Genomic DNA, 244,353 nt, shown 5'->3' with positions numbered 1-244,353 from the left:
TTTTAAATCTCAAACTGTGCACAACGCCTACGCAACATTTCAAATTCTGACATTGCTCTGCATATGGGCACAGCTGTTCAACAACTCGGATCCTTTCTGAAAAAAAAATGAAATCATAAAACATTTATTGTTTTGACCGTAACAAAATGGTGGGTAACAGTAGGCCTACACTAATACAGCTTCATGTAGTCGTTACAAGCAGGGACGGAAAATTGATTTACACTCAACATTAAAACCATCGGTATTCGTCAAGAAAGCTCCTTTGACAGCGTATCTGCGTTTTGAATCTGAAAGATAATGTCGCACGTAGAAGATTCCGTGGAATGAACTAGAAGAAAACTACCATCTCGCATTGTACATATAACCATAAAACTACCATCTTGCATTGTACGTAAAACCATAAACATAAACACCATGTTAGTCTCAAAATGACCAATGTATTGTGCTACTCAGACGTTAAATTCTTATTCCTTTCTATTGCGCACATTTCATTTACAATTCTGCTTTCCTATTTATAGATCCGTCAATCTTTTTCTTACCCTTTAAAGTATTATTATTTAGGCCAACTGATTATCCACTGGCAATTCCAAGCAAAATGCTGAATCGGCGCAGTTCAGCAATTAACAGCTAGATGATATGATTGTTCACAGCAGAAGCCAAACTGAAGATATGATTCTAAAAACTGACGTGTCTCATTTTTATATCAAACTTGCGTTATACACGTTCATACCATGGATACACGTAGTTACAAATAATATACACAAATCATATATTTGTTTACAAACATCGTCAGACGTCACTTATTGTGTTAATCCACACTAATCCGACCTCTTAATCAACTTAATCCGTGCTAACTGTAAGAACATTATCTAAAACTTGTTATCCAATCTCAATCTGAACAAAACCGCTTTCTTACACTTACTGTAATTATTATACTGTTATTTAGTATTTTTCGACAATATTTATAATTATTTTTTTGATTAATAAAAACTATTTTCTTTAAAATATGGGAGTTTATAGATTTTGAAGCCAGAAACGTAGTAAGGTTTGATTTAAAATTGGATTCTGAATAAATTTTTTACTAAGTTTAAGATTATGAACTTAATTAAATGAAAATTAACTGCATAACAAGACACAGACAAAACAAATGATACGAGATGAAAGCATATACCAACACCCAGAGAAGAATTTAAAATAAATCATACATGAAAGTATTAACAGAAACCATCTCTAGTGAGATGACAAGAAACAAAAAAAGATTTTCTTCATTGAAAAATAAACAAAAAACACCGTAAAAACAGCGCCACATTTTATTTAGTCATTGGAATTCGACGATCAGAATTAATTTCATTTTACCAAAAACTTATCAAATTTATTTTATGTGCCATGTTCGAATCAAGGCTGCGTGGGACCAGAGGAACCTGTGATATTTTCACTTATAAGGGGTAAAAACATTAAGGATTGAAATTTTAAAAAAGGCCCTGTCCTTCCAGTGGGACAAAAACATGATGTCCAGATATGTATAGATTAGAAGTATAGTAAAATAATCCGTAACGTTTGAATTCGACGAAGAGTGGGTGAGAACGCCACTACCCGGGTAAAATTCATTTCCCTCGTATTACATATGTAACCATGGTCAGTATTCATTTTCAAAAAAGATCTTAGTCTCACAATTATATGAATATAATTTAGATACTTTTAAGCACATTGCATTATAATTTTACTGCAAAAGCAAAATGGTAAATACGCCATATTTAACGTTTTAGATTATATAAAAGATAAATTTATTTTTTAATTGAATAAGAAGACAAATAGAATCAATTGTTTGATATCCCTTTAACGTGAAATATGAATAGTCACCTTTTACAGTCGTTAATCGCGACCCTTAAATCTTTCGATAATCCCTAATTCGGGTAAGCCGATTACCAGGGGTTGTGACCTTATTAACTAATAACGCATAGTAATTCAAGGGTATATAGGCCCATGTATGGATCCATTTCTTCATTCGAGCTTCAACTCCTCAACAGTTAACATTAAGGAGCATGGGTTTTACCTGGGAGTATTTTGCCAATTATTGTGCACCTGTGTCTACAATATGTCCATGTGTGTAACCGGATGTTAAATTCAACTTTAACAAGAAATGATATGGTTTATGAATGGTAAATATAAAACTAATTGGACAAATTTGATGCTTGTTAGTTAATCGTACTGCTCTGTTACCTGAGAAATAAAATAGCCAGGGGGATGACTTTTATGGTTATCGATACCCACTACCAGGATTCGATCTGCTTTTTGGTGCATCCGAAGGACTATTACCTTTGTTCATTGCTATTTTGAATACGCTGTCCGCATATTTACAGCTAAATATGCTTATAAATAGCCAGGGCTCTATCTTTTCGGTTTATCGATACCTTTCTCGATTCGACTTACGTTTTGGAGCCTTCAAAGAACTATTTGTTAATTGCTGTTCTGTCATGCAAAAATATCATTTAGTGATTTTGATGTTGCGTAGGCATTGTGCACAGTATGTACATATAACTGTGGATTTCGCCTGAGCAGCATCAAGGTTTCTTATACATGTATCTCTTTTTTTTAAAGTTCTGGCAAAAAGACATGGTTATTTGGTTTTTGCGTAGGCATTGTGCACAGTGTGTACATAAAACTGTGCATCTAGCCTGAGCAGCATCCAGGTTTCTTAAATCTCTTTTTGAAATCAATGGTACATTTGTGATATAAATAAACTCGGTGAATTGGTTATTGCGTAGGCGCTGTGCACAGTATTTAATAGAACTGTGTATTTCACTTACTCGTCAACCAGTTGACTTTACTCGACCCTGTAACTCTGGCCTCTAGATCTAGAAGGTCCCCAGTTCTCCATTCGGCATTCCTCGGGTAATTTCTATGATTCAATTGCTGTAGTGTATGGACTGCATGTCTATTCCATCTAAGAAACTATAGATGGAGATATAAGGAATCTGTGAGTAAGGCTCGACCCTGGTTTTAGCCGCGACATTTCCATGGTATATTTCACCTTGGTTTTGAATTGTTAGTGGTGCAGGAAAGGGATTTGGCGTTGGGCAGTTATCGCCGAAATGGCGATGGGTACCAACTTTCTAAAGTTCGTTCTTTGTAGAAAGTACATTTCTCGAGCCAATGCGAAATTAAGAAGTATCACCCGAGGATTGTAATGTTGCGTAGGCGTTGTGCACAGTCATTAACAATACGAACTGTGTATTCCACTTACTCAGCATTTCGTTTTCTCTAATGCAGCATTATTTCCATATATATATAATATTCTTTACTTTAGAGGACCCAGCAGTTTAGAATATATGAAACCATTGTTTAATGTCAACGAGTCTCAAAAAACATATGTATCATACTATATTAATTAAGTTTCTTGTTTCTTTAGGGATTTATTGGGGTTTTTTTTTATTATTTGAAATAAAGTTTTTAAATTCTACACCATATAGTATTTTAATTTTTGACATTACCATGGTCAGTAAAAAGCAACTGAAAGGTACCAGTCAGTTTAGATTAAAAGAAAATGCCTCAGGGGATCGCATCGGTGCACCCGGTATTTGAACAGTACGTGGAGTGTCAGCGACCAACCTACCGCCTTCCCAAAATCAAAAGAAAACCTATCATTCTGTTTGGGATATTTTCTTCTCTGCAGGCCTTTCTTGTATAACACAAATATAAATTGAAAACAACATCACATACGGCAGACCTGTGACGTTTTTCATGATGACCTTCTTGCCAATCCACTGGATATTGGAATAATATATATTTGGTAGCAAACTTCATTTCCAGTAGATTATGAATATAATCGGGGATTAAGAAATATGTTTACTTCCAATGAAAGATGGTAACGCAGAAATAGGAGAATACAACCTACTTTTGTCCACCAACTGTGCTGATAACGATATCTGCTTTGAGGGGAATTTTGCCCGGGCAGTGGGTTTTCCACCTCAAGGGTTCTTTTACGTGATCGCCAAGAAGTACAAGCGTGGCCCTCTGGTTTTCGTCCCTTCCAAACAATGGACGCCTTTTCCTTGACATGCTCTCCACCAGGTACCACTGGCAATAAGGAAGCCAAGGTGTGAAATTCATTTCGGAATCCGTAAAACAATTTTCGGAAAATCGTTCCATGAGTAACTCACCAGCACGATTCAATGTGGTTTAACATCCTACTTTTCTAGATCAACCGGGATATTGAAGATGGACGTGATTTAACTAAATTGATTATAGTGCTTGAGCCAAATTACGAATCGTAACAAATAAACCTCATTTTAAATGTTTCAAACATATTTATTAGGAGTGGGTGGGGTGTGATCGTCGAATAGTCCTACGCGTGCGTTTTAGGTCTGTCATTGAGTCAAGTGGCGTGGTTTCGATCCCAAGCATATATGGTAGTCTGCCCAACGTCGTGAGCTTTTTCCCAGTCCTCCGGTTTATTTCCACCCTAAGATCAAGCAAATTATTGAAATAAAGGTGTACCATATGTTAGACCCGAAATGGACTGACAGGACACTATAACAAGGAACTGGGGTTTGGGTATGCGTTAACGAGTCAGTTGACGTGGTTTCGATTCCGTGCTTGTACGTGACCAGAAGTAGGGTTGTCTGTCCAATCTCGTGGGTTTTCTCCGGGTCCTCAGGTATCCTCGCACTGCTAAAGACCCCTACCACGCGATTTATTGAAATAAAACTGAACCACGTTAGTCCCGAAATGACCTAGTTTGTGTCGTGTGGACGTTAATCCTCTCTCTCTCTCTCTCTCTCTCAATGGTATATTTGTGATATAAATAAACTTGGTGAATTGGCTTTTGCGTAGGCGCTGTACACAGTATTTAATAGAACTGTGTATTTCACTTACTCGTCAACCAGTTGACTTTACTCGACCCTGTAACTCCGGAGACCTAGAAGGTCCTCAGTTCTCCATTCGGCATTCCTCGGATAATTTCTATGATTCGGTTGGTGTACTGTATAGCCATAATAGACTGCATATCTATCTAAGAAACTATAGATGAGGAATCTGTGAGTAAGGCTCGGCCCTGGTGTTGGCCGCGACATTTCCATGGTATTTTCCACCTTGGTTTTGCCATGTTAGTGGTGCAAGAAAGGGATTTGGCGTTGGGCAGTTATCACCGAGATGGCGATGGGTACCAACCTTCCCAATTTCGTTCTTTGTAGAAAGTAATTTTCTCGAGCCAATGCGAAATTAAGAAGTATCACTCGGGGATTGTAATGTTGCGTAGGCGTTGTGCACAGTCATAAACAATACAAACTGTGTATTCCACTTACTCAGCATTTCGATTTCTCTAATGCAGCATTATTTCCAGATATAAATAATCTTCTTTACTTTAGAGGACCCAGCAGTTTAGAATACATGAAACCATTGTTTAATGTCATACTATATTAATTTTCTTGTAAAAATGATTCTTTAGGGATTTATTGGTGGTTTTTTTTATTATTTGAAATAAAGTTTTTAAATTCTACACCATATAATATTTCATTTTTTGACATTACCATGGTCAGTAAAAAGCAGCTGAAAGGTACCAGTCAGCTTAGCTCTACACTAGCCTAATAGTGGAACGAGTGGATTCCCAGTTCTTGGAAATTAAATGCGGAATGAATGTTTGTTATATATTCTGAACCAGTATGGTGTGTAGTATTCCAGAAAAATTCCCCCCGTCAATCTGTTTTGGGGAAAAAAATTTGTGGCCGGTTGAAATTTTGGCCTTCGGTGATCACATAAAAAGAAGGATAATTTCGGTATGAATAGATTTTCGACATTTTCTGACGAATTATCATGGTAAAATCTCGCACACAATTCACAAAACGATCAGAGAATAATATTTGGTGATAATAAAATCAGAAATCATATGACGTCATCATTGAAATCCAAGATGGCGGCCAAAATCTCATAAGTTATCAATTTCAAGTTAAATATATCTTGTAATATATCTATCCACAGGTTTATATATCATCTGAGTACGATTAACATAGTAAAAACTCATTTACCACGGTATTAAATCCGGGAAAATAATATTCGTGACTCACCGATTAGTCCCCATCGTCATCCAGATCAACTGCTTCCACATTCGTACAGTTCTCTCCGCGGCAACCGCCACATACATCAACACATTTGAGACCATTTTTATGGCACGTGCACATATTTGTGCCGCATTGGTTCCGGATCGACTTGCATTTACACCTCAAAAAGTTGAGTACCGTGTCGGGAGCTGGTGGCAAGTCCGTTCGGACTGGCTCATAAGATCCACTGTCATTCGCCCATCCCCATTCAGTTGGATCCAATGCAGATTCGTCCAATTTTGCCCATACGACTACTTGTAAATGTATCCTTAGTGCGTGGAAGTGTGCCGCTCTATCAGTTGGGGCATACGCTCGATGTCAATCCGGTTCTTTTCAGCCATCATCCAAAGAGGGCACTACCAGCTTTACCAACGGAATCCGGTGAACTGTTCAATTTAGATATTATCTTAGCCCAACCTTGCACGCCTTTGTCGCACAAACATTTTATTATTGAATTCTTTCCTTGCCCATAACACTGCGACGTCGTGTCGCTGCCTGACCAGGCATGGGCGAAAAGAATATTATCTTTCAGCGTACACAAACACCGTGTATGCTGAACACCCGGACTTCTGTCCCTTTCGTCGTTGTTTCTCGCCTGAGATAAATATCGTGCATATTCTCACTCCAATGATGGATTAGCAGAACTTAAATGTCTGTTGAATTCGCTACTACCGTTACCGGTTCTTCATTTTTAGCGTAGTTTAGGGCCGTTGACACCATGGTGGTGTCGGCGTCACTTTCACAGCACTTTACGCAATGTAAAGAACCAGATTGACGTCGAGCGTATGCCCCCAACTGATAGAGCGGTACACTTCCACGCACTAAGGGTACATTTACAAGTAGTCGTATGGGCAAAATTGGTCGAATCTGCATTGGATCCAACCGAATGGGGATGGGCGAATGACAGTGGATCTTATGAGCCAGTCCGAACGGACTTTCCACCAGCTCCCGACTCGGTACTCAACTTTTTGAGGTGTAAATGCAAGTCGATCCGGAACCAATGCGGCACAAATATGTGCACGTGCCATAAAAATGGTCTCAAATGTGTTGATGTATGTGGCGGTTGCCGCGGAGAGAACTGCACGAATGTGGAAGCAGTTGATCTGGATGACGATGGGGACTAATCGGTGAGTCACGAATATTATTTTCCCGGATTTAATACCGTGGTAAATGAGTTTTTACTATGTTAATCGTACTCAGATGATATATAAACCTGTGGATAGACATATTACAAGATATATTTAACTTGAAATTGATAACTTATGAGATTTTGGCCGCCATCTTGGATTTCAATGATGACGTCATATGATTTCTGATTTTATTATCACCAAATATTATTCTCTGGTCGTTTTGTGAATTGTGTGCGAGATTTTACCATGATAATTCGTCAGAAAATGTCGAAAATCTATTCATACCAAAATTAACCCTCTTTTTATGTGATCACCGAAGGCCAAAATTTCAACCGGCCACAATTTTTTTTCCCCAAAACAGATTGACGGGGGGAATTTTTCTGGAATACTACACACCATACTGGTTCAGAATATATAACAAACATTCATTCCGCATTTAATTCCCAAGAAATATATACCTCTACTAGCCTACACCCAAAGATTCAAAGAAAATGCCCCAGGGGATCTCATCGGTGCACCCGGGATTTGAACAGTACGTGGAGTGTCAGCGACCAACCTACCCCTTTCCCTGTCGTTCCTCTAATTGGAACGAAAATCAAGATAAAACCTGTCTGGGATATTTTCTTCTCTGCAGTTCTTCCTTTTTAACACAAATATAAATTGAAAACAACGTCACATACGACAGACCTGTGACGTTTTTCATGATAACCTGCTTTCCAATCAACTGGATGTTGGAGTAATATTTATTTGGTAGCAAACTTCATTTCCAGTAGATTATGGATAGAATCGAGGATTAAGAAATATGTTTACTTCCAATGAAAGATGGTAACCATGAGCCATACCCAGATATGGGAATATACAACCTACTTTTCTCCACCAACTGTGCTGATAACGAAATCTTTTTTGAGAGGAATTTTGCCCGGGCAGTGGCCTTTCCACCTCAAGGGTTCTTTTACGTGATTGCCAAGAAGTACAAGTGTGCAGGTCCTCTTACGCGTGCGTTTTAGGTCTGTCATTGAGTCAAGAGGCGTGATTTCGATCCCAAGCATGGTACTCTGCCCAATGTCGTGAGCTTTTTCCCGGTCCTCCGGATTATTTCCACTGCTAAAGATGTTAAAGGCAAGCGAATTATTGAAACAAATTACACCATATATTAGACCCTAAATGGGCTGACAGGACACTCTGACAAGGAACTGGTGGTTGAGTGGCCGAATGGTTAACGCGTGTGCATTGAATCATAAGGTCTGTCATTGAGTCAGTTGGCGTGGTTTTGATTCCGTGCTTGTACGTGACCAGAAGTAAGGTCGTCTGTCCAACCTTGTGGGTTTTCTCCTCATTCCCTCTCTCTCTCTGACAAGGAACTGTGTCTAGTCGTTCGGTGGTTAGGCGGGAGGGGGGGGTGGAGGGGATGACCGAATGGTTAGTACGTGCGCGCTGTATCATAAGGTCTGTCATTGAGTCAACTGGCGTGGTTTCGATTCCCCGGGTGTACGTGACAAGGAGTAGGGTCTGTTGGTTCGTGTGGGGGGGGGGGGATAAAGCTCAACGTTATTTTACTTCGAGAATTTTACAAAATAATGTTTTATTTATAAAAGCATTAATCTTTTTATGTACACGCCAATGTGTACTTGGGACCTTGTTTTCCATTTACTCCGATGGACTATACACACACAGTTAATTGGAGGGCGTTTTGCCATGCACCACGTACTGACAAAGGGAAGCCACGCCAGAAGACTCCGATGACCTTTCTCGGCCAAAGAGGGAGAGAGGGGGGAGAGCGGTGGGGTTTAATGTCCACTCGACACAAACTGGGTCATTTCGGGACTAACATATTGTTCAATTTTTTTTCTATAATTCGCTTGCACGTAGCAGTGGGAGGACCCGGAGAAAACCCAAGAGGTTGGATTTGCGCCTAGAATTATTATAATAGCTGAGTAACGTGGTTTCTCTCCCCCTTCCCTCCCTTATTTTCGTGTCTAGTGGTCTTGTTTTGTGTCAATGTTACATTTAAAGATTCGGGAATGCGGTAGCTTCTTTCATACAGAATTCTTGAGTTTCAGGTAAAAATCGTTAATGCGTGGTATAGGGGAGATAACTACATTTAAGCTTTTTTGTGATTGAGGTAAAACTGGTACATGTCATGTGATGTAAATATTTTGTCGTTTTCTTTTTTAATAAATCAAAAACTATTATACTTTGGAAAAAGTTGGGTCCACGCTTCATATCATTAAAGATATATCATAGCATTAAAAGATTTTTAATTGTGAATATTATTCTAAAATATTTGAACCATTGGCTGCGGTACAGCACGAAAAGCATCAAAATGGCGGCTTCCTTGACGAAATTTATTATTTCTTAGAAAATACTCAAAATATTAGTAATTTTAACAAAAAATTCGCAATATTGTTTTTGTAAAATGACGCACTGGGATAAGTAACATATTTCTAGCTTGAAACAAAAAGACCCATGAAGGAAATCATGGAAAAATCAGCTCCAGAATACTTGACAGCTGACGAATTGAGGAATCGGTTGTTTCACAGTTTGAGGAACCGTGGAATGGTCAATTCCATCAAGGTAACGTACTTTAACTTATCTGAAATATGTGTAAATGAAAAGACAAATCCAAGAGGTACGTCTCTTGTTTTTAACAACATTGTTATTCATTGATCTAGGATGATAAACCACCCGCCAAACGGAGATTTCATGTTGTTGCTTGTTTACAACACGTGACCATACCAAAGCGGGGGATTTAATTATACTGTTATCACACTAATAAAAATCCCCCTGTTTATAAGCATACATGTATGTGTTATAAACATTAAACATAATATTGAACCAAATTACTTTTTTAATTCAAGCAACGTTTAAAACCCTCAACGAAACGTCGCTTTAATTAAAGATACCGGTAAATTAAAATAGTAATTGTGTTCTATATTAATATTATGATTTTGTGGTTACTATGTTCGTCCACTCTAAGAAAGCATTGAACAGACAAGATAAATGAATACTGATATTATTATTATTATTATTATGTACCTTTTCTCTTAAATTATCACATCTCCACATAACTATTTTTATCATAATTCTTAAATAGTTAAGGCCTAAAAACTCACTCCCATTCATTATCAATGGGATGACCTTGACAATTGATAGAGGAAATTTTGAAAATAAAGTACCGGTAATTGCTGCACATAGTCATGTACACAAGAAATTGTATTTATAATTAGCATATGAATGTTATTGATTTTTATGCATACAGCTGTATGTACATGTTCCATATGACTCACTAATTCTGTCACTATACAGGAAATATAAAATTATAGGCTGAAAGTCATTAACAGGTTTGCAGAAATTTACAATAAGTGAAATACATGTACACAAAGGCATCATATCTTGTCAAGCAGCACAACTAGATACTTGCAAGTACAAGTATGTGTTATATAGATCTACAGCTAGCTAGAAAAATCTTGAAATAGAAAAAAGAAAGATTTTTTTTACATTACATTATTATAAGAAACTTTATTTTGAGACCAATAAGCAAATTTGCTGAGTGATAAATAACTAAATAATTAGATTGTGGATCTTCAAAGGAACATAACTCTATCAATAATGTGTACATGTGGACCTACATTTCTGATCAGCAATATCACTGTTGGTGGACGCAGAAGTAGTATAGACAATATACATGTAATCATTGACCTGTATGAACAAAATTTATTTTTCAGTCACAGTTGAGAAATAGTTTAGTGACCGAGTTACAACAGTCGTTAAAAGGTCGTTTGAGTTTACGTGATTTAAAAATACCAGACGAAGATTCTCTCCTACATCGAGCTGCTAACAGTGTTGTTGTTGATCATCTCAGGAGTTATGGTTATGATTATACAGCCAGTGTATTTTTACCAGAAAGTGGTCTGGCCCATGATAAGGTAAGATCAATGCAGATAACTCTGTTTTTATATTACGCAATACAGTGAATCACAATTTGTCATTAAATACATGGTGCCATATTCTCTTCCTGTTTACATAGCTTGTCTTCCTTGTTTTCATGTTGAACAAAGTTTGTATCAGGACTGTAAAGACCCAGGACTGTACTGCAAAGGGGGGTTGGATGGCCGAATGGTTAGCACGTGCGCGCTGTATCATAAGGCCTGTCATTGAGTCGAATCCCCGATTGTATGTGACAAGGAGTAGGGTTGCCTGTCCAACCTCTTGGGTTTTCTCCAGGTCCTCCGGTTTCCTCCCACTGCTAAAGACCCCTACAAGCAAGCGAATTATTGAAATAAAATTAAACCATATGTTAGTCCCGAAATGAACTAGTTTGTGTCGAGTGAACGTTAAACCACATTTCTCTCTCTATGTTTTTTGATACCTTTGCCGTGACCATTTGTGCCTTGTCCACAAGTTTTTCTGTTTTGTTTCTGTTACTTTTAACCCTAAAATATTAATATTTACAATCAATCATGAAGTCTAAAAGTTGAAAAATGCAAAGGTGCTCAAATATGACTTTAACATATGCAAGTATATGTAAGCCTTGAGTATCTTTGGTTGCAGTTGAGAAATAAATTTATTTACATCTATGTGTAGATTCAAAGTTTAAAAGCAGCTTTTTCACAAGTGCTGTTGGTGCCATTTTTGTGGATATATATTGAAAATAAATGATAGATTATGTAGTCATTATGATTATATTTCATTGAAATATTTTTGAACAGGTTTTTAAAAGAGATGATTTTCTTCAACTTCTACACATTAGTCCACAATCCAAGTTACATCAACAGCTGGTAAGTTGATTTATTATTACTTGTGGTAGGTAAGCAACATTTACCATGAAATACTTAGTAACAAATAGTAACTTTTATTTTGGTTTGCATCTGAAGTTCGCTTTGGATACTAATCAAATTGTGTTTCTGATCACATTTGCTTAGTTTAAAAATCTTTTTCATAATACTTCAAAGTGTGGTGTGTATTGCTGCTCCTTCAAAACACTTAATCTGAATTTAAAAAATTCTAATCACTTTGATGAAGATCTTATCTCATACTTCAGGTAAAACAAAGTGAATTCAGACAAAACAATTTAAATCTGATATGATTTAATCAATCTTTTTTTTTTTTTTTTTTTGCAGGTGAGGTGTGATGAAAAAGAAGGCAAAGGTTTGTGTATTTTTTAGGTTTTTAATTTCCATTAGCTGTTTTCATTAACTCTCTGTAGATAGATAATGATGTAATAGGTAACTGGACAACAAAACACTGACAAAACAAATAATGCAAGCGCATAGTTCAATAAGATAATATGCTCTCAGAATATATAAGCCTACATTGTTATATAAAACAATTTATAATAATTGTATTTCAGGGTTTTTATGGAGTTTTTTAACAGAGATGTCAGCAATTCATGCCAATTCTACACAAGAATTTGGTGTACAAACAGATCTGATCAAAGTTGGTCCAATATCTAGCTTAGGTGAGTAAACAAACAGCTTTTTGAAATTCGAAATTGTGATTGTGTAGTTTGACCTCACTCTTATTTGGTTCATATACATGTACTCACACGATTTAGATACTTTTATAGACATATACTGTTTTGGCTACTTCTTAACAGTTTGGCATTTGATTTGTCTAGTTAAACATGCATTATGCAAGAGCAAAATCTGCTTATTACAAGTCTTTCTTTAGGCCTGAAATGTTATCTAAATTATCAATTAGACATTAATTAACTTATCCAGACCATAATAAACTCTCGATGTCAAGGCTAGCCTTTGATGTTGGCTGGATTAGATTCCTATATGCCGCTAACAGCCACTGATAATTAAATCAGAAAAAGTGGATAATGGAGACTATGCTGTTTATATTAATGATTTTAGTAATGATGACCGAGACTATGCAAAAATTGCACCCGCTTCTTTCTCGGCTCATAGTGGATCAATTTGACTGAAATTTTCAGCAAATTACATTTACACTATCTAGTTTTTAACTATTATAGCGAGAACTGCCATCTCTTTATCTTATCTCCCATAATGTATCTTTAAATAAACTGATACCTGATGAAACTGGGACTTCTACTTAAGTTAGATGAAGGGCTATAATTATACATCTTGTAAAAACTTTGTATAGTAATAATAAAATGATTATATATTTATTGTGTTGTATATATCTGTATTTTGTGTGAAATATTCATGTTGTATATGTCTGTGATATATTTTGATCTAGATGAGAAGCTACATGTTTTAGATGAACTGTATTCAAGTAAAAGAGATGATGTATTTAAATCTAGTGCCATGTTGACAGAAGAAAGAATTTTAAATTTTCAAAAACAAGTAGAAGAAAGATATCAAGCTCAGTTAAAACAGGAGGTAAATAGAAACAGATGTGCTGACATAGTGTGAAACAGTAAAACGATAGGACACACACACACAGCGGAACCTCTTGGAGTGGAGACTTGCATTTATTTTGATCGCTTTATTTACTCATTAACTATATAATTTAGATTACCTTGATTAATGGTTTATTAGATGTCTTGCTTACTGGGACAGTATTTTGTTTAAAACTCAAGTCATTTGCCAATAAAGCATGGGAAATGCTGTATCGATGCCATATTTGACAAGTTTAAGGAAATGATAGATTACTCCTATCAACAAAATCTATTTTGTTTTAATCATTATAATATTTATATATTGTAGATTCGACGTTTCCGTGAGAATGAGTTATCAAGGTTAAAATTGGAAGAAAGAGAAAACAGTAGAAGAGAAATGGACCAGTTGCGAAGAGATGTAAGAATACAATCCCCTTTATTTTTCGGCTCCCAAGATAATTCTAGGATTAAATGTGGATTTTGGATTCGCAAAATACTTACCAAACTGAAAAGCGAGAGAAATGGGGTTTTAGGGAGACAAAAATTATATTATTTGATTTCAATTATTAGCTTGGGAGCCAGAGTTATTAGTAGTGGAGAAGGGGGGGTTTGCTCGCCGAATGGTTAGCGTGTGTGCATTGTATCATAAGGTCTGTCATTGAGTAAACTAGTGTGTTTTCGATTCCCAGGTTGTACGTGACAAGGAGTAGGGTCGTCTGTCCAACATCGTAAGTTTTCTCTGGGTCTTCCCATTTCCTCCCACTACTAAAGACCCCTACACGCAAGCCAATTATTGAAATAAAATTGAACCATATGTTAGTCCCGAAATGACCTTTTTTGTGTTGAGTGGACTGTAAACCCCATTTCTCTCTCTCTCTCTCTCTCTCTCTCTCTCTCTCTCTCTCTCTCTCTCTCTCATTAGTAGTGGGTAGAAACTGGAGATGCCAGAGAAAACCTACAAGACTAGACAGGCAACACTACTCCAGGTGTGGGATCAAAACCACAACATTTCGATATTCAGCAAACTAACTAAGATATTAATATGAAATATTTTTTTCTGTATTATTTATGTCCTAGTTAGAGAGATTATCTATATGTGTTTGTGTGAGATAATTGTTTTATTTATATTATAGTTAGAGAGAGATTATCAGACTAAGTATGACACCCTATCAGTACGAGAGAGAAATACAACAGAAAGATTACACAGAGAACAGGAGGTAAATAACATATTACTATTATAGTTTAATTTAGTCCATTTTATGTTCCACGGTCAACCATGTAAACCAAAGACATAACTAAAAGAAGTAAATACTCTGAGGAAAGCTTTTGAACTTCATAGTCATGCAACAAGGTTCTCTTTATAGGCAAGATTTTTGGAGAAAGAAATTTCATACTTGCTGGAATAGTGTGGCTAGTCATATGGGAAAATGCAGAGTTATTGCTCCTTTTCTCAAAACTTAGACACACTTTATAATTAAATGTTTTTGAGATTTTTTTCCAAATTGCTGCATAATGGGGAATGCTATTGAGATTTCGAGTCAGCAATCAGTTATGTTGCTGGTAATCCTGTGCTATTGTTTGACAGATAAATACTTCATTCCATTATTTCTCTTTTAATCTATTTGTGATATACTATTCAAAAAAAGTAGGGGATATTTGATTTTTAAGTGTTATTAAAGTCACCTAATGAAACTGACGAAGAAACAAATGACAAAATGAAATGAAGTTCACATTCATCGATTTATTCCAAATGATCGTTAGACTAAGTAAGGCACAGACGGACCATTATAAGGGTAAAATGATACCCGGGGTCAAACAGCAAAGTTACCACAGCATCACAACCAAGTCAGTAACGGGTAAATCCTCTTCTGTTTGCCAAACAAGCATTGATCCGACGTGGCATACTCCTAATGAGACGTCTTAAGGTCATTTTGGTCCAGATTGTCCCATTCCTGTTGCAACGCAGCAGCAAGTTCTTGGACATTGGCAGGAAGTTGTTGACGTTGACGTAACCTCTGTCCAAGCATGTCCCAGACATGCTCGATGGGGGAGAGGTCGGGACTCAGTGCTGGCCAAGGTAATGTGGTGATGTTCTGTTGTTGGAGGTAACCTGTAACGATCCTGGCCCTGTGACATCTTGCGTTGTCATCCTGGAAGATGAAACGGCGGCCATGACGTCGTGCGAACGGCACAACATGGACTGCCAAGATGTTGTCCCGGTAGTACTGGCCTGTAACACGCCCTGCAACAACATGTAAAGCCGTTCTTCCAGCAACAGTGATGCCTGCCCACACCATAACAGAACCACCCCCAAATCGATCATGTCTGATGACGTTAACGTCTTGGAAGCGCTCGTTTCGACGATGCCACACCCTCCTACGTCTGTCCAAAAAATCAACAGTGAACCTTGACTCATCTGAAAACATCACATTGCTCCAGCGTCGATTAGCCTGAATGTGATGATCTCTCAAACAAGGGATCACGCGAGGACGTCGGGCGCGAAGGTGACCCCTATGCAGTTGATTCCGAATCGTCTGGCCACTCACTCTCACACCAGTGTCTGTTTGAAGACGAGCGCGGATCTGATTTGCTGTGATGACACGATTTCTCAAGGCCAAGGTACGGATAAATCGATCCTGGGCTTGAGTTGTCGCCCTTGGTCGACCTGAGCGTGGTCTGTCCTGTACAGATTGTGTATCACGGTATCTGGACCATAGCCTGCTTATGACAGACTGAGAAACATTCATCGTCCGCGCCACAACCGCCTGTGTTGTGCTGATCGGTAGCATGCCAAGGGCACGTAACCTTTCATTTTGGGTAAGCCGACGCATATCAAAATTTGTTTTCTGGTCACTAAAACAATTAAACTGATGTTTCCACCCTGGAATTCAATGCCACAATGACTGTAACATTCAAAGTCAGAGTCGTGCAAATCTTGGGTTGGACCCCCATGATGATCCCAAGCATCACCTGCATTCCATGCGGTAGCTATTGGTGCGTTTGGGCGTCACATGTAACTGGAAATGTTTCTTCTGTTAGGTTCTATAGTGACTTTTTTCGTAGTCATTTGCATATTTTAGTATTATGCCCCCAAAACCAAATATCCCCTACTTTTTTTGAATAGTATATATTGTTTTGATACACTTGACATAAATGTATTTATTTGATTGTGTTGTGGATGTATTTATCTGAATATGTTGTGAATATATTTATCTGAATGTGTTGTTGATGGTATTTATCTGAATAAGTTGTGGATATATTTATCTGAATGTGTTGTAGATATAGTTATCTGAATGTGTTGTGGATGTATTTATCTGAATTGTATAGTAGATGTGTTTATCTGAATGTTTTTATTTATGTTATATCTAGATACGAGATAAAGAGATGCATTCCACACGTCAGACATTACAAGAAGAAATCAACTGTATACATCAACGAGAGGCTGATATTAAACGGGAAGCAGAAATTAACAACAGGTTCGATATTTAGAAATTTAAGTTTTAGCGTAGGAAACAATATTAAAACTTGTGCATGAATACCTGCCACTGCTTATATAGCTAAATGAAATACTGGTTGATAACCATAAGAATCATTAAGAGCATAGGTACCATATTTATGTTTATATATTTCACAATTCAACGCTATACGTTTGTTTTCAGATTTAATTATATTTCTGTTGTTTTTTGTGTTTTCAGAGAGAAGAAATTGAATGAAGACCGAATAAAAGCTAGAGAAAGTGAATTAAGATTTCGAGAAGCTGAGGTGAAAAGAAAAGAAATAGAATTTGATCAAAGACTGGAGAATGAAATGGCTAAGTAAGTTCATTTTGTTACAGTAGAACTGAAGTTTCCCTTTTCCTGGCCCTATTTAGAACCGATGTGACATACAAATGCACGGTAATAGGCATATAGAGAATGGATCCTACAGTATTTATTAAGTGGGATTTTGTGGGTAAATCCTCATACTACGTAGAAAAGGTTAATTATGTTTATTATTCATGGAAATTATAGTAAGCTTTTCCGCTCGTGGAGGAAAGACACTTTTCTCACTCCCTCGGTGGTAATCATAATTTTGGTATATGTTTTAATTTTGTCTATTTGATAATGAAGAAAGAAAAAGACAATTACAAGATGTATTCCATAGAAAATTTTCTTTTCTTTTAGTAATCTAGGGTTTTCAGATTATCGGCTTCCAGACACAGTGTATTTAATGAAACAATATATATGTTGTAAACTGATTTGTATTTCAGGTTTAAACTAGATCAACAAGCCAAATTTATCAACAGAACTCAAAATGTGGAGGTCAGAGAGGCAAAGGTTAAAGGTGAGATAATAAATATAATTTAGGATTTTTAGAGTTTTTCTTTTAATTTCATATGGATATTGATTGATTTTTGGAACACAGTCCTTATTTTTGTTATAATGACGTCTTTGTTTTGTTAATAAAGTTTTAGAAAATTCTGATGTTATATAATGAGATTATAGAAATAGTGTACTTCAGCAAATGCTTATGGTTAAATGATTCTTTTATAGAAATAGAGATAGTTATATCAGCTAGTTCTGATTATTTTAGTATTTCAGCTAATTCTGATGTTAAAATGATTATTTTAATATAGAAATCTAGAGTTATATCAGCTAATGGTGTAATAATTATTTTATTATAGAAATCGAAAAGAGTTACGTCAGCTAATTCTGATATCTTAATTTTTTTATTATAGAAATAGAGATATTTTTTTCAGTTAATTCTGATGGTATAATGATTATTGTTTTATAGAAATCAAAAGATTTATATGCTGATAGTTTAATTATTTTATTATAGAAATAGAGTTATATGCTGATAGTAAAATGATTTTATTATAGAAATAGAGAGAGTTATATCAGAAGAGAAAGATAAACTACAGAGTTATAAAGATGATATACGTGATAAAACAAATAGAATCAATGAATTAGAGGTTAGTCATGATTAATCATGATTAAGTTAATCAAATGAAAACTACTTCTAGGCCACCTGTTAAAAGAAATTACCAATATTCAGTGACTCTAAATCACTGCTTAAAAAGGTTTTATACTGTATTCAAAATCTTTCATAATTCAAAATGGATGTGTTTTGTCCAGTATCATATAATTGTTTAATGGAACTTGATAAGGTGTACAGATATCAACTAAAATATAAATTATGTTTTATGGTACTACTCGTCGACAATTTGTTGTACATTTTTTACCTGTCTAGAAATAAGGCACCTGTCACAAACATTGTCAGGCACGAATTCAGGCATTGTCAGGAAAGATTCCTCTGATTCTCATCATTATGTCTAGCATAGATTTATCTTTTCCAATATTTTTATATTTTGTTAGATAGATCTAAATCATTATTTTCGATTATTCTTTTAACTTTTTAACTTTTTTTTTTTTTAAATTTCAGACATTTCTACAAGAGGCACGACATAAAGAAATGTCAGCCAATCGTAATAATGAATTTTTAAATTCTAAACTTAGAGATGTAAGTCTTTATAATAATTTTAAAGAAGTAACAAGTGTAAATTGTTTTGTTAAATCTATTAAGTATAACTGTTCTTTTTTTTTGTCTCCTGTACAAAATAAAATGATATAAATTTTCAATGAAATCAGCCAATATTCAAAAATAAATTAACAGATAAAAAAAAAAAATCTTCTGATTTGAAAGGTTCACAATTTCTGTAAATCTGAAAATGCCCCCCAAATTGATCAGTTTTTGATAGCACAACTTTATGACATGATTTTTTTTACATCTGGTGAAGTGGTGTTTACAGTAATCATGACCAGTAACAATTACGGCATGATAATCCGATGATATATCTTGCAAATATTATGATTAATAATTGATGGTAGAATTTTACTGCATTTTTATTAATTGATATCTTTTTGTTATGTATGTAGATGTGTGATTATTCAACATTAAAGGAACAAGTAGTGACACAGAGACATGAATTAGAAACTTTACGAACGTAAGTGTACAGCGTCATCATATCTATTTTGTTAAAACTGGGGTGGTTGGGAGAGTGAATTATATGAGCCACTGTGATCAATGTACAGTTGTACAACATTATCATACATGTATCTATTCTGTTTAAAAATCGGGTGGGTAGTTGGGTGTCGAAGGGGTTATAAGTGTGCAATATCATCATACCTGTTCTGTTCAGAATTTCCACTGTTTGGGTAAAATTTGCGTTATAGCACACAGCATGATGTATACCTGTCTTCATTAGCACGGTTGGTGCAGAATTAGAATTATTCTAGCTATTTTTTTTAATTTCAGACGATTATCAGAGGTATTAAACATGAATGAAAGAGAAAGAGGACGTAAGTATTTATTTTTATAATCATTCAATAAAACTGATTGTCTAGATCTTAATGCCGGGGGGGTTGGATGGCCGTAAGGTCTGTCATTGAGTCAACTGGCGTGGTTTCGATTCCCTGTTGTACGTGACAAGGTGTAGGGTCGCCTGTCCAATCTTGTGGGTTTTCTCTGGGTTGTCCGGTTTCCTCCCACTGCTAAAGACCCCTATGCGCAAGAGAATTATTGAAATTAAATGGAACCATGTGTTAGTCCTGAAATGACCTAGTTTGTGCCTAGTGGACGTTAAACCCCATTTCTCTCTCTCTCTCTCTCAGATCTTAATATCTCAATTCACTTTTTCTCATCTTGAAAATGATTTTTGGGAACTTTTATTTAATTTACTACTGATCAAGAAAAGAGATAAGTGCATCGTTTCTTTTATAAATATTTTGAAAGGACAAGAAGAGTTATTACGTGAAATGAGACGACCAACACCAGAGACATTGATGATGCAACGTGACATGGAACGTGCTCGAGAAAATCTTCGTCAAGAACAGGTCGTGTTTGAACAACAGAAACAACTTCTAGAAAAACGACTTAAAGATGAGGTCAGAATTATTCTTATATCCAAAATTGTGTAAAAACTATGAATTTATCGCATTTCTGACAAAATCCTTACCATGAATCACATTTCTAACTACAAACCATATCATTAATCATGTTTCTAACTAGAAACCATAATATGAGTCACATTTCTAACAACAAACCATACCATGAATCACATTTCTAACAAAAATAACAAACCATGAACCACAATTCTAAAACACAATCAAACGCATTACAAACAACAAGCCATACAATGAATCACATTTCTAACAACAAACCACACCATACCATGAATCACATTTCTAACAAACCACACCATACCATGAATAACATATTTCTAACAAACCGCACGATATCATATATCACATTTCTAACAAACTACACTTTACCATGTATCACATTTCTAACAAACCACACCATACCATGTATCACATTTCTAACAAACCACACCATACCATGTATCACATTTCTAACAAACCACACCATACCATGAATCACATTTCTTACAACATAATATAATGTGAATCACATTTCTAACAACAAACCTCACCATGAATTACATACTTCTAACTACAATAGTACAAACCACACCGTTTCTATGAGAAAACTTTGTAGTAGTTTGTGTAAAGAATTAGAATTTAATATGTTAAAACATTTCATAGTATTTAAGATAATTATTTCATAATTTATTTTAAAAAATTGTGTTTGTTTTCCATATATAGATTGATCGTAATCGAGATTTTGTTACACGTTATGAAGAACAGACGTTACAGATGAAAGAAATGAATCGTGAAGTTGTAGATCTACGTCAACATCTATCAGTTACTAATATAGGTTGGTATATATCTTCTACCATGTGTTTATATAAAATAATCTTACAGATGGTTATGGTGGGGGTGGATGGCTGAATGGTTTAACACATGTGCTGTAAATCATAAGGTCTGTCATTAGTCCCATCCCACACCCGTCATTGATCCCACCCCACTCTTGTGATTGATCCCATCCCACACCTGTCATTGATCTCATCCCACACTTGTCATTGTTCCCATCCCACACTTGTCATTGTTCCCATCCCACACTTGTCATTGATCCCATCTCACACCCGTCATTGATCCCATCCCACACTTGTCATTGATCCTATCCCACACTTGTCATTGATCCTATTCCACACTTGTCATTGAGTCCCATCTCACACATGTCATTGAGTCCTATGTAATTACATGTTATACAAAATGTAATATTTCCACTGAGAAGAACATCTCAGTATATTACAATTGCTTTATAAATGTATGTATTATTATGTCTTAGCCTGCATTGTTATATAACAAAATATGTGAATCTCGAGTTAAATAGTTAAAACATTGATTTTATAGCTCTGAATAATGAAGTTTATCGTAGACCACATTCTGAAGCAGATGGAAGGTAATATTGATTATTTATACGACATGTATTTAGTTTATATTTGTCAGATAGTGTTCAAAATACCTTAAAGCCAATCATCATACAATCCTCACATCAGTTCATAGCAGGCGTGTCAGTTTCTTCATAATACAAGATGAAACGATTTGTATTGTTTGCTGACCATTCTGGAGGATATTTTACGACTAGGGAATGAATCCGATATATGATATCTGGAATTGCAGGATGTCTTTTATAGAAATGTTTGTTTATTTCATCAAGTAAATTTAAATCTATTACAGGACGTCTCTACACAATTCTCAAAGATCAGAGAGACGTGTTGATTTTCAAACAGAGGCTGCCGACCCAGTTCTACGTACCTCTGGTCATCAAGCTAGTCTTCGTAATTCCAGTACACGACCTCGTTACGAGACTCGTGATGTTTATAATGATGTAGATTTCGATCTGGATTTAGGAGCGCTACCCACTGGTCAATACGATCCACTTGAAGAAGATTTGTCATCGGCTACATCTAATTCAGCAGACGTTGTAGCTGATGCTAAATATAGACTTAAAACACTAGAGAGGGAGGCTAAGGTAAGTAATTTAGGTAATAAAATTGTTGATTTCATTGAATTTTATGTGTTAATTTTTGATTGGATTATAATCTGTCTTTGTGTAAAACCAAAAGGAAAACCAAAGCCAGTAAAGCCAACTTATGCTTAAACTTTCAAAACAAAAGTTTAATCATTCAAATATATCTCATGGAAGTACTCGTAACATGTCCGATCAACCTAATTCGATACTGAACTGTATTTTGACCCAATCAAAGAGATTTAGCTTCTCTTAGTTTAGACAAAGCAAAGGACATGATTAGGCTGGATTTTTGTCCTGTTATTGCCCTTGTCTGAGAAGGACGTTATCATACTAACCTGGAGGTTCCGTGTTTGATCCCAGTGTTGTCTGAGAAAAGTTCATCAGCATTTTCCGGCGTGGTTCCCCCTGTCAGGGATGCAGGACAGAGGGCTTGGCACGGGACAACATATAGTCATTCGGATTGGATAAAAAACCGAGATACCATGTCACATTGACGTACACGTGAAAGAACCCTTGATAGTTGGAATTCGATATAAGAGTAGGCTGTAGCACCGCTGTCTGGGAAAAATTTCTCGCATGGCATATGCCCGTCTTCATTAGCCCAGTCGGAGCAGGACGTTAAATCCTTAAATAATAGTAGCATTGAATAATAAATACACAATGGTTACAACAATATAATGCTGACTTTACCTTTTGTTATATTTTAGAATTTAGAGAAAGCATACCAGAATTTCCACTATAACATTACAAATCCCAGTTCCGTCCCTGATCCAACTTTTTCAACCAATCAGAGAGAAGCTGAACCATCTCGTAAGTTACATAAATAAAACAGATTTATATCAACAATGGAAATATTTTTTCCTTGTTGGCGGAATTGCATAGAATGATGTTTATTGTTTAAACTACACAAAACTTTGATCATTTTGAGATAAAAAATATGGTCATTTTTATTCCTATGGTTACGTATGCAATGCTAGGTTTGGAAATTTTAATCGTACATAGTCTTCAAACTCTCATTGCTCAACAATTCTATTCCATGCACATCGATGTGTACATGGGTGGGGGGGGGGACCTTGTTATTTTGTGTATTCCAAACACCATTTTTCCATGTCAGCCCAGCAGACGTTGCCCTCGACAATTGGAATTGTTCTTGAAAAAATTATACCAGTTCTTCTTGGCCCATGCCAGGTTTTAGTACTTAATTGAATAAGGAATATTATATTTTATATATTTTCAGGGTCTCGTTCAACAGTCAGCCACGCAAGTCATGTGATATCTCCTGCCCAATCACCAATACCTCATTCCCGTCCTATGTCTTCAACGCCTCATTATCATCATACAAAAACACAACAACAACAATACAGTGATGGTATGTACTACACACAGTTTATATATCCCCACATTTAATATATGTATGTTTTGGTTTCGAATCCCCAGTTGTACGTGACAAGGAGTAGGGTCATCTGTCCAACCTCATGGGTTTTCTCCGGGTCCTCTAGTTTCCTCCCACTGCTAAAGACCCCTACACGCTAGCAAATTATTGAAATAAAATTTTAAAAAAACATATGTTAGTCCTGAAATGACCTAGTTTGTGTCGACTGGACGTTAAACCCATCTCTCTCTCTCTCTCTCTCTCTCTCTCTCTCTCTTTTTCTTGTGAACCAGACACAGAAGAACCGTATCAAAAATTTACCCAACAATCATAGGCAGTGATGTCTTGTTTATATGTCTAAAGAGAAAGATGAATGTTGCAATATTTTCAGTTCATCATATATTTGTAAATGCTGAATGGAATTAAACCTTTTTGGGGCTTAAATTCCTATTTAGAGATTCAAGTTTCACAATACTGTAGTTTGAAAGTGATCCCCAATTCCTCAAATGAAAATCACTGGCAGTTCGAGAATGCTATTTTTCAACTGCTTTATAATCAATACTTCTTTTTAAAGTAGGTAGAATATGAGGAACTGAGTTGTAAATGTTTTGTTATAGATAGTTTTGAAGAATTAAGTCGAGGGAGTAAAGAAAAAGTCAAGACTCCTGATCCGTTATTAAAGTTTAATCTTTCCGCTATGTCGGAAGATGATCATAAACGGTAAGTTGTGAAGCCCACGAAAGTCGGAATAATCAGAATGTGTTAACACTGGTCAATAGAAATAAAGTACCGGTACCTGTGAAAGACATTGTCGAGCACAAATTCAGGTTTTGTCACATACAATTCCTCCAGTGTCTGTTATTTTTTCTGGCACAGATTTAACTTTTTATCTATACTAATATTTGTGACTGTCGATTGTCTGTCTGTCTGTCTGTCTGTTCAGGGTTGGCGGCTACACTAGGGTTGTACGAGACTGAAATTTGGTGTATAGGGGTAGCTTAGACCAGGGAGTAACAAAGGACTGGTGGTGATGGCCAACCACTTCTTGTTTCTGAGTTATGCTACTTTCGGTTCATGGCTATACCTGTGCTACGCTGGGTCAACTACTAGGGTATTGATATATTTAATTAATACATGTCTGGCACAAAGTTCAAAATGTCTGGTACTATTTCAGTGATGCCTGACATTTTCACAGATAGGCCTACATACAAAATCGTTTTTACCAGGTTGCATATTTGTCTGGTGACATATTTATTCTAATTTAAAATTAAAAAAAAAACTTTGTTCCATATATATCTTTTTATATTCATATACACAAGTGTTAAGTTTAAAAAGTAATTAAATTTTTGTTATTTTCGTGAATTTTGTGTATTATATTCAGAAGATGTTTGAAATACAGGTTATCTATTTTTCAGTAATGTTGTGGAAAAACGAGATAAATCGCGCCCAATAACTATAGATGATTTAGAAGCTCGTCCAGGTTCACCAAGTTTAGTTGTAGTGGCCGGCTCCGAATCTCCCAGTGAACACAGTCGTGATAAAGATGTCACAGATCGTCTTCAGAAAGAAACACCTGCTTTCTTACCTCCCATCTCATTGGATGATGCGTGGAAAACAACCAATCAAAAAACAGGTAATACATCAGAAAATTTTTAAGTACTCAAAACAAATTCATATTTCTTTCTATATTCTTGAAATTTTGCTTTATTATACCACACAAACGAGGTAAAGGGAGATATATTGAAATGGGCTCCGTCCTTCCTTCCTGGTTTTGATTTCAAAGCATATCTCATAAACTGTTCAAGATATCTTAATGAAAATTGGTACATACATCAACCTGTTACTAATTAGAAAAGTTTGTGTTTCCATGAAACAATTTTGTCTTTAAGTTTTTGTTATAGAAGGGCATGGGTTATTGATGACTGAGTGTTCTTATTTGCTTTGGTTGGACTGTATATTGACATTGTTGGTTCATTTTAATCTCTACTTACTTTGGATGCAACATAACTCTTAGATTGACTTCTGTTATTCTATCAGATGGAGATCAGGAATTAGAGAGACAGAGAGAAGAATTAGAGAAAGAAAGATGGGAGGAAGAAAGAAGAGAAAGAGAAGAAGAGAGAAAGAAGGTGGAAAGGGAGGAATATGAGAGAGAACAAAGGGAGTTAGCAAAGCTAGAAGGAAGGGCTACGGTAAGATGAAATTCGGGGTCCTAGAAGATTTAAACTTCTTAAAATCTGTTACATACAAACACTATTTTATTACCATTTGACACAATAGTATGCTGTCCTTATGTAACTTACAGGTATCCTGGTTGTCAAGGAATCCCCAAATTGGACCATTAAAAAATTTCAAGACAGTTCTCACTTATCCAGGTTGGCATATGGAAAGCGTGTCTAGTGATTGCACAAAAAGCTAGGTCCACCCAACCCATGTAAACACTGACATGCTCGTAAAAAGAACATCTTGGTAGTCAGAATTTGAGGAAGAGTTTACATAAACACTGCTTTCCGGGCAAGGTCCGCCTACTTCCATTGCACAGGTAAAAATGGAAATGGCCATATGTTAGTCTCAAAATGAATAAAGTATTGTGACTTTAAACCCTGTTTCATTTTATACTTAATACATTGTGTATAACATTTAACATATAATAATTCTGATTATATAATTGTATATAGAGTGATGATGAGAAAGAGGAGAATACTGGGATAGAAGAAAAGAAACAAGAAGAAATAGATCCTGTCATGCAACAATACATGGCCATGGTACAACAAAACAGACAGAAAGACACAGACACACAAAAGGTCAGTTTGTATTCTATGTCTGTCTTAATTCATGATCTAACCAGACTAATGAAGAGTGACATACGCCATGCAGGCAGCTACTTTATGATCTACCTTTTCGATTTCCAACTCTTGGGGTGTCTTTAACATACTCCAGTGATATACATGGGAGAGACCTTAATTTTTCATTCATCCCAAACAGCCAGTCTTGTCTTGCCAGGCCCTCCGTCCTGCACTAATGACAATGGGAAAACAGGCTGGAAAATCCCAAGAAACTTTCCTTGACTAACACAACACCGGGATGGGACCCAGGACCTCCTGACTAGTAAGAAATGAGATGATAATGAATCTGAAATTGTGAACTGGGGCTTGTCATGAAGATAAAATAATGCAAAAGTTATCTCAATTATCCAGACTCTTAGATTTAAATATGTAAAGGGAGGTAATGAGCTTATATGTATCCAAGATGCCAGGGTAGTAAATGTGCTTTGATAATAGCTATTAGTAGTGACCACCCATTATAAATATATACATTATTATTTCAGGAAGTCAAATCACCAGCTAAAGTGACAAAAAGTGGACAGGTAATTTTTATGAATTTACTGTAACATCATAGAATTTTATTAAAATGGGTTCGTTCGTCTGTCTGTCCATCCGTCTGCTTATCCATCATACTTAATTGGACACAATAACTCTCCTTCTAAATGAGCTGGAATGATGGAGTTCGAAGATGAGCATTTTCTGCTTAGGGTAAGCAGAGATAAGTAATTTGATTGGTTGATGGCTTGAGACACGATAACTTTAGTTTTAAATAAGTGAGAGTAATGAAACTTGGTTTATAAACTTTGTGGTTAAACTGCAGATTGCTGAAAATGAATTCTCAAGATATCAAGTGTTTTTGTTCAAGACCTTAGGGCTTAATAATAATAGAGTTCTGAAATAATCTTTGTCCTAGTTACATGCATTTGTTATTATTATTATTTTATAGGATAAATCTCCCATTCCAACAGATGAAGAAATTTCTATAGCAGAAGATTTAAAAAGGTAAAAAAAATGTATTGATATCAGGCTGCAACTCACCAACAACTTATTAATTAAATTTCTTCCTCTAGTCTAATGTTTCAGTACAAAGTGAAATAATGTAGATATTCTGTTACATAGTTGTTTATAAATAAATTAATAGTCAGGAATGTACTACACACTAAAATATTTATAATTAAATTTATTACACATAAGTATATCAATTGGGATTGGGTGGTTGAGCGATGTAGCGCCTGTGCTTTAGATCTTAAGGTCATGTATTGATTCATATGATGTCATAGCATGGAATAGGTTTAACATTCAGTATAATATCTTTTGCACCAAGCAAGCTAATGAAGATGGGCATATGCCACATAGTGTGATATAATATATTATGATATAAGAGCAATTTTGCCCAGGCAGCAGTGCTACAACCTACTCTTATTTCAATTCCCAGGGGAATTTTAATACACCGCTAATGGTATAAACAGGACTTCAGGATTTTGTCTATTTTAAACTGTGATGAAAGAAAGTTGGATATGTATGAAGCAGAATTCACGGCATAATTCTGTTAATAAGTCTCAAATTCTGCTCCATACATTTGTCCCTAATTGTATTTTAATGAGATGCTTATTATTATTTATTCTGTTTCAGTGATAATAATTCTGATGATGGTTTTAGTTGGTGAGAAGAAAACGACTAGTTTTAAAATAATACTCTGTCCATCCGTCCATGTTTCCTCTTCTCCAATTATTGGATGGTAAAATGTCCATAAATTAATTATTGAGAAATAGATTTATATGTCAACTGATTATATTTACCATTGATTATTAATGGAATAGCAAGAAATTAAAATGTCCATCTTTTATGTATTAAAGAAATAGTAAGAATTTAAAATGTCCATTGTTTGTTTTGTTAAATGTACAACAAGTTTTTATAGAATAAAATATGTTATATTAATATAAAGTAAATTGATACATGAATAGCTTTTAAATTAATTTGAAGAGTTATGGCAATAAGTACATTGGGGTTTGACTTCTGATTCCCTTTTAAATAATATTGCAGACAAATTATCATGTAGCTGTTAGCTAATATCGGCCATTTTCAGACATTGGCGTAAACTCTAATCTGATTAAAACACAGATCCTGTTTGATTTCGTTTTTAATAGTTTGAAATTTGATTTGTCTTGAAACTAGTGGACTGTAGTAAAGGTCTAGTCTCTGGTTCCCAGACATGTCTTGTACATATACATATATTGCCTGGGTACTCAAGACTAGTTGTGTCCATTCGGAGTATAAACAGGTCAAATTTATTAGGAGATTGACATAAATTCATTGATAATTACTGTATATTGACAATGGATGCCATATATTTTCTATGTGTGTATATAATGTAGATATAATTATATTAGAAATACATGTAGTATTTTATGTATAAATATGTAAAAACTATAATCTATATTCTAACAACTCATGTGATATTTATAATTTAAGAAGAAAAAATAAATTTCTTTTTTATTAACATAGTTTTTATTCCAAGATACTATAGGCCTTACACTTCTATAGGTTCCATCCATGAACTGGTATAAATGTTTTATGATATCATCTTCTTCAGACCACTTTAGCCAGCAGCGCTTGTGAAAGAGTCAGGATTTTTCAGATCTAGGTTATGATAACTTGATGAACTTTAACCCCTATTCTCATGATACAGCCGTTTTATGAATCCGGTTCTTATTAACTGATTCGATTCGTTTTGCCTTTTCTGTGCTGTATTCATGTACTGTTCCTTCTATGTTCTGTCTAAATTATCAAAGAAATTATTTTCCTGAAATAAGAAAAAAAAACAAGGTCCACAGATTATTCTCAAATTTTAAGATTACTAGACCTTTGGATTCAATTTAAAAATGACTAGACCTCGATGTGATGTGAGTTTAAAAAAAAATAAAGAGTCAATTTAATGTTTTGGTTTGCCTTGTGTGGCTAGTATCTGTCAACATGTAAAAGTTTGGGGCCACATATAGAGCCCTTGTTGAGATATAACTGATTTTGTATTCCATAATCGACAGTTAAAGCAAACTTAACTCAAATTAGGAAGCAAACCTACTCCCGCTTAATATTTCAAGAGGAAAAAAATGGTTTACTCCCTCCTGAGCGTGATTTGAGCGAAGTAGGAATCATTTGCAAAGTAAAATATTATAAAAGTTGAATTTCTAACAGGAATATCAGCCCTAAGTATGATTTTAGATATTTTCCGAAAAATGCACGTCAATTACCGTTTTGTTTTACTTTGATCCTTGATTGATTCTCTTCTTTAAAGCGATAATTTCATATTTTCTGAATCATAATTATTTCTGTGTCTTTTGGTCAATAGGTTGTCAACTCACTATTATACGATTATAGGTATTATTCTCCCTCTTAAAAATCCTTTGACCCCGGAAATAATAACACAATTACCTCCCTAGTTTTCCTATTCCCCCCATGGAATAGCTATCTTCAAACGTTTGAATTTAAAGTTGAAAATGATATTTTTGCCAATTTCTCAACTGGCAATAGCGAATTATAGGATTAATAGGATTATTCTTTAACAAGGTAGGACTGTTTATAGATACCATCTATTTTAAGGCTTTATTTTAATAAATTTTAAAAATATAACTTAAAAATATGAAATTGCAGCTTTAAGCGACATTTAGCAATTGACACACGTAATAAACACAAAAACATCATATGGAACACAATTACTATTCTAATTAAAGTGACGTTTCGTTGAAGGTTCTCTAAACGTATTCAAGGTTGGTTCATTCTGTTGTACACTTTGTTTAATAGTCTCCCATATTCTGTTTACTTCCAGCACTGACAAAAATCGAATATATTTCCTTAAAGCTACAATTTCATATTTTTAAGTTATATTTTTAAAATGTATTAAAATAAAGCCTTAAAATCGATGCTATGTATATAAACAGTCCTACCTTGATAAAGAATAATCCTATTAATCCTATAATTCACTTCATCTTCAAATTCAAACGTTTGAAGATAGCTATTCCATGGTAGGGAATAGAAAAACAAGGGAGGTAATTGTGTTATTATTTCCGGTGTGAAACATTTTTGAGTGTGGAGAATGATAACTATGATCGTATAATTGTGAGTTGACAACCTATTGATCAAAAGACATAGAAATAATTATGTTACTACTTTCTTAGAAAATATGAAATTGTAACTTCAAACCATCAGATACACGAATATAATCTGTACAATGATTTTTTTTTTCTGACACTATTTATTCAATAAATATTTACATAATATAATTGTGGGATCTGAAAACAAGCGAGAGCTTCTATAAATTCATCTTCCCAACGATCTTCAATCAATTCAAAACTATACAGGAATAATCTGGCATCGATTTCATTCAGGACGAAAAACGAGGTCCTGTGTGCACGTTGGCGAGCGCGTAAAAGAGACCCTTGGAATTCAATTGTTGACAAAATTTCCCTCATAGTACATTGCATGGCGTATGCTATTTTTCATTAGCCCCTGAAACTTCATTTATGGTTAAACTCTAATTATTATTTTCAAAAAGGTACTGTTTTGCCTCATTTTCTTCAGTGTACTAACATTGAGATATCTTGTAACCACACAACCGATCTTTTCTGTGAAGCCTGTATCACTAAAGATCTGGGACCCTTAAGGTCGTTCCTTCTAATCAAACTGGTTCAGGGCTTGTAGTGTCGTTTGTTACGTGTCTTCTAGTATTCTGTTTGTTTACATCTGGTGCGGTTCTCCTACGCCCTATATTTGGGGATTGGGGGCATACAATGAAAGAGTTGATCCAGGACATCACCAAAACTCTGCACGCCACTTTATCCATCTTTGTAAAAAGTTGTTTCAGCCACCCGGGCGATTATTACTTTGAATGAGTACAGACACCATGCGAAGAAACTTCAATACAAATCAAAGCACAAACAATATAATTATCTAGTGACGATATGCATGTAATTTAAAATGACACATGGACAAGAAAGCGCCAATTCAAATTTAAAAAATAACATAAACTGTTAGTTTCTGGAATCTGCCACAAGGTATAGTTTATATAATTGGTGTAAATTTTGCTCAATTTAGATTGTAAATGTAAATATGTGCGTGACATATTCTAGAATCTAAAATTATACTAGAAGTTGAATCAATCATTATTCATTTAGCTTCTTGTAATTTGAAACCATTGAATGTTTCTATTGATGATTGCACGCGATACTTTATTCTATGTTGACATGTTGTTTTCTAGTATGTCAGTTCAATAAGGTTAAAACACAATTTATCTTGGTGCAAACTGAATTAGCCGACCCTCTCTCCTGGCAGTGCCGGATTTAGGCATAAACTAAACCAACAACACAATCGACAAGAGCTTCACAAAATTTCAAATTTGTTTGATCTTTATGATTTTGTGGCGATCCAAGGTCCTAGTTTGGATCGTAGGCAGCTCGCGTACCCTGTTGGTGGGTGAACAAACCAACGCTTGGCGAATTCTGCTTCGAAATGATAGGGAGAGCCGACATCGAAGGATCAAATAGCACAACTTTTACGATTGATCTCATACTCCATATCTGACAAGTGTTTACTACATGGTTTCTAAAACATATGTACATAAGCCCAATGGGGGGGGGGGGGGCACCTAATAATTTGTCACTAGAAGGGCAAGCACGTTTCAGCTCGTTTCGCTAACAAAGTGTTAACCCTTAGGAATTTTGTTCCAACTGACCTGCATAGAATTTGATCTAACAAAAGAGATTGATTTTTGTTCTGTACTGTAGGCTAATAGTATTTTTTGCACAATATGTTAGCACAGGTAAGCTATTGTTAACAAGATTAAATCCAACGTAAGTTTCTTTGTAATTGTTTAAATTCAATTCATAGTCAGTGCTTACACTAGAAAAAAATAGGATTTTCATGTATAAAATCCTAACAGCCAATGTATTGTTCGTTTATTCATTCAATTTTATGATTGACAATGTAAAGCCATCGATTTATATATAGTATTTAAAAACATTTGGGGATCTCATACGACCAATATATACGAAAGCGGACAAAATTACCTCCATACTGTTACATCTCACGTGTGATTCAACCACCATGAGCAATACTATGTTACTTCACATATGATTCGGTCTCCATAAGCAATACTATTAGATCTCACATGTGATACGACCGACATAAAAAATACTATTATATCTCACATGTGATTCGGCTTCCATAAACAATGAGCAATACTATGTTACTTCACATATGATTCGGTCTCCATAAGCAATACCATTAGATCTCACATGTGATACGGCTTCCATAAACAATAATCTATTATATCTCACATGTGACTCGACCTCCATATACAATAATCTATTGTATCTCCATAAACAATAATTTATTATATCTCACATTGTGGTTCGACCTCCATAAACAAAATTATTATATATCACGTGTGGTTCGACCTCCATAAACAATATTATTATATATCACGTGTGGTTCGACCTTCATAAAGAGTACTATTGTATCTCACATATTATGATTCGGCATTTATACACGACACTATATTAATATATACCACATGTGATTCGTCAGCATAAACCGAAATATATTATATCTCACATATGACTCGACATCCATCAACAATACTATTATAAAACACATGTGGTTCGACCTTCAAAAACAATACTATTATATATCACATGCGATTCGGCCTCCATAAATAATAATATTATATCTGACATGAAATTCGACCTCCATAAACAATACGAGACAGAACTCCATATTGCAAAGACTCAATCCCAATCCATTTCTCTACCGCCACAAAAGCGTACGATATTATATACAATTCAAATCATTTTTATTTATTTTTCAAAAAGATCAAGGAAGAGCAAACAATTTATTACTCAACACTTTTGTTATAGATTTACAACCGTGACCGCCACAAACAAATTATATACAGCCATTATGATCGGATATTACCGTACAAGTTAAACCATTGTAAACTTGGATTAGGGACTGAGGATTAGGGTTTGATAAAGGGAGATAATATTACAAAATCAGTGAACCAAGTTAGGATTACCCTTACTTACAATGGCTAGACCCTTTCGATTTTGGTCCAAAATATAATTTTCAATTTCAATGCATTTTATTTGGTGAATTTTTTAGGCATGGATAATTTGTCTTCGTTTAAAGATGCATTCTGTAGTAAGAGCTAAATCTGCCAATTGCAGATCTTTCTTTTGGCCTCAAATTTCAAATTTTATATAAATTATCAATTAGACATTTATTCACATGGTACGCCCATAATCAATTCCCTTGACCATCAATGGTTGTGATTTTGAACGGATTGAAATACGATCTCCATTTAATAATTTAACATAAAACTGGTTAATCAAGACTTTGCTTTTTATCCTAACAACGGTAGCAATGAAAATCGAGACTACACTATTTTTGGGTTTCCCTGGTTCCTCTGTGTCCCCGGTTTCCTCCCACAGCTAAAGACCCCTACACGCAAGTGCATGATTGAAATAAAATTGAACCATACGTTTGTCCCGAAATAAATTAGTTTGTGTCGAGTGGACGTTAACACGTCTCTCTCTCTCTCTCTCTCTCTCTCCCTCTCTCGCTCTCGCTCTCTCTCTGTAAGTGAATTAATAACACATTGAGCCAGCAGTTCAATATTTTATTTTGAGTCTAAAATAAAGAGATTTAACTGATCAATTTTTATATTTAAGTTTGGACAAATCAAATGAACAGCTTTGATTAGTTTTCTGTAAATGAGATTGTCTAATCCGTTCCTGGAAAGTATTACAGAACTGTTTAAGTGGCAATTGATCGCCAATTCCACAATGTAATATAAAATAAATCTAACAGAATTGACTCATTTGAATCATGTATGAGTTTGTGTGAAATTGTTTTATGCAGCGTCCGCTTCTCCCATGGCGATATCGCAGACAATACAATTGATGAGTGCTATATACTTACAAAAAGATCCATATTATACTCATCATGGGATATATACTTTAACCATATACACACCATGGGATATATACTTTAACCACTGGGGACACAATCCTACTGGTAGTATACGATCAATTTCTAATCAAAATCAGCAATTTCTATTTTATAATCTTTCTGGCAAATCATCAAACGAAATCAATGTTTTACGTTGGAACCACATAAATAATCTGTGCCGAGTAGGAGCAAGTGAGAAAAACATTTTAGCATGTTTAAAGTGAGAAATTGTAAGATGCCACATTTTTTTTATAACTTTTTTATTTGAGCAATATCTAATAATCTAATATTATGCAGTGTTAATGTTGCAACCGGTAGAAATGGAATATTACGATTTTTGGTACATCAATGTAGGTAATGGGGCAAATGCCACATGTCACTATGGATAAACACCTACACCAAGTTTGAACATTCTAGCTCAATTAGGAGAGTTATTGTGTCCCAAAAATTGTGACAAACAGACAGACGGTCGGACCCATTTGAATAGTCCCATGCTTTCTTCGATGATGTTGTCAAGAGAAAATTACGCGCTTTTCGTAAAGAGATGGAAAGTAGCGGGTTGACATCACACTTGTGTATGTATACGCTAGAACCCCTATGTATGCTGAAATACAGACATTTTTCGCGGGTGAGGATGGGAGGGATATCCCCTCAGATACCTCTGTGCCAGTACTTCAGGGTCTTTTTTTAAAATATCCCCTGGGTGGGAACGTCATGTCTGCCAAATTCTCCTACCGTGTATGGCACACGCCACGATGGAAATTTCCATATACGTTTATCTAAATCGTGCATAATGCATCTTTAATATGACCGAAAACAGGACTAATGTGCCTATATATATACTATTCAAAAAAAGTAGGGGATATTTGATTTTTAAGTGTTATTAAAGTCACCTAATGAAACTGACGAAGAAACAAATGACAAAATGAAATGAAGTTCACATTCATCGATTTATTCCAAATGATCGTTAGACTAAGTAAGGCACAGACTGACCATTATAAGGGTAAAATGATACCCGGGGTCAAACAGCAAAGTTACCACAGCATCACAACTAAGTCAGTAACGGGTAAATCCTCCTCTGTTTGCCAAACAAGCATTGATCCGACGTGGCATACTCCTAATGAGACGTCTAAGGTCATTTTGGTCCAGATTGTCCCATTCCTGTTGCAACGCAGCAGCAAGTTCTTGGACATTGGCAGGACGTTGTTGACGTTGACGTAACCTCTGTCCAAGCATGTCCCAGACATGCTCGATGGGGGAGAGGTCGGGACTCAGTGCTGGCCAAGGTAATGTGGTGATGTTCTGTTGTTGGGGGTAACCTGTAACGATCCTGGCCCTGTGACATCTTGCGTTGTCATCCTGGAAGATGAAACGGCGGCCATGACGTCGTGCGAACGGCACAACATGGACTGCCAAGATGTTGTCCCGGTAGTACTGGCCTGTAACACGCCCTGCAACAACATGTAAAGCCGTTCTTCCAGCAACAGTGATGCCTCCCCACACCATAACAGAACCACCCCCAAATCGATCATGTCTGATGACGTTAACGTCTTGGAAGCGCTCGTTTCGACGACGCCACACCCTCCTACGTCTGTCCAAAAAATCAACAGTGAACCTTGACTCATCTGAAAACATTATATTGCTCCAGCGTCGATTATCCCAGTGTTGACGATCCCTACACCAACGACGTTTTGCCTGAATGAGATGATCTCTCAAACAAGGGATCACGCGAGGACGTCGGGCGCGAAGGTGACCCCTATGCAGTCGATTCCGAATCGTCTGGCCACTCACTCTCACACCAGTGTCTGTTTGAAGACGAGCGCTGATCTAATTTGCTGTGATGACACGATTTCTCAAGGCCAAGGTACGGATAAATCGATCCTGGGCTTGAGTTGTCGCCCTTGGTCGACCTGAGCGTGGTCTGTCCTGTACAGATTGTGTATCACGGTATCTGGACCATAGCCTGCTTATGACAGACTGAGAAACATTCATCGTCCGCGCCACAACCGCCTGTGTTGTGCCGATCTGTAGCATGCCAAGGGCACGTAACCTTTCATTTTGGGTAAGCCGACGCATATCAAAATTTGTTTTCTGGTCACTAAAACAATTAAACTGATGTTTCCACCCTGGAATTCAATGCCACAATGACTGTAACATTCAAAGTCAGAGTCGTGCAAATCTTGGGTTGGACCCCCATGATGATCCCAAGCATCACCTGCATTCCATGCGGTAGCTATTGGTGCGTTTGGGCGTCACATGTAACTGGAAATGTTTCTTCTGTTAGGTTCTATAGTGACTTTTTTCGTAGTCATTTGCATATTTTAGTATTATGCCCCCAAAATCAAATATCCCCTACTTTTTTTGAATAGTATATATAAAACTATTAGGATCTATAGGATCTATACAAGTCTATGATATTGGATATCGATCTGCAGTAATTGATAGAGTCAGGTATCTCAGCAAGCCGGATTATAGATCTATCTATTATGTGCTAATAGAGATAGAGGAAATTAAAAATAAAATGCCACAATGAAATCAAATAAACAATGATATTAAGCAGCAATACGTCAACCAATAAATCTTTTTTAATTCTATTACTACAGCCAAAGTTGATTAAATCTTGGCTAATACTAAATCGACCAATCATGGGTAATATTAGACCATACTTGTATAATACCGTTCAACCAATCGACATAATGTTATTATTTACACGGCATATTAAAGGGACATTTAATACAGATTCTTTTCCGATATGGTTTAGAATATGTGACCCGAAATGGGGTTTGGCGTCCTACTTTTGTGCACCAACTGGGCTAATGAAGACGGTCATACTGTGTGCAATATGCTGTCAGGGACATTTTGCCCGTTCCGCCCACTCACATCGAATTTCAACTGCCAAAGTCCTACTTGCGTACACACCAACTTGTACATGGGACATCGGTTTTTCGTCCGATACGAACGACTAGATGCTCTTCCTTTGCAGGTAGGTCCACATTACGCCAAATCTGAGAGGTGGATATACTCTAAAACATAGCTTTTATTGACGTATGCAGTTTGGGGAAGGAGGTGTTTAATTGCGTTTCTTCGAATTCAGTTGTCGCGGCAGTTGTAAATGAAATTAAATAGGGTTTAACTTTCCACTTTTCTCCACGGGCATACACCATGCAGTGTTTTATGGGGAAAATTTTGTAGACTTATATATAAAACATTGTGCTATAACGGTTTAGGTAATAAAACAATTGCCACGGCTTTAAAATTAATAGCCTAACAGGGATTACCACAACCTTCAATTTGGGGGTTAGAGGTATTTGTCCTTTCATTTGCAAAATCCCTGTTATGCCTGTCATTGCCCAAATGAAAACATTTCGCAGCACTTAGTGTCTCTTTAAGTTTAATCTAAGTGAGATATATTGAACCGTAACGCCGTGTAATACCTTACGGTATTATAGGGGTTCAAAACACGCCAAGTCTTCATGGTTACCACGATTGAGTCTTTTTCCTGGAACATATCAGCAAAAAACGCAGCAAGAACCTGTGTGCTTTTTCTGGATCTTCTATATTTTGTAAAATTTTCGAGATTTAACTCCGAAAATATTCCGCGCTGTTTAGTTTTGCGGTAAACGTATTTAAAGATTATTATTAACTTCTACAAAGAAGCGGACCAGATTGGATAATTGTTTTCCGCACTTTTGAATGAGCGCTCAAAATGTTGAGATATACTGGCGAGACTGTAAAACACTGTGAATGACAACACGGCTATAAATTAATTGCTGAGGATTAGATTTCTGTTTATGACTGTGTTATTCATCGCATTCTCTGGATATGGTGCGTATGTCGCTTTAGGCCAGCTTTTGTTTTAAATTGGATTCTTTGTCAAGTTTTCCGTACAAATGGCACTAGTTAGAAAAGCAACATTTATTTTACCAGATGATGACAGACTAAGTATTTCAAGTTCTCTGTCATCAAGATCATTCACGAGTTCGTCCTACGCTAACGTACCGGCCATTTCTAGACAATTATCACGCGCATCAATAACAGAAGGCAAACTTCCAGGAACCAGTCCGAGAGGAAATAATGCTGCATTCGCCCGAAGAGCGTCCATAGCAACTTCAGGTTTCAAGAACCAGCCTAGATCATTCAACACGGTTGGTAAAAAAGTCACGAGCATTTTAAGAGCGAAAATGGCGTTCAAGCCAAAATCGAGAACAGTACAAGAAATGCCAGTTGTTGTAGAAGATATTAAGGAATTGCCCAAAAGTCCACGATTTTCGTCTTATTTGTCCCCAGAAGCACAGTTCGCCTTAATGAAAGGTTATGAAGATGTCCTCCATGATGAAATTGCCTTTTCACTTCCAGAATATCGGCCACATCTGAAGAGAACCAGAACACCACAGAACACTATTGAAATTAAAAAAGGCGGGAAAACGACAGACACGGACGTGAACTTGAAGAACTGGGATGATCGCGAAGAAGCTGATAACCCCATTGCAAATAAAAGTAGTAACATTGTTGAAGAGGAAGACATCTGGGACTTAATAGGAGACACTCGATCTGGAAGAAGGCCTAGCCTACCGACACAATCGCCCTTATTCCGGTCCAAAAAGGCACAGCGGTGCTCCTCATCTAGTGCCGTCATCTCACGTGATCGACGTCTCGTGCTAACGTACCATTTGGAAAGCGCTATGGACATATTGGACACAGTACGTCATCGGAGTGGCGCAACACCCATTTCTCCCCGTGTTCAGATGTGTAAACGTACAATAACCCCTGTTAAAGACTATAATTCCTGGACCAACGTATGGCATCAAGAATTTGACTGTAAACAACCGGAATCATTACACAAATTCACAGACATCAGACGGGCTCTATTCAAGGCTTAAAGCGTGCAGAAAATGGTATTTAGCCCAACCCCGAAAGACAATTCCAATTTATAAAAAAAAAACTAATGGAGTAAAAATTCGGATGTAACTTTTAATAGTTGTGTCGATCAATATATAATTGCAAAACTTTGAGTAAAAAAAACACCTTTAAGGCCCATTCACACGGTGCGACTTGTAGTAACTACTTGTAGTATCTACATGTAGTATCTACATGTAGATTACAAAATCGTATATAAATGAGTTGATACGACTTGGAATCTCGCGATAATCTCGTCTTGTCTTAGCATAATGGCGCCCTATTATTGCCCTACATTTGATAAATAAGAACAAAAAGAAAAAGAGTAAACCCAAATCCGTCTGGGTTAGACAGTGATACTGGGTAGACCCACTGCCGGCGCGTACAGTTCCCTATTACGTGAACTTGAAGAAAAAGGCCCTTGATGGGTGCGCTTCGCGTCCATGTTTACCAACAACAAAGGGAGAGAACTCGTGTTTGTACTAATACTCGACGTCTCTGATTGGTTAATTTCATACGATCTGTTGACTGAAATAGGGAAGTTTCTATTTCGCTCAACTCGCTTTCAACTGGTTGGGAGCTTGTAAAAGTTGGTACGACTAGGGTGTTCTCACGCTGCATCTCGGGTCAATACTACAAGTAGTTACTACAAGTCGCACCGTGAGAATGGGCCTTTAGGAACATACGAAAAGTATACCACATTCTACCTGGTCTAAGTTTAAAATGAAATTCAATTGTATTACTGATTTGGCCGCGACGATCACTATTAACCACGGCAGGACGTATCTAGATATGCTTAACCAGGCACCTACACAGTTTGCAATTTGGTGACTTATTGGCAACCACACATCGAATGTAAAACTTTTTATTTCGATGGAAAAAATATCACAGCAATTAGGACAGTTCCACAGAAAAGGCCTAGAGGTTTCCAAGAGACCTTTGCCTCAGTTTTAGCAATTGTGGTTTTAGTGTGTGGAACGGGGACTGGAACCACGTGCTTTGTCAAAGTGAACAGACCTCGGGAACCGGGGAGCGTTCTTGATCTGCATGAAATGAAACTTCGTAGTAGGCCAATATTCAGGGACGTACATAACGCTTTTGTTTGGGGGGGGGGGGTGTTTAGCCAAAATGCGACCGACTGATGCACATACCCCAGGCGCGAGTTTTCTAGGGGACATGTGCAGAGCAGATCTCGAAGCTGGGAATAGGGGGTGGTTCCAAATCTAGGGCGCCATCCACAATCCCACCCCACAATGAATGTCAACAAAATACTGGCTATAACATTAAGCGTCCCAGTAGAACATACTTGTTCGCCGATCGTTGTCTCGCCGGAAAGCAGTTTTATTTAAGTTGACATGTTTATGTCATACATGATAATTGTGCCTATAACACTGAGCAACCTGAGAAAATTTTGAAAAATTGAGTCAATATCCTAGCACTTGAGGTCATTGCTGGGGGGAAGTCTTGTGGACGAGAGGACCAGAAATGTGAGCCAATGGGACAGAATCTCGAGATCTCCCCCTGTCAATTCCGCCTGTTTTGCAAGAGTTGACATAACATTTGTATAGTCTGACGCCCCACGACCCACACACCAGTATAACTGGACAGTTCACTATAACCGTGAATATGATAGTGCCGAGACAGTATAAGAAAACAGAGGAATAGAAGAATGTTGCTACAACGGAATCGAGCGCCGCAGGCGCGAAAAATTTTCAGATATGTAACCGGGCTTTTAATTTTTCGGGACTGGGACTGAAAATTTTAGTCATTGTCATGGCAAATGGAACCAAATTCTCGCTAACGAGAGAATAAGAAATGAGACAGAATCTTGCGGCCTATCAGTCAATTTCGCCTGTTTTGTAATTGTTTGTTTACCTCATTAATTCATTTAGTCTGAGACCGACTGCGGTGAGTACATTTTTTGAGACCGACTATTTTTTTACCATGGGGGAAAAAAATTTCATAGAACAACATACTCACAACAGCATAAGAGTGATTAACATTTTTTCAAACATGACAAGCAGACATAGTTATTTTATACTATAGTTTTGTGTGACGTTTGCAATTTAGGCTCACGGATTCACGCAAATAGTATTTGGGATCTATTCTGGCATTGTTTGTTTACCTCATTAATTCATTGAGTCGCCGATGCATAATTTTGAGACCGACTGCAGTGACTGCACTTATTTTGAGACCGACTATTTTTCTCCCTGGGTGAAATTTTGTTCATACACCAACATACTCACAACAGAATAAGAGTAAAACACGACATTTTTTCAAACATGATATGTTGACAAGGTTATTATATACTAAAGTTTTGCGTGAGTAGCGTGACTTATGCAGTGAGCACTTATTTTGATACCGACTGCACTGATTTTGCGACCGACTATTTTTCTTCCTGGGGGAAATTAGTTCATAGACCAACATACTCACAACAGAATAACAGTGAAACACAGCATTTGACAAGGTTATTTTATACTAAAGTTTTGCCTGAGTAGCGTGACGTATGCAGTGTGCACTTATTTTGATACCGACTGCTCTTATTTTGCGACCGACTGCACTGATTTTGCGACCGACTATTTCCCCCCCCCCCACATTTACGCCCCTGCCAATATTAAGAATATAACATAAAATTGACTTGGTAAACGATATTTATTTTGTATGTAATGTAAGCAAAAGATATGGTTCGGGTTACACAATTACAAAATAGCGACTGTGTTTTTTTGTTCTATAAAATTGATATTTGATGTTCTGTCATACTTATCTATTTGGATAACGTGTTTTCTACAGGGTTTAATTTATAGCCAATTGCCGTACAGCGAGGAGCGTAATAACGTGTTCGCAAACAATTTGGTTTGAAGCTGACAGTTTTATATTATTGTATACACCGTATTATATATTTATGTTTAAGATCCTCGAAATGAAACGTGGAAATGAGAAGGGGGTTGGGTGGCCAAATTGTTAACTCCTGTGCGTTGCATCATACGGTCTGTCATTGACTACGTGGCGTGATTTTGAGTCCCAATGTATATGACAACTTGTCCAACTTCGTGAGTTTTCTCCAGGTCCTCCCCCTGCTAAAGTAGCCTATTTGCAAGCGAATTATTTAAGTAAACAATAAACCATATATTAGTTGCGAAATGACCTAGTTTGTGTCGAGTGGACGTTGAACCCCATTTCTCTCTCTGGAAATGAAATAAAATCGGGTTCAACGATTACTCTTCGTCGAATTCCAACAGTCATTCTTTTTTTTTTTTTTTTTTTTTTGTCTTGTCCCACTGAAACGATTAGGCGTCCTGAACACTGACACGAAGAAACTATATTGTAAACTCCAGGGGAACTTACTCTTGCTGTTACTTCGCATTTACACAGGCATGGTAGATATTGTTCGGCGTATTAAATATTGTTTCATTGATTTTATGACTATTTTTGCAAAACTGTTACATAACACACATTTTATCTATATTTAACATTTTTCCTAGGAATATGTACAAATTCCACCGCAATAATTGCGGGGGCCACGGTGGCTAAGGCGCTGGCTCGCTAGCCACGAGGTCGGATGTTCGATCCCTGCATTGGCCGAGAAATTTCATACAGAATTTCCGGCGTGGTTTCCGGTGTCCTGTTGTCAGTGATGCAGGATGGAGGGCCTGAGAAGGACAGCTGTCTAGTCGTTCGGATGGGACGAAAAACCGAGGTCCCGTGTACACATTGGCGTGCACGTAAAAAATCCCCCGACAGTTGGAATTCGATATAAGAGTAGGCCGTAGTGCCGCTGTCCGGGCAAAATTTCCCTAATAGCACGCTGTGTGGCGTATGTGCGTCTTCATTAACCCAGTTCGGAGCAGAACAGTAGGACGTCAAACCCCATTTCATTGAATGTATAGTCCAACGGTAGCCAAAGGAAATATTTTTTTAGAAATCCACCTGGCAGCGCTTACCAAAACTTCCGCAATCCCAGCTAAAACGAAATCTAAATGGTCGATAAAATTAAACATATAGTTATTGCATTGGTACTTCCAACAAACACGGTGTTTAAACAGCAAGTCATAGCATAGGTCATAGATTAGCATGGCGACCCTAACCTCGTGGTTTCCTCTGGCAAATGCCTAGCGGGCCCATGCGTTAAGATGGCCATGGCACTGTCATCGTATCTTTCAATCAATATATCCATAATACCCATAATTCTACAATCTATAAAGCGTTTATGGTGTTTCATTTATTCTTTTTTTTCCCATATTCGTACATACAAACGTCTTATAATGTTGTTTTTGTACATATTCATTATTTTTAAACTTCTTATAAGTGTTGTTTCTATATTGTATCTGAAATAAACTATTTAAATTCAAATACCGTGTCTTAATGATCTCCATTGGCTTCCAGCCCGTCAATGTATCAATTTTAAAATACTCTTATTACGTATTCTGCTCTAAATGACGATTCTTGACCTCAATACCTTAGAGACCTTATCAACATTAATAAACCTTGCAGAACTATTTCTAATTTCTATTTTAGTTTTGGATTTTATAGAATAATTGTTAACTTTGTAAATGAATTTTCAATTTTGTGGATTAGTTTTCTATTTTGTAAATTAATTTTCAATTTTGTATATTAATTTTCAATTTTGTAAATTAATTTTCAATTTTGTAAATTGATTTTCAATTTTTGTAAACTGATTTTTAATTTTGTAGATAATTTTTAATTTTGTAGATAATTTTTAATTTTGTAGATAATTTTTAATTTTGTAGATAATTTTTAAATTTTAAATCAGTCTTTAAAATTATCAATTATATTTTAAAATTATTAATTATATTTTAAAATTATCAATTATATTTCAAAATTATAAAGTATATTCTAAAATTATAAACAACTAAATTGGAAATTCAAAATATAAATTGGAAATTAATATTTAAATTAAGTTTAAAATTAGAAAAACTAAGTGTAAAATTAGAGAATTAGAAATTAGAAAAATTAAAATTAAAATTAAAAATTAAAATTAAAAATTAAAATTAAAAATTAAAAATTAAAATTAAAAATTAAAATTAAAAATTAAAATTAAAAATTAGAAAAATTAAAATTAGAAAAATTAAAATTAGAAATTAGAAAAATTAAGTTTAAAATTAAAAAACTAAGTTTAAAATTAAAAAGTGTAAAATTAGAGAATTAGAAAAATTAGAAATTAGAAAAATTAAAATTAAAAATTAGAAATTAAAAATTAGAAATTAGAAAAATTAAAATTAGAAATTAGAAAAATTAAGTTTAAAATTAAAAAAAATTAAGTTTCAAAATTAAAAAAATTAAGTTTCAAAATTAAAAAAATTAAAATTAAAAAAATTAAGTTTAAAATTAAAAATAATAAGTTTAAAATTAAAAAAATTAAGTTTAAAATTTAAAAAATTAAAATAGGAAATCCCCCCCCCCCCCTAAACACACACACAAAGAAATAGGTAGTATTTCAGCTTCCGTACAAACGCTTTTCTCATACAATTCAATTTAATTTCATTTTTTATAGAAATTTCAATTTGAATTGAAATATAATTTATTTTGTTTTTTTGAGAATTACATTTTCATTTGGCAGGCTTCGACTACAGTAACTACTTTTATGCAAGAATTCAATGCGATCACTGCTTAAAAAAAAATTGGGGAACAAATTTTCTCTACCAAATGCTCTAAAATGCAGTTGTTTTTCGAAGAAATCTGTGAATGTTGTACGATTGCCACAAGTAAATCAGAGTGCTGCAGGAGCGGTTCGTACTAGTAGTCTCCAAATCACCCCGACATCAACAAATAGCTTTGAAATAGTTTTAAATCCGAGGAGATTGATATCAAAAGTCATACCACTGATGGAGATGGAAACGATTTTGGTGTTCCAAGTAATCCCAGAATCGATTGTCCAACAAGAACTCTAGCAGTAAAGTACAAAGAGGACACAAGTCTTCAAATTCCACGCACCAATATTAGTCACCATGATTTGTTCTCGGCCGATAATTTCTACAGAGTATCAAGACAAGGCACTGCCAGAAAAGCTAAATACTAGCCTTGTTGAAAGATACATATTATGGGAGATTCGATAACGAGTTGGCAGTTCTCACTATAATAGTTAAAAACTAGATAAAGGCAATTTGCTGAAAATTTAATTCAAATTGATCCACTATGAACCGGCAACTAAGCGGTTGAAATTTCCGACTAGCCTTGATCATCATTACTAAAGTCAGTACGATAAACAGCTTAGTCTCGATTATCCATTTAATCGATAAATCGTGAAGGAAAGTTATGCAGTAAATCGACTCACAATCCACTAATGATAGCAGGCTAGCGATGCCATCTAGAGTTGATTATGGTCTGGATAGGTTAATTTATGTATTGTTTAATGGTAGAGAGCGAGACATTAAGTAATATATTGTAACAACAAGAGGACCGTCAGGTCCGAGTGTTTTTACAATATATTACGCAATGTCTCAGCTCGAGACCATTAAACATCTTAAAATACAGACACTCCGCACGTGCGTTTAAAGTGAAATACGTCACTCGAGTCTAATATTTGACTAGGTACGATTGGCAAGTTGCCCGTACGATTATTTGAAATAATGGTACGCCAACATCAAAGGGTGACGTCACATCTGTATTTTAAGTCTAATTAATAGTTTAGATAACATTTCAGGCCTAAAGAAAGACCTGCACTAGGCAGATTTAGCTCTTGCATAATGCATGTTTAACCAAACGTACACAACTTAATAGAATGATCACATGGCGAAGTAGATATGATTGACGAGGTGTCCTATACGTATCTCACGTGTCTGTCATAGTTTAGTTTAAATTACACGTACAATAATCGTATTAATCGTATTAAATTAAAAAGAAACCGGGACTGGAGCTTCTACTGCGACTGGATTACTGGAGTCGCTGAAAGACGACAGTCTCTGAAATTTAACATTAACATAAAGGAGATAAATGGCTAATATTTTGGACCTAGAAATTGACAAAAATGATTCACAACGCATATAATATAATAATGTAATGTGAATGTATATAAACTGATTTACATTTAACCGTTTCCGTTTTTACTCTCATTTCAAATCACGTTATGTTCGGCGAAATACGCCAGAAATCTTAATCGAATGGCAATCTCTAGCGTCTGGTTATTTCAGTCTACTAATAGTATTTATTGCGCATGCTCTCTTGATATGAATATGACGTCACCGTTTGACACAAATACGTCATATATGACGTCATGGTTTAACATGACTTGTGGAATATGCCAAGCCTCTTCGAGTCTCTTGTTATAGATGGCGCCGAAACGCTTTACTGTACACGAGTTGTGTACTAATGGTAAAATGTTTATTTTGTCTTAAATATTGGGTTTCAGAAGCCCATCCTTTCCCGGTAAGATCTCATCAATGATGATTTAAATTCACAAACAATTCGTATTTTCAATGTCGAAGACTTTTGGTGATATCCGCTGGATAGCTAGGCTACAGCGCATTCAGCAAGCCTCGACAGATTCTACGCATCTAATCTCGGCTGTATGACGAATTCCGCCATATTGGAACTATTTTAAAGGTCCCGGATGAAAAATGGCTGCGCCCATGGAGATTTCTGTGGAGAGTGTATTATATCAACAAACGTCAAGTTTGGCATTGGGTTTGAGGAATTACCAGGGAATTATATCAAACCAGCAGCCTTGAGACAATGTTTCTGCTCGTTTAGTTATTATATACACGCCATTTTGGGACTTTTTTGTAAGTAAAAGCGGCACGTTTTCCTGTTAAAGTAAACCGGTAGCCGCATCGCAAATGTATGGGCGTAGGTACATATCAATTACTATCATACAGCCGAGGTTAGATGTAGGGTACCGAGATTTGCCGAGTGGGCTACAGGGCGGCTGGATGACTGGAATGGCGGAGTGACTACACAATCACTGGGTGACTGGAATCGACGGATGACTGGAATCGTTGATGACTACAATCGAACGAAATTTGCTAACTATAGAAATGCAAAAATCATTAAGGTTTGTGGTGTTGTATGCCAGGGTATCAGGTTCAAAATGCGATCTAGAGTTAAAAGTAGAAAATCTAAAGTCAAAAGTAGAGAGAGTAATGGGGTTTAACGTCCACTCGACACAAACTAGGTCATTTCGCGACTAACATATGTTTTTTTTATTTCAATAATTCGCTTGCGCGTAGGGGTCTTTCGCAGTGGGGGGAAACCGGAGGAGCCCGAGAAAACCCACGAGGTTGGACAGGCGACCCTACTCCTTGTCACGTACACGGGGATTCGAAACCACGCCAGTTGACTCAATGACAGGCCTTATGATACAGCGCGCACGTGCTAACCATTCGGAAAATCAAAAGTAAAAGGGAAAACTCTTTATCTAAAAGGGTATTTTATTGGTGGAATCCTGTAACAAAATTATCAAGCTTTTCAACTTTAAACATTTCTACTATCAACTTGCGACTTTCTACGGTAACTGTCAATTTTTTACTTTCGACTTTCCAGTTCAGATTTTCTACTCATGATTTTGCATAGTCTCTATCATCCAGAAAAATATTCAACGAATATTAGTCTATGCGTTGTCAACATTTGAGAATAACAGGTCATCGGGTAGATTATCCAGTCTTTTACATATTCATAAACAAATTAATTTAAGAATGCCATTTCAAAAAATCTATTTGATTACATTGCCAGTTCAATATCCAACACTCTTATTTTTTTTTATTGTAAAATTTCTCTCTTCATGGGCCATATTTATGTTTTTTAAATTAATCCTAGATTCATGTTTGTTTCTATTAATGCAAGAATAATATGATTTATTGCGGGAGGGGGCGCAACTCTTACTTGACTTGGCCAAAGATACTGGATAATCAACCACATTAAAAACATGGGAAATGGACTATTCGTCAAATATTGACAACCGGCCCAGTTTCCCTCCGTACGTTGAAGACTAGGGGGTTCTAGGTGACCGAGACTAGTTTTTCTAACGCAGATTTCTTAAATATTATGGTAGCTGGTATTGGCCATATAATTTTCGCCCTTTTCCTAACACAACATCACGACGTGACGACAGTATTAGTGAGAGCTTGCGGCAAAATAGATTTGGGTATTATCGTGTGATTGTTGTCGTAACGTGGTTTTAGCATCGCCTTGCCGCCTTAGTTTCTTTCTGTAAGACACAGAAATACATAATTTTGCTAGCACTAGCTCATAACATAATGAATGAATGAATGAATGACCCGAGGTTTAAGTTCTACTTTTCTGCACCAGTCGTATGGAAGGGTATCGCTGACAATATTAAATGCTCTGCGACACTGTCGTTTCCAATGATTATATGTAAAAAGTACAATGTTCAAAGTCATAATACCGATAATGATAAAGTCAAAATACCTCTAAGGCAAGAGTTAAATTGTAAAACGTTAAATGTTAAGTGTTAAATGACAAATGTTTTGTTGGAAAATGCATTTTTTGACGTGTCTACATTTTATATTTCTCTCATTACATTTTACATTTGCGCTCTGCCACATCCCATTTGTCCTTCACGCTTTCTACATGGCATCTTTCGCACAGCATCAACTTCAGTTTGCAAATGAAGGATATCACGTGACTTATTAACATATACGGAAACCTGGCACACTATAAACCAGCACACTATAAGTATATTCACCGGACGTTGTTGGTGGGGTGCTCTTATCGACTTTAAAATATCTTATTAAAGTTTGCCGCCATAACTAATAGGATTGATGCCTAGATGTTTGAAAATTGGCAGATAATTGCAATGTTTCGAAGCCTATAACTTTTATTTGAAGAATTAAGCCAGCTAACTAGCGTTTGTTCTACTGCTGTATTTCGAGATTACTTGAATAATATCAAAAATAATTTATTTTTGTTTGCAAAATGTTTCATTACTTTGAAAAAACAAATAACTAATCAACATATATCTCTTTTGTGCCGGCTTTATTTATATTTATGAATTCAGCTTCCTGTATGATTACGCCTTCATTAGCCTGGCTGGTGCAGAAAAGTAGAACGTTAAACTCCAGTTCATTGATTCATGTGCGATACAATGAGAACTACCATAATGCCAGCAATATTATGTATTTTTGTGTCTTACAGAAAGATATTAAGGCGATGATAACACCACGTTACGACAACAATCCTGCGATAATATCTAAGTCTACTTTGGCGTATGCTCTCACTAATACTGTCGTTATGTCGTGTTATCGAGTTATGAAAGTGGCGAAAATTACATGGCCACTACAAGCCACCATAGTATTGACGAAAATCTACGTTAGAAAATCGTGAGTAGAAAGTCTCATGTAGCAAGCCGAAAATCAAAAGTTTACGGGAGAAAGTAAAAGGCAGAATATCAAAAGTCAAATGTTAATATAGTAGAAAGTAGAAATTCTATCCCTGAAAGTCGAAATGTGACGATTAAAAGTTGAAAAGCTTGATGTTTTTGCAGGACCAAGTTTCATAAAGTTATAGGTTTTCACCTTAAAAAATACCCTTTTAGATACCCTTTTTACTCCAGATTGAATTTTGAACCCGATACCCCGCCATAGTGTTGAGGTTGTGTTAAACATGGACATGTATACACATTAACACGGACACTAATTTCGTATCTGGGTTACCCAAACACTAACTTATACCAGAGCCCCTCGGTTTTTTCTATATTTTCAGTATCAATTTCCCTATTTAATTAAATATGTGCAATATCATTTCTAAAAACATAAAAACTGGTAAATAATAATGGCTTGATAAAAGTTATTATCTTGTTAAACATAACACTAACCCCTAGGTGTTTTTTAAAAAAATTCTAGCTCAATTCAAGTCATTACAACAGTCTTTAGGTTTAAGACTTAAAATGATTTATTACCCAAAAATGGTCAAAACGTAAGACATAGAAATGTTGACCGCAGACCTGCCATGATTTACGAGAAATTTCAAAAAAGGAAATTTCGACAGTATAATGATCAAATAGATGAAAACTTTTTATTGAATATAATACATGGAAACAACACAACAAAAATTCAACAAAGATATCAGTTACTGAAACTCACGAGACGTTTTCCCCAATTATAGTCAGCCAAAGAATTGAATGCGTTAGAACAGGAGACAAAAACGAAACGAAAGTGGAACAATTAAAAAGAACATTAGTGTAATAGTGTTATTTTTAATGGTGTTGGCGTTTTTGTTGTTGTTGTTGTTTGTTTTGTTTTTTTGTTTTTTTTGTTTTTTGGGGTTTTTGGGTTTTTTTTCTTTTTCATCAGTGTTAACACCGTTATTAAACAAGTGTAGTCACTGGTTTAAACACTAGTTAAAGTGAGAGGATTGGGGTAAGGCATAAAAAAGAACACGACCAGTTATACACCACTACAACACAACCTTAGCACAAGCGTAGGCCTACGTATTTAGTGTAACCTGAGACTTGAATTGACCCATTGTGCTATGAGGGAAATGTTGCGTGCACACCAACGCCGACCTCGGAATTTCGCCCCATCCGAACGACTAGACACTTGTAATGTCCTCCATTCTGCACCCTCTTTCCGGGAGCGAACCCAAGAATTAGAGTCTAACTCACTGAGCCACTGCGGCCCCCGCACACACTGATATTAGAAAAGTTATCTACCCTTAGAAGGGAAAAGAAAATCAGTCGCATTCTACGCAAAATGGTTCACTCAACATTAATTTATAAAACTTCCGGATAGAGAAATTGTCATTATAAGTCGCTGTATATTTAAAAGAAGTTTTAGTTGAACAACAATCAGATCTAAATATTAAGGCCACCTGGTATGTAAATAGGGTTAGGGCACATGATTAGGCTTCGTCTATGGTTAGGGTTAGCGCTAGCCCTGTTTACACATCGTGACCTTGACGAAATCTGCAGGTGGCCTTAAATTTAGACCTAACCGTTCAACCACTTTACTCTTAATTATTCAAGATCCGCCCTCCTGATTATCTGCCCATGCCATGTTATTGATTTCCGGTGTATCGGATTCTCCGCGGGAGGAGAAGAGAACGGCCGTATGATTGTAATGGCGAGTTGTTTACTATAATGTCATGTCCCAAAGTGGAATTAACAAACATAACCGTAACATGCTACCGCCACCTCGTAAGGTCAGTTAATTCTTCCGATTTTATCGCTTGTCAACATGTTTTTGTTTGTTGTTCGCCGTGACGTGATGTTGGAGCATCAACTGCAATGAATATTTTTCTCTTTTCGTGTTGAAATTTCGATTTCCATTTCTATTGCAGGTGAAGCCGTCGGTGGCTTTGAAAAATATCCACAGTGAACAAGTGTCAAAATTGCAAACGAAACATCAACAGGAATGTGATCTATTAGAAGATCTACGGTAAGTTTGTGATGTCATTTTTTCAATTGGGTTATCTTGTGATCGTATAATAAATAAAGGGGTTTGAAGGCTTTGACGAGATAAAACTGATTACACTCACACTGCTGATAAACGGTCACGCCCCCTCCGCTGTAATACCGTTAGGCCACTTCAGTAGCCTGTGACAGGATAGGGAATCTACCTACTGACGACTGTGATATATTTCATTGTCAGTTTTAATAGGTTGTTCATGGTTCACTGTTTATAGTTATAAGGTCGTCCATAGTCTTTAACTTTTATTATTTATACTACAATAAATCATCTGGTTTTTGTGGGGTTTTTTTATGAATTGGGAACTGATAGACATCTACAAATGTACATTGATTACATGCTACTTTTTTTACATTTAGTTAAAAGTCTCTGTCACTCCCCTTTTCATTAAATAGAATAGGAATGTTAAACTGTGTAGGTAAAAGGTCATCAACTGTCCATATCAGTGTTGATAGATGGTCAGTTGAAATGTGAATTGGATTGAATTATATGGTTTGTAATTCCTACTCACGGAGAATCAATTCCATAAATTACATCTAGAGTTACATGTACAGTTAAATATTCACAACAAAAACACAATGTATATACATTGTATACATGTATATATAGATATATTATACCTACCTCATTCTCTGTTAACAACGTTTTGTAACACATGTATACAGGTTGATTTGATGTATATTTGTCATCAATTTGAAAACGTGACCTGTATGTGTTACGAAATGTTTTTGTTGTAAATATTTACAAAGTGTAGGCCGATACAGTGTTTGCATTGCCCATAATGACTAAGGAGGATATGTAATACATGTAGCCGAAATATAGACATCATTATATGTACAGAATAACAAAAATATTATTATGTATTAGGCACACCCCTTCTAGAAATTAAAATATTTGGTAAAAAAGCGCGCCCAATCTAACCAAAGAACAGAGTACATTTTTTGCAATGTCATCCCTTTTTCATTAAATGCACCTAGTGATCATGGTATGCATCAAACTCTACTTTCTGTTTATGCATTATCATTATGAGGTTTGTTGCTACAGTCCAAACCTTGTAAGGCATCTGTCAGTCATGTCAGGCACAAATTTGGGCATTGTCAGGCATAAAACCTGTCTGTAATATAGTCTGGCATTGTTTTTTTTTACTGATATTATTCATACATGTCCAGCACTAAGTTAAAAATATCAGGTATGCATACTAGATCAGTCTAGGTTATTCATTTTATTGTTAATTTTTTAGATCATGTGGATGTTTTAATCTGTTTAAATCTTAGCCATCCGATGCTCAAGCGAGTGGATCATAGGCTTGTCATGTGAATAAATGTCTGAAAGACCTGCAACAGGCAGATTTAGCACTTACATGTACATAATGCATCTTTAACAAACATCTGAATAATAAAATTATTTAAGATAAAATATATATTTTTAAATAATTATGGGTGAACACAAAACACATAAAATAAAACATAACGAAAAGAATATCAACTGAAAATTTAAAAATAATGGGGTTTTCAATTTTTCCTTAATAATAATAGCTTTTGCGTAAATTAAAAGAAGACCCTTCCATATACATTGTAGATTCACTAAAAGACCTCTTGATGTATGATACAAACTGTATTATTAGTAAAATGTGATCAGAAGATAACTTCTGTGATTTCTGAATAGAGTTCTAAAAGTTCTGTGGGCAGATCAGAGCCTTCAGGATTTTTGAAGTTCGATTCTCACTTATCAGGGGTGTTACATGTACATGTACATCTAGCTACAGACTGGCAATGAAGGTGTGTCTAGTTGTTTGGATCATACTAAAAATAATGAAAAAATGTACCCCAGCCACCAGCTATGTGCTTAGTATAATACTCAGACAGGGGTCGAGTGATCAAGTTGTCTGTCATTGGGTCAATTGACGTAGTTTCATTTCCATGATTGTACATGTACGCGACTGTCCAACCTTGTGGGTTATCTTCGAGTCCTCTGATTTCCTCCCACTGCTAAAGACCCTTAGATGCAAGTGCATTATCGAAATAAAATTGAACCATATGTTAGTCCAGAAATGACCTAGTTGTGATGAGAATAATAGGTATCATTATGTACCAGTAGTTGTAGTTTTATGTACAATTATCATGTTCTCTCTCTGTAGTCAACAAAGAGATGTATATGATAAGAGACTATATGGTTTAACTGATTGATATGTCAGGGACTCCACTAGGACTTGTCAGATGTTCAATTGTTTCCTGGTATTAACAATCATCTAGAAAGAGACAGGATTTTAACTTCACTGCTTCACACCAATCTTTGTCAATTACATGTCGACCTGTGTAAAATGGTTTATCTGAAATTGACATAGGCTTGTTTCATTCTACTTCAACATGTATTTCTAAAAATACATTTTACAATGTCGAGTAGATTGACAAAATGTGAATGATACAGGAGAATAGATCTGTTTGTTCCATTGCTGTTTTCTTTTCTATATTTACAAACTATAAATATGAACATGATAAGCGTTTAGTACATCTACATGTTCGACTATGATGTACTGTTGTCAAGGCGACTGGGGTGGATCTAATTTCAGAAAAGGAATCAGAAATGGTCTAGAAATGATCATACATGTATGAATTCAATCAAATATTGAAAAAAGCAGTTATGTAATGAACAGTTCTATGGATAACAATTACTGTATTTTTATTGGAGCTACGTTTCTACAATGATTCTCTTGTCGTTTTCAAGCACAACACTGATAGAGTAGAAACATAGCTCCAATTGGTACTGTAATTGTAGATTATTGGTACAGGGTGAAATCATAAACTAAGTGACCATTATTGATAAAACTACATACAGTACATGTACATGTATGTATAGCAATACTTGCAATACATTTTTACTATACATGTATGTGCAAACAAGTATTTGTACAAATAAATACATGTATGTACTTTTTTCTAGAGTACAAATACTTGTTTGCTCATACATGTACATACATGTATTTATTTGTACTAATGTAGAAAGAAGTAATTGTACTACATGTAGAAACTACTATTTGTACTGTATGTAGAAACTACATGTACTATTTGCATTTTATGTAGAACCAGGTAATTGTACTACATGTATCTGTAGAAACAAGTAATTGTACTACATACATGTATCTGTAGAAACAAGTAATTGGACTACATGTATCTGTAGAAACAAGTAATTGTACTAGGGAAAGAAACTACTATTTGTACTGAATGTAGAAACAAGTATTTGTGTTACATGTATATTAAAAGGCAATTAATTGTGCTATATTTAAAAGTAAGTAGTTGTATTAAATGAAGAAACAAGTATTTGTACTGTCTGTAAAAACAAGTATTTTTATGTACTAAATGAAGAAACATGTATTGATTGACTAGTTCGATAAATTAAGATAAAGTTGGGAACGTCCACAAAAACAAGTGGCTTTCAATTCATTTCCTACATCTATTTTGTGATTTCTTAAAATAGATGTATGAAGACTGGACGACTGTGTTTTAGAATGTAGTTTTGATCAATAAGTCAGTCGGAGTAAACAAACACTGAGTGATTGATGTTGGAGTGAAGGAATGGGGTTTCAAGAGAATTAATGGTTTTTACTCCCAAGTTCCATTCTACGAATGGCATTGATTTCTCAGAGACTGTATTTCTAGACAGGACAGTAAGATTGGCTAGATATCTTCAGTCTATTAAAGTCTTTTATCCTTGAACTAGAAACTGTATTTTATACGATCTGAGTTAGAACAACACGGGTCGATGGTTGCGTTTTTATAAAAGAAAAATATGAAATGAAATGGTGTTTAACGTCCTACTGTTCTGCAGTGTAGTGTGAGGGAAATTTTGCCTAGACAGTGGCACTATGGCCTACTCTTATTTTGAATTCTAACTGTCAAGGGTTCTTTTACGTGCATACAAATTTGTACACAGGACCTTGGTTTTTCCTCCCATTCCAAAGACTATACATGTACATAGTCAGTTGCCATGTCCCCTGATCAGAAGAAACTACACCAGAAAATCCTGATAAACTTTCTTTGGCAACACAGGAATAGAAGACAGGACCTCCATATTAGCCAGCTGACGTCTTACTCGCTGAGCCACAATGGCTCCCTGCATTTTTATACATATAGATTTTTCTCAATTGAATTAAACTGGCTGATTGTCATTTGAGTGACTTTAAATCCTTTGCAAACAATAATATTGTGAAAGTTCAATCTTTAAAAGGAGTACATGTATTAGTACAAAATGGTTCAATTTCATTTATTATTTACAAATATATGGTGAATTTTGAAACATTTGAGTGATTTTGAATTTCTTGCAAATGAGCAAAATATTGTGTAAGGTGAATTATTAAAAGAAATGCCAGTCCAAAAATGATTCAGTTTCATTCAGTATTTACAATGATATGGTGAATTGAAAATTTTGCAACAATCAACAGTCTCTACGGATGACCACCTATAAATTTTAATAAACCTCTGTTTAATTTGATTGAAGGCAAGACACCTGTTTGCTCTTGCCAGACCTATTCTGTATGTACACAACTGATGCTAGTTTGTCCAAATGAATTGGGGTTTAACGTCCTCCTGTTCTGTTCCGACTGGGCTAATGAAGACGGGCGTACACCATACAGTGTGCTATGATGTCTGTCTAAACTAAGAATCATCACAGTTGAGACAATTGGACCTAGTAAAAGTAGTATTGGTGACAGTTGACACTAAATATTTTTCATTATTTTGCGAGGGGGTAGGGGGGATTTTCTCAGAGTCCTTTGGTCCCTTGCAACTGCATGTGAATTATTGACATAAAATTATACCATATGTTGTCCCCAAAATTATTCTGTGAAATGCAATTATAATCAAGACATTTTTTGTCAATATATTTTATTCCATGTTTGTCTGTAATTTTACGTGATATGAATATATGTGATGAAATTCTCATGTTTGTCACGTTGCCCTTTTAACACTGCTTATTACTACAGGAAATTATCTCTTCTAATATCTGCTCATTTCCTTTTCTTATCTCAATTCTCAAGAGCCCTTTTACATGTAGAATCCACTTGTATTAAAATATGTGCATGAATACTACTCAATATCCACACACCCAACAAAAAAAAAAACCCAGGTGATTACAATACAACAATACATGTACATTGCACGTGGGGGGATCACATGGCTAAGTGGGTAAGACGCTGGCTCGCTAGTCTGGAAGTCGCGTGTTCGATCCCTGCATTGGCCGAGAAAGTTCATCCCGATTTTCCAGCGTGGTTTCCTCTTGTCAGTGATGCAGGACGGAGGGCCTGGCAAGGACAGCTGTCTAGTCGTTCGGATGGGATGAAAAACCGAGGTCCCGTGTACACATTGGTGTGCACGTAAAAGATCCCTTGGCAGTTGGAATTCAATATAAGAGTAGGCTGTATCCCCGCTGCCCTGCTGCCCGGGCAAAATTTCCCTCATAGCACACTGTATGGCGTATGCCCGCCTTCATTAGCCCAGGTTAGGAGCAGAACAGTAGGATGTTAAACCCCATTTCATTTCACATTGTACGTGGGCAGATGAAAGACATCCCTGACTATACCATATTTTATGGTCAATTGTAAAACAGAACATAGCAAGTTGGTGTATTAACAATGTGGCATTAGATGTTTTAGGAAGAATTATCCTATTCTATCTGATGTGGGACAACCTCCCCCAAAATAGCTAACAATTAGTGTGATGGGACAGTGGAATCAGATGTTCCAGGAAGTTATTATAATCTGTCTGATTTTGTACAACTGCCCATAAAACATAGAAAATTAATGTGATGGGAAAGTGGTATAAGATGTTCAGGGAAAAATTATCATATTTTACCTGATGTGGGACAACCTCACCTAAAACAGAACATAGAAAATTAGTTTAATGGGAAAAAGCTAGCCAGTTTCATGCCGATCGTACTGAAATTGTCGGAACCCTGGGCTTTTTTCAAAGAGTATCATCCCCATTACGATGAGTAGCTCTTAGGGCTCACATCCTGGTCCCAAAAACCACATGCTATATCTATCATTATTATTATGAACTAAGTATTTACGTTATATAACATCAGAGTGAGTACACACCTGTAGGCTAAAGGTCATCATCTACATCTTTGTCTTATTATATATTTATTACCTGGTTATCAATCCTGGCTAATTATTTAATCATTGATGGATTAATTAACCTAATTACAGCCAACATACCTGTCTGTACCTGTATTATTTTATGAATGATTTTCTAACTCAGCTTTTTATACACCTGCATGGAAATGTGTTCGTATACTTGTTTTTGCCCCCCTCCCCTGTCTTGTGAACACTCTACAGACTACATTTGTTATCCGGTTGTTTGGAAATTTGTACATGTTGTTTACATTAGTGAGATGAAGAAGTCTATTTTTACATGTGTTAGACCGACACAGTATTTTTATCGTCCAAGAATGTCAATTGTTCGAACAGTCTGTCTCTTCTTTCCTTTAGCCAAATGTTTTCTGGGATTTTCTAGTCTGGTTTCCGCCTTGTCTGTGGAGCAGCAAGAAATTTGTTGTAAGGCCCTTGACACCATGTTGTGTGGCCTATGCCAGTATTGAAGATTCAATCAGTTCCTTGATAATAAAACAAATAAAAGCTGCATCATTATGGCCTTGGATTACGACCATCTAAAACAATTACGACCAAATTAAAAACAAATCCTTTTATTATGCCATTGTTTGCATGGATTTTAATGAAGTTAATAAAAGAAAGTGTGTTTCCATTAGTTTGTAAAATAAAGCTGTCTACCCACTTTCTGAGAACAAAAAAATAGAGAGGGAGAGTCATTTTGGGACTAACATATTGCTCAATTTTATTTCAATAAGATGGACAGGTAACCCTACTCCTTGTCATGTGCAAGCAGGTAATCAAAATCACACTACTTGACTCAATGACCTTATGATCCAACGAGTACACATTAACAATTCGTCCAATCAACCGCCCTTTCTGACACAAACTGCATTTAGATTAGTTTCTTAAATCAAAGACTCTGAAAATAAAGTGAAAATGATTCGTATTGCAGAAAATGTGTATTTCAATATATTGATTTGATTGACAGCCCATGGTGTAATATTTCACATTATTTCACAATCAATATTCCCATCGTTATTTATTAGCTGCAACAGCTGATCATAAATTCATAATACGCAGCAAATAACGTTATATGTTTTATTTAAAAACACTTTATTTGATATCCTAGAAGTCATTCAAAACCATCCCTAAAAAGGAATTTGATAGATAAAGGATTAGTTTAAAGTGGCAGTGAGTCTATGCTTCCCAAATTAATTTGTTGAATTTTATCGGTTATTTGCCATTGAGCTCCGGTATTTGCCAAATTCTCGTGAATATACCCATCGTTTGATGTTCCTTTTATTTTCACAAATGTTATTTTGGTTGCTAACCAATTTAAGAATAAGAGTTTGTTCTTCATTGAAACGATTCCTGTATAGAATCATGATACACGGAATCGATGTATTGCGATTTTTTTTTTTTTGGCATGTTTCTTTTCTCGCCACAGTAAGTAAAACTATCACTCTTAATTATCCATGTCACACATTATCCATAGGTAACCAAATACTCTTAAATTGTTTTGGGCCTTATTTCGATCCACATCAATATCGTGATATAAAACAATTTTATTTCTTTGACATCAGTAGGACTGAAAATATCAATTTTTCGTTTATCTTGTTGGGTTGTATCGTAGCACCTGAATCGTACTAGGTATCGTATCATTACTGCAGTGGTAATACCCAGGAGGCCAGAGCTAATAAAGACCTTATAGAACTAAAAATCAACTTGGGTTGGCCTTAACGTTGTGCAAAAGCTATCTGTACACCTGGTTGGTTTTGTTAAATTAATAACAATAACGCTACTTTAAAAACAGGGTGGTTTTTGTTTAGTTGTCATAATACCGTATAATTTACAGTGCAAGTCTGTGCAGTGGTACGGAGATATACACATAGGTCACATATTTCAAATAACCAAATACACAGACACAAACTTTTTTGAAAAAAAAATTATTCATGTGTGAACTGTGAACTAGGGTATATATATATATATATATATAGTGTCTATATATCTACGTAGGTAGATATTTGTGTGTTTTGATAACTGAAATGTATACAGGTTTATCAGTGAATAGTCAAATAAAATTTGAATGATATAATTTGATAAGTTTAATTTCGATGTTTAGATTTATTTATGAAATACTTGAATATTTCAAGAAGGTTGTTCATTACATGTATGTGAATTACTCTTAGTAGATGGCGTTTTAAAGCAAGAGATTTTAGAATTCACACAGATTATGTGAAAAAAGTTTGACAGTACTGTAGGGCATGATCAGAGGTTACAGTAGATTACACATATTTCCGCAAAAATTAATAAAATATGCATGCTTAAAGCTATCAGAACGAGACAATGTTAAGGTGCCCGATCAAACTGTCAAGATAGGCCATCTTTGGAAAAAAATTTCTGCATAAGATATGCATGCTTAAAACTATCGGAAGATGTTATTGTTAAGCCGGCACGTACAGACAGTAAAGATAAGCCAGCTTAGGATGAAATACTGTGAAAGATGTGAAGATAGTATTTTTAAACTGGTTTATTTACCTACTTTGCATTTAGACAACAAAGTTAAACTAGCTTAACATTATAACTTACCTGAATTGAAGCGCCAAAACATCGTTATAAGATCTGTATCGTTATCAACATGTATAAGATCAGTATGCAGGATGTGGACATCTGTAAATATATATTTAGATGTTTGTTCATTTTAATTGTTTTATGTAATCAAGATTTGACTTTAATTTACATGTAATCCCACCAACAGAATTATTACTAACTGTTGATAAAACATTTCCTGGAAATATTGTATTACATGTACTTTAATTTCCAATTCCATCATTTACATAACACAACACAATTAAATGGAATACAAGTTACTTAAAAGTTTATGTTTTGCCGTATAAAGAATAGAGAGCTCTCAGTGAAACGTTTCCAGAAATAAATCTTTTAAGTAACTTGTATTCCATATAATTGTGTCTTGTTTTATTTTCATTCAATTACTAAATGCTGCTTAAACAATTTAAACGTTTTTTATGTTACATCACAAAATTAAACCCTGAAATAATGAATCTCAACCAATAAACCACACATTTCTAGGAAATATCATGCTTTCGATTCAACTGCTTGAATACTGAAATATGTGCAAAAATTAACCCAGCTAGACGTTCATTAATGATTATTGGACCAATGCATATCATCTTTAATAATTTGGCATGTGTGGCCGAACAGTCTTAACACTTGCACTTTAGATTATAAGCTCTGCCATTGAGTCGAGTGGCAATGTTTTGATTGTGTGACAAAGAGTTGGGTTACCTGCCAAACCTCGTGAGTTTTCATTGGTTTTTCTGGTTTCCACCCACTGCTAAGGACCCTTACACAATGACGCAAAGCGAATTATTGCAACAAAAGTTTACCACATGTTATTCCCGATATGACCTAGTTTATATGGAGTGGATGTTAAACCCCATCTTTCTCTCTTTAAAAATAGTATATGACAGTAAGTGTGAGTGTTTTGTTTTGTATTTTATGCCATTTGAAGTATATATAGCCTGGGCTCCCTAGTTGCCATGATAAGATAGACATGACCTAGTTTAAACCTAACCATGTGTTAAAATGTCACAGGAATATAATATTACAGCTACTGTTGTCAATGAGTTAAGGCCCACATCTAGGCTTGTTAAAAGTAAAGATGGGTTTTGTGGTTAAGAGAAGAGAATGAGAGAAAGGGAGATGGATGGGGTTTAACATATAATATTATCAATATTCATACCTCTCGGAAAAAAATGGGAAAAGTCACTTTCTTGGAACATGTATATTTTCGGTTAAGTTGATGTCTGGTAATAATTGGATAAACTAAAGAAATTTAGGCACTTGAAGCTGTGACTTGGGACAACAAATGGAAAGTTTATAGGATGTTTGAAGTGAAAAATTAAAGATAAGAGACTGTAGACATTTTATTAGTGGTTTGGTCATTTGGTTCTGACAGGCTGATCATCTTGAAAGGCTTACAAAAAAAACCATTTCATTTTGCTGATCATAGTTGATTTTATCTTTTTTATGTTCAATGATCTAAACCCTCTCTTTGATGTTTGAACCTCTGTTTTGTCTTGGGTCAGTAAGGTTTCATATTGTTTGTAGTGATTCCCTGATAAAGTTAGGCGAACTACCAATAAATAAACGCATGTTACTCAGGAGAATTATTATTGTAGATTAATTCACTACATAGTACATAAAGCTAGGAGAGCTACATGTACCAGTGGATCAATCTGATTAAAATACAGATCTATTTCTTCTGTTGCTGCGAATATTTACCCATAGTTCCACATATAGCACAAAAAGAACTCGACGCAACAAACCATTTGATTGGCTTATGCCTTACATCACCCAGAACGCGGGTGCCAGGTTTTTTAATAACTACACGTATTTAATTGAACTGTAAAAAATGAAACAAAATAAGATCCGTGTTTTAGTCAGATTACTAGTAAATAAATAGAGAATTATGATATAGAAATTTACCGCATAGTAATAAAGTTAGGGAAACAAACTAGTAGTAAAAAAACTGACTAATCTAGAGAATTATTAGAACAGTCACAGATGTAGATATAGAAATGGACTACATTGTAGGGGAACTACTAGTAATAAAATCAGGCTATTTGAGAGAGAGAGAGAGACCCCACAAGGTTGAACAGGCGACCTTACTCCTTGGCTATTTACAAGAAAGATTTATTTTATAGTACATAATAAAAATAACTGTTTCTCAATGTTTTTTTAGATATTATACAATGCATCAACATGGCATAATAAAATATAGATAGAACAAACCATAGGAGAATAGAGCACACAGCCAGAGAAAAAACTGATTCAAGATGTAAACTTGTTTTAAGACGTAGTCCTCACCCTGAAATGACAACTGATGCAGGTGTTTAAACACTACAGATTACACAGTGGCCAGAATGCCACCGTTTGAATGACAATGACCTATTGCACTCAATCTGATTTTTGCATTGGCAAATTCCACGGTTCTTCTCAGCCCTCACTGGGATTCGACCACTGGATATTTGAGTCTTGACTACAGAGGCACCCAATTCAAATGATAAAATCAGCATTAATGTGACACCAATACAGACTAGTATAAAGCCTGCTATCTTTACACTGCCCTATGTACGTATTATGCTATAAAGATTTGTGTGATGTGACCCTTATACAGAATTGTAGGAAACCTCGCTGTCTTTCTACTACCCAGCCTGGTCGCCGTTCTGTTTGTTGTGCTGTTAAGACCTGTATGATGTGGAGGGTTTGCTTGCGGAATGATTTAACAAGTGCAATTTAGATCATAAGGTCTATCATTGAGTCAACTAGCAGGGTTTTGATTGACAAGGAATAGGGTCGTCATTCCAACCTCATGGGCTTTCTCGGGGTCCTCTGGTTTCTTCCCACAGCTAAAAATCCCTAAGCCCATACAAATTATTAGAATAGAATTGAACTGTGTTAGTCCCGAAATGACCCAGTTTGTGTTGAGTGGAGCTAAACGCAATTTCTCTCTGTCTCTCTCTCTCTCTCTCTCTCTCTTGAACTGTGAAGACATGTGTGACATGACACTAGTATGAAATATGCTGTCTTGTCATTGCCGCTTGTTGTGCCGGAAAACAACTGTGTAATGAGACCTTTAAGAAGAGACAAGTTCCGTTTTTTTGTTTTTTTTTGAAGGTGTCAATTTTCAATTACCAGTTTAAAATTTCAAATACATTCATCACTGTAGCTACATGTACACCAGATACTCTTCCAGTCTCTTCAACTGTTCACACATTTTTTTTATCTAACTGTCAAAGTGAGAGAACATCATACGTCTGTGTAAACTGTAATATAATCCAATTTCTTTAAATTCAATACTTGTCATGACATTTTAATTTGGAAAGAATAGAGGTAATCTCTTGACATGAAAAAAAAACAATTTAAAAAAGCAGACACAGTGTAGAACTGTATATGAAGGAACACGTATAATTCAATTTCATTAAATTCAATATTCTTCATGCTAAATTTGATGAAAATCCATCCAGGCAGGCATAACTGAGACAATTCAACTTGTTGTCATCAGCATCCTTTATTATCATGCTTTTGAGCCAAGTTTGGAACATAGTTGGTAAATAAAATGGGTATATTTTTTTGGTGATTAATATATGTATGTAGTTCATCTCCCCAAATAACAAAAAATGTCATATCTTATGAACAAAACTTACAGTTCTAGCTTTAAAATGTGCATTTTAGAGAACTCAACGCCCGTCCTTAATGAAACAATGAGATTCTAGTACAAAGTAAATGGAAGCTTGTTAAATGCTTTTTTAAACAAAAGTTTTATGACACGTTATAGTATGGCCATTATATAATGTGTTAAAGACTATAATAGTTAAAAAATAGATAATGTAAAGGGAATTTGCTGAAAATTTCAGTCAAATTGATCCACTGTGAAACAAGAATTTAGCGATTAAATTTTAGGCCTAGTCTTGATCATCGTTACTAAAGTCGATACAATAAAAAAAACATAGTCTTGATTATCCATTTCTTGATTTAATCCTGTATGAGCATTGAGCAGCAGATCGAATTATAATCCAGTAAATATCGCAGGCTGGCGATGACATTGAGAGTTGATTATGGTCTGGATAAGTTAATTAATGTCTAATTAATAATTTAGAAAACATTTCAGGCCTAAAGAAAGACGTGCAATTGGCAGAATTAGCTCTTGCATGATGTATGTGTTAAGTTACTTTATATTATCTACATGTATATCATTACCTCATTAGTTTTACAATGATGTAGATAAATGAGATGTCAAGATGCAAGCTTGACAAGAAAAGTGTGCTTAATCATTCACCTGTGGCTATATGAGCAGGCATGGAAAAGAACCCCTGCTATTTGGAAAAAATTCTCCACCTCATATTGCACATGAAAATTACCATACTGTATTTTAGTTAGATTCGAAATGCCTGAAGATTGGGTTGACAAGTCTTCAGAAATAAAATCCATTTCATTTCATTATATCTGTATATCCTTCATCTGCTTTATTGAGAAAATGTCAACAGTATCATTACATACAAATTATTTCCATTTCTCTTAAAGTTTCTGAGCGTGATTTGAGCGATATAGGAATCGCTGGCAAACCACAATATATTGTGAAAGTTTATACTCTAATGGGAGTATCATTTGATGCGCCTCTTTTTAATCTGATTGATATTTTGGTTTTATTTTCTTAAATAAACAATTTGAGTACTTATTAGCATAGATTAAGCTGTTGGATATTGTCCAAATGCAAATGGTGATCAGCAACTTTTGATTTGATTTCTATTGAACCATTGACTGTTTGTATTAAGAGAATTTTTATATCTCAAGTCAAAAATTGTATTTGGTAAGTAGAGGAAGTGATAAACCATCTGATATGTAATTATTGATAAATGTGATATTTTATAATGGTGGCTAGTTGCCGTGGGTTACCACCTGATGTTATGACAGATGTTATAAACACCTTTTATGTCATTAATCAGGTGTTTTAAACATCAAAAAATCTAAACTAGAAATATATTTACATCTGTTGAACTGAACATACATCTTTTTCACCTGTATCTCACATCTAGGTTTTCTCCAGATAGACCTACCATATGTCGGAAGCCATGGTGGCTCACTGAGTAAGACGTTGGTTCGCAAACCGGGAGATCCCAACTTCGATCCCTGCGTTGACTAAGAAAGTTCATCATGATTCCCCTATCTTAGCTGTGCAGTACATAGGCCCTGGCAAGGGACAATGTATCTTGGATGGGACAAATGATCAAGGACCTGTGTACACATCCGTGTGCACGTAAAGGAACACTTGACAGTTGGAATTCGATAAGAGTAGCCCATAGTGCCGCTAATCGAGCAAAATTTCCCTCCCAGTCGGTGCAGAAAAGTAGAACGTTAAACCCCATATCAATTTCATACCTGCCATGTTGTACCTACTGATCTAGTGCTTGACATTTTTAACTTTCTGCCAGATAGGTAATGCATAAATGAATGAATGAATGAATTAAATAATGTTTTATCAGCTCAATAAAACCACAGAAAATGACAAATCGGTGCCAGACAAAACAGTTTGTGCCTGAAAATTCTTGACAGGTGCCATTTTTCCAGGTTAAAATGTTACACCTGTTTTACCTGTGCTAAAAATAAATCCTTGTCCTTAAAAAGAAATACCAGTTTAAAAAAAAAAAAAAAAAAATTGTTAGCACAATCTTAGTAACTTATGTTTATTTGGTATCGTTAATTTTATGTTCAATCCCATCTTCTCTGGAACAAACTTCCTCAAAATATTAGAACCTGTTCATCATTAATATTTCTGTACCAATGGAATTCAATAAGTATGGGCGTACTATTTATACATGTATTTGAACCTGAACGAGTGTTATTTCATCACAATCAGCTTGGAATTGTGACGTCAATCAAGAATCAAAACCTGTCAATTGATGTATACAATTGTAAAAGTTGATGTAACAGGTATGCTGAGTTTCACTTCCATCATGCTTCAATTGGTGGAGTCTTAGGTTTTATCTGAAGACACATTGGCATGCACGTTAAAGATCCCTTGGCAGTTGAAATTCGATATAAGAGTAGACCATAGTACTGCTGTCTGGGCAAAATGTCCCTCATAGTACACTGTATGGCGTATGCAGAACAGTAGGCCATTAAACACCATTTCATTTCATTTCATGTTTTATCATTTAACGTCACCCCATGAACAAAAAGATTAGTCACAGTTTGAGAAGCAGTTCCTGGTGTGAAAATCTCTCTGCCTCTGTCTTCCCTCTGCCTTCCTGAAATGCTTGATTTATGTGTTACAGATGATTTTGTCATTGAATAATAACATCTGCCATTTTGATCTATAGTATACACATGACTATTATAGATTTTGAGCAAAAATATTTATTACTGTTTTTATTTAAATCTTTATATTTATACTAAATTTTTTTTTTTTTTTTTTTTTTTTCAGAACATATTGTCAGAAGCGATCTGTTTTAGAGAAAGAATATGCTCAGGTAAGTTTCCCATGTATTTAAAGGTTTTGGTTAACAGATTTAATTAACGATCAGTCTTGTTTACTAGTTTAACTCATGTAACAGAGGGCTGTTTTTTTTTGGAATCAAAGAAATATCTTTTTTTTCCCAGTATCATCTTAATACTAATATTCCTAACTAACTGATGCTACCTGGGTGTCTTATACTCACCTCCAACCATTTATATTGCATATGTGCGCACCAGCTAAATGAAAATAAGGCCATTAAAGATTTGCTAATTATTATATAATTCTCTAAATTGTCACATTTCTTAAATCCTCATGTGGAGAGCCATGGTGACTAAAGTGAGTAAGACACTGGTTCGCTAGCCCGGAGGTCGCGGGTTTGTCTGTCAGTGTAGGCAGAGAAATTTCATTGTGACCTTCCGGCGTGGTTTCCCCTTGTCAGTGGTGCAGGATGGAGGGCCTGATAAGGACAAATGTCTAGTCGTTTCGGATGGGATGAAAACCTAAGGTCCCGTGTACATATGACGTGCACGTAAAAGATCCCCTGGCAGTTGGAATTTGGTGTAAGAGTAGGCCGCAGTGTATGGTGTATGCCCATCTTCATTAACCCAGTCAGAGCAAAACAGTAGGACTTAAACCCCATTTCATTTAAATCCTCATGTGTATTGACCATTTGTCAGTGTAAAATATTATTTTCTTGGGGGCGATGCATGCTCTTTCGAAAAAACCTAAGGCTTTGTCAATTCCAGTACGAGCAACATTAAACTTGGCATGTCTGTTCCTTCTACAATTGCGCATCAATTGATAGACTTCTATTTTATGATGTGACCTTACAATGTGACCTCAAACTTCTTGCTCTGTTCCCAGTCCATTCAGGATATTTTTTGTGTCCTGTACTTATGATCTGTTTGTTTTTTCTACAATTTACTTTTCATGTCACCTTCATGGTCTGTTTGTTCTGTGATTTGTTGAACATTCATGTTGCGTTGTCTATTCTAAAAAATGGCTAGATTATTGTCAATGATAGAAGTTAATATAGAGTTAAATACAGATAGAAGTTACTATAGAGTTAAATAATCACAGAAGTTAATATAGAGTTAAATAATGACAGAAGTTAATATTGAGTTAAATAATGACAGAAGTTAATATTGAGTTAAATAATGACAGAAGTTAATATTTGGTTAAATAAAGAGAGCTAAAAAGAGAAGTAAATATAGAAATTGAATACATAGAAGTTAATATTGAGTTAAATAATGATAGAAGTTAATATTGAGTTAAATAATGAGAAACAAAAAGATAGCCGTTAATATAGAGTTCTATAAAGAGAAAATAAAGATAGCGTGAAGTCTGATTATACGTCAAGCTATCTATTTTAGAAGATATATTGATTGATGTTAGTATTAAATGATGAGCTAATGTAATGCAAACATGTCAAATTAATGGCTTAATATTCTATCTCATTTACATCTTTATAGCTTTATTGCAATCACAGTAATCAAAGTACTTGTGTATTTAAACAACCTTGATCATAACCAGGTCAATAGCTAAGGGAGATGGACAGGGGGAATATTCTCCCATCCACCACTTGGCCAGGAAATATTGTGAATTGTTTTGCCTGATGTATTACAGCCTATGCTCTGTTTACCATCATCCATGAATCTGAATATATAATGAGAGAGTTAAACAAAACTAATTCTAGTTTATGTACGTTCTGGGCGACATTTATTAACTTGAGCCACATGGAGACTGTGAACTACAAGAAGTTAAAGTTAATATCAACATATTATATATCTACACAGCTAGTTTCAATAGTTTATAAGTCTTTGAACCTTTTAGACTTAGTTTCCAAATTAAAAAAAAGACCAGCCCCTTGTCAGAAAACATTGTGTCCTAGGAAGGAGCCCCATGGAGACTGTAAACTATAAGAAGTTAAAGTTAATACATGTATTAACAGATATGATATATCTACGCAACCTAGTTTCAATAGTTTCAAGTTGAAACAAGTTGTCTCTATTGATTGGTCAATAACTGGTGGTATATTGGCTAGTATGGCCCGGAAGACAACCAATGGTTATTGATTATTGTAATTACATCAGTTTCGCGAATGAGGGGTAATTTTAATCAGGCGGTCTTCTGGTTTTATTATTCTACCGATCGGGTGTTTAGCCTGGTGCTCTGTTAAAATCAATAGTCTGTATTTACAAGGGGGTAATATTACAGACCAGTAGCAGGTTTTTTCGCTCCGGGTGGGTTGTTTCATTCTAGACAATGTTCTATTGAAAATCAAAAACGTTTGCACTTACATCAACATGTTTCATAGATATTCAGGGATATTTTACTTGATTTAAGTTTCTGACATACAGAGAATATTACTTTATTTATATTCATTGATGCTGAACAATTTCTTGTTTACATGTAGCACTTTCATATTTTTATTTTGACACTTCGTCAATGTGTTCCTATTCATGAACTACCTAGAAATTCTAATAGCTCTCATTTCATTATGAATTCATGTTAGACATTTATGATACAATTTATTATGATTTAATATTTAAAGATACATTATGGGAGATTTTTATAGAGAGTTGGCCATTCTTGCTATAACAGTTCAAAAGTAGATGATGAAAGAAGAATATATTGAAAATTTCGGTCAAATTACTTTATTTTGAACATAGTTATCATCATTGTAATATTTGACTAGAAATGGTAGCGAAATGTGTCTTCACCTTGACCGATCGTTTGATTGACAGGCGTTAACTCCACCTAAATATCTCGATTATCAAGTAAAGTTTTCAATGGCATACAGAAACGCTCTACAGCGGCCTCGCTAAGTACACTCTATCATTTAGCCTCGATCTAACTGACGTATTTTCATCAGGTTGCCCCATATTTGATTTAATCAATTAGTGAAATCCTATTTAAATCCGAGCTGTAGCCGAGCCATCCGTGGGTCTACAGAGTTGATTTTGGTCTTGTTGTTTAAATAAAGATCTAATTAATAATTTCTATAAGATCTGAAGCCTAAATTAAGACTTGCAATAATCAGATTTAGCTCTTGCATAATGTATGTTTAATGTATGGAATGTGTAAAACAGAAAGATATGTTATAAGTGCCATAAAAAAAATAGAAAAATAAGATGAACTTAATTGGGTTTAACATCTTAATTAACTCCATTTGACCTCATTTTTGGTCCCATCCTGTTGACTAGTCCCTTTTCTTACCAAGATAAAAAAAGAAATTAGTTGAATCATATTTGAATAGACTACACTATAAGTTTGTAATGTAACATTAACATGCATCAGACCTCATATTGGGTCCTATCCTAATGACTAGTCCCTTTTCTTACCAAGATGAAAAAAAAATAAAACAAAAAAAAAGTCAAAAGTTGATCACATTTAAATAGACTACACTATAAATTCATAATGTAACATTAATTAGCTGTATAAAAGTAAAAGTTTAGTTATATCTAGTTTAGTTATAGTAATATGAACTTTCAAATTAATGGCCGTGATTTTTGCTCGACTATTACATGTAATTATTATGCTAGACTGGTCTCAAATCTGTTCAGATTTTTGATGCCTCATGATACTTTATTCATTTAATCGTTCTTGTGTCTTGTTTCATAGACTCTTTCCCGAAAGAGCAGAAATCAAATTTTCGACAGAATTTCTGAATAATTGATATCTGTTACACGTCACTTAAACTGACGTGACCTGTCAATTCAAGCTAGTAAAAAGTGGCTATTTATATTAACAACGACCTGCAACTGTTTCAAGTAGGATTGTTAATGATATCACTTAATTGTGGTAGTTATTTCGGAACTAGTGAAATGCTGAAACTTGAGCATTTATCTTCAATCTCTGTGATATAATGTATATATGTGTGCTTTTGGTCCATAACAGCAATCAGTGGCGGATTAAGCTCCACCAAGGCCTGAGGCGGCAGTTGCTGGAGGGCCTATTTAGTTTTTAAATAGGGCCTATTTAAAATGGCGTGGGCCTAATTAATTTCGGTCAGGGCCTATGTTGATTCCCGTTGGGCCTAAACACACCCCCCTAACATTCATTGTCTATGCGATTGTAATCGTATCAGACAAGTCTAAAAAAATTTTTTTTTACAAAATCTTTGGGCCTGAGGCTGCAGCCTCATCAGCCTCACTGATAATCCGCTACTGACAGCAATGTGTGTGTGTGTGTTTTTGCTTAATCACTGCAATGTGTGTGCTTTTTCTCAATCACTGCAATGTGTGTGTGCTTTTGCTCAGTCACTTCAATGTATGATTTTGCTCAATCATCGAAATGTGTGTATGATTTTGCTCAATCACTGAAATGGTTTTTTTTGTGTGCTTTTGGCAAATGATGACATTGTGTGTGGGTTGTTGCAATGCTGAAATAACAGTAACATATATTCAGCAAGTCGTTTTGCCCTCATGTAGGTCTTTGATAGCAGGATTGATATTGACAGCAAATCAGCTATTTATTGCCATGATTTTTCCCTCCCAATGGCTTGGGACTCATTTGTTAACATTCAGTATCGTAATCCCCCACAGGCATGTTGGTGATAATTATGTTATGTCAAGTTCGATCATGTTCGTAACTAAATCATTAATCTGGTGCTATTGTAAACACGGAGAAACGTCAATAAATACTGGAGATAGACTGGTTTCTCTTACTTCATACATTCGATACAATCGTTTGATCATATAACAGTCAGAGTTTCCGATACCTAACGCTCATTTCCTTAATCAATTCATACTTTAGTGAGTTAATTGAGTAGATTATGCGATCTATATGATAACAGTTTCTAGACGAGACACTACAGGACATCAAAACTTTTCGTATAATCATGTTTTAGTTACTGCTAGAGGATTGAATCCTCCTAGATTTGAGATTAAGAAATGACTGTCCGATACTATTTCTAGACCCGAATTGCCCAGGCATCGAAACTTTTCGTATAATTACATGCTGCTACTTGAAGATTGAATCCATCTAGATCCAAGATTAAACTAAGAAATGGCCGTCAGATACTCTTTTCAAGTTTTTGATTAATTTTCAATTCAACATTTTATTATTATGTATTATTAAAATTTCCCCTTAATTATTTACAGCTAATAAATTGTAAGTTTATAAAAGTACATTTAAAGCCTCTTAACCTCATTTAAGGGAATGTGAAGTTGATTCTCTAAAAGGAAATGAAATGAAATGCCGTACTGTTCTGCTCCGATTGGGATAATGCCTGGACAGCGACACTACTACGGTCTACTCTTATTTCAATTTCCAACTGCCAAGGGATCTGTTAAGTGCACACCAAGGTGTACATTAGACCTCGGTTTTTCATCCCATCGGAACAACTAACAGTTCTTTTGTCAGGCCCTCCGTCCTACACGACTGATAAGGGGAAACTAAGCTGGAAAATCGTGATGAACTTTCTCTGCCAACAACGGAAGAGAAGCCACGACCTCGAGGCTAGCGCGCTAGTATCTTACTCACTTAGCCACCATGGTTCCCTTCTCCAAAAGGAATATCAGTTCAATAATGGTTCAGTTCCATTCAGTGTTTCCAAAGATATGATGAATTCAAAATTTGTCTACATTCACCTTCCTCTACAGATATACATGTATACCCTTGAAACAGCATGTGTATTGTAAAAGAAATATCTGTTAAAAATGGTTAAATGTCATTCGTTATTTACAAAGATATGATAATTAAAAAAAATTCAGCATTCGCCTTCTTAAACTATAATCTTCGCAAACATCTTTTAATCTGATTGAATCCTAACTGGGAGATTCTCCACCGTTGATATTTTGGTTAAGTTTTCATAAAGATGCATTATGTAGGATTTAGCGATGACTGTTCTTTCTATAATGATAGATAATTGAAAATGAATATATTGAAAATTACTTTAATCTGAGCCATATTGTGAAGATTTGACATGATTTAGCCTATGTAGTCTTGATTGTCAAGTACCATTTCCTACATTAATAAGCATGGTCTTGTCTATACATTATCGATTATCAAATGGTGTACATTGTAGGTGTTCTAATCCATTTAATATCTTGGCCATTCAGTGCCCTAGAGTGTTGATATGGGCTTGTTATTTACATGGAAATAAATGTCTAAATAATAATATATAAACCATTTGAAACCAGAAAAAGTAATGCATCTTTAATTATAAATGTCTGATAATCAATTTGAGTACGTTTTTCCATGGATTAGATATTGTACGAACAATGTAAACAATGCAAATGACAACCAGCACCTTTGTTTGCAATCATCTGCTGTGTTTACAATATGCATTATCAAGACAAGGTTAGTTTAAATGAAATGAAAAATAGATTCTTGCTTCTGTAAACATTTGCTACATTTATAGATAACTTATTTCTTGGATTTTTTTTACAACAATTATGTTTAAATATAATATCGCGTCACCTTTATTTTTAGCAACATGGGGAATGGTCTGTGTATCTTGACGAACCAGACGCTATAGATCTGCACTTACTATTAGTATTCGGGAGGGAGTCAGGGTGGCTAAATTAGTAAGACGCTGGCTCGCTAGCCTGGAGGTCGAGGGTTCGCTGACGGTGTTGGCAGAGAAAGTTCATCACGATTATCCGGTGTGGTTTCCCCTTGTGAGTGGTGCAGGACGAAGGGCCTTACAAGGACAGCTGTCTAGTCTTTCGGATGGGGTGAATAACCGAGATCCTGTGTACACACTTTGGTGCACGTAAAATATCCTTTTGCTGCTAGAATTCGATATAAGAGTAGGCCGTAGCGCCACTGTCTGGACAAAATTTCCTTGATAGCACACTGTATGACGTACGCCCGTCTTCATTAGGCCAGTCGAAGCAGAACAGTAAGATGTTAAACCCAATGTCATTTCAGTATTCAGGATAAACTACATGGAGGGAAAAATGCCAGGGCATTCACATGTATCTGAAAAGTCAAAGATATGTACTAATTTAATGTAAAGATAGATAACGTACTAATCACATTTAATTGTAGTCTTAAACTCAGTATGAAATCTTTATTCCAAAATATTAAAATTATGAAATATCAAGAGCTAAGTCTTTCAAATTGAGAAATTAAGAAAAAAAGACAAGACTATCTAAATTCAGATTGGGGCATATACATGTACGACCCCAAGTTAGAAAAAAGAATTTAGAAAGAGATAGTTTTGTACGTTTATCACTTTGAATTGGCAGCATTTCAAACTTGTGTGTATTCAGACTCATGCACTAGCAGTCATTAAATAGAAAACATAAACTATTACCAGGGTCGGGAAGAGAAATAATTTCTGATTTATTTCGTCATTTCATCTATTCCTGTATTTTCTCACTTTAAAAAAAAATTTGTTAATGTTATAATGTATTTTATGTTGAGAAAAAACTCATGACAGCTGGGTGATCTGGTATGAGAAATGGCTGTGTTTACGTGTACGTGCAGCTCAAGATGTTAGTTCGGTTTGTATGTTGATTACACACGGCCAGCCATAGACTAATTTGTAAATTTGGTCGCATGCCAGGGATGTTTGAATGGCTATTGTTAAATTAATACTCGAGGTGTCAGATTGTAATGTCGTACTAGAAAATAGCAACTTACATATCCCATTCAGATGGGGATATACAAGCATGGGCGATAAACGAAAGCTAAAAGATTCCCTGACAGTTGGAAATCAAAATTACTATAGGCTGTAGTACTGCTGTCAAGGCAATGTTAACCTCACACTCCTAGCACATGACATGGTGTACGCCCATCTTCATTAGCTCAGTTGCTGCAGAAAATGTTAAACCACATTTCAATTCACTGGCCAGTAATTGACTATAACTTTACATAGAGGAGACTCAACATAGATTGTGGGGTTGGGTGGTCAAGTGGTCTAATGTATACCCTTTAGATCCTAAGGTCTGTAATTGAGTGAAGTGGCATGGTTTTGATCCTAAGCTTGTTTGTGACAAGGAATAGGGTTGCCTGCCCGACCTCCTTATTTTACCTCCCACAGCTGAAGGCAACTCTATAGACGTAAGCTAATTATTGAAATAAAATAAATTTACCACATGTTCATCTCAAAATGACCTACTTTGTGTTTAGTGGATGTTAAACCCCATTCTCTATGTCTCAAATTATATTGTTTGCAAACTTTGAGTCGTACCCTTCATTATCAGCTGGGAGCCACGGTGTCTAAGTGGGTAAGACGCTCGCTCGCTAACCTAGAGGTTGTGTGTTCAATCCCTGCATTGGCCTGAGAAAGTTCGTGATTTTCCGGTGGGGCTTCCCCTTGTCATTTATGCAGGACAGCTGTCTAGTCGTTCAGATGGGATGAAAAACAGAGGACCTGTGTATACAGTGGAATGCGCGTAACAGATTCCTTGGCAGTTGGAATTCAATATAAGAAAATGCCATAGTGCCGCTGCCCGGGCAAAATTGCCCTCATAGCACACTGTATGGCGTATGCCCATATTCATTAGCCCAGTTGGAGTAGAACAGTAGCACGTTAAAACCCATTTCATTTCATTATCAACTAAAATGGTTTTAATGGAGTCCTATGATAAGGTGGTTCCAAGCTTACTTTGTGTACGATATACAAATGTATAAAATTCATTGCATTTATTTTCATGATAATCTGCAAGTCGAACCAACATAGAAGCAAAAAATTGTATTAAAGTTAGCCATTAATATTTTTTATTTATTAGATCCTACTCTCATGTTGCCTGGACTATATAACATCTAGATATTGATTATATCAACCAATGTTGAACATCAACATTAATAATGGGAAGGGGGGATACGTGTAAACTTACACATCTCTTATATGGACCAGTTGTGTTGTACAATGGTTAAATTAGCTGGTTGACATTTCTTACTAATGCTTGCTAATGGCGGGGCAGGGGTCCATTTGTCGAATACTTATTAAGATAGAATGTTTCACAACAGTTCACATTATAATATTTAAAGGCTGACTTTTCAGAAAAATCTTTTTTTTTTTACATTATTTAGAAAGGGGATTCCCCTCCCATGTGTTTGTACCTCTATTTATCTGTTTTAAAAAGAAATGTTGTCATCCATGTCCATTAGTGCTTGGTATTGTCACTGCAGTCGCAATACAATACATATTGCGATTCAGGTACTACGATACGATTCGTATCACGATTCATAACTAAGTCAATATTTTCCAAGAAAACAACAGGACAAATGAATAATTCATATTTTTAGTCCTGCCGATATCAAAGGAATAAGACTGTTTTATATCATGATATTGATAGGTATCAAAATAAGAACCAAAACAATTTGAGAGTGTTTGTGTACCTACATGTATGGATAATGTGTGACATGGATAATTAAGAGTGACAGGTACCTTACTGAAGCGACAAAAAAAAAACATAAAAGAGAAACACGATACATCAATTCAGCATCTCCTGAATCGCGATACATAGATTCAATGATGTATAGTGCCAGCACTACTGTTGATTCAATGATGTATAGTGCCAGCACTATTGTCCATCTGTCCATTTGCAATTTAAAACCTGCTAGAATTGTGGGCGGATGGGTGGTCGTGTTGGAGTCTGGAGTTTATGACTTACATCACTAGAGAGATTTTCACATTTTCACAATGCTGATTGAAGGGGTTTATTTTTGTTGAGTAGCAAGCATTTGTCCAATATATTATTGTAGCAGCCTACTCACCAAATAAAATGTTACTTTAATTTCAAAATAAGTATATATATATATGTGTGCAAAATAGGTAGTGTGATGTTGCTGTGCAGATAAAAATCTGTGACAAGCACCCATCCTGTCTCTAATCCTGAGTTCAGTAGTATAACTTGTCTATACATCAAATTTCTGTACATTTTATTCATGGAAGATTTGGTTTTAATTTCAGGGTTTATTAAAATTAACCAATCAGTTATTAAAGAGAGAATTTCCTGCTCAGCCTGATGTATCTTCTGATGATGGACGAGAACACAAGTAAGTTGATTCATGAATATTATTATTTTATTAATGTTCAAGGTCTGAAATTATTTGTTTCATTGTTGATATTGTAATAGTGTGATAATATGTCAATTGCTAAGATAATAAATGTTTCTTATGTTAACAAATTTAAGATCAACTGGCTAATAAGTCATTAACCTGTCATCACTTTTCATGCCGTCACGACGTTAATCCCATCTATTGTTTTTGTTGATATATTATATTGTTTAAGCCTTTATGTCTTGTTCATCTATGCCATGTCAGTTTTAATTACATTTACTTTAATCCTATTATCTGATTTTCCTTAAATATAACAAATTTATACATTTGTAGTCACTAGTAAGGATCCCTTACTAAGTGCAGTAACTGGCCTGTCAGTACTGTATGACAATATATGTATATTTATGTTCCAGTATATTAAAGAATCAAAGAACTATTTGATGTCTGTTATATCCAAAGATAGAATTTACTCCTCTAGAATATTTTTCAGGCTATTAAAGTTATTATTAAGTTTACTGTAATACTACTCTTGCAACCTCAGTCAAATTTGTTTAATTACATTTAGGAATGAAAAGGAATAGGGTTAGCATTTTCTCAACACACTGTCTTTTTAGAGACTAACATGCCATAAAGGAAGGGGAAAGGAGAATGTTGTTAGAGATTCAACGTACACAGTTTGCAAGGGAAATAATCATCGTATAATATATAGTGCATTTGATATTACATATAAAAGCTCTCTTGTCAGTTATAGTTTGAGAAGTAGCATGTATCTGCATTTTAACTATTATTTTTCCCAACACTTAGTATGCAATAAAATTGATCAATTTTTATCCAATTATATGTTTCGAGGACAATGCCAAGAAACTCTGTTATCTGATAGCAATATCTTCAGGTCTTCTCAGATGATGCAACATTGCTTGTCACGTTAATATTATGTTAGTCTCAGAATGACCTGAATATTGTTTTGGCCATTGTATCCTCTACTTCCTCTAAAAGTAATTTATAATATGATGAGACTGGAGTAAGTGAATACCCTCGAAGATAATTGATTAGATATAAAGATTAGATAGGTATAGATGATGAATTTTGACAGTTGTTAGTCTATGTGTAGAACTACTTATCTTGTAATCTCATTATCAGATGGGTAGATATAAAGCTATAACTTGATTAACAATATATCTAATATATAACAGAACTCTGGTATTCAATAACAGCAATTGTCTTGTCAAATTTTGAGTTGATTAGTTTCCTGGTATGAAATTTGAACTACTGGCAGTAACTAGTGGGAGAAAAACGGGAACAACACTTCTCCTGAGGATATTTTCATTGTTTGAAATTCGAAGTACATCAGTAACTACTCCCCCTAAGCACATTTTTTGAGTGTAAACTCTGAGCTGCATGTGTACATGTATATAGCTAGGGGGAGATCAACGGGAACCACTACTTCCCCGAACCACAATTTGCTAGAGTAAGATTTGATATAGTACATGTACATGTATAAATAAACTTATATTATCTACTGCTGTTAAATAAGTTAAAGTTTCATCAGCTGTTTCTAGGTTATTTTGGTACTAACACATTGAAACTATGCCGCTTGACTCAATGACAGACCTTATGATGCAATGCACATGCATTAACCATACCATTTGGCCACCTAACCCACTTTGAGAGATTAATAATGACATAATGAGTAGCAATTGTATTGCCACCACTTCATGATTTGTGTGATCAGAGTAGCCCAGTATGGTTTGCTCTACTGGAGAAAAAAATGGAGATTCGTATAATAAATTATGGTAGAATTCAGTTCAGATCATATTTACAATAGAGACAAACCAAAATATGACAATTGTCAGACCTAGAAATAATGTTTATACAGTTGTTGTATCTGACAAAATATAATAGTATCTGACAGTCACGCTCATCAACAGTAAATATAATCGCTAGGCCACTATATCACTGAGAGCGATGATATCGGTGCGGTTAATAATAATAATAATAATAATGATATTTGTATCGCGCAACTATTCAATGCACTATAGGCGCTAGAAAATTTTCTTACTTTGGAGTGTTAATGATAGTGACTAAACAACCAAATTTTCACTTTGGATTTTAAAACCGACACAGATTCACATTGTCGGATATTTTCTGGAAGTGTATTCCAAACAATTGATGCGCTGTTTCGAAAAGTTCTGGATCCTAAAGATTTCAAATTATAGGCAGGTACATCCAATAACAGTTTCCCTTCTGATCTTAATGAGCTCGCAATATTAACTTTTTTTCCTTATGCAAATTAAATTCTAGAACATTCTTTTTTTTTTGGAGTATTAGAAAAATAATGGTGTTTAAAGTGTATTTGGATAAAAAACTATTTCCTATATATTTAGTGTAAATGAGCATATGAAATGAGTAAAAGGCACTATTTTGCCCTGGTCTGTTCACGTTCTGTAAACATTGCACAGTCTATCGAGTCAGTGATCAAGGTCATGTGATGTAACGTCACACGTAGAATGTACATGAACTTTATAAAGGTCAGTCATCTTATACAGAGTTATAAAAAGAAGGAAGGCATTCACAACACCTGTATGAAACCGAATGCCTGACAGTTTGAACTTTATGCTGGACATGTATTATGAATATAATTAAAAACACTTATAAAAGACAAATATTTGCTTTATTTGTGCCTGATTTCTAGAAATTTGCAAATTGTGTATGGAGAACAACATTCTCATCCATGGTTTCCATGCAGGTTGCTATGCTTCACATAATGAATTGTGATGTAATCTGTGCAGTTGTCATGCTTGGTAAACATGGGTAAAAAAAAGTGTTGTTGTCATTATCGTAACCTGAAATGTCAAAGTGTATGCGTGTGTATCCTGATAAAAATGTTGGCAGGTATATATATACATGTATCCTGTTACAAATGCACCAGGAAATTTATCTTGTCTGGATATCAGATGAAATTTATATATCAACTACTTGGACTACAATTCCTTGTCCCAAATTTCCGATATAAATTCTGTTAATGTGTTAGTTTAGTACTGGTAACCAGATTTATACTTGATAATATTTAAATCTTTTTGCGTAGAAAATTTGTAAATTATTTATGTTTTATCGAAAGGGCACGTATTTTGCTACTCTTCATGAATTGGACATAAAAAAAATTTCTGCTTGTCCGAAAGAAATTAAAAAAACGAGTTGACTAAAAATGAGTTTTTGTTGACTTGGGCAATCAGGCAATTGTTAATTAATATCAAGCCCTTATAAAACATTTTTAATCAAATTCCAATTTCTAAATATCATCTACTCAAATCTTATATAGTTTTTATATCATATAATTCCAGCTTCAATTAAAACTTGTAAAAAGTTTATATATAAATATTGTGTATGATTCCAGCTTCAATTGAAACTTGTAAAAAGTTTATAAAAAGTTTATATATAAATATAATATGTTTCCTACTTCAGTTAAAACTTATAAAAAGTTTATATACCGTATAAAAATATTGTGTATAATTTCTACCTCAGTTGAAACTTATAAAAAGGTTACATTTATAAATAAATATTGTGTATGATTCCAGCTTCACTTGTTATATATAAATATTGTGTATGTTGTCACAGTCGTGTCATTAAATCTGATCAATATACAGTCAATACAGGTCTTTTCTTTATTTCTTATTCATATAAAACTACTATTATTTAATACTTTTAAATATTGATCTAGTCTACTCTAACAGTATTGATTTTACTATCCAGACTCAAACATGTTTATTTAAACTTCAGAAAACAGAAAACAGCTTTTATTTCAGATTATTTTGAAGGGTCTTGATCATGAAAAGATGATTTAGAAAAAATTAATTGGATTGAAAGGATGACAAACTATTCTTTAAATAAAATTCTAGAAACTGTTAATGAAATAATCTCCTGTTTTCAGAAAATGGTTCCCCTATTGTGATAGGTAAAATATTCACTCATTAATTTTGAGATCATCTTTATTTTGGAAAGGGATCATATGATTGGTGTTTGTTTTTCCTTTTATATTTATGGTGGATACATTTATTAATTTTTATACGCCCTTGTGGAGGTCATATATTGCCGTCACCTTTGATATTGCATCAGACTGTAGCCCAGAGGTCTTGCTTTTTTCTGACCTTGTCTTGAAACATATTTATGTTTTGGGGGTGAGAGTAAAATTTTAAATGTATGGACTTACATTTATACCGATTTCAGTAAATACTTATTAGAGTTATTTCCCTTGCCTATCTTACCACAGGAAAATCAATTATTAAAATATATTTATCTCAGGACATATTGAACCGATTAAACTGATATGGATTTTAGAATCTAATCAATCAGAATAAACGCATAGAAAAAAATGTTTTATGTCATTGTAAATTTCTGATAAAATCATAAAACAAAAACAAAATTACAGCACAGACGATGTAATGTAGCTGCTGTTGGCATATGTATGTTTAGTTGTCTGGCAACTCATGTTTATGAGGCTAGATCTGTACATTCATCAGTATATCATATTCATATTTCCTCTATATATTTTATTTCCTAATCTATAGACTTTCCCATGGAAGGTAAGGTGTTGGCTGTATATACATTTTAGTTCCCCATCCACCCATTATCTTTTGTTTCAGTTATTTTTTTTTTTCGTTTGTATTCTTTATTTTCCATATTTATTATTTTTGGGGTTACATACATGTACATGTACACTATTTTCTGTTTGATGTATAGGCGATACATGTACTACCGAACACATATAGCCATCTCCATTATGTTACATTTCACTGTACTTTTCTTTCCCAAATGTTCAGATTTCACTAACTATAGTGCAGTCAGTACAGACTACTGCTCCTTAGACTGCTTGAAACCGCCTAAGTCACACCTTAAAAAGTTCACTATGGTTTGATGCACTTGATGGAGGTATATGTATCGTAATGTAGATAGTGCTGTGTTCAGATGCAACCACAAAATGGAATTCTCGGCTAATCTGGTTTTGCTGCAGATAGATTTTTGGGATTTGTTTTGTTTTGTTTTTTTAAATAGAAATTGGAGTTTATTGTAGATCTTTTATAAATGTCATTTATTTTATTTACCATTTGTTTTCACTATATGTTGTATATCCTGTTGGGTATTTTTAAACAACAGAGTTTTAATAAGCCCACATTTAATGTGTATGGTCATCTAGTTTTTTGCCATTTTACATATAGCATGTTAAATGTTGTTTAATCATTGAAAGCTGATTAAAATCATCTTTCTAAGAATGAAAGTCAGCCATATTTAAAACGATTAATTTATATCACAAAACAAGTCAGTATCTGGTTGAAATGACTAAATCTCTTTGATTGGGGTAAAAAAATGAAAAAAAAGATTCAATTAAATTTGATTTGTTGATTTCTTGGAGCTAATGATGAGATAGAACTGATTTTGTCTTCAGCAGTCAACAATTTAGCTTGACCTAAATCAAAGAGGTTTAGCCCCTTTAACTAAGGATATCATGGACTCAAGAATAAAATGATCCAACTCTGTCTGATAATCTTAAAGTAGTAATATTATTATTAATCAAAGAGGTTTAGCTCCTTTAACTAAGGATATCATGGACTCAAAAATGAAATGATCTAACAGTGATTATCTACAAATTTATTGAATCTTAAATAAAATGTATGAAAACTCTGATTCATTGATTAGTTGGCTTTGTTGGCAACAATAATAACGTTTGTCATGTGATAGAATGATAGAACAATGGGCATTACTTGAGAATTTTGCAAGTATCGCAGCTAAAACTATTAGAATAAGTCTGATTTAAAGACTGATAAATGGCAACAAATTATTCAGACTTACTTAGACTTATTACTGCTTTACACGATTTATATAGATAATTATTAATATAAGACTGATATAAGTATTAATATATGTATTAAAATATTTATTCTTCAGGACAGCATGTACTGTGTGGCATAATATACTGGAAGAAACAGAGAAAATTGCAAAAGCCAGATTACAGGCAGCAGAAATGTACATGGAAAGAATTGCTGAGCCAGTTAAACCTCTTAGAGCCAGTAAAATGCAATGTATGAAAAAGGTAAAAGTGCAAAAATACATGTATGTACTACACACTGCCATACTCCTTGCCGTGTGTCATTTGATAAATCTACACTCTGCACTAGTGGTTCCAGACCCTTTTCTACTAGCTGACCCTTTGGGATATGTTTCTAATATGCATTTCCTCTAGATCTGTTCAGTCAGGAGTCACGGTGGCTTATTGGGTAAGATGCTGGCTCGCCAGCATGGAGGTCGCAGGTTTACTCCCGGTGTTGGCTGAGAAAGTTCATCAGGATTTTCTGACATAGTTTCCCCATTGTGAGGGGTGCAGGACGGAGTGCTTGACAAGGACAGCTGTCTAGTTGTTCGGATGGGACAAAAAATCAAGGTCCCGTGTACATATTAGTGTGCACATAAAAGATCTCCTAGCAGATGGAATTTGATATAAGAGTAGGCCTTAGCACCGCTGTCCAGGCAAATCTCCCTCATAGCACACTGTATGTCTTCATTAGTTCAGTCAGAGCAGAACAGTAGGACGTTAAAATTTAATTTCTGTTCTGTCAAATTTCCCATATTTGGGCCATTACTACATCGACCCATAGTAAGATGATTGCCATTTCTATTGAGGTGACTATGATATCAGCTACTGTAATTCATTACCCGAATAACAATTTCGTAGATTTCACAGACATCATTTTCCCCACCGTGACATTTGACTTGGATTATTATGCAAGTACATTTCAAAGAAATCATATAGTATGACCACTATCTTGTATGATTGATTATTTTAAATAATGGTACACCAACATCTGTATTATTATATTAATTAAATATTTCAGGTAATGCCTCAATTAACAACAATACAATCAGAGTTATCTAACACTGTACTAGAGTTGACCAAATCACAGAAAACATACAACACTGAGGAAAGTCTTGCTCACGAAGCTCGACAAAAATCATCAGACGCCGACGATAAGTAAGTAGATGTTTGGGTCGAACTAGATATTTATTTCATGTAGTTTTTTCTCAGACAATCCTCATGCTGGAGAAACGTTATTAATTTATTTTTTAGATCTTGTCAAACAATTTTCTGGGTAAATCATCACTTTTCTTGGTTCTATTTTTAGCTCATCATCTGTTCATACTGTGTACAGAAATACTTGTTGTTGTATTTCATCTAAACTTTACTATTATTGTATGCTAAGCTGATACAAGGTTATTTACAAGCAGCACCTAATTTTCATCTCCGGGGGGGGGGGGGGGGGGGGGGGGAGAGGGAGATGGGATTAAATGTCCGCTCGACACAAACTAGGGCATTTTGGGACTAACATATGGTCCAATTTTTTTTAATAATTCACTTGCGCATAGGGGTCTTTAGCATTGGGAGGAATCCAGAGGACCTGGAGAAAACCCACGAGATTGGACAGGCGACTCTACTCTTTGTCACGTACAACCGGGGAATCGAAACCACTGCTAAAGACCCCTGTGCGCAAGCAAATTATTGAAATAAAATTGAACCATGTGTAAGTCCTGAAATGACCTAGGTTGTGTCAAGTGGACTTTAAAAAAGACTTGTCCTAGATATATTTGAGTGAATTAAACTGATGAATTCTCTGTTTAACTGCCAGGAACTCTATGATACTATCAGTATACACATGTGGATTTCCGGTCTTTTTCAAACAGTAAATATTTTATATCAGTATTATTTATTGATAATTTATTTTATTTCAGGTTGAAAAGAAAATCAACAGGAATATTTAAATCTATGGCCGGTTTACAGAAAAATAGTGCTAAGGTTAGATTTATTTTACTAACACCAAACTAATATTAACAATTAGTTATAAATAGGGACCAAGTCTATGATCAAGTGTGATGGGGAGGTTGTTATAAGTAGGGACAGGTGTAGTACACAATACAGAGAATGCTTGTATTATTTAAGTTCAGCCGAACATAGCATAGTGTAGAGTAGAATCAATTAAATATATCAGCCAACTGTCATTTTAGAATTGATTGACTTTATTTCTATACTCATTTATATTAATTTTATAAATAATATATTCTTGTTTTATTTATTGTGAAATCTTTATAGTGTATCCAATTTCAATTGTTTTTTTGTTATTTTCAGTTAAAAACTCGACGGGATGGATGTGAAGTGAGGTCAACTTCTTGTCGTAATGAATATATTTTAAACATGTCTGCCGCTAACGCGCACCAAATAAGGTATTATAGTACAGATTTACCAGAACTCTTACAGGTTAGTCACAATCTTTATAAAATTGAGTGAAGGTGAACTTATCAAAATAATTTCATTACTTTTTGCAATCTAAAAAATGAAATGGGGTTTAACGTCCTACTGTAGTGCACTGACTGGGCTAATGAAGACGGGCATGCGTCATACAGTGTGCATGAGGGAAATATTGCCTGGACAGCAGTGCTACGGCCTGCTCTTATATCCAATTTCAACTGCTAAGGGTTCTTTTACGTGCATGCCAATGTGTGCACGGGACCTCAATGGAAGCATGCAATGAATGATTGATATACCATGGGTTAGTCTTGAAATGATCTAATTTAAGCCCCACCCAGGCTAATAAAGACAGGCATACTTCATACAGTGTTCTATGGCATTATGACTTATTCTTACTCCAGTTTCAAATGGTCATGGAATCCTTAACATGCTGCCAATGGTATACATGGAACCTTGATTTTCCATCCCATCCGCATGGTTAGAAACTTTTTCTTGCCAGACTCTCCATCCAGAAATACTGACAACTAGAAAACCTGCTGGAAAATCTTGAACTTTCTTGGCAAACACCGGGATTGTACCCAGAACTCCTGAATTAAAAATTTAAAATCATTTAACAATGTATGAGAATTATCACTGTATATGGTTAGTGCAGGGGGACTGCACCACACACAAACAATTACACAAGACAGACCTATGGACAAGACTAGACACAATATACAAAAATCAAAATAACAAACGCACATATCCAATCAATATAATCACACTATTTGTCTTTGATTAGGTTTTAGATGGAGAAGTTTATGAGAAAATAGAGGAATACTTTAAACTGATTGGTCAGACAGCAGCAGATATAAGCCAATCAGAAACAGACAGTTTTAAAAATGTTGTGACTCAAGCAGAAAAGGTAAATTTTTGAAAATTTGTCATTAAAGTGTATGTGATTATTATTTAACTGAAGTGACAAATAAAATGCTTGTTGTTATATTTGTATGAAATATAGAATATAAAATGCTTGTTGTTATTTTTGTAGATATGTCGACAATATAGTTTACAGTGTTTTTTATATCAACATCCGGTATTTACAGATTTAATACAATATCAATTTGAGCCATGTCACCAAGATCCTGTAAGTATTCTTTAACATTTTAACTTCATTCACTGTGTCAAAAAGTATGGACATTCGGAACTTCAAAATGAAATGAAATGGGGGTTTAAGGTCCTACTGTTTTGCTCCTACTGGGCTAATGAAGACAGGCATATGCCATACAGTGTGTTATGAGAGAAATTTTGTCCGGGCAGCGGTACTATGGCCTAATCTTATATCGAATTCCAACTGCAAAGAAATCTTACGTGCATGCCAATGTATACACAGGGCCTCAGTTTTTCGGTCAATCCGAACGACTAGACAGCTGTCTTTGTCAGGCTCTCGGTCCTGCAGTTCCAGATTAACAAGTATATTATGCTTCAAATGTGGCCTTAAATCATAAAAGTATGTTACATTTTTTTTTTGGGGGGGGGGGTATAAGCAATATTTTTATTCAGATTTGTATCTGAATAGGGATTGGGGAACAGGCATAGCCGATATTAAACCCCTGTATGTCACAGTTGAATAATACTTAAATTTTGAAATAAGTTTGCAGTGATTATAAATTATTTTTATCTATTCCTTTTGTAGATATGCAAACTAAGTGCTGATTATAATGCAGCTCCTGATTTAGATAAAGAATCCAAGAAATGGGCGACGAAAGTTGCTAAAGAAACAAAACTTATACGAGAATATAACAGATTACTGAAGGCTTATCAATGTGGTGGTTCAGTTGAACGGGTTAGTTCTATAATTATTCTTGTTCATGATTTATTGTTAAACAGTCTGGGAAGAAATAAATGAAATGGGATGTTTAATGTTCTACTCTTTTACTCCAAATGGGCTAATGAAGAGCGGCATGCGTCATACAGTGCTCTGAGGGACAAAGGGGGGGGGGGGGTGAATTAGTCTGAAAATCCTGATGACCTTTTCAGCCTAACAGGGATCGAACACAGGAACTCTAAGTTAGCAAGCCAGCCTTGTACTCACTGAGCCACTTTGACTCCTGCATCTGGGAAGAAAAAAAATGTTGATACTTCATCAAGTCACTATCAAATCATCTTTAGAGTGTGCTTGGTGAGTAAGGCACTGGCTCAATGACCAGCAGGTCGAAGGTCTTGGCTGAGAAAATTCATCAGGATGTTCCAGCCTTGTTTAAACTTGTCAGGATGATGTCGGATGGGAAGTCTTCTGGGGCCTGTTTCACGAAATTTTAACTTAAGATAAAATCAAAATTTTAGTAATTTGATTGGATAATATTAGATTGATTTTATTGCTTAGCCAATCAAAATTGAAGTTTCTACTAAAATTTGGATTTTATCTTTAGTTAAGATTTCGAGAAACAGGGCCCTGGCTAGTAAAAAAGCTTCTAGCTTTTGGGATAGTATGAAAAATCAAGGTCGATCTGTGTACTCATCATACACTTAAGAGAAGCCTTGACAGTTTGAATTGAATGAAGAATAGGCAGGAATCCTGCTGTCTGTCTGTCAAACCTTTTGGATTACCATAAATGCTCCTAGATTGTAGATTGCTGAAACTTGGTGTAGTTGTTCTTTAGATGAAGATCTTGACTGAGTTCAATGATGAACATTTTCTATGTAAACTAAGTCATGATATGCAATTTTATTGTACAGTGCATTGTAAAAAAGATAATTGTACAATTCTTTAGTGTCATCTATTTATTTGGCGATCGAGGCGGCAGACACTAGGTTTACTGTTGGCTTGTTTATTTGATTTTTACTGAAACTGATGTTACATGTAAATTCAGTCATTATTTTTTTTTTACTCGGTAGTTGACTGAACCTGGTGATGGGGGAACAACTCCAACCCAAGACCCAGAACAAAAAATGGAAGAGTTACGACAAAATATAAGAAAAGCTGAGGTATGATATATTATTTTCCACGTTTCTGCTGACACCTAGGGCTCGAATTACCAGGCGACGTGGGCGAAAAAGTCGCCTAACCCATTGATGACTTCGACCTAAAAGGCAATAGGGAGAAGTTGAAGTCGCCCTCACTTCGCCGTACATTTGTGCAAGGGCGAAGTAGGTAACAGGCATCGATATCAACGGTAAACAAAGCATTTTCTAAACAACACAACACGTGTTCGCATTGTGAGCATCGAAAGGAAAACTGAAAATTAAACAAGTTGTGAAAAGCAAAACATGTATTAATATTTTGTTTTTCGACTTTCTCTGTGTTGGCTGTGACAATGTTTAATAGTTTCAATGAAAAACATTGTATTTGATGTCAACAGGAAATACAATTCTTTAAAATAAAGCGAAGGAATCGAATCATAAATCTCCGTTACAACCTCTGGCTTCGTCCAGAAATAACAGCCAATCAAAAGCTGCGATGGCCAATATGGCGGCGGATACGATAATTTTCATGTATTTCTGTCTAGACAAAGTACTGAAGGTAAGTGAGTGGTGTGTCAAAACAATAATTTCATACATTGAATGTCGTAGGCCTACTACGTAACAACATGACTATCCTATTGTGAAAGGTGCTAAAACAATCACACAATAGACCCAGGACTAGTAATTAAATGTATTTAGGCACGAAAGGGTATAAATATTGATGTATTTGATAGAGGGGTATTACAAATCTTATTTGTATTGCTAAAGTCAAGTCTGTCTTAGTACTAGTATATGTGTAATTTATTATCACAGTAATTTTGATACCAGTAAGAGTATGATGACATACTGAAATAAATATATGTGTGCAGCTAAACGATGTTTGTTATTTATTTAGCATATTGACTGGGTAACGACTTGGTAAGATTGGTTGCAGCAATGCATGAAATATGACCTCTCCTTCAAGTCTCCCTATGTCTCCCTCATTTCTCCCTATTCTGTCCCTAGTTTGAGCCCTGCTGACACCATTCATGTGACGTTTATGCCGACACCCTTCAGTTCATGTTATGCTGATACCCTTTTAGGTCATGTTATGATAATACGGTACCCTTCAGGTCACCTTATGTGGATACTCTTCATGATCAGGTCCTGTTATGCTGATACCCTTCAGGTCACGTTACGCTGAAACTCTTCAGGTCATGTCATGCTGATACCCTTCAGATTATGCTGATACCCTTCTGGTCACGTTATGCTGATATCTTTCAGGTTATGTTATGCTGATACCCGTCTGGTCACGTTATGCTGATATCTTTCAGGTCATGTTATGCTGATACCCTTCAGGTCTTGTTTATGCTGATACCCATCCCCATTGTTGGTTTTCCTTGATTTGTGAAATTCTACTCATACATCCATTTACGAGACTGTTTTATGTTTTCAGACGTCTAAAGCAAAAGCAGAAGGTAGATTAGAGGCTTTACGTGCTGTTGGAAGTAAGATTTTATATATGTATCTGTTGATTATATTTTCAAAATACACATGTATAGGGTTTCATTTTGATTGATTAATAGCTCTGGACTGGACTCTAAACAAGACTTCTGGCCTAGACCAAGAAGAATGTTGGTATTCTTTAAGCCTCTGAGATGTTCATGTTAGCTTGTACATAAACAAACTCATGATAGTAGGAATTTAATAAAGAGTAGACTGAATCATCGCCATCGGCAAACTGTCCCGAAATAACACATTGCATGACTGGTATATAAAAGTAGGACATTAAACTCCATGTTATAGTCTTAACTGCGAGAACTTTTCCATAAAGCACTCAGATTCCCCCCACCCCCACACTGTTTCTTTCTGTCCATATTGACAATACCAAACATCAAATAGCTGGACCTCCTGTTTTAACTTTATATAATTATGACAAAGGGAGAAGATGTCTCTCCCTTTCTTCTCATGACAGCAAATTTTAACATCTTGTTTGTTTTTTTTAAGTGAACTTTGTTAATGTATTTTTTTTTTTTTTTATTACTCCTTCATATGTAAATGATTTTAGGTATATCATGTAATGTGTATGAAGTTGAATTTGAAATAAACAACCCCATTTCATTTCACTTATACACCTATATCTTTATTCATTTTTAATATTTGTTTGTTTTTTCTTGACAGTGAATATAGATGAGTATTTAAATAATGCCCAGATGGAAAGTCTGGGTACTGAAGATCTGACAATGGCCAGGGTGCCAAGTCAAATGTCTCTAAGAACAGAAAGCTCTGGCGGAGTACGTATCTACATTATAACAATAAAAATCTGTACTTGTAGACATTTGTTATTTCAAAGGAACATTCTCAAATATATTTTATATAATTAACCATAAATGTCAGTGATACTTGTCTAGAGGTTCAAATGGTCTGTTTTTATGCATTATGGCAGGAACTGATTCGTATGCTATGGTGGGAAATATTTCAATTATGAATTCTTTGAAGTATTCTAAACATTGATTTGTACTTATTAAAGTATGTAGTTAAGGAGCATGTGCACAGATTAAATTGTTTTGGGTTTTCTCTAAATACCAGCATTGGTACCATGACATTGCCCAGACATTCTTAATGTTTTGAAACATCGTTGTTTGCCTGATATATAAGTAGCAAAAGAGAAATAAGTCATCCACACATATAGAACTGAGTAGAAGTGGAAAGACTTTCGTTTACAGAAATATTATTACTATCAGTGATTTTCTGCAGGGGTAACATTGTATGAAGGGTGATGTAGAATCTTGCCTTAGTGCAGCTAAATATAGTTCCTTTTCTACTATTGTGTTTATCTCAGTTAATTCTCAATCAATGGAAGTAAAATCAATTTTAAAATTCATTGGAATTTAAGGGCAATGTGAGTTATTTCCCTTTTTAATTGGCCAGACACAGTATTTAAATTTGCTGTCTAAATAATGGTAATATTTGTTTTAATTTATAGCACAGCGCTGATGAACCAACGTATACACATTACGATGATGATGATGATTTTATAGATGACACGTTTAATACGTCTGCTGAAAATGAGACTTTCTTCATCCATAGTTCCGGTAAACAATTCCCCGTAAAATGTCGATCTCTTTATGCTTTTGAGGTAACTTTTTTTATCATAATTCCAACCAATTCTAGACCCAGTCCAATTAAAACAACAAGTTTTAAAACAGAACTCATTACCAAGTGTTCTGATAAGTACACAATATTCTGGGAGATACTGTTGAAGCAAAGCCCAGCTTAGGCATGGGCCTGAGGGGTCCAAGCCCAGAGCCCCGCGGTATAGGGGCCCTCGCGGTTCATGGCAAAAAGAGAAAAAATTCAAATTCCAGATGAAAGTTTCATGGTAATCGATCTAGCGGCGCGAGGGCGGAGACTGAGCTATCGCTCAACCTTCTCTGTGAAATTCCACTCGGTGATCAGTCTAGGCTTGTAGCGACGCGATGGGCGGAGACTTGGTGAGTCTGCAATCCCTCAACCGTTTAATTGTGTGTTACACATGCGTGCCATTCAAAAGGATGTGAAATAATCTTTTCGTCGCGTTAGGGGCCCTTCGATGCTAGTCAGGCCCAGGGTGCTCCGGTTAAGCTGGGCTTTGTGTTGAAGTAGAAACCCCTGGTATATTTCAAGAAATAAAACTTGTTAATTCTCAATTTGTTTCACAGAGGTAATGCGTAAGCGGCTTCTTATACCTCTGTATAAGGTGACTGACCTTTATAAGGGACATCTACATGTGACATCACATCACACGGCGTCAATCATTGGCTCAAGGGAGCATGCATTATTTAATTAATGTCAACTGGTCAGGGCAGAATGATGCCTTTCGCTCATTTTATATACCCATTTACACTAAATAGGAAATATTTTTATCCAGATATACTTTAAACAACTTTATTTTTTTTTTTAATGCTTCAAAAATTTTTACAAAATTAATTTGCAGAAGGAAAAAATTGCGAGCTAATTAACCCACACCGATTTCATCGCTCTCAGTGGTTGTAGCGGCCTAGCGAATATTCGCTGCTTATCGGCGTGGTTAATTCTGTGTGGAACAGGCATAAATTCTTTTATTTTAATCCCAGGCAACTATCTAAAGCTCATGTCAGTAAAAGAAGAAATGAAGACAAGAATTCCAATGTTGTACTGTGATTAGCTGATTACAGCCAAAGGATTTATTAATATTAGAGGTTTATTATTATTTTTCAGGCCACTAATTCAGATGAATTAACGATACAGGCTAACGAAGAATTAGACCTCATTGCTAATGGTGATGGTGATGGATGGGTCAAGGTCAGTAAATGGTTTGGCCTAAGTTTTAAGTTTTTTATGTAAATGGTTTAAGCAACAGAAAAGTATGATTTATTCCAGCTTGTAAATCTAAAATATAATTCTATCTGAGTTGGCATCTGCAAGAAAATTGTGCCAGATTGGATGGAACACCAAGGTCACATGTACAAAGTTGTTGTGCATGTAATAGATCCCAAAGCATACTTTTCTACATACAGACACAGACACTTAGCTAGTTGACAAACATTGTAATTCCTAAATCAATGATTTTAGTTGAAAACACTAAGTATACTTTGAGAATTTGGTTAGTATTCCTTCTGCTTCCATTTAATAAAATTGAAAAAGTTTGTTTAGTCTGTGTGTGTGACATATGTGAAACAGAGTAGAACCACACTACAAAACAGTATACCAATTTTTGGATATGGTGGCCATGTAGGGCAGAGATCTATTCTCGAAGAATGAAGTGTGCAGATTGACTTTTCTAGTTAGAACCATGATTGAAAATCTAGGACAGTCTTGTCTAGAGGCCAGAGCTATACTACTCAACTGTTACTGCCTCCATAACACGCTGGTAATTTTCTAGCTGAATGAAATAGCTTATATGTTTGCTCTATTTTCAGGCTCGAAATTTGAGAGGTAAAACAGGCTACATTCCTGAAAACTATGTAAACCTTACCGATAGTATTATAACAGATAACCAAACACCCAGTGAACCAGCTACTCCAGTTGCTATGCAACCACCAGAAATACAGTCCCCTATAGCAGCCGACATACAACATGAAACAACCTCTAGTTATTCATCCGGTGACCTTGAAATTCAGCAGACGACGGATGTAATGCCTGTTGATAATTTCCATCTACCATTACAAGAATCCTGTACGTGAAAAATATTTTATTGTTTAATTTGTATACCTCTGCCTGTGTTTAGAGCTGGACACCAGCAATGGGTAGGATTTATAATAGTGTTTTAGGAAAGGGTCATTTTGTAGCAGCATAAGGTTTTTGATCAGGCTTTCTTCTCATGATCCCAGTGCGTCATTTGTGCCTTTAGATAAGGTTTTTGCCAGGCAATACCATAACCTTACACTTTGTGATCCCTTAAGTTTTTGATTCAGTTTAATTGGCATTTATACTCTTCAGTGCCAACAGCCTAACCTTCGTGGAGTGGGGATGGAGGGCCTGAGAAGGACGTTTGCCTAGTCGTTTGGATTGGATGAAAAACCGAGGTCCTGTATAAAAGATCCCTTGGCAGTTGGAATCGGATATAGCAGTAGGCTGTAGAGCCACTGTCTGGGAAAAATTTCCCTCATAACACACTGTATGGCGTATGCCCATCTTGCTTAGCCCAGTCAGAGGAGAACATTTATTTGGGTGGCATGGTTTCAATTTCCCGCTAGTACATGACAAGGAGTAAACGGGTTGAGTGGCCGCTAAACCCCATTTCTCTCCCTCTTACGGGTAGGTTGCATGGCATTTACCCATCTTCAATGGTTAGTAAGTGTAGAAAGTAGTAAGATATTAAACCCCATTTAATTTTTATTAGTTGATGTTTACGATTTGTTTATTTCAGATTTACAAGATGTATGGGCTAGAGCTTTATATGATTATACTGGTAGTACTGCCGAGGAATTACAGTTTAACGAAGGAGCTCTGATAAAAATATTACGCAAAGATCATGGTGTTGATGATGGTTTCTGGGAAGGAGAAATAAACGGTAGAGTGGGTTTATTTCCGTCACTTGTCGTAGAAGAAATAACACAAGAAGGAATGTCTCTCGATGTAAGTTTTATTTTTAATGTATGTTATAGTATCGGTTTAATTCTGTCAAATTGATTTGCATTATAATTATTAAAACTTAACCCATGAAATTCTTTGGATTAGTTTGGATTATTAAGTGTTCCTGGAAAAAGTCCCAATTCCAGGCTAATGCAAAGACAGAAAATAAATTATTGTGTTTTCTATACTTTATTCTTTTTATAAAATTATTATAAAACATACATATAGCGCTATGTTTCAGGTACAATATAGTTTGAAAATAAAAATATCTATAAAAGCACTAAAATAGATACAAACAAAAATAAGCTAAAAAATATAGATAATGGGAAAAACTTAAATAAATTTAACAACTGAGACGCTCTTGGAATAAAAAAACTTTTAAGTTTAGATGTAAAAGTTGTCAAAGAGGTGCAACTGCAGATACTAAAAGGCAAAGAATTCCACTGCCTATTGGCAGAAAAATATTAAGGGCTATTTCATTTAAATTTATCTGGGTGGGAAGGCCACTATTTATGGACCCTTTAGGTCACAGATTGCAATAATTTCATGACACATTGATATTTTAGGATCCTTTCTCTCCTCAATTAACAAGTCCTCCTGACTTTGCCCCACCCCCACCAGTGATGGTAACATTACCAACACCCGATGAGTTACCTCCCCCTGTCTCTAATGGTGATGGTAAGTATTACATCAATTCATTAAATATATTTCATTGTCTTTGAGAATATTATACTGAATACCTGGCAATTTGTTTTCTGAAATTTAGGCCTAGGAATAAGGCAGGATTAATAATAGAATTTATAAAGATTCGTAAAAAGAAAAAAAAAATAATTGGGGTCATAAACAAAAAAAAAAGTTCAGCTCTGAATTATTTCTGTTTCTTCACTTTCGATATATGGTGGTTGGCTGGCATGTTGGATTTATTATTTCTATACGATTACAATTTTGCAATCTCTGACCCACTAGAATGCATGATGGAATAATCTTGGAAAGCATGAACAATTTTACATACAAGTTGTAGCTATTTGGTTAGAGTTAAAATAAAGTGTTGAATTGAGGCGAACTGGTGTGTTTTTTTCATCAGAGTTTGGCACAGGCTCTATCCGTAAATTTAGAAATAAACTGTTTGTCATTTTTCCTCACAGACAATCATAAAAAATAGAATCTATGTATGACCTTTAACACTATAAAAATTTAGCGGAGCCATGGTGGCTAAGTGAGTAAGACGCTGGCTCGCTAATCAGGAGGTTTCTGGTTGGATCCCAGTGTTGTCTGAGAAAATTCCTAAGTATTTTCCATTGTGGTTTCCCATTGTCAGTGCTGCAGGATGGAAGGGCCTGGCAAGGAACTGTGTCTAGTCTTTCGGATAGGATGAAAATCTGAGGTCCTGTGTACAGATAGACGTGCATGCAAAACTAACCTCATAACGCACTGCTTGGTATATGACCATCTTAATAGAGTAGAAGAGAAGGACATTAAACCACATTTAAATTTCCTATGAATTTAGTGCTATTTTGTCCAGACTGAAATTGAACTGGATTGATCATGACTACCATCTGGTAAAACAAATAACATCAACAATAGTGCTATTTTATCCAGGCTGCAATTGAACTGGAGTGATCATGACTATCATCTGGTAAAACAAACAACATCAGTAATAATCAGTTCAACATTTTAATTTCTCTCTCAAATCAAAGCAGTTCTGTCCCTTTAATTGTTTTCTATCTATGTGGATATTTGTGTTAATTTTATGTTTTGTGTGATATTAATAAACAGTCTATGCTGAAACATTATTTCAAGACTTGTGTAAGTTGTTACAACATTAGTCTTTCAGAAACAGCTGCCATTTTAAAATGGTGGTTTTCCTGTTTTCATTAGAATATTTAGAAATTTAAACAAACCACAAAAAGATGATATTTATCCTAAATTTAAATGAATTGCTTAGCCGATGTGTTTTGTATGTGTTTCTTTTGTTTTCTGTGTGTTTATCTGTTCTTTGTTAGAATTTCAAATTTTATCTTTAATGTTGAGTTTTTTTAACATTAATTAAGAGTATTTTAATTACTTAAGGGAAAACTTTATCTTAAACAATATTTTATATTTTATACATTCCTGTGCATTACAATTTTGTAAAATCCTTATTTTATTTAAACATTGATTCCTTTTTCGATTTGAATAATATTGCGGAACTTGATACAGAAAACCTGAGGTCATGTGTCTTTCATTAGAAGCACATTGGACAGTTGGTAATTGAGATAAGAATAGGCGTATGTGGACAATTACATCTCATAGCACACAGTCTTCTCAACTAAATACAAAAATGTGGGGTCCCGCTAAAGATCTTTGATTTTGGAAATTTAGCCGTACTGTTGCTGTCAAGGGAAAATTTACCCCATAGCCCACTGTATGATGTATGCCCGTCTTCATGTGCAGAATAATAAAATGATATACTCTATTTCATTTTCCTGATCTTGTAAAATATTTATCCTAATTGTTTAAAATAAAGTTTTCCGTTTAGTTCTGAAAACATAGATTAGTTGTAAACAGTGGTTATCCAAATAATCCACCATTTGACTGATCCTGTGTAGAGTGGTGTATATATGATTTATATTTCAGTGTTTTATTATTATCCTAGTAGTACCAGCCAGTGTTAACAGTAGGTTACACACATAACCCTCTTTATGTCTATCATTTCTTTTGTCTCTGTTAGTTAGTCGGTTTGCTTTGTCTGTTTTCAGGAAGTTAAATCAGAGCTCTCATTTCATCAATATTTGTCAATTTACATTCCCTAAAATTAGAATTTCAAAGAGTTTAACCTATAAATACAATTAGATATGTAGCAAAATTAACCGACTATGTTGCACTTTGTCTCATCTGAACAGTTTCAATATGGTAGCATGATTGTCAACTTTCTTTTCAGTTGCACTACACGTTTCATGTCACCGATATCTTTCACATATCCCACTAAATAAAATCTATTTCATATCACAGATATCTTAGGTTATTTTATTTATTCTCTGTTTCTCTTTAAAATATATTCCATTATTCAACTTGCTGTTCTACATGTCTTATCTCTACATGTCTTATTATCTCTACATGTTGTATCATCTCTACATGTCTAATCATCTCTACATGTTGAATCATCTCTACATGTCTTATTATCTCTACATATCTTATCATCTCTACATGTTGTATCATCTCTACATGTCTTTTTTCTATTCATTGTGACTTGAGTCCTTATCAGCTCTTTCAAGTTGTAAGTTGTTGCGAGAAATATTTCAAGTTGAGTCGCAAGTTGGGTCTTTGATGTGACTTATGTCAGACTCAAGTTCAAGTTGCAGGACTGTTTAATACATTGTCATTTTCTCTGCTACATTTCTTGACACTACATGCCATGTCACACCCATTCTTACTACAATCTCTACCTGTTCTATGTCTCACCCTTTCTGATTTGTTTCTTATGTTGTTCTGTGTTCTAAGTCTCTTCCTCTCTAATCTGTGTCTCATATTTTCACTTAATCTGTGCAATGTCTCTCCCCCTTTCATATTTTCACTGTGCAATGCCTCACCAACTCAGTATCATATCTTTGTATTTTCATTTGTATTCAATTCATGCATCGCTAACTTTTCCATTTTATAAAAAGATCTAATCTTGTTTGTTTGATAACAGAGACTAAGAGTTAATTGTTTTGTTTGTTTGTTTGTTTTATTTACTAGTAACTAATCTGTAGACTATAAATTGTGTGTTTTTGTAAACAATGAGTTTTGTGTGTATAACACCTGTATTGTGTTGTAAACCAATGTGATTTTTATATTTATTGTTTTCATATTCAGTCATTATCAATGTCTTCATAAAGATCTTCACTATATTTTCTTGTACCCATTGTTAGGTTCACCACCGTTCTGTTTGGAAGTTTATTTCTAAATGTAGAAGTTAATCTCCATCTTTTCTGTCTTATCTTACCTTAGAATCATTTTGTGGCTACAGCTTGCATATGCATACTCTAAAACATGAAATTTTTGTGTCGTGAATTTTTAAATGGATTTTACGCCAATCTAGGAAATGATTATTTCTAATAATGACAAAATGTCAGACACTAATGAACTAGTACCTGATATTTTTACTTGTATTAGAAATATTATTAAAAACATAGAAAAATGACAGATCTGTGGTGAACAGAATAGTTCATCGGGATTTTCCAGCGTGGTTTCCCCTTGTCAGTGGTGCAGAGTGGGTGGCCTGACATTGATAGCTGTCTAGTTGTTTGTAGGGGATATAAAATCAAGGTCTTGTGTACACAGTGGCGTACACGTAAATGATCCCTTGGCAGTTGGAATTCGATATATGAGTAAGCCATAGAGGCCGCTGCCCGGGCAAAATTTCCCTCATAGCACACTGCATGGCGTATGCCCGTCTTCATTCGAAGTCGGAGTAGGACGTTAAACCCCATTTCATTTCACAAGAGGATTGCATCTGATCAATCCTGAATTATAACCTGACAATGTCTATGACAGGTGGCATATTTCTAGGCTTGATCATGTCTGTGTCAGGAAATTAACAATATCAATTATTCTTTAATTCCCACAATAAGATCATGTTTTATTGTATTATTTAGACATTGTGTATGATTTGTATATATGTATTTGAGTGTGATTATTTTCACTTGATTTAAAAACTGTTTCTTTCAGTAAAATCCCCCACAATTAAACGCACGCAAGTGTTTCGTCTGGGAAGTGTAAATGCTTCATCATATGAGTCAGCCGTTTAGTATTTAGGTAGATTTAGTCGCCACTCCAAGCTACATATAGCATGCGCATGGCTTTCTATCATAGAATCCTCTTTAGTTTTTTTTTCTTAATTTCTTGTAGACTTTTTAAAAAAGATTCTTGTAGATTTTTTCAAAAACTCTGTGTAGTTTTATCTTTTTATTGGATGAAAAATTTAAAGGATTGTATAACATTTTTAGATGTTTTTATAATTTGCACATTATAATTAGTTAAGGTGAGGGTATGATTAAAAAGAAAACTTACAAATTTCTGCGAATTGTTGATAAAAATGGAGATAAAGTAACCAAAGCATGATTTTAACATGTAAGATCTCAAGGTTGATCACTTAACATGTATATATACTTACAATGATATTATACTCACAGAATAAAAGCAACTAATGAAAATTCAGATATTTTACATGATAAATTTGATAACGCTATTTCCATAAATATAACAAGCAACTGTGTCTGGCATTAAAATTGTGCCTTGCAGTTATATTAAAGGGGTGGTCCCAGATTTCACAAGGTATTCTTTGATAAAAGTGTTTTTTAAAGTATATAAATTATTTGCTAAAAGAAATAGGACAAATGGGTTGTCTGAAAATTTCAGCTCATGAGTCGTTCTGAAGTCACCACTAGATTTTCATAACATGGGTTATGTTACTCATTTAAAAATGACTTGTGCTGAATTTAAACTTGGTGAACACTGAAGCAGTATAGAGCTTTGTTGCCCATTGTTAAGAAGTTGCTTACCCAAATAGGACCTTAGGTTGTCAAATCTGAGATTTTGTTAGGCTGCTGTGGATTTTGAGGTAAAGCTGTAACTTATTTAGCTTATGTTAAATTCGGCAATCATCATGACAATCACTTTCAACTATAAATTTTGTAAGTATGTAGCCTTGGTTATTCAGGAATTTGGGACTAGTCATGATGAACATATGAAAACTGAACACACACACACACACACTTACCCCCCCCTGATTCATCTGGGACAGCTCCTTTAATTTCAATACATATCAAAATAGTCAAAGACAATAATCCTTGCATGTGATCATTTGTAGCAGAATGAAAATATTTTCACAATTTATGAAATTGAGTAAAAAATAAACTATGCTTAACTAGAAATCCAACAAATATTGACTGAATTTTTAAAAAAAAATTAATTATTCATAATATGTCATCATGAAATCTGTCGCTTTCCCCCCAATGTATTTATATTAACTTAGCTTCATCATAACATTAGTTTTCTTTCTATTAAGTGACAACTTTAACAACTTCTAGGTCTTTACTAAATCTAGGTTTTAAATTTAACCCCTTGTGCTACCTCTGAACCAGGGTTCTTAATTTTGAAATTAACTGGCCAGAATTTAGTCAAAAGAGGTCCCGGTAGGAAATAGTGTAATCTGAACAGTGTAGTGCTGAACGTGATGTTGTAGTGTTAACAATACATAAGACTTATGTCCAGAACGTTTGATGCCTCGGTTCAACAAACACCGTGTATATGCCAGGGAACATTTGGAAACTCAGTAGTCAAAGGGTTAAGGCATTAAAATATTAAGAGGGACTATTCTTCTTATTTCTGATGTATTTATCTGTTTTGATTAAATAATTTATTAAGATCCTAATTCAGTAGAATTATATATGGAGACATTAATAAGGAAAATAATCCTTTCATTCAAAATAACCATTTCATTTGAATTCTGAATGGTCATTCATTGTAAAATACAGATAACTAACCTTGTATCTCTTTTTTTAAAAAACAATATTTGATTCAGATTTGTATCTGATTAGGGGTAGAGGAACAGGCATAGCCTACATTAGACCCCTCCCATTTCCTATATTGTTTTAGCCTCTAATATAAAGCAAGGGAATGGGTCCTAGTTTTAAGAAAGACCAATTCTGTGCATTTTTCATACTTAGATAACTTTCGTCGTTTTTCTCGCTAATCAACTCTAATCTATAATCTGTTAATCATACCAGTTCATGTAATCTTACATCTATACATATACAGAATCAATGAAATTAATAAATGAAAATAAAATTGAGATTGAGATGCATCTTGTTTTTAAATTACTTAAAGGAAAGTAAAAATTAGCATTGTCAATGTGGTTAAATAATTTATTAGTATTAGAAGACGAGCATGATCTAAAAATAATATAGATTCTGCCCAGTGCATGATATTTTTATGAGCAAATTTATTTATATATTTATAAATTGAAGATTTTTGTTCTGATGAACAGATTTGTTAAAAAAAACTTTTTATTTTGTTGTTTTCTAGATACCGGTGTTCAGCAGCAGGCAGCTCCACCAGAACAGGTAATTTCTTTAAAAATTTCATAACGCTGAGGGTTAATAGTTGTGGGGTTAGTGCACTGGTCTCACAACTATGATACAGACATTTTCCAATTCTTTGTCCAAAATTAAACGGATAAAAAATTAAAAATATTAAAATTCATGGTCTGCCCCTTATTTTCGGTAAAAATGTCCAACAGGTCAAATTTGAAATAGCATCCATGGGTCCGTGAATAAGGCACTGGCTCACTAATCAGAGGTCATGGGTTTGATCCAAGTATTGATCTCGATAGTTCCTCAGTCTGGCTTCCTCTTGTTACTGCAGGTCAAGGACGGAGGGCCTGGCAGGGAAAAGTGTTGTGTCATTCGATGCGACCAAAAAAAAGGTTGGCATGCATTTAAGAGAAACCTTGACGAAGTTCTATAAAATGTAGGCAGAAACACTACTATTCAGGAAAAATGACTTTCACTACACTATTAGTAAGTGCAGGGGAACTGCACCACACAAAATTTACACAAAAACAAATACACGGACAGGACATCATACTCAGGAAAACACAAACATACACAGACAATTCAAAAAAAGTGAATGGATCCAGGGGCTAGCCGTAAGCGTTCTCTGCACTGTACAGTCCCGGGTCTGTAGTGATACAGACTTCAAATTTGAAAACAATTAGGAATACAACCTAAAGAACCCATTGTGTAATGCCAGCATGAGTCATGATCTGCTATATGCTACACGAAATACGAATGTAAGCATATGTAGTAAAATTCAACTATACAAGTAACCACATCGGTGAAATGTATAAAAAAGTAGTCTAAACTCTTAAATTCAATAAAGAAACGCTTCAGTATTTAATACATATAGGGTACATGTTCTATGGCTGTCTTCTGTAGCCACAGTTTTGCAATAAAAAAGTTTAGCCACGGTTTGTGCAAAAAAAAAAGAGTTATAGTTAAACTTTTATTAGTTTGTTCCAACAATATTTAGGTATTTGGGATTAAAAACATAGATTTAGTGGATTATATATTGTGATTTATTTTTACTGCTGCTTAGAAGGAATGATAAGAATGGTATGTATGGTAAATCTAATTAAAGTCACATGTTATTTTTATTCCATATATTCAGAAAGTCACTCCATTAACCTCTAAAGTTTAGAGGTTATTGGAGTGTCCTTTTCTACTAGAGTTTAGAGGTTAATGGAGTAACCTTCTACTAAAGTTTAGAGGTTAATAGAGTAACCTTCTACTAAAGTTTAGAGGTTAATGGAGTAACCTTCTACTAAAGTTTAGAGGTTAATGGAGTAACCTACTACTAAAATTTAGAGGTTAATAGAGTAACCTTCTACTAAAGTTTAGAGGTTAATAGAGTAATCTTCTACTAAAGTTTAGAGGTTAATAGAGTCATGTTTAAGGAAAGCATGTTCTGGGACCTAGGACTGTGATAACAGCAGAATGATACTTTCATTTGACAGACGATCAAATGACTCAATAATCCATGGCTTTTCTAAAATTTACCTAATTTTCTGTATCGCTGGTTTACTCTCTCAATCTTCTTCACTGTATCAAATCACAGAAAGGTTTTCTATATACAGCTTAAGTAAAACGTTAAAACACTGAAAGATTTTTAAACAGGTTAATAACACTGTTATTAACAGGGGAAAATCCTCTACGGAACATGTATAATATGTCGCCTGTATTGTAAGAACTGAAATAGAAACATTATGTTTCTTATTGGTCGAAACACATTTATTTACAGCTGTTGACCAATCAGACATCAGTTCTAGTTGTATTTATAGTAGTCAATATTGTTATTAAATACTAGTGGTTGACCCAGCGTAGCACGGGTAGAGCCATGAACCAGATGTAACATAACTCAGAAACCGGTACTGGTAGTCCGTTGCCACCAGGCCTATGTAAATCCTCGGTCCGAGCTATCCCTTTACACCAAATTCAGCCTCAGGACAGCCCTAGTGTAGCCATAATCCTGAACAGACAGACAGATAAACAAACGAACGACACTCACAAATATTAGTATACACAATTACTGCTGATTGTATTCTGTTGATTTTGTTGTAATTGTGTTCACGTCTTCATTAGCCCAGCAGAACGTACAGTAGGACGTTCATCCCCATTTCATTTCAATTGTGTTTGTTTTCTTTCTTTCCAGTTTTTCAAGAAAGTTCGATTTTGTGAAAATCATGTTATATCCTCCGCCTTCTATGTACAGTCGAACTATTTAATGATGGCGGATTACTACGACAGTGAAGGAGGTGAAGAGTCTCTTGTTTGACCTTAGATCCACAAGGTGTAGGGATATTATATATTTAGATTATGCATATTATGTAACGGGTATATATATATATTGATAAATGCAAATTAGTAGACGATGTACACCAATCATCATGTGTGTAAGATATAATTGAAAATAGCGAGTACCTTATTTAGTGCCTGTAGGCGTAGAGGATGATATATGTTGATTTATGCTAATGGCATACAAATGTATGCATTAATGATGTGATAGATGTATTTAGATTGACTTCATGATTCCATTTATTAAATGGCTCACATACAACATGGGACCTGCTTTCTCCTTATCTTCATATTTTAACACTTTATTTTTAAATGGAAATGTTGAAACATAATTTTTTTTAGAAAATCAGAATATGTTGAAATATCATTTTAAAATTATGAACTGTCATAATTTGATTGATTTTGAATGAAGAATTGGCTTAATGCTGCCTACTGGGCTGAAATCTTCTCCTAGCTTTGGACATGTGGACATATGTTGATCTCAGATTGTTCAATTGTATTGTGTCGTTAAACTCAGTAACTATTTGTCTGCTTAAGAAAAACAAGGGGACCCTACTCCCCATAAAATACAAGATTAAAGATATTTCTCAATACCTTAATTGTGAATAGGGTTATGTTAGTTTTGGTCTATTATAGCAGTTTACATATTGATAATGATTTGTTTTCATCGGGTCCCATGTTTGGTTTTTTTTTTTAAAAGATTTTACACAATATATAAAATATGTACAACTGTTTTATTGTTTTAAATTCTACAATCACAATGTATATATATAAAAGTTGTCATCTGTTGATTTATGTAAAAATCAAGTATTTATTTGTATATTAGAATCATATATTATATATAATGTTGATTTTTCAAGTATGTAGGAGTTTGAATTAGATTTATGTGTCATTGGTCTAACATTGGTCAAACATAAGCATTAAATAACAGTTGTATTGTTATTCCTTGTAGACTGGGGCTAGAGTATTTAATATAGATATACCATAAAAAAATTAGATGCATGTAAAGACAAGAACTTACATACAGTTCACCAATAGAATACATTTATTAGATATTTCAAACATTTATATATTTCATTATGTATGTACTTTTATTACTTGCTGGACGAGAACTGTACCTGTTTTTCGTGTAGTGTAGCATATTTTCCCTTCACATTTTATCCATCATTAAAATCTTAGATCTGAAATTAACCGAAGATACAAATCCAGAATTGATGGTTACGTACTTAAAAGAAAAGAGTTAATGTTGTGTCAGTTTGTTTCAGGGTGATTGCGTTTGGAGTTGAACACTATGGAGTGTCACATTATGAATACAAATTATCGTACAGGAGCCCAAATTTGCCGTTGTAGTCAAATAATCAGGACACAGGACTCTCGGCTACAATGTCTCGGGTTTGAATCCTGGTGTTGACTGGGAAGCTCGTTTAAGATTTTCACTTTTAGCGGTGGTGGTGGCTGACAAGTGTACCTAGTCGCAATCTAATTAAAATATAGATCTATATTTCGTTTCGTTTTTTATACTTTCGATGACCTACAGTACATGTAGATCTAACAAGTTATAGTGGGAGTTCACGTTCTATGACGTCAGGTACCAAGCAAGCGACATTTGACCCGATTACGTCTGTCATTCGATTAACCAATTAGCGACCGCCATGTATTTTTTATCTACTTTTGCTTTGTTTTGATTTCTATTGCCGCTAATGTCTACCTACAGTTCCGCGCAAAAAAGGTCAAACGCTCGATTCGACAGACCATTTGATTGGCTGACCCCTCATTTCAAGCAGAACACGAGTTAAATAACAACGCTTCCAGATCCAAGTGTAGTAAAGACAAGTAAAATCGAAATTTTGAACTATAAAAACGAAACGAAATTGGATCTGTGTTTTAATCAGATTGACCTAGTCGTTGAGAAAGTATGTAGAACCAAGATCTTTCCGTGTACATATCGGCACACACGTAAAAGAATCATTAACAGTTGGAAATAGCTTCAACCTAATTTCTGGGTCAGATTACCATATTTGATGATGAAGACATTATTCTGGAAATATCCAGCAAACAGATTGTATCAAATGTGACTATATATGTGTATAGTCATTCCATAGTTGTATAAACTCCAACAGTGATCCCCCTTTGACAAACCATTGCATATTGTCTCATAAAAAATGTGTTGACTTGTTTAGAAATACAACTTGTTGAATGTCCTATGTCTCGATTCTATTATCCATGACAAACAAAAAGATATGTTAAAATTATATCTTCAGCATAACATTTATTGAATTTAAAATGTGTTCAAATACAAAACACCAACATGTAAATAATTTGCACCGTTTTGAACACAAATCTTGCAGTGCTATATTTATTATTCATGTCCAGCTTCATATTGCATTTGAAAGATACGAGCATCTGTAAGTTTGTTGGCATTTTTTATGAAAGATCTGAACAGAACATATAGTGTGTGTCTGCACTTGTTCTAATACACTGTTTGATAAAAAAAAAATTGGACTGCAATTTACAGGGGTCTAATTCACGAAAAACTACAACTAAAATAATTTTAAGGATGCTGGCATTTCATTGGTTTTTAAAATTTGATTAGTCTATTGCTACTTTAAGCGTTGTAAATAATGTCAAAGGCATTCAATGCAGCATTTGTCTTTATTAAATCCTATGTGAATGTACCAATAGACAAGAATTAATTATATTTACTTGTGCAATGTAGGCTCTCTTGTATCAAGAAGAGGTATTGTATTATTACTATTACTATTATTAATAAATAACATATATTATGTGCTGCTTAAGAATTTACTGTAGGTATATTTAAAGGCATACAAGACTTAATGTTTTGACATGCAATGTATCTGTTAGTTTCATATTTGAAATATGTTGTACTTACAAATGGAGGGTGAATTGTCTCCCTTAGGCAGTTTTATTATCTCCCCTTTGGTCTTATTTGTGGCCCGACCTTAATAAAATCATCTTTTATTACTGAGAACACAATTATAAACTCGGATTAGGCTAATCCTGAGCTTAAACCCCTTTCTGTTATATAACACATATGCCATTGAATTATTTCCCCAGATATTTGGAACAGGAACTGAACCCAGTCGCTATTCATCTTGGGAGTCGTTCTTTGCAAAAAGCCAAAAGCTCCACCAATTCATGTACAATCGACATGATCGAAACTTGGCATGCTTGTTCATTGGACAATTGCCAGACTTTGATTTTTGATGACGTCACAATTATAAGATCGCATAGATGACATCACGCTCGGTTCCTGGTCCATAGTTTATGCTAATACTTGTTTTGTAATGAATTTTAAACTTTGCTAAAATATCTTTTCAACGAACTTGATCCTGTTAGCATATCATGTATACATGTATATATTATACTTATGCAATTTTTGATGCACTGTGCACAACTATGTTGATTTAGTACCGGTAACTATGGTAATTGTTGTATGATGTTATTATATAACTTTAGGCTATGCATTATCTGTACAGTGTTATTATATATTTGTCAGTAATTTCATGTTATTTGATGTAGTGTTGGATTGTGTCAGTGTCGTGCAGAGGTTTGGTGTTACCTGGGCCAGTTTCATGATTGTTTGCCTTCACGACTCTGGGTCAATTCCATGATTGTTTGCCTCCATGACTCTGGGCCAATTCCATAATTGTTTGCCTCCAAGACTGTGGGCCAATCCTATGATTGTTTGCCTCCAAGACTGTGGGCCAATCCCATGACTGTTTGCCTCAAAGACTTGTGTATATGGCCTAGTATACGAGAAAGGAAGACATCGTAAATATGTCAAAACAGATGAAACAAACTATTTATTCAAAAATAAGTAGTACAGCTTGTACAACAAAGTTAACAGCAATAATTTAAAAAAAAAAATTAATTTAATTTCACTGTTTAATTAGATGCCCCCTTGATATGGATGCCCTGGACAGTTGTCCTATCTGCATGTCACTGGTTGGTGATTTTCAACAACTGTAAATTATAGTATAACCACAGTTATCTTCTGTAAGTTATTTGTTTGTTGGCTTATTTGTTAAATTATACTAATAAACAAGGTTTTACACAAGCCCATTCTTAGTTACTTAAGTCTGTAAGTTTCAGTACGTCTGATTGGTGGAAGAACGTTTGTTTACAGCTTTTGACCAATCAGCATGATCAAACATATTTATGGCCTTATTTGGAGCTTTTCACATGTGACACTTTATTTATTAGTATATGTAAGTCTTAAAAGGAACTGATTATCGTATGGGGGTGGCGTTTAAGTATAACAGAGTCAACTTTCTATAATTGTGATCCATAAGGCAAATAATTCGATCCATAAAGCAGTGTTCTTTGGCTGCTTCATAAGTATCTCTAGGCATGTATATAATTTGTCAGCTGATAAAACTCGGAAGATTATTTCGGAAGTCCCAGTAATTTATTGGAATTTTGTCGAAGATAGATAGTTAACATTTAATTACCATAAATATTACTGTATTTATATATTTAAGACATTTTGCATGCCAAATACTTAGCCCAATTCCTAACCGTTAATGAAATGTTCCTAGTGTGTAAAGGTTATTACTAAGTGTTTTGTATACAAAAAGTCCAACACATAAACATAGAACCTTGACATTTATCGTAACTTAAAGTTTAACTATTAATCATCACAACCTATTACATATTCCTCAAGCAATGGTTACAGGCAGTATCAGCTCATTAACCAATAATGCTCATAACCATTGCTTCTGGAATGTATAATATCCTATTTAAACTACACTTAGCTTTGATTCCTAAAAATCCCATTTCAGCTAGTCTGTACAGAGAGGAAATCATTTAAGCTTGTGGGTTTTTTAGTTCTATTACAGCACATTAAAAATATTTATGCAAATTAGTACGGTATTTAGAATTGTTGATGGGTGTTGGAACAACATGGATAGTTTGATTAGATTGGCCACTTAGATAAATATTATAATATATGTAAATATTTATCAATGTTTGGTCATGGTAGTTAAGCATAATTTAGCAAACAACACTTTTTTTTAAATTATAAAAAAAGTTTATTATCCATAACATGCAGCAATTTCACAAATGTTTATGGAGATAGTGGTATATCAGGGAATTTTAATTATGGAAGGGAATCATGACCAAAATGTTAATTTCTATTACCTGTGTTTTCTCTAAAGACCCCTTTAGTTTGTGTCAGGTAGACGTTAAACCCCATTTCTCTCTGTCTCTGTTAATCTTTGAAGTCGAAGCATTAAGCTGCCATTCCCCATCACTATTTTTTAGCCAAATAAGATAGAAGTTTAGTTCTGGCCTCGATTTCTCTTCCATAATTTCACATAGGCTAATATTATAGATTAACTGTACATTAATTTGCTTGGGTTATTATTATAGATATATTTAAAGGAAGTTTATTTGTAATGAGTGAGTAGTATAACTCTTTTTATGTTGATGAATTGATTACCGTTGATTATTTTATTTTTACAAGTTTATCATTTATCCGTAGACAAAATACATAGATCTGAATCTATTCTGATTGTGTGTACACATTGGCATGCACACGAAAGATCCCTCAAAAGTTGGAATTCTATAAAAGAGTAGGCCGTAGCGTCACTGTGGCAAACTTTCCCTCAAAGCACAATGTATGCATATGTTCGTCTTCATTATCCCAGTCAGAGCAGAAAAGTAGGACATTAGACCCAATTTCATTTCTATTCTGATTGATGAAATAAAGTCACATGTTCATTTTGTCTATGTATAGCTAACTCATCCGGTTCACATCGGCTCAAATTCATTCTCCGGTTTGCTTTCTTAAAATCAAAGATAATTTTAAATGCTGTAAAAAGAAGTGTATCTTTCCCTCCCGTAAGATTTGGGTTTTTTGAGGGGGATGGGAAGATCTTTTGGTGATGCAAAAGTATTTAAGATATTTAATTATTCATATGTAAAGCTCAAAAACTGTTTTAATGTCATTTAATCATGTTTTAATGTCATTAAACCCAGCTCAGTCATTCTCACAATATTTAATATGTAAATTATTCCTATGGTTAAACTGGATCTGATTTGGGGTAAAAAAAGAAATGACTCAGAGGGCTAGTTCTCAAAATCCTGGATTATTAGATTTTAAATTTCTTATTACCTTGAAAATATTTGTTCTTTCATCTTCATCTCTTAACCCTTTGCATGTCCAAATTTAGCCCTATAAGACTTTCATGGTAACTAAAAACAATAAACCTGAGCATTAAAGTGTTAAAAGTACTTATAATAACAGACCCCTTGTAAATGATATGATAGGTTTCTGTATTAAACTTGTCTGCAATATCACAGATGCCTGTAACTTGGAAAATCTCTTTTAATATTTTAAGTACTGATAAAGAGTCTGTTTAAGATCAGTTAATTGCCCCTGAATTGGAGTCAGACCAGTTATTTAATAATCTCGCTCACTTATAATATAGTCACAGCTTAATATTAAAAGACATTTTCCATCTTACAGGTGTTTGTCTGCCATACGACTCTGTGTAACAGAGAACATGGCCGATGCAATCACAATCTATCTGTATTAACAGGAAGTTATTATTATTATTGTTTATTTTAATGTTGATTGATTATCGTCCGTTGATAATGTTAATGAGTTTATTTGTTGTGTATATTTTTATTTTGTTTATTTTTTGGTCTAGGATAATAAACACCATTACTACAAATATTAATCTGTCTTGTTATAAAAGGAAAGGGTCCAACGTTTCGAAAAAGATGGGGGTGGTGGAAGTGAGCCATTGCTAAATCTTATATTACCTATGATGGGTAAAAAGCGTGTACCGGTAAAGTCTTTAAAAGAACATCTTTGTGGACCAGGAACTGGTCCTTAAGCTATATTCAACAGACAATTATCCAATCAGGCCACAGTGTGTCGGCATGGGGGTTGCAAGGAGTTAAAAGCGGGGATCTGGACGAGTTATGAGCAAAGCGCCAAGTGAAGGCCAGAGCACCAGGTTAGCACAAGGGCTCTCAAAACACAAGTCTTGTAAATTATGTTTAGAAAAATAAAAGTATTATATGGAGTGTTGTCATACGAAACTAATAAGTGTATCAAGGTGTCAATCAGGGACTCTTCAGGCATCCTTAAGCTGTGATCGGGATCATTTGAATAATTTGTTGTGGGAAGAGGGTATGTTAGGCTTCTTCACGTCCACTGCCAAGTGAACTACTGTGAGTATGCACGTTAGTACGTATCAACGATAATACTGATATCATCAGTTTGAGTTGATAACAATCCAATTCCCATAGCTAATGTAGCAGCATGTTCTTGAAGCAACGAGTGTAAGTTTTACAATATCTGTAAGTTGCTAGAATACTTTGCAATTGCTGAACTTTTATCTACTTGCTCTCCCTTTACTGCAGACACGTGAACAGTAGCATCCAATCAGAAGTTTTGAAACTAACACATTCAAATCAACTATAAAGACCTCCATACAGAAACCTTTACATTGAACGAACCTTGAACTTGAACAACTCGATTATCACAGGTAGACATTTTAGCTGGAAAGCGCGAAACCAGATATTCGCGATGATCGAGGAATCTGATAGGCTCTCAAGCTGGGTGAATACTAGATAACAAACCTTAATCTCTCAACCCTCCAGTATATCTCAGCGTTTTTAGTTACGTTCTCGTAGCTAGGTGAATACCTAATCTAAATTAGTGCCGAAATATGAAGGGTATTACGTGAAGGCCTCGATAAGATGTACGGAGGTAAAGCGAGATCAAACCTTCTGTTGAAGATGAGATAGCAGTAGATGGCCAAGAAAATGAATGTAATTAGGTTTAACGTCCTATGAGGGAAATTTTTCCCGGATAGCGTCACTGTGACTTACTTATATTTCGTTGTTTTTTTTGTTTTGTTTTTTTTCTTGGGGGGGGGGGGGGCGTCCATTCCGAACGATTATACATTGTCCGTTGCAAGGCCCCCCGTCCTGCAACTCTAAGAAAGGGGAACCACGCCGGATAATGCCATCCCAAAGAACGGCATATATTGCTATATAACCCGGGTTCTGATTGAATTGTGGGTAAACCACTAGAAACATCAACGTTGATTGATTAATCAATGTCTGACGTCATAGGTCAAAAGCCATCGTGTGACCCCCGTCGCGGCCTTCCACTACTACCGGCGAGATCTTCATGTAGTGTAGGCCATCGAAAGTATAACCAACGAAACGAAATATAGATATGTATTTTAATCAGATTGAAAGGCTCTCATAACAAAACTAACAAACTTCTGACCCCGCCATAATTATTAGCCCAGTATAGGAGCAAAACAGTAGGACGTTAAATCCCATTTCATTTCATTTCGACACATTATTAATAGTGGATAATCCTCGACTCTTTCAGGCCTCTTGGCGCTAGATTATAATTTGTGTTGACTTGCCAAGACGAAAGCCTTGTTTTGGATTAGGTAGGTTGCACACACCTGAACAATTGAAATTTGTACAATTATAAAATAATATTAGTCCCCAATGTTAAATAATTTCTTTTGCACTTTGGTAGGACCAAAAACACAGTAACTTTTTATGTGGTCTGTTGACAGCGTAAATCCCCAAAATAACTGCCCATTAAAATAAATTTAATCATTATTTTAAGAACATATTTTGGGGCCACTTTGCTCGGCTTGACGGTTGAACATATCAACAAACAAATGCATCTATATCAGATTTCGACGAAATATTAAACCTTGATACATAAAATGTTATAAAACTTTACCTGCCTTCATTAGCCCAGTCGGAGCAGAACAGTAGGACGTTAAACCCCACTTCATTTATAATACTTTATAAGGTACAATCATCTGAATCATCATAATCTTTTATTTTATTACATTAGAAAATATTATGTAAAATCATTAGAAAACTTCAATGAAATGTTGTTTTGTTTTTTGTGGGGTTTTTTTCAACCTCACATTTTTTAACAATCCCATACTTAGGCTATCATTAACTGAAAATGTAGCCTTTGAGAAATAATTACAGCAAGGATTAGTTAATATACCATCAAATTTCTGCGCTGCACCTTGACAGCATACTCCTGGAATTGATTTCATGAATCCAAGTCGTTAGTCCCACTGAAATTTCAAGGGGAAATATTGTTTGATTTCGAAATGATTTGGACGGCACGTTACACCCGTTTCTGCATCATGGTTTATTCAGATCACCAGTTATACTGTAGATTGTTGCGTTACCGGCTCTACCTCCAAAACCTTACTTTTATTTTTGGTATTTTTACTACCAGTTACCTTTGCTGGGCTGTTAGCGGTGCCACGCTTTCTGGTCGTATCAATTTTGTTATCTGAGCGGGTTAAGTTAAGAACTGATCTCTGCCCACGGGCTAGGAAATGAATTATGTTCGAGCTGGCTAACAAATCTGCATCCGTATCTACTTCGGGCAATTCGTCAATATCACCAAGTTTAGTGCTGGTTGTCTCAGATTGCGTTTTAAAGGTCGACAACTCTATTTGAACTCCCTCTTCTTCGGCGCCTTCATCGATCATCTCTAAATCAAGCCTCGTCCCTGCAAATGCTTCTTTAGCTTGTTTGTCAACTTTTGAAAGTTTGCTGTTGTTCACAGGGCCCTGTTTCTGTTTTTCCTCAGTCCATTTTAATACTGAAATAGAATGAAACTCGAATGACCTGAATTTAATTAATGGGTTTAGAGACAGCAGGCATTCAAAAAAAAGGCTTTGAACAGTTATATTTGTAAACCTACTAAATGACAAAATAGTATCACGTGTTCTTGGAAGAGTAAGCATGTCCTGCTAGACCTACACCGTATGATTGGAATACCTTACTATGTTCTACTTACATTTTAATAGTGTTATTCTTTGGTCATCGGGTTTGTCATTAGTTGCTCCTGATAAAATAACATCATCATCAGGTGTATGGATGCTCTCCAGATATCGAATTTTTCGTCCTGCCTGCAAGAAAAATATGATATTATCAATTTTTATTGGCTTGTATAATAAAATCGCACATAAAAATGGAACTGGTGAGTGCATTATACTCTAAAAATCTATGAAACTATTAATGGTGATTTTCTAGGCTCGTATTTCACCATTAGTAAGGGAGACAACTTTAGCCTACTACTTACTCTATAAATAGAACCAGCTAGTAAACAGCAGGGTATGCAGGGGAGACAAGTCAGTATATTATTCCAGTCTAACACGTGATTAAAACTGGCGCCATTGGTAACACATATTCTTCCACCAACACAGATAAAATCTCGATTTAAGACGTTCAGTGCCCATTTTTCAACTGTCGGGCCATAATCAACCTATAAATATATAAAAACAGATATCGAAACCGGTTATAGTGCTGCACAGTAACGAACATTATCAGACACGCCGAGGATGTGGTTTATTGAATATATCAAAGTAGTAGTGGATTTGGTCCTTTTTCTATAATTAGATTTTATGGTTGATTGACAGATTACATACAACAAGAATTAAAATTCGAAGCATCCAAAATTATGATGAGTTGGTATAGTCGGATTATTGTATGGTCAGTGTGCAGGGACAAATTATGTGAGGTCGAACCAGACTGTAATCTACGACAATAGATACTTGAAAATAATGGTATGTGGATTCTGGCTATAAATGATAGGAAATGGTGTTTTAAGACTTGCATATGTCATCCATTGTGTTGTGAGGGATATTTTGTTCTGACAACGACGGTGCGGCCTACTCTGTCAAGGATATTTAACGTACTGTCAATTGTACACGTTTTTCATTTCATCCAAATGTTTAGACGCATCTCGGTTTGTACCACTGACTAGCAGAATTACAAATCCAAATAGTTTCCAATAGCATCATATTATCTTTCTTTACAACAAGAAAACTGACGACGCACCTCAAATGAGAACTGTTTTGATCTGTCGTCGTTACTACTACCTCGAACCTTTTTTAGTTTGTCTTTTAATAATTCTATACCACGTGATTTGTTGTTCACAAAAAGAACCATGGGAACTAGAAAAAATCAAATTAAATTATGAATATAAGAATTTTATTAAATGCCAAATGAAGAAACATACGGTAGGAGAGATATGGTTTCATACTGGTAATCTTTCTCTTCAGAAAAAAATCCCACCAAGGTAGGGTATGGTCACTTATAACAGGTGTAGGACGAGCACACAGAGCACTTGGTGCCTAATGTCCTCAAAAATGTTATCTACGGGTGATGGAATGACATTTCCCCTCAATATGCGATAGCAAGGATGTTTTAGACTTGGAACAGTGTAATATGCGTTTGCCTATTTATGTTTTCAAATTTGTATTACTACATAAGCTGAATAAACAACGTGGGGAATCCATAATGTTAAAAAGGAAATAGATATTTCCAAAGTAATAAATGATCTAGTATACAAGCATTTGTAAATTAGTGTAAACTTACTTTCTATAGAATCCGAGAAAGCTCGTCTTTCTATAAGTAAAACATACAAAAGACAGAATTGTGTCTCTAATTTCTCTAAAACATCATCTATATCTTCTACTGTATTACATGTAATTACCCTATAATTGATAAACATACATACTGGATTATATGGCTCTAGACACGGGACTTTCAGGAAACGATCACTTTTAGTCCAGGAGCTGGCAATTGTGATATTTGACCCAATCAGAAGTGGGTTAACCACTTAATTGACCACCCAGAAGGATTTATATTTTCATAAGTAATCTTCAGGGTCATTTAGACACCAGTGCCGTGGATGTACTCTAAAAGCAATTTCAGATGTAATGTGAACAGTGTCTTCTGGTGGTATCCCAAAAAAATATTACTGGAAGGCGGTGTAGGACATGAAGTTTAAGTTTGGACAGGTCAGGAAGGCAGTGCAGGTCTAAAATACGGAGGACAGGACGGCAGTCGGAGTTTGGAAGGTGTTGGAGGACAGGATGTTAACGGAAGTCTACAAGTCGATGGGAACGAGAAGGCAGTGGAGGTATGGAAGGCTTTCGAGGATTACCCCTCTTTCAACAAAACGCTCGCAACACCACTGGGAGACAGGTTTTATATAGGCTAAGACTATTCCCCAATCCCATTCAGATATAATAAATAAAATATTTTTTATCAAAAATAAAACCACTGATCGACAATAACCAGAGTGTTTCTTACCACATATTACAGAACTTATCAAGTTTACCACTGAGCTGAAGATCTGGATTGTGTGAAGGCATCATCATGGTCAGATATTTATCACCAACAACTCTATTTTCTCTACCATATAGATGGTTACACAGATCATTCGGGTATTCCTCGTACAGTTTCCACGGTGCTATATGAATAACCCGATCGTCTGTCTCCAAAGATTTTATTAACGGAAACTGTAGATCGGACGCCATTTTATTCTTTCTATCCGTTAGTTGCCCGCTTTCCAGTAGATTTGGCTTCCTTTCCTAAATTCAATTACAAAGTATGACTCGGATTGGCTATAGATATAGACCAGACACGACGCTGGGTTATTTTACTCTCTCCAAAACACCTGATAACACTTCTCAACAGGTAAAGTCACATAACTTAAACATTATTTGTTGTAGTCTACGTTTGTATTGCACAGTTAGTCCTACGATTATGATTTATCTAAGACAAAAACTATTAATCTGGCTCGATATGTAGACTTGTATATCTGATGTCCGCAAGAATATGTAGCATTTCAAAAATCCCCGAAAAACACTCTCTGTGAACTAATACACAGCACAGTCCATACTAATTTAGGTGTTCAACTAGTCATAAATCCGAAGTCTTATTGTGGTAATGTTTACCGTGTCTAAGGTACAATAGAAGCGTACTGCTTAGTGTTTACCTGAACGAGGTATTATTTCTAAATAAAAGAACAATATACAGGTAACACAGGTGTGTTTAACGTGTTCTATATGACATAATCACGCCAATCGTCATGTAGACCGTCTTTCTTTAGTTTCTGGTTGGTTGGTTTGCGTTTATTTATTGGCAGGTTTATTGTTCAATAAATACAGTAGATATACACAGTAAATATAACATGTATGTAATTATATACATTATAAATTATATCCCTCAGTAAACAGTTCAATTTGACCTCTTTAAAAGGCTGTGAGCTGAAAAGATAGCTTTTATTACCGAAACATTAAAGTTACACTTTCATATTTTCTAAGAAAGTCAAAACATAATTATTTCTATGTCTTTTGCTCAATAGGTTGTCAACTCACTATTATACGATCATTGGTTATCTTTCTCACACTTAAAAATCTTCACACCGGAAATAATAACACAATTACCTCCCTTGTTTTCCTATTCCCCACCATGGAATATATCTTCAAACGTTTGAATTTGAAGTTGGAAATGATATTTTTGCCAATTTCTCAACTGGCAATAGTGAATTGATAACGATAAGAGGATACTTGTCGAAACGTCGTGCTATTAGAATAAAACCAGTGATTGTTTCCCATAAAAATTGTTTTCTGTTAGTGAATTATAGGATTAATAGGATTATTCTTTAACAAAGTAGGACTGTTTATAGATACCATCTATTTTAGGGCTTTATTTTAATACATTTTATAAATATAACTTAAATATATGAAATTGTAACTTTAAGTCCTTTTCTTATGACTAGAGTGAAGTCGCTGGTAATTTGACAAATATTGTTAGTTAGGTATAAATTATATCTCAATCTCAATAGTCAACATTAAAGGTTCAATGTAACCTCTCTAAAAGGCTGTGAATAAATAGGTGCTGAAATAACAGCTGCTTCTAACAAAGAATCCGTTATGACATATTAGCGAGTCGCTGTTAATTTTGCAAAATTGGGCAGTTAATTGTGACAATTGACACCAAAGATTTCAGTCAAATAATGGGACGATTGATTGATCATCTCCTAGCGACCGCTTGTGACTGCTGTCTTAACCTCTTTGACCACCTCTGGGCGATATTTTTTCTAGTATTGTGACTATTGATAAGTGGTAGATTAAGGGGAGTAGTAACTGGGCTAAAGCGAGGAACTCCCCAAAATTTAGGGGGCCCTCAAATTAGTTAACAGAAAACAATACTTAAATACACCAGATGGATGCCATCTGTTAGAGCATATCGGAGTTTCTGTGTTCGCCCCCTGCGTTGGCCGAGACAGTTCATCGGATTTTCCGGTGTTCTTCTACAGTGCCAGGAAGGCCTATCAATGGACAATGTAGAGTCGTTCGAATGGGACAAAAAACAAGGTAAATTAACGTCCCTTGACCGTAGGAGTTCGAAATAAGATTAAAAACCCTACTCTGGAGGAATAACCCGTTACAGGTTTAAACAACCAGCGGCTGCCAGGCAGGATACGCCCACATTTTCGAGAGATGGATAGAGAACAAGCTAACAAGAAAGTGATTTTTCCTACAACCAAGGGCCATAATTCAGGAAATTACAATGCGATATGCGTGAATATCGACAGGAACCGAGATCTTTGGGTTATAAACTTACATTTCAAGTTTCAACAAAATCGGATAAAAATTGTGACCTCTATAGTGTCCACAACCTTGATATACCATACTTTTACGTTATTTGAGAACGAACGGCGGCCATTTTGTCTGTCAATTTTGGGCCGATTTTCACGAAATTCGAACTCATTCATCCTTAGGGTGTAACGGTGATATTATAATACGGTTTTTTTAAATCGGATAAAAATTATGACCTCTATAGGGTCCACAAGCTAAAAACGCGATTTTTCGTACAATCAGGGGCCATAATTCAGGAAGTTATGGTCCGATATGCGCGAATATCGAAAGGAATCAAGATCTTTGGGTTATATACTTACATTGCAAGTTTCAACAAAATCGGAAAAAAATTGTGACCTCTATAGTGTCCACAACCTTGATATACCATACTTTTACGTTATTTGAGAACGAACGGCGGCCATTTTGTCTGTCAATTTTGGGCCGATTTTCACGAAATTCGAACTCAGCCATCCTTAGGGTGTAACGGTGATATAATAATACGTTTTTTTTTAAATCGGATAAAAATTATGACCGCTATAGGGTCAACAAGCTAAAAACGTGATTTTTGGTACAATCAAGGGCCATAATTCAGGAAGTTACGGTCCGTTATGCGCGAATATCGAAAGGAACCGAGATCTTTGGATTATCAACTTAGATTTCAAGTTTCAACAAAATCGGATAACAATTGTGACCTCTATAGTGTCCACAACATTGATAGACCATATTTTTACGCTATTTAAGAACGAACGGCGGCCATTTTGTCTGTCAATTTCGGGCCGATTTTCACGAAATTCAAACTCAGCCATCCTTAGGGTGTAACGGTGATATACTTGAACGGTTTTTTAAATCGGATAAAAATTATGACCTCTATAGGGTCCACACGCTAAAAACACGATTTTTGGTACAATCAGGGGCCATAATTCAGGAAGTTTCGGTCCGAGATCTTTGGATTATCAACTTAGATTTCAAGTTTCAACAACATCGGATAAAAATTGTGACCTCTATAGTGTCCACAAGCTAAAAACGTGATTTTTCGTACAAACAGGGGCCATAATCCATGAAATTTCGATCCGATACATGCCAATATCGAAAGGAACCGAGATCTTTTGGAGATAAACCTATATTTCAAGTTTCGTCAAAATCGGATAAGAATTGTGACCTGTAGAGTGTCCACAAACAAATTGTGGACGAACGGACGTCCGGACGTCCGGACGGACAGGGGCGACGGCAGAAGAATAACCCCAAATTCCCCTGTATATATTCAAAGCCGCCCCGCCCGACTTTAAGACCGCAAGATTTGCCGTTATTGGTTTATAAGTTCACAAAACGTGAACTGTAGATTTTTCTACAGAAAACACTATAAAAAATTCTGTAAAATAATATAGTATTTTCCTATATAAATTTTAGAATAAATCTGTAGGAAAAATTATAGGATTTGCACTACAGAAACTGTAGAATATTTGGTGCCCGCAAAATTCTGTAGAATACTATAGAAATTGTGATAGCCCTGCCCTCCTACTCTTCTAGAATGTTCTATAGAAAACTACTGCACTTGTAACCTATAGGAATTGAGTCGACTCGTGCCATCGTTAAACAGATAACGGAGCCCAACACCACCGTTACATATATTTCGGCAAGTTAGCGACATGTTGAAGTTAACGGGGCTTCCAGCAACAGACTATCTCTCCGATAAAGGGAGATGCTAGTGGCCACTTTATATAAATGAGTATTTTGGGGAATACTAACCCTTTTTAGAAGACTGAACTTAGATCCAATTTACCCTTTACCCCACTTAAAAGGGTTAGGGTTAGTATTCTTCAAAATAATCATTTATATGAAGCGGCCATAGTGGACTCCTGAAATTCTCTTAAAGATAACAATCCGTTAAATCCATGTTAACGACTCGTTATAAGTTAACAAGGCTTTGAACAACCGGCATTAATTAGTAACTGAACTGGAAATACATAAGTCATTCTTTGGCTACTGTAAGTACGACGTTTCGACTAGAATTCTCTCTGTTCTATATCAGCAACCTAGCTCAGTAATGGTATTCCATAGAATCGTGACCTGTGTATTGTGTAGTTCCGAAGGTGTGCTACCCTGTCTAACATCGAACCGGTATGTTGACATATTCTGTACACAGAGATCCATCTACTTCATTCTTCGAGAATAGAATAGATCTCGGTCCTAAATGGCGGCCATATCCAAAAATGAGTATACTGTTTTGTAAAGATTAAATAAAACTTTTCAATTTTATTAAAATGGATGCAGAATAAATACTTAAACACATTATGCAAGAGCTAAATCTGTCTATTGCAGTAATAACTGAGCCGGACCTTAATCAACACTCGATGTCATCGTTACCCTACGATATTTAGTGGGTTTGAATACATTCTGTGACCGATAATGGATAATCGAGACTTTGTTTATTATCGTACCAACGTTAGTTATGATGACCGATGCTACCCTAAAATTAAATCGCTAATATCTCGGTTCTGAGTGAAGCAATTTGACTGAAATTTTCAGCATATTCTGTTTTTATTTTTTATTTTTTAACTATTATAACGAGAACTGTCAACTCTTACTTTAGTCTTACATGCCCATTTAACAAAATTCGATTTAGTACTTAAAATGTCGGTCAACTAGCTTAGTGTCTGTTCTCAAGTGGGGCTAACTACAGGTTAGTATGTTCTGGCCGGGTCATTTACGGTTACGAGCCGATTTGTCTTATTTGGGGATTTTATAAGCCATTCAAGACTGTGTGCTGTTTTCACTATATATTAACTGGTATATAAATTCATGGGTTATAATGTTTTTATATGTAATTATGATAATAGCCTGTATGTAAATGCCATTTATATTAGTCTATAAATAATGGGCTCTAATTACATCATTAAATGTCAACCATGTTCAATATAATCTTTTTGGGATTAAACGACTGGTCGGGCCACCTAATACAAGTTGTTAAAACATACGATTACTGTACCAGGTACATTTAAAATAATTTTGACCAAGAAATGAAATGATTTTTAACTTCGTACTTTTCTGTACCAACTAAGATACGGTCTAATTGTATTTCGAATTCCAAGTGACAAGGAATCTTTTATGTGCACACTAGACATGGGACCTCGCTTATTCGTCCCATCCAAACGACTAGACGCTGTTCTTTGAAAGACCTTCTGTCCTGCAACCAAGCCGGAAATCCCCGAAGAACTATCCCGACCAACATCGGGAACGAACCCGCGACATCCTGGTTAGCGTGCCAGTGATTTACTCACTGGGCCACCGCGGTTTTGACCAAGAAAGCAGTAAATATCTACTTTTTAACCAACGAATACAAAACTGTGGCGTGTGCGTAAAAGAACCAGATGGAATTGAATTTTGACAAAGAGCATGCGAAACTGTAAAAATCCCTCCCTGCGTAACCAGATAAAAAGTAACCGTATGTTGGTCTCAAAATGACCATAATACTGTGTTGACGAAATGTTAATTTCAAACCCATCCGAGTCATATCGCTTCTAAAATCCAGGTTCATGGAGTACATTAACTTTCTCTTTATAGAACAGTGGTGTCATTTCTCGCATTTCGATATATAAGTATATATACACGAATTCACCCTCTTCGATATTTATGCCATAAATCTTTATTATGAGTGTGTCGTTACACAGACTTGGTATGCCTCCCCTTTAAGGTGTTAATTTATTATAAATTGTGTGGGCTACATATTACAGCAATGATTGTTGTAGTGTTGTGGTTTGGATATGTATGTTTAATACTGAAAGTAATGGGACTATCGGAGGGGGAATGATTTCAGGTTAGATTGTTGTGGTCTGAATTGATCTTCTCATATTTCGTTTCTATTCTTTCTCTTAAACCTCTTCTTACTCACAAATTCTATTTTAACCTTTTTGTTTTGATATTTTGCAAAACTGTCACGCATGGTACTGTCACGCATGGTACTGTGTTAAAATGGTACCACATTGCTAAATGCGACATTTTATAGGTTTGCTATTGCAGTTGCAGTTACTTTATCCACAATAAGACTTTGTATTTTGACTACTGGTTTCAGGAACGATGGTTGCTTGATTAAAACGACATTTTAGTACCTAATTATTACACTAATGTCCTAACACCACGCCAATTTCATTTATTAATTGTATGTGCACTATCTGTACTGTCGAGTAAGAATATTTGCATATTCCATTTTTCCCCTTTTTCCGCCCATATCTTATGTTATTCCACTGTTTTACGCATTCTTATAGTTCACTTATATATTACTATTTCGGATCCTTTAGAATCTCTTTACTTATTCAATGCCAAGGTCGTGTCGATGATGCAGCCGCAACAGTACTAAGAATGTCTCCATACTAATATGACTGTACGAACTTCTGACATCTTGTGGTCTACAAAAAGTATGCATACGCATTCTCATGCATGAACGTAAGAAATAAGCTAGTTTATGAATTTACACTAATTTAGCTGCATTGGGTTTCATGGAGAAGGCCCTCAAGTTCAAACGGTTGTTCCATCTGCTCCAGACAATATGGTCTCAATCTTCAACGAACCCGGTATTACGGGGTATATCATATCAATTTCAAAATGGACCACGTTAAAATTATTATAAATTAGAATCAGGTCCGGTGGGGTTATCGGGACTTGTTTTTAGAAAAAAAATCCAAATTCTGACTGCCGGAAACACCATTTCCTACGCTCTGTAAAGAACTTGGTAGGTTCATTGTGCTTGATAGCGATAAAATGAAAGTTATCGAAGCATCGTGCTTTTAGTTTTAGAATAAAAATGCGTTCTGTTAATGTGTTTCCCAATCGCTAAATGCCACTTAATGATTATTATTTATTTTGAACATTGGTCAAATGATTGTTGATGGCGCCCCTGCTCAGTTTCCTCGTGCAATCCTCTCACGATTTCAGCACGATTTCAGAATTTCAAAGCACGGGTGTTTTATCCCAAGGCACGCCCTTTGCATGTATGCACGCTAAAATAGACTCTATCATTAACGCTAATATTTGAACTTTCATAAAATTACAATATAATATACAATTATTCCATAACTCTAATCCATATTTCAGGTTGTTAGTAAAGGAGAATGTCAGCAGCTGTAAATGTTCTGGATTTAAACGAAGTTTTACGTCGCTTTGCATGGAACAGGCTCTACACAAAATCCAATTTCGTTAAGAAACTACTTCTAGAAGAAAAGGATTATTATGTAGACGTGGACTGGAAAGGTGTTACTGTAGATCATAACATCCAGAGACTTTCTCTTAGACCTTCAAACCGGACATACGACACCCCGTTCGGTAAAATCAACGCCGGTTCTCGTTGGATTTCTCTCTTCACATGTGATTTCGAAAACCAATCTGATTCAAAGCAGTCACATAATTTTTGTGGAAAACGTGAGACAACCACGTGGGTAGGCGTTGATTTAAAAACTTGCTACACGATAGCTAAAGATGTGAACATTTCCATCAACCTTCCGAGTCAATTTTCCAAATATAGAGCTGGGCGAGACAATGGAGTCAGTGTTAGTAAGGTTAAGGGAGAAGTTTTTAAAGAAATCATAACATGGGAAGTCAACTCGCACGTGGACGTTAGGCCTGGATGGCGCGCGGTGGCAGAGTTATTGGCCATGGAAGAAAGTCACGTGATGGATTTCGAGATTACGACTAGTCTTTTTGTGCCACGTGGGAAAGTTCCGATTTGGTTTCGACGACGTTCTGATGATCGGATCAGCCACTTAGTTGAATTAGACTCTGAAGATTTTACAACTGCTTTTAGAAATAAAAATGTCGGTGGTGTTTTAGAGGATGACGAGTGTCGGTTGGTTACTATTTTAAAGGAAATGGTCATAGAGCAGACGGGAGAAGAATCAAACTTCACCTGCTTGCAGTTTACAACTACCGGCTCTTCCGCCATGGTGGCTTGGTCTGACCAGAAAGTGGACATTAGAACAGAACCTATGGATGTTATTGACGAAGAAATGTCTAGAACTGTTTAATTTATTTATTAATTATCTTCCATGAATGTTATGTAGATTTTTTTAACTGGGAAGTCGTCGACGGCTGTAAATGATTTTATATATGTAGACTATATTGACTCTTTTTTTCGTCTGACTACAAATTAATCAAGAAGATCTCTAAAACTAGTTGCATCTTCTCAGGTCTAATTTCTTTCAGAGAAAAATCATTTTATGTTTTAAATGATTCGAAGAAATGCTCATCGTTAACCGGCGAACCGAAGCAAACATATTTGCGGTATTATATACCGATCTCCACTGTTACGTGAGATCTACGGGGGGCATGGACAGGGGCATGAATATACGGAATCGGAGAAATTGAGATCCGAATGATGGAATAAGTGGACTCGGTCACAAAATGAATAGAAGTAAATATATTTCGAATTGCTATTAACTACAAATATGGAAAAAACCTTAATAAAAGTAACTATGTTTTGTATTTTTAATCTTTTTTTTTCATTAAAATTGTGTCTTGCCGACAGTTCAATTTCTCATATACTCCTATTCAAGTGCGAACAGCCTTTTGATTATGTACTTTTATAGTTTCATTTTCGTTAAAAAATATTGTTAATTATTTATAAATAGAGTCTATTATAGTTGTTTTTAAAATGGCAATAAAATTATACTTGTTTTAATAGTTTCTCCACTTTCTAGCTTTAACGGAATATGATTTTTAAAAACCAACAAGATTATCAGTGTGGTATATTCTAAAGCATGTATCTAAACCTCTGATTTAGTTTAAACTATTGAACTTGGTTAATCTGGTGAGTTTGAAATGGGACAAGGTCTATTCGAACAAATGTTTGATTTGAAACATTTTAAGTGAAAGTCTGCTCACTGCTTGTGCACTAAGTTTAGTTTAACGTTTGCCTAATGCTTATCATATACTGTGTCGACAGTGGAGCCCACAGTCGTTTATTATTTCAACATTTCCAAGGAAAACGGATTGCTATCCCAGAAAATAAACTACACATAAAATCAAATGAAATTAATTTTTAAATCATATTCAATTGGGTGTCATTTTAATGATTTAATTTCGTTGAATGTCATTTAATCACTGAATATCCATCACTACAGTAGAAACCGTGATCTCACATTAGACTGGAAATTGCCAGTTAGTAAAGTTAGCTGACTTATTTAAGGGAGACAACTGTTTAGTCACAAATAAATTAAACTTTGTAGTTTCAGATTTGTAGTTTACAAGTTGTATAATATAGTTTGAAACTGGTGACTATTCTCTGTGATATATCAATCATATTATTTATGTCAATCAGTGGCGTGATTTGTTTTGTAATAGCGTTCGTTTGTTTTGGACAGGGGGAGATAATCCTACACGTGTCTATTAAATAATTTACTCGTTTTTGGAATAGATAACATGTCTGCGAGGTTCCAGTTTAGAGTTTTGTGGTCAAGAGCAATAACTCATAATCATGTAATTGATTACACAAGGGATCAATTAATACGTTGACATGATACAATTGTGCCAAAACACCGCTTTTAAAAATCGTACCAATAACCTAAGAATTATTAAAATTTGTCTCTCGCCCATTTCCTAAAAAAACACAAAACAATGTCAAGTGCAGTGCTTACAATATTCATATACAATAAATACAGAAACAACTAATACAAAAAAACACCACAGCAAAACCATTTACAACTGCATACGAATTTAGTTTTATCATATCTTATGGTGTGGGGGTCTGTGTATAAAAATACCTTGGCATGGTCTGTTTAATAAATGATCAATGCTTCGAGGCTTCATGCGGGTGAAAAGTGTGAGGGGGTATTTTAGACAGATGAAGCCATTTGTGCCGAGGTGCTAATTTACGGTCCATTAACCAATAATTGTTTTTCGGCAGTGATCTTCTAAAGCGGTCTATTTTTGTTACCTGACCGTTCCAGATTCAAATCAACGAATGGTTAGAACCAAACCTTTTCGCCCTATACTTTTTTTTTCAAGTTCCCGTTGAATATTATAGGCTAATCCCGTAGGCATGTCTGGGTAGCCTATATAATTTGTCATTTTTCACAATCCCAAAACATTAATATACCTTTTGAATTTAACCCTATCATTGTTGTTCGCCGATTTATCATGCAGACGTATCTATAGGCTAATTGAATCTGTGATTTCTTATGCTTTTAATTCAGGTGAATAAAGCATTCTCATCGAAATGAAAGTAGGCTTCTACCCTCTGTGAATTATTGCGAGACTAAGGCTATTATGTGCGACACACCCAGTCCATTATTCATTTAAGGGTGTTACCTATTAAATCCCAATTCAATTCAGTTTATTCAACTTGAACAATAATAGTTTCATTCCTATATGTAGGTCTAATACCGGCACATACATTGAGCAAACATGTAAAACAAATACAAAGAACAGAACGGAATGGAATATATATCTATATATAGCCTAGGCCCTAATTCGGTAAGTTAAAAAAAACGTGGTAAATTCTATGATCCATGTGTGCAATGCGCCTTTCACTGCCTACTTTTCTCCGATTTTTAATTGTCAAGGGGTCTTTTAGTAACCTGCACGCCAATGTGTATCGGCCCCTATTTACATCGATCGCCCCCGTTTTTTGTACTAGAGGTATGGATAGGTAATGGTGATTGCCGAATTGAGTCACTTAAAAATTTTATTAGACCTTATTTTAGACTGAAATATATAAATTAAGGAGATTATGTCACCGCCTATGTAACTACTTTTACTTTACATTTCAAGAAACGGAAGTCAACCCAAATGCATTGTGGGCATGTTGGCAAGGAAAATATTATGGCGGACGAAATGCGTGTTTATATCGCGAGTTCTGAACTAAATGCCAATTACTTCTTGTCATTGTAAATCAAAATTGAACAAAGGGCACTGATTAAATCTTAGAACAATAATACATCGATTTGTGCTAATTATTACGAAATTGTCGGATACAAACCTGTTTGGTTTGAAAGGTAAGTTTGAAATTGTTGAAATGAAAGTGCAGGCAGTGAACTTGTGAACGCGAAGATTCTTTCACTGTTTATCGATATTGACGGTCGTGGTTGGAGTTATTTATTGTTGCCTTCATTTCAATCTTTCTGTTACGAATGTTGTATTTTGACATGCGCAAATTTTTTCTTTCATCATGAAGTGATGAGAGCCGAATCATCTGTAAATCAAATCTAAATGTGAAGAGTAGGCCTAAAAACAAAACAACAAACGCAAACCAAAATAAACTGTCAGAATAGGAATAGGTTAAAAATTAATTATATTTTGTAGACAAGTATAAAGCTCTATTGCTTGCAATTTTAAAATGAAAGTGTTCTGATCTTGCAGCCTTTAAAATATAAAGTTTTTAAATTTGGATACACGAGAAAAGATCTTGTAAAGTATACCTTTTTTTAGGACTTTCCCTTGGCTTTAAACAAAATACAAAGGAGATGCTAATTAGATATTGTGCCAATAACAGATTTGTCCACCAATATTACCGAGCGTAGTTGGTATGTGTAAGACGTAGCTCTGTTCGAGAAAAAACTGGTTCAGACAGATTTGAAATTGCTCCAAATTTGACCAAGGCAGTGAGTAATATTAATTACGGTACATAAATGTATAACTTATTGCAATCCTGTTACATGACAGGGATACATATTTCGACATTTTGCCACCTTTGAATACATTGTGTAAGCTTATAAATTACCGGTATATTAATATTAAGCATTAATTGATCATAAAAATCAGATTTCTGGTAGCTAACTATTAAATACCGGTACTTTTATGTTAAAATTGTATGATGAATAAATTTGGATAAAAGAAAATATGCTAATATTGCTAAACTTATTCAGTGGATGAAAATGAAAAACAAAAAGGAATATATTATCAAATCTACATGTGTATCTTATCTGTACAGTTTTGTTTGTGTAAGTGATTGAAATGTGTTTGTACATCTGTCAAGATTTTATTGAATTATTGTTTTAATATGAACTGATCAAATAATCATTGCTTTTGTAATCAATAGACTGCTAGCTAGCTATAGTCTTGCCTATAGGTTGTGGTGTTAGTGTCAATATACATGTATAAAACTATTAATGTTTAATAAGAAGACATGTATTGGATTTATTCCTAACATGCATAGACACCAATTAATCTAAGGCAGGTCAATAACCTTAATATAGTAGTCCTGTGTAATTTATTAATACTTTCCCAATGTTGGGGTGCTTCTATTTAAATGTTTGGACTTGCATAAATTATATAAAATCAAGTTTTATTTTAAAGAATGTTATAATTATTACTTAGTAGAAAGATTAAAAGATCATAATTAAAATGATTGGGCCTAATAAATAAATTTTATTTTATTTTTCCATCAGTCTGTGTAAGATTATGGATGACTAAATAAAAGTTAGAAATTGTTATTAAGTGCCACCTTGTGTTTTACTGATTGCATGTCTTTTCAAAGGAATAAGTTAATCAGCTTCCTAGTAAGATGAGAAACAATATTACCAGTAGATTTTATCAAGTCATATCTGTAAAGTAGAGCAGTATAAATTATTGTACGGATTAAACTAAAGCTTATAAAGCTGTGTACATTATAGAACAAAAACCAATCTAAATATACATGTACAACACACAGTACACATTCTTAACATTCTTCATTCAATACATTGGGTTTTTATATGGATTTAAATTTCATTATATAAGCTCATATATAAAAGATAAAAATGATCTGCCAATATTATATTGATCAAAGTGTTTTGTATAAATATTTAGAATTACTTTAAAACATAGATAACAAAACTAGAGTGGCTTTTTTTTAAAAGTTAAGTTGACAAGGATTCAGGAATCAACATTATCGTGATCGTGACTTGAATGTCAATTATGTTGAATATTATTGTAGTCCATAGTCCATGGTATGTGATTATGTAACAGGATGTACTGAGGTTGACTGCCTATCATCTAGACTTCACAATAATACTTGAATTCAAATAGTTTTTCAAGTCTAAATTTTTATGAATTGAATTTTTAGTATATAATATTATGTTACTCATTTACTGATTCATTGTCAGTTAAAATTAATGAAATATTTACTATATGTTTGTAAGTTACATGTATATCCCAAAATAAACAACAGATGAAGGAAATTTATTAATTTGAAAGATTAATAGTTTCAAGATCTGAAAATAGACCAAAAACAGCCAAAACATGATCATTTCTATTAAATTAAAGATGCATTATGTACATGTAAGAGCTAAATCTGCCTATTATTACAGATCTTTATTTTGGCTTCGAAGGTTATAAACTATTATTTAAACATTTATTCACATGACAAGCCTATAATCAGCTCACTAGGCCATCAGATGGCCAAGATTCAAATGGATTAGAACACCCGCAAGATTTTAAAATTTATTAATAATAAATTGGATAATCGAGACAGAATCAATTGTCAAGTACCATTGCTATGATAATGAACAATCTACTGTAGATCTTGTCAAACCTACACTTTTAACTTCGCTTAGAATAATGTCATTCAAATGGAATTTTTAATATTCATTTTTCATTATCTATTTTTGAATTATTATAGCAAGAACGACCAGCTCTACATGTATATCTCTATCTTATAATAGTTATATTAGTTATCATATATAATAGTTATCATATGCTTTGAAACACCCAATAAACAGATCTTTAAGAGAAGCTCCACCTTTTGAATTAGGTAAAAAAAAAACCCAACAAAGTATTGAGTTGGGTTGATCTGATGTTTTATTTTGATTTTGTTTCGGATGTCAGTCTGTTTACTTAATTTGGTTTCATTTTTGGCTCACTGTGTCAACAGTGGCACTCAAAATGAAATCAACTCGTAATATACAATGAAAGCTATAATTTTTGACACAGATCAAAGAGGATTAATAGATATTTTAGATATCAAAAATGCTAATAGTTTTCATTTGATAGTTATTTCAAGAATCCTTTAAACAGTTGGAATTCGATGAAGAGTAAATGGAAATGGTGTGCCTGTCTTCATTATCCCCAGTTGGTGCGAAAGAGTAGGACGTTAAACTTCTTCCTTTAATTATGATGAATAATTCTTGCCAGATTCTTTCTGTCATAGCACTCTTAGTATACCTGTCTTCATTAGTTAAATTTAATTTCTGACCGGATTTGCTTGATTTTTTGTGCTCATTTTTTTGATAGGTGATTTTTTCTGTAAGTGAAATATTTGAGAGAAATTTTAATTTGTTTGATATTGGACAATAAATACACAATTTTAATTTGTTTGATATTGGACAATAAATACACAATTGGTAAAAGATCATTAGATTTGTAGTTTTATGAGAACAAGCAAAATTGAGTTCTATAATCCATGTGTGGACTTAAATAAAACCAACATTCTTGGTGGTAGATAAAATCCCTTCTTCAGACAATTAATCATACTAGGATTAGGATCAGTTTTAAGGGGTCAAAGTTGAATCTATATGGGTTTATAAGTTGATAGGATTAGGTTTACTTTAGTACATGATAAAACATGATTTATTTTTTCTATCTGGTTGACCAGTTAGTCAATATTTCTATCTTATCTACCTGTACCTGTTGGTCACACCAGGTAAATACAGGTAAATATTTTACTGTTTGTAATAAATTCTACTCTTGACTTGGGTTTTGTAGTCTAGAAATTTCGACCCAAAATAAAAATAGTTATGATTAAAGCTATTTTCTTTGATGACATTGACAATCTCTTTAAATAGTTTTGGGTGTTAATCTTCAAATTTTATGTGTAAAATGAAATATAAGTTTTATGTAGTCTGTGAATTTCGATCAAAAATAAAATAGAGTAGACATTAGAGACTATTTCTTGGATGACAATTTCTTTAATTCGTTTTTGGGTGTTGATATTCAAATCTTATGGTTGGGATTGGATGTCATAAGGTCTGTCATTGAGTCAACTGGCGTGGTTTCGTTTCCCCAGTTGTATGTGACAAGGAGTAGGGTCGCCTGTCCAACCTCGTGGGTTTCCTCCCACTGCTAAAGATCCCTACGAGCAAGTGAATTATTGAAAAAAAATCAACCATATGTTAGTCCAGAAATGACCTTGTTTGTGTCGAGTGGATGTTAAACCCATCTCTCTCTCTCTCATGTGCAAAATGATATATTGCAATGGCAGTGGCATTAATTGTTAGTTTGAAATACAAGACCTTAATTTCCTTTCCACTAGACAGCTGGAGCTGCATAACGATAGTTGACATACAACTAAATGTTAAATAACCTGGGGTTAAGGCCCTAGAGTTTAAATTCTGTAAAATAGGTCCTATTCTATCTGTTGCTAATAGAAGCTAACTGGTTATTGTCGGGGTTGAAAGTTAAGAACTTCTATGGTCAACAGCTGAGGCCAAAATGCAGTGTAGTCTGAGATAGGATTCCATTGCTGTCTTGCCCTGCCCACTCTCCACCACTGAAATAAATTATGGTGTACTGCTCAAAATAACAATATCAATATTATGTCACACTTTTTTGGTGGGGATTTTTTTTCCTGGTGTTAAAATGGGGTGGAGTTTAGTCGCAGATATCATAAAAAAAACCCCAAATTGTTTGCTAATTCATTACTAATTATGTTGCGGTACCAATATAAGTATGGCGTGTTTAACTATTGTATTTCTGCACGTACAGACTTAAAATCTAGTTTATTATAATAGATATTGATTCAAATTCCTCTTCTTAGTCTTATCCAGTCGTGCCTTCACTTATTCGCTATTTAATGATCATACACGTACTGTATCTTCATTCATGAGCAGATCATCTTATCTAGACAGAGAAGTTGTTTGGTATGAAATCAATAGAAAGGATTTAATGTGTTTACAGCTTTAGGTAACAACAGACTTTTGTGAATTATTTTCGATATAAAGAGTTGTTTTGATAAAATAGCCAAACAGCTTTTAAATCATTAGCAAGCCTGTAAATAGTGATTTTACTTGCACCTGACAAAATGTCAGACACTACTGAACTATAGTACCAGATATTTTTAACTTTGTGCCAGACATTTATTAAAAACTAGCAATTGACCCAGCACTGCACGGTTGTGCCCTTAACTCGTAAACCGGAAGTGGTAAGCCATCGCCATGGTGCCTATATTACTCCCTGTCCCGAGCTACCCCTATACACCAAATTTCAGCCTTGGGATAACCCTAGATCAACCAACCCTGAACAGATAGACGATAGTCACAAATATTAGTATAGATAATAGATATCAATAATAAAAACAAATCAGGGCCAGACCTAATGACAGGCACCAGCAGGATTGTGTCTGACAGAGCTTGTATTCGTGCCTGACATTGTCTGTGACTAGTGGCTGGTAGTGCCTTCCAGACTTGTTTATAAATATAACTTAAGTTGGCTTATGTCACCTGTATGGCATGTAAAAACTAGTTTCAACTTGAGGCAATTTGTGAGTGGCGAGAATCAAGAAAAATTGATCAGTAGGAACAATACTTAGTGCTTCTGAAACAAGTTTTTAACCCTCCCAAACTAGTCTCTGGACAGTAAAGTGAGACAGCTTTTACCCTGCATTTTCCACCAGTTGACATGAATTCATCTACAACTGTCAAGTTAAGCACACATGCCAATCATGTGATACTATTGCAAAATGGGAAACCAACTTGGTTAATTGTCTGTAGTTTTTAATTTCAAATATTATGGAAAATATTGAGTTAAGAGACTTAGCTGCTATAAACAGGCTCTACAATAATGTTATTGTAGAATTAATTGGGTTTATTGAATAAATTCTGTCTGATAATATGTTGTCACAAGGTAGAAAGATGACACGTTATAGACATTAAAGATAAATTGCCACGAAAGTATTTATTGGGTATTTACATGTATTTCCAAGAAAAATATTGTGTATTTTTAGTATGTATGAAATGAAGAAATTTTTGTAAATGGTACAAGTTGAAAATTGGTTGAGAGCGATTTGAAGAAAACTTTTGATAGATAAATTTGTTTGAATATGTTTTTAGTCCAATATATGATTATATGACATATTTAATCTATAAAATGTATAGCGATTTAACGTTAGTTCATTTACATTTACAACCATGAAACCATATGTCTACATAGTTTAGTAGAGTGGGATATTATATGGACTATCGCCTGTTTTAATTGGATTAAATAATTTTCCTACTCCTTCTATTTACAGGCACCCACCATATTATACATGTATCCGGTTGCTGACAGATTGTTTCCATTACATAGCAATTAAACAGATGGTCATCACTGAGTACTGTAGACTTGATCAGATTATAGAAGCAGATATTTTTCATTGTAACATGTTGTGATCACTGATTTATACCATCACAGAGACTGGATAAACATACCTAATAGTACTGTTTTAGTAGATCGGATTATTAAGTTCCATGTACAATGCATGTTTTGACTTGTGAATACCCAATTGGTCCTAGTTTGACCTATGAACTGTGAGAGTGATGTATTTCCAGTGTGATGAGTGATTGTGTATCAGGGTTATGTAATGAACAAATACGAAATTTTGGGAGTTGTGGGTGAAGGTAAGGTGTAAAATTTATAAATTTCAATTTAGTAACTAAATTTATTTTTCCATTATGGGTACATAACTTAAAAACCATGTTGGCAGAGATATACAGCTGAATTCCTAGGTTTAGAGTTAATTAGAATGAAAATATTCTACGCTATCTGTACATGTAGGTTAAAATTTAAATTTTTGACGGAAGCTTATTTTGTTCAGCAAGATATTTTTGGCATTGTCCCAATTTGTTGAAATGTTTTGCATATTAAGACTATAAATCTGACGGCATGTATTACGATTAAATTCTTTGAAATTCTAGTTATGTGGCATGCAAAATTGAATGATGGGTAAGCTCTGTCGGTCAATTTTACAGCAAGTCATTCCAGACGGTTAAATATGTTAGAAACAAGAGCCCATGTACCAGATCACCAAGTACTAGTGACTGTTGCTTATATGTACATGTATGTACATAAACAATATGTAGATGGATAGAAAACAGTAAACTTTTCTGAAGCTGTGTAGTGAATAGGTATACTCCGATAGACTCACTGTTTTTCTTTAAAACATTTATAAATACATTACTATGAATGGTTATATTTTATATTTTAGGGGCCTATGGTGTTGTCTTAAAGTGTAGACATCGGGTAAGTTAATACATTTAGTTTTATAAAACTTATAAATGATCAGGTTTCTTTCCAAAACATAAAATTCCCATATTATACGTGTACTTGATATAAGGGTAAATTAATCCTTACAATTATAGTTAGTATGAATTTCAAAAACGGTTTGAACAAAAAAGTCAAATGTCAGTTTCTGAAATAGAGCTCTTCAGAATTAGTTTAATTTATATATTTTTTCTATTATAACGTGGTTAACCCAGCATAACCATGCTCGGGAAGTAGCATAACTCCAAAACCGAAAGTGGTAGTCCATCACCACCTAGCCTATCTTACTCACCGGTCCGAGCTACCCCTATACACCAACTTTCAGATGGACAAATGACCGTCACAAATATTAGTATAGAATAGATGTACCACTTATGGACTAGAACTAAGTATAATGTCATAGTAGCCATCTTGGAATTGTGACATCGTATCAAAAATGGATGATCGTACTTGAATGGGTGATGATGAGTAGAGCTCAGGGCCCATTTCCTTGTCTAAAAATTTAAGTCTTACAATGTAGTTGGTAATTTTGTTCTGCAAATTTTGAATTCTAGTTCTCACACGTCATTATACATGTCATTAACATCATTCAAATTTTCTGGTTTATTTTCTAATTAATATTTAAAATTCAAATATATTTAGTAAATACCAGTATGTTCATCATTTAATTATTGTTTTCTTTAGTATTTATTATTTAATGTGTTTTGATAAACGATCTACAAATTTTAAAATAAAATTTAACACTTGGCACGATCTGCATGAGGTTGGTATGGCGACGTGCTATTAATGTTCTGTTTGATTGATGAGGTTGATCAAAGTAAATGATGAAAAAGAATGTATATCATTTATTTAGGATCCGGATCATGTTCAGATCATAAATAGATTTGTTGTATTGTGTAACACATGTTTTCAATTGAAACATACTGTATGATCCTGTTTGAATTATGCACTAATTAAACATGTCATTGGGTTTATATACATAAAATTTTATCAATTATTTTGAATATCAGTATTGAACTGGTATTGAAATGGCGAGGTGTTGTGCGTGTGATAGTTATTCTACAGCTTGTTCTTCTTTCAAAGAAAATACAATGTTGATATATCGTCTATTTAATTAGAAATCTTATGCATTAAAACTTTGAATAATGGTACTGCTTTGTACTGATTATACGCCCAAACACCCATTGTGTTACTATTTGTAAAAATGGGTTTCCTCTCTTTTTTGTTACACTCGTCTAACACAGACTGTCATTGATGCAAGTGTAATGATTTCAGTCCCATGCTTGTTTGTGGCGAACGGCCGAGCACGAGAACCCTTGACATTTGGAATTCCATATAAGAGTAGGCCGTAGCACACTATCGAGTATGCTTGTCTTCATTAGCAAACATGCAGAACAGTAGGATGTTAAACCCCATTTAATTTTATTTATCATCCAGACTGATCAAGATGGGGAGATTTATAGAGCAAGAATTGATTTTATATTTGATTTTAATGCACTAAAAATCAAAAATAAAATAGAATTTATCGAGCGTAAAATATTTTTGAGGTTGATATAAATTCTAAAGCATGAATACAGAAGTGATATTAAATGGAAGTAGGGTTTGGTTAGTGATGTGGTGGTATTTGTAAAAAACGTGATTAAATATTAACGTTAGGATGAAGAAGTGAAGAGAATCTAGTGATATTGATAAAGTAGCAATCCAAAGTTCGATGAGATCAATATGTTTGTTTATCTCGACAACCACATCAGTCTACTCATCTGCCATCTTGTTTCATATAAATGTTATCACCGTTAATCAGCCAAGTCTGGAATTAGGCCACCTGTCATGGAGAATGTGAGGCAAAAATTCAGTCCATTTGTTTTTTTACACATCTAGCATAAAGGTTTTGATAAAATTACAATAGTGTTTGACATTTTTTCGGATACAACAAAACTCATTATTTCCCGAACGTTTTAAGGATCCCCTCTTAACTCTTTCAATTCCCAGGCCTATTTAAAAAAATTAGATGTAAATTCCCTGAGTTTGGGTTGGGTTTTTTTTTCGACCTTCTGTATATAAAATTCAAGTTAACTCTCATATTCAACAGAAGATAGTCTTCCACGCTATATTGTATCAGAATCGGTTAATAAATCGGCTACATCTTTTCATAGAGAGATAATCCTCTTTGCCTTTCGCAGCCATCTTCACTGAACAATAGAACTTGTCAACAATGCACAATTGAAAATCTCAAGTGACGTTGATGTTATAAACAAGCTACGTGGGAATGACATCAACGGTACACAATGCCGTATTTACTAGCAGACACTCCAAGTTGTCTGTAGACTGAACTATGACACCGGTGGAGCAGCTATGCCATCTACATTGAGCTTGTGGAATTAGGCCGTATATCTACGATCTTGCCAATTTTAGATCGTAAATGTACGATCTTGGCAGTAACAGAGTAAATTCATTAATTTCAATGTTGATGTTTATTTGTTAATTTTTCCCAATCACTACGATGTTAAGTGTCTATAAGACCACATGTAGCCATATCAATGTCGACATTCTTAATTTTTATGGGAAAAAAACCCCAACATAATGACTTTGTGCATTCTGTCCCATTATGATTAAATCCCTGTGGCCATTTCATTCCTTTATGTAGTTTTAATCTGCAATCTAGTCGATTAGACAGGGAAACGTAATTGAGTATTATTATGTTAAATATTTGTTGAACAGACGTATTGGTATGATTAGTCGAGATAAATAAATATTTAGTCTGGAAACCTATAGATTACATTGAATGTTTTTACAGTAATAATAGGAAATGATTGATTTAACAATGAATTATAATAAAGTCGACAACTGCTGCGTTGAAGAGATTAAGACTTGATGATTGATTTATAATAATCACAACCTGTTTATTAGTAAATGTTTGTATTGTCAATTATCTAACATCAATTTATATTAAAGAGGTATTATTTTAGCTCTTTGCTGTAATTTAATGGGCGGCACTTTTAGTCTATTTTTGCGCTTGGTGGAGTCACCCTTTGATAAAAACAATAAGTTTAAATTTGCTGGGATTTCACAGGCGGGTTTTTATTCTATAATCCATCCTTGAGTGGCATTTAGCTATTGAGCAAGATAACACAATTTATATGGAAAACAGTCACTGGTTTATACACGTAGAGCGTGTGTTTTACATCTTATGTTTTTGACATGGGCCGGTAATAGAAGACAAAAAATCACACAAACTAACCATATTATTAATTTTCTTCTACAAACTTTCTTCTCTAAAGATGCATTATTCAAGAGCTAAATCTGTCTAATGCAGATCTTTTGTTTGGCCTCAAATGTTATATATTATTAATTAGACATTTATTCACATGCCAGGCCCATGATCATCTCTCTAAAACTTCGGATGGTTTTGATTTTCACCAGATTTAAATACCATTAGCAGTTAATGATTTAATTTAAAAATGGATTATCAAGACTTTGTTTATTACTGTAATAGTGGCCATCAAGAATACACTGTTCTGCAAATGACAATAAGTTTGATAATTCCACCCAGAATGAAGTAATTTGACTGAAATTTTCAACATATTCCCTTTTCATTATCTATTTTGTTAACTATTATAGCGACAACTACCGGCTCTTATGTAAGTCTTACATTCATGTAATGCATCCTTAATAAGCCACCGTTTTATTTTGTAAATAATTTAATTTCTCACTTTAATTTTTCATTAGTTTGCCTATCAGTCATATACCGGTACAAAAAAAAAAACTGTAAGAAGAAGTGAAGCTGTTATTCCACGAGAGATACATTCGTGCAAGCAATTCAACATCAATCTTTGAACGTCTGACTCTTAAATGACATTTTGAATTTTTAAACAATTTAATTAATTAGAATGTTTGGTTGATTTGATCAGCAGAGTTCTGATGACTTCATTGCTGTTAATTAAATTCTTTAGATAAATATTTATGTAGAAATTCTGTAGAAAAAAAAGTTAAAATGCAATCAATAATCTTTTTTTGTATTCCAAATGATCAGTATGGCTGCTTAAAAATAGGAAAATTTTGAAAAAAAAGAATCTGTCTAGATCTGCAACCAATTAGTAAGCTTTGCGTACCGATTGCAATCAGAAGTCATATTACCTGGAAGGAAACTTAATTACCTGGAAGGAAACCTAACTTAATGGCAGACAGACAATGCTCAGAATCGCATGTTTTTTTTATCAGTAAATGCTTGCAGTTAATCGATGCTGATAATTGATTTTATGCATCAATCTATTTCTTTGCGATATTACCGTCTGATGTGGCCACCCACCTTGATACTCAGACATGCAAATTGTGTTGAAATAAATCCTTTAATCAATAAACTTCTACATGTATCACATACGTGTATAGATCTACAGTAGAATTAAACATGTAGAACCTGTATTATTTATTCATTGGCTAAATATTGATCACATGATTTATTACTTACCAATCATGTGACAGTATCATAACATCACTGGTATTCAGTACATGTAAATAATTATTGGGTTGGGTTGGGACTTATGAAATGAAATAAGTCACTTACCTCGGTGTCTACATATAATTTCACTACCAGGTACTTTAAATCCTTGACTGAGTTTGATCATGAACATTCTATGCATAGACTAAGTATAGAATATCAGTTTGATTGCTCAATACTTTTAAAGAAATAAATATGTGCAATTAATTAATATGTGTCATCTCTATTTTGGAATTTCAGCGAGGGACATCAGCCTACTGTTGGCTTGTTATTTATTAGATTGCAATGTACATGTAGTTTTAAAGAAACATATTTTAATGACTATCAGTTTTGTTATGTTTCCAGTCGCTAAATAAATGCCACTAAAAGATTATATTTTAATGCCACTGATCATCAATTGTATTTTTCAAATAATATTTAATTTTTAACAGCTTAATCCACTAAAATGTACTCAAATTATTTAATTAAGAATAAGAAACAAAACAAAAATATTAACCGTACATAATCCCAATCAGATAAAAAGAGGCCCATCAAAAGTGTGGGGTTGGGTGGCCGAATGGTTAACGTGTGGGTGTTAGATCATAAGGTCTGTCATTGAGTCAAGTGGCGTGGTTTCAAGTGGACAGGCCACCCTACTCCTTTAGATCACGTTCAAGTGGGGAATCGAAACCACAGCATTTGACTCAATGACGGACCTTATGATCTAATGCAAACATGTTGAACCAATAAGCCACCTAACCCCCAACCTAGGGTAGATCATAAAAATAGTTTTAAAAAGATAAATAGATATGTGTAATTCAATCTTATTGGAATGTAGATAATGTTCTAGATCTATTTCATGGCTGATTAATTTACTAAATGATTTGTGAAATTTAATCTTGTCAGTAAATATAATGGTAATAATACTAATAGTAATATGGTAACCACACAGTCAAATACCGGTAACATTATAATCTCTGAAGTGATCTGTGAAATTTAATCTATCGGTAAATGTAATATAGTACTAATCTCTTTACCCCACCCCTCACAATGTATGCATCATTCTATAAATATAAATATTAGTAAAGTTGATTAGTAACTAGATTTAAAGATATAATCCCTCAAACATAATTAGGTCATCTAATTGATCCTCAAGCATATTTTTGTCTGTATTGTTAGTATATTTTTCATGAACTTAAAGAGCCTATGATGGCTCTATTCTTTAGATTCCTAAAATGGACGAAAATTGGGTTAAAAGCCCAATTAATATAACATGAATGTATATAAAGTGATTTATATATTCAATTTTTAAAACAATTATTGTAATTTTTAATCAGTCATGTTCGTTGAAATACGTGAACAGTCCAAATTGAACATCAACCACTGAATCTGATATCTAACACATACAGATGATCATGATATTCACTATATAATAATAATATGTTTTGGGGAATGGCTCCATTTTTATGTTTGTGAATTGCCTACCTTGTTTTTATTTTGAGTTTAGTTCGAAACAAGCCCTGGATCCATTCACTTGATTTGATAATGTGTCTTCTCTTCTGGTTTGTTGTCTGTGGTTTGTTACTCAATGCTGCCTGGGAACACCAGAACTCGTCCAGTCATTGTCTTATTACAAGGGTAATACATAATATCAACAGCATTAAACTTTGTATTATTATGTCTACATTTTGAATATTTTATTGCAGGAATCCGGTGAAATGTGTGCTATCAAAAAATTTAAAGACAGTGAAGGTAATAATTTTTGTATTCAGGCTAATTATATGACTATGTTAAACACTTATAGCAGGATACCTGGATTTGCTTGGGCCCCAATTCACCCAGGCCCAAAATTGCCCGAGGCCCCAATTTGCCCAGGGCCCAAATTTGATGGCATTAAACATTTCAGGGTCATACTGGTTAATTTGATACCACATATGTGGCAGTGGAAAGAAGTGACAAAGGGTGATTCGCCTGGGGCCCTGCCTAATTCGCCTGGGAACCAATTTCGATGGCCTAAAACAAGGTCATGTTGGTTAATTTGATACCACATAACGTAGAGGTGGTTCGCGGCGACGAAGCGTGATAAGCTAACATATACATATACACATACACACACATACCTATATACACACATCACTCTAATACGGCTATATTATGAACATTCAGGCTAATATTATAGCTATATTAAACATTCAGCCTAATACATCATAGATATTAAACATTCAGGCTATTTACAGAGCAGTTATATTATACATTTACTTAAATATATGGCTATATTATACATTCAACCTAACACGGCTATATTATACATTTGAATTAAACTTTTAAGTGGTGTTGCTGGTTGCAGAACTACACAGAAACAATGATACATGTATAATAGATCATTATATACAGAAACAATATAAAATTTTATATTGTACATCGATGAGTAGAGAACCATTCTATTTCAAAATGTTAGGTAAATTTATTATTGCTGTATAAAAGCATCGTTTTGTGAGTTAATTAAATCACCTGTATTCTCTTGACCAATCAAACGTCTTGTTTCATGGTTAACGTACGAAAACGATTTTTATACTAAGAGATAAGCTTGTAATCAAATTCTTTATTCTCATTCTTTTAAATTGAATATATCTTTATTTGTCAATCTGTAGAAAATGAGGATGTTAAAAGGACAACATTACGAGAGTTAAAGATGTTACGGACATTAAAACAAGAAAATATCGTAGATCTTAAAGAAGCTTTTAGAAGAAAAGGAAAACTGTATTTAGTGTTCGAATATGTGGAACGGGTAGGTTATAATATTAATACTACTATTAGAACATTTCAGTTATAATTTACATAACTATTGCCCTTGCTAAATAGGCTTTTGACCACTTCCACCTAGGGTGATATCACAGACAACTGGTGATTTGATCCTTTAAGACAAATCATACTGCTTTGGTCTGATTGATAACATTTATTTTGAGATGAACTAGTCAGAAGGAGAAATACTACATGAATAGAATTTGTTCTATACTTTAAGAATTATCTGACTGTAAGCCAAAAAGGTGTCATAAAATAGACAAAGGCAACATGTAGTATTGGTTTACTATAAAGCCCAAGAGATTTACTTGTATTACATTTATACCATGTGTGTTATGACAGTCAATTTCCTTGTTAAACTTATGCCTTATTTTTATCGAGTTCAGGCAAGATTTGAAGATTAAATTCTAATATTAGTATTAGTCCTTAGATCTGGCACCTTTCTTTTTTCACTACGTGTGAAATCGGCTTGGTTCTGACAATAGAGCTTGACTATTATTAGATTAAATGTGACACGGTTCATTGATTTTAAACAGGGAGTACAAGTCAGAGTTCAAACACAGACGATTAGATCACATAGAGATCAATATATAAATACAGACAATAAATCCATAATAACATTGATCATATTATATGGTTTACAATTGTATATGAGTATAATAAATATTTGTTGGGAGTTGATTTGAACTGAGTTCATAATCATATGTCATGTTTAAATATAAGTTTGACAGAAAAAATGTTTGGCTTTTATTTACATGGGTGTATAATGGAATCAGTGCTGGATTTAGATTTGAAAGAGCCCTATAAGCTACTGTACATGAAACTTTGTGACTCGGTATAAAGTTACACCAAAGGATGTGTCAGCGTTACATGCGTAGAGCCCTCCAAAGTTTTATGATAGGATTTCCATGAAACAACACCAACCCTATCTCACTTATACACCAAATTTCAGCCTCAGGGCAGTCCGCACTTGGGAATAGGCAACAGCTACAAATGTATTAATATAGATTTAATAGCATGGTATTGAGACGAACTTAGCTATAGATTGTTTAGCTTGACATTGGAATTTAATATATTTTAGAATTAAATATTCCTTCCTCAATTAAATTATGGTGTCATTGTATGAATGCAACAATATATTGTGATCCTCATGAATGATGAATGTAAAAATGAAAATAAATAAAAACAAGATCTCATGTATAACATAGGTAGTACGTTAAAGATCCTCTGTTGGGACAAAATTTCATTCATAGTTCATTAGCTAGTGCGGAGCCACGGTAGCTCAGTGAGTAAGACGTTGGCTCGCTTACTTAGAAGTCCTGTGTTCGATCCTTGTGTTGGCCTAGAAAGTTCATCAGGGTCTTCCTGACCCGCTGTCCGGGTAAAATTTCCCTCATATTATAGCATGCTGTATGGCGGATGCCATGCTTCATTAGCCCAGTTGGAGCAGAACAGTTGGATGTTAAACTCCATATCACATTTTCTTCGCTTGTGCTAGGATGTTTAATTTCATTTCAGTAGCTGGTGCTAGGATGCTTAACCTCATTTAATTAGCTGGCACTAGGATGCTTAACCTCATTTCATTAGCTGGTGCTAGGATGTTTAACCTCATTTCATTAGCTGATGCTAGGATATTTAACCTCATTTCATTAGCTGGTGCTAGGATGTTTAACCTCATTTCATTAGCTGGTGCTAGGATGTTTAACCCCATTTCATTAGCTGGTGCTAGGATGTTTAACCCCATTTCATTAGCTGATGCTAGGATGTTTAACCTCATATCATTAGCTGGTGCTAGGATGTTTAACCTCATTTCATTAGCTGGTGCTAGGATGTTTAACCCCATTTCATTAGCTGGTGCTAGGATAGTTAACCTCATTTCATTTCATTTCTATACATCTGTTTTATTAGAATATGTTGGAATTATTAGAAGATATGCCGAATGGTGTGACCCTACAGAAAGTTAGATCATATATATATCAACTGTGTAATGCTATATACTGGTGTCATTCTAACGAAGTCATACATAGAGGTAGGTCAATCTGTTTCGTCTAGCAGATATTCAGAAAAGTCAAATTTGTTATTAAAACCAAAAAAAAAATTAAAGAGAGCTGGAACCTTTCCTGGAACACTTTAAATTTGCATTTAAACTAGGTTAATGAATGGTGTGTGTTTAGTAGCAAGAGGAGTCATCAAGGCTGTGAGTAAAGTGCTGGCTCATCGACCATGATGTCTCAGGTTTCGCCTCCGGTGTTGGCTTTGAAATTTCCTCATGATATTTTGTTCTTGTTTCCGCCTTGCCACTGGTGCAGGATGGTGCGCCTAGCAAGGAACAACATATGGTTCTTGAGATGGGACAAAAAAAAACGAAATTTTATTCACACACTGGTGTGCGAGTAAATGACCCCTTGGCAGTTAGAATTTGAAATAAAAGGGAATCTTGCTTGTAGATCCCAGCATCAGTCGTCACAATGAATTACCGGTACCATACTAGCAGTTTTCAGAAAAGATGACCCAGGTACAATTTATTTGAATGATGTAATATCATTAGAACTAGTAGCCATATTGATCATCACACTTTACAACCCGGGTACAAATGTTCTGGTATTAGAATTTGCTGAGTATGATTCATGTAATATAATTATAGTATTTATAACGTGTTAATAATAAATATAATTATATAATGATGATAAATTCATCTCTTCTACATTAATTAATAAACTCATTATATATCATTATTATAATTACTGTATATTGATTTTAATTATTATTATAGTCATATTTCATGTTTATCTTCTTGTTTATGACATTATTGTCAATTGAAATGTAATATATACTGACAAATAGTGCTGGTACAATATATAGTTATATTGATGTATTGTGATTTACCTTCTCACGTTTCATGTATTGAATTTCGAGACACTGAATCAATGTATCACGATTTTTTTAAGTAATTAGCCTGTACCAGTCACTCTGAGTCTTAATTATCCACTCCATACATTATCCATAGGTACACAAATACTCTTAAATTGTTTTGGTCCTTATTTTATCCACATCAATATCGTGATATAAAACAGTTTTATTTCTATGACATCGGCAGGACTATAAATATCAATTATTCATTTATCCTGTTGTTTTCTTGGTATATATTGACCTGATTATAAATCGTGATACAAATCATATCTTAGCCCCTGAATCGCAATATGTATCGTATCGTGACTGCAGTGGCAATATCCAGCACTACTGACAAAGTATATTCAAATACATACAGCAATAACCCATGTAATTTAATCATTATTATGGTACATTTTTATAGCACACAACTTCCATGACTAAGTGCTCACCTTTGCTTTACAAAATATGGTACAAAAATTAAATATACAAATAAAATATCATTCAGCAAATTGATTCATTTATCTAATTTGATTATTATATACATGTACTTTTATGTCATTTTGATTGATTTAATATTCATGTGTAACAGAAGTACCTCCTGCGACAGAATAATGTTACTCGCAGACTAATACTGTATTCAGACATTGAACTATATTCATTTATGTATTTCCTTTTTAAATTATAACATTAACAATTATAATCTATGGTCAGGCTGAATTAATGTATTGAATTTTATCTTTTATTTCAGATATAAAACCAGAAAATTTACTCATTAGTAAAAATGATACTCTTAAACTCTGTGATTTCGGTAGGTAGCTAGCTGACTTAATGCTTTTATTTTTACATCAAAATGTCTTTATCTTTTGCTTTGGTTTAATTTTAGTTATGTATTATTACTGTGATTATTACCATTAGAATATTTATTTCAGGTTTTGCACGGAGTGTAGGTGGTAATCCTAATGGGTTTTATACAGATTATGTTGCTACTAGATGGTACCGATCACCAGAATTATTAATAGGGTAAAGTCTGCTTATTTATGTCCTAAATTATCTCCCATTGATTATGTTGCTACTCGATGGTACCGATCAACTAAGGTATAATCAGTTCTGTGTCGAGTGGACGTTAAATCCCATTTCTCTCTCTCTCTCTCTCTCACTTGCCAGAGGTGGTGACTCTGACAACAAAAGTGAAACCCACCCCTGCGCTTGTCAATTGGAATTTGAAGAAGAGTAGACCGAGACACTATTGTCCGGAAAACATTCTGACTTTGCTCATGTTACCATACCATAGAAATGAAATTGACCAAAGTATTTTGTTGACCAGACATCTAACCCTATTTCATCATACAAACCCCATTTTAACATAAAGAGAAATATAGTTTATTGATTATTTGATAATCTTTGGTTTATTCTGTTATTACACTATTATGTGTATTTACAGAGCACCATATGGTAAAGCTGTAGATATTTGGGCTATAGGTTGTATTATGGGTGAACTGAGTGACGGGCAACCGTTATTCCCAGGAGAAAGTGAAATTGATCAACTGTATGTTATACAGAAAATAATCGGACCTCTACCTCCAGAACAGATGAATATGTTCTATAAAAATCCCAGGTTTTCAGGTTTAAAGGTAAAATGATGGTTTCATGTGGTAGGTGAGGGCTACCTTTATCGGTTTCCTTTTGAATTAATTGAAATTTAATCATATATCACCCATTTATATTCATAAGATGAAGAATCCTATTGATCTCCAACGATTTATGATAATTACCGTCAGAATTACAATTACCTAGATAATTCTTGTTGACACTCAACAAGCTAAAGTTATCATTCAATTGATTTGGCAGTGTTTATGTTCATCAGATGAAGAAGCCTGTTGATTTTCAATGCTTTCAATAACCCTAAATCACTTAGAAAAATCTTGCAGGTGCTTTATAAGCTAAAGTTATGATCTGATTTACCTGAACAGTGTTTATGTGCAGGAGATTAAGAATTTCTTTGGATTTTCAATGATTTCTGATAATGGCCCTTGATTGCTTTGAAAATTTCTACACAGTGTTTATCTAGTATATTAATTATTTTTAAAGTGATCTTGAAACTAATTAAACCTGGTTATTTTGTAATATTTATTGTAGTTTCCCTCTGTGTCACATCAACAGAAATTAAGTAAAAGATATCAAGGTATAATGAACAGTGCTTTAATAGACTTCATGCAGGTAAATATATAATATACTAAATACCATTTAATAACTTATTAGTCATTTATTAACTAATTGGTCATGGTTGAAGTTTGTTGGAAAAATTTTATTTTTTAAAAATACCAATTAAGATGTCTATTGTTATACTGTTGATGATTTTGGTGAAATATAGCCTGGTTTGACCTGACTTGCCATACAACTCCATTAAATTTATTCATTCATTACTTAGGTGACACTGTAGATAATATCGTAATATAAGAAAAGAGATAGGGGTTTAACGTCCACTAAGCACGACTATATCAATCTGGGACTAGCATACGGTATATTTTATTAGTTGAATAATGAGAATAATTATAATTGATTTACCTCTTTTTTTTGTTCAAGAAAACATTAATTTTAGAAGCACCTGATCGTATAGTGATAGAAGACTGTTTACAACATCCAGCATTTCAAACAGAACAACTGTTATATCAGAAAGCACGTATACCAGTCCGACAGTCATCACCTAATAAAAAACGCAGAAATGATTATACTACTAATATTGAAAGGTAAATTTTCTATCAACATCAACTTATAACTGGATTCAAGACTTAAGGTCAGAAGGTCCTAACTTTTATCTACACTAATATCTCTGTCAGTAACATTGTGAAAACTAAATTTACATCCACCCTGTTTTGTTCATTTTTTCAGCAATTTAAGTTGACACTAAAGGAGCCACGGTGGCTAAGTGATTTTCCGACGTGGTTTCCCCTTGTCAGTGGTGCCTGACAAGGACAGCTGTCTGGTCGTTTAGATGGGGCAAAAACGAGGTCCTGTGTATACATTGGCATGCATGTGAAAGATCCCTTGGCAGTTGGAATGCGATATAAGATTAGGTCATAGTGCCGCTACCTGGGCAAAATTTTCCACATAGCACACTGTACAGCGTATGCCCCCGGGCGAAGTAGATGTTAAACCCCATTTCATTTCATTCATATGTATTATTCTGGGCATTACAATATTCTCAAGTGATGTCAGTTGATTAACTCTCGATATGTCACAAACATTATTTTGGAAAATAATAAGTCTTCTAATTGAAGTAGAATGTTAAAATTTAGTGTAGATGTTCATTAGGTGAATGTTTTAACTGAGTTTGATGATGAGCATTTTTGTCCCTCAAAAGATGTCTTTTAGTTGTGTAGCCTTAGTTAGCCAGTTACTCGTTGTTTCTAGACACAGACCATAGAATGTCATAATCTCTATCATCATTATTATGATGCCCGAATTGACAGAATCGCAATCAAGTGATACAGAATTCAGCCATGTCACAGTTCTGCCAGTCCCGACAGCTGAGGTGGTGTGAATAGAATCGTGACATATTTTAAGTAACAAATATGTTTCAGTTGCCATGATTGGTTGAAATATTTTTTATGCCGTCGGCACATGCGTTGTACTCCGAATTTCTCCTTTTCACTCGATTGACACTATTTTTAGAATTGAGAGAATTTAATTCTGGAACGTTGAATCAAGTATCCCCTATGTCTTATACTTCTGCTTGAAAATTCAAGGGGGTTAACTCTAGATTATGTACATAATCCAGAAGAGACATAAATTAATAAGAGAATGTCTGGATGGAATAAATTTTAGAATACTTTTCGTTTTAGTGAGAATTTAAAGAACAAGTCTGAAAAAGCCAAAGAACTGCCAGAAAAAATGGAAACGGAGGAAGATGATGATGAGGATGAGGGAGGTATAAAGATCAGCCACTTGAACAGCAAATACATCAAACAGCCTAAACCCCTTGGAACAATTAAACCTTCTATAGAACATGATACACAAAATAACCACGGAGGTCAAGGTCATGACCTTAAACATCCGGATGATAAACATGTGAAAACGGACAGTGTATATATCGAAGACAGTTTTCCTCCAATGGAAGTGGAGGATAAAAATAGTCATAAATCCGATGTGAAAAAATTAACCAAGGACGGTCGACATCTAAGTACTTTTTCTGATTTTCGTAATATGAATATCTTAGATAAGGGAGATAACCAGTGTGATACTAGTGCTGATTCACGAGGCATCGAAATGGACATAACTCGATGTGAATCAAAATATATAAAAAAGAAAAATAATTTTACTGAAGCGGCCGTGGAAGCCCATAATCGGTCACATGACTCTAATAACGTGTCAGTTAACACTAAAACAACGAATAATTCATCCAATCGTAGTCAAACTTATACCGTCAGTGTTCAAGCACCTGTCTCATCAACCAATCAAAATAATAAATCACCCAGCCCACGTGTAGAGAGAAAAAAGGTAAAACTGAAACATCTATAATTCTTAAACATACATTATGCAAGAGCTAAATCTGTCTATTGCAGGTCTTTCTTTAGGCCTGAAATGTTATCTAAATTATTAATTAGACATTAATTAACTTATCCAGACCATAATCAACTCTAAATGGCATCACTAGCCTGCGATCTTAAGTGGATTGTGATTCGATTTACTGCATAACTTTCCCTCTGGATTAATATCTCGGTTGAGAGTGAGGCAATTTGATTGAATATTGATGAAAACTTTCTTCATTCATAAACTAATATTTCTATTTTTATTTTTATTTATTTTTAGTTTCTAGATCAGGCAACACAGAATGAATTACGTAGAATTAAATCTAGTACAATACGGAAAAAGAGAATACAGGATAATTCTAGAACAGATTTTAGCCCAGCCGAAAAAATAGCAGAAACAAAGGTAAACAAAGAGTATGATTTTTTGAATTTCAGTATTTTTGAGGATTGCTTTTGAATAATTGCTGCTCATTTAGAAAATATCTTTTTGGTATCGTATAATTAATATAAAAGCAATGAAATACAATATCGTTTAACTCACTACTTTTACGCACCAACTGGGATAATGATATGTGAAAAAATTTGTGCTATGACCTACTCCATTCGGCAAACCTTGACTGTATGACGGTAAGTGACATACAATTGTGATTCGGTTAACGTTTTACTTATTAGAAAATCTTGCCTCTTTTAGAAAGAAGTTCTTGAGATAAAACACTCTTCACAGGCGTCTTCATGGGCACCGCCATTTTTAATCCATTAACTTGGAAGTAGTTCCAATAGCGGAATACATCGTACAGCCAAGGTTAGATGTAGGGTACCGGAGGCTGACGATGTTTGTCGATTGTGACCTACTCTTGTTTCCAACTGTCAAGGGATCTTTAAAGTGATGTCGATTTTATACATGGACCTTGGTTATTCGCCCAACTAGAACAACTAGACTCATTTCCTGCCATGTGTAATTCAGACCTTTCGTCCTTCAGCCATACTCAACAAGCCACCGTAGCTTCCTGCTAACATGTTTTTTTTTTTAGAAAAGAAAGAGCATCACATTAAAAAATTGTATTTTTACATCTTATTGAGGAGTGATTGGGTGTTCTAAACAGTTCTTTTGTGCAAATATAGATTTTATGAACTAAAGCTGCTCGGTAGTATTTAATCCAGAGTTCTAGTCGCTGATTGAATTAAATCATGTATCTAAAGGATTTGTCAGTGCAGAAAAGTAGGACATTAATCCCCATTCATTTTTTATCTAAAACATATATAAGAGTAGATGTGTGTTAAATAATGTATTCATAAAATATTTTTATATTCTAGAAAAGTGATGTGTCAACATATTTAATGAACACTAGAAATAAAGATGCTCACAATTATTATAATTCTGGTCGTAAAGTTAGAAATCAATTATATAATGGTAGGTATATACTCTACCCTTTCCCTCTGTATGATTCATTCTAGACCAAGTATGTAGCATGTCCATTCCTCTTTAGGACTCTGTATTTGTTCACTTCATTCCACAGTATGACTCCGTCTAGACCAAGTTATAGCATGGTCATTCCTTTGCTTAACTCAGACTAGACTGAGTATGTAGCCTGTCCATACCTGTGTATGGCTTTGTCAAGTCTATGTACCGGTATGCTGCGTATCCATTCTTTTAACTCACTCTAGACCTTGTATGTAGCATGTCCATTGTCCATAATTCTAAACTGTACGTCTGTAGCCTGTACATTTCTCTGTATGACTTACTTTAAAAACTTTGTTTATTTTTATTGTTCAATACCTGTCTTTGAAATATATTTCCTCATATCTTCTTTCTGTAGCCTGATTAATTTATCTTCCTTTCTTTCGTTCACCTGATTGATGTAGCTGATTTAAATCTTTCCAAAAATAATTATTATTTTAGTTTAGCATTTTTCCTTTTATTTATTTATATAAAGAATCACCTTGTACTTCTCCATCATCCAGCCCTTCCACATCTTTAAAAGGTTTCAATGTTTTATTTTCATCCTTAATAAGAAAAAAACACATAGTATATTGAATCTGCACATTTTAATTATAATGACTTTTTTTTATACAGTCATATAATATACCATTAACAGATATTTCACACTTTTTTTTATTTTCTAATATTTTTCAGAATTTTTGCTTTAATTCTTTTAATGCATTATTATAATAACTATGTTTTCGTTGACTAATAAAAACTAACAAAAGATTGTATGAAATTAGAAATTAAACAAAAATGCAGTCAATACATAAATAATATTTGCAACTTTTTACTCCAAATTAATTATTTTGATTTCCCATTTTTGTCTCCCAAAGACAATATTCTTAACCTTCATTTTAGACCTAAATTTATAGATTTCTAGTAGATTTCCCACTTCATAATAATTTTTATTTAATAAAAGTAAATTTGAATTATGTTTCAGATTTTTCGTATCAGCGTGATTCAGTTCGTGATAATCGTCATGTAGCAATTCAATCGCGATCATACGCTAAGATGGCTGCCCAATCACCGTATCAATCACATGTTGATAATTCATCACACATCAATTTTTCAGCCTGGTAAGTTAGTTAACCTTTTGGAACTGTGTTATTGCTATGGCAATAATTTCAGTTTATCACCTTTTAAATGCAAATAACATGCCTAAAAAGTTGGAAATACCTCCAAAAAACATTTTTTTTCAATGTTTATGTCAAAATTCATCTGGAAAAATCAAAATCACAGTATGTTCGGTTTTTCAATATTTTTCTGAAGACGGTATTTTTGACAGTTTTTATGTCTGACAGTTTTATATCGAAAAAACAAAATATAGCCCAGCTCTAGAGGAGGGTCTTGTACATCTAATGCAAGAGTCAGTTTGATTTGATAGCAAGCAAGGATATACATCAGGGCTTCAGTATAAAACTGATAATGGGGTTAAGTGATAATCAAGACAGCTTCGGTAACACGCTGAATTGAAGTAGCGCGATCACCTACTCATAATTTGTGTATTGAATCGCGAGACAGTGAATCAATGTATCACGATTTGTTTTGTTTGTTTTTATTTTGTCGCTTCAGTAAGTAACCTGTCACTCTTAATTATCGGCTTTACACATTATCCATACATGTAGGTACACAAACACTTTTAAATTGTTTTGGTTCTTATTTTGATACCTATCAATATCGTGATATAAAACAGTTTTATTCCTTCGACATCGGCAGGACTAAAAATATAAATACCCAGCACTAATACACCATGAAGTGTACTATGAGGGAAATTTTGCTAAACAGCAGTGTTTTTGTCTACTTTTCATCAGATTCCATTCAACTGTCAAGGTTTTTTTAAATTAAACACTGGTGGACGTCCGATTTCTGTCCTATCTGAACAATAAGATGTTCTTTCCTTACCAGACTCTTCATGCTGATAAATCTGTTTAATATCCCTCAATAAAGGGATAAAAATGTTTAGTTTAGTGTTTTAAAGTTATAAGGTAGACTAACAGGTGGATACTATGATAAATTATAAACTATCTGGAACTACTAAGTCATAGTTATATCTTCAGTAACTTGTAAATTCAGTGTTGGTCGAGCATGAACAGTATGATTTTCAGGCAAGGTTTCCCCTTGTCAGTGATGCCTATTAGCTGTTTAAAAGTAGAATGTTAAACCTCATTTTATTTAATATTTGGATATATTACAGGCGATCAGATTCTACAAGTAATTTAGATCCTCATAATTCGTCTGTTTATGGTTTTAATCGCAAAAAGAAAAAATCCAAGTTTTTACAGGTAAGTCTTACCAAATAGAAGATAATCTTCTGGCTTGAATTCAGTAGATTAACAAGAGGCCCATCAAAAGATTTTCCCTTACACATATAGGTGGCATATACAGAGGATGCTGAATGTTGTGAAATTTGATCATATTTTTGTAAATATTTTTTTCAAAATAAACCATTTTGGGACTGATATCCCAAAACTTTGACAATATGTTTGTGTGTTTTTGTCACAACCTCTGATTGGACGCTATCGTTCGCGTGTCTGCGTTAAAGGGATATAATGTAGCTATAAGTTTGGGAATTGCAGACCAGTCTAGGAACATGGGTGTTGAGGGACATCATTCATTGTTTCCTTTTGTTATTTTTTTCATTGCATCTTTTTATTAACAAATAAATTTAAAATTCTAAAATAAGTGTAATAATTGTATGTAATTATAGGATGTAGATTTAGGACGAACATCACCATCTATACCCCCAACCAACCCTATATCTCGTTTATCACGGATGACAGATCGACCTGATGACGGGAAAGAAGAAGGGGAGACAACTAGAGATATGTATACACCATGTGTCGATGTTAAAGAGGCTGTGTATAATAAAGCATTTAAGTTCAATTCTTTACGTAAAACAGTTCAAACACCAGTTGATAGGGTAAAATAACTATTTAATACTAGTTATCAAATAGGTTATACTGAATATCATCTCTGTTCTGTATATACACATAGTTAACGACTTGCCTCATACTTTTGCATCTACTATCAGTAGAGGTACACAACTTTATTTAGATTTAGACCAATTAAGGTAGGAGTTTTGGATCACAAAGCACAATTTATCCCACTGCTTACCTTCAAATTTATCAAATCTTGTGAACAGGATAATCGATAGTTTGCAGGAGTTATTTTTCCTATTTATGTGAAGTGGTTGATGATATTGTTCTCCGTTTACTTTTAAATTTATAAAATCTTGTGTACACGATACAAGTTCTGAACAGAACTTTTTCAATCTTTGTGTCATTGGTAATTGTGGCGTAAGAAAGAACCCTATCAAATCATGGAGTCTTACAGCTTTACAAGTCCTGTCTTAAGATCAGCGTATACCATTATTAGAGACCATTTGTTTTGCCAACAATGTTTTTATATTTAATTTGATTGTTTCAGGGTGTCCGGTTACAACCATTATCCAACAACCAGTCATCCCATAATCCTTATCAGACAACAGAAAATTCAACATCAAAAGTTCCTTCAAGGCCGGACACAGAACTACGAACTGGTCCCAAATCCCGCCCACCTTCTGTAATGGGGGAAGAATTTCCTGATAAAGACATTCCGTCACCAAGAAATGACCTTCAACCTGTCCGACGAACTAAAACTCCATTAGGTTTTCGAGGATAATCTAACTCTGTGATTTAAATATTTAATTTCAAATATTTATAAACTCGCTAACATGTGGGTACAGTGTCCTTTGGTTTTCTCTCTGTGTGGGGTCTCTAGGCTGAAGTTAAATTACTCAAAATTTGAGTCAATCCGAAGTGATAAATGAAAAAATTTCAAGTAGAAATATACCCCTTTTTAAACATTTTTATTTTACTAATCTGTCTCCACTACACTATGTCTCTATGTTCAAAGACTATACATTTTTATGATCTTTAAAGATGCATTATGTAAGAGCTAAATCTGCCTATTAGTATTTAGACATTTATTCAAATGATCAACTCTCTAGAATATCGGATGAATGAGATATTAAATGGTTTAGAACACCTGAGCCATATAATTGGTCAACGTTTATTATTGTAGCAATGGTACTTTATAATCCAGACTATTTAGGGTAAATCGTGTCAAAAGTTCAAACACTCATAACTTTGCTCAAAATAAAGTAGTTTGAAATTTCAATATATTCAATTAGTAATTTGTTAAACTATTATAGCAAGAACGGCCAGCTCTTTATGTAAATCATACGTAATGCATCTTTAGGAGGAATGTTGAATGATAGATATTTTTTGTTTTTATTTTAATATCTAATATCTCAGACTTTATAAAAATTGGGTAGGAGATACTCTGTTTATCTCACAGTTATTTTAAATTGATTTTAACAATCGATATATACATAATTTTGACGAATACTGTCTAAATAATTTGAAATTATAATCCGATATAAATTATAATTAATACTCAATATACTTCAGGTTTTATTGGCTGATATTATAAATATCATCACATAAGGCCAAGCCAATTTTATTATTAGTTTTTCAGAGGGTTTTACAAATAGATAACCCACTCAACTCTTGTTTGTGATGTTTTGTTAAAATTTCAAAACTTAAAACATTTGGTACTAAAAGCTTTTGAGAAAAGCAACCAAGTACTGGCCCTGGCATTCTCAGACTTAAGAATTTACTCAACTTTCAGTCACTGTTTATGAGAAACAAAAATTTACATATAGTTTCTTATTGATGTATCTGATACATTAAAACAAAAGATTAAGGGCTGTATTTTAGTTAAAATAAGGTGAACAAGTTTGAGTTGTTCCAAAGAACAGAAATTCAAATTGGTTTGGCCTTTTTTTTTCGTTCAGTTTAAGATTAAATATCTATCTATGACCACATCTTGCCATTTATATTCTAAAAACAAGGTAACAATTTAGTTTTGATTTCTTAATTTTCTATGTTTTTAAAACCTTTTAAAGATGCTACGAATAAGGTCTTTTTGTGTGGTCATTAATTCAAGATTGTTAAAATAAAAGAAATTCAGGTCTGAGTCATATTCTTGGTTTATGGAGAAAACCCCACCAGAACCTGTATATTCTTAAAGTTTTCTCACAGATCATTTTAATGTTTTTCGTTATTTATCTATACAACCAGGGTTTTTAATATTTAACGTCTAAGACCATAAAAAAAAAAATATTCTGATTCTCAGATTCTCCTGTATCATTTATTAACATGACAAGACCATAATCAAGCCTCGATGCCATCGGATGGGTCTGATTTCAAGCAGATTAAAACGGTTTAGGCATTTCATGATTTAATCTAAAAATGGTGAAGCGAGGCTAAGCTTTGAACAACCAGTACTGTAGTTACAATCAGTGCACAAATCTTGTCAAACCTTCAAAGGCTAATATCTTTGTCCAAAATAAAGTAATTTGATTGAAATTTTCAGTATATTCATTTTGCATTATCTATTTAACTGTTATTGCAAGAACGGCCAGCTCTTTATCTGAATCTTACATAATATATCTTTAATTATCGCACATAACTGTTTTCCCTGGGTTACAGGAAGTAACTCTATAAAAAATTTTTTAATCAATCCGGAACCTCCCTCTCGCATTAGATTTTTAGGAATGATTGTCTGAGAATCAGAATATTTTTTTTTTGTATGGCCTTATCTTGCACTTTATACTCAATATATTGCACAAGATTATTGCTCTGAGTAAATCTAATTTTTTCAATTTGAAAATCTTATAAATCTAATATTTATTTTAATTGAAAGATCTTATAAACCTGTCAAAATTCTTTTGTTTTAATTGAAAGATCGCATAAATCTGTCAAATTTTATTTATTTTAATTGAAAGATCGTATAAATCTGTCAAATTTTATTTATTTTAATATGAAAACTTTATAAATTTGTCAAATTTCATTTATTTTAATTGAAAGATCTTAAAAATCTGTCAAATTTCGTTGATTTCAATATGAAAAGCTTATAAATCTGTCAAATTTTATTTCTTGAAATTAACCCCAAAAAATTAGTTTCGTGGAGCTGCTACAAATGAATACACATTTACTTTGCAAGTTTTAATAGATTTTATCATTAACTAAACTTTTACCTCAAACATTAAAAACAATGCTCATGTTTACTAGGATTATGAACAGTTCTTCAACGTTCGTCAAAGCTCTACCTCCAAAATTTCATCACAAAAGCAAATACATTTTTTTTTTAAGTTATGGTGACCAGATTTTAAATCTGACTCATTAATATTTAGTTGATTTCTTTGTGACCTTGTGATTTCAGATCTGCATAACCTGATTATAACTGTTATTAAATAATAAAATGATTATTATGCGGATGAATTATTGTATCATATAATTATTATAAATATCATTATTATTGTATAATTGTGTTAAAATATAAATCATTTATGAAACTTTTTGTTGTCTGTAGTCATTTGCTATGAAAGACATATAACCGTACAAGTAGGGCCAATAACTCTATTAGTTAGTGCAGGGAGACTATACCACACATAATTACACAAAACAAATCTATGGACAAGATACGCAGAAATCACAAATGCACATATCAGATTAAGTGAATGGATGCGAGGGCTAGCCGTAAGCATCCACTGTGCTGTCCCTGGCCGGTAGTGATACAGATTTCACTCAAAATGAAAACTAACAATAAGGAGGAATTTATCCCAAAAACATTGTGCCACATGAAATATGAATGTAAGCACATTGAAGGAAAGGAAATAAATTACCTATACACGTAACGATAACAGTGAAATGTATAAAAAAAAAAAGCCAGGTAGTGTACAACTAAATGGTCTATGTTATATTGAGAAGCATTTTAAGTGTCGAAAGAATTGGGGTGTAGGCTATTGACTTCAAAGGTAGGATATGTCCTATTTACCACAAAAACCGGAAAAAAACAATACTGAATACAAAAAAGTAAACGGAGAAAGGGGACAGTCATCTGCTGAATGACCTGAAGTAAAAGGGAGGTAGTTTGCCAAATGACATCAAGAGTTAAATGTAATAAAAAGGGCAATAATCCAGTTAAGACAACCAAAAGGATAATAAACTATCAATTTAGGAACTATTCAGCTATGTAATTGCACAAAATTTAAGTAATTATTCAGCAATGCTATGAAATGAAATGTGGTTTTATGGCACCTCAGCACCAACCCATTGATGTGTGTACAAAGTTTCATAATAAGACAATGAATAGTTCCTTAGCTATGTTCCAGAATAATAATTGCATCAATTTGTTCAATAGTAACACAAAATTTATTTAACTAAGAATTAGCAAAAGGCTCAACACCTATAATAGATTGTGTGTACAAAGTTTCATAAAGATACCTTGAACAGTTTTCAAGAAGTGCACCAAAAACAAATTGGAGCAGATGGAAGATTAGGATGGATGGACCAAGCCCATTTTAATATCCCTCCCGGAGTAAAAAAATCTGATTTCTACTGGCATCAAGTATTCCTAAAATTGGTAGTTAGCAACACCTTGAATTGCTTACTGGGTTTGGTGGTCATGAGTCTTCTCCATGTTCCTTTCACTGCTGTAGAACCATCTGCAATTCTAAAATGTTATGAGCGGAGTTGACAAGATGTGTCTTGTCTATGGTACGAAATCTAGAACTTAAATGTGTGTATGAATTTATAACCCACGGAGTAATTTAAAGAAGGTAGATACCACCAAACCCTGAATCATCTGTTCAAATATAACCCAATTCCTGTGACCATAGAGATCTTATCTAAAGTACGATTTTCAGACCGACCACAGCTCACCATTACTGGTCCAAAAGTAAACCGTAATCTGGTCATTCCAGTCTGTGCAGCTTAAGAGTGCAGGATGGGATCACCCAATGCAGAAAGAACTCTCCAACATCCTTTGTGACAACAACAAAAAAAGATAGGTTGCCAGGCAACGAAACATACGCCCACAGCAGCTTAATCGTCCGGGCAGTCAACAGTCCTTTTTGGATATTATCTTTAGCCTCTAGAGCATCCACAAGATATTTTGAAGTGATCAAGGGCCATAACTCTGGCAGTAATTATTCAAAATCGCTGAAAATCAATAGGCTTCTTCGCCTTGTGACATTAAACACTGTGTATAAATTTAACATCAATCGGATATTAACTTTGACCTCTAGAGCGTCCACAAGATTTTTTTGAAGTGATCGCGGGCCATAACTCATAACTCGATGAAAATAGGCTTCTTCGTCTCATGACCTTAAACACTGTGTATAAATTTAAAGTCAATCTCATTAACTTTAGCCTCTAGAGTGTCCACAAGATTTTTTAAAGTGATCAAGGGCCATATCTCTGGCAGTAATTATCGGAAATCGCTGAAAATCATGAGACTTCTTCATCTCATGACCTTAAACACTGTATGAATTTCAAGTTAATTTGATATGAACAATATACAACCACATTTCAATGTGGGCATATAAAACCCAATACAATATGCAGAATGTTTAAGATCCCCCCACCCCCCAACAGCATTCTGAAAGCCAATCTACAATAGCCGGGTTAGTGCTAAGTATGACTTCCATTGACCTAATTCTAAAAATATCTAGAAGCAAAATATTGCTACAGCATCTCTGCTTTAACCCCATTTTTAATAAATAACAAAGTCAATAGTTTGGTTTTTTGTTGTTTCTATTTTTTTTGTTATAATTTTTGTGCCACTAAATAAAATCTAAATCTAGATTCAACACAATCACAAATAATATAATAATAATAATAATAATAGTAAATCATAACAATTCATTTCTTTACATGTGTAATAATGTAAGTCAGTCCTATTTTTTACATTTTTACTCTAATTCTCTTATAGAACTTTTTTTTTCTGTCCAGAAGAAGTAGTTTGGTTTAAAAAAACAATTTAAACCCTAAATCCATAAAATTGTACCTTGTGATAATGTAAAGGAGGTTTGTTTTGGAATATGCAAATCTGTTCAATAGAGATTACAACATATTTTCGCCCATGAATACAAAATTGTAACTTCATGTGTTTATCAGGTGTAGAATGGGGTTTAACATCCCACTGTTCTGCTCCTACTGGGCTAATGATGATGGGCATATGCCATGCAGTGTGTTATGAGGGAAGTTTTGCCCGGACAGCGGTGCTACGGCCTACTCTTATTTCAATTTCCAACTGTTGGAGGTTCTTTTACGTGCACACATGACAAAACTTTGTCCCTTGCCAGACCCTCCATCCTACATCAGTAACAAGTAGAAACCACATGTAACTGAATCTACATAATTATGTGAGACCAAATAGTGTTCTTCATGCCCCAGATCAAACAATTAATAGATTGAGGAATTTTCATCTACATTAAATATAAATTCAAATACAGGGAGTTGTTGTCTACTTCTTCTGAACAATTTTTTACAAACATTTTAAACTTTTTTTTTGTATGTAATAAAATAGACCTTACCCATACCCATTCCCATTACAATATTAAACGAAAAAAAAAAAAAAATACAAATAATTTCAAATTTCATAATTTAAGTCGTACATATTTATTATCACTGGTAAATTTATTAAGAGTTAACCGTAGATTGAAACGATTCAATAATCCACACTATATTTGAGCAATTTGTAAAGCAATAGCATGATTATTACAACTTACTTCAATTCATTTTTCATTAGTTGACAAGAAATTCATTGATTTAATTTTTAAAAAATCAAATTGTCGGATCTTTGACTTATCAACATGTACAAGGAATTTGTCATTTTGATTTAAAAGTATTTTTCGATTCAGATTAGAGCATTTTTGTTTCTTTTATACATTATCTTAATTTAATAAAATATATTAAAAGGGAACATCAAATAAGATATGAATAAGGAGGCTTTTTTCTTATTTTTTTTTCAGGGTTTTTTAAAAGCGCAAAATTTTAAATCACTGATATATGAATCACAAGACTACTAGTCTCTTTCTCACACAAGAGTTATCCCCCTTGTGAAATTTCTAAAATGCCAAGGAAAACTTAAAACATCATCCAAATTTGGCCTTTAAAAGAAAATAAACTAACATAACAGGAACACCGGCCTTGGTGTTACTTGTTTGAATTTGTGATTTCATTCCTAACTAAAGACAAAAAAATCTAACCTGGCTCTCGTTTCAAAACCATATATAATATACACATAATTGTAATGACGTGTAGAGTCATTTTTAAACCAAACGGTTATTGTTGATACATTTCTCAGGTAAATTATCTACCCTCAAACTGTTATATTCAATTTAATTAGTGTTGACAATTGTTGTTCATGAGGCAGTGTATGCTTATGTCTAGCACAGCACAGAAGCAGGATTTCTTTTAAGCACTGATACAGATTCTACTTGTTCTTTTCAGTGGCAATATTTTTGTTTAATAAAAAAAAATAAACCTTTTATCCAGTTCAACAGTATTAGTTGCAATTAAAAGTTACCCTCATCAAACATAATTAATTTGGCAATAATAACCAATATAGTTTTTCTAAATGATAGACATCCATAGCTTGACAATTGTAAATTATATATGAGTTGTGACACGGGAGCACAAGACAAATAGAAATCAACAGTTTTTAAATTACCTTAATTAAACAAGGTATATATAATATAATATAATAATCATGTAATATAATCATATACACGCATAATATCCATACAGAAATATATATATACAACAGATACAAGTCATATATCACCTCTATAATATCGGTAGTTGTTGAAGAAACGGTAGATCTTTAAGTCTCACAATTTTCATGGTACTTTATGCAGATTTATATTGGTTCTACATTTTCTTACAATGAATGAAGACATGTCTCAATAAAAAAAAAACAGCATTATTGCTGAAGAGATCTATAATCAAATGTCTTATTCAATTAATCCTTGTTGTGATAATCAGGACTAACCCAATAGCATAAATGTCCAACAAGTTAAAAAGGCATTATGTAAGATTTAGATAAAGAGCTCACCGTTCTTACTATAATTTTTCCCAAAAAGATAGTCCAAAATTAATATATTGAAATTTTCATTCAAATTACTTTATTCTGGGAGATGGTAACACTGTTCGAAGTTTTGACATAGATTGTTTATTATTGTAGCAACGTTACTTGTTAATCAAGACTCGGCCTCGCTTCTTCATTTTTAAATTAAATCATTAAATGGTGTTCGTATTTTAATCCGCGTAAATCTGTGCCATCTAATGATCTTGAGTTGATTATAGGCTTGTCATGTGAATAAATGACTAAATAATTTATATAACATTTGAAGTCAAATAAAAACCTGTAATAGACAGAATTAGCCCTTACATAATGCATCTTTAAGTCTGGGTATAGGTGTTTCCACTAATTACAACATTACTAGAAGCTATGATAATACATAAAGCTTTAATGTGAGGCTAAGATCTATATACAGAATATTGAAGCCACAAAGTTTAACATAACAGTTTGATATGTTTAATAACTCAATCGTGGTTTACAAACCGACATTCTTATTGATATCCAGGGTTTATATAGAGAAATATTAGAAGGTATCCACATTACAACCCTCATGTCGCAACAAAACAGGCCTTCCACTTAAAGCACCACAAAATAGAGATGAATTTATATAAGCGTCTGCTTGTTTTTCAATCCATTACATATTATATAATATACTCAGGTTGTACTCCAAATAAACTTTTGTTCAAACCAAATCTTACGAAACATTGGTAAATACAATTATTCATGCACATCAGCCTTGATTATAACAAGGTGTTCTCTGTCCCGATTTTTAAATCATTAAGGTGCATTCCGAATCAGATCATGATTCATGGTGCATTCTGAATCGTATCATTTTTTTGTTGAAGTTCTTATTTCAAATTAATTTTAATTAAACTTTGTGGATTCAATATTAAAATAATTTTAATTAATATACGATAATGACTTGTCATAATAAGAAGATAAATTTTATACATTTCATTTATTATCAGCATACATGCTCTATAGATTACTATATACAAAATATTTACAAAATCTTCACAATAAAATGTACGGCAACATACCTTTATTTTAAATTGCAGGAAATAAACCTTTTTTAGCGATCTAATTGGTTTTGCATATAACCTTCGTATTTTAAGCGTCTCTACTTCAGAAGTTTATAGACAGAATACATAACATGTTTAAGAAAATAAAATTTCCATTAATATAATCTAAAGATTTATTTTAACTTGCCAAAAACAAATCTTAAAATGAAGAGAGAAAGAAAATAAAAGTCAGAAGTCACAAAAATATATTAACACTTTTCATTGGTGGATTTATAATATGAACAGCCAATTAAACACTTGACTGGTGGCAGGGGTGGGGGGGGGAATATCTAAAATATGTTCACAATGAATGAACCAGCACTTAAAAACAAACAAAAAAACAAAAGAAAATGGATGCACCAATCAAAATGCAAGGAATTTCATAGTTAAAATAAGCATGAGACAAATGAAGAAGCACTATTTCAATGAACATATAAGGTATTCTTGTTTGATTAAATATTTCAAGACAGCACAGAAAAATATCTTCATCTTAAAAATCATTAAAAAGTTGAGACTATCAACAGCAAACTAAACCATGTCTTAATAAAATAATAATCATCACGGTTTGGTTCTTTACAAAAAGATCAAATTATTACAATGCTAATCTTATTAATCCAGTATACTAGCTCTTCCAATAAACATCTAGAACTGAACAACAATTAAAGAGCTAGACAATGTTTTTACAATGTCTAGTATTTTATCTGGTTGTTTAACATGGGATTCCATAATAGTGACATCATAGACAGTTAGTCTACGAGTGTTGTAATCATTGTAGTCATAGTGACACGTCAGGTTAATCACTGCAAACAGATGATTACACACATACATGTTTGAAAATCACATCATACAAATTAGATGTCTGTAGACTTGGTTTTCCATGTAATTTTACAACCTATGCGACTATTACACAGGAAGTAAGTAGAATGGTTTCACAAGATAATATGTATTATAAAACATGGCTTAGACTTGCAATATGTCATATCGTGTTGTCAAAACTCTTTAGAAATGTTTTTTTCATGCACTCTTGTTGAAAGTTTTCTGGCAAATTGTCCTAATGACTAAGTTTCAAGTCAAAAAACATGAAGATACTCCATGACCATTGTTATAAGACTAAATCTATTTCAGATTATTTTCAACTGGATAATCATTCCCAACATGAATTCAATCAGGAATTTCATTCCGTAACCCCCGACAATATTAATAAAGCAGTAATTACATTTCAGCTTAAACCAAAATAAATATTCAGAGTAGATACGATCGGCAAGCAAGAATGAAACAGAAACTTTAGAATTAATCTTTTTTTTTTCTTTTTTGGGGTGTCTATTATTATGCCATCTTTTAAATAAAAGTCACAACACATATCAACAAAATTTCACACAAATTATGAACACAAACAAAATTAATATGAAGATTATATGGAGTGATATCAAAAGATTTAAATATGGAAAGAAGGTAGAAGGTGTAGACATCATTAAAATACAGTCCAAGTTGAAGTTAAATCCAAAGGTTTAAAAATAAACCCTTACACCAAATCAATTCAAAATTCTGTTCTTCAGGAATTCTGCCTCCATTTTCTTCAAAAAAGAAACTAATTTAAAAACAATAAGTACTTAGTTGCTTTTCTTGAATGTTCGTAGTTCCAAATTTTATCAAATATCGCACCCACAAGTTTAGTGCGTTATTAAATTATCAAGAGCCTGAAGAACTGAAAATTAAATTAGTTTGGTCTGAATTATATTGTGGAAGGAAACGTGATGACATTAAAAAAGTTTTTAGCCGAAATAATAAAAGAAATAATGGTCCTATAATTTACGAGTAAATGGCCTTCGATTAGCTCGTCGATGACTTGGACTGTGATGTTGAGCCTTTTGATTGGCTATCCTGATTTGAATCCTTGCCTTGTGATTGGTTGGGTTTGACTGGTTTTCCAACCTCAGCTTCTGACATCTAAACAAATTCAAGAATAGAAAACTTAAAACATAAAATTACACCTGCACATCAAGTTATATAATAAGGAGGATGCTCAATTGTCAATTTGGAACGTTCTGAATTCAGAGAACTACTATTAAGTGACACAGAATTCAGTCCTGTCACAATTCTGACATAATTAAACACAACCAATATGTTTCAGCTGCCATGGGTTGGTTGAGATATATTCTTATGCAGTCAAAACACACGTTGAAGCCGGAAATGCCCCTTTTCACTTGATTGTCACTATTTTGGGGATTTCAGATTATTTTTCTACTAGTAAAATGCACAACTAGAGATTTCTGATAGAAATATGAAGTTCTTTGAAAACAACAATATCATGACAATGGCTATATATTGAAAATAAGACTTGATAACTTTACCTCTACTCTAAAGTCTGATAGTTTTTTATATCCAGACATCCATTCTTTTAACTTGGGATCAATATCAACTGGTCTTCTAGAGTACTTTAAAAATGCCCAGAATTTTTCTAAACCATATAACTGACCTAAAAAAATACAATAGACATTTTGGTCTGATAGCTACATCTGTTGACAGGTATCATACACACAGCAGGCTATACTGGACTATTTCTCAAATATCCGATACCATTCTGAGTCTAAATATGGTAATCTTTTATTCATGATTACATGTGCAATATGATGAGTAGAATTTGACCAGGACAGCAGTATTTCTGCTTACTCAACTAATTCAAACTGTCCATAGTTTGTTTTTCAATATAGCTCTTGGTTTTTGTAAATCTGAAGACTAGGCAACACCTAGAGGGCGCTACCTCTAACAAGTGAAGATCAGGTTTGAAAATCCTGAGGTACTTCTTGGCTCACACCTGGATTATAACCTGTACCCTTAATGCACACTCCCTGGCATTCATCCCACTCCCTCTTTCATGGACCTGTCTTCATTAGCTAGTTGGAGCAGAACAGTAGGACGTTAAATTTCATTTCATTTCTTTGATGGACATTTGGAACTGAACTGTCATTACTTTAGTTAACATGTAGCACTACAACCATCTAACAATGATATTTAAATTTATAGTTTATGACATCTACAGAGGATATCATGAGAATTCTTACATTCTACATAGTAAACAATTCTTCATTCAAAATTAATTGCTGCCAAATAATGAAATCAAATACAATATTTACCAGTTTCATAATCCCTGACCGTGTCTTCCTGAAAATCCTTGAACACTTCTTGTCTAAATCGTCGTTCTAAACCGTAACTATAGAAACGGAATAAACACTCTAATCCATACCTGAAAAAATCACAAGCAAATTAAAATTTTGTTAGTAACTAATACTGAGGAACTTGTGTAATACCTGGCTGTCAATTTACACATGTAATCAGAGTTCAAAGATAAATCCATTTAAATTTTTAGTTTTTTATGTGCAAAAACACTTCAAAATATACTTTAATATCCTGATAATGAAAAGAAAATTTTTCTTGTTAATCAGAAATGAAAAAAAAAAAAAATTTCTTGTTAATCAGATATAAAATAAGTCAAGAAAGTACTGACTGCCCCAATTGTGATGTAAACACAATGGTTTGAAATCTGGTAATTTATTTGATGTTATAACAAATGCAAGCGCCATAAATGCTTGAAAATTTCAATCTTGTTGTATATAACAGCAAATTAAGAATATATTCTGTCTTCAGACTTGGTTTGGTGTAAATGGAGTCATCACTAGTTTTAACAGAGTGGTGCATGAATCATCATTAGACAGAATTACACATCGCAGACCTTCATTAGAACAATCTAGGCAACCAATCTCACTAAGAGCATCAAAGTGTCCGGAACACCAACGTTACCTGTTTACAGGACCTTAAGTTTTTTGTCCCATTCGTATGACTAGACAGCTCTAGTTATCAGGACCTCAATCCTGCACCACTGACAAGGTGAAAGTAGAAATGACGGAAAAGCCATGGGAACTTTCTCGGCCAACACCTAGAGCGAACCCGAAACCTCTAGGTTTACTCAGAGCCATCGCGGCTCACTACAAAGTCAATAATATTACGTCAGGAATGACATACCTGTATCCAGCTGAAGAATCTTCCCATGCCAAAACACGAAATTCTTGGAATATTTTTTTATTATAACGCTGACGTAAAAAGAAAGACCAGAAACGGAATAACGTATTCATCTCTTGTGACATGCCAACTCCTAACTTCTTACGATCTGTTCAAATATAAAAAAAATAGAATTATTTAGGCAAAATTGTTCTTTTTAAGGAGAGAAAGAAAAATGAAGTATATTTTCATTTCAGTGATGGCTTTTAGTAGTGGGAGGAAAGTGACAAAAGTCCATCAAGACTAAATAGTCAGACAACCTTACTGTTTGCAATGTACAAATCAAAAAGACAGACATTCTGGTAACTACAGAATTTTGTTTAGACCTTTAATTGCATTCTTAATGTCTACTTAAAATTTGTACACAACTTTTTTTTTTTCCTAGACAAACACAAACATGATATGCTGAAGGAGCTTCTAAGTCCACACCATGATACAATAATAGTTCCATTCGACAAGACAATAATATTACAAACCTTTGAGACATTTAGCATGATATTTTTGGTAGACGTGCCACACAAAGCCATTTTCTTTTAATAACTGATGTGACGGATGTTCAAAATGAGGGAATGATTGCGGAGTGCTGCCATAACTTGAAGATAACTGTGCATCACTGAAAACAAAATAAAATATTTTAACAATGAAGGGGCACCAAGGGGAAACCAGTCTGATTGACTGGTTAGTGATCCAGCTCCCTACTCACCGAGCCACTGTGGCTCCTGATATGGAAAAGTGTATTTACTTTAACCCAATACATTAATTTTGACATTAAAATTATTTGCTGTATGAATAATAAATAAAGTGGAGATTATCAGTTATTAAATGTTGACTAGGAAATAATTCCCAAAATTGGTTGGCACTGGTAGGTCTATTTACTCTATAATAGATGTCAGAATGGTTCATGCAATAATAATACGACATCAAAGCGAGAGCTTTGTCTGTCAACAGTGGCAATCACGTGATGTTCTCCCGCCATTCGCCTCCCCCCCCCCCACACACACACTCTATCCTTCATCTCGATCACCAGTGCCGTAGTGAGTTGGAAAAAAAAACGAAGAAAAAAATGCCGCACAGTAGTAAGAAATGGAACTATTTCACGTCAGTGACAGTGATCAAAGGAGGACCATTGTTTATTGCATAGTTTATAAATTTTATAAATAAAAATTCAAAAGCCAAAATAGGAATTATTGTTCATGTTTGTGATCTCTTATTTCTGGTATAAGTCTACTACATGATGACGCATGATATCAGCACGTATTGAAATGAGATCAAACAGAGGCCTCCGTGACGTACTGTTGGGTTTTCTAATTCTATCTCTTTTGATCATCATGCAATGGGCTTATTCCATATTCCATTCACATGGATTATTGGGTGGATTGTTTGCACATCTGCAGAAATAGTATTCTTAAAAAAAACTGCATCGAGACACCCTAACTCTCAAACAATGTGTGAATAAGGACTAAAAAAATAATGTAGACCGGTAAGGATTTTGCACTGTTTATTATTTCCTTTTCAGGCACTATGAGAGTCTTGTACTATGTCTAAATAGTCACTAGCAAGGCAACTTAAATACAAGTACCGAGTGTCAAGCAAAATAATGATTTAATTGTTCACTACTCCAAGGATATTATAGAGTTATTTACTGAGTCCTTTTCAACAGATATTGCCTAAGCCAGTACTGGCAAAATGGCTCAGTATTGATCGATACCGATTGGTTCTGATTATCGCCCAATTACCGATGTTAAATCCGAATATCAGACCATCACTACACTAAAACATGTTTTTTTGTATTAACTAAGCTCAGAAATTTCCCCCACTCTTCTAATCCCAAATTCAAATGCTATTGTATGTACAAACCAATGTGTACATCGGTAGAAAGCAGTTTTCCTTATAATCAATACAGACTACAAATATACTGTCTTCAGACTTGGTTTGGTGTAAATGGAGTCATCACTAGTTTTAACAGAGTGGTGCATGAATCATCATTAGACAGAATTTAAAATCAAAATAATCCACGTAAATCATAAATAATTCAGGAAAGCTGCCATACAATCATGTGTATATAGATAGAACTCAATGATCATTGAATACCGCTCGAGTGGAATGTGGCAGGGATACACTAGAGTTCTGTTTTTATTCTATAACTACATGTAAATCTCAAAATACACTGTACTATCCAGATTATCAAAAACAAAATCACCAATAACGTTAAAATTCATCATAGGTTCCACCCTTTATTCTTTCTTTTTTACAAAGATAGGTTGCCAGGCAACGAAACATACGCCCACAGCAGCTAACTCGTCCGGGCAGTCAACAAGAGTTGTCACATATTTTTACTTTTTTCGGTAATGAAACATTTATAATACATTAAAATCTGATTAAGAGTAACAAGTCATTAAGTAATTATCAGAAAACCAATAGAATTTGTTTGGTTTTTATAAAGTTTTGCCCCATGATAACGTTTAGTATAGGAAACTTTTAACATCATGGATTTAGCTGTTCAAGTCATAAAAATTCATTGAAAATCAATATACTTGTTTGTCTCAAGACCTTACACTCTGTGTATGAATCTGAAGTCAATCGGATGATAACTTTAGCTTCTAGAGGGTCACAAGGTTTTTAAAAGTGATCAAGGGCCATAACTTTGGCAGTAATTATCGGAAATCGTTGTAAATCAATATGATTCTTCGTCTCATGACCTCAAACACTCTGTATCAATTTAAAGTCAATCGGATATTAACTTTAGCCTCTAGAGCATTTACAAGAATTTTTGAAGTGTTCAAGGGCCATAACTCTGGCAGTAATTATCAAAAATCTCTGAAAATGAAATAAACTTCGTCTCATGACCTTATACACTGTGTATAAATTTAAACTCAATCGGATATTAACTTTAGCCTCTAGAGCTATTAGCTTGGATGCATTGGAAGCGGTAAATTTGACCGTCGCTGAATCTTGCGCCGAACGAAAATTCTTTACTCAAATCTCGGACATAACTTAACGGGAGTGGCCTCGTAATAAAATCTTGGTGCTTTTTGTGCGGACATAAATTAAATATTACGCTTGAGTGCATTGGAAGCGGTAATTTTGACCGTCGCTGAATCTTACGCCGAACGTAAATTCTTTACTCAAATCTCGGACATAACTTCTGTATACTTGTCATTTTGTACCAACCTTCGATACTACTGTCTACCATTGTGATGCATTCGATAATATTTATCCATTTTTGTGAAGAAAATCGATGAATTAATTTTATTTTATCAAAAAAGCACATGAACAAAAAAACATCGCTAATTTTATCTATTTACAGGGGATGTAACTCTGTATGTAATATTATAGGAGGCGCTAAAACTTCTGTTTAACAATAAAAATACTAGATGATCGTGACAAAACTCGGTACTTTTATTTTTTTCAATCAGTATCAAATAATGTGTGGTTACGCGTGAAAACAATGATCAGGTTAGTTGTTTAATAAAACAAAAGATTAATTAATAGATAATCCCGGGTTGATTGTTATTTTTACTTTTCTTTTTACCTGATCAGTGGGGGTCCAGTTAATTAACTACTCCTCACGGGATTAGCGGGGGTGTTACAAAGAGCGACAAGATGGTATCATTCAACAATGGCCGTTGAATGGGCGATGTTTTGTTGAATTTATTAGTAAAATAGTGACCGCGTTAAGAGGAGTGACCGTTGAATAAAGAGATGAAACAACAGAATTTTTATGGGGGGAATTTATCGTGACCGCTTACAAGGAAATGTCGCTGAATAGGAGTGGCTGCTCATATATACAGATTCTACTGTACGTGTCCAAGCCATTGAATACAACCATAGGTTATTCAATGGCTGTATTCAATGATATTTGCTTGTATTTGCATGTAGTTATAGAATAAAAAGGGGTCATTAATATTCTGATTCCTGATGAAGTTATTATTTTTATATCGTGGGTATAGACAGATTAAATTGTATGTAATTTACCTTGATGTAGAATTGTGTCGAGACCGAGTTTTATGTTCTTTAGAATCCATGACCCATCCAACATGACCTTCATATGGTGGATTACTACTATGTCTTGTTTTCTTCTTACGGGGTGTCTGAAATAAACCCAATTGAAGACAATGAGGTATAATATAATACAATTTATACAACATCAATTTATCATCAGTATTACAGACTTTGTTTTCTGGATTTTATTTCAACATCAGAATCTGAAAAGCCACAGGACAAGAAATACTACTTGACTTTTCATGTCATTCAGTAACTTATATCAGGACACTGATCTCACAATGGTGTCAACAGGTTTTCAAATAGTCCTCAAATAATTGAATATTCAAATTTGAATAATGATTCATTTAAAGATACATTATGGGAGATAAGATAAAGAGATGGCAGTTCTCGCTATAATAGTTAAAAACTAGATAGTGTAAAGGTAATTTGCTGAAAATTTCAGTCAAATTGATCCACTATGAGCAGAGAAAGAAGCCGGTGAAATTTTTGCATAGTCTCGGTTATTATTACTAAAATCATTAATATAAACAGCATAGTCTCGATTATCCACTTTTTCTGATTTAATTATCTTTGGCCGTTAGCGGCATATAGGAATCTAATCCAGCCTACATCGAAGGCTAGCCTTGACATCGAGAGTTTATTATGGTCTGGATAAGTTAATTAATGTCTAATTGATAATATAGATAACATTTCAGGCCTAAAGAAAGACTTGTAATAAGCAGATTTTGCTCTTGCATAATGCATGTTTAAAGCTATCTGATTTTTTTTTTCTTTGGCATATATATCATTTCACCTTGAATCTAATATTTAAATAAAATCAGCATGACCACTGGCCAGCACAACCCCTAATTTTGTCTGCACAGTGATGTTCCATTTCGCTCCGTATACTGATCGCACACAGAGCAGAGTAGCTTTGATGTGAGCTGGGTTTCAATACAACAATAGTTTTCATACAAATAGTCCAATATTCAATTTTTTTGCATATTTATCATTTTCGTTACATACAATATTCAAATATTAAAATCAGTATTCGGTGTGTGATCAATAGCCAGCATGGCTCCCAATTTTGTCATTTCATTTCACAGAGTATCGTTTTACTTGCCAGTAATAATATATTTTACTCACCTGTGGGTCAGCAGGTCTCGTAGAATCTTTTATCACGGGGAAGAAACGGGGAGCTTTTATAGAACTTCGTGGAGTTCTTGGTCCCTCCCTACGACCAGGGGTATCTGGTACACGAGAAGGAAGAGACTGTGCCAATCCTTGACCTTGACTTGAACCTGATGGGGAAGACGGAACTTTTTGGGGTTCTGAAACAAATAAAGTGTTAAATTAAGATGATTTTCATACTCAAATAATGTAATCACGCTTAATTTTATATAAATTTAAGGCCAAACCGACTGAATCTCACACAAGGCCAAACCGACTGAATTTTACACACGAATGTAAGGGCCAAACAAAGATATTGCAAAATAGAGAGAAAATTCAAAACTTCAAAAAGTTGCAGTCCTGGATTTTTTTAATTATTTTTAAGAAATATTTTTCTTTAAATATAAATAATAAGTCAGGTTGAAGATGTAAAATTATAATTCGCTTGGTCAAAAATAGTTCTAATATTTCAAAATCGTTTAATATTCTGTCTTCAGACTTGGTTTGGTATAAATGGAGTCATCACTAGTTTTAACAGAGTGGTGCATGAATCATCATTAGACAGAATTTGTAATTGTTTAGTAAAAATTACATCACTATAAACAGAACCAACATGTACCCTCAGGAAACAGTTATTTTAGGCTTGTAAACAGGAGGTGGTATATATTGATCCGGGGGGGGGGGGGGGGGGGGGAGTATATATTGATAGGGGTGATGGACGATATACCTGGAAACCGTTATTTCAAGGCATGTAGACAGGATGTGGTATATATTGATGGAGGTGATATGTGTGATATTATCAGACTTACCTGTACCTTGTGTTACACATGGAGGGGGTGGTGGTACTTCTTGCTGTATCGTACTTTTCTGTGGTGTTATGGTTTTAAATGTTTCTTCTGATATCAGATTTACGTTTCTATATTCTGTCTCATTCTGAAAGATAAAGACAATTTACATTTTAACTGTTGTAATCCTTGGATAAGCATTGTTACCAACATTTCTGCAGGTGTCACATAAAATTTCATCAATCCAAAACAATCGTATCTAACACAATCTATTTCAGTGCTACATGTACATCTAAACAAGGAACTGCTAGCAACTAGTTGTGTCCAGTTTTTCAATTGTGCACAATCACTGGTTGACACCCGTTTCCAGTCGTTCTAAATTACTTGCAACTAGTTTTACCCATTTGTAAGCTGAGTCTACACCGGATTCAGTATTCCCACAGAAATGGAATATTTGGTAACTTAACCTCTGTATAAAAATTCACTGCTCTTATAGTCAACTTTTATTAACACAAATTAACATAAAAATTTTGATTACTGGTTTTACTGTAATATTAATATTAACTGAACCATTGTTAAAAGATATGCTTACCTTATAAGAAGGCTCCCATAAATCTTGTTCATAATAATACAAGCCGTCGTTAATAATTTTACCGAAAGTTGCCGATAATTTAGAGCGTGACGTATGATCACCGGTTCGATCACCTTGTGGATGTTTACGTAAAGATGGTGGTGTTTGTATCACGATAAGAATTTTAGAAATATCACTATCAGCTAACTCATCTTCAGAATCATCAGACCTGTAATAAATATCAAATCAATTTCAATTGAAATTTCATATCTTACTTTATGTCAAGGTATGATTTTTACAATGTAGCATACAGTGTGTTATAAGGGAACATTTTCTAGGGACAACAGTATTACAGAGTATTCTTCATTTCGATTTCGAACTGTTCAGAATCTTTAATGTGTTTTTATCCCTTCTGAAAAACTTCACATGCTAGGCTCTCTGTCACAAGCCTGACGAGGGGGAATCCGACTTGAAATTCTGATGAATGTCCTCGACCAAAGTAGGGATTAAGCCTGGGTCCTCATTAGCAAGCCAGAGTCACTTTCATTAAGGAATGAAATGGGGTTTAACATCCTATTGTTCTGCTCCAACTGGGATACAAAAAACGGGCATACGACATAAATTGTGCCATGGGGGAAATTGTGCCCAGACAGCGGCGCTCTAGTCTATTCTTAAATCGAATTCCAACAGCCAAGGATTCTTTTACGTGCACACCAATATGTACATGGTACCTCTGATTTTCTTCTCATTTAAATGACTACATTTTCCCTTGCCAGGCCCTATTCCATTCACCATGGGGAAGCACGTTGGTAAATCCTGATGAACTTTCTTGGCCATCGCTACTAGGACCGAACACAGGACCCCCATGTTAGTGAACCAGCGTCCTACTCACTGAGCAAACTTGGACACCATGTAATTTAAAGAGGGAACCATAAGAAACAGTAATGTAGAGAATAGAGGTTTAATTCTGTCTTCAGACTTGGTTTGGTATAAATGGAGTCATCACTAGTTTTAACAGAGTGGTGCATGAATCATCATTAGACAGTAATACACATCCAAAATAAATAACAAAATGTACAAACCAATCTGTGAAATTATTTTTTCTTCCAACTTCAAGTTGATCCAGTTCTTCATCAAACATGAAATCTAATTCTTCTTGTTCAGGTTCTTCATCTTCACCAGGCTGAAAATTAAACAGATTAACATTTACAACAGCTAGCATACTATATGGACCAGGAACAGAGTATGATGTCCGTGTAAAATAAGCCTGAAAACTAGAAACAAGTAATTTGGAACATGGTATAGGGATTGCCATTGCTCATCTCATGATAAATTGGGCTGCCATTTTGTGAGACCATGTGATAATTTAGGGTTTTCCTATAGGTCAAACAAAACATTGTTTCACGATCGCGAGATACAGTAAAAAATTTTGATTTCAGAATGACAAGCAATTCTTTGTCACAAAATATTAAAGCTGTCAAATTATTTGTCAACAGAGGTTCATATTCAATAGTTTTTTATAGCAATATGCAAACAATTAAAAATCACTTACAAATGCCGAAAAAGAAACACCTGTGCTAGGCTTAAGCTACTTAGTGTGAGGAATTTTTTTGCCAGGACAATAAATGAATTGAAACGGCATAAAGATCTATAATAGCAAACTTTTCAGAAGATTTCTTGTCAATAATATAATAGAAGATTGACAGATTAGACTTGTACCTTTTTAGTTGTTTTTTCTTTATTACCAGGCTTTTTCTTCTTCTGTTTGACTTGCTGCCATTCACCCTGTAATTCAGGAGCACTAGACGATAATACCGGTGTTATATCTTGATAAAAATTTGACTCTTCTTTCTCTTGTCCACCTTCATCCTTCGACCATTCCTGTCTTTCTTGTCGCTCCTCTTCATCTATAATAAACATATAAAAACATCTTTATAAATTGAAGGAACTTTCTCATACGGGCAGTCAAGAAAAATTCTAAAAAACTGTAAAGGAAACTTTGGTTGGCACTAATGATATGGTCCTTTGTAGACAATTGGCAGCACGTTCTTCAAGAATCTATGACAGTTACAAATCAAACTAAGAGGTCTAGTGGTGTCGCCATACATAATAGTCCTCATAGTGTATCCCTGTTGTCAGTCCCTGTTAGTGCAGAAAAGTACAATGTTAAACCTGATTTCAATTTATTTCATAAGTAGCTGCATGCTTTGAACCCAGGAATCCCCCTGTTCAGTTAATTTGCACTAATAGTTCAATGTGGAGAATTCAATTTGGTAACATTCAATGAGTATCCTGATAGTAACACTATCATTGACCAGAGTTTGCCAATATATATATATACGAGCATATTTGAGTTTGCCGAGTTAGATGTTTGACAACATTCTAACACCGACTTGGCTACAATGACTGTAATATGACAAGAAGCAAAGAAGGCCAAATTTATAGACTAAATATCAACAAAAAAGTGGATATGACACCACCCCTGGGTGTTGGGGCATGCACCAAAATGAATAGTTGCTGTCCTACGGAAAAAGGAATAAATATGCCAAGTTCCAAGACAATCCATTCAGAATTCCAGTCTGTAGACAAAAAACACAAAAATTGTCAGTGGTTTTGCCCCTGGGGGTTGGACACGGACCAATATAAATATGAAGGTGGATGGATAAAAAAAATGTATAAGTTATATACTTACGTGGTTGCGGGAACTGATAGGCTTGTCCAGGTACAAATTCTGGAACATCAGCATGTAAATTAGATGCTATCACTGTCATGCCTTCTATCGGCCATTTCTTGGGGTCAACTGTTCCTCGTATTCTGGTTTCATCATCATAAAGTTCAACTTTCTCACTTTCTCTCATAGCCTGTAATAAAATAATTATATTATACATATAAACAGACAAGGAGGAATCTGACAGGGAAATCTGAGGAATGTCCTCAGCCAAAACTGGGATCAAACTAGCAAGCCAGCGCCATACTCAACAGACCACCACGTAATTTAAGAGTAATATGGAAATGATAAGCTATCTCTTCAAAATGAAATCGAAACCTTTCTTCAAGAAGAATGGGGTCATAAGCAAAGAGACCGAGGACAAAGTGGAGATACTCTACAAGTTTAATTCTGTCTTCAGACTTGGTTTGGTGTAAATGGAGTCATCACTAGTTTTAACAGAGTGGTGCATGAATCATCATTAGACAGAAATTACGAAACCCATGGGAAAATCAATGCATTGGCTTTTTGAATAAAGTTTAAACTATCAAATAGAACAGATTAACATTTGAAGACGCCAACAATGACAAGATGAAAACATTCAGCATTTTCCAGTAGCTGTCTTATGCTTCAAAATAAGGTACCAGTCACAGACATTGTCAAGCACAAATTCCGGCTTTGTCAGGATCAATTCCTCGGATGTCATTTTGTATCTTTTTTTATTATAGTTTCACTGATATTTATAATACATCCCAGGCACACAGAGTTTAAAATGACAGGTACTAGTTCATTAGTGTTCTGTATTTTATTGCAACTATAATCTACCTGAAGAATAAGCTTTGTCTTGTAATAAGATCTGGACCTACCTGAAGAATAAAGTCCTTGTTTTGTGATAAGATTTGAACTCTATGAAAATTACTGATCAACGACACAGGTAACCATCCTTCTTTATCCATTCGTCTCCGTAAGAAAAAATCTCGCTCTAAATTCTCCTCACTGAAGTAATACTCACTGAAACAAGAGAAATACAATATACCCTATTATTTATATAGACATGCACAACAGGTCTTTAAACTGTAGACACTATTTAGTCCATACACAACCAGTCTTATATATATAGACATACACAGCCGGTCAAATCTCTAAACATACACAACAGGTCTTTTATCTATATAGACATACACAACAGATCTTATATCTATATAGACATACACAACAGGTTGTTTCAAGCTTCTCGACAAACAAAGCAACATATTCTACATATCTAAATAGGGCCTACAGGTAAATTGAAATGAAATGGGATTTAGCTAAATTCTGCACTTTTTTGGACTTGACGTATTTCGAATGGTTTTTGTCCCATCCAAATGACGCTTTTCGTGCGTGTTGGATCATATTTGTACCCAATGACCGAAAAGTAAAGCCAAGACATCTAATATGAAATGAAATGGGGTTCTGCTCTGACTTGGTTAATCAAGATGGGCATATGCTATACGGGTTCATTTACGTGGACGCCAATGAATTTTTCATCCCATCTGAATGACTATCGTTTAACATGTACTACTTACATCTGTTTTTTGATGAAATCTTTGAGTACATTATCTTCAGCACCTGGTGGGTTAAAATAAACTGTTTGACTGTATGGAGGAACAAAATTAGGGTCCACGAAAAACTGCTCATCTGCTCCAAATTTATAATCACCTAGAATAATAAATTGACATTTTTAATCCAAATAATGGAAACTGGCGAAATGAAATGTTCTGCACCAAGGCCTACTCGTTACAAATTCCAATTGGCAAATCTTTTTTTTTTTACATGTATGCCAATATCCACAAAGGACCTCAGTTTTTGTCCGAACTAAACTACTAGACAGTGTTCCTTGCTAGGCCCCTGTCCTGCACCACTGACATTGGGGAACCATGCTATAAAATCCTTATAAACTTTCTTGGCCAACACCAGAATCAAGCCTTGGTCTTATTTTGTCCGAACTAAACTACTAGACAGTGTTCCTTGCTAGGCCCCTGTCCTGCACCACTGACATTGGGGAACCATGCTATAAAATCCTTATAAACTTTCTTGGCCAACACCAGAATCAAGCCTTGGTCTTACTTTTTCTAAGAAAAGGGAAGTTAAATATGTATAGCTGAAGAAGTAATATTTTAACAGGTTTGGTCTAAGATAGTATTAATATTTCGAAACCCTTTAATTTTCTGTCTTCAGACTTGGTTTGGTGTAAATGGAGTCATCACTAGTTTTAACAGAGTGGTGCATGAATCATCATAAGACAGAATTTGTAAACTGATTAACGACTTTAATACAAACAGATCACTTCATGATATTAATGTTCGTTTCGGATATTATAATAAAAGAATGGTATTTTGTGGAGAACTTGTTTTCTTATGTGAACGTTGATATGCACACTGGACCTCAGCGTTTGTCCAATCCAAACGACTAGACAGCTGTCCTTGCCAGGCTCTCCGTCCTGCACCACTGACAAGGGGAAATCATGTTGGAAAATCCTGATTAACTTTCTCCGCCAATGCCACCATGACGACTACCAATTGTCATAGTAATTTACTGACATTTAATGAATTTTGTTGTACCATGGACAAAGACCAGACTGCCAAAACTTGGTAAAATGTCGTTCAATAAAAGATAATAAATAACATCACTAACCTCCATAATCTGAAGCTGTATCTCCTCCTCCTCCTCCTACTCCACCTCTACCTCTCCCCCTTCCTCGTCCACGACCTCCACGGCCCCTCCGGCCGCGGGGATAAAATCCTCCTCTACCTTCTCCGGACTGGGGACCAATCATGTCCGCACGCCAATCTTTACTATCTGATCCTATTTAAAGAAATTCAACTGTGTCTTTATTCAATTCAAAGAAAAGTCAGCTTTAGGCCTCCTAATAAAGATGCCTAATACTCTCTAGAGCGGCCAAGTTGTTCACAGATCCCCTGTAATGCGTTCATAAGCTTAAAAGACAAACCATGAACAACAAATTAAATTCTAGAAATTTAACCCAAATGAACAATATTCTATCAAGAACTTGAATCAATTCTTGCGAATTCGATTTAGAAACCCCATCTAACAGAAATTGCTGACATACCATGGGTGACTGACCAATAAAATCTGGTCATCATACTTCCATATTGAATGAAGCAACTTTTGTCAACACAATACTTCGGTCATCATGAAAGTAACATAATTTTCTTTTGTATGGTCACATGTGCAATGCATATTTTGAATACCAAATGTCAATGGTTCTTATACGTGCACGTCAATGTGTACAGGAGACTAGACCCTGTTTCTTCCTCGGCAATGCTTCAAATTCAGTATGCTCCATAACAGCCAACGTGGACTGCACGCAAAGAACGAAGCTGTATATAAAGTACAGTACCTGAATTACGATCAATAGGTCTAGTTCGCCTCATATCACGTCTATTAACTGGAGGTGATTTACGACCTTGTGACCGACTCCTCTTTGGTGGTTCTATATCTAACGGCACCCACCGCTGTCGAGATCCTGAAAATAAAAGAAACAAATTAACAATGGCTCATACCAGACCAGGGTGTAAAATCTTGAAAGACTAAACTAACTTTGTATGTATACGAGCTAGAGATAAGAGATGGGGTTTAAAGTCCACTGAACACAAACTAGGTCAGTGCAGGACTAATATATGATATAATTTGATTGCAATAATTCGCTTCAGAGCCAGAGAAAACCAATGACGCTGGGTCAGCATCCCTACTCCTTGCCACATACACTCTAAAAGATCAAAACCAGACCATATCATCTAAAGCACACCCAATCTTGCAGTGCTACAGACCACTCTAGCAAATTCACCCACTTTCTGTATATATATATATGTATGCACTCATGATTTTTCTTCATTGAATTTATTAACAATTTAAGTTACAAACCTTTGGCACCACGTTTGGAGCCTTTTGGCGTTCTCTGTGAAGCATCTCCACCATTTCCATTTTCTTTATTTTCTTTAGCAGAGTCATCGCCCCCTGAGTCACTCTGTTGTTGGTTTCCATTGGTTGCTGTGGTTTTTGTCACATTTGTAGTTTTTTTAACAGTGTTCTGTGTTTGCTAAAAATATAAACATTACATGTAATCCTACCTTAATTAATAGTTATTTTCTTAGCCATCTTTGAATAAGTTAGGTTAGGTCATAAGTGCTGAACTGATCAAAATAAATCCTCGGAAGGTATCCATCCATCATCCATACAACACAAATATTAGGTTATTTTGGGACTAACATATTGTACATCTGCAGAGAGATATTTACCAATGGGCGGAAACCGACAAGGCAAGTGATCCTATTCTTAGTCACGCCCGATGGCTCTGTGACAGACCTTATGATGTTAATTTCATATGTTAGGACCACTCAACTGCCTACTGTGCCCCAATTATTAAAATAAAACATACCTCCGAGACTTCACTTAATGCAGGCCAACTTTCTTCATTTAATGAAGTCTGAAAATAAAAAGAAATTACAATGTTCATAGTACTGACAATGGATTTTCGTGACTACTGTGTAATTTAAATAGACCTATAACCATTTATTTAAATACAGAACTCATATAATGTGTTTTTGCTTCATATCATGACTAAAATTTTCCTTATTACAAATCCTATATTAATCCTGGCTGGCCAATTTGATCAAGTTTCTTTAACTAGAATAAAACTATGGTATGGCATTTTGAACATATATTCTGTCTTCAGACTTGGTTTGGTGTAAATGGAGTCATCACTAGTTTTAACAGAGTGGTGCATGAATCATCATTAGACAGAATAAAGGGGTCCTGACATATATTTATTGACGTCAGTCTAAATACAGGCAAGTCTAGAAATAAGGCACCTATCAAAAGACATTGCCAGGCACACTATCCCTGGTCCCCGTCTTTTTTAATCTATTTTCAGTATTTATATCTGTATCTAGTATCTAGCAGATGACCTGGTGCTGCGCTGGTTGAAAGTAGTTTGACTCCGAAATGGGAAGCGGTAGTCCAACGCCACCAAGCATATGTTACTCGCCGGCCCAAGCTACTCCTACACACAAAATTTCATCCTTGGGACAGCCCTAGTGTAGTCGCCAACCCTAAACGACAGTCACAAATATCAGTATACATGTAGATACATGCCAGGTTCAGCGTAAATTGTTAGGTACAAGATCAATCTACATGTAGTGTCTGACATCTTGTCAAGTGCAAGTAACATTACAATTTCCAGCCGTGAAAATAGGACACACTTCCTTTATTATATTCTTTCAGTTTTTCATCAATAAATTTACATAATACTACACTTGTTTGATGTGTTAAAGTTAAAAAACGTTATCAACAGCTTGTTGCCATGTAAGTAAACAATCAATTCGAGTACAATATATCAATATTTAACATTCTAATTCTATACAAATATGTCAAGGTTAATGTAATTTTTAAGTGGTTAAAGATGCATTTTGTAAGATTTAAATAAAGACCTGACCGTTCTTGTTATATAATAGTTCCAAAATAGATCATTCAAACTTAATACAGTGGACTGTCCCTTCCGACATCTGAATACTACAGCATTGTGAAATCCATCATCATTTTCATTTTCTGATTTATTTCCTTTTTCTTTCATTTTCATTTTCCAATTTATTTCCTTGTTATTCAACCAAAAAAGTTTTGAGTAATCCGGATTCTGAATATTCTGAATTATGACATCACACGATTTGCACACAATTAACATTAGATAATCCGGCCTTCAATCAGTGGGTGTTAACCGAGAAGCAATCACCAATCAATTAACTGTGAGCATATAACATGTGTCGGTCTTTGTCGATTACCTTGATAATTTTATAATCTCTTGGTATAAGTATCCGAAATTTTAAAGCAAAAAGATGAATTCCAACACAGTGGTTTAAGAGCGTGGACACACAACCTGTCAGTCAATCGGAAGGCTATTTAGTCAATGAAAATATATATTCAAAGTTGAAGTAATAAAATTTGGAATGTACATGTATTAAAGCGTTATCATATTTTAAGTTCAGTGTATTCGAGGGTGTATTATAATAAAACTTCAAGTATTCGATGGTACAATACTACAATAATACTTCCGGTATAATTGAGGTAATTGAGTATTCCGACATGCTGTCTAATCTGGCATATTGTATCGATCCCGAATCATGTCGGAATTGACATAGATTGTTTATTTTCGTAGCAACGTTACTTGTTAATCGAGACTCAGTCTCACTTCTCCAAATGGCAATCGTATTTCTAGAGTTGATTATAGGCTTGTCATGTGAATAAATGACTAAATGATAATTTATATAACATTTGAAGCCGTATTAGTCCAAAAATGGTTCAGTTCCATTCAGTACGTAATATTCCTGTCAACATCTTTTTTTTTTTTGCCATGGAACCAAATTGACAGGCGGGCCAGTTTTAAATAGGCTTGACAAGCCAGGAGATTATCTAGCGTGGTATTTTGGTTTTGTTTTCTTAATTAAATAATCATTCTTAGTACATCTTAGCGTGGATTATTTTGATACAGTTACTTTAATTCACTGACAAATATTTTGAATTGTTTAAATATGCGTATTTGTATGGCATAATAAAATAAACTATTTTGTAACTTACATGTGTATATATTTATTTTCAATTCATTCAATATTCAGCTATTCCATATTTTTTATAAGCGTACAACATGTGTGGTAGATCAACAGAAGGAAGAAGGAATAAATGAAAAAGATAATTTGATCTACCCGATGTTAAATAAATTTTGAAATGTCTTTCTGTTTATTGCAAAACGGTCGGATAAAAATAGATTTCATTTCAAGATAGTTTTAAGGTCTATTTTTTTTTTTTTTACCAACGTCGGCACACAATATTGTTGGGGTTTACTATTTTGAAGTATAATAGAATTTTTGTGGTTTATTTGACAAGAATTTATCCCAGTTGTGAGTTAACAGTACATGAATATTTCTTACCTTTTTATTGGTTTTATCAACAACATCTGGTTTTACAACTTTAACTTCTGCTGCTACAGCCTCCACTACAATAAACAATATATATATATCACTACTCAATACATGTAATTAGTGGTGTATTACGCAAGATTTCAAAAAAATTAAATAACTTGATAACAATGGGCGACAAGTAAAAAGGACGAATACAGATCAAATCACCACAATACATCACTGATTTGTATACATATACATGTATGTCCTACAGAGGTGGTTAATGAAGAACAGGTTAAGTTGTATATTGTTTAAATGACTCATAAGCCCTGACCAGTCTCTAAAATTTGATATTAATAAAAAATGTTTAGTGTAAATAATTAAATATTATGGCCAATAAGAATATTCATGTTTTAAATTGATCTCTATTAATATGAAACAAGGTACAAATTATAGTGTTATTTCGCCATCAATCCGCATACACTTTCACGTTCCAGACTGTAAAGACTAGATCGTTCCAATTTAACGAATATTCCAATCTGCTGTCTATGCAACATTAAAGGTCACAGTTATGACCGAGATATGCTCTGGAAACAAAATCACAACCGAAGGACAGAGCCTATTTCAATGTCTCACCCAAATATTTAGTGCAGGATCATGAAGTTTAACATCTTACCTGCACCTAACAGGCTTATGGTGACAGTCATAAGCCAGGCAGTGTGCCACAAGGACACATTACCCTGACAGTGGCACTACTTCAAGAAATTAAATGGGGTTTAATGTCCTACATGAGCTTGATCTCCATCCCATCTAAATGAACACTCTTCCTTGTCATTCACTGACAAGGGGGGAAACCAAGTTATGAATAATCTGAAGCGACTTACTCGGCCAACCCCCCCCCCCCCCCCCCCCCCGAGATTCAACCCTGTACCTCTCCTGTAAACTATCACCTTATTCACAGAGACACTATGTTTTCCACTATTTAAGAGAAAACTGATTGTCTACAATCAATCCTACGCCTCATGACTTTAAACTAAATGACCTAATAATAAAATAATATGCTATTTCTGAATGTCAAGCTGTCTTGCACTGTCCTATCCGGGCTTCCATTCTCACAATAACACCTGAGCTGCTCGGATTTAAATGTTTTAGATCTTTAAATAAAAAAGTAATTTAAAGATGCATTGTGTAAAATATAGATCAGGAGCTGGCTGTTCATGTTACAGCCCTTACATGATGCAATGAATGCATCTAGAGTTTTCAAATCACAAATGTAGAATTTGCAGACGAAACTGAACAAACGCAAATAAAATGAAATGGGGTTTAACATCCAACTGTTCTGCACTGACTGGGCTAATGAAGAAAGACAAAGCTGAATAACACTGCATACATTTATGTAGAGGCATACTTTTTAACACTGTGTGCAACTGCATTGTACATATTTATCTTGAATACACAGCTCAATACGGTTCAATATTGTTTACATGCATGTAGACTACAGCATATATACATACAATGACCTATATGCACTATTTTACATGTGCAAAATTTTATCCATCATAACAACAATGCTTACTTTTACTTCAATATAAATCCACAATCCAATCCAAGTTCACAAATGACCTAAATAAATTATATCCTTTAAATGTTTTTTTTTTATTGATAAATTACTGCAGGCCTTTAAATCAACAATGCTTCAACTATAAATAGGTCTTCATAACTACCATATGGTACATTTATTCCTTTATATCGAATGTTACAGCCATTGACAACATTTGTCAAAATTTCACATTTCTAAAACAGGAACATATTTCTACACAATTCACTTGTCAAATCTTCAATTAATCCAACAGTTACAAATAATAAGTCTGAATAAACAGTTCTATAGTAGCCCAGTCCTATAACATATGTTGTCTTCTCATGGATAGAAATTATCATGACTTCACATGCAAATATGAATAAAACACATCATACAGATAGCTCAATATCTTTATTATATCCTTAGGCTAAACACTGAGTTAGACAGGTCTTATGTCTTTTCCTATATGCAAATAGGGTTAACTGAGTTAAAACTGTAAATATACATACATTTAGGCCTATATACATGTATGTAACTACAATGTAGGCAAGATCATTGTTTACATAAAAGTGACAAGTGACACAGTGGTGGTCTCATAATCTAATTATAGTAACATTTAGGAAGTCCTCTGGTAATCTATTAATAGTAACATTTAGAAAGACCCTAGTAACATCTACAAATAGAACTATACTAAATGTAGTTTAGGCCAGAAAGTTTACTCCGTATAAATTGCATAAAAAGATCTGAGTGTAAAAATTATAGGGAGATAAACACACATTGAATTCCTGCCAACATACAAATTGATGAGAAATGGACAAATGAAACTTCAATAAATGTTCAATGGGTGTTAGACATATTTTAGTGTTCTATGTAAATTAGGGGCAGGATTATATTGGCCTGAAATGCAGCCTAGATTCAATCAGATTAAAAATAATTCAGCCATATAAACTATTAGGTGGCACTAGCTTGTGCCATATATATATTGTCTGCAGTGGATGCTGGATGCTGAATGTTGACAAATTTTCAATTCACCATTCCACATATTATATTTTAAATTGGGTGGAGTCAGGGTGGATAAAAGTTCAAGACACAGAGACAAGTAACTGGAAGAACTTTCTCGAGAGTTAGTCATATCAACCTGACCACAATCTCTTGATCTCCTTTCAATACCAGACTTATCGAGATCAATACTTACTCAACACAATATTTCTATATACATGTAGCTGTATGATCTAAGCTACACAGACAGACATCAGACATAAAATAGCAAGACTTAAGAGTATTATTTACAACAATATAATCCAACCTGACTATATGATGGTACTACACTATTTATAGTACAATATACATAGGCTACATATTTCACAGCTTGTAGATCCACCTACATGTATACGTCTTCACATCTTCCATGGTATATCAAAGATCTATAACTAAGATCTAAATTTGACGACCACAGATCTTTTTTTGGGAGCTTCAAATGTTATATTATTCATTAATTACATGTACATGTAGACATTTATTCACATGACAATCCCATAATCAAATCTCTAGTTTATCAGATGTCAGTGATATTGAATGAAATACTATCAAATATAACACACACGCCATATAATAATGTAACGTTAAATTTGATAATCGAGACTGTTTATTATTGTGTCAAACTTCAAACACTTATAAAATTAACTTCGCACAGAATAAAATAATTTTCAAATCTGAGATCTCTAGGTTAGTGAATCCATACTTGAGATACAACTAGTTAAAAACAATTATCAGTTCAATCTGCTGAACAAAATAATCAATAAATTTATCTACAGTTATATAAACACTGTTAAATCATGCATTATTCTCACTGCGATTCCACGTAGACACGTATCATATAATATTAACAGATGTATAAAATACTTTTTAAAACATTGGTTGCCATGCAATGAATCATACGCCCACAGCAACTAAATCGTCCAAAAATGTTTACCTACATCGTTTGGTAATTAAAAAGCATTATCTTGCTTCCCTTATTGTTAGTTTGTTTTCATTTTGAGTAAAGCCTGTACCACTACACACCCCTTGCGCAGTGGTGGGTGGACACTTACAGCTAGCCCCAGATCTATTCACTTGATCTGATGTGAGCATTTCTTATTTATAGTGTGTGTGTATATTGTGTCCTGTTCGTAGGTTTGTCTTGCTTAATTGTGTGAGGTGTATTCCAATTCTTGCTCTAACTATTTATACTGAATAATATCATCAGGGTTATGACAAGATTGTAGGACATGCATGTAATCAAGGGCCTGAACTTAAGTAATTATCAAAAAATTGCTGAAGTAGATTATTCTTCTTTATTTCAATTGTCTGAACAATGCCTGTAAATTATACAAGAACGGATTGTGACTTTTGTCATCAGAGCATTCACAAGATAATGCGAAGAAATCAAGAACAATAATATTGTGAGTTATCAGAATATTCAGGAATTCAATAGGCTTCCTTGTCTCACTAACTTGGAGATAAACCTATATTTCAAGTTTCGTCAAAATCAGATAAGAATTGTGACCTGTCGAGTGTCCACATACAAATTGTGGAGAGACGGACAGAGGACACGACAATATATGTCCACATGAAAATGTGGACGTATAAAGACAGGAAAATAAATGTAGTAACAGTTATTCTCATATTAACAGAAAGAGAAAAATCGGGTTTAACATCCACTCGACACAAACGTCATTTTGAGACTAACATATGGTTTTATTTTATTTCAATAATTCGTTTCAATTCAAGTGTGTTTTTTATCACTGGGAGGAAACAGGAGGCCCCAGATTAAAGAAAACCCATAAGGTGACCTCTCGTCACGTACAAGCTTGGGATTTAACCAACGCCACTTGACTCAGATATACCTTATGTTCTTAAACGCACAAGTTAAACCATTCTGCCCTCCCCTACCCCCTTTATTAACAAACAAGTGACAAATACATGTACATCAATTTCTAATACATGCTTTAATCTCTGTTCCAAGTAATAAAGATAGAGAAATGGGGTTAAACGCTCTCTCAACCAAGGCTCTACAATGCGACTGAAACACTCGCATTTGCGAGCGAATTTTGACAATGGCGACCAGATATTTATAAATGCTAGGTTTCTGGCGAGTGAACATATATCTTGAAGTCCCCAATTAACACTATAGCTATCTGAACTTTTCTCTGTAAAGATAACGTAATCGGCAATGATCCCAGTCAAATGTCACTCTTGTTACTTTCCTGGTTGAAATTGGGTCAATCTCATTGTCCTCTGCGAGGAAATTCTCATTGCGCATGCGCTGTATTTATCGTAAGTTTGCGAGACAGCTGACAGCATGGCTAGCAGACGAATCAAACCTATATCGTCTTACTTTACTAGTAAAGTAACCTCGTCTCGCAGTGAGTCTCAGTTGGGGAAAAATGATGATAGTCATGCTACTGACGCTACACCACCCAAACAAGCAAAATTACAAGCTTCGCCGACCGCCGTCTTAGTCTCGCAGCGAGTCCCAGTCGGAAAAAAATATTTAAAACATCTTTTTTTTATTATTATTATAGGATGACGAGTTATGTATGTTCACAATATAATTTAGCTATATCATACGACAAATTATTCTAATCTTCAGACTTGGCAACTGAAAATTTTGTTTGGCTAGTTGTTTTGAAAATTTACTTATGTTTGCACAAGTAAGTTCAAAATGCTGTGTAGAGCCTTGCTCTCAACACAAAATAGGTTATTTGGTATCAACATTTATCTAATTCTATTTCAATAATTTGCTTTAGCAGTGTGAGGAAACACGAAAACCTGGAGAGAAAACTAAAGTGATCAGGCAGAAGACCCTACCCCTCGTCACTTACAAATTTGAAATTGATTCCACAGTTCGAGACTAAATGACTGGCCTTATGACCTAAAGTGCGTGCATTAGACCACTCAACCACCTAACCCCTTCAAAGTAGTACAAACCTTAACTTATACGACAAGTGAATTAACACTATATTTGAATTTGAATACATACGTATCAACAGCACCAATAGTCAAACATCAACTGTGATTAAAGATGACATGGAACAGGGTTTAACATCCTAACTTTCTGAATTGACTGGTTACAATTAACATGATGTATCCATGTACATGTACTAATGTCTCATGCTTCCCTTTAAAATTGGATTGATCAACATCAGTACATGTCTATAAACATGCATATTGTAATCTAACAGTCATTCATTAAATATTATAGGCTATAAATGTTATTGGAGTTTTGTATATCCAGGAGGAAATTTGACTATTGTTAAATGTACAATCAATATTTTAACTGATGTCAACTATTTAATTATTACCATCAACAATCATAGAAAGAAACCAAACCAGTAAAACAATCAGCAACTTTAAGCAGTAACTTCATCTCAACTGTGCAGAAATGTACATGGCTTCAAAGCCTTTGTGAAATATTGATATGGTGAGATAGAGAGAGAGAGATGGGGTTTAACGTCTACTTGGTATAAACTGGGTCATTTCAGGACTAACATATGGTTCAATTTTACTTTGATAATTCACTCATGCGTAGGGGGTCTTTATGTATTCAATTACCGGTACATTAAATCAAATGCTGTCAAAACACAAACTATTTCTGATTCCATTGCCGATACATGTAAAATAGCTTAAAGCTACAATTTCATATAAAATTTTAAGTTATATTTTTAAAATTTATTAAAATAATGCCTTAAAATAGATGGTATCCATAAACAGTCCTACCTTGTTAAAGAATAATCCTATTAATCCTATAATTCACTATTGTCAGCTGAGAAATTGGCAAAAATATCATTTTCAACTTCAAATTCCAACGTTTGAACATAGCTAATGCATGGAGGCAATGGGAAAACAAGGGAGGTAATTGTGTTATTATTTCCTGTGTCAATGATTTATAAGGGTGGGAAATAATGCCCATGGTCGTATAATAGTGAGTTGATAACCTATAGGAGCTTTTACGGGTTTCCATTTTGACGTCATTTTCGGTCATGCGCAGACACTGGCCTTATTCGTAGACTGAAACCCATAGGCCAGTGTGTGTTTTTTTGTGAAAATACTGTTGTACATTAAGCTTCTTTTACATAAAATGGAACTGAACGCCATTTCTATATACGCGCAAGGTTTACCGACCGATGCCAGAAAGCGATATTTACAAAAACTTCGATATAGGAAAGATACGGCAAGTTTACCAGACCCGTAATTGGCCGTTTGCAATTGAAACAAGTGGATGACTGACCCGTGCTCAATGGCCCGAACTAGAATTAAGTGAAGTTTATTACGCATTTTACGGTCAAACAGATGTTATATATTAATTAACACAAAAGATTTAAATGGTCTATCCTATTTACATTCAACTGCCGACTGGACAGTTCTTTGCGAGGTTGATATATCGTCTGCTATAACGCATGCTACGACCCTACTCGACTATGTTGGTCTTTGTTTGGGGCTGTCGACTTGAAAATAATTCCAGCTAATAATACTATAAATAGTATGCAATATGCAAATAAGATTGTTTATGCATGCGTGCTGTTAGCCAATAGCTATTGTAAATTTCCCCGCGTTTAGACGGCTCTAACCAATGATGAAATAGTTGTTTGGTGCACGGGGTAAAACTTCATTCATTTTTATAAATTTTCCTCTTGATTGATGGGATATGAATAACAGAAAGAATAAAACGACGATCAAGTTAATCTGTGAATATTTTTAAAACCGTTTTTTTCTGTTAATTGTAGTCACATAAATAGTTTTGGCTCAGCTTTTGGCACTCAGTGAAATTTTAATCCAATCAGTTTATCTTGCCGCAACCAAGAAGAAGAACGATGCATTTGTGTCCATTTAAATATCAATTTCTTATTCAGTATTTGGTTCAGAGAACAACTGTTGAATGGAAATATGTAACTGGACTCGGTACATTCTTTACATCGTGATTATTATTTGTTCTCTTTTTTTATTAGATGTGGCATGATGTGCTACGGTCGTGCTTAAATTTTAATATCGCCTTGAATAATTCTTTTGTGGTACCGCAGGTCAACATCGTTAATTACCCATTCTATAATTTACTCTTATGCTCTATTTCATGGCATTTTACAACCAAACAGATGTTATCTATTAATTGTTTGCAGTAAAATTAAAACAAAACATATAAACCGGCTTCATACAGCAATGCATCTTTGTAATGCTTTTGCATACTGCGGTCAACTGGGCCGTGTGCGAGCTTGACATATATCGTCTGCTACAACGCAGTATATCGTCATTAAAACAAAAAAATAATAACTTAGACATGATTTGAAATCGGTAATTTATTTCGAATGCTACACGCAACTTAAAACAAGAGTGGCATTAAAGAATACGTTTTCTATAAAGAGAAAAAGAGGGAAGGCTGAAATAGGCTTGTCATTTAACAGTGTATGATTTATATGCATATATAAACCACCAGTAAGTCAGAGTTATGGCTAGACTAGATTTTGTCCACCACTCCCATAAACCATATTGCACACATCAATAACACCCAGTTACATACCAACTGTATTACCGATAATAGTATTAATTTCAACTAATCAACTAAACCATAAAGATGCCACTCAAAACTGAAAAATTTACCCAACGTAATATTCTAAAGTTAATATTATTGTGATCTGGACATGCGGAGTAGAGCTCTAATATTTGATAGATGCATAGATATTATCACATGAATGGCTATCTGTAGACAAATACTTGCAATAACGGGTGAATACATATGCACCAGAGCTCTTATTTACACTCACAACAGTGTAAAAATGAATTATGCAAGATTTAGATAAAGAGATGTCCGTTCTTACTATAGGAGCAGCTTTTTTTCATCCCACGACCCTTTCACCCTGGGCCGTTTCATCCCAAATTTACATGGGTCGTTTCATCCCACTAATATAGGGCCATTTCATCCCATCAATTAAAAAAGAGTATTATATCATTTTTTTAATATTTTATTTATGCAATAGCATCACTTGCTTAACTATTCAATGATTCAATGACTATTCCCACATTTAGACGCCTCTAGCCAATGACAAAATAGTTGTTTGGGGGATACATGTGTGAACATGCCGAACAATACGCTATTTCCTCTTGATTGAATATCCATAACAGAAACAATAAATATGATGATTATGTTGAATCGGAGAATAATTATTAAACCCCAAAATTAAAGTAAAACCTATATTGGAAATCGTAATACTTTAAATTTAATATAAAGGCCAATGACCCTGTCATGTAGATTCTATATACATGTATCAGTATAAAATTGAATATCAAACACGATGTCGCACCTGTACATGATTCTATTAGTAACCACGTACAGAGAGAAAAGCTGATCGTACCCCCTGGAATTCCTTTCTCACAAACCGACTTATTTACGCTAAAAATAATATTTGTAAAATACTTTGTGTAAATACAACTCAACTCTCGCCCCAGTTATTTACATGTTTTAATTATTAATCCATAACAATTAATAACATATTTATTTTAAAAAAAAGATAATTACGTGTTTATTTAACAATAAATAATTAATTACGTGTGCATTTAACAGTAAGTATTTAATTACATGTTTATTTAACAATAAGTAAGTATTAATTAACTGTTATTACAATAACAAGCCAGATGAAACAGTCTGATAAAAAATAGGTTGGGATGAAAGGACAGGGTGAACAGTCATGGGATGAAGTGCCCACATCCCTTACTCTAATAGTTCATAAAAAGATAATAAATAATAACTATATTGAAAATTTCATTGAAATTACTTTATTACTGGAGAAGTTACGACAGTTTGAAGATGTAGCATATCTAGATCATTTATTATGGTACTGTTTAGCAACGATGCTTGACAACAGAGACTTATGCCTTTACTGTCCATTTTATTGTCAAATTTTTAAACCTCAACCATCTATCTGATAGTCTAGAGAGTAGATTATAGGCTTGTCATGTAAATAAATGTCTAAAGAATAATTTATATAATATTTAAGACAAAAGAAAGACCTGCAATAGGAAGATTTAGCTCTTACATAATGCATCTTTAATTAAAGCTCATTTCTGGCTTTTTGAGACACTCTACCAATAGTTCAATCTTTTTGATAAGTTTTGTTGTATCTACATGTAGGCCTTCAAGTAACTTAAGATATTGACTTTACTGATTCATCATATACAAACACCTTAGAGATTATAGCAGAAAACAAAACGAGTCAGAAACTAAAACTTGTCTTTAAAGTCTCTTATTTATGACAATGATGACCTGATCAGTATGAATGGGTGATGATTGCCTTATGACTGTCTAACTTCACTAGTAGTAGTATATTATATATGACAGTAAATAGGTCAATATCTGATAACTCACTTAATATTCCATATGGTTCAATATTTCATATCTAAACTTACCTTTTTTAGGGGCCTGGATTGGGACTGGTTGTGCTGCTTTAGTCCAGGGGTTGGTTTTTGGAGGTGGTGCTTCTACGTATAATTTATTGTCGAACTTCTTCACTGTTGATTTCTCTTCTTTAGGGTTTTTATCGACTTTATCTTTTGGTTTGGGTTTGTCTGTGTCTGTACCATTTGTTTTAGCATTAGCATTCGGATGCCTATTTTTCTCATAACTTTTGGCATTTTCGACAGTTTTCTCTTTTTCTGTAGGAGCACTTGTCACCAAAGTGTCTGGTTGAGTAGCGGGGCTAGGGGATGAACTCACTGCGGTGGCCATAGTTATTGTTTATACAAAGGGTACGACCGAAAATGTTTATTTGAATGGGACAGTGCCCAGTTCTATTATCTATACCCAAAGCAAAGAAATAATTTCACTTAAAACAAAGAAATGTGTACAAACATAGGGGTAAGATAATACTTAAAAACACACAACAATGGCCTGCAATTTCAAAGTAAACAATTCACAGAAAAGCACAAAATTCTCGAATTTGGTTAGTTTCTCTTTCAAAAGTTTATAATAAAACAGTAATTACAAGTTTTATTATTGGTTAGCGGAAGTTTGTGCAATAGTTTGTATCGAAAATAAATGACGACAAACGAAAATATATGGAAAATGAACTATAAATCTTCGACACTGAAATGAAAATATGGACTTCAGTTCAGCTGTGCAATGTTTGTGTCGAACGTAAACGCAGTAGCCACGTTGGAACAGTTTTTTCTGAGTTGTTCAACTTTTCTACAAATTTAACAGTTTACAACTGTTTGTAGCCGCACAAATACATTTGTGTAAAGTAACTGACCGTGTTTTCGGGAGTAACATTATAGTTTAACAGTAGAAAAATGACGACAAATCAAGGCAACTGGACAAAAACCCCAAAGCACATGTCGCCATCAGTACAAGAGGGAAGTACGCATGTGTTGTGACACGGAAGTTATGCTTGACCCCCGTTAAGCACGTGATATGTCGATCTACACGAGATTCTTCTAGGCTTGCGGCCGATAAGAATAACAAACGCTGTTTACAAATAATATTCGGAGTATGAATTCATTTGTAATTCTGACAATCCCATTGTATTCTTTTCTATATATTATTATTTCTTATCGAATGTCACAATTACAAACTCATTGTGGATGATTAGGCTTAGATTTAATTCCCAATTGAAAAAGTAATGTGAAAAGATAAACGAAATACACGCCCCTTTGCTACCAAGATAACAATACTCGTGATGTCTTTACACCAGTTATTTTCTCCCTTAAATTTGATAGTTTTGTACAACTAGAGATAAAAAAATATCCCAACATATGGCAAAATCTCAAGTATCCGATGGCATCGAGCGTTGATTATGGTCATGTCACGAATAAGTGTCTAATTAATAATTTAATTAATTTATATAACATTTAGCCTATATGCCTAAAGAAAGACCTGCAATATAGGCAAATTTATTGCGTTATTGTAAATGCTATGAGTATGAGGGTAATATTTTAACATGAAAGGGACGTCCTAGACCATATCACACTTTTCTAGACTGATCCATTACCGTCTGAAAAAGTTATAGGGAGTAATATTTTGACGTGAAAGGGACATATACATATCCTGCCATAGTTTTCATGACTGAAACATTACCTTCTGGAAAACGCTTCACTTTTCTGGCAAATTTTTGACCTAAAAGGTTCAGGGTTCGATCACGGTGTTGGCCGATAACGTTCCCGGGAATTTTCTAGTATGGTTTCCCTTGTCAAGGTGCATGGCAAAGATCAGCACTATAGCCGTTAGGATGAGACATTTTAAAGAGATTCAGCCCTTTGTACACGTAAAAAAAAACTTTGACAGTTGAATTTAAGTGCATGTCAAGCGATCGGTGCAGAAAAGTAGGCCATCCCATTTTATTAATTACCACCATGCAAAGTTGGGTAAAGTCATATAGTTTCCTATAAATATTTATAATCCTTTTTTAGAAACAGTTCTTTATTATTTATCAAATAGTTGCTTTGTGAGACAATGTTTCGTTTTTATTTAGGATGCTGCACCAACCATTAGGCTACGCGTTAAGGGCATGTGTGTTCCTGTGGAGTTAAACCCCTAATAAGTGTTCGAGACGAAGATAAAGCTTTAAAAGATACATTATATAAGTATAGGAGCTAAATCTGTCTATTGTTATATAAACTATTATTTAAACATTTTTAGCATGACAAGCCCACAATCAACTCTCTATCGGATGGCTAAGTCTCGAAAAACAAGTACCGTTGTTACGATAATAAACAATCAATGCCAAAACTCCAAACAGTGATAACTTCGCTCAGAATAAAGTAATATGAATGATATTTTCAATATATTATTCATTTTGCATTATCTATATTTGAACTATTATAGTAACAACGGCCAGCTCTGTATATAAATCTTACATAATGCATATTTAATAAGATTATCTAGCAGTGCCCAACAAAAGATAGAACGAAAGAATACAACACGTACACAATCAAGTATCTCGGCGAATGGTAAAAGTCGGTTGTGGGCATTACAGTGTAGCAGCCAGGGAAGTTTAAAACCCCGTACGTTTATCAGGATGGATACAGACCACTTAAGCAAAAATATGTATTAGGTGTTTCGAAAAGTGTAAACATACAATACATCGTAATACACAAAACCAGGCACAAATTGTACTGTAGCTTGTTACCGTGGGGCGGAAAACGGGCCCAGTTTATGAAAGCATCAATGGGCAAGACAGACTGACACCTTCAGTCTTAAAATTGCGAATATTTCTCCCAATTATAAACTGTGTCCAAGGATGTCACTGGCCAGGGTAATCTACTCTAGTCTTATGAAGTAAATTTGACAACGTTTTGCTAAAATGACATTGGCTGTATAACTGGAATACCACCAAAATGTCTCCAACCGTTCCTCCGTGTGTGTTCTCTTCGGGATGCTATAGTGTATAAAAATCTTCCACCGTGTTTAAACCATATCGATTACTTCCCTTGTTTTGGCTTCGATAATTTATGCCATGAATATCTCTTCCATTAGGGATGACGTAAGTTATGTAAGGGTCGAAACGAATAACCTTTGTCACGTCTACAAATTGACACAAAAGGTAAAAGACTTGACAACCTCAGCTGAAATTCGCAGATGAATATGCAGTACGTATTTGTCAAAAAATTACCGAATGAAATGAAATGGGGTTTAACGTCATATTTTTTTTTATTATTGTTATTATTTTTGCGCCTACTGGGTTCTAACAAAAAATAACACATTTGACGACTGATAAGCGGAGCGAGGTAAAAACATTTTGGAACTTTTTTTTCTGCAACGAACCAATCCTACGCCCTCCCCACGCGCCCCACCAGATCATTATCGGCAATTACATAAACACGGTGACCTTTTCGCTGACATATTGTAAGAAAATATTTTGTTAGTTTAGTACGTGCGCCAAAGACGCGCCCGCACACACACACCAGACACAGACACAGGCACACTCACTAAATAACAGTTTAAAGTATTCATTAAATGTTTCTATGAAACGTGTAAATTTGAGCTTTTTGTTGGTTGGGGTGTGTAGCTGGTGACATTGAATGATTTATTCAGGTCAAGATATGCGCTAAAAAACAACATTGATACCCACAACCAAATACCATGCGTACGTCACTGTAATGTTATATTTAAGACATATGGATACAGTAGGTCACCGGCCATTGTAAATGCACGAGTACCCTACGCGAATTAATAGTAGTTTTATAACAATCGCTTCACTGCCAATAGTGCATAATTGAGGCGGTAATTTTTACGTGAAACAAAATTAGGTCTATATTGTTTGTCAAGAAATAGCCTTAGATACGAAGGGAGCATTGATCGGATTATAATATATTAAAGATAATATATACTATATACATTGAAATAGTGGATAAAATAATATGTGCTATTAATGTGAACGTGTTACATGATAATAACACCTCTGGTTTAATATCAATAATCCATCGGTTGTAAGCCTATTATTAGGTCTTATTGCTTCAGTAAACATCTTATCCACACAAAACACTTGTTCCCCAAAGCGTGATTCAAATCGAAATTGATATTTTGTTGGTTTATCTTGAATTGCCATGGTGCTTGTCTCCCCACCCCACCCCCTTAATGTCTACGATATGATAGATCTGTACTGTTATGACTTAAAATATACATGATTTTGTTTTTGTTTGTTGGTTTTTAGTTCGTTGTTATGTGTGGTCTGGGCCTGATTAACCTTCCCGGGGGTCTGGGACAAGTCAAAGGTGTGTGTGTGTAGGGGGGGGGGGCTGAATAGTTTCTAATATGGTGTGAGGCCCGTGGTGTGTGTTGGGTCCTCTCCCAGAAATTTTGAAAAAAAGATGAGATTTGGACTATTTCGAAGTGTGCACAGTATGTTGAAATATCACTAAAAGAGCCAAAAACGTAGCGTATAGTATTTATCTTCAAAGACGAACATGTGTGACGTACGCTGGGCTATATTTTGGGACTACTGGATGGGGGACTAGAAGGCTACTGCAGACCTATACCCAATATGGGCCAATGATGGTTCGGGCCCAACATTCCAAGGTAATTAAAGGTTTCAGAGAATAATAAAGGCATGGAATGAAATGGGATTTACCGTCCCACTTTTGTGTTCTAACTAGGCTAATGAAGACAGGCACATGTTTGCACAACGCCACAGTGGCCTTCTCTTACTTTGAATTCTGTCAAGGGTTCGTTTACGTGCACACCAATGTGTACACGAGAGACCTCGATTATTCGTACTATCCTAACAAGACACTGTTCTCGTGGTAGCCCCTCCGTTCTGCACCATCGACAAAGGGAAATAACAACGGAGAAACCGAGACGCTCTTGTTAGCGAGCCAGCGTCTTACCTACTGAGCCAGAGCGGCTCGCAAACAGCCCTTAGTGAGAAAGATTACAATCTAAAAGACATGGCAATACACTTCAACGATAAAACCATTCGTCTGTCAGCATTTATGAAGTATTAAAAGAAACATACCATTTGAGAAAACGAGAACAATTGAGAAATTTAACACGCTTGTAAATCTGCCAGTATTAGACAGAAATGAACCAAGGTGTTCGGCGACGCATATTTGAGTCAGTCCCGTCCGTCTATGAATTTTGATTTCATTTCTTGCCAATCGAATTAAAATTCCATACTTTGTTATTATATGCACTACAATAAGACTTAACAATATATTTTAAGAAGTGTGTGGTCTAGCTACGAGAACGTAACTAAAAACGCTGAGAAATTCTGACACGAAGGGTTGAGAGGTAATTAAGGTTTGTTATCTATGTGTGGTCCACCGCTCAAACCTGCCCCCCCCCCCCCACAAATCTAAACTAGAAAAATGCCTCGGAGTACTAATCATCAACAATAACCGGCAAGAGCGTTTTTTGACAATAGCGAGCATAAAGTATAATTGTAAAAATAAGTGACCGGCGGATACCCTACATTCTATACCATCCAAAATTTTAATGATTTCATATAAAAACAATGACAAAAATTTGGGTAATTGATATTTTAACAAAAGAACGCTCTTTTTGATTCGAGTCGGTGATGAGTAGAAAACTAATCATTTTAATCAAGCAGACCTTTTTATTTTCACTCACCCAAAAATGTTCATTTATAAAAGCAACAACAAACAGTAGATTCACATTGTACAAATGTGTGTCCAGCGTGACCCATTTTGTCTGCGTAATCAGGTCTATATCGTGACCCGACTATATTTACCAATCAAAGAGATTATCGGGGGATTAACTCCAAACGGATTAGAATTTATGAGATTAATTTTCTGTTTTCAGAGAAAACCCTGTTCGCCTGGCCAGCGTAATCAAGTCTATATCGTGACCGACTATATAACTAATTAAAGAGATTATCGGGGGATTAACTGTAATCGAAGTAGAATTTACGAGATTAATTTTCTGTTTTCAGAGAAAACCCTGTTCGCCCTGACCAGCGTAATACGAGTAAATTTTGATTGTGTCAGTTGATCTGCAAACACCCTGTTCATTATATAGCCTTTGTTGACTGTCTTGGGATTGTTAATTTTTACTTGAGGTCTCTTGTTTTCATTTTCCTTGCAGTGTACCATTGGATGGTTTGTGTCTCAATTTTATCTTTTTAAACGGCCTTGTGATAAATTCCATGGAAATAACGGACTGGATATCAGGATAAAAGAACTAATTTCTATAGCTCGGATTGTTGGTAGAATTTACAACAAAATCGAGCAATTCTGAACTAGGAAGGAATTAACTTCTGAGCTGCTGACATTAAATAGTAACTCTATCAAGAATAAATAAACATTCATGTGATTTGAAAATATATTTTCAGACTGGGCGTCAACTTTGATATAATCAAAATAATTTGAATATTTTGTGAAAAACTGCAAGAGGTGGAAAACCGGAAAATTTGATCAGGTCTAAGTTTATCGAAAAATTTGGCTTATTGTGGAAATTTGTGGAAATTATGAATTAAAACGAAAAAAAAAGACTCTTCACTCCAAGGACCTTTCGGATTAAACGTTTTTGGAAAGACATTAGAATAATTGTTTGGTTCATTTGATCCACGATAAGACGTAAACATGGTTTACAAGATGGCGGGAAAGGAGAAAATCGGGGGGTTAGATCTGCTACGTTTGGCAGCGGGAAAAATAATCCAAGATATTTCTATGGAGAAACTAAAGGAAACCGATGTTTGTAGTCAAACTGACAAATTGTATCGGCTCACTCAACACCTCATGAGAGAACGCTCCATCTTTCTTCCTAAATATGGTATCTTCGCTCATTTGGAAGAGCGACTAGAACCGGTTGTTGATCACGCAGGAAGGACTCTCAAACCAGCAGATACACAAAAACATTTCAAAGAAAGTAAAGTATCAAATCTCTTGAAGAAGCGAAAAACTTCGTTGAAAGGCAGAGAGCGGCATATATCCGGTTGCTCGACTTCTGCTGATGAGGGACCTGAAGAGGTCCTCCAGGATGAAAATGCTCGGAAGAATTCCCTGCTGGTACGTGCACGGGCTTCCGACATTGTTCACGCAGCGCTGTGGGAAAAAAGACATTCTAATGCGGAACCAATCCCAACTAACACATTAAAGAAACTAACTAATGTAGTTGCTAAACGTAAACAGAATAGCACTTGTCAATTCGTTGCTAATGGTCTCGATAAAATTGCTATTCTTAGAAGAAATGTGAATACTATTGAAAATAAATTCAAAGCCTTAACACAAAAGGCTGCAACAAAATTAGATACTAACGCCAATGTTCAATTAAGTTTGCCTGATATCGATGATTATCGCCCATCAAGATTCCAGGTACACGGGGAGGTAAGCACGTCTTTCTTAAAGACACATTATGTAAGATTTAGACAGAATTGAACCATGTCCCGAAATGATCTAGATAGTTTCAAGCGGACATCAAACCCCATTTATTTCCCCTATCTCTTAATTATTAAAGTCATGTGCATCAAACACATCTTAAAGATACATTATGTAAGATTTAGGTAAAGAGCTGGCCGTTATGGCTATCATTATCGTTCAAAAATAGATAGCGAGACATTAATATATTGAGACTTTCAGTCAAATTACTTTATTCTGATCGAAGTTTTGAGTGTTTGAAGAGGGCGCTCCAAGAACGACAACAAGAACAACACGATACTTGGGGTCCCGTTCCTGGTGGAAAATTATGTAGAAAATTTTCTCAATCTGCAATATCAAACCGTGTGGTGTTGTTCGCCCTCTGGTCTCACCGTCACCGGTTTCGGACGACGGCCGATAATAACCTTTGGGAAAGTCTGGTTGGTCGGATCGGACGAAAAACGAGGAACCCGCGTAGAAATTGGTACTGCACATAAAAGATCCCTTGGCTGTTAGTATTCGAAGAGGAGTGTGTGAAAACGTCGTTTCTCGGACAAACGTCTTGTATTGTAAACGTATATTTATACATATTATGTAAAACTTACTGTGTATATCAGTGATTCCCAAAGTGACGGCGTACGCCCTACCGGTGGGGCCTGGGAAAATATGAGTGGGGCGTAGGTCACACCGGTGGGGTGTAGGCTAATAGTGAGGTACATGTATCTGCTTCTGTTTAAATGCCTCCATTTGTATTTGTGCGAATGCGCAAGTGAATTTCATCAGAAATACCTTTGTTATCATCTACTTTAAATTTTTATTTGAATAATGGGTCTGTGTAAATGTTGTGGGGCATAAGATTTTTTCTATCAAAAGGTTGGGCATGGGGAAAAATGATGGGAAACACTGGTAGGTTAGTCTTTCTCAAAATGGCACAATTAAAGTGTCGAGGAGGTCATCAACCTATTCCATTCGATTTGACACTATTTTTATTTCGTTTAGTTAGTGTTCCTTGTCCATGTCAGTAGTTTGCCTATGTTTTATGTGGATTTTTGTAAATTTAGGCCGCAATGATGTTTCGACGTTACGCTAAGATAATTATTATCATACACCTGTGGCTGAGAATGTTACTGAAGTGAGTATTTTGTTTGCCAATATTAACCACAATAAAGTACTATTCTAGATACCTATGGGGTTTATTTTAATAATAGTTTATTAACAAATATTATGTTTAAATCTATTCAAATTAAAGATACATTAGTTAAGAGTTTTATAAAGAGTTGGACATTCTTGCTATAATAATTCAAAAATAGATGATAAAAAAAGAAAATGTTGGAAATTTCAGTCAAATTACTTTGTTCTGAACGGAATTGTCACTGTTGGAAGTTTGGACTAGAAATAGGCATCAATTGTGTCTGCACCTTCTATGAGAATTGGTGATCGTTTGATTGACAGACGATAACTCCAACTACAAATTCTCAATTATCAAATAACATGCTCAATGGCTATGGTAGCCTCGCTTGGCAGGCCTTTCATCACCAGTTTCCGGTAGTGACATCAGGGACTAACGGTAAACGTTAGCCATTTATCGATTTAATTTTAAATGGACGACTGTTTAAATTCAAACTGTATCCAAGCCATCCGTGGGTCTACAGAGTTGATCTTGAGCTTGCCGTGTAAATAAAGGTCTAATTAATAATTTTTATAACATCTTAAGCCTAAATAAAGACTTGCAATAGGCAGATTTAGCTCTTGCATAATATTGTATGTTTTAAAAAAAACCAGTACTACAAAATAACAAATGTGTAACCTATTCGTGAATAGGACTTCGTGGCCAGGATGGGTATTTTGTTTTGGTGGCATAATGTTGTGGACTCGATTGTCAAATGTGTCCGAAGAGACTATTTTTAGGGCACAAAGGGCACAAAAACCCTATATGTTCCAGCAGTACCCCGAGGGTTCTCGAGCAAAAAATGCAAAATATGTCCATAGGCAGTAATCAGTACTATTTTCGGTGAATTTTCATCAAGAAATCTGAGCAAACATTGCACAAAGCCTTGGGCTTGCTGGAAGTCTGTTGTAAGTTTTAATTGTATTTCCTTTTCAGTAACGATAAATGTAACTGGGAGAAAGAATTAAAATCGTTTGTGGACATTGCTGTGGGCATAGAAGAAAATCAACAACCGAAATTGATGCAGAAAGCTGGATTGTCTTTTGACAAATCTTACTTTAAAACAAATAAACAGGTAGACATGGTTCGAACATCTTCCCGGCACATGTCCTGGGGTTTTTTTTGCTGCGAAACATTAACAAAAGTCTTGCTGGATTAGTCGAGACAAATTATGATTGGTCAACAGACTATTAAATATCGCCTAACAACGTCGCCTTACAACGAAATCGATATCAGCCAGATCTGTCAGTATGACGGGAATGGGCGTGGCGGATGGGGATGGAACTCTATCCCAATGGTACAAATTTTATTCCCGCCAGATTAAATCTCCTCATAGGTAAGAGGTGGGGGATCATACGCCTTGTAGTGCCTCGATTGATTTATCTGACCACCCCCCCCCCACACACCCACACACACACCCGCACAGCCTATGGACAGGTTATTGCTATATTTTTGTTTTATTATGTTTTAGATATCATTAAGCAGTGACGTGAGAAAAACTTTAACAACACGGACATCAGCTAGAACTCCCGAAATGCTAAAACAAGTTCTACTGGGTTTACAGAGTTTACAGTCACTAGGAGAATACCCAATACAAACACAGGAAAAACTCTGTCAGGTTGCCTGGTATCAAAAGTAAGTACATATGCGGTTTGAGGTAACATGTTTATTAAAGCATCCCGCTCTACATCGCCATATTGAATCATGCCCTTGCCCTTTGTCTACGATATCACCCTTGGTGGAAGTGGACGTAAAACCATGGACCTTATAAGGTCCATGGTAAAATCTCAGAAACGAACGAACGAAATGCCCTTGCCCTAACAACTATAGCCAACTTATTAATATATGTTCGAGATGACCGAGATTAAATACCTTTCCAACTAGCCTGACTATATACCATGGGTAGCTAATGTGGTGTACCGAAGGAAAGGCCAATATGCCCATTACCACTTTGTCTTGATAACTTCAAATCAAGACCGCGGGCCAATGAATTTCCGGTATTATGAATAGCACCATCTACACCAAACAGTGCACTTATCCATCCCGATTTTAAGAGTCTTAGAAATACAAGGGAACGCCAAAACCGCTTATCCGGACACGTAACTCTTTAATGTTTCGGGTCAGTGTTTTCGTTGGGTGACCTGGTAATCTATTGCCGTTCCTTTAGAGGTCTATACAGAGCATGACCCACGTGCTGTACTTGATAAGGGAAGGAAAATTTCAGCTACACGTTACTGTTGAAAAATAAAACTCTGGTTTTATCCAAAAACCAGTCTCCATTTCCAGATGAAGACTGACGGGTTTAAAGATGGGTTCCCAGGAAAGTATTTATCGGGTGGTTATTTCCAATAAAAGTATGACAATTTTGGTATATATGGAAAGTAGAGATATCCAATCTTACTAGAAAAATACTGGATTCCCCGAAAAAGACTCATGGAGCGTATACAGGACAAAAATGAAAGGGTTGCCCTAATCGACAGCCCGACGATTAGGAATTTATGCACGCGTGATGTCAAAGGTCACACGCGAACATTGAGCGCTTGATGTACAATTTGATAAATGTTATGAAGAGTTAGACGTACAACACTTTCTGGGATAAAAATGACGGAAAAAGACGCGGGTAGTGGATAATCCGAGAATTTAATTAGGATTCGATATTTGTAATAAATAGTAAGCGATTAAAGACAATATCGCCTTATGTATGCAATGAATTCTCCTCTGACTCCCGAGAGAGGTGACATAAACAAGACCTGGTTTGATCGAATTTTTATAGCAGGGCATTCCTTGGCAATTACAATGTTTGAGAAGGATTTGAAGGAAAAATATGACAAATTAATTAGTTTGAATATGTTCTTAGTCCATATATACCATTAAACCACCGAGTTTGTACGCGGGAATGTATCTTTAAGTTGTTTGAAAACGTATCACGTATATTGAGTTAATTGCTAGGCTCTAGGAGTAGGATAGAGGATTTTAAGGGCTTTTATCACAAAATTAAGCAGTTTTATTCTCCAAAATATAATCGAGAATGGCCCTTTAAACTACCATGAAAAATATAATTGATGCTAAAAAACATGATAACCTTGTGAACTACGAATAGGAAACCCAATTCAATTTTAAACCTAAATGACAATACCACCAGTTCCAAATACTAAGCTATGCACTAAACTAACTCACGTGGCAACAATAATAATAATAATATCGTCATTTATAAAGCGCGTTAATACTGAAGTTTCTAAGGCGAATATATATAAAACAGATAAGGATTGTTTACTTATTACATTTATTTTATGCTAACTAATCTATTTCAGTCTATAATTTTATTTTTCTATGATATATAAGAAATATCACGCCTTTAGTTGTATAAATAACCTAGTTAACCCCGAGGGAATATAACTTTATGGAAAAAGTCTAGCTTAGTCCATATTTGATGTTATTTTATTATTACAGAGTACCGCCTAGGAAGGCCATTGTTCGCCAAGGCCACCCGTCAGAATGTTTTTATTTTGTATTAGGTGGAACAGGTTAGTGCAATTGAAATTATATGACTTGGTTAAAGATGCATTTGAAGAGAGAGAGAGAGAGAGAGAGAGAGAGAGAGAAAGGGAGAGAGAGAGAGAGAGAGAGAAACTGCCCCACTTCACTCAATGACAGACCTTAAGATTAAAAGCGCACGCGTTAAACCATTCAGCCATCCAACCCCAGCAAATATACATAATATCTTTCCTCGCAAACTTCTGCTTTGAAAACATATTCTTGTAAAATTGTTATATAATTTATGTGTATTTTGGTGTATAATTTATTTCAGCATTTGTAAAAAAGATCGTGGAGGATCCCGATACTGGTGAACCCATTTCTACTACTGTTGCTAAACTGACAAAAGGCCAAAGCTTTGGGGTAAGTTTTATTATTTTCACAGCCCTATTTCCTGATGCTCAGATCTCTTGGTTTGTACAATAAGCTTACAGATAATCTTGAACGAAAGTCTGCGTGTTTTCCTTTTTCTTCCAACCACCTTGCTTACATAATACATTGTTGTGTTATCTGGTCGGGGCAGAATGGTGATTTTCATTCATTTTATATATCCATTTACACTAAATAGAATTTTTTTTTATCTAGATATATTTCAAACACCTGTATTTACTTTTCTAATACTTTCAAAAAATGTTCTAGAATTTAATTTGCAGATAGAAAAAAGTTAATATCGCGAGCTCGTTAAGCCGCACCGATGGCAGCCACTCAGTTATTCCAACGGCCTAGTGAATATTCACTGTGGACTCAAAGCTCTTGAAATGTCATCTAATATCCCAAAACTATAATATAAAGTAAACAAATAACTCCATCGCGTGACTATTAAACTAGAGAAGGTCTAACTTTCTTCTGAAGTTATATTTAAATTATTGTATCTGTTTAAACATGTAGGAAGTTGGTTTAATATTTAACAATAAAAGAACGGCAACAGTTGAGTCAGCGAACGAAATGGAGATGTTGGTGGTCGGTAAATCTGATTTCTATCAGATATTTATGAACACAGAAGATCCGGAACAAGAATCCAGCCACATTATCTATCTTAGGTGAGTACATGTATCATTCTAATTAATGTGACCACTTGGTTGTTTGTGACAGATCTCTTCACGGCAGTTATTTGCTATAACATATCACAGAGGCCAGCGAAATGAAATGGGGTTTAACGTCCCACCTTTCTGCACCGACTCGGCTAATGAACACGGGCAAACGCCATACTCGGTTTTGCTCAAATGTGTTTAAAACACACTTTCATTTTTGTGATGGTGGGTGATCGATGGGGCCTCGTCAATAGAATAGCCTAAAACCCCTCTTAATCGAAACCCGGCACTGGTTTTTGTATGCATATATCTTGTTTTTGTCCTGTTTTCGTTCTTATGTCACGCCTCTTGGTCTGTCTCCGATCTTGTTCTGTCCGGGTTAACCTTAATTGTGTTTTTCATGTTATTTCGTGACAAATAAATAAATGATTGACTATTACCATGTTATTTCAGACAGCAGCCATTGTTAAAATATTGGCCAATAGATGTACTGAAAAAAGAACCAGGTTCCTGTTTACTTCATTATTTCAAGTAAGATTATTATCGTCGCAAACATTGATTCTTTAAACTGTGCGTAAACACCAATATGATTAAAATACAGCTCTATATTTCGTTTCGTTTTTTTATACTTTCGATGGCCTACACTACATGAAGATCTGACAGGTTACAGCGATAGGTCACGTCAGGGGTCAAAAGACCGACTTATGACACCATGACGTCAGACATTTGATTAACCAATTAGCATTGATGTTACTAGTGGATTACCTACAGTTCCGTGAAAAACACGCCTAAAGCTCGCCGTAACAGACCGTTTCATTGGCTTATTCCTGACACCATTCAGAACACGAGTTAAATGGCCACAGATCACTAAACATTTGCTCATTGACTTTAATGTTAATTCTCGTCTATTAGACCGGCTCTAACTTTTTCCCAAATTTTCGTTGGGTAGAACGCTTTCTACCACAGATGGAGCAACATGTGGCAACCTCTGGCCCAAAAGCACGTATGAGGTTCACCATGGAAAACTTGAGATACACAAGCTGGAAGTAGAGACAAGAAAACATGCAATTTCGGACCCTACATTTCAACCTAACCAACCTCTCAACTCTTGTATCCTTCCGCCTCAAAATCATGAATATTCACCAAAACCTGGTAGAAAATGTATTTTCAAACCCTTTTCTTCGATTCTACACCAAAAAGTCAACAAAAATCGCCATGCAAAAGGGGGAAAAAGGGAAAGGGAGAGAAAGACTAAAAATAACTTTTGCCCTACATTCGTGGGTGACGGCGTAGAAATATGGGTGACGGCGTAGAAATATTTGGTGAGCTGTGTCCTATATAACAACTCTTCTAGATCCAAGTGTAGTAAAGAAAAGTAAAAGAAATTTTGAACTATAAAAACGAAACGAAATAGGATCTGTGTTTTAACCAGATTGCGTAAACACGATTTACCCTAATTTGTGCATAAACACTGTTCCCTCTAAGTTGTGCAAAAGCATTGTTTCCTCTAAGTTGTACGCAAACATTGTTCCCTCTAAGCTCGGCGTAAAAACTGTTCCCTCTAAACTGTGCGTAAATACTGTTTCTTCCACTTTGTGCGCAAACACTGTTCTCTCTTAAGTTGTGCGCAAAAAACTGTCCCTATTAGTTGGGCGTAAAACTGTCCCCTCTAAGTTGTGCGCAAACACTGTTCCCTCTAAGTTGTGCGCAAACACTGTTCTCTCTAAGTTGTGCGCAAACACGGTTCCCTCTAAGCTGGGCGTAAAACGATTCCCTCTAAGCTGTGCACAGACAATGTTCCCTCTAAGCTGGGCATAAGACTGTTCTCTCTAAGCTGGGCTTAATGACCTTCCCTTTAAACTGTGCGCAAACACTGTTCCCTTTAATATGTAAACAACGTTCCCTCAAAACTGTGCGCAAACATTGTCCCTCTAAGCTGTATGCAAACACGTTTTGTGACGAGCACATTGAGAAGAAAATTAAAGGCTTGATGGGCGATGCTGTTAAATATTAATTGGGACACTAAATCACCTGAAAACAAGAAGTCAGCCCATTGGAGTTTTTAATGCAGAATAATATCTGAAATTCTTACTAAATACCTTGCTTCGTAAATGAAATCTTCCACAGATAACTGCCAATAAAGTTTAAGTTAGTCATGAAAGATATGTCTTTTTTTTGCGCTCATATTGTCATGGGAACTTTGGTCGTAAACAACACAAAATATTTAAAACTTAAATATTTAGATCGGGGGCTTGGTAGTCTCGTATTCTATCTCATCATCTGACGAATGCGATTTTTTTTACAGAAGAGGAACGCTAGTTTGTGAGAATGGAAAACAGAGTGATTGGATTTATTTTATCAAATCGGTAAGATACTCAGAAAATTTATGCATGTGGATTAAAGTATTGAAACTTATCAAAGTGATATATGTAAGATATTGTGGTGCTGTCTGTTTGGAGTTCTGCTTTGTTATTTTTTAGGGAACATGTGAAGCTATAAAAAGTTTGAAAGCAGCTCAACCGCGTCCTATGAAACCGATGAAATCTGGGTTTCTGTTTTCTGAATTTGGTGTGGGACGATCAGGTATGTTTAATGACTTTTCTGTATCTAAAATACTGAACGTGTATATATATTGAATAATAATCGTCATTTGTATTTTTGTTTTACCATTTTTGTATCATTGACTGGCGTAGCACGGGTAGGCATATATAGGGGGTTGGGTGGCCGATTCCTCGCTTATACGTGACAAGTATGTTAGTCCCGAAATGACCTAGTTTGTGTCGGGTGGACATCCCCCACCCCCTCTGTCGCACGGGTATAGCTTTGAATCGGAAGTAGCATAACCCCGAAACCGGAAGTGGTAGACCATCGCCACCGGGCCTATGTTACTTCTCGGTCCAAGCTACCCTTATTCACCGAATTTCAGCCTCGGGACAGCCCTAATGTAGCCGCCAACGCTGAACAGACAGACAAACAAACAGATCACAGTCACAAATATTAGTATAGATGTAGTTAAACGTTGATCGCAATTTCCATGTTTAGGACAATATCTCATTTTCATCCGCTAAAATTGATTATTATATCGTTAAATAAGAAAACAAGATATCAACGACATATATTCTGCTGATTTTTATTTAATTGGATTAAAAAGAGACCCAACACTTAAAGGCGACACTGTCTTCTTGTTTTTTATCTACAGGGGATGAAAAACGTTGCGAAGATTTCTATATCTTAATAAACTACTGAACGGGATTGAACCCTTTGGTACATCATCTATTTTAACGTGTCTAATGCCTCTGGCTAAAAAATCGTGCTTTGAAAATCTGAAATCCGTGCTTTGAAAAAATGCTATGTAGCCTTGTGAATCGGATAAGATTGTACAGGGAAACTTAGCTATCATTATGATCGATTTCTGTTTCAAAAATTTGTATTATTGACGTATTCCCACCACCACCTACAGCAGGAAAATTACATAGAAGAACATCATCAGGCGTAGGTGACAGTGAAGGTTCGTTTGCCCTTGGATCGGCATTTTGATGTTTCTTTGGGTTGTTAATGATACTGACACACGGTTATAAATATAAATATGTCAACTTTGGTTATAAATGTCAACTTTGGTTATAAATGTCAACTTTGGTTATAAAAGTTCAAGTCTGATATCGTGTTATCGGATGTCAATTTCTGGAAATTTTCACGGAACCCCAAAGCCTTAAAATAGGCCCTGATTTTGAACCTATAAGTATACCCGATCGGTGAACGACATCCGTCACTACCAACCTATAGATTTTGGACCAGAATTTCGGAATTTCAAACTGCTGGATAAGGATAACGTCGGGTATATAGGCCTGAGGTCACCAACCTCTTACATTCCTGGTTCCAAATATTATCAAAGGATGAAAATTTAGCGTTAATCAGACTTCTTTTCATCCTATTTTAATTTCGCCATGCTGTTGATGTTGGGAGTGAATTCAGTTATTTATTGTATATTAGAATTATAATGCGGCGCTGTCATTAACAGAGTCACCATGTTCCAGAAGCAACGACCGCGAGTATTATATCCAACTTCATAAGATGTACGGAATTGAAGCGAGATCAAGCCTTTTATTGAAGATACAAAGTCACGTTCTAAAGCAATCGTTCGACGCGGTTATCTAACAATAAAATATGTTTTAATATTTTGTCCGAAACATTTGTTCGAAGACCTTGTGCTACTCTCTTACTATCTACTTTGGGAGTAGAACTCTGCACTTGTCGCCATGTAAAAAAAAATAAGTATACTATTTAGTAATGCGGTTCTAATGTTTACACCTTCCATACACACAAAAACTAAATAAACACTTCCGATTTTATTAAATGGAAGCAGAATACATACCTCTGAAAATTATCGATGTATAAACCTACTTAGTTTATTCGACTAAAGTCGTCGATATAGGAATTAGCTTCGTATCCGTTTTCAAGCGGGGCTAATTGTAGACAGACAGCTGACAGCGTAATTTTCGTATGCCATATCCATACGCCATTTTTCCACACTTTCATTTGGTGTTCACCAATCAAATAAATACCAGATCTCAGTTTCTGTACCGTATATGATTGTCCCAATCTTCCCCCAAGTTTAGATAGAAAAACTAAAATCCTTTGTAAATGAAATGAAATGAGCCAGCGCCTTACCCACTTAGCCACCGTGGCTCCCAAAATCCTTTGTTGATATTAGGGTCAATCCATGCACTGTATTTTCAGCTCCGAGAATTGATTCTGGTATAAAGAGGAAGTCTAGTAGAAGTGATGTCGATGATGAAGTTTTTCATGAAATGAACTCTTATTACACAGATCTTAGAGAGGTCAGTTTAACATCTGGTGTGGGCACAAACCGCCTAGTTGCATTTTAATTTGTTTTTTAAGGGAGGAAGATTAAACGTAATATATGCTAATATATATATACCCCTATACACCAAATTTCAGCCGCCAACCCTGAACAGACAAACAGTCAAACAGTCAAACGACAGTCACAAATGTTAGTCTTGCTTTGGACATGGACACAGTCACAATGTTGCCGTGTTCACTTAAGTGTTTTTAAACCTTTGTAGTCTATTGCCTGAGTCGGGGTGGGCGCGGGGGGTTGGGGGCGAATTGTTTAACGACTGCGCTTTAGGTCATAACTATCAGTCATTGTGTCAAGTGGTGTGGTTTCGTCGATCCCACACTTGTACGTGACAAGGAGTAGGTCGCCAGTCTAACTTCGTGGGTTTTCTTCGGTTAAACTCCATTTCTGATAGTACCTATTGTATTTATATCCTATCACTGTTTTATACTTTATAACTCTTATCTTGATTTATTTCCCTTTTGTTGTAAATAAGAGCTTATTCCTAATCCCAATCAAACACTGCCGTAATCGCCGCAAATTTCTGTCAAAATTAACAGTCCGATCAACAACCAATACATTATACGTAACAAAATCAATCCGGATTGACCAGCTCTAAAAAAGTGTCTTGACTACATTACGTCATAACGCAGAATATTGCAAAGAAACTAATTGTGTGATAAACGAGGCTATCCAAAATAGCTACAATGTAAAACAATGGGTAATCGCCTCGCACGCGGAATCTTTTTATCATCTCTTGGAGCACACAGAAGACGAACAATATTTTCACCATCTTTTGATATATTTTCATTTAATCAACTGTCCGAAGACCCCAGATCAAAGGGCTGTCATGTTACGTTTCACCAAACTGGATAGAAATACATGTGCTTTTTTGATAATTCATGTATTTTCTTCACAAAAATGGATACATATTATCGAATACTTAAAGGTTGGCAGTAATAATTGGTACAAATAGACACGTTTATAGAATTATTCCGGAGGATTGAGTCATGTAGGTTATCTCTCCTGTGCGGTATATGCTGATTTAATATAGAAAGACGCATAATGTTCATTTACCGATATTAAAAAATTAATTTAAGTATCCGGTGTTTTGCACTACTAAAGAACTGTGTTAGGGTGTGTTTGTAGACATTTTAATCAGTATTTAATATTCGTTAAGGGCAAGGTAAAGTGACGCCATCTTCTTGCAAACCATTTTAACACCAACAAGGATGAACATATTATTTTCCAACACAGAATAGTGGCCCTTTGATACAAAAGTCCAAAATAAACTACATTACTCACAATACACTACTATACTGCCAATACTCCTTTAAAGGGACAATAACACTCTTGCTGGCTTGACAGCTCCAGAAAATAAAAAATAGCCTTATTCTAAGTACTAGATGTGTTAGTGCCCTACCTCTTGTGTAAATTATCCATTAAATCCTATTTTACTTGTCCAAAGGGTTAAAAAATATTTTTAAATCCAAGTCATATTTAGTTGAATTTCTCCAATTTTTTAAATTAGGTGTGTTAAGATGAAATTTGTATCATCAATTAATTGGAATATTGTAAAATTGTACAATTTGTTGACCAGAATAAAGATTGGGACATATTATTCAATTACAACAAGAGTGGTATTGGGTCTTTAATTAAATCGTACACCCGCGTGTTACCATGTAAACGAAAATTTGAATTTCATTACTTTCTTGCCCAATCGCGGTAACACCTACAGACAAAATCATAAAAGTTGGGGACAGCTATTATCTCTTTATTGATACTCTTATCTATTAGTACAGATGTGGAGTCTTATATTTTTGAATTGCTTTCCTGTTTCCATGTAGTGTAAGATTTCCACGTTCTTGCTACCACGTGGTTGGGGTCCGTCATTTTCTTTTTTAATCTTGAAAATGACTCTTCACATCTTTTGACACAGAAATGTAAATAAAAATGCAGTAAATACTTTGACTTATACTATCACAATTATCACTACATCAGGTGGTAAATCGTAATATTATAGACTATTACGCTTTATTTGCAAGAACTGTCACACCTTTTAATACCAATAGTATTCATATGGACCGTTCTATAAATTGATGAAAACAGAACTGTCAAAATTTAAGCTATGATGGCTGCCGTTGTCAAGCGTTGGTAGATGTTAGCAAAAAGGCTTATTTCTAAATTTTGGATAGATTATTATGTTACAATAATAATCATTTAGAGGGTCTGATATAGAATTTGTTACCTAGATATTGTTTTTGTGGGGCAAATTCTTGTCTATGGAGTACCATTTGCAACACATCATATTTTTCAATCAATCATTCAACTGGACATTTCCACATTCAATAGTGGACTATTGGTGTACAATCTAAGATTAAACAATGTGTTGGATATGAATAGATATTGAATAAAATTTATAACAAAATATTTTAATGTAAAACTTAGTAAAGTGGTGAATTAAGAAGTCATACAAATGTTAACAATGTGTATTCATTATAAAAATTGCTGATAACAAAAGCAGTTTCAAGGAAATTTTGATGCAGTATTTACTATTTTCCATACAGATCTGAAACATTTAATCCAAATGATTTTTATGATTGTACTCCATACAAAACGTCAGAAAGTAATCCCTTAAAAAATAGGAGGATTTTTGAGAAAAAGTTTGATTATATGAACGTTTGTGCTAAAACAAGGAGTTTTCAAAATTTGAATTCTTGATATATTCAGGTATCTCTGTAAGACTTTGTGATTTCCCATTTGAGTTGTTTACCCTGTAGCTGCGCGGTGCTGATGGTATATTTGTTTCATATTTTCCAAAGTACAAATTTCAAAGTCATTATTTTTTATTTTCATCCATTTTGTATTATTCAGTATCATCTCAAGCACATTTAAACATCAAGATAAAGACACTAAAGGTGTTGTGAATGTTTTTTGAGGACACCTCATTTCAGGCGTTGTGACATTTTTTGTCGCTTTACCTTGCCCTTGTTAACGTAGCAATTGACCAATGTCTGAAATGATATCTCACTAATCTTTCGTGTCTTTTAACTGATTGAGTATATACAATATACGCCTTCTTTCTATGTTCTTATCTTGTGAATTTAAACATCTGTTCCCCATTTGCAATGTAACATTTTATCAAATATTATTATATAATTATTTAAAATCTTAGCTTCTATATATATACTATTCAAAAAAAGTAGGGGATATTTGATTTTTAAGTGTTATTAAAGTCACCTAATGAAACTGACGAAGAAACAAATGACAAAATGAAATGAAGTTCACATTCATCGATTTATTCCAAATGATCGTTAGTCTAAGTAAGGCACAGACTGACCATTATAAGGGTAAAATGATACCCGGGGTCAAACAGCAAAGTTACCACAGCATCACAACCAAGTCAGTAACGGGTAAATCCTCCTCTGTTTGCCAAACAAGCATTGATACGACGTGGCATACTCCTAATGAGACGTCTAAGGTCATTTTGGTCCAGATTGTCCCATTCCTGTTGCAACGCAGCAGCAAGTTCTTGGACATTGGCAGGACGTTGTTGACGTTGACGTAACCTCTGTCCAAGCATGTCCCAGACATGCTCGATGGGGGAGAGGTCGGGACTCAGTGCTGGCCAAGGTAATGTGGTGATGCTCTGTTGTTGGAGGTAACCTGTAACGATCCTGGCCCTGTGACATCTTGCGATGTCATCCTGGAAGATGAAACGGCGGCCATGACGTCGTGCGAACGGCACAACATGGACTGCCAAGATGTTGTCCCGGTAGTACTGGCCTGTAACACGCCCTGCAACAACATGTAAAGCCGTTCTTCCAGCAACAGTGATGCCTCCCCACACCATAACAGAACCACCCCCAAATCGATCATGTCTGATGACGTTAACGTCTTGGAAGCGCTCGTTTCGACGACGCCACACCCTCCTACGTCTGTCCAAAAAATCAACAGTGAACCTTGACTCATCTGAAAACATCACATTGCTCCAGCGTCGATTATCCCAGTGTTGACGATCCCTACACCAACGACGTCTTGCCTGAATGTGATGATCTCTCAAACAAGGGATCACGCGAGGACGTCGGGCGCGAAGGTGACCCCTATGCAGTCGATTCCGAATCGTCTGGCCACTCACTCTCACACCAGTGTCTGTTTGAAGACGAGCGCTGATCTGATTTGCTGTGATGACACGATTTCTCAAGGCCAAGGTACGGATAAATCGATCCTGGGCTTGAGTTGTCGCCCTTGGTCGACCTGAGCGTGGTCTGTCCTGTACAGATTGTGTATCACGGTATCTGGACCATAGCCTGCTTATGACAGACTGAGAAACATTCATCGTCCGCGCCACAACCGCCTGTGTTGTGCCGATCTGTAGCATGCCAAGGGCACGTAACCTTTCATTTTGGGTAAGCCGACGCATATCAAAATTTGTTTTCTGGTCACTAAAACAATTAAACTGATGTTTCCACCCTGGAATTCAATGCCACAATGACTGTAACATTCAAAGTCAGAGTCGTGCAAATCTTGGGTTGGACCCCCATGATGATCCCAAGCATCACCTGCATTCCATGCGGTAGCTATTGGTGCGTTTGGGCGTCACATGTAACTGGAAATGTTTCTTCTGTTAGGTTCTATAGTGACTTTTTTCGTAGTCATTTGCATATTTTAGTATTATGCCCCCCAAATCAAATATCCCCTACTTTTTTTGAATAGTATATATGTTTCTGTACCCTACTGTAACTTTAGTCAGGTGACCTGGTCGCCAGTTTTCGAAACGGAACAGTCAGTTTTAGTCATTCATCGGAGTCACCGTCGTTAGTGTTGGAATTATCTCCGACCCAAAGAAACTGACAGCGCTACAAAGAATATGTAGCCATCAATAAAAGGGCGCAATGCTCTAACCCAATGTTATCCAAAGTCTTCGATATTACCATGGACACTATAATAGAACATGAATTATTGGTTCATCATAATTAATAGTGATGTTCTTATCTCACTGATATCCAATTTTAAAGAGAGTACACTCCGGTGTGTACTCTTTTCTCTCGAGCGCAAGTAATGAGGCTTCTTGATGAACGAGTCTAAAGGTCAGTGCGTTAGTGAAACCGTTCGTCCTAAGTGGACTGGTTCATGTATTTCGACAAACAAAACTGATTAGATATTACAATAAAAGTTTTAAATATTAATGTAAATCAGTTTATATATCCTCATATTACATTAATATGTACTTTTTAACCCATCTTTGTCCATTTTAGGTTTCAAAGATAAGAGATATATCTCCGTTGATCAACATCTGCTTATTTTTCAGAAGTTACGTAAAACAAACAAAGATGTCGGCTTGCATTTACCCGATATCGGCCAAAAACCCGGTGTTGAAATCATGATTACGTCACCAAGAACTCAGGAAGAAGAGGCAGGAGAAACAACATTAATTCGACTTCCTGCAGCTCAACCACGCCGTGGAACATGTTCTGCTAGCTTGTCCAGGAGTGCTCTAGGATCGTCGAAATATAACAGATTATCGGAGGGGCACTGTGTGAGATATTTAACCATTTTATCATAAAAGGGCTAATGTGGCAATAAAGATACCAGAACTGGGGTTAACATCCTGCTGCACCAATGGGCATATGCCACGCAGAGTGCTATGAGCGCAGTTGTGCCCAGACATCGGCGTTTCCGCCTATATATTCCATATGTCCATGGTTCCTTTACGTTCTCGCAAAACTATACGGGCAGGCCCGTGTTTTTTTTATTCCCGTCCGAATTATGAATAACAACGTAGGTTGGCGAAAAAGCCGTTTGCCTGCGATATCAATATTGTGGAATGAAATGAGGATTAATGTCCTACTGTTCTGCTCCGACTTGTACGCCGATGTTAAACATCAAACTTCATAAAACTTGAATATTGTATTGACTTACTAATTTTTTAATTTGATTTATAATCACTGATAATTTTAGGTTTTACCTCCACCCGCAGCAATTAAGAAAACTGTCCGCCCAAAATCAACTCCAGGTGCCGACAAGCCAACGTCACAAATAGATTCGACAATATTTGTTCAAGTCGAACTGTTACAAGCTAAAGATGTGTTTGTAAGTATAACTTTAGATGACAGAGGCGTTACTTTACGGCTCAATAATTTAAACAGTTTCAGCCGGGAAAGGGGGGGGGATAACTCCTGTAAAACTGAACCTTGAGTGTGAAGAATCAGATTAAAAATTGAAAAGGAATGGAGTAAAACGTAGTCGGCCATTTTGAGACTAACATAATATTGTTATTTTTCTTTGGTCGTTTGCACGAGTGCAAAGTTATGGTTGAGTAAAGTTATGGCTGTGCATTTTTACGTACGGCACTGTGTATGTCATGTGTACACGACACAGTTTCAATCCGTTTCTCAGAGGTAATATGAAAGCCCCTCTTTTAACTCTGAGCAAAATGACTGACCTTTAAGTTCGCGTTCATATACATGTAGGTCTAATAACCATGCGGCATCGATAGCGCGTGCATTGTTTACATGGGGCGTTGTAGCACAAACTGCTCCGAGCAGAATTGTTGCCTTTTATTCATTTTACGCCTTAGCGTACTATTTTATGTACCGTACCCATTTAAACTAAATAGGATATATTTCTTTCCCGGTTTTATAGCGGCCAAGCGAATATATACTGCTGATCAGTTTGCCTCTGCTGATCAGTTTGCCTCGAATAGGCAACACTTTACGACGCCTTAGTCGAGAGCATTCTGTACATCTGAGACACGCTACCTGCGGAGAAGTATCTTAGACACAGTCAACAGCCATGATATCCATACCACGTGATCTACACATCACAGGTCATGAGGTCAACAACACGTTATATTGGAAACAATAGGTTTATCTTCAGCATTGTGTCCTTAGCACCCATAAAGACTATATCATTCGTACAGTCCCAACATGTTCTCTCTTCTTCCAATTATTTTTCACAAAAACAACATCTACAACTCATAGAATTGACGTTGTCTTCAATGACAGCGTCTGCGAATTGTTATTCATAGAGGGCACTATTTTGTGCTTCGGTCGGGTCTATTTCAGATATACATAATCATTTCTGTTAATGTTTTTAGCGTTGGGATTGACTAATAGTTAATTCATTTCAGTTCTAAAACAAATATTTTAAACTTTAACGCAAATTTAGAAAATAGCCAAATTCTGGCTGGGATTACTGAGCAAAATGGCCATTCACTGTATACGTGCGAAAAAAAGCTAGCCACCAATTAATTTTCGTACGTTAGTTACGTACGAGTCGAGAGTGCCTATTTGCAGGCCACTGCTGACTGGAAGTTCAAATGTATTATTCAATTGTTAATTTCAGGGTGTAAACACGCTAAAGTTTGTAGAACATGAATATTCTAATGTACCATCAGTTTCCTTGGTAAATATAAACTATATTGTTCTTTATTGTTCTATGACACTCAATCTGATTAAAATACAGATCTATATTTCGTTTAATTTTTGTATACTTTCGATGACCTCCACAAAATGAAGAACTGACCAGTTGTGGTAGGAGGTCACATCAAGGATCATACGGCCGACTTTTGAGCCTACCACATCTGTCATTCCATTACCGTAACCGGCGTCGGTGTTCCAAGCTATTCGGATATACAACTTTTCTATCTCTGCAAATATTTATCCACAGTTCCGCGCACAACACGATAAGAACTCGACGCAACAGACCATTTGATTGTCTAATCCCATACACATCATCCAGAACGCGGGTTATTTAACACTCATTCACTATAGTTAGATCTAAATGATAAGACGAACTTGAATTTTGGTCAAAGGTCACTAGATGTAAACAGGGCTAGGGCTAATCCCAACAAAAACCCCAACCCTGGATCTAGCCCTAACCCTAACTCGCAATCTCGCCAACAATCACGTGCCCTAACCTTATTTCGGCCTACATCTCAGCGACCTAGTCGAAAATTGAGTTGGCCTTAACAAATAGATCTAGCCATTCTCCACCCGGTTTAGTGAAGACCAGTAAAACGGAATTTTAAACTATAAAAAACGAAACGAAATAAGATCTGTGTTTTAATCAAACTGTCTGAAACTTTAATTACCTTCGCTCGAATCTAGGAAGTAAACCAGTTGACAACTGCAGAAGGTCTGCAGTAGCCTACTAGTCCCCCATCCAGTAGGCCTAAAATATAGTCCAGGAAGGCCACACAAGATAACTATGAGTAATGAATTTATGCCTACCATATGTTGGTTTTTTTTGTTTCCTCTCTTTGATATTTGAACATGCCGTCCTTCTCAGTAATTCTCAGTCTGCTGTAGGCTTCTGTTGTAGCCCTGGGGATCATCCATAATTATCAACCATTTCTGAGGTAATCAATGCAAGGTTCAACTTCAATGGCAGTCTCGCTATTCGCATCCTTGAACTACAAGGGATGACAACTCCGATTGAAAAAATTGGGGTAAAGCCTACTTATTTGTTTCTGATGGCCCATAGAGTATTATTATTTACAAATACTAGTACTAGTCATCTTTCGAGAGCTTAAACAAGAAGTAAACTTACAAAATATGATTTTTTGGAGAACCGTTTACTATCCTGTAGATTACGTTTATTTACAGGTGAGTAAAGGAGCTGAGGTTGTGATGCTATCAAAAAGACTATTCTTAAAATACGCAGACGACAAGGTGAAGAAAAACGTGACGGACAGTATTCGGTATTATCCAAGGGAAGCAACCCTCCAGGAAAATCTTCAAATAAAAGTTGACTGGGTGAAATACCGACGTTCTGTGATAGACGATACGTTAAAAATGTGCAAAGAATTAAAATCGGTGTCAGGATTGGTCTAGCTAAAAAAAAACCGCATCTTTACAAACATATAATTGAAATCAAATTTGTCTCCCCTTTGTTTCAATAGTTACCTCCCCCTGTACTGCTGTATTACTATGCGACAGTGATCGCCGATACACAGCAACTTGACGGGGGAGCAGATAATTACATCAAAAATTCCAAAACACTACCACTTAGGATAATCACATTTTGGAGTGTAATGTGGCAGGATCGGGAGTGGGTGAGTTTAAGGAATTGTAAGTTTTCTAAAGAGATGCGTGTTCGCTATTTGGCTGGCTACACATAGCGAAAACGTAAAACAATAAAATTATTTGTCTTCTTATGGCAGAATCAACAGTATAAATCTGATTAAACTCGAATTCTTGTTTCGTTCTCGTTAAGTCTTTGGTGGTCTGCATTTTCCGTTCAGTTTTCCGGTATCTTTGAAGTAGGCCTATGGATAAAGCCAGTGCGATTGGTAAATGAGAGATATGTCTTAATATGCCAGTTAAGAGAAAAAGCCTGACCAATGTGACGAGGTCACATGATCACCAACTTCGAAAATATCTTGTTACTGTAAAAGTCGCGATGCGCAATTTTACCGCCACACGAATCACTTGCAAACTACAATATTGTGAATGGTTAACCTCTAATAGAGATTTCGGCCCAAATATGGTTCAATTATTTGCAAAGATATGTGGAATTGGAATTTCATCGATCCATATATTATGCTGTTTCGGTATGCAATAAGCCCGCTGCCATTTTGCTGTCCGTAAAAATTTATTGGTATGCTAGTTTTAAATCCGATTGAATCTAAGCCGGGACATTATCTAGCTTTAGCATTTTTATTTTAGTGTGGATTAAACATATACATTATGCAAAAGCTAAATCTGCCTATTGCAGGTCTTCCTTTAGGCCTGAAATGTTATCTAAATTATTAATTAGACATTAATTAACCTATCCAGACCATAATCAACTCTCGATGTCATCGCTAGCCTGCCATATTTACTGGATCGATTTGCTGTTCAACTTTCATTCATGATTAAATCATGATATGGATAATCGAGACTATGTTTTTATCATACCGACTTTAGTAATGATGATTGAGGCTAGGCCGAAAATTCAATCGCTAATTTCTCGGTTCAGAGTGGATCAATTTGACTGAAACTCTCATCATTTACATTATCTAGTTTTTAACTATAAATAGTGAGAACTGCCAGCTCCTTATCTAATCTCCTATAATGTATCTTTAAGCCGTGAGAAATTTGATATTTTAGCGAAAATGCAAATGGCGCATCGTTACTTTAATCAGACTGCCATAAGCAGAAGGTTGCTAATATTGTGAAGCTGTAAAATAAGAGTTGCTGCCTTGCCATCTCGAAACTGCTTGTAGTCGTTTAAGAATGTAACACTGGGGATGGGGTGACCAAAAATGATATTTTATTAAAATTAGGATTTCAAATAACCCATTGCTTTGCCTTGTCATCTCCAAATTTGCGCTTGTCAAAATTAGGTGCCAAATACCTCATTGTTCATGACCAGTCTTGCCATCTCCAAACTGTCAAACTGTCTTTGATCGTTTAAGAACAACAGCAGTGGAAATGGAGCTTCTGTAAATTGAAACTGTCGTATTGTTAAAATTAGGATGCCAAATAACTGTGTTGTTTGTAAACTTTTGTTTGTTTTTTTGTTAAATTTATTGAATGTTTGTTTGATGTGATGTTTTTGTTTGACATTAAAAAGTTCGGTTTATTTTTTAAAATGGTCATTATTTGTTTTCGTTCTTCAATCCTAGCGGACACGAGGTTGTTGATTTTAAGCTTTAAAACTCACAACAAATCGTTTCAAGCCAAATATACTCCGTATATGTGCGTGTCAAATAATTGGGGAGTATAAAAAAATATAAATTTGTCGTTGTAAGCGCCAAGTTTTTTGTCAGTAACATCGAACTTGTTTGGCTTGATATATCACAATATGTGAAGTCCCAAACCAAGCGTGGACCGAGAAATTTCTGGGTGAAAACAATGCTCTTCGGTAAGATAAAAACCAGATCTACATTGCACACGTCTCCATAGCTGATATAAATTACACTATTTCATTTTTCCCACATTCTTTCAACAAAACGGGAGTTCCGCATGGGTTCGGTCGTGATTTGCCGCTGACTGGAAAAATCCCCTCAAAGTACACTGCATAGCGCATGTCCTTCTCCGTTAGCCCAGTTGAAACGTTAAACTGTAGAGATGGGCTGAGAATGTGCCTGCTAAGGTTGAATTTACGCATTTTTGGATGAATTGGTAAGTTTATTATTTTAATGATTATATCCTTAATTTTCATTTAGAAGTAGATGTAGGTCTATAATATTGAAAATGACATAACTTTATGGATTTACTACCTCTTGGTTTATAACATGCAACGTTTCAATACTTTTACAGGTATCTTTAAAAAGTGTATCTATAAAGTTGTGTTATTTTTAATATGTTTAATCGTTCGTAGAATCATCTACATTCAGTTTTTGAAAACATTTCTCGCGCCAAGCCCAGGGGCCCACTGTCCGTCCCTGCGATATACCCCATTTTTTTTTCAATACTCTACATCAGGGCAGAGGCGTAGCCATGAAATATATATTGGGGGGGGGGGGGGGTCGCAACCCTAACCCCTAACCCTTTTTTTTTAAAACCCCTAAAAAATATAAACAAGCACCATGTGGCCATGCTGTCTACGCAACTCGTTTGCTGATTGGACCAGACACCGCGTGCAAAGCATTATGGTTACGTGGCTGGCTGAGCGGGCGATAAATATTTGGTTTAGGCGATAATGTTACTGGGTACCTACCTACATACGATTCACTCTGATAAGTGGCAGAAAAAAAATAACAAAATATTACTGACAGGCTAACTAGACACAATTTTATGGAACACAGTTAATTTTCACTTCACACATGTTTCCAGGGTGATTCTCTCTGTGTTTTATTTTAGGAATGTAAACCATATTGGGATATGTACAGGTTTTATACAGATAGAATCTTAACTAATAATTGTTGTAAATAAATAGGAGTTTGAGCCTACTATGTAACCTTTTTTATTTTGGGGGGGGGTCCAAGTTATTCAGCCCCCCCCCCCCCCGAAAAACAATTGGGGGGTCGGATGATTCCCAGGATGATTCCCAGGATGATTCTCTCTGTGTTTTATTTTAGGAATGTAAACCATATTGGAATATGTACAGGTTTTATACAGATAGAATCTTAACTAAATAAATAGGAGGTTTTTTTTTGGGGGGGGGAAGTATATTCAGACCCCCCCCCCCATGTGTGACGCCCATGGATCAGGGGTATCAAACGTGCGGCCGTGGGCCAGATCCGATCCACTAAGATTTTAAATGTGGCCTGTGGAACGAATTTCAAGAAACTGACGTGTCGATAATTCTTAGAAACTAGCAGTGGAAATCATTCATTATTGTTTTCCGGTTTCAGTAAAACTCAGACTTCTGTACTGTATGTCATAGGTGTCTAAGTTGGCTAATTTGGTCTATTTCAAAGTATTGTATTTGCATTATAATATGTAACGATTTTTTTCAAATAAATCAATAAAATTTTCTTTATCTTGACATTTTTGTATATCTCCGGTCCACTTGATGTAAAATTTTAGTTCATGTGGCCCCTGAATAGAAATGAGTTTGACACGTCTGCTCTAGATGGACAGTAGGGCGAAAGTTATTTTTAGTATTTCTCTCCCTTTCCCTTTTTCCCCCTTTTGCATGGTGATTTTTGTTGACTTTTTGGTGTAGAATCGAAGAAAAGGGTTTGAAAATACATTTTCTACCAGGTTTTGGTGAATATTCATGATTTTGAGGGGGAAGGATACAAGAGTTGAGAGGTTGGTTAGGTTGAAATGTAGGGTCCAAAATTGCATGTTTTGTTGTCTCTACTTCCAGCTTGTTATCTCAAGTTTTCCATGGTGAACCTCATTCGTGCTTTTGGGTAAGAGGTTGCTCCGTCTGTGGTAGAAAGCGTTCTACCTAACGAAAATTTGGAAAAAAGTTAGAGCCGGTCTGAGAGACGAGAATTAACATTAAAGTCAATGGGCAAATCTTTAGTGATCTGTGGCTAGATGATTAATCAAGGGACGTAACCACGGTTTGACGGGAACCATAGATTGCCTCCCTTTATCTACTTGGATTAAAAGGGTGATTCATTCTGCCCGGGGCTTTGTCAACTCGGATTAGTCAGTTCAAATTAATGATGTAATATGAAACTGAATACCGCCTGCCAGACTATAATATCGATATTTCTAACATGTATTCGTCATAAATAGAAACAGAAATGAAGTGGGGTACTATTAGTTTTATATATAAAAAAAACTGTCCATATTTTTTATCCCGCCAACTGGAATCTTCTATCTGGCATAAAGGGGTGATAAAAAAATATTGTCGTACTTTTCTGCGCCAATCGTGTGAATAAATACTTACTATTGTTGTCATAATCACTTATATCTTTCACATGCATGCTCAGGTGCGCTTTGAAAACATACTATTCTGCACCGACTGGGATAATGAAAACGGATAACGCCATACAGTGTGCAATGATTTAAATTTATATCGAATTCAAACTGTCGATGATTGATGTTACGTGCACGCAAATGTGCATACTGGACCTCGGTTTTCCGTCCTATCTGAACGACTACATGTATACGTGGTTCCTTGCCAATCCATCAGTCCTGCAGGGTATATATAGATTTATCTATAAAATCAGTATTAAATTAATACAAATACAGATACTCATATAATAAATAAAATTTCTTCTGGTAAACAAAAAAAGAAAAACACCAACAAATCAACGTATTGCACAAAATGGGCGACGGTACATAGTGAATCGACGAAAGTTATTGGTATGCTACTATTTCGGTAGCTCTATTATTAATTATTACGTCACTTGTTTCACGGCTCAAGATGTTTTAATAAATTTTCTTTATGGTGATGATTAATATTTTTAAAGTGGCGATTTGTGTTAAAAAGTAGTAGTTCAGCAACTTTTAAAAAGTTCGTATGTCTGAACAAAGTACAATCTCATTAAAACGCAGATCCTATTTCGTTTCGTTTTTTTATAGTTCAAAATTTCGTTTACTTGTCTTTACTACACTAGGATCTGGAAGAGTTGTTATATAACCCGCGTTCTGGGTGATGTGAAAGATTAGCCAATGAAACGGTCTCTTACGCGAGTTCTTGGTGTGCGGTGCACGGAACTGTGGGTATCCCAGTAGAGCATCAGCGCTGATTAGTTAATCAAAAGTCTGACGTCATAGGATCAAAAGCCGCTCGTATGACCCCTGACGCGACCTCCCACTACAACTGGTCAGATCTTCATGTAGTGGAGGCCATCGAAAGTATAAAACGAAACGAAATATAGATCTATATTTTAATCAGATTGAACAAAGTATTGTGTTGACGAGACATCAAAATACAAAATTCCATTTCATTCCAAGATCAATTTGATAAAGAAAATTTATTGGGTAGTGACACATTCGCTGCTGTAAACGTAACTTTGATATTTCAAAAGCAAAAAAGGGATTTTCACAGTTCGCAAGTGGCGTCCGGTGGTGGGGGGCGATGGCCCCGGACATCCATTTCATGGGGCAACCCCAATCAAACATCAGCACCCCACTGCAGTTTATAGCACAATGGGGAAATCGAAAGGAAATCTCTTTTTGGAATTACAGTGTTTATATTAGGTTATGGCCATTTTAAAGTAAAAGTTCACATTCCACACCGCCATCTTAAAGTGTCTCAGACAAAAAATAATAATTCTACTATCTCTTTTGTACGAGCCCATTCTTCTTTTTTAAAAACAATGTTATATACCCGGGTGTATTTAACAATGAAAACTTTACATTAAACTAATACATATTTTTGAATTGTGAAGCATGAGAAGAATCAGGCGTGTGCCTGTTATATTCCTTAAAGAGGTATTTCTCAAGAGCTGAATCTACTTATTGCATGTCTTTCTTTGGGCCCCCACGGTTATGAATTATTAATTAGACATTTATTAATATGACAAGACCATAATCAACTCTCGATGCCATCGGATGGCTTCGATTTTAAGTAGATTAGAACGGTTCGGTTATGATTTGATTTAAAAATGGAGAAGCGAAAACTACAAACATTGATTACTTCGTTCAGAATAAAGTAATTTGAATAAGATTTTCAAAATTCATTTTTCATTATCTATTTTTGAACGATTATAGCAAGAACGGCCAGTTCTTTATCTCAATCGTACATAATGTATCTTTAAGAAACTATTCACACGCCCCATAGCACAATGCATGGCGTATGCCTATATCCCTGGGTCCTTTTGGCACATTAACGTTGGACATTTCTCCATGATGAACGCGGTGTTGTCGCTTTAAGAAGTTGTCAACTGAACTTTATCAGTGACCTCATCGTAATGAAAACTGTGCGATGACTGACGGTGAGTGGCTGTTAGTTCAAACTTCTTGAGTTGAAATTAGAACAGCGCTCCTATATAGAACCATGTAACACACAGATTACAATTCATCGTGTAATTATGTTTCAAAGTATATAATATCAGCTAGTTGCAGAAACATATAAATTTCTCTGGGTAATAAAGAAAAGTGGACATGTAAATATAGATAATTTATTATGTTTCAAAGTAGATAAAGTACAAGTACTTCTATGTTTCCAGTACACTAATACATAAATAAATAAAATATAAATACGCCCATTTAGAAATTCAGCCATTTTTTTACATTATTCTGACATCTATTTATGTTGCTGACAAATTTATTTATTTTATATGGTCCATGCATTAATGAGGTTTAACGTCCACTCGACATATACTACGTCATTTCGGGACTAACACATGGGGATCGAAGCCATTACAGACCTTCAAATCTAAAGCGCACGAATTAGAGAACAAGTCCCCCCCACCCCCACCCCTCCCCATATTCTTTTTAAAACCCCAAAATGCCAAAATAATGATTAAATATAAAGATTCAGATAAACAATCTAAGGTAATTTGATCTGAAATTTACTCAAATCAATCAATCCTATTGCTTCACCCCACCATCTTGTTATGCCTTCCATGAATTAAAGTAATAACAATTCTGCTACCGTTTTCGTCCGCGTTTGATCGGTTGTGCCTTTAAAGGAACAAAATGCGAGTGTCCCGAGTCGTTTACATTAGTTTACATTAATTTCTCTAAATTAACCTGCACCGACTGGACTAATTAAGACTGGCATATGCCATGCAGTGTGCTATGAGGGGAATTTTGCCCGAACAGCGGCGCTACGGCCTTTTCTTATTTCGAATTCCAACTGTCAAGGGTTCTTTTACGTGTACGCCAATATGTACAGGGGATTTCGGTTTTTAGTCAGACCCGAACGACCATACGTTGTTCCTTGTCAGGCCCTCCGTTCTACACGAATGACAGGGGGGAACAACGCCGAAAAAGCCCGGTGATCTTTATCGGCCAATACCGAGATCCAACACGGAACCTCCAGATTAAAACGAGCCAACGTCGTGCTACTGAGTCACCGCGTATACAATATGCAAAATTTGAGAAAGATCTGCCTATCTATGCAGAGGTTCAAACATTTTATAGTAGCAATATTTGACATTAATTTATATATCAAAAAAGAGTCAAACCTACTACATTATGGTCATCAACAAACTTACTGAAGATAAACAATGGACATTATTCGAGAATATTGCAAGTATCAGAGCTTGAACCCTTAGAAATTCTAAATATACATATTCTTCATCAGTTAGTATAATTAAAAGTCGATTAATAACGATATATTATTGTGGCTTTATAATTGACTTATTGACTCTTTCAGGGTTTTTTTGTTTTGTTTTGGGGTTTTTTTGTGTGGGGGAGGGGGGCGTGTGCGATGCAGTGAGTCAAGTGGCGTGGGTCGCCTGTCCAACCTCGTGTGGTTTCTCCGGTTCTCTCTCTCCCTCTCCCCCCATCGCTCTCTCTCTCTCTCTCTCTCTCTTTAAGAAGTTAATATTTTAATGAATTTAAAACAAGCTCATTGTTGAAAAAGCAATCTGGGAAAAAAAGTCAGAATATTCAAACATCTGAAGTTTATTTTCATGATTCAGCAGACACGTGCATCAATGAGTTCTGTCGCGTGCATTTTATTCTTGTTAGTGAAATTTGATATTTCGTCATCAGCGGACAAAGAAGACTCATTAATTATTTAAACTTTAATCAAATCTCTGTTCTTTGTTCCCTAAGAAAAAGATCATTTTATTGTCCTTTCGCCCGGAGTTTTAAAGTGATGATGCAACGGGGTTCGTGTGTGACGTGACGCCATCTTTGAGACTGACAATAATCCTTAATAGAGCGTATAATTAAATTGAAAGAAAGCTGATTCACTGAGGTCATCAATAATCTAATTAGGTCATCTTGTCACTGACAGACCCATTCTGTTATATTCATTCTCAACCACTACCCTATAGATACAGAGAGGTTCATTTTGCACAGGCAGCGACTCAGTGGGAGTGGGTAATGAGCTGGCTCGAGAACCTGGATTTCGCTCATTCCGGCATGCTATTATCCCCTTGTCAGTGGGGCAGGACGCATGGCCTTCCAAGGAACAGCGGCTAGTCGATCGGATGGTACGAAAACACGCGGCCCCTTGTATCATTCTTAGCACACTGCATGGTGTATGTCTTCATTAACCAGGTTGGTGCAGAAAAGTAGGACGTTAAACCCCATTTCTTTCATTCATTTGCAAGAACAACACTTGTATGTCAAACTAGTCTAGATGCACTGCAACAAAGTCATAAAAAATAACTTAACGAAATTTACCACAATAAAAAACCCACAAACAAAATGATGTGCGAAAAGGATGACAAAACCGCAATATAATAAAAATCAACGTAAATAGAAGGAAACAAATAATAAATGATTTATTCCTCATATATGAACGTATGTTATAGAATAGGGACCATCCCAAGAAAGTTATTCTGCGTCTTAAAGGCGTGTAGACGTCATGAACTTGTATACATTGTGGTCAACATTCTAAAAAAATCAACGATAAAAACCACATTTAACAGTCCGGATATCTTAATTAATAATCAAAAGTTTCCCTTTCAAAAAATGTTTTTGGTTGCATATCCTCAACGTGACGAAAAATACATCTACAATCATATCATTATAATTAATTTTAATTATAATAATATGATTGTAGATGTACTTTTCTATGCACCTTATGCTCATATTTAATGGCGGTCAAGTGCACTAGACCCTCAACTAGAATGAATTGGGTTCGAATCCCTTTTTGTCAAGGGTGGCGCTTGTAGAGATTGGCAAGTAGGTCGATGCTAGTCGTTCGGATGATTCGAAAGGCCGATATCTAGCCGTGTACTCGTTGACGTGCATGATTGTAAAAGAGCCCTTGACATATGGAATTTGCTAAAGAATAGTCGGACACGCCGCTGTCCGGATCGGACACACCGCTGACCTGATTCGACACACCGCTGTCCGGATCGGACACACCGCTGTCCTGATTCGACTCACCGCTGTCCTAACCGTATAATATTAGTCTTAAAATGGCCGACGTATTGTGTTTCTTTCCTTTCTCATATTTATATTATTTTCATATTTATAAATTGTTTCAACATCATGAACTTATTTACTACCAGTTCATTTTACCATTTAATTCATCAATATACTTGCAAGTAATCTATTTTGTGTATATTGATGTTTTGTAGATTGGTTGGTATCTATCTTGTGTATATTAATGTTGTTTAGATTGGTTGGTATCTATCTTGTCTATGTTAATGTTGTGTAGATTGGTTGGTATATATATTGGTTGGTATCTATCTTGTGCATATCGATGTTGTGTAGATTGGTTGGTATCTATATATCTTGTGTATATTGATGCTGTGTAGATTGGTCGGTATCTATCTTGTGTGTTTTGGTGTTGTGTAGATTGGTTGGTATCTATCGTGTGTATATTGATGCTGTGTAGATTGGTTGTATCTACCTTGTGTATATTGATGTGTAGATTGATTGGTATATACCTTGTGTATATTGATGTTATGTAGATTGGTTGGTATATATCCTGTGTATATTGATGTTGTATATTGTGTGGTATCTATTTTGTGTATATTGATGTTGTGTAGATTGGTTGGTATCTATCCTGTGTGTATCGATGTTGTGTAGATTGGTTGGTATCTATCTTGTGTGTATTGATGTTGTGTAGATTGGTTGGTATCTATCTTGTGTATATTGATGTTGTGTAGATTGGTTGGTATCTATCTTGTGTGTATTGGTTGGTATCGATCCTGTGTGTATTGATTTTGTATATTGATGGTTGGTATCTATCTTGTGTATGTTAATGTATATTGGTGATTTTGCGTATGTATCGGAAAAGTATTTTAATTAACATGTAATTTTATTACTTAAACATGCATTAAGCAAGGGCCATATCTGCCTATTGCGGGTCTTTTTTTTGGGCCTGAAATGTTAACTAAATTATTAATTAGACATTAATTAACTTATTCAGACCATAATCAACTCTCGGTGCCATCGTTAGCCTGTGATATTTAGTGCATTTGAATACATTTTGTGACGGATACTTTAACATAAAAACGGATAATCGAGACTTTGTTTATTATCGTACTATAAACGTTAATAATGACGACTGAAGCTAGCCTAAAATTGAATCGCTAATATCCCTGTTTAGAGTGAAGCAAATTGACTCAAATTTTCAGCATATTCTGTTTTCATTATCTATTTTTTAGCTATTATTGCTAATCTTTATCTAATCTTACCTAATGCCCCTTTAAGATGTTCAGATATTGATATAGTGAACGTGGGACGTTTCAACCGCGGAGGTTTCGAACACAACCCTAACCAGACAGATCATAGTAACCCCTATTTAACACATGTGGTCAGAACGTCGGTAGTCGAAAGGTCGGCCTACTGATATGGTATGTATTCAGCAATCTTTTAAATCATCTTAAGTAACAGCTGACTGTGGGTTTCCCCCGGAATTTTCCGGTTTCTATTTCTAACAATTTATATGAATTGATGACAAAGCAGACTGGGTTACATCCGGTTAGTTTAGTTAAACGTATTACATCACAAAATGAAATAACAAACCAAGGTATGTAGCGATTTATCAAATTTTAGATCTTCTCCAAATTAGATCCAGTTGTGAAAAACGCCCTTTATACAGCCCCACTGTCCGCTCCCACCCCCTTTGCTCAGTCGTTTGAGGGTGGGGGCGGGGTATCTGTACCTTTTAAGACCTAACACAGTCAAAAGTACTTTCATTACAAAAGCATGTGACCAATGAAAGTAGTCTATCGATTTCACACAGTCATCTTCAGGGGCGTACATAACATTTTTGTTGGAGTGGTGCGTTTTTTTCTAGGGGTGTCCACACACTGGAGAATTTTTGAATCTAAAGTCCCTGAAATGCCATTTCCTGCACTTTTGAGAAAGGTTTTGCAGAATTTTGATTGTCAGAAAACACTTATAACATGATGTAAAATACATGTTTTAATTTCTACAGGGATTGAATATACAACAAGTAAAATTTTTTTAAGTTGAATAGATCGCCACGTAAAAAAATCTTTAAATTGAGACATGTTAAAACATTTTACGTATTTCTGAAACCTTCACCTTATCTTTTATCAACCCAAAAGATAAAACTGTGCTTCCGATAACTTCTTACCAACTGTTCGGCTAATATTATTCGTATGACAATCAAGAATATATTTTGAAATATCTTCGTAACAAGCTCTCTCAATTTCGTAGACCAACATACTCATAACATGACAAGTTGACTAGGTTATTTTATACTATACCGTTACAGAGAGAGGGGGAGAAAAATTGGGTTTAACGTCAACTCAACACAAACTATGTCTTTTCGAAACTAACACATGGTTCAATTAAATTTCAATAATTCGCTTACCCGTAGAGGGGTCTTTAGCAGGGGGGGGGGGGGGGGGGTAAACCGAAGGACCCGGATAAAATCCACGAAGTTGGACCATACCGTTGCAGTTTAGGTGCACGGATTCACACAAATACATATATTAAAGAGTCACTTCGATTTTAACAGTTTCAGAAATAAAAGTCTGTGTACATATGAAATTTAAGGGCCACAATATAGCGAAATGGAGTATTTCCCTTGTATAAAAATTTCAGTTCAAACATATTATAATGGAGTCGTTTGGACGTGAACGCCAAAACCGCTTTTAAGATTTCGGGGTCAATTTTGTCGTTGGATACCTGGTAATCTCTTGCCATTCCTTTAGAGGTCTATACAGTGCATGACCCACGTGCTGTACTTGATTTGATAACGGAAGGTAAATTTCCAGACACCATATAATACAGCTTGGGACACCGGTCTCCATTTCTACATGAAGACTGGCGGGTTTAAGTTGTTTGAAAACGTATCCCGTATATTGAGTTAGTTACTCGGCCCTAGAGTGGAGGATTTTAAGGGTTTTTAACACAAAATTAAGCAGTTTTATTCTCCAAAATATATTCGAGATTGGCCCTTTAAACTATCATGAAAAATATAATTGATGCTAAAGACTTTAGGTTCACGGATTTACGCAAACATTTGGGATTTTTATTTTCTATTTCGGCATTGTTTGTTTAGGTCATTAATTCATTTAGTCACCAATGCATAATTTTGCTTCCGACTACACTCCTAAGGGGTTGGGGGGGGGGGGGACATTTACGCTCCTGGTCATCTTTATGTATCTTAGAGAACTAAAGTAATAATAATTATACTGCTTATATCACGTAAGCCACGCCATTATTCTCGGGTGACGAGTGTACTTTTTAAGTATAACAACAGTATATATTTTGACGTTATTTTAAGTGTATACGAGTGATCTGGTTTAAACAATATTTTACGACGTGAGTTTATACAAAACTGATACAATGGGTTTAAAAAAAAGACGAAGCTTATACAAATTCTTCTTCTTGTTATGTATGCATTTCAATGCAAATATTAACAAATACAAACTTCACATATCATGTTATAATGTGTGAGATGAAACAATGATATATAAAAACGATTATACGAAAGTCATTGAAAAATCATTTCCGAATCTGGTCTATCCTAGAAAAGATATCGTGATAAGATCTTGTAAAGGGCGCCAAGCGTCTGTACATTTTATCATTGTCGATATCTCTGTTACATGGACTTCAAATATCACCACATTATTTTTAAGTCTCTGAGTGTGATTTGGGCGATATGGGAACCCCCTATAAACTATATACATTTGAAAGTTGAATCTCTAGTTAGTAGGAAAACCAGTTTACAAATCACTCAATTCCGTTCAGTATTTACAAAGATATGATGAATTGAAAATCGTGTCTGTTTATAGTCAGATGACGTCACGATGACACCGCTATATTTCTGTTTCTTCAAATCTAATTGGTGAGCCTGATAAATTTCATATTTTTCGAAAAATACGAATCACCCACAGTTACTTTAATGTTGATTTTTCCTGTCATAGTAAAAGTATGATTAACTACGCATAATATATATTATATATATTCAGGAAATGCCTTTGCGGGGATTATATCTTATTATAGTACTTAATGTAAGCAGGTGCGTATAACAGTATGTAGGGGGGGGGGGGGTAGGTTAACATTGTGTAAATATTTATTTACTAGAAACTGAATAATTCATATACAACGACGTATTTGTGGGTGGGTGGGGGCGTTGGGAAATCCCCTCCAACTTTTTGTTGTTTTTTGTTGGGGTTTTTTTCTTAATGGTACACGCCTAATAACCGACTTAATTAAGGCGGATCATATAATATAGAACAGACCAGTATATTCATTATAATATTGATATATCGTGTCTCTTTGCTTTGTGAATAGGCGCAGTATATCCCAGTTGGTGTTGTCAGCTATGAAAATCGTCATAACTTACTTTGTTGTCGGTGAAATGACTATACTACACAGGGTGGTACATTTTTTGGCTGTGACATATACATATATTTTACATCTGTTTCCATCGAAACAACAATATACATATATACATAGATACATATATCATATATATATTATATATATTACATATATTCTATGTATATATACTATACATAGATAGATTGGTCGGACCGGAAAAGGAGGAGTGGTTAACTACCGTTCCACTTGAGTTGAAGTGTACGTTACACTTAGGTACAGGTAACAATTAAAGAGACCATACATTGACACTATACTAGAAGAACGGTATTATGAAATGAAATGGGTTTAACGGCCTACTGTTCTGCAGCGCCTGGGCTAATGAAGATAGGCTTATGCCATGCAAGGTGTGTAATGAGGGAAATTTTGGCCGGACAGCGGAGGACGGATGGCCTGACAAGGACAGCTGTCTAGTCAAGCGGATGGGACGAAAAACCGAGGTTCCGTGTACACAATGGCGTGCACGTAAATGATCCTTTGACAGTTGGAATTCGATATAAGAGTAGGCCGCAGTGCCGCTGTTTGGGCAAAATTCCTCTCATAGCACACTGTATGGCGTATGCCCGTCTTTATTAGCCCAATTCCGAGCAGAACAGTAGGACGTTAAACGCCATTTTATTTCATTTCCCGGACAGCGATGCTATGGCCTATTCTTATTTCGAATTCCAACTGTTAAGGGTTTTTTTACGTGTACGCCAGTGTGTACACGGGACCTCGGTTTTCGTCCCACCCGATCAACTTATTTCTAATTCCAACTGTCAAGGGATCTTTTACATGCACACCAATGTACACGGGACCTCCGTTTTTTCGTCCTAACCGAACGACTAAACATTTGAGATGATACAAAAAATAGTTTCTTACTTTGAGCTGATTGAATTGTTCCAGATAATTCCAGAGCTGTCATTCATGGGTGGGATTAGAGTAATGTCGCTACGGATGTAACAATATGAAATGCACCGAAAATCCAAATAGCTATTTATGTAGTCTTTAAAAGGGTCTAGTTGTATTGTTTATTAATTTGCTTATAGTCGTGTGTATATTCTTATTGTGCTATTGTACACATCATGAATTTCACCAATATACGATGAAACAAATTACACACCATTAGATGTACACCAGTTATATACAATACGCACCATTAAATATGCACTAGTTATACACACCATTAGATGTATACAGTTATATACAATACAAACCATTAAAGGACAATATTGGTGCCAGTCATTATCATTTTGGTCTTCGAAGGAATTATTAGTGGGCAGAAATTCGCCCATGTATCTGTTATCACTTGTCACATCAGTCAGTTATATAGAGGGATAACTCGTGTTTTCCTTTTGCGTTCGTCACTTCCGATTGTTGAGGCATTGATTACGCATCTAACGTAGCAATGATCTTTGTGATAAAATAATATTTGGAACGTGTTTAACCAGTTCTATCACATATGTGATAATGACTTGCATGAATGTTGTCCTGTAATATACAATACACACCATCAATATTCAGCAATTATATACAATACACACCGTTAATGTGCAGCAGTTATATGGAATACACACCATTTATATACACCAGATATATTATATACAATATACACCACCAATACACAACGTTAATTTGTAATACACACCTTTAGATATGCACCTCTTATATACATTACACACCATTAATATACACTACCTTTATACAATACACACCATTAGATGTACACCAGTTATATACAATACACACCAGTAGATTACACCAGTTATATAATACAATATATACCTTTAATATACACTAGTTATACACCATTAGATGTATACCAGTTATATACAATACACACCATTAATATACAATATACAATACACGCCATCAATATTCAGCAATTAGATACACACTGTCGATATACAACAGTTATATGTAATACACAACATCAATGTACAGCAGTTATATACAATACACACCGTCAATATACAACAGTTAGATACAATACACACCATCAATATACACCAGTTATATACAATACACACCATCAATATACACCAGATATATACATACAATATACACCAGTTATATACAATACAAACTATTAATATACACCAGTTATATACAATACATACCGTATACATCAATTATATACAACACATGCCATCAATATACACCAATTGTATACAATACACACCATTATATGTTCACCAGTTGTATACAATACACGCCATTATATGTTCACCAGTTATATACAATACACACCATTAATATACACTAGTTATATACAATACGCAACACTAATATACACCAGTTATACACCTACTGCCGAGGGATCTTTTACGTGCATGCCAATGTATACACGGGACCTAGGTTTTTCGTCCCATCCGAATGAATAGACAGCTGTCCTTGTCAGGCCCTCCATCATGCACTACTGACACGGGGAAACCACGTCGGAAAATCCCGATGAACTTTCTCGGCCAATGCAAGGATCGAACACCCGACCTCCAGGCTAGCGAGCCAGTGATTTTCTAGGTCAAGGATAAATGAGAGGCGTTGTCGGGTGTTCCATTAGAGGCCTTTTATACGATAAATGTAATGAGACGGGGTTTAATGCCCTACTGTTCTTCACGGACTGTGCTAATGAAGACGGGCATACACCATAAGGTGTGCTATGAGGGACAATTTGCCAGGACAGCAGCACTACGGCCTGCCCATATATCTAATTCTAACTATCAATGGTTCTTTTACGTGCACACCAACGTGTCCATGGGACCTCGGTTTTTCGTACCATACGAAAGACTATACGCTGTCCCATGTCAGGGTCTTCATCCTGCACCACGCTAACAAAGGGGTGGGGTGAAGGGGGGCACGCCGGAAAACCCCAATGAACTTTCATGGCCAACACCGGGACCGAACACGAGACCTCCAGGTTAGAGAGCCTACGTCTTACTCACTGAGCCACCGCGCATCCCCATGTACGATAACTGTTTATCCCCGTAGTATTGTCTCATTAACATCTATAGATGATTTTGTAATAAGGGTACAGGATCGATAAATTATGAATCTCATAATGGTCATCAGGTAATATTACGACAACCGCTCAGGTAATGATTAGATTACTATAGGTATTAATTAACACGACAGGTGTAACCGCGATTTGGCTATAGGTAACAGGTAGTTTGGGCTATACCTGGCAGGTAGACAAGACAGCTGAAATTGCCAGCAGCATTAGGATTATTGCCATTAAGATAGGATAGGATTTGCCTGATATGGGTAAATTGAAAGGTTGTTTAGCGTCCTACTTTTCTGCTCTATTCGGGCTTGTGAAGACGGTTGATATGAGTGAACAATCAAACGTGGATTTAATTACATTTTACTGTACAGGCAAAATTGCCAGTAGTATTACAATTATCGCCATTAAAAAAAGTACACGATCTATCTAAAATCAAAGGAAAGGGAGTTTAACGTCCTACTTTTCTGTCACATCCCAGCTTTATATATTCACCTGTTTAACGAGATGTGTATCAAACTAATTGAATTTTTTCAATGACATTTTAGACAGTTTTATGCCTTCCTCGGGAAATATTATATAGCAACCAGTACAAATGCATAAATTACATTAAATGCAAAAGTGAAATGGGTTTAACGCCCTACTTTTAACGTGTGCTATGAGGGAGATTTTCCACGGATAGCGGCGCCAGACTCTACTCTTATTTTGATGTCATTACAATAAATGTAATGAGATGGGGTTTAACGTCCTACTGTGCTAATGAAGACATACATACACCATACGGTGATCTTTAACGTGTTCAATGGTTTACACTGCACGTTAAAGATCCCCTGACAAATCGAAAGTATAAACTAAGCTGTTATTAAATCTAATTATATTTATCCTGGTTGTTCGAGTGGTGCGAAATGAAATGGGGTTTATCGTCGTACTGTTCTGCTCCGACTGGGATAATGAAGACGGGAATACGCCATACAATGTGCTATGAGGGAAATTATGCACAGAGGGATATTATGGCCTACTGTTATTTCGAATTCTGTCAAGGGTTGTTTTACGTGCACACCAATGTGTACACGGGACCTCGTTTTTTTGTTCCATTCGAACAACTGTATGTTGTTCCGTGCCAGGTCCTCCGTCCTGCACCACTGACAAGGGGGTAACCACGCCGGAAAATCCCGATGAACTTTCTCGGCCAATGTAGGCAGGGATCGAACACGGGTCCACCAGGTTAGCGAGCCAACGTCATACTCGCTAGTTAGTTGGCATTCGAAAAAAATACCCTTGTCAGTGATGCAGGATGGAGGGCCTGACAAGGACAGCTGTCTAGTCGTTCGGATGGTATGAAAAACCGACGTCCCGTGTACACATTGGCGTGCACGGTAAAAGATCCCTTTACAGTTGGAATTCGATCTAAGAGTAGGCCTTAGTGCCGCTGTCCGGGCAAAATTTGCCTCATAACACACTGTATGGCGTATGTCCGTCTTCATTAGCACAGTTCGGAGCAGAACCGTAGGACATTAAACCCCATTTCATTTCATTTCGAAAAAAGTAACCGGAAACGCCGCTCTTCGGGCAAAATTATCCACCCGCGCATTGCACGCGTAAACACAGAAATGAAATTTACTTTTTGTTATTTGACTCAAAGTGACCAAAGAGACGTAAAGTCCCATTCGTTCGTTCGTTCTTGGTGTTTAACGTCTGCTTCCACATAAGTGATATCGCAGACAAGACATAGGAGAGCCGAAGCCGATTCCTGTTTTTTAGAATATGATTTTGCAATCTTTCCATTTGGCCTTAGGCCATGGGTTTGGTTTAGTGGGAAGTTCTTCCCTTTATTTAATACAAAACATATCGTTTGGTAGATGATCTCGTCTGCTTCTGGATTGGTAGATGTCATCGTTTGGGGTTAGTGTTTAGGTGCCAGGCCCGTCTTATCGTGGCCTCCCCTTTCTCCACTGTCCCACTCTCTGGGTTTGGTATCCGTTTTATTTGCGGAATAGTGTTTAGGTGCCAAGTTCGTCTGACCGTAACTCCCCCTCACTCCACTATCCTGCTAGTTTGGTAGATGTCATCTTTGTGGGGTTTGTGTTTAGGTGCCAGGCCCGTCTTATCGTGACCTCCCCTTACTCCACTATCCCACTCTGTAGGTTTGGTGTCTGTTTTTGGTGGAATAGTGTTTAGATGCCGAGTCCGTCTGGTCGTGACTCCCCCTTACTCCACTATCCTGCCAGTTTGGTATAAATCCCCTATGTAGTTTAGTGTTTAGATGCCGGGCCCGTCTAACCGTGACCCCCTCTTACTTCACTATTCTACTTAGTCCAACTGTGTCCATTAGGGCGTGGATTTGTTCGAAGATTTGCAGTTTCAGAACTGGTCTCGGGAAGAGTAGGTTCTTAGTGTTGAATGGTATGTTGTTGGTCTCCATTGTTCTCACTAGTTCCCTTCTCTCCTCCCCGTATACCTCGTAGTCTACCAGGACATGTTTGGCGGTACATTCTTCTCCGCACTCACAGATGATGACTTGGTGTTTGTAGTCTCGCAGCCGCTCTTTCACCCTTAGCTTCGATATAAGTCTACAAATATCTCTTCTAGGGTGATTGAGTGTTGTCTTTGTGTAGATCTTGTCATCCAGCCGGAATCTGTATGTGTCAAGTTCAACGAGATTTAATTCCCAGATTGAATTGACGTGTCTTTTGACCATACTGTAGATTTCCGTGGTGCTGTAGTCTATGGTGCGGAGTGGTGCGGTGTCCTTGAGACCTTCATTGGCGAGTCGATCTGCCTCCTCGTTTCCTCTAATGTTGACATGTGATGGAATCCACACGAGTTCTACTTTGCTTCCCTTCTCTAAAACCCTCTGGTACAGCTGCCTGATTTCCAAAATGACTTCTGGTCTTGAGTCCGAGTTGTCATAAGTCCCATTCGCTTCATTTGGATTTAAATAGTTTATTGGCTAAATTTAAGCCATGGTGATTTGTTATTGTCCAACAGAACGCGTGATTTCATTGGTTGGGTGACAGAGCATGTGAGGTCAATGGAACACACACTTCTTAAAGATGTTAGACTGCACTGTAAATATAAATGTTTGAAGCATAAAAATCAAAAAAAAAAACCCCAAAAAAACGAACGAACGATCTAATTCAGTTAGACTAGTTTCTGTGTGTACACATACACACACACTCACACATACGCATAATAAACCAAGCTCCAAACGTTTACAATACACACCAAAATCGAAACTTGTAGCAGAACATTTCCACACATTCTGTCAACATCAAAGTGTAATCTTAACCCATTGCTAATTCAAATAACATACAATATCAACATTATTCAAAACTTTGAATTGACCTATATACTGCTGTATATTATCATATTCAAAATAACTGCTGATTAGGGAGAAATGGAATGGGCATTAAGGTTTCATCTGTCTTCACCGACCGGGACAACGAAAAGAGAGAGAGAGAGAGAAATGGGGTTTAACGTCCACTCGACACAAACTAGGTCATTTCGGGACTAACATATGGTATAATTTTATTTCAATAATTCGCTTGCGCATAAGGGTCTTTAGCAGAGGAGGAAACCGGAGGACCCGGAGAAAACCCACGAGGTTGGACAGGCGACCCTACTCCCTGTCACGTACAACCGGGGATTCGAAACCACGCCAATAACTCAATGACAGACTTTATGATACAGCGCGCGCGCGCTAACCATTCAGCCATCCAACCCCCCGACAACGAAAGAAAACTGTTATGATAATAATGTGATCAATAGGGAAAAATGCTTTGATAAGTGTGATCAAGGGGAAAAACTGTTGTAATTATTGTGATCAAGAAGGAAAACTATTGTGATTAAGAGGGAAAACTGTTGTGATAAATAAGTAGACCGAAACGCCGTTTTTCGGACAAACTTTCCCCCATAGCACACTGAATGGGGTATCGCGTGACCATTGTGTCGTTGTTGTTTTTTACCGATTTAATATCCAATACATTATATTTGATTAAGATTATTTACATGTGAAGGGGTAGTAAAGAAAATGGATAAAACATAAAAAGTAAAGAAAATGGGTAAAAACATAAAAAAAAGTTCTTGTATGCCAGTCTTCATTTTATCCCTTTAAAATTGGATTGATACATCACACTTACTGTTCGGCATAGGAGTGGGGTGGGGGTCCAAGTTGGAAACAACGCCCAGTTTGGACTTGGGGTCTGGGGAATTACTCGATAATGTATAAAATCAGAAGCTCAGAGACAGTTTTTCCAATTTCGGTGTATAACAGGCTGCCAAAACGGCAACAAGCTTCGCACATTTATTTATTCGACGTTACTTCGATAAGTATGTGGGGCGAACCCATGGAACTCACCCCCCCCCCCCGACTTCTTATGAAACATATATTTTTAAAGGCTTTGTATTCATAGAAGAACCACTTCACTTTCATGTACTTTTTTAATTATGTATACATTTCTGAATTATAATCTTTTGTTGTGACATCTTTCTTTTGTTGTGATATCCTTCTTTTGGTGGAATATTCTTCTTTTGGTCGGATATTCTTCTTTTGGTGGAATATTCTTCTTTTGTTATGATATCCTTCTTGACGTAGAATAACCTTTTTTGTTGTGATTTTCTTCTTTTGGTGGGATATTCTTCTTTTGGTGGAATATTCTTCCTTTTATGTGTTGTGCTATCCTTCTTTTGTCGTGATATTTTTGGGTGGAATACTATATCCTTCTTTTGTTGTGATATTGTTCTTTTGGTGAGATATTGTTCTTTTGGTGGAATATTCTTCTTTTGTTGTGATATTCTGCTTATGTTATATTCGTCTTTTGTTGTGATATCCTTCTTTTGTTGTGATATTCTTCTTTTGGTGGGATATTCCTTTTTAGTTGTGATATCCTTCCTTTGTTGTGATATCCTTCTTTTGGTAGAATATCCTTCTTTTGATGGTATGTTCTTCTTTTGGTGGGATATTCTTCTTTTGGTGGAATATTCTTCTTTTGTTGTAATATTCTTCTTTTGTTGTGATATTCTTCTTTTGGTGGAATATTCTTCTTTTGTTGTGATATTCGTCTTTTGTTGTGATATCCTTTTGGTGGAATGTTCTTTTGGTGGGATATTCTTCTTTTGGTGGAATATTCTTCTTTTCATGGGATATTTTCCATTTATATTCCTTCATTTTTTTGTAATATTGTTTTAGTTCTTGATTTTATCTAATGCCTTTCATGATTTGATTTTATACATTGTAACACTTTAAAGCACACATGAACGCGTAAGAGAAGTTTTTGTTATCATAATTTTCCCGGATATAGGTTAAAAAAGTACGCTAAACCCCAATTCAGTTCTATTAGTCTAGACTTTAAAATTTAAAAGTCATATTAATGTTTTTATTATATTCGATATAGTTCAAATGAACCGGCTATTTTTGTTTTAGAGAACATACACACGTGCATATCATGATCACGTGTATCTAGAGTGTTTAGGTCAAATGCAGTTTAATACAATAATGTCTGCCTGAAATCTAAACTATCTGTAATAATGTGAAATTCTTTATTAATGTGAAAATACTTTAACTTAATATGAGAAATGTCTAGTATTTTTTTTCGAAACCCTCGCCTAATTAATCCCAGCGCTACAAGTCGTTTAGACGACATTAAAAATGAAATGAGTGGTGCGAAACTCCGAGTTCCATCCGTATACACGAAATAAAATGGGGTTCTGCTCCGGTTGGGCTATTGAAGACGGACATACGCCATACAGTGTACTATGACGGAAATTTTGAATGGACTCTTATATCGAATTCCATCTGCCAAGGGATCTTTTACGTTCACACCAATATGTAAACGGGACATCGGGTTTTTCGTCCCATCCGAACGACTAGACCCTTCGTTCTGCAGCACTGACAATTAGGTGAACCACACCTGAAAATCTCGCGGAACGTTCTCGGCCAACACCGGTAGCGAACTCGTGACCTCGAGACTATTGATCCAGTGTCTTACTCACTGAGCCACAGTGGCTCCCACGACATCAAAACAATATTAAGGATCCATCCAAGATCGCAAAATCTCATCAATCGGCCCGCCACGAATTCTGTACAATAACAATGTTGGAAGAGACTACTGATGATTCCCGAGTGAGATTACACGGGTAATATGATAATTTATAAACAAAAATACTTACATGTGGAAAACAGCTACTAATTTATTTGGGTGACGTTTCCAAGAGTTATTCTCAACAAACGGAATGATAATTATGTTAATCATGATGAAGATGGTAACACAGAACGGCAACAAAGGATAGAACACATAAATAACAATATTCACAGAAAACAAGGCACAGCTAACCGAATAGTTTAACGAAGATCCTCGCTTATGCAGTTAACCACATCTGAATATTAAAAATAAACAGTTAGCAGAATTGTTATTACTTTATTCAGCCTAGATAAGCTAAAACGTGAAACCAAATGCAATGCAAACTTTAAATGAATATAAGCCATCTGGGTATAAAAATGGGCTTAGAGAATCCGCAAGCTTGCGCGAAACCGATAATTGAATATATGTAACGACAGAAAAAAAAGTAGGTTAGCCTTAAAATACTATACGTATTGCCGACCCCGTGGCAGTTGGAATGGAAAGAGGAATAATTACCACAGCTCGGGCAAACTTATCATAACCTCACGCAACCATAGAAGAATTTTAAAAATGTTAGTCTCAGGATAATGGGTGTGCCTATTGATTTTTGGATGCACATGTAAACTGTATGTGTGTCTATTCCCATTTCACTTTATCATGAGAAGAACCGTCGGGTTCGCAAGCCGGCTTCTCGCTTTTATTTGGGTGGGGAGGGGCGGGGTGCTGAAACATAATCTGCCTAGTTGTTTGGATAGGACGAAAAACCGAGGTTCACCTGTGTACATATTGTGTGTACGTAAAATAACCATTAATGTTGCAGGTTCAATTTCAAGAAGGTATAGGCAGAAACGTTGCTATCAAGGCAAAATTCCCTTCCCTCGCCTTGCAACCGTTACCATGGACATAAAATGTGTTAGTCTCAAAGCGACCAAAGTATTCTGCTGACGAGACGTTAAACCCCGTTCCATTCCACCAATTGTCATGATAATGATTTACTGTATAATGCAGATTTGCACCTGCGTGGATAATATTTGTAAAAGGCTGAAGTGCATAGTTATTAGTTTATTCCCTTCCCTCGCCTTGCAACCGTTACCATGGACATAAAATGTGTTAGTCTCAAAGCGACCAAAGTATTCTGCTGACGAGACGTTAAACCCCGTTCCATTCCACCAATTGTCATGATAATGATTTACTGTATAATGCAGATTTGCACCTGCGTGGATAATATTTGTAAAAGGCTGAAGCGCATAGTTATTAGTTTATTCTGACAAAATACAGCACTTGCGATGTAATAGCTTGCGAATTAATTATCTCGATTATGCAGCATCCTAAGCTCGTATCCAATAACTGTTTTCAATATATAATGCTTCTCATATTTCTATCAAGGGATATGTGTCGTTATTTTGGGAGTTCTTGGAGACAATAGTCTGAACTAACAAAGGAACAGAGCAAGTGATGAAGTATATACCAGCCCTGGAATTTCTGTGGGTTTTTAGTCATTTAATTCTGGGGTCGCTCTAAAATCTTGAATAATTAACTCCATGCTTTAGGCATGCATGCATATTAGGTTACTATCGGACAATGAAACGCTTCAGACGCAGTTTA

The 244,353-nt window shown here is 35.1% G+C and overlaps 7 protein-coding genes and 1 pseudogene across 15 annotated transcripts; 6 read left to right on the top strand and 2 right to left on the bottom strand.

Annotated features, from left to right (window-relative positions):
* The first annotated feature begins 9,534 nt into the window (after positions 1-9,534).
* Positions 9,535-29,358, top strand: LOC126831142 (centriole and centriolar satellite protein OFD1). The gene is made up of 28 exons (XM_050561811.2): positions 9,535-9,799; positions 10,951-11,151; positions 11,935-12,003; positions 12,346-12,373; positions 12,576-12,683; positions 13,430-13,572; positions 13,900-13,989; positions 14,705-14,788; positions 16,941-17,047; positions 17,267-17,386; positions 17,821-17,894; positions 18,431-18,522; positions 18,993-19,070; positions 19,487-19,554; positions 19,866-19,909; positions 20,343-20,494; positions 21,215-21,326; positions 21,866-21,914; positions 22,193-22,487; positions 23,195-23,297; positions 23,725-23,856; positions 24,477-24,579; positions 25,275-25,492; positions 25,897-26,051; positions 26,538-26,663; positions 27,188-27,226; positions 27,631-27,686; positions 28,317-29,358. Exons 1-28 carry the CDS (start codon positions 9,692-9,694, stop codon positions 28,348-28,350), a joined length of 2,988 nt encoding a protein of 995 aa, XP_050417768.1. The 5' UTR covers positions 9,535-9,691; the 3' UTR covers positions 28,351-29,358.
* Positions 29,359-38,238: 8,880 nt separating this feature from the next.
* LOC126831144 (uncharacterized) lies at positions 38,239-39,682 on the top strand. Its single transcript, XM_050561817.2, has one exon. The coding sequence runs from the start codon at positions 38,579-38,581 to the stop codon at positions 39,566-39,568; it is 990 nt and encodes a 329-aa protein (XP_050417774.1). The 5' UTR covers positions 38,239-38,578; the 3' UTR covers positions 39,569-39,682.
* An 11,886-nt stretch (positions 39,683-51,568) lies between these two features.
* LOC126831143 (F-BAR and double SH3 domains protein 2) lies at positions 51,569-110,456 on the top strand. 6 transcript variants are annotated; one of them, XR_007684153.2, is made up of 23 exons: positions 51,569-51,695; positions 51,834-51,931; positions 67,075-67,120; positions 76,982-77,067; positions 80,999-81,022; positions 83,011-83,155; positions 83,955-84,091; positions 84,847-84,910; positions 85,241-85,369; positions 86,142-86,264; positions 86,391-86,486; positions 87,036-87,185; positions 88,238-88,327; positions 89,739-89,790; positions 90,464-90,576; positions 91,269-91,421; positions 92,522-92,605; positions 93,223-93,478; positions 94,173-94,381; positions 94,945-95,056; positions 96,995-97,034; positions 99,068-99,154; positions 101,426-101,445. XR_007684153.2 is itself a non-coding variant. In XM_050561815.1 (23 exons), exons 1-22 carry the CDS (start codon positions 51,639-51,641, stop codon positions 102,503-102,505), a joined length of 2,271 nt encoding a protein of 756 aa, XP_050417772.1. In that variant the 5' UTR covers positions 51,569-51,638; the 3' UTR covers positions 102,506-102,513; positions 103,610-110,456. The 6 variants fall into 6 exon arrangements, 5 of the variants coding, with proteins under 5 accessions (XP_050417772.1, XP_050417771.1, XP_050417773.1 ...); XM_050561815.1 differs by lacking the exons at positions 96,995-97,034; positions 99,068-99,154 and adding exons at positions 102,497-102,513; positions 103,610-110,456 and having other exon boundaries at positions 101,426-101,463; XM_050561814.2 differs by lacking the exon at positions 96,995-97,034 and adding an exon at positions 103,610-103,706 and having other exon boundaries at positions 101,426-101,463.
* A 2,206-nt stretch (positions 110,457-112,662) lies between these two features.
* Positions 112,663-116,583, bottom strand: LOC126830202 (uncharacterized). The gene is made up of 6 exons (XM_050560540.2): positions 115,894-116,583; positions 115,174-115,292; positions 114,634-114,749; positions 113,876-114,058; positions 113,591-113,702; positions 112,663-113,392 (listed from the first exon to the last, which is right to left on the bottom strand). The coding sequence occupies exons 1-6, from the start codon at positions 116,118-116,120 to the stop codon at positions 112,947-112,949; spliced, it is 1,203 nt and encodes a 400-aa protein (XP_050416497.1). The 5' UTR covers positions 116,121-116,583; the 3' UTR covers positions 112,663-112,946.
* Positions 116,584-121,516: 4,933 nt separating this feature from the next.
* LOC126830257 (uncharacterized) lies at positions 121,517-124,890 on the top strand. 2 transcript variants are annotated; one of them, XM_050560613.2, is made up of 2 exons: positions 121,517-121,537; positions 123,318-124,890. In XM_050560613.2, the coding sequence occupies exon 2, from the start codon at positions 123,335-123,337 to the stop codon at positions 124,241-124,243; it is 909 nt and encodes a 302-aa protein (XP_050416570.1). In that variant the 5' UTR covers positions 121,517-121,537; positions 123,318-123,334; the 3' UTR covers positions 124,244-124,890. The 2 variants fall into 2 exon arrangements, with proteins under 2 accessions (XP_050416570.1, XP_050416569.1); XM_050560612.2 differs by lacking the exon at positions 121,517-121,537 and adding an exon at positions 121,889-122,043.
* Positions 124,891-126,710: 1,820 nt separating this feature from the next.
* LOC126829936 (cyclin-dependent kinase-like 5) lies at positions 126,711-156,995 on the top strand. 2 transcript variants are annotated; one of them, XM_050560117.2, is made up of 18 exons: positions 126,711-127,210; positions 133,417-133,783; positions 134,371-134,405; positions 140,607-140,652; positions 141,552-141,688; positions 143,611-143,731; positions 145,343-145,402; positions 145,524-145,614; positions 146,036-146,225; positions 146,731-146,811; positions 147,178-147,341; positions 148,437-149,091; positions 149,404-149,526; positions 150,438-150,534; positions 151,547-151,682; positions 152,801-152,888; positions 153,314-153,526; positions 154,033-156,995. In XM_050560117.2, the coding sequence occupies exons 2-18, from the start codon at positions 133,747-133,749 to the stop codon at positions 154,264-154,266; spliced, it is 2,508 nt and encodes an 835-aa protein (XP_050416074.1). In that variant the 5' UTR covers positions 126,711-127,210; positions 133,417-133,746; the 3' UTR covers positions 154,267-156,995. The 2 variants fall into 2 exon arrangements, with proteins under 2 accessions (XP_050416074.1, XP_055958982.1); XM_056103007.1 differs by lacking the exon at positions 126,711-127,210 and adding an exon at positions 127,227-127,816.
* A 2,235-nt stretch (positions 156,996-159,230) lies between these two features.
* Positions 159,231-193,820, bottom strand: LOC126829456 (la-related protein 1B). Of its 2 annotated transcripts, none has more exons than XM_050559364.2 (20): positions 192,880-193,820; positions 182,895-182,959; positions 180,353-180,400; positions 179,839-180,013; positions 179,315-179,440; positions 178,588-178,758; positions 177,480-177,612; positions 176,781-176,925; positions 175,900-176,068; positions 174,927-175,114; positions 174,290-174,390; positions 173,229-173,436; positions 172,661-172,784; positions 171,828-172,012; positions 170,673-170,788; positions 167,174-167,310; positions 166,662-166,806; positions 165,776-165,885; positions 164,993-165,117; positions 159,231-164,588 (listed from the first exon to the last, which is right to left on the bottom strand). In XM_050559364.2, the coding sequence occupies exons 1-20, from the start codon at positions 193,196-193,198 to the stop codon at positions 164,472-164,474; spliced, it is 2,907 nt and encodes a 968-aa protein (XP_050415321.1). In that variant the 5' UTR covers positions 193,199-193,820; the 3' UTR covers positions 159,231-164,471. The 2 variants fall into 2 exon arrangements, with proteins under 2 accessions (XP_050415321.1, XP_050415322.1); XM_050559365.2 differs by lacking the exon at positions 192,880-193,820 and adding an exon at positions 184,441-184,552.
* Positions 193,821-201,347: 7,527 nt separating this feature from the next.
* Positions 201,348-221,333, top strand: LOC126830437 (uncharacterized; annotated as a pseudogene).
* The last annotated feature ends 23,020 nt before the right edge of the window (positions 221,334-244,353 follow it).

This window comes from Patella vulgata, chromosome 8 (assembly GCF_932274485.2).
Source record: "Patella vulgata chromosome 8, xgPatVulg1.2, whole genome shotgun sequence".
In the NCBI taxonomy this organism is placed as follows: Eukaryota; Metazoa; Mollusca; class Gastropoda; family Patellidae; genus Patella; species Patella vulgata.
This window is presented reverse-complemented; position numbering and strand designations above follow the sequence as displayed.

Excerpts from the sequence above, each read along its gene's own strand:
- LOC126829456 (XM_050559364.2), bottom strand. The coding sequence starts at position 193,198 with ATGGCCACCGCAGTGAGTTCATCCCCTAGCCCCGCTACTCAACCAGAC. Across the intron at positions 176,069-176,780 it reads ACAAGGACTTTATTCTTCAG|GCTATGAGAGAAAGTGAGAA; the intron begins GTAGGTCCAGAT and ends ATTTTATTACAG. Across the intron at positions 175,115-175,899 it reads CTATCAGTTCCCGCAACCAC|ATGAAGAGGAGCGACAAGAA; the intron begins GTAAGTATATAA and ends TGTTTATTATAG.
- LOC126831142 (XM_050561811.2), top strand. The coding sequence starts at position 9,692 with ATGAAGGAAATCATGGAAAAATCAGCTCCAGAATACTTGACAGCTGAC. Across the intron at positions 12,374-12,575 it reads TGATGAAAAAGAAGGCAAAG|GGTTTTTATGGAGTTTTTTA; the intron begins GTTTGTGTATTT and ends ATTGTATTTCAG. Across the intron at positions 17,387-17,820 it reads CTGGAGAATGAAATGGCTAA|GTTTAAACTAGATCAACAAG; the intron begins GTAAGTTCATTT and ends TTTGTATTTCAG.
- LOC126830257 (XM_050560613.2), top strand. The coding sequence starts at position 123,335 with ATGTCAGCAGCTGTAAATGTTCTGGATTTAAACGAAGTTTTACGTCGC.
- LOC126831144 (XM_050561817.2), top strand. The coding sequence starts at position 38,579 with ATGGCACTAGTTAGAAAAGCAACATTTATTTTACCAGATGATGACAGA.
- LOC126830202 (XM_050560540.2), bottom strand. The coding sequence starts at position 116,120 with ATGGCGTCCGATCTACAGTTTCCGTTAATAAAATCTTTGGAGACAGAC. Across the intron at positions 113,703-113,875 it reads TAGCTGGTTCTATTTATAGA|GCAGGACGAAAAATTCGATA; the intron begins GTAAGTAGTAGG and ends TTTTTCTTGCAG. Across the intron at positions 113,393-113,590 it reads AAGAATAACACTATTAAAAT|TATTAAAATGGACTGAGGAA; the intron begins GTAAGTAGAACA and ends ATTCTATTTCAG.
- LOC126831143 (XM_050561812.1), top strand. The coding sequence starts at position 51,639 with ATGTCCCAAAGTGGAATTAACAAACATAACCGTAACATGCTACCGCCA. Across the intron at positions 83,156-83,954 it reads AAATGCAATGTATGAAAAAG|GTAATGCCTCAATTAACAAC; the intron begins GTAAAAGTGCAA and ends TAAATATTTCAG. Across the intron at positions 84,092-84,846 it reads TCATCAGACGCCGACGATAA|GTTGAAAAGAAAATCAACAG; the intron begins GTAAGTAGATGT and ends ATTTTATTTCAG.
- LOC126829936 (XM_050560117.2), top strand. The coding sequence starts at position 133,747 with ATGAACAAATACGAAATTTTGGGAGTTGTGGGTGAAG. Across the intron at positions 134,406-140,606 it reads TCTTAAAGTGTAGACATCGG|GAATCCGGTGAAATGTGTGC; the intron begins GTAAGTTAATAC and ends ATTTTATTGCAG. Across the intron at positions 152,889-153,313 it reads AAAAATCCAAGTTTTTACAG|GATGTAGATTTAGGACGAAC; the intron begins GTAAGTCTTACC and ends ATGTAATTATAG.